We start from the raw sequence: 236,083 nt of genomic DNA on the forward strand, positions 1-236,083 counted from the left end.
CTGGGATCCTGTGCAGGGAGTTCCCCAGGTTAATCATGTGTCATTTGTGTGTACAATGTTGTTGTAGCCACATTGGTCTCACGCTATTAGAAAGACAAGGTGGTGAGGTAATATCTTTTATTGGACCGACTTCTGTTGGTGAGAGAGACCAGCTTTTCAGCTACACAGCTCTTCTTCAGGTCTGGGAAAATGACTGTGAGTATCACAGCTAAATATAAGATAGTTTAGCAAAAGTAGTTAGCATATATTCTAAGGGACCATTTAAAGTGAAGTGGCCCATTAATATCCCTGTAACCACAGGACAAAAAGGGCAGTTAGTGGGTTACAGATTGTTGTAATAAGCCACAAATCCAGGGTGTCTGTTCCATCCAGGATTCTTAGCATCGAGCAAAGTTACGCATTTAAGTTCCCAGGCACGTCTTTGGCAAGTGTTGTGCAGGTTTCCTCTGAGGATGAGACCCGAGGGGTCAGCTGCGGAACGGTCGCTGCGTGAGACACGTCCATTCCCAGGCAATGGGGTGTTTCGTTCATTCGCGAGCGCGACGCTTGGCTGCTTTCGCCCACCGAGCTGCTGTTGGGGCCTTGGGTGCCCTGCATGAGGGACCCTAGTGCTAGGCATGTGTGGGCCCCACGGCCCATTACGGGCTGGGTGGGGGGGTGATCACTGGCACAGTACAGCTGTGATGTGCAAGGCAGACAGGCACCATGGGCATTCGCAGGGAATGGAGCTCTAGGGGGGCCCTCGGGGCATTTGCTTCTCAGGGGCTGGGGGGACCCCACATTGCTCAGGCTGGGCCCCATCCCCACCTGCTCTGCACAGAGCCCACAGGTGACCCGGCAAATAGCCACCCAGCTCTCCTCCAATCACAGCCAGGCAGCTTTTTAATCCACCCAGTTACCCACCAATCCCCATGCTCCAGGCCAGCCCACCTGGGGCACAGCCAATCAGCACGGGAAGTTGACCAGCCCTGCCTAGTCACCTATCCCGCCCCTGCGGTGATCAGCCAATCAGCAACTAGCACCCTCCAAACTCCTCAGTCCCCTTCCTAAAAAAGAAAAGGAGGACTTGTGGCACCTTAGAGACTAACAAATTTATCTGAGCATAAGCTTTCGTGAGCTACAGCTCACTTCATCGGATGCATTCGGTGGAAAGGACAGTGGGGAGATTTATATATAGAGAGAGCATGAAACAATGGGTGCTACCATACACACCGTAAAAAGAGTGATCACTTAAGATGAGCTATTACCAGCAGGAAGGGGGGGGAAGGAGGAAACCTTTTGTAGTGATAATCAAGGTGGGCCATTTCCAGCAGTTAACAAGAACATCTGAGGAACAGTGGGGGGTGGGGTGGAGGGAGAAATAACATGGGGAAATACAGGTTTCAGAGTAGCAGCCGTGTTAGTCTGTATTCGCAAAAAGAAAAGGAGTACTTGTGGCACCTTAGAGACTAACGAATTTATTAGAGCATAAGCTTTAGTGAGCTACAGCTCACTTCATCGGATGCATCTGATGAAGTGAGCTGTAGCTCATGAAAGTTTATGCTCTAATAAATTTGTTAGTCTCTAAGGTGCCACAAGTCCTCCTTTTCTTTTTATGGGGAAATAGTTTTACTTTATGTAATGACTCATCCACTCCCAGTCTCTATTCAAGCCTAAGTTAATTGTATCCAGTTTGCAAATTAATTCCAATTCAGCAGTCTCTCGTTGGAGTCTGTTTTTGAAGCTTTTTTGTTGAAGGATAGCCACTCTTAGGTCTGTGATCGAGTGACCAGAGAGATTGAAGTGTTCTCCAACTGGTTTTTGAATGTTATAATTCTTGACGTCTGATTTGTGTCCATTCATTCTTTTACGTAGAGACTGTCCAGTTTGGCCAATGTACATGGCAGAGGGGCATTGCTGGCACATGATGGCATCTATCACATTGGTAGATGCGCAGGTGAACGAGCCTCTGATAGTGTGGCTGATGTGATTAGGCCCTATGATGGTGTCCCCTGAATAGATATGTGGACACAGTTGGCAGCGGGCTTTGTTGCAAGGACAGGTTCCTGGGTTGGTGGTTCTGTTGTGTGGCGTGTGGCTGCTGGTGAGTATTTGCTTCAGGTTGGGGGCTGCTGCAGGCAGGGACTGGCCTTTTCTTCTTTGCCAATAGGGACTAACAGGGCGGCTACGCTGAGTCCCCTTCCCGCCCAGCTAAGGTTTCAGCCAATCAACATTGGCGGCGCTGGCCCAGCCTTCCAATCAGGAGCGGCTCTGGGAAGATCGCTGACTTCCCCGGACATCGGCAGCCGCCATCTTTGCTCTGGTCAGAGGCGCCAGAAAAAAAGATGGCGGCTAGTCATGGGGGCGGAGTCGGGCGGAGGCGCGGCTTGGCGGGGTGCGTCACTTCCGTTGTCAGGTGGCCGCCGCCAGGAGCGGAGCGAGCCGGGGAGGGGGTCGAAGCGGGCCTGGGCTACGGCAGGAGCTTCCCTCCGGCCGGGCCCGGGGGTCATGGGTGAGGAGCGCTGAGCGGCCGCCGGGACCGGTGAGGGGGGGGCGCGGGTCACCCGGCGGGGATGTGGGGCCTAACCCCCCCCCGGGGCAGGGCCCCCCTTTCCCTTGGGGGCGGGGCGGTTAACCCCCCCCTCTCGCGGGGCAGGGCCCCCCCTTTCCCTTGGGGGCAGGGGGCGGGGCGGTTAACTCCCCCCTCTCCCGGGGCAGGGCCCCCCCCTTTCCCTTGGGGGCAGGGGGCGGGGCGGTTAACCCCCCCCTCTCGCGGGGCAGGGCCCCCCCCTTTCCCTTGGGGGCAGGGGGCGGGGCGGTTAACCCCCCCCTCTCCCGGGGCAGGGCCCCCCCCTTTCCCTTGGGGGCAGGGGGCGGGGCGGTTACCCCCCCCTCTCGCGGGGCAGGGCCCCCCCTTTCCCTTGGGGGCAGGGGGCGGGGCGGTTACCCCCCCCCTCTCGCGGGGCAGGGCCCCCCCTTTCCCTTGGGGGCAGGGGGCGGGGCGGTTAACCCCCCCCTCTCGCGGGGCAGGGCCCCCCCTTTCCCTTGGGGGCAGGGGGCGGGGCGGTTAACCCCCCCTCTCGCGGGGCAGGGCCCCCCCTTTCCCTTGGGGGCAGGGGGCGGGGCGGTTAACCCCCCCTCTCGCGGGGCAGGGCCCCCCCTTTCCCTTGGGGGCAGGGGGCGGGGCGGTTAACCCCCCCTCTCGCGGGGCAGGGCCCCCCTTTCCCTTGGGGGCGGGGACATGCCTGCTGGACCGGGGCTCCCTTTCTTGGCACAGTTGCCCTGGCTGGAACCCTTCCCCTCCCCCTGCTGTTACCTAGCAATGGAGCAGGGCTACACCACCAGGAACCATGGAAACGTCCCTCCTCCAGCAGGGACGGGGGCTTAGAACCCCTCCCCGGGAGCTCCTGGTGTTTAGATAGAGAGTGTCCCCCTCTGAAAGCTTTCGCTTGTGTTGTGGGGCAGATCATGGGCGGCATAGGCTTGTCAGAGCTCTCCCAAGAGCCCTGTAAGTTTCCCTGAAGGTCCTTGGCATGGGCTCTGCTGCCTGTGGCTGATAGGCACAGCCACAAGAGTGACCGAATCTGCAAAGTGCTCCTGCTGCTATAGTGCTGGGGATGCACCCAGCAAATTGAGTAATGAAGCCCAGCACGGATAGTGATGGGAAAGGTTAGGTCTAGTGTCGTATGCAGTGGTGGTGTAGCCACCTTGGTTTTAGGATATTGGAGAGACAAGTGGGGGAGGTAGTATCTTTTATTGGACCAACTTCTCTTGGTAAGAGAGAAAAGTTTCCAGGCTTACATTTAAAGAGTTCTGTGTCTCTCTCACCCACACAAGTTGGTCCAGTAAAATATATTACCTCCCCCACTTCATAGCTGTGTCAGGCAGGCTCCTTCACCAGGAGTCTCCCAGGATACTTTGTAGAGGGAGATCCGGGCATTCCTCTTCCGCACCCCCTGCCTGGCTGCTTTGTTTCCGAGGTGACTGATGCATGATGGTTTATCATTATTTATAGGCTGTTGGGCTAAATGCAGCATTTCCCAGTTTCTGATGATTCGCCCTGTCGGTTTCAAGTTTAACATGTAATATGGTTTGGGGTGTTCTCACCACATCAAAACCCACTTCAGATAGCGCCCGCCCTGTGACTGGCAGCATTGGTTTATTTATCTTGCTGTGTCCTTAAATCTTTAACTACATAGATGACAGAAACAAGAGTCAGCAAAGACCTGTTATTAGTCATATAGTATTGCAGATGTGCGAACTGTTTTCTGATGAGTATAAACATGCTGAGAATGGAGTCCTGGCCTGGAAGAGGCTAAGTCTGAATGGGTGAGTGAGTACCATGCAGTGCAAACAGTATTGCCAGGGAGAGTATTGTCTAGGAGTTTCAGCAGGTCACTGAGACTTTTTGGGCTGTATCTACTGTAGGAAAATTGGCACCTAGAATCCCCACTGGCTGCTGTAGTGTAGACAGGGGTGAGATATTTGTACCATCAAGTCATTTACCTTGTGCCACATCTTATACCTTTCCTACAGCTGGTGGAACTGCACTGCTGGGAGAGTATAGATCCTATTTCTCCTCATGTAGATAAGCCCTAGCCTCTGTTCTTAGTTCTGCTGCAGACTCACTATGTCATTAGGAAAATCACCTTTCCATGCATCTCTACCTTAATTTGTAAAATGTTGGGTATAGTGCCTTCCTGTCTGGCAGGGGGCTTGCAAGTCTTAATGAATATTTTTAATCTACTTTGAGCTCTGGATGACAGGTGCTATCGAAGTATGATCATGTTGGGGTGGTCACTGTAGCTGGAATGCGTGGGGGAAGACTCGGATTCTCAGATTTGAAAGAAAAGCATGATGTCTGGGTCTCTGGTTTAGCCCTTGTAAGTGCCATATTCTACAGCAGGGTCAGGGAAACTGCTCCACTATCTTGTTTTTTTTTTAACTGCAGAAACTGAGTAAATAACTGATTGTTTCTAAAACCTGCAATAACTAATTAAAGTGGCTGAGAAAGCCTGAATATTTTCTAGGATTCACAGGGGCTTTCACAGAAACTTAGAAAGAAGCTGCACTGAAATCTGCTGCGCTGCACTGCACTTGATGGAAAGTTGGAGGAGAAAATAGTTAATTTATGCACATATTGAAACTGTCTGGTATGCAAATATTGTACTTGAGATGTTTAAGTATTGAATAGCCTAGAGAGGTTGAAGTGGTCTTGATCATGAAATTATTCAGGGACTGAAACTCCAGTTCAAAGTGTTCAGCTTGTTTGTATGTCTATCCTGCTATGTGAGAATTGGAAACATAAGCTTGCATGTTTCAGAGTAACAGCCGTGTTAGTCTGTATTCGCAAAAAAGAAAAGGGGTACTTGTGGCACCTTAGAGACTAACAAATTTATTTGAGCATAAGCTTTCGTGAGCTACAGCTCACTTCATTGGATGCATTCATGAGTTCATGCATGTGAACTCTTACAAGGATAAGTGGGGGAAGGAGGGGCTTGAAAGTTACTCTAGCCATTCGCATCTAGGCTTTGGATTTAAACCCTGATAAGGCTCCTACTGGTGGTTGATTTTCTGCTGCTCTGGTCCTTAGTAGTGAATTGTTCTAATCTGTGAAGATCCAAGCTGTTAAGGAAGCCATCTGGGACTAGGTTGAATGGTGATCAGCTGATCAAAGAAGCTTGCACACTGGCTTCCCTGCTAGCCAGTGTTAATCTTACTTCCATAAACATCAAATTAATCCATTGACTCTTTTAAAAATATGTATGCACAAAAAATATTTTAGAGCTAAATGTCTTTGTCTAAAAGTTCTTTAACTTTGGTATTAATGTTCGTTTAGCACTTCTTGCATGTAAAGTACTAGCCCCATGCTAAGTGTTCCTTTCTGGTGTCGGTGCACAGAAAAATTCATGGACTCCTGTGGAGAAGATGGCTTTACATCTGTACTGTTAGGAAAGAATCAGATAGTTTTACCCACCTGTGTAACAGCTTTGATACTTTCCTGTAGAAAACACTTTGACTTTAGAATCATGGAAACTTAGTCTGACTTATTTTTCTTTGCAGGTAAAATAGATGGGAATTTACAGTGAAGAATTTTAGGGAAAATGTGAGTGACTCTTTAACTAGGTGCTAAAACCGTAAAAGGAAGTTTTGCTTTTAACAGAAATGACTTTCTGAGAAAATCGACAACCTTCTGAGTAAAGGTTTCCATCAAACCCAACAATGGAGTTATAACATCCTGATTCTCTTAAGATCCCCTACTGACTTGCTAGTACGGAAAAGTGGTTTCATGATCCCATTCAAAATCTAAATGTTTTCTCTTTCTGACCAGGCCGCTGAAACAGAGATTTTCCTGGTCTTGCACAGTTTTTTGTGGTGTGGAAGCCAGTGTCCTATTGACTCATCTCTTAAGGGTGTGTTCAAAGGTAGCAGCAGTTAGATAGATTTTGGACTAGTTCATGAAACTACAGAAGTGCAACTACACTCACGTCGGCCTTCAAACAATTGCCACAATTCCCTTGCCTACATTTGGTCAGAGGTAAGCTTCCTGACTTTCACTGAGATAAATTTGCCAAGCCTGCATAGCTTGCATACCTTCCTCAACTAACAGCTCTAAAATAGGCTTGTTCCGTAGCAGGCCTGTGTGCTCATGAGGCACTTTGAAAAGCAGCTTTTTCTGTCTTGAGTAACATCTGAAATACACTTGTGAGCCTGAAGAACAGTTTACTTCATTAATTCTGGGTGTGCATAGTGTACATTTATATGTACACACACTTACTTCAGTAATTGTGTGTGTACCCATATACACTATCCGCTCTTTTCCAGGACCCAGATTATCATGAGACGTTAGTTGGAACAACCTACACCTTGTTTGTGCAGAAATGATGTCCTAGCCTCTGTTTGCCTTAAGCTGGGATTGGGTCATAGGGCATGGATCACTTGATGATAACCTGTCTGTTCATTCCCTTTGGGGCACCTGCCATTGACCACTGTCAGAGGACAGGATACTGGGCTTGTTGGACCTTTGGTCTGACCCAGTATGGCCATTCTTATGTAAGTCTGAGTTGTCCTCTGCTAACTGATCTTGGTGGTTCCTGAGTCTTCCCAGAACAAGACAGTCCAGCACCTTTCAATCATAACTAACAAGTTCTTGTCTAAGATACAGCTGTGCTGATGTACAGTACAGGTGCCAGCCAAGTGTAGTGTGCATTTACCTATATGCACCATTCAATTGTTTACTTTGATGGGGGGTCTCCGTGGGATATGACTGGATGAAATGAGACTAATGAAATTCGCAAGTGTGACTTTCCCCTGTGGTGTTATCCAGATCAGTGATCTGCTAGGTCACTCCAATCCTTGACTCTAGGAGCCAGCCTGACCCTGCTCTGTTGTGAGAACCCCCACTCCTGGGCTGTTTACGCACAGCATCTGGCATATAAGCTGCTCCTTGGGTTGTGCAACCGAATGACACTAGCCAATATCTCTGGTCCCAGACACAACCCTAGGAACCTCTGTCTTGCAGCATCCAGTTATGCCCGCTGGATGCTGCAAGCTTATATAAGTTGGAATTGATATGTACCAGGCTTGTTATCCCAAGGGGAGCCTCTGACACACTTCAAACCAAACACACTGCTTCAGGTAGAATAAACAAATTTATTAATTATAAAGATAGATTTTAAGTGATTATAAGTCAAAACATAAGTCAGATTTGGTCAAATGAAATAAAAGCAAAATGCATTCCAAGCTGATCTTAACACTTTCAATGCCCTTACAAACTTAGATACTTCTCACCACAGGCTGGCTGGTTGCTCTTCAGTCAGGCTCTCCCCTTTGATCAGTGCTTCAGTCACTTGGTGTGGTGTCTGTAGATGTAGGTGGAAGAGAGAGAGAGCATGGCAAATGTCTCCCTTTTATCCTGTCCTTTCTTCCCTCTTGGCTTTCCACACCCCTCCCCTCCCAGTCAGGTGAGCATTACCTCATTGCAGTTCCAAACTGACCAAAGGAAGGGGGGTGACTCATTCGAGAGTCTAACTGATTCTTTTGTTGCTGCCTAGGCCAGCGTGAATTGTTCCTGTGAGGCTGGGCTGGGTTTGTCCAATCCATGCCCTGATGAGGTGTGAACTGCCCCTCTGTTTCTGGAGAGTTTTTGTCTGGGCTTGCTTTAAGCCATGGGGATACATTTTCAGCCTTACAACTTTGTACATGAAATTATAACCTCACTATAACATCACTATTATAATCATGTTCAGTGCATCATGAGCCTTCCGAAGACACCTGACATGACACTTTGCATTGGATACCACACAATCATTTTACAACTATGAACATGGGGGTGCTGGGTGTTCCCCCCAGATAGTGGATGTAACACTAATTTTGCTTTAGATTGATAGATAGAACCTACTCATTGTGAAAACACTGAGGGAACAAACAGTTCATGTGTAGCACTATTTGTGTTTTTCAATCAGTGTTTAGCAATTTCTTGTCTTTCCTTTTCAGGCCCCAGTAATGAAGGAGAAAATCTTACATGCTCTGAGCACTTGTCTTAGTTGAGGTGGACAATGCCGGATAAGAACTGCTTAGACAATAATAAAGCTTTAAAGATGGGGATAGAGGCTAGCAGAAGATGAGTTTCTGTGACTGATATTGTTCCCTTTATTAGAATCATAGAATATCGGAATTGGAAGGGACCTCAGGAGGACATCTTAGTCCAACCCCCTGCTCAAAGCAGGACCAATCCCCATTTTTGACCCTAGATCCCTAAATGGCCCCCTCAAGGATTGAACTCGGAACCCTGGGTTTAGTAGGCCAATGCTCAAACCCCTGAGCTATCCCTCCCCCTTGTTCACCTGAACAAGATAACAGAGAACTCATTTTATTTTGATCTACCTGGGACCTTGTCATTTTGCTCTGTAATTTACTTGTGGCTCTTAACAGTGAAACTTAGATTAAGATGCTTCATTGTTGCAATATATAAAATATCAGTCTTGTCTTAAATTTGTCATTGGGAGAACCCACAGGTGCCCCTCCCTGCTCACTTCTTCAGACATGGCAAGAGAGTGTCTGTTGTTCTCGCTTTTATTTTGGCCTAACCACCCCTTCCCTCTAACACCATCTTGTTTATTGTTTGCTCAGTGATTCTGATCTTGAATTTGAATTAGACTCTTCTGTGTAGTAGATGATTCTTTAAGTGCTGAAAGCAGACTAGGAAGCTGCATGTCTTGGTGCTGTGATTGATCCTCCTTTGCTGGAGAAGTACAGAATCCTGAACTCAGCACTTGGCAGCATAAAAAAGCAAAACAATTTTTCTATTTACTTTTTAAAAGCATTTATTTGGCATGTTACATTGGTTTTCAGAATCTCTTGAACATTGTGCTAGCATGGCTGAGGTTTACGAATTAGACTCAAAGTACATTACTATTTATATTACATTGCCTAAAAGTATTCTAGGCACCTCACAGGACAAATAAAACACAGCTCTTACCCTGGAGAGACTCCATTCTAATATCTGATATGGTGGGCCTCAGATCAGTGGGGAGGAGGACAAAAGAACTCTGCAACAGTAATGCATAGCAGAGCCAAAACCCTTTTTACTGTATGAACAAATTCAGTGGCTTTTTTTGACTCCTTTTCTGGCGGTGTCACAGTGAGAGTAGGTCTTGCAGAGGGATTTAAATAAATAGAAGTTAGTGGCTGGGCATACCACCTGAGTAAGAATGTCCCTCTGAGGAGAGGCAGTGGGTAAGCCTGGAGAGGCTTCAGGAGAAGTGGAGTTAAATGTTAGATGACTAGCCAGAACTGTGTGATGTCTAGCCCCTTGTCTACACTAGCAGAAATCAGATGGATAGAACTGCACCAGTAGAGTGGTAGCTCTAGTAAAGAAAGGGCACAGGTCTCTCTACCCACCAAGTTAACTCACTCTGCATCTGAGTCCTGGCTGCACTACAGCTTCAACCATTGCAATGACTGGTGGAGAATTACAGGTCTGAATTTTGCCATTGTAGGTAGGTAAAGCCCTATATCAGCAACTTCATCCGGCAACGTGCCCAATTCTGTTTCTGTGTGAAACTCCTACTGAGTGGCTTCTCACTATAGCATAATCTCTAGCTACTAGCATCTGGCGGGTTAATTTTCAGAAAACAATCCATGTTCTGGTGGGTATCTGAAGTGTCAGATGCTGCATAGTTCCTCCTCCTCCCCGCCCCCCCCCACTCCCTCTCCCCAATAGTGTGGTGAAAATGGGCTGGATCAAACCAATCTAAAGGTACTTTAATTGTGGGGGCGTTTGTCAGCCTAATCACTTTACAAATAAAGATTTAAAATTACTGCAGTTCAGATGGAACATCTTTTCTCTCTAATTCTTCCCAGACCATGTTACATGGAGTATTGGTCTTCTGGCTCTCCATGGTTGAGCCCTTTTTCTTCCAACTAGTAACTGACAGTTCAATCCCTGGCTCAGTCTAGGCTGTGCTCAGTAGTAGGAGCCATACCTCTGCTTAGGTTCTGCTCCGGGATTTGCTCTCTCAGATGCTGTGCAAAGCCTGTAATTTTTACTGAGTTTAACTGAATAAGTCCTTGAGCGCATGTTCACTTTCCTGTTAAACGTTTTCTAACTGGAGAATTCTTTCCTGGAAATCTAATGGAGAGGCAACTAGTTAGTAAAGTTTGAGCCTGCCCTGCTATGGTGCGTCTGGTACTGTTTTGCCAATGAACCTAACAGATGATCCTAACCAATGGAAAGGTTTCATCCACCACTGGAAAGCATCAGTGAGCAAAATCAAGTGTAACGAGCAAGGCGCAGAGGGGTTCCTTTGCAGAAGGGATTCTTTTACCTATGGCTAATTACAAAACTGTGGTCCAATAGCTGTTTGGTCTGAGAAGTCAGTGGTTTCTAAGTGAGGTCAAGAAGACAACAGGAGCTCAGACTTGTGTGTCTGTGTAAATAGAACTAGGGGCAGCTTCTGGCACATTCTCCTTTTGAAGAAGAGCCTGTATTAATGCCCATTTAGTGAACAGTCCCTGAGCAATGGCAGTCATTAGGATGCAGGAAGTATTTCCCTCATTTTGTAGTGTTAACGCTACATCCTTTCATTGTTTTTCTGTGGCATCCACACAAATGATTTGGTCACATAATCATATAGCTTAAAAGTACCATCATCTTCAGCTGCTTTTTATTCTTAGGATGTTATGGCATCATCTCCTTTTAAAGACCACACAAAGGGAAGCCTTGTAGGTTGTTAGCTGCTGTTTGATTAAGGATGCCCTATCGATTTCAGCTGCACCACACTTTGCTTTTAGTCTAAATAAGCACTGTGTTATCTGTTTGCAGAGGAGACTTGGAAATGCTCCGGGTTTTCTAAATACGGTACCATGCTCCCATTTGATGTATTCTCTATTTGGAAGCTGGTGCTAGGATTGCTGAAGTTCCATCCATATTTTAGTTCGTCATCAGGAATGTCCTTCTCCTGTGAGTTGTAATCGGGATGCAGGTTTTGTGGGTTTATGGTGCTGGTATCAAGCAACGTGTCCTCTAATTTTTTCCATCCATGTGCAGAATGAATTTTGTTATTGCACCAATATAGAGGTGATGTGCGTCAGGGATGGAGCCGAGGGGTTTGGAGTGTGGGAGGGGGCTCAGGGCTGGGGCAGAGGGTTGGGATGAGGGCACTGGCTGGGGGTGCTCACTGTGGGGTAGGGCCTGGGATGAGGAGTTTTGGGTGCAGGCTGCTGCGGTGGGGAGAGAGGACCCCCCCAGCCCTCTCCCTGCTGCAGCAGCCCCACGGCTAGGAGAGAGGCATCTCTCCCTGCCACCGCCCTGCACACCCCAAGCTCCTCGCCACTCCCTGTTCCCCACCTCACACTACACCTCTCTCCTCTCCAGGCCCCTGTGCCTGCATGGCTCTCCTCATCAGATGCGCAGCCCTTAATGGGCTCCTGTACGGTCATGCAGGCACTTTAGAGGGAACACAGGTGTCAAGCATGCTGTCATGTAAAACGCTGCATTAGTCAGGTTGTACCACATAAAGGCCATGTAGGCAATCTGAAATGCAGTTTTTAAAGTGTTTTTATTTCTGCCCAGTTAGGGTTATAGCATATATTACATCTCCTTTTAAAAACAGCAACAGCACTTCACTGCAAAGAAAAAATTCAGCATGTGCATGAGTCATACAATAATATTCTGTGCATGCAAAGGAAGCCTTACTGCAGCTAATTTATGGAATGCTAAATACTCACAGTAATTTAAGTAAAATAAACATCTTGGGTAATAGGTACTTTAAAAAAAAAAAAAAAAAAAAAAAAAAAAACAAATACCTGAATGGCTTTATGCAAGTTCTGTGTGAATTGCAGCCCTCTGAGTTAGGGATACGCTGGGCATGGAGTTCCTATACAAACAGCAGTGGCTGTCCTTTCCAGGCATCTATCTGCAGGATGCAGCAGCATTTCATTTGTAAATGCTCCCTCCGCATTGTACCATGTCCTAATAGGTTTTGCATCGAGCTTATAGACCATGACTGCAAGTATGTATTTTTTTGAATGGATTGGAAACATGGATACTAAATGAAATGTATTTGATCTGTCTCCAGCACTAAACAGTTTAAGCTTACTAGTTAGAAAGGCACCTTACAGGTTACAATCAATACACTACAGGTTTCAGAGTAGCAGCCGTGTTAGTCTGTATTCGCAAAAAGAAAAAAGAAAAGGAGTACTTGTGGTACCTTAGAGACTAACACATTTATTAGAGCATAAGCTTTCGTGAGCTACAGCTCACTTCATCGAAAGCTTATGCTCTAATAAATGTGTTAGTCTCTAAGGTGCCACAAGTACTCCTTTTCTTTTTGCGAATACAGACTAATACGGCTGCTACTCTGAAACCTGCAAAAAGAAAAGGAGCACTTGTGGCACCTTAGAGACTAACAAATTTATTTGAGCATCGGATGTATCTGATGAAATGAGCTGTAGCTCACAAAAGTTTATGCTCAAATAAATTTTAGTCTCTAAGGTGCCACAAGTACTTTTTTTTTTTCTTTTTGTGAATAGACTAACACGGCTGCTACTCTGAAACCTGTAGTTAGAAAAGGATTGTGTAGAGCCCTGTCCTCTAACCTTATAGCCAATAAGAAAATGTTTGTCACTCCTGCTGACAGTCCTCAACTGTTCTCTTCTATGCCACTCTTCTATAGGCTTTTAATCAGAAAAACTGTTTTGCTTTTCAATTCTAAAGTTTTCTTTTAATCATTCAGTGAGGGGAGGAGCCGAAATCAGTCTGCAGATTTCCAAGGGCACAAGCCAAAGCTTCCTGAGTCTAGACTCCCTCCCCCCACCCCCTCCAACCATGTTTCTGTAGAAGGCTTTGTTCCTCCAAAAGGGCTTTCAAATCAATATACAAGTTCTTTGTGTGTCTTGGTGCTTTTGAATAACTAGACTGTCTTAGACTTTGGGCTCTTTGAATCTGTACTGACAGGTTTTCATTTCATGTAATTTAGTTTTCTGAATAGAATTGTTACATTTCTGAAGGTTTATTAGTATTTCAGTTGATTAAATGACCATATAAACTGAATCGGCACCAAACTTTTGCCATCTCCGTAAGGCAGAGGAACTAACTTGATTTGGACTTCCTTTTTTAAGAAGGTCTCTACTTCACTGGCTGCCTTCTGCATGTATCCTTCTTGTAGTGAAGAGGATTTCTCCATTGATGAGTCCTTGCTTTGCACCCAAAGGACAGTGGAGCTGATATTTGCATTCATTCTTTGAAGATAGCGTAGCTGGGGGAGAAAGGAAAGGTCCTGGCTTGTAGAGTAAGCCGCTGCACTGACCTCTGGCATCACCAGGCCAAGTCGCAACCTCCTTGCTTTATCATACTTCCTTTATATTTTGAATCTGTCATACAAAGCTTCCCTTAACCCAGGAGCCAGGGCCTCTTGCTCATCTCAGGTCCAGTCAATTTTGAACAACCAGGCTTCTAGGGAGGTTGTTTAAATAGGTGTCTGAGTCCTGCATGAAGATGATCTGGGCAGCTTTGTCTCAGAAGTTGTACAGTTCTTTCCAAGTGGGAAGTGGCTCATGGGGACGCGTGAAAATGCTTTTCTTGGAACATTGTTTTTTGCCATAATCTTAACCAATTATACATCTCCCAACTGATAAGTCAAGTCATACTTGAGGTTTTACGGTGTTAAACTTCAGTAAATGCTTAGATCATTCATTTGGATTGAAGGTCATGTCCATTGTAACTTCTCATCTGCACACCAAGTTTAAAAGACATCTGATGATCTTGATTAAATGGGAATGGATTTTAGCTGGTAAACATTTAGAGGCAAACAGATATATTTTGACCTGTTCTGTTGACTCAAATGTCATCTTTTGCTGTTTAAATTTCAGTAAAAGCTAAAACTGGCATTGAAGCCTGTCTGATCAGGTGCCTGGATTGGAGGAAGCAAGCAGAACAGTAACCTTTGTGCTAACTCTTGTAACTTGTGTTGGAAGTATCCAATCATTTTTGGTCTTATTCTCAAGAGAGCCTAAGTATACATTGCTGCACATTGACAAGCACCCAAAACGCTAGCTTTTCCAGCCAGCAAGTTAAGATGTAAGATGCATTGCAAATAGCTGGGTCTTGTGCAGCTCATCTCTAAAGCTGCTGAGCTATGCAAGGAGATGCTAATGTGGCTTCCCCTTCCTATGAATAAACAGGTCTGAGCGCCTTTGTTCTCTTCCTCGGTGCAAAACCAGTAATGCCATTCTAACTTTTGTTTTGGAAAATGGACTGAATCCTGCAGGGAGAAGCACAGTTATATGGACACTGAAATGTCAGTCATGAGGGCTGACTAACTCTACTGAGAACCAGAATGTGGGTTCCTTGTCTTCCTGATCCAGTAGGTGTTGGGAGAGCCTTGCACTCAAGCAGTACTTTGGCCACTCCTGGCAGCAGTGGGAGAAGAATCTGTGTCCAGTGTTCTGTGCCTAGATGGAGGGTCCCTTGCAGTGTGAGGAAGGGATATATGGGGGAAGCTTTGAACCTCTCTCCTAGCTGCATAGCAGCCAGAGTGGTGATGAGCTGATTGGGGAGGGGAGGCTGTTTCCATTGGTCTCTTCTTTTCTGTGTCTTTAGCTGACATTTCAGGTTCGATGACAAATTGTAGCTGCCAGGAGTCTCCGGGGGAAAATGATTCATTTGTCCTGTGTGCATGTTTAAATTAGCAGTCTGGGAACTGCACTTGTAACTCCATTTGCCTATCTTGTTTTGCCTGCAGCGTTTCCATCTTAGAAACGATACCAAAGTTTCAGGCACTTCAGTGATCACTTCGGCAAAGCAAAAACATAAGACTGTGAGAATATTCACCAGTTCAGCTTAGAATTGTTTCTGGAGGTATCCTGGTTTCTGAAGACTGCTACTTGCTGCAAGTAAAGCTCAGGGACTCTTTCAAAAACTGCCTGTTCAGCTCTTGGGAGGTGTTGGGTGGCATACGAGATGGCTTGGGGGTACTAAATGCAAGACCAATGAAGCAACTTTATTTGGAATCCTCCATTCTAAACCCAGCATGAGCTGTTGTTGTGAGAAGCAGCCCTGTGGTAGCTGGTGCATCCAAACTCTGGGTACAAAATAAGTCTTGCAATTTTTGCTGCTTGACTTGTAACCCTTAAATTCCAGCAAATGCAGGTCTCCTTTGACTAATTCGGAACAAAGATCAAAGGCAATCTTTTCTGCTTTTTTTTCAGCTGACTTCAGGCATTTATAAGTTAGGACGATGCAGAGTTTCCTAGTGACTTGCTAGGTCTCCATTCTTTTATGGAGAGAGAGCACTGCTGGGCCATCACAATGCCTCCCACAACTGTGCTGTCCCTAGAGCAAAATATTTCCAGGCAGCTTTTGCAGAATTCTGAGGTGTTCACAGGGCCGTCCCTAGCTCTTCTGGGGCCCTATGCAGCCCCTCCCCCCCAGTCAGGGGGTCTGTGTGGGGGAGGGGGCTGGCTTGTGGGATGGGGAGAACCACCCCCCAGCACTCACCAGCGGCGTGGCTGGGCCACTGCACTTCCCGCTGCTGGTGAGTGCTGGCCCTGCCATGCTTCAGTCCTCAGGGGTGGGAAAGGGCTGGGGCAGGGAGAGGCGGGGCTGGGGCAGAGCAGGGATGGGGGCCATTGGGAAGAGGTCGGGCAGGGGCTGAAACAGCATGCAGCTGCGCAGGGCACCAGGAAATGTGGTGCCCCAAATTTCCTGGTGCCCTATGCAGCTGTGTACTTTGCGTATGGGTAAGGACGGACCTGGGTGTTCGTGTCTCATTTTGGCACTCGGTTTAGGAAACTAGGTTGAATCCTGTACTATTAAAATGGATCTCTTTAGGCTCCTGAGGGTGAGAATGAGACCCAGCTATAAAGCACTGTTTGAGGCTGTCTGCAGACATCATTATAAAAGTTCATCTGTGGTTCGTTCTTAACCATCATAATGCTCGAGTTCGATTTGCTATTAAAGCAAGTGTAGATTTCAGAGCATGACTGTGTAGCAATCTTAAAATTAACAATTATGCTGCAATTTGCATGGATGCGTAATTGCCTTGTACACAGGGTCATTATTACTATTCATTAGCTCTTTGGTTCCCTGTTCATTGTGCCTTTGTAGAGCAGGAAATCCTTGCATGATGCAGTAATCCTCAGATTTGTCTGCTTCCTTCTTGTGAGCAAACAGGACAGGGGAAAGCTTGCTGCTTTTGCAAATGAGTGGTGGTAAAACATTTTACCAAAAGGAAATTGGTGTTTGGGACATGAATTAGGCCTTTGCAGGAACTGTGACGCTTCCTGTTTCTCTCTGGCACCTCCTCCAGCTGATGTAGGGGTAGCATTGATGGGGTCCATTGGCGCGTACCACCAGCCTACCTTGTCTGGAAGGAAGCTGTGATTGTTTTAAGGGAGTCTGGGGATCCTGTGAGGCCCTTTGGGGATGGAGGGGACTGCAGATTATTTAGCTTTCTGCGATGCTTGTAGAACCAGATTCCCATCTCTTTCATTGCCCTCTGTGCTCGCAGGAACTGAGCACACAGGCAAAGTGCAGGATAGGATTAGCATCAGTGCTTCCAAACACAGCTGCTGGATCTAATTTTAGGTCTACGGGTTTAGATGGTGTCCCTTTAAATATGGCATCCGATGAAGTGAGCTGTAGCTCACGAAAGCTTATGCTCAAATAAATTTTAGTCTCTAAGGTGCCACAAGTACTCCTTTTCCTTTAAATATGATTTAACACTTAGATCTTTTCAGAATATAATTAGTTGGCATCTGAGCTGGCAGCCAGTCCAGATTTCAGTGGGATTCATAGATTCCAAGGCCAGAAGGGACCATTGTGATCTAGACTGACCCAGAGCAGATCTGTTGGGAAAACACTCAATCTTTATTTAAAAATGGCCAGTGATGAAAAATCTGCCACGACCCTTGGTAAATTATTCCAATGGTTAATTACCCTCACTCGCTTAAAAATGTACCCTTATTTCCAGTCCAAATTTGTCTAGCTTCAACTTCTAGCCATGAGACTGTGCTATCCCTTTCTCTGCTAGATGGAAGAGCCCAGTATCGAATATTTGATACAAGTGCTCCGCATGGAGAGCCCCATTCCGATGAGAATGCATCCGATGAAGTGAGCTGTAGCTCACGAAAGCTTATGCTCTAATAAATTTGTTAGTCTCTAAGGTGCCACAAGTCCTCCTGTTCTTTTTATTGAAATGAGTGTTATAATGGCAGTGCTCAGGGCTAAGACAAAACAGAAGCACTAGCGGATCTGCATGTTCTGTATATCTGTGGACTGGGTAGGGGGAGGGGAATCTCCTGCATTGCAGTTTCTTAAGGCTATGAAGATGATGCATCCTGTACAAAAGAAAAGGAGGACTTGTGGCACCTTAGAGACTAACAAATTTATTTGAGCATAAGCTGTACAGGACACTTTCAAGTAAAGGCAGCACAGTGGCATTCCTGTTGAAAGGCCTTAATAGATTCATCACCTAGATCCTGTTTTTTCAAAGCAAAGTATTGTTGTAGGTGAAACAAACCTGTCTCTTGGTGGGCATTCCCCAGTTACTAATAAAGAAGCTCCTTTTGACCACTTTCCTTGGCTTAATCAGGGTTATGCAATGTCAGTTTATGCAGAAAAGGGAACAATCTTCCTGGCATTTGAGATCAGCTGCCTTTGACTTTCCTCCCTTTGCTTCTGGTACTTTCTCTTTCTATCTTGGGTTTAATTCATGTTCCATTGCTTAAAGGAGCTTCAACATGAAATCCTCTCAATTTCAAAACAGGAGTTAAAAGTAATTTCAGGTGCTATCCTTGCACCCGAGTCCCCCTGTTAATTTTCGTGGCCTTACAATTACATTTTCCTATTTATTAAGTTATTCTCCTCCCTTTTGCTGTGTGAGATCCCCAGACTAAACAGGCGAAATGCCCCATAGAGGGGGAAACAGGCTAGACAAAGTGCTGTCAGATGCACAGACTGAAAACAGGATTTTCTTTAATTGTTCAGTCCCAGCTGTTTTAGACATTGCTTGTAACAACAGTAGGAAAGTTTTCTGACAGGAGTGTGATAGTTAAGTCAATGTCCCTTTAACAGGGCAGGAATGAGATCTCCTCCCACTCTGTTTGTGATAAACTCATAGTGAAAATGCTGCATAGACCATGCTTGTAGATTTGTGAGTTTGCCTCCTTTGCACTGCTACAGCCCATCCGGCACAAGTCTATAGTAAATCCATCCCCTCAAGAGGCAGCTGCTGAATTGATGGAAGAATTCTATCATTGACCTAAAAAAATAAAAGGAGGACTTGTGGCACCTTAGAGACTAACAAATTTATTTGAACATAAGCTTCCTTGAACTACAGCTCACTTCATCAGATGCTTGTAGCTGTAGCTCACAAAAGCTTATGCTCAAATAAATTTTAGTCTCTAAGGTGCCACAAGTACTCCTTTTCTTTTTGTGGATACAGACTATCACGGCTGCTACTCTGAAATCTTTCACTGACCTACTGGTGACCTACACTGTAGCTTAGATCAGTTTAACTACAGCTCTCGGGAGGGCAAATTTTTCATACTGCTGAGTGACATAGCTAGGTGTAGACCAACCCTTAGAAAAATGTTCATTGCAGTCTTAGCTCCTAGTGCTAAGTCCTTTGGCATTGTAAGATGAAATATTAAAAATTAAAGATGACACTCAAAATACAATGCTTTATGGCCTTTTAAACAAGTTCCAGTAACCAGATGTATTGCGACTTTACGGCTTATCTGGCCTCAAAGGAGGTTGACTTTTATTGTGTCCCAAATATGGTCACGTACAGGTTTATTTAGGTTCAGCTTCAGTTTATTATTTAAACAAATACAAGTGGATTAAAACATTTTTGGGTTTAGTAAAGATGTACAAATCGTGTTACACAATATTTAAACCTCAAATGTTTGTAATAATCTGTTGGTTTTAATACACTAACGGCCTGATTAAATCCTAATTGCAATCCTTATTTGAGCATGACTTTGAGTTGTGACCAGATTAACTGTAAAGATACTGAATTTTAGTGGAATTATCTTTGTCACAGGTTTGCTTGGCCCTTTTAAAGAAAGGTCCTTGTGCAACCAGGATTCAATAAGAAGGTAGTTTCTGGTTAGGACAAAGTTTGATACTGTCTGAAGTGCAAACTTTGTGCATATATTAACCCTTTCATAGCAATACAAAAATAGTTGGTAGCCTTGAGGCTAGTACTTGTGTTCTGTTTGTACAGTACATTTAACTTTCTAGTAACAGCTTCAGTAGTCCTTCTTGCTTGTCCACAAGCAGAAGCTTAGAGCGGGATCTGGAGGTTATTCTAAGACAAACAATACATAGATGTTGCAAATTACAGAAGTTTTGGTGCCTACCACATTATCATAGTCACAATCACAGAACCACAGCATCTCCTTTTACATTTATAGAGTCCCCGACCTTTCGACCCTCCAGCCGTCTCCAGAGTGATGCCTGCTGTTTCCTGAGGCATTGGAAAACCTAGTTTGGAAGAAGAATAAAGATATGGTTGATGCTGAACTACAACGTGAGTCCTCGGATTTTTTTTTTTTGTTTATGACCACGCCATGTGCACCAGTTTTCAGAGTAGCAGCCGTATTAGTCTGTATTCGCAAAAAGAAAAGGAGGACTTGTGGCACCTTAGAGACTAACCAATTTATTTGAGCATAAGCTTTCGTGAGCTACGGCTCACTTCATCGGATGCATTCAGTGGGGAGATTTATACACACAGAACATGAAACAATGGGTGTTATCATACACACTGTAAGGAGAGAGATCACTTAAGATGAGCTATTACCAGCGGGGGAGGGAGGAGGAAGAAAACCTTTAATGGTGATAATCAAGGTGGGCCATGTCCAGCAGTTGACAAGAACATCGGAGGAACAGTAGGAGGTGGGCGGGGGGAAACAACATGAGGAAATAGTTTTACTTTGTGTAATGACCCATCCACTCCCAGTCTCTATTCAAGCCTAAGTTAATTGTATCCAGTTTGCAAATTAATTCCAATTCAGCAAATTGAATTCCAATTAAAAAACAGACTCCAAAGAGAGACTGCTGAATTGGAATTAATTTGCAAACTGGATACAATTAATTTAGGCTTGAATAGAGACTGGGAGTGGATGGGTCATTACACAAAGTAAAACTATTTCCCCGTGTTGTTTCCCCCCGCCCACCTCCTACTGTTCCTCCGATGTTCTTGTCAACTGCTGGACATGGCCCACCTTGATTATCACTACTAAAGGTTTTCTTCATCTCCCACCCTTCCCTCTTGCTGGTAATAGCTCATCTTAAGTGATCACTCTCCTTACAGTGTGTATGATAAACCCATTGTTTCATGTTCTGTGTGTATAAATCTCCCCACTGAATGCATCCGATGAAGTGACCTGTAGCTCACGAAAGCTTATGCTCAAATAAATTTGTTAGTCTCTAAGGTGCCACAAGTCCTCCTTTTCTATGTGCATCAGTGAGTCCTAATAAACAGATTGCACAGCACCAGTTGTTGCAGCATATGTATTAGCTGGGGGTTTCCTCTGAAATTTTGTTTGTGCAGGTTTCCATCTGGAATGATTAAATTGCAGGGAATTGAGTGATTTCAGCAAGGTCAGGTAGGAAGTCAGTGATGCCGAATGAGCAGAACAAAGACCATTGTGGCACCCAGACCTTGGTTCTAACCACTAAACCTTATGGGCACCATAACTTAATTCAGTTAATTTCAGTTAATACTTAAGTTAAAGGCAAAACCAAATATATGGGTCAGTAATGGGGGAATCTAAACCCGCTGACGGATTTCATGGAAACATCCCACTTGCTACTATAAAATATCTTGCTCTGCTGGGCGCAGTGCTAAGTGCATTTGTATAAGTGGTGTCATGTTGAGTCAGCAGTCAGTGAAAAGTTCATGCCACCGGAGGTGTGAACTTCCCACTCTACCTAGTCAGGGCTGGAGAAGGGAAAGGATTTATCAGTCGTCTTATCTTTTAAATATCAGCTGTTTAAAAAGTACTCGAAGCACCCTTCGCCTGCCCAAAAATCATTGAAACTTTGCAAGGAATTTGTTTGGGGTAAGTGAGATAGGAAAGCCTGGCCCAGGGGCAGTCCCTATTGAAAGTCTTTTAGTCATTCCTTTTTGAACTGCTTTTAAAATGTGTTAGAAGAAGACAGTTAATCAATGTGGAGCTGGGGCATTCTCTTTAAAATGACTCCTAAGTCAGGGAAGGGGGTGCGGTGTAAGGGGAACTCTCCGCAGACCGGTGCTCGCTCCAGTGACGATGGCTGCTGCTGGAGTAAGACCTTTGCACTAGCAGCGAACCCACTGACTGCAGAATGTAGCAACTGCAATAGTTTCATAGCCAACCTGAGGACAAATTCTCTTGCCACTGAACTGAGGCAAGACTATACCCTGTAGAGAGAAATGTGTTGTGACCAATCGGAGAAATGGATTAACCTGGACCTTTAGATGGGGTTGCAGGGCTACATCAATACATTTTCTGTAGGGCTCTGAGGAACAGAAGGCTGGTTCATTTTAGAAGAGTCCAGAACATCTCTGCAATCCCTGAATAAGGAGAAGGTAACACACTTCAGAGCCTAGTCCCGAGTGATGATCCATTCCTTCAGTCTGTCTATATATAATGCTGTTATCTGCACATTTGGATGCATGCCAGACACTCCTGTGATGGACAGGAGTATTTTCCTGCATGGTGGTAGAGCAGGCGAGCTCACGTCCAGGTTTTTTTCATTAAGAGTTTTCCCACTGCAAAATATCTATTGAGAACTGGTGGCAATGTGCAGTGTGCTTTTCCTTAGACAAATGCAAAGCACAGAAATACAAGAGAGACAGTGATTTTTATACAGCAGACTGAAAGTGCCTGAATTCAACTCAGTCCAGCTGGATGAACATAGTGAAGGGATAAGAGTATAGATTAGGCCATAGGGTAAACAGGGACAAAGAGAGAGGGATTTTAGTTTACACTAACTATAAAATACATATTTATATATAATTTCTCTCATTTCCAAATAAATTGTTAATTAAGGATGAATGAGCTAATCATCCCGAAGTAACTAATAGAGATGTGTGCTCTCCCTCCGCAATGCTCTGTCCCAGGGAAAGCTGAAATGTAGTGATTCAGCCACATGGTCAGTTTTATTCCTCTAAGTGCTGAGAACTAAGGACTCTTGTGCTTCTCAATAGCTGGTGAGCTGGCCACAGTCATTAAAGCATAAGTGTTTCTGTGAATAAACCCCTAGGGTCTCATGGATTGACTTCAGAGTTTTTTGGAGGAACAGAGGCAGTTTCTTACGCTTTTTAGAATGTATTCATTAATGTGCTTTATTCTGCTGTAGTCTTAATTATTTAGTTCCCCCTCCCCCATTACATGTGTCAAATAACTGATCTAGGAACATTACACTCTAATGAAGCTGCCTTGTACCTTCCTGAAATGCATGAAGTCTGTGGCTCCCAGTTAATCAACTAGTAAATGAGCCATAGCTTTTTGTCAGTAGGAACTGCCTTCTACTATACAAATAGGCAGAAGTGCTGTGCATCATCAAGTAAAAGGTTTCCAGCACAAGATAGGATTTAGGGTAAGGAGAAGAGCTTTGTTACTCACTAAAGTATGATCTTTCCTGTCTTTCAAGAGCCGAGGATGAAGCGGCGAGCATCAGACAGAGGAGCTGGGGAAACATCCGCTAAGGCAAAGGCTCTTTGTACAGGGATTTCTGGAAGTAATGCCAAGAGAGCAGGCCCTTTCATCCTAGGTAAGCAGAAGAGGTTTTCTTCATCTCCTGTGCTGTATGAGGTGGAATGTTAATGGTTGCAAAGTTTAAGAAAAACAGATTCAATAAAATGAGTCAAAGCAGACTTGTAATCTAGGTCTTTGTGCCTAGCAAAATTCGCTTCATCTGATGTTGATAAAGCAGCAATCCTTGGAGCTCCTGTAACTGGAAAATTAAGGGTGTTTGTAATGTGTGTTTAGCAGGACAGGCATAGCTATTAGTGACACAACTGTGAACCCCTGCTTTTATTGATTTGGGGTCTGAATATTTAAATTGTATCCAAAGGCAAACTCTCTTCTTGAGGGTAATGTGTAGTAGGACAGGTTTCCCTAAGGAGCCCTGTATGTTCAACCCCACTTCACTCTGAATATGCTGTTAAATTAGCACGCACAGAGTTTATTGAAGTAATACAGTGGCTGCTCTCATCTTGGTATGTGTCCTTTAGGCTGACCTGCTCCCCCAGTAGTTCTCGGCTATCACTTGAATAATGTATAGCTTTTAGAGTTACTTTGCATAACTCCAAGATCCCGTGAAGTCTATTTTATAAAACCTATCAGATCATCTGTTAAAAATGGGGAATCAACACAGTGGGTTATTCTGGTGCATTCAATAAACTGTTAAACTGAGAAGCCCCTTTGAGTGGCAGCTGGGTTCAGAGGTTCAAGAATTTCTTGCCACAACTGCTGATAGCGAATGTAAAACCTATATGGTTTAGGCATGCAGAAATCTGTATTTCTATAAGGGATAGCTGGACACTGTGCAGTGTTTTGCCAAAGGTCTCTTCTGCGAACAAATGGACCATTGCAAAGGAGATTCAGAATCCAGTATCCTTTGTTTTCTTAAGAGCAATACAATCTATGGGAAGTTTCAGAGTAGCAGCCGTGTTAGTCTGTATTCGCAAAAAGAAAAGGAGGACTTGTGGCACCTTAGAGACTAACAAATTTATTTGAGCATAAGCTTTCGTGAGCTACAGCTCACTTCATCGGATGCATTTGGTGGAAAATACAGTGGGGAGATTTACACACACACACACACACACAGAGAGAGAGAGAACATGAAACAATGGGTTTTATCATACACACTGTATCACTCTCCTTACAGTGTGTATGATAAAACCCATTGTTCTATGTTCTCTGTGTGTGTATATAAATCTCCCCACTGTATTTTCCACCAAATGCATCCGATGAAGTGAGCTGTAGCTCACGAAAGCTTATGCTCAAATAATTTTAGTCTCTAAGGTGCCTTTTCTTTTTGCGAATCTATGGGAAGAAACTGACTGTGGATATTCATGCCCTGCTGAAAAAGGAACTTAATTAGACTTATGCAAACTGTATGACAGCTAAATATTGACATAACATTGAATTAGGCATAGCTTCTTAAAGGAAAACAAATCTGTTCTGCTTTGTGCTGTTAGGTCCACGTTTAGGTAACTCCCCAGTGCCAAGTATTGTTCAGTGTTTGGCAAGAAAGGATGGGACAGATGACTTCTATCAACTAAAGGTAAGCCACACACCTGGGGTGCGAATCCTCTGAGACCTTTTAACTCTTGCTCCATTAGAGAAACTGCCTGAATCCAGGGAGAATGCAATAGTCTAAAGCCTTGTATACACTGGGGAAAGGCTGCTAAAACTTCCTGCCAACAGTTCAGCAACACTGGTGCAAGTGTTAGCTCTCGAGCAAAGCCTCAGCTGCTGCTGCTCTGAGCAGGGTTAAACAACTGTGCTTAACACACCAGTGTTTTCTGGAGCTCTGTGCACTACTCCCATGAGGGGAACTGAGCTGTTGTACTGGCAACAAAGGGGGGAAAGGATCGGAGTGCTTGCAAATGGCAATGTGTGTTTCCTGTGAGCTGCTCATATTCGTTCTGCACATGTTAGTTCAGACACTTTGTGGCAAGCACATAAGTCGAGGACTGGTGTAATTCCATTCAGCTGTGAAATGCACATATGAATGTTTAAAATGTACAGCTGTAGCTAAATATTTGGGGTGACTTCAGTTTTCCCTAAAGGAATAAGGCATTTTTCTCCTTTCCCAAAGATCCTTACCTTAGAGGAAAGGGGTGACAAAGGAATAGAAACCCAGGAGGAGCGACAGGGCAAGATGCTGCTGCACACAGAGTACTCTCTCCTTTCCCTTCTGCACAATCAGGATGGAGTGGTTCACCATCATGGGCTCTTTCAGGTACAGCCAACCACCTCGCAGGCTCTCTGAGGACACTGGCAACTGCAGTGAGCCTGAACTACTATTCTGAGCAATGCACTACTCACATTGACATTCTCATGCATAGAGAATTATCAGCATGCAAGCCATGATTAAACCTAAGTTTTTGTCTTGGATATTTTTAGTAAATGTCATGGAGAGGTCATGGGCAATAATGAAAAATTCACAGAAGCCTCCGACCTATCCTTGGCTTTTACTACAAATACCCATGACAAAATGGGTAGCCTGGGCAGCTTGGGGGGGGGGGGGGGGAATTGGGAGCTCCAGGGTCCCCCTCCACGGGAGTTCCAGGCTGCGGGCGTCCCCCCGTCTCCCATGGCAGCTAGGAGCTCTGGGGGTCCCCCTGCTGCGGCCAAGAGCAGCAGGTATTCCCCCTGCTGCCAGGTCCCCCTGCTGGGGCAGGAAGCTGTGGGGGTCCCCCTTGCTGGCCAGGAGAAACGGATCCCCCTGCCTCCTGTGGTGGCGGGGAGCTGTGGGACGCCCCCTGGAGGCAGGGAACCCTGCAGCTCCCAGCGGCGCTGGCTGAAGTTACAGAAGTCTTCGGAAATCACAGATTCTGGGACCTCTGACTAAATCGCAGCCTTAGTCATGATTAATCAGTGCCTATTAAAGCAAGCAAGTGTATTGCAGAGGCAATTCATGTTAAATGCTGATTAAATAAGACTTGTGATATGTGATATATTAGATTATAAAACGGGACATGGGTCTTGATATGTGCACTTGTGAGCCTTCCTGTGCTGCTTAACATTCAGACATAGCCTAAAGTAAGTACAAGAAACTTGAGTGTCAGTCTGAAGAGGCTCTTCTAATATGATACAATTATAGCAGTAGTACCTAGACTTTGGATCCCACTCCAGGAAAATGGAATTACTCCATGCCCCTTGCTTCACGTTTGAAGATCAGTGTGTTAATTAGCAAAGCGCCTTTTTAGAATATAGTCTCTGCTTTCCAGTTTCTGTAATTGGTCTGTTGTTGAATTGGGAGAAGCAGACAAGTTTCCAAGATGCTGGTTCAATATGTTAAAATAAATTTGTAAATGTGCTAATTAGCAATTAAACATCCCTAAGTGAACCAATTGCAGGACTGTTAACACCTCTGAAACAAGTCATTTATTGGTTTCATAGTAGCAGCCGTGTTAGTCTGTATTCGCAAAAAGAAAAGGAGGACTTGTGGCACCTTAGAGACTAACAAATTTATTAGAGCATAAGCTTTCGATGAAGTGAGCTGTAGCTCACGAAAGCTTATGCTCTAATAAATTTTAGTCTCTAAGGTGCCACAAGTACTCCTTTTCTTTTTGCAAATACAGACTAACACGGCTGCTACTCTGAAACCTTAATTGAATTGGCTCATTAGCAGTGACCCCCCCCCCACTTGGTAAGGCAACTCTCATCTTTTCATGTGCTATAATATATATTCTGCTTAATTTTTATTTTTTCACTCCATGCATCTGATGAAGTGGGTTCTAGCCCATGAAAGCTTATGCCCAAATAAATGTGTTTAGTCTCAAGTGCCACAAGGACTCCTCGTTGTTTCAGCTACATTAGTTAGTCCTGTGTCTGGTTTCTGAGCATGCTGGCATTTGATGTAGGTTTTGGTTGGGTTGAGTACCCATGCTAGTTGAGCGTATTCTCATTGTATCAGTTCTTCACTACTAAGGCCAGGAAATGCGGACTAAACCCTGTAGTTGCTAATCTTAAACCAAACGAGTGTATCCCAGATAATCTCTTATCTGTGCTTTCCTTATTTCTTTATTGTAATTATCTAAAAGGCCATCTTATTCTCTAATGCTCTGTTCCAAAGTAATACATATGTCCCCTGCATGTGTAAACTAGACCATTTATTTAAACTCCATTCCTTGCCTCCCTCTGCCACTGCAGGACCGAACTTGTGAAATCATAGAAGATCTGGAAACCAACAGAATGGTCAGGAAGATGAGGAAGCGCATTTGCCTTGTTTTAGACTGTCTCTGTGCTCACGATTTCAGTGACAAGACAGCAGATTTAATCAACTTGCAGCATTACGTCATTAAAGAGAAGAGACTCAGCGAACGGGAGACTGTTGTTATATTCTACGATGTGGTACGAGTGGTGGAAGCATTACACAAGGTACGGTCTCCATGTAGCCTGTGCACATGTCTTGAGGGAGTTTCATCCCAAATTAGCATCCTGGACTTCATAAAAACAACGGAAGGATTACAAAGAATGGATGTTTCAGCTCTTTTCCAATAACACAATCCTTTTAAAACATTAAGCTCTACACAAGGCTCGGTATTCTGAGCCATACTAGAGCATCATCTCTCTCCCAGGTTGTTTATTGATGGCACAACAGTTACTGGCTGAGGAGAGAGGGCAGTTGGATTAGATGTAAATCAGGTGAACAGCGAAACTATTAACCTCAACAAAAAGAAACTTTCTGGGTTTGAGGCTAATCAAATCCAGGAACTACTCCAAAGCATTTCCCATGGAAGCAATATAAATCATATGTAAGATAAAAATTGATTCTGAGATAAAAACCCTGTGTTGCTAGTTTGAGATCAATGAGCTGGAAATTACTGTGCTATAAAAATAGATTCCACTGAGGTTTCTGACTTATTACGCTGTAAAAAGTGCCATCCTCCCTTAGCAGAGCCTTGCCAGTGCCATCCTCCCTTAGCAGAGCCTTGCCAGTGAGCTAATAAACATGCACATTCAGAAGAATCTCTGTCGAAAGAGGCATTGCCGGGACTGGGCAGCCTACGGCTCAGACCCAGCAGCTTCAGTTGGATGTGCCATGCAGCAGACCTGAGTTAGCAGGATTCTTATACTGCGGTTTTGAACCCTGGCAACAAGAATGGAGCAGACAGAGTAGTGCTAGAGTACTGGATACACCCTCAGTGGCAAATTAACACTTTGAATTTCATTGGGGTGTCACCAAGCTCATTAAATACAGGGCCCTAGACATCTGGCAGCCTTCTTTACAGCTGTTGGCCCCCAGAACCAATTGAAAAATACCAAACGGGACCTCAGCAATGTTTGCAGACGCATACGTTGCTATTTTGAATGTAGACGGATCCAGCTGTATCTCTACGTTGTCGGCTTTACCTTCCATGGGCTGCTTGTGTGCTGGAATAGCTCTTGGATTGTATATCACAATAACACATTCAACAGGCTAAGAGTGTGAGCATTTGCCTCTAATATTCTTCTAGTCAGAGGATGATGCAGTCTCTAAAATAGGATTAATGCTTTGTATCCTCTGAGTGCTGGGGCCAGAACTGAACTCATTCTAAGGATGCTTTTGTTCATATGATATCATCTGATCTAATATGGAATCTGTCTTACAGAAAAATATTGTGCACAGAGACTTGAAACTAGGAAACATGGTGCTAAACAAAAGGTAAGTCGTTCCAAGGGCTTCTTTTTGCATCTGTTTTGTGGTGCTTCCTTAAGGGATTTCCTTTCTAGCAGACGTCTCCTTCATGGGTTACAGAGGTGTGCAGATCATTAAGTTCACACATGGCTACTATTACAGAGATGGTGAGAGGAAAGGAACAATTTAATCTTTTGTCTGTTGTCCCCTGCCCTGCCAAAATTCTGTTCTTAGAGGTCCCCCAAAAGTGAGCAGAGCCAACCAATCTCAGTTCCCCCCCAATGTACTTCCACTGCCCACACCAAGCTGTTACCCTGTGGTCTAGAGGTCAGGCACACAGACTCTTGGGTTCTAGTCTCAGCTCTGCTATTGAGCAGTGCCTCGGTTTGCCCACCTGTATAATATGGACAACACACCAATTGGCAGTGTTGAGTTTTAATGTTTGTCACATGCTTTGAGATTTGCGGATGAAAGTCCCTATGTAAGAACTGAGCATTACTCCTGTGACCGGATCTTGCGCTCAGAGCCTAGGAACTGTGATAATGATAGACAAACTGCAGCTTTTACCCCTCCTGGTCTCTTGAAGTGCATCTCCTCTCAGGCCTTGGGCTGTTCCATCTCTGGATGGAATCACGCTGTTCTCCCACTCTTGAGACCCTGCCGCGGGAGCAGGGTGAAGAAGTTTGGTCCTGCTGGCTGCTGCTGCAGAGCAGGCGAGGTCCCCCCTTCCCCCAGTGTGCTGGGTTCCTGCCCCTCCTCCTCCTCCTCTCCCTCCCTGCCGCCGATCAGCTGATGGCCCTTGCGAGGGAGGTGCCCCGGGGAGGAGTCAGAGACAAGGTGGGGACAGGGCCTTGGGGTAGGGAGGTGGAATCAGGGTATATCCCCTCCAACCCCCTGCCATGAGCCGCTCTGGGCAGGGGGCTGGAAGCACTCCCACGACCCCAGCCCACACCCCCAGCCCTCTGTCCTGACCCCAGCACCCCCTCACACGCCCAGCCCTGACTCCACACCCCCCCCACATAACCAGCCTCCCCTTTGCTCTGACTCCTGCACCCCCTCACATACCCAGCCCCCCCATACTCCATGTCCTGACTCTTGCACCCCCCACATTCCCACCCCCACCTTGAGTACCAAGCGGGAGCTCCTGCACCCCACCCCCACATTCCCACCTGCACCCCTAGCACCAAATGGGAGCTGCCCAGGTAAGCACTATACCCCCAAACCTCCTGCCCAAATCCTGAGCCCCCTCCCTCATTCTAGCTCCTGGCCAGACCCTACGCCCCCAACCTCCAGCCTGGTCCTTCACCCCCAGCCCTGTTCTCAGTACACTCCCACCCTCAGCTCATTGCAGAGAGAGAGGAAGAGAATGGGTTAGAACCAGGGAGAAGGTAGGTACCCACTCTGTGTAGGCAGGGCCGGGATCCCAGACCAGTAGTAGGCTGAGTGGGGCCAGCAGCTGGGACCCTGGCTGGCAGGAGCTGGAGGACGAAACCCCAGACAGGCAGCAGGCTGAGCTGCTCAGCCCACTGCCAGTCTGGGGTCCCAGCCACCGGCCCCACTCAGCCCACTGCTGATCTGGGGTTCTGGCCGCCGGCCCCTTGCCAGTCTGGGGTTCTGGCCGCCGGCCCCTTGCCAGTCTGGGGTTCTGGCCGCCGGCCTAGGTGAATGGAACCCCAGGCTGGCAGCGGGCTGAGTGGGCCGGTGGCGTAAGATCAGCATTTTAATTTAATTTTAAATGAAGCTTTTTAAACATTTTGAAAACCTTGTTTAGTTTACATTTGACAATAGTTTAGTTATATAATATATAGACTTATAGAGAGCTTCTAAAAAACGTTAAAATGTATTACTGGCACGTGAAACCTTAAATTAAAGTGAATAAATGAAGACTTGGCACACCACTTCTGAAAGGTTGCCTGACCCCTGGTTTCAAACAAAAGCGTATAAAAGAAAATATCTGAAAACAGTAACTAGTTTATAGGCATGCCCACCTGTCTTCCTTAGAGTTCCCCATTCCCCAACTTCTCTGACACTGCCACAACTCTCACAGGACCTGTCTTTGTTCTTACCAGGAACAGCGCTTGGCAATTGACCCCACCTCCTCTCCTGACAGAGGCTTTTCGGTGTCCTTTGATTTCTTTGTTCACAGCATTGGCAGAAAGAGCTGTGTCACTCTGGCCCAGAAGTAGGCCATTGTCCTGTAATTTTGCCCTTAACCCTTACTGGGAGGCTGATAATTTGTAGCTAGTTGTTTTCCTGCTTGCTTTTCCCACAGCCCCCTGTTAAACTAGATCCATGCATTCAGACAGGAGAGAAACCAATCTATAATAACTTAATCTCTCTGACCAGGTCACATACAGGTTTCAGAGTAGCAGCCGTGTTAGTCTGTATTCGCAAAAAGAAAAGGAGGACTTGTGGCACCTTAGAGACTAACAAATTTATTTGAGCATAAGCTTTCGTGAAGTGAGCTGTAGCTCACGAAAGCTTATGCTCAAATTTGTTAGTCTCTAAGGTGCCACAAGTCCTCCTTTTCTTTTTTTCAGGTCACATACAGTGTTCCTAAATTATTACATTGCAGGTTCCTGTCCATCAGTTGCATCTTGATGGCAGTGCCTTTGGAGTACGGTTTGTGAGAGGCGGGGGGGAACAAAAATTGTCTAATTTGACTTTGTAAACAAATAATCCAGATTGAATTTCATGCCCTAATTCTAGATGGACTTGAGCCTGAAATTTCCATTCTTAGCTTTTACATAGGAGGCTGCTAATACACATGGCAGAGTTATTGCAGATCAGTTTTCAGTTTCTAATGTTAATCCCTTCTACACTGCACAATTTGAGCAAAGCTTAACTGACTGCTAAATTCAAATGGGTAATCGGCCTCTACTACTAATTCTGAGGCTTCCTGAGCAAAGTCAATGAAAATCTCATCCTTACTGTCAAACAATTAAGGGTTTTTTTTCATTCTTTATAGAAGGCAGGATAAAACCTTTGAATAACCTATGGGCAATGTTAAGACGAAGTCAGGCTAGATGATCCTAATGTCTTTTGTGGCCTTAAACTCTACAAATGTATGAAGGAAAAAGTATATAGCAAGGAGAACATAAGTGTGCGGGTGGTGTCTGGCCTGTGCTGGACAGGAGGCCAGACTATCACATCAGCCTTCTGGCCTTAAGCTCTAAACAGATTCCTTTCTGCAGGCTGGAGAGTGGGTAGGGACTGGATTGGGAAATGGAGTTTATCTCGGTAGGCCATAGAAGAGAGAAGGGAACAGATGCTGGCTTTACCTGTAAGCTAGTAGTTATTGTCTATCTTCCTGGGGTTTTACTAGTAAAGACAAAATGCAAGTTAGCATAGAAAAGAGATGATGGTGTGACAAGTCTAAAGCTCCTGGGTTTTTGTGGGGGTTGGGATGTGGGATTATTCGTGTTGTGTATATAGCTCAGATCAAACTAGCTTTATAAGATCCACTCCTCATTATAGATTAGTGCAGGCCTAGGCTACAGCAGGATATAAAAAGCATTGCATTAATGCTTAAAGAGCAGTTATAATCTGCAGTCAATTTTACATTCACTTTGCAGGTTTTCATTGTTTGATTTACAGGGCAAAAACTTGCTTGGTTTACAAATCAGATGACTTTTTGGTAACTGACACCAAATTCCACTTCGGTCTGAAAATGCACCTTTAATGCCTCTTACCTCATCACTAGTAACAAAGATTCTCTAGTTGGGTTGCACAAGGCAGAATAGAATCCTGTTGGTTCTGCAGGGCTAATGGGAGTAAAAGTGTGGTCAGTAAAGTGCAGTCAGATCCCAAGATGTGTAGAGAGCTAGACATGTTAGCTGTAAATTGGTCCCATATTTACATGGTCACACTTCTCACTAGCACCACACTCTATAGTCAGCCCAGGAGCCTTCTGAGTGGTCCTCTTAAAAAAATCTGTGTTCATATAGTTCTGCACTGGCTAAGCTGACTCTTCTGTCTCTCCCCCAAGTTGTATTTGACACCAGACACCTGTTTGCTCTTCCTCATTTTTCCTTGCAGGATGGGTGCTCCTAGCCTGTTGCGTTGTGACAGGACCTGCTTTCATTCTGTTGTCGTGCTGACTCCCGTTTCAGCTTCAGTTGTATTTTGCTGCTGCTTCTTTCACAACTGGTTTGAAGTTGCTTAAACTCTGGGACCTGATTCTGCCCTCATTTGCACCTGAGTTACTCGATTGAAGACAGTGGGATTGGGTGGTGTAAAGAAGGAGGAATGGGGCCCTTGTTTTTGTGGAAATCAGCCAGGAGTTAGTTAGTTCTGATAACTTATTTCAGTTAGGCTTTCAATTTCTCTTCCACTGGCCAAACAGCAAAATTTTCTCTCTTGTAGCCATTGTAAGCTAAGTGTGCATACCTCAGAGGGCAGGATCTGGTCCTTAAGTTGTGTTTGGAAAATAAAAACGGGGCTGCCCAGCTGGGAATATCTGAGTACTAAGTGCATTCCCATTCTCTGGAGAAAGTGAACTCTCCTGTTCCAGGGAGGTTGGCACAGCTTCCCTTCATTTTTATGGGTGGGAGGTGCAACCCAAGTTCCTAGAAAAGAAGAAAACAGAGCATCAGCCAAAATGCTCATAATTGAAGCATGACTCATTCAAACCAAACGGCGCTGATGCAAATCTTCGTTTATTTCTCTCTCCCAGTCCTGTTGGAATGGGATTGACTGCCTTGAGGGAATAAAGCCATCATTTCTCTGCAGTTAAGCTGTAAGAGCTGGTCACCAGTGACTCAGTAACCAAGTAAAGCTTAAAGTCTGCCAAAAAAAAGTGGAGGATCTTTTGAGTTAATTTTGTTTTCTGACGCTCATTCAAAACTGGACTTTAATTGAGCAACCAGTGGCTCAGTTCTGAATGGTGCAATCCTATAGTATTATCTAACACAGCGTGCTGCTTTATCCCGATGTACAGTCGGCCTTGTTGGTCGTCCCAAAAATCTAGTCTTGTCTTAAGACAAATTTAGCTGGTGACTTCTCAAGCCTTTTAAGGATTTCCCTTTGTGCATCAGTGTTAGGGTATTCCTATCAAAACATAAATTGACTTGAAGAAACATTCATGTTCTTTCCACTCTTAGTCTCTCATCGTTTTTAGCCACGCGTGTCCTCCCAGAACATGAGCTCCATTACTTAAAATACCTCGTTGAACTGATTAGTTTAACATTCAGTGTTTAAAAAGCACGTTTAAAGTAAAATGGCCATCTAAGTTGTTGAGTTACCACTTTACTAAGCTGACGTGATTTTCACAGTAACTTTTAGAGTTCAAGTTTTTAGTGACAATGTTTTAAAATAGCTTAATCAGTCACAACTTTCACCAGAATTGGCAAGATGCCAGGGGAATGTGTTTCCACTTGATTCAGATTACACTGCTTTTCTATTCCATTTCTCTTCTCGTTACCTCGTGGCAGCACCTTCATACAATAGTTCATCTGCATAGTCTATATTGTGGTCAGCATACAAGCTGTGGAGCATTTCAGACGCTCGCTTATATCCGAACTTTGTCAGGGAAATGGGCACTCATTGAGCATCACTTCTGTGTGTGCTTCCATTAGCTTTGTGAAGACTGTTTAAAAGTATTTTGGTAGACTAATCTTATGTTGCCTTGCTACTGTGTTGTACCTATCTTGCCTCCAATGTCCACATGTGGAATGTTCTTCTTAGAGCTTCATGTGTTTTTGGCCACCCATGTCTCCTGCATCATGCCTTGGAGTCACTTTCCAGAAGTGCACAGAATTAATGTCTTTTATCCAGCTTCAGATTTCTAAAGCTTTGATTTGGGGTGCAAATAGTGGTCACATTCTCAGTAGTTCATGTTGGGGCTATGGGGGCCTGGGCAATCAGTATGTTACTGAACTGCTGATTATTAAATGGAAGCTCTATATCAAGCAGTTTTAGGAATGACACATGCTGCACTTGAACATTTCTTCTACTGTTGTACCTTGAGCTAGAGGCCAAGAGGGCACATTTCTTAACCATCTCTCCCTGCAGCTGGTCTGATTCATTGGACGGTGATTTGGGGCTGTCTGGTTTTCTTGTTGGTGGTGTGATCAGAGAGAAGTTGTGGGAATCTAAAGTCTTATGCTCAACTCCCCCAATACCAGCCTTCTGCTCCCATGCAGAATCTCTAGACACATGCTGGTTGTGTGTACGAGCCTACTCAGCCCCCAATTCCTATTTGAAGACAAAGTGTTTACCTACCCTGACTGAATTCTGTTGTTCCCCTGCAACAGTTGGTGGCTTTCAGTGCAAGGAGCTGCATTCCCTGTATTGTGTTTAATGATCGCAGCTGCAGGATAACCTTTCTGTTTAACTCATTTGGTTGCTGGAAAGAGGCAAAATGAGACTTCTGTAGGGGTCCTTGCAGAACTCGCTCCTTGCTCCAAACATCACATGCCGGTGGGGGGGGGGGAAACCAAACCATAGTCAGGGTTGCGCACATGCATCCCTTACTAGCAAGAAGGGAAAGGCATTTGAAGTGACACCAAGATGCTTGGATATAAAGAACTATTTTAGCAAATGTATGCTAGGTTTACTCTTGTCGAAAACAATGAGTTTTATGGCAAGAATGCCATTAACTGAAGAGAGAAACTCACTGAATCTTCTACAGCAATGAGCTGTTGAAACGGGGCAGGAAGGTAAGCTTTTGAGTAGCTTGCTGTGGAGAGGGCCAGTGATTTGGGCTGATCAGAAATGTTCTTTCGGTGTCAGAGATGCCTGTTGTAGAAACCCATGTTTTCTGTTGGCTGCAGCAGTGGAGTTGGCTGACTATCGCTTGATAAAATCCAGACCACAGACATCACCTTCCTAGGCTAATGAAAATACTGCAGCTGTTGTCACCTGGGAAACAGATCCCTGCATGAAAACCTCTGGCTAGCTCAAGCCACCCCCAAAGTAGCCAGTGCAGCAGCTTGATTCTACATTGCAAATCAGATCAGATTTCAGTGCCTAAAGAAAGCCAAGCAACCCTGAACATCTTTGTGTCTGTCAGTCTAAACACGGAGCCTTTTACAGCGCTAGCAAAGCTTGGATCTGCCATCTTTCCACAGCATGTCTCTTGATATTCCACTTTCAGTCTCTCTTGACAATAATCTACTGGGAGTCTCTTGAACATCAATCTTGTTTCTTAAATAAAAATGAGGAAACTCCCCATTGCCAACCCACACTTGATTTTGTTTGATTCTTCTAATATTTCATGGATAATTTTGACTGACTTAATCCACACCTGCCAGCCCTACATTAGAAATACTGTGGATTAAGTCTCTTAGGTGCCACAAGTACTACGTTTTGTCATGTAAAGAGTATCCATGAATGCCTGGTTGTGTGCTGTGAAACACTGGTGCAGTGGAGTACTTGTTTGGAGACGGGTCTGTGGAATGATGGGGGTGGGAAAAGAGGGTCAACTTCTCAAATGAGAGCTGCCATTTCTTACTGCTCACAAGAGGTGGCAGAGATTTTTAAAAAGAAGAAAAGGAGTACTTGTGACACCTTAGAGACTAACAAATTTATTTGAGCATAAGCTTTCGTGAGCTACAGCTCACTTCACCGGATGCATGTGAGCTGTAGCTCACGAAAGCTTATGCTCAAATAAATTTGTTAGTCTCTAAGGTGCCACAAGTCCTCCTTTTCTTTTTGCGAATACAGACTAACACGGCTGCTACTCTGAAACCAGAGATTTTAAAGCCCAGCACAGAGGTCCAGCTGGGCACTTTGCCTCTTGCAGATATGTTGCCAAGTCCTATTTTGGCATATTTAGAACGGCTCTCCCTCAGAATGGGCTGGGTTTATAACCACGGCTGCCAGTGTAAAGCTAGCCTTTGCTTGGTGTTTTATTGGCTTCCTGCAAAGAAGTATAGTTGTTTCTGCCTTAGTGTTAATTCCCTTGGTTCACACTGTCTGGCTCCTGACCTGGCTCTCCTTGCTCACTAACGCCTTGTAATCCTCCCCAGGACTCACCGAATAACCATAACAAACTTCTGTCTTGGAAAGCACCTAGTGAGCGAAGATGACCTGCTGAAGGATCAGCGAGGGAGCCCCGCCTACATCAGCCCAGACGTTCTCAGTGGTAGGCAATCCCTTTCCTTCCTCAGTGGGAGTTCACAGCCCCTGCATGTGTAGTCAGCTTTGTTTTATTTGTATGCTGCTCTTCTTCCTGGAAGAGAACTCTGCCTAGTCTTGTTCCCAGATGTAACATGCCTCTAAGGTTCTCTTACCCCCTGATATTAGAGCTAGTCTGTTTTCCACTGGGAGGGGAAGGGAAGAGTGTTTGTTTGTAATTCTTGGGTTAAGCTACACCGGAACAATGCTCTCTGACTCTTAATTGGTCAGGAATCCTGACAAATTCCATGTATAGACAAGCTCTTGTGCTCTCAGTCTTAATTCTGTCCCACGAGGAATCTGTGCAGCTTAGCTGGGTGACGGGTGCACACCTCACACAAGAACCAGGGCTCAGTCAGTTCAGACTCCGTAGGAGTATAGCACTCGCCCAGGCTGTGCTGTTTGATGTTACACAGTTCCCTTTTGCTTAGTCTCCAGGGGCTGCCCTGGTGGAAACTAAAGATCCCTTGGGCACTTTGTGCTGAGTAAGGGACTCTGCCAATGTCCTGGCCTCTGAATCTGCAGTAGCTTAGGTGGTGGTGGTTGTATTTGACTAGGCAGTGACTGCATTACCAGTACCTAGTGACCCGCAGCTTTAAAGCGTTTAGGGTACCTGGTGGCATAGCAGGGTGTCCAGTTGGAATCCCAAGTCTGTGCTACTCCGGCTGAGCTGTTTGTGCCTGGAGAGAACGGGGCTTAGTGAGCCGGGATGTTCGGTGTTGCTTCTGAAAAGCTTCGGAGTCAGCCCTGGCTCGTTCAAGGCCTAGCTCAAGCTGATGTTTGACAACTACCCTGAGAGAGCTTGACTTCTGTGTGTTTTGGCATCTGCCTGTTTCTGCTAGGAGACCTCCCTTGGTCTGTGGACTCTGTTGGACCCCTCTCAAAGTATCAATACAAATGGCTTTTTATGTTCCAGGAGGCAGCAAAACCTGCAGACACAGGCTCCCCTCTCTCTCGCCATGGTCTGTTCTTCCTTTCGGCAGGCACCTCTTAGTCCTGCCTGCAAGGCTCGGGTCTCTTCTCCCTGGCTTCATCCTGCCTGGGTGGGGGCAGAGACAGATCCACACAGCCGTGAGGTGGAAATTGGAGAGGTCTCTGGAGTGTCTGCTTCCCATGGGTGCCTCACTGTGTGTGTTCAGGCCCTGATTCTGAGATATAGCCAGCTTCTGGAAATCCCTGGGCCATTTGATCTGCTTTCTTTCAGGATCTGTTTTAAGGCCCTGTCATTATCTTATGCGACATCTGAGATCTCTAGCATTGTAGCAGGCCAACATATGAGAAATGAGCCCTGCGTGGTCAGCTGTAATCCAGGGGCATCATTTGCCATGGAGCTTGGCACTAGAGTGTAGTGACTAGCTGCAGCAATGCCTGGCTACTGCTTGACTCAATTGCGGGCGATTACAGAGATTGATGGGGGGATGGGGGAAAGGTGGGCAAATTTTTAATTTTGTTCATCTTATCCTCTCCGCTCAATGCCTGGTACAGAGGAGCCCAGTGAGCCTCCGGAAGGCAAAGCCCCATGTCTCCATGTTACCCAGTATCTGTCCTAAGCCCGCAAATGCCCAGGGTCTCTGTGCAGAGAATCGCAGGCAGGAATCTGCTGAGAGCTGTGCAGGCCTGTAAGGTCTCTCCTGCTTCTCGAGGTATTGTGAGCTCCTGTGGCCAAGTGGGTGGGGTGAGTTAAGTACATTTCAGGGCGCTGGGGCAGTCTGAGCAAAACTGGCTGCTCTTTGTGATGGAGGCTGCTTGGAACTCCCTGCTGCTGTCTCCAGCCCTCCTGCTTTACAAGCTGGGGCTTCTACTCACTCATCAGTGGGGCTCTGCAGTAATCCAGCCTGGGCCCAGGCCGTGCCTGACCTTGCCACTCATGGCTGCATAGTGCTATTGGAATCATTTCTTTGCTCTTCTAAAATGTCCCTCGTTGCCAAATTTGGGGATGACACATCTGTGGGCCGAGCCCTGCAAGGTTCTGGGCACCCTCCAGTCACACTGACTTCCCTGGAATAGAGGATGCTAAGGGCCTTGCAGGATAAAGCCTTGTATATTGGGATAGCCCATAGCTGTAGCACAGACGGCAGACCTACCCAGGCAAAAGCGCTCTGTGGTTCTGGGATGCATCCCTCTGGCATAAGCACTTTCCGAGCCCGTCCTGTGAAAGAGAAGAGTGTGTAACTCTTCCATGCCTGGGCTCTATGCATCCAGGAGCCTCAGGCTGGAGCCTGCAGTAAGAATGCAGCTTGGGAACCGCTCAGTCCTTAGCCACAGTACCCTCTGAGCCTGGCAGCAGACAAGACCCAAGGCCATCAGATTTTCCTTCCAAACTAGATGTTCATTTAATTTCTAAGAGACTGTTCTTGGTGTGGTGGAGCCTCCCTCTGTCTGCATGTCTAATATTCCTGGGTGAGGGGGAGCTAAAGACGCACTCCTTGTTTTAGGGCTCTCGAAGGAGCTGTCTCCTGCTAAGAGATGGGCTGAATTTCATGGCTGACAAAATGTCACTGCAGGAGAAGTCAGCAAGCAAGGAGGGGGGTGAGATGCCTCTTGAGCTGCACAAAGCAAAGAATAATTAGTACCGATAGGGAATGCTGCAGCAGTGACTCACTGGTGACTCAGCGGAAGTCTTTCCCTTAATCCTCTGCTGTGGTACAGCAACAGGAGCTTAATGTTCCACCTCCTGCAAGCTCTTATGTGCTTGATTGATGAGGTGACTGCAGGGATTCTAAAGCAGCAGTTCCCTCTAGCGGATTCCAGAGTGCCATGGGGCTGCAGTGGAGGGTTCCCGGAATGCTGAGGCATGGGGGGAGAGGTTCTCTGAGCCGTGCCTCTTAATGTCAGACTTCAGCAACCACCTATTTCAGATCTCGCCTAAGGGCTGAGGCATGTCAGCTCAGTTGGGTGCATCAGAGCCATATGTGACAAGCTTGGGAGTCTGCACCTCCACATGAATGGTGATGTGTCCTATACAGCCAGACAATAGGGCCTGTAGCTTTCAGATTGGTGCTGACCTGAGGTGGATGTTTTTCCCGATTCTTTTCCCAGCCTGCCCCGCTTCTCATTGCAGGGATCTTTAGTCTTCTGTCATTTCACTATTGCCAACAATCACATTCCTCTGAACCTTATGAACCTGAGTTGGAGCAATACACACCCAAGAGTACTTTGCCCAACACTTGCAGCACCTGGTGTGGTGGACACTGATCATCAGTGCATGGCTGTGGAGTGGGGAACAAAAGAAACGCCCCCAGGGCATCTCCGGTGTGGATGTAGAGGAGACAGGACTTTAGAGGAACCCCAGATGGGTTCAAGATACTCATTCTATCTGCTTCCGGACAAAGGAAGGGCTGCATGAGCACTACCAGAATATGAACCTGCAGCTTTGGAGAGCAGGATAGGCCACATCCCAAGCTCCTGTGAAGTGCTGCATGGTGTCAGGCCATCAGAACTTGAAAATTTAATGTAATCTCAAGATCCTGTGGTAAATAACTTTTCCTCACAGACGCGGAAGGCTTCAGCTAACGAACAGCTTGACTTCTTACCCATCAGTGTGCGTCCTGCAGAGAGGAGTTCACATGCACTGTCTTAATGGAGACTCCTTTGAAAGGTGGCTGGCTAGCTCAGGATCCAAAGGGTTATCATCATGCTGATCTAATGCCGAAAGAAGAACTTGCTTGGGAGTCAGTTCCTGTGCTGTGTGCTGCGCCATACTGAATGAGACACCGAGGTCGCAGCATCACGTGACCTGCTTTTGTCCCTCCCTCTCTCCAGGTCGGCCGTATCGTGGGAAACCTAGCGATATGTGGGCACTGGGCGTGGTGCTCTTCACCATGCTGTACGGCCAGTTTCCCTTCTATGACAGCATACCTCAGGAGCTCTTCCGCAAAATCAAGGCTGCCGAGTACACCATCCCTGAGTGAGTGACCCAGCCCCTGGGGCGCCCAGCCCTTAGTGCATGCGTATCAGTGGCTGTGGGAGCTCCAGCTAGCGAAAGGCGCTGGGGGTCAGTGGTACTGGTGCAAGTGTCCCAGCATATAGTGGCCTACAAGGATGCAGGAGCTGTACTCTGACACCTTGTTCAAAATGTGAACAAGGCCCTAGCACTGCTGGCCCCAGCTTGAACAAGGAAACACATGGAAATAAAACCGAAGGAAATCAAACCCAGTAGTTAATTTTGAGCTCTAGTGAATCAGAGCACAGCCCTTGCGGTGCATGTGCTGCCCCGCTCTCCCGTCCACTGCCCCACACCAGCCACTGGCTATTCCTCCCACATTCAGCAATCTCTGGGCTGTGTAACCATCATGGCCTTTGTCTTGCTCTGACGGCACGTTTCTCTGGCAGAGATGGGCGGGTTTCTGAAAACACTGTGTGCTTGATCCGAAAACTGCTGGTGTTGGATCCGCAGCAGCGTCTCACGGCCTCCGAAGTACTGGAATCCCTCTGCTCCATCATAGCATCGTGGTGAGTGCTCCAAGCTTCAGAAGAATGGGGAGTTTGTGCTTCCTGGGGGTCAGGTGTACCTCGCTTGTGCAACAGGAATATCTTGCCATTGAGACTTTGATGGCCCACGGGTTGTAACCAGCGATCTGAAGTCCAACTAAGTAAAACCAGGCATGAGCCCTGGAAAAGGGCACTGGTTAGATGTTTGTTCTAAATTAGAGCATTTAATCATGGAGGGACAGGGATGCCATTTAAGGATAAATCTGACTCCAGAACTGTGCACATACTGAACAGGAGGAAGCTCCTCTATCTCAGTCCCTAGCCAAGGGCCCATTCCAGCAACAGTCCCTGCCTCCTCTCTTCTCCCCCCCCCAGCAATTCATTCAAATTACCCCATGCGACTCCCCAGTTGCACAATGCACAGTTTCTGCTGTGAAGTGCCCCCAAGCCTGGAGCTAGAGTGGGCACCCGGCGGGTCAGTAGTCAGACGCAGCAGGTTTTGGAGCACGGGCTATTTTCACTTCTGCCTAAACAAGGTGGTAAGAGTGCCACATCCTGCTTAGAGCACTGGCAAAAACCAAGAGTGTGAAGTAGCATCTTCCTTGGCTGTAGTCTGTGAGGCACCTAGATAAACTAGGGCACTAGAGACACCTGGTTAGCTGGAGCTGCAGTGACCGCACTGAGGCGCTCCATGGCAGGTGGGATGTACCCTGCCTGTGTGTTTCGTGACTCTGGTGTGTCTGCCATAAATTGCTAATGTCGCTGTGTTCTCTACACCCCAGGCAGTCCATGTCCTCACTAAGTGGCCCTTTGCAAGTGGTGCCTGATATTGATGACCAGGTGACTAACCCAGAAACCCCCCAAGAGGTAAGAATGTAGCATGGTGGTGAGCTTATTTCACATGGTTTTGAGATATAGGGAGGATTTGATTGTGGTGGGCAGATAACCAGCTGTCCTGCTGAGTGGGCACATAGGAGAATTTGTTCCTGCTCTGACAGCCAGCTCCTTTCCCCCAGGCCTCAGCACACTTCCCCTTCAGTTGCCTTTCTCCTCAACTCCCACTTTCTCTTGTCCCTTCACTTTCCTTGTGTCTTCTTGTCAGGAGGACCCTTACCCTCCACAGCACATCCCCTAAACAGGGAGGGGAGCACTGCAGGAATCACAACACAGAAGGTTGCGTTAGCTCTCTGGTCTCCACCTGTAACAGTGACGCTAAGTCGGGCTAGTCAATAGGTGGACTGGGCCAAATCCGGGCCGCCAGATGCTTTTGAACAGACCCTGAAATTTTTTATTTACTTATTATCTCATCGTTATTTTCTCTGGGGTCTGGACCTGGACTATACCTTGACCTAGAAATTTGGACCCTGGCAACAAATAATTGACTACGCCTGCTGTAGGCGTGGTCAGTTACCCTAGATATAATTGCCCTGTTCGATGCCTTCCAACAGGGCAATGACAGCAGGGCTATGCAGAGGAAGCAGCTGGCAGCACTAGCTAGCTCAGCTCGCACATACTCTGTTGGTCTCTTAGCTTTTCTGTTTAACAATTGGGCTTGAATTTTCCATGTGTAAATGAGCTCCCCAGAGTTGCTGCTTCACTGCGGGGAGAACCAGGAAGTGGTAGCAGCACTACCTCTGCACCTCTCACAGATTCTGCAGAGTGAATAAACATCCTGTTCTCTTTGCCAGTGCATTTGTGTGGGAAGTGATGGCTGGTGACCTCGTTGCACCAGCGCACCTCTTAGAGCCTTCGTACTGCTCCACGCTAACCAGCCCGGGCTGCGTTCCTAGTCTTGGGGAAACTGGCTGCCACTTGGCCCACTCACCTCGCTGGGCTCACAGTAAGAGGCAGAGTCGTGGTCAAACTACTACATTGCAAAGTCCCAGATCAAGTGTAGTTGGCAGCTCTGGGATGAGATGCCCACTCTGAGTGGGCAGGACAGCTCATGAGTGCCCCATTCCTACTTTTCCCTGGTGGTGACTGCATGGGAACCCTGCACGTGTCCGTGTTAGTAGACAGGATGCCCAGAGGCCTGCATGCTTTAGTTAGATGAACTCTTTCGCTGCTTTATTGGTAGCTCAGGACTATCTGAGATGGGTATTGGGGAAGGCGCGTAAATGCACTGTGAGTGCCAAGGCTAGTGAGTGCTTGTCTACTGGGCCTCGGGGGCTCACACCGGCGGGCTGTGCACAAGCCTGCTTTGCCACGGGACTGACCCTCCCACAGCATTGACTCACTCTGTGTTGCCTGCAGGCGAAGGTGACCGAAGAATGCTCGCAGTACGAGTTTGAGAGTTACATGAGGCAGCAGCTGCTCCTGGCTGAGGAGAAGAACACACTGCACGAGGCGAAGAGCTTCCTGCAGAAGCGGCAGTTTGGGCACATCCCACCCGTGCGGCGCCTGGGGCATGATGCCCAGCCCATGAACCCTTTGGATGCTGCCATCCTGGCCCAGCGATACCTTCGGAAATAGCTTCCTATGCGTCCAACAGCACAAGCATCGCCCTGCCGTCTGCCTCGCACGCCGCTACTACCGCTCGACAGCAATACCCGTGCCCTGTGATGGAGAATAATGTAGCAGCTCCTTCCAGCTCTGTTAAGGGACACGCACTCATACTCACTCTGTTGGAGGGAGAAGACTTTTGAAAAAGCTAGTTTTGGAAGCAGCAAACTCTTGGCATCTTCTGGAATCTCCAATTTTTAAATCCAAGCCTGGGTGACTAATCTGCTTTTAATCATGACTTTTTAATCTACCTCTGTCTTTTTAACTGTGCTGTTCTCTGGATCGAGCAAGCCTCTGGGAAGAGAGAAGATTACTAAGGGTGAAATTGGTTTGCTGGCGCAAGTGCCGTGGCTGAGTGTGCAGTATGGAGAGTTGGCTGGTAGCATTTGCTCCATATGGTTTGAATAAGCTTAATTTTATCTGAGTTTCATGAAAGTAACAATTTCTTGAAACCTCCCACCCCACCCCTTATCTGCATGAAACCTTCGTTCTATTTTTAACATCACACCTGGGTTGGATATATTTTGTCTAATCCTGGCTGGTGTCTGGCATCTCGGTAACAGCACTTTGGGCCTTTAATAAGCTTCATACAAATATTAACATCCAGGTTACCTTAGACAGCTAAGAAATGAAACCTGCTTCCTGAGCAGTAGAACCAGGTGAGATGCCAATGACCATTTCAGGCCAGCATTGCAGATGTCTATAAAGTCTTTCCAGGCTTATTCAGAGGTTTTGCAGTACCCCATTTAGCCCATCTTAGCCCTGACTCCCCTCTTACCTTTCACGGATTCTTTTAGCTTCTCGAGAATATATGATTTAATCTGTTTTTCAGTAGCTTATCTAAGGTGCAGTAAATTTGCATTAATTCTGTTAGCATTTTCACCGTTCAGTGTGGTACAGATATAATATATGAGTTATAATGTGAAAAAGTTCCCCAGAATAATCTATGTAGAATCAGAGGGAGGAGTTGGCTAAAGCCTCTACTGTATGTGCTCTCTAGTTTATCTTGCCATCCCAGTCCTGACATGCGAATCTCGTCTGTTCCTCTGGTCTGGCCATTGGGAGTTAGCGTGGACAGGGACATCCCAGCTTCCACCACCAAATGCCATTAAATAAGCATTGGGCTGTGTTGAGAACAGGATAGATCATTTTAGCCTCTTTTTGTGAACTGGATGCCTGTCTTGCCAGAGAACTGTTCTCACCAGAGATCCCGTGACCTGTGCTGCCCAATCCAGGCTTCTGATTAACCCAGAAGCCAGTTTTGCTTTTCAAATGCGGTCTTTCCCCTAGACCTGACCACACACTGTACCCAGCCGTAGCTTGGTGCTCCGCAGCACTCATGTGAATAAGCTGTGATGTAATGGGCTCTCTCCTAGTTGTGGTAACCAAAGAAACCACCTGATTTCAGTGGAGCAGTATAATGAAGCAGTGGTGTGGATAGCTGGGAGCTGGCTGGGCAGGTGCAAGGAAATGCTGGAATAACAGATGTGAGAAGCTGGCAATCCCTGAACTCCTGGCATGGAGGTGGGAATTGTGCTGGCCGCAGGCTGGGCTCAGGTTTGCCAAATCAGAAATACTTCTCTCTAGATACAGGAGTTTGTGCTGAGAAGTAGCAATGTCTGCCAAGTACCTGGAACAGGTGCTCGCTGGCCGAGCCCCCCGTCACTGGATATCCAGTAGAGCAGCTGAGGGCCCACAGCCTGCGCAGTTGCCAGCACCTGTTGTTCCGTGCTGTTCCCCCCGTTACGCTCATGAGTGCAAGCATGGATCGAGTCGTGGGATTTATTTGTAGCTTGTTGCCGTCTCTTGCCTAAAGGCTGGAGATGTCTTTAGATTGTTCCCAGTTGTATTTAAATCTACAGACCTCTGTCAGTGGTTTCTGCCTGTTAATGCACTCGGGGGCTGAACTGAGATTCTTTGGCAGGAAGGTTAATTGTAAGCTTTGGGCATTATGTTCTGCCTCCGAACTCCCTGAAGCAGATTCACAGTGTGCAGGAAGTTAGATTTATGAACACTAACAGGGACTAGAACAGCCTCACCAAGCTCGCCAGGATGAGCCAGTAGCTTGAAGTCGTCTTAGTCTCTTATTTATTTTGTTCAAAGATGCTACAGATGGGTGTGGCATCACTACCCCTCAGCGCCGTCAGCGTGAGAGCTGGCATGTGGCGCCCCCGGCCATCGGCTGTCCAAAAATACCAGCCAACCACCATGTAAAAGCTCTGCCGGGCAGGCTTCCCTGCGGGCTTGCCCTGCACAGTGCAGGAAGGACTTTCCAAGACCTGGGCACTACCCACCGCCTCATGGGGCGATAGCCTGACGGCCCATTCTTGCCAGTTCCTCTTCCCCTCCACAGTTCTCACAGCAGGCTGGAGCCCAGGAGCACTGTGTGGATTGTCACACCTCCCGTCCCCCCATCCGTCCTCCCGGTCTAGCTCGCTACTTGTTCATGTTACATTTTTTCCCAAAGTTAAAGCAATATTCTGGGGACTCTGCAAAGTTGTATAATACTGAGTATTCCTGCAAATGGCTAATCACCAGTGAATGATCACATGTTTAAATTAAAGAAACTGGAAAAAGATGGCAGTGCATGGGGAGGGTTTGAGAGCTGCTGGCTTTGGTTTCAGTAGATTAGACATATGACATGCTGTAGACAAGGATCCTATTGTAAAAAATGAAGAAAAAAATTTGTATAAAGACATATTTTTGTACTACATCAAAACTCTTCCTGCATGTCAGCAATAAAATTTCATAATGTAGAACTGGCGTCATATGGCCCAGCGTCGTGTGTTTGTGTGTGTGTGTTGGGGCTATGGGGGGGTGACAGTTGAGTAGCCTGAGTGGGGAAGAACGATGACTCTGCTTAGCCTCCCAAGGAGCAGGGGGTGAGCAGGACTAGCCCACCTGAGAATCTGTAACCCCCCCACATCTTCCTGCTTGGACTAGTGGGGTGTCTTGTTCCTGCTTTGGGCTTCTGCCCGAGGGGCAGCCCCCAATGTAGGGCTCGCAGGTTGGGCTCCTGGTTGCAGTTTGTGGGGTGATGCACTAGAGGGCACTCAAAGCATGTAAGAAGCATCCTCAGGAGGTGCCCTGGTGTTACTCTGACAGACTTCACCTGGCTGGGGGGAGGGCAAACCCCCTGGGGTGTGAGTCTGGGCCAGGTGCAGGGCAGCCAGGCCTGGAGTGGTCTTGGGCAGACGCAGCCCCCCGCTAACACTGGCCATTCAGCAATCGTGTCTAAAGTCTTGCTCCTGCCGCGCTGCTGGGGAGCCCACACCCTTGGTTGGCCTGGCCTGGCCCACAGTGAGCTGAGAGAGAGCAGTAAGAGCAGAGTTAACCCCCAAAGCGGACAAAGGAGATGGGGTGGAGGGACATGTGGGGATGGGGAGGAGGGAAGCACTGCAGGCCTAATGCAGGGGAGTTGGGGACTGATGCTTTCCATTCCCCGTCACTCCCCTTCACTGTCTGGAGGTTCAGCAGGAGGGATCTGCCAGCCCTCCAGGGCAGCAGTGTCACGGAGTCCCTGGGTGATGCTCTGGAACTGCTCCCTACGAAGCCAGTCAGGACTCTGGAGAAGTCTCCTCTCTGTGAGCAGACTGTCTGCAGGACACACAGCTCACACAACTGCCAACTTCCTGGGTCTGATCTCAGATCATTCAGCATCCTTTGCCCCTCTGTGTGCTTCCCACAGTGAGTCCCCCCCAGGCAGGGTCCTGGGGAAGCCAGAGGGTCCTGCACCCCAACTTTGCAGTCAGACGTGACTCAGCCAGCCAGTAAAACAGAGGTTTTAGACAACAGGAACATGGTCTAAACCAGAGCTTGTAGGTGCAGAGAACAGGACCCCTTGGGCCCATTTTGGGGGGCAGTGAGCCAGACAACCCCATCTGCACTTCACTCCATGTCCCCAGCCAGCCCCCAACTGAAACTCTCTCCACCCCTCCTCCTCTGGGCTTTGTCCCTTTCCCGGGCCAGGAGGGCACCTGATTCCTTTGTTCTCCAACCCTTTAGCTCTTGCCTTGCAGGGGGGAAGGGCCAGGCCATCAGTGGCCAGGAAACAGGGTGTTGGCCATTCTCTGTGTCCAGACCCCTGCCCACACCTGCCCTCTAGGGCTCTGCCACGATCATACACCCTTATCCCACCCCCTAGAGACTTAAGAACTGCCTAGGGGAAACTGAGGCAATCCCACACTATTCAGAGGAAACATTAAGAACAGTCCCGCTTCGTCACAAGCAGCACATAGGGCCTGCTAACACCCTGATGCTGGGGAGATCTCAAGGACAGGCGCCGCTTCTGTCTGAGGCCCCACTCCCAAGGGGATGATTCAGCCTGGTGTGGCTGCTGTGTGAGGAGCCCATGGCGCCAGCTGGCAAGCGCCATCTAAGTGTGACCCAGCCTGGAGGGCTGCCCTGCCTCTTTTGCCTGTTGCTGCAGAGGGTAGTTCCTGGGTCCCGGGTGCTGCAGTGGTTGGGCACTTCCTAATGCACGGCTTTTGCTAGTCTGACTGGCTCTGCAGGGTAATGGTGCTGCAGCGTTGCTTGTTGCAGGGTCACTCCTGTGTTGTGCCCTCCCCTGCCCATCCTTTGTAACTCCCCCATGCCACCTTCCCTGCCCATCTGCTGGCCTGTGACTCTTGCTCCCCTGGGGCTGGGGGGTTACTGACCCCAGTGGGACTGGTGCTTGGCTGCTTTAACTTGGAGTGCTTGGCTTGGCTGCATGCTGGGCATCTGGCACAGCATGTCCAGCCCTTGGCACCCAGAGCCCTGCATGGACAAGGACATGACTCGGATCCCGCTGTGAAAATGCCCCATGCCCACGTTGTGCCCCAAGTGCTCATCAGCTCACTCAGGCCTGTGCAGGCTCTTGCAAATGCAGGCTTTCCCTGTTTGGAGCTGCATCCCTGAACTGGGGGTAGTACTACCTGGGGGTGGAGGCCATGGGGCTCACCCTGTACACGGGCCTCCTGGAAGACACTGGAGGTTACATGCCGGCTGTAGGAACCACCCTCTGCAGCAAGGGAGGGGCTGTCCTCACTGACTGCTGGGTCAAACCTTGCACCCCCACCCCTCTGGCCTGGGCCCCTGGTGCTTCCCCTCCCCTAGTTAGAGAAAACCAGCAGGGCCCTAGGCCCATAAGGCCATGTGCTTTCCCCTGCAGTAGCAGAGCGGGGCTGGGGAAGGAGCCCCTCAACCTGAGAGCAAACGGTCTGGGAATGCATAGACCCCAGGGCTGGTGGCCAGCTGCATCCCAGGGATATTGAGGCTGCTCCTCCAGCCAGTTCAGGGGCTTTTCAGGCTGCCCTGCTGTGGCAACATGTGGCTGGCTGGTTCAGAACAAGTGCAAGAGCAGGGCCGAGCGCTAGAAGGTGGCCGTGGGCTGAGTTCGGGGCCAGGCTAGGCTTTGCTTGTGCATTTAATAAACACCAAAAATCCCCAGCATGGAGAACTCCAAGCTGAATTTTGTAGGAAGCCCTGGCTCTGGAACAAACAGGGTAACATGACCCCTAGTCTGTCCCCAGTGCTCCCCGCAGCCCCCTTCACCCTTAATCCTAGCCCCTTCATCCACCTCAAACAGTGTCCCTGCCTCTCGGAGGGGAGCTTGGTGCTGGTTTCAGGGGGTCTGCCCCACCCAGCTGCCCTGAGGGAGCTTTCCCAGCTGGCAGCTCCCAGTGCCTGGTGCATGACAGGATGGAAGAAAGGGCCCAGGAATGCCACAGGGGCTAAGGGCCCCCACGTTCCTCTGGCCCTGCCCACGCGCTCCTGCTGTTATTAGGGTGCTGGCATGAGGGGGCGCACACAAGCCTTGCCCCTCACAGTGGTGGTGGCATGCAGAGCCCCCATTGCTGGATGGCTAGCAGAGCCGCCTTGGTGCCTAGATTTCAAGCTGCTCCTCTTACTTACTCTGTGCATTAGGGTCCAGCCTAGAGGCCTTAACCTAGAGCAGAGCCTTGGCGTGCTGGGCACTGCACAAAGCCCCAGTGGGAGCCAGGTCCTGCCCTCCATCTGTACAGACCAGGGGATGGGGGCAGAACCAGCCTCACCCTGCCAAGGCCTTGGCTCCAACAGGGAGATGGGGTGGAGGGTGCTGTGCCAGACCCCTGCCCCCCACTGCTCTGATGCCAATCCCCTCTCTGAGGGCTGTGGTGATACACTGGACTCCCTGGGTGGCCAGATGCAGGTTGTCTGCATTGGTGCCCTGCTCCCCTGAGCTCTGGCCCGGCTGTTCCTTGCCGGGCTCCTCTGCACGCCAGCGAATGTGGGGGCTGGTGCCTCTGAGACACTGGCAGAGCCACCAGTGCTGAGTGACTCCCCCTGAACACAAGGGGTTCCCGTGACTAGGGCCGACTCTCCGCGCAGAACCAAGTGGGGCTGGAGCCCAGAGGTTCCCCAGTGGATCCATGTGGGCGGCAGGAGGGACAGAGACTGTTTTAAAAGGTGACTGCTTCTCTGAGCTAGGGGCCAGCCCGTGGCCACGTGGCAGGAGAGTGGGCTGGAGGAGGGAGCAGCAGGAAGGGCTGCCTTGTGTATGGACACTGACCAGCCCTGGGATACACAGGAGGGGTGAGCTCGGCTTTGGGAGGGGGCGTTCAGCCCTCATTTGCCCAAGCTCTGCACCTCGCTGTGCCATCGAAGGGTAAAGTGCCTGGCTAGGAAATCCCTTTGCTGCACCCAAGGTCATTGCTCCCCTGCCACGACAGCCTTGAAAGAGTTAATCGAACACACCGTGCGACCCCAGGCAGGTGGCCTCTGGGGGGACTGTCTAAGTGGCTGGGACCCTGGCTCCAGGGTCCGGATGGCCAGACTTCCCACGTTCCTCACGCACATCCCGGAAGGCGACGGACACAGCCGCCTTCCTTGTCCACTTTTAGAAGCTGGAGCTGAGCCAAGGCCCCTTCCCTGGGCACCGTGGCCAGTCTGCAGAGAAGGGCGAAGGCCGGTTCCCCCAGTGCCTTGGCTCAGGCCCAGTGACGCTGGACTAGTGTAGCCACTGTCCCAGCGAGCAGAGCCAGGCCAGCTCCTGCCTTGCTCGCCCTCTCCCAGCCCCGAGGGAGTCGCCCAGCTGGGCTCCTGGGGAGAGGTGGGGTGCTGGCTGTGCTCCCGCGCAGGAGTGGTGCCAGGCTAGTGCTTCCTCCAGCAGGCTGGTGGCTGCTGGCTCTGGCACTGTTGCTGATGGAACCGGGGCAAGTGGGCCGAGCTGTGGAGCAGCCTGTCACAGTGTGTGGGGGAGTCCGGGGCCTGCACCCCTCTTCCTGGGATTCACGGTGACTCTCAGCCAGCCAGTAAAACGGAAGGTTTATTGGACAATAGGAACACAGTCTAAACAGAGCTTGTGGGTACAACCAGCACCCCTCAGTCAAGTCCTTCTAGGGGAGCAGGGAGCTTAGACCCCGGCCCTGAGGTTCCCTGCGTTCCACCACCCAGCACCAAACTGAGACTAACCCCCCCAGCAGGTTCCCTCCTGCAGCCTTTGTCCACATTCCCGGGCAGAGGTGTTGCCTCCCCCTCCCCCTCCTGGCTCAGGTCTCCCATCCCCAGTGAAACTCCCCTGCCACATTCCCAGGTCAACACTCCCCCCTCCCTGCTGCATCACAGCCGGCTCTGCTCTCGCCTCCCAGGGCAGTACTAGACCCGAGAGGGGCCTGGGGGCTGCAAGCTCCTGAGCGGGGGGAGGATGGGGCCACAAGCAGCCATTTGCTGGGGCGAGAGGGGGCCAGCAGGGCTGCTCCCCTCAGGCTGGGGGCCTGTTAAAGGGCCTGGGGGGCTGGAACAGGGATCTGGGGTTGAGTCTCAGCAGCCCGTGTGACTCAGACCCAGGTGTGTATGGCCAGGGGTCCCAGCTCCCAGCACGGCCCCAAGGCGCTGGGTCCTGGGGCATCCAGCCTGGGCTGCGGAGAACCTGGGGCATCCCCTGTAGCAGCCAGCAGGAAAGGCAGGGGAGGTGGAGAGCTGGGGGGTTCAGATGTGGGGAAGTATCAGAGCTGGTGGGGATGGCAGGGCTTTGGAGCCGGGGGTTGGGGCAGGCCCGTCTCCTGTACAGGATGATGCACAAAGCGCTGCCTTTGCAAAGTGTTTTCCTCCGGGCCCTGCCCCCAGCTCCTGCCGTCCCCAGGGAGCCAGGTTTAACCCGCTGCCCCCCCCCCGTCCCGGCTTGTGGGAGGGGGGCTGCCATGAGCTGCTCTGGGGAGCGCTGACCGCCAGGCTCCTCCAAACTATTTCCTGTTGCTGCAGCATTAATGCTAAACAGACCTTTCTCGCCCGCTTCCCAGCCAAAGTGCAGCCGGCTCCTGCCGCCACCGTGCAGCCCCAGATCCTGCATCAGCCAGGCAGCCCCGTGGCCCCCAGCACCCCTCGGTCCGGTGAGTACCAGCCCCACCAGCAGCCGCCTGCTCGGTCTCCCTTTTGGTCGCTCCTACTCTGGCCTCGGACGGTCCTTTGCAAAGGAAGCTGCAGGGGCTAGAAAAGGCGTTTGGGAGGGAGCCTTCCTGTCCCAGCGCACGGGGGGGGGGCAGCACGGCCCCTAATGGGTCAGAGCTGGGGCCAGGTCACGGCCCCTTCTATCCTAGCCACTGCCAACTGGATGGGAGCAGCTGCCCCCAGCCTCTCATCCACCGTACCACGTTCCCCCATCTTCTGTCTGCGTCTTGGACAGAGACAGGGCAGTGAGAAGGCCTGGGCATGCCCCCATCCCATGCTTCATGCTCTGGCCCATGATACGGGGCCCACTATGTGAACTTGTCACATTTGGGGGTACTCCTGTGCACTGCCCACACCCTGGCTGGCCGGCTGGATTCCCCAGCCTGGCACTCCCTCCTATCGCCCGCAGCCCCACAGCCCCCTGCGCAACAGGGTGCAAGAAACAGCCCCCTCCTTGGGACGTGCCAAGGAGAAGAGCCAGGAACCAGAATTCCCTGAAGTCATCGGTGCCCGGGCAGCCTGGGTGCCCCCAAATGCTGTCTGCTTCGCTTTTTGCCACCTGGTATCAAAGGGCACGGGAGGAGGCTGGTGCGCAGCACGAGGGGGCAGGAGGGCAGGGCTCGCCTCTGCCCTGGCACTGCACCCAGCGTGGTTCCCTCTTAACCCAGACAGTTTAGCCCCCTGTCCCCCATATCCGCCTGGCTGAGCAGGTGCCTTGGCCCAGCTCCCCCTGACCTGCTGTCCTTCCTGCATTGCACACCCTGACTCAGTGTCAATCATTAACCAGGTGCTACCCCAGGCTGGTGAGTGCCACGGCCCCTCCTCCCCAGTGGGGCCCTGGCGGGTCCATGCTGGACCAGCTGCCGGCTGGGTGAGAGCAGGCAGGGCTTGGCCTGGGTGCACAGGCATGTGGGCTGTGGGGAGTCCTGCAGCAGGACTGGCTCCCAATCTAGGGAACCCCTCGCTGCTGCTGGTATTGAGCTAGACTTCATGTCCCACCCCAGGGGCATCGAATGCATCAGGGACCCAGGCTGGGGTTTCCAAAAGCACTTCAGTCACCTTGGAGCACCCTTTGCAAGGGCATGCAATGTGTACGCCACAATCACCTCGGCTGCTGGAACCCCTCCAGAGACTCCAAGGGGCTCCCTACCCCACTGAGCTCCTGGGGGGGCAGAGGCAGGTTCCCCATTGCAGGTCAGGGTTCCCTGGGGGCTCTCAGAGCCCTGTGCCAGGGCTGTTGTGCATTTGGAGGGGCCCTGCTGCCTGCGGGGAGCGCTAGCAATGGCCTGTCCAGGGTCAGTTCTGCTGATGTGTCACATATTTGCTGCATTTCTTTTCTCATTCCTCCCTGTGTAGAGACGTTTCTGGGAAATCAGCTCACCCCTGCCAGGGCCCAAGTGCAGGGAGAGTCGCGGGAGCTCTGGGGGCGTCTCCTACCCACGCTCCTTCCAATTCATCCCCTTGACTCCTTCCCCCACACGTCAGACTGCACCAGTTCTTGGTGAAAACCCTCATCCTGGCTGCAGACTGGCCTGAGGCCAGTTACATGCGACTTTGGGCCATGCCTGGGGGAGGGGGGGCATGTTGGGGAGACTGGGCCATGCCTGGGGCCCTGTGCTGGGGCAACTCTGCTCCGTGGCTGGGGCCCCGTGTTGGGTGTGTTTTGGCCGTGCCTGGGACCCCATGTTGGGGTGACTTTGGGCCGTGCCTAGGACCCCGTGTTGGGTGACTTTGGGCCGTGCCTAGGACCCCGTGTTGGGTGACTTTGGGCCGTGCCTGGGGCCCCGTGTTGGGTGACTTTGGGCCGTGTCTGGGGCCCCGTGTTGGGTGACTTTGGGCCGTGCCTGGGGCCCCGTGTTGGGTGACTTTGGGCCGTGCCTGGGACCCCGTGTTGGGTGTGTTTTGGCCATGCCTGGAGCCCCGTGTTGGGTGTGTTTTGGCCGTGTCTGGGGCCCCGTGTTGGGTGACTTTGGGCCGTGCCTGGGGCCCCGTGTTGGGTGACTTTGGGCCGTGCCTGGGACCCCGTGTTGGGGTGACTTTGGACCGTGCCTGGGGCCCCGTGTTGGGGTTACTTTGGGCCGTGCCTGGGACCCCATGTTGGGGTGACTTTGGGCCGTGCCTGGGGCCCCGTGTTGGGTGACTTTGGGCCGTGCCTGGGACCCCGTGTTGGGTGATTTTGGGCCGTGTCTGGGGCCCCGTGTTGGGTGTGTTTTGGCCATGTCTGGGGCCCCGTGTTGGGTGACTTTGGGCCGTGCCTGGGGCCCCGTGTTGGGTGACTTTGGGCCGTGCCTGGGATCCCGTGTTGGGTGCGTTTGGGCCGTGCCTGGGGCCCTGTGACGGGGGGACTTTGGGGTGTGTCTGAGCCACGTTCCAGGGGAGCCTAAGGCTGAAAATTGAGAAAATATCTCAGCCTGGGCTGAGTGTTTCTTTGAGGTTTTTTGCTCATTGACCCCCAAAGTAGAAATGAATTGGGCGGTGCTGGGCCCCAGAGGCCTCCCCCGTGCTCCCCAACGCAGTGCCAAGGGATTAGCTCATCCCTGCTGTGACCCCCACCTCCGAAAGGCCCTGTGGATCCATGGGGAAGTCTGAGGAGCAGAGGGACAGAGGGTTCATAGGGACCCAGCGCCCCCTTTTCCCATTGCCTTTAAATCTCCCCCCCTGCTGAGCTTTCTGCCGAGGGGGAGGGGAGGGGACAGCCATGGGAGGGGCAGGCTTGCCCTCCCCCCCACTCTCCGACAGCGACTTTTCCTGTGGGCGCTGCAGCCTGGAGTCTAACAATTATTGCCTGTGCTCACATCTGGAAGGAAGTGAGCGGCTCTTTCCACTGGCCGCCTGCACTGGGGGGGGCTGGCAGCCAGCTCCCGTCCCGCCCCAGCTGCAGAGGGCCCGGGGAGCACCAGAACGGGGCTGCTCCAGAGCCCGCGCCCGTGGACGGACATGGGGGGACCCGGGAGCCCCAGAGCCGCAAGGCCCCTGCTGTGAAGGTGGCAGCACGCGGGGTAAGCTGGTGCCTGCAACGTGCGCCCCTCCTTTCCCTGACATAGCACAGCAGGGGGTGCGGGGCTGGTGTGGGGGGTAGTGAGGGGCAAGACTGCTCCTTAATGTCACGGTCCCATTAACCCTTGCCCGCTCCCTGGGTGAAGCGACACAGGTCGGCTTTCGCCAGGTCTGGGCAGCCGGGCTGTCAGCAGGAGCCCAGCGCCCTCGGCCGCCCTCTGTGCCCGGCTCTCCGGCTGCTGGCCGGTCGCTCCGGGGGGTGGCTGTGTGCAACGCCCCTCGGGCCACGGGCTGTTCTTGCTGCCCCAGTACCCCCCAGGGATCTGGCCTCTGGCTGAGTGACTCCCGTGGCTGGGGTCTCTCACGATGTGGAGCTCTGTTGTGGGCCCCTGGACCACCCTTCCCCCGCTACCCCCCTCCGGGGGGCCCCAGAGCTGGGCAGTGCATGGGGCTGTGTGCCTGGAGCCTGCACGAACCGGGCATCTCCCTCAAATCCGTCGGCCATGTCCCCCCGGGGTTCCCATGTGCAGCCAGGGGCCAGGCCCAGCTCCACTCCCCGCAGGCGGCTCTGTGGATTCCAGCGTGGGGCTTGGCCCCCAGGTCCTGCCAGCACCCCCAGCCAGGAGCCACCAAGTGCTGCCATGAGCTGCCTCCGTGCCCCGTTGTTGGGATCTCACTGCAGCCCCCTGGCAGGTGGGACTCTCCCGCCGCACAGCTGGCCCCGCTGGATGGCGCTGTCATGCCTCCTCCGCTCTGGGAGCAATGGGATGGGGTGGGAAGGGGGGTCCTGGCTGATCCAGCCCCACAGCAGCCAAGAGGCACCCCCAGCCCAGCTGCCCCAGCAGCAGGGAGAGCCCGAGGTGTCTGAATTCCCCCCACGGTGGAGGGGAAGGGAGCGAGCAGGCGGGGAGCAGAGCAGACAGGGCTGAAGCCACGCCAATGCCAGCTGGTTATCAGGGCCTCAAAGCAGGGGAGGGGGGTCGATTCTGCACACGGCTGGTGGAGCAGTTGCGGTGACCCTGGCTGCCTCATGCACCGTCCATGCACCCCGTCCTGCCCTGCCCTGCTGCCCGTCAGCCCCATCCCCGCCTGCACTGGCAGAGTCACTGCCCAGCGTGGGGCACCGAGCCCCGGGTGTAATTCTTGCTCCCAGACTCAGGAAGGGGCTGTACGGCAGGGCGGGGCCCAGGCAAACCAGTGACATTACTCCACCCCACAAAGCCACTGCTGGCCTGTCCGGGGAGGAAGCCAAAGTTGCCAAGTCTTACAAGATAAAAATGCTACTCGGCCTTTCAAAAACGAGCCCAGGCCGCCCCAGAACAAGCAGCTCAGGAAGAGGTGACTTGGGTCCGTCCCCCGCCCTCCCCGGGCCGCCCTGGGCTCCTGGTTCCACTTCCCCCCTCCCTCTGTCTCTTCTTCTACACATCCTCCCCCCAGGTTCCCAACCCTGGGCTCCCTCCTCTCTCTGCTCTCCCCCACCCCCCATGCTAAGTAAACACATGGCCTGCAGATAAAGCGCTATGGTTTTAATTTAAAAGGCGAGGGGAGGGGGGGAGAAGTAAACTGGCCCCTTCTTGTATTTAGAAACCTGCCAAAGACACTCATCAGAGTTTCCCACAGATTAGGTTCCTTTGAAACGGTTATTAAAGGACGAAACTTCCCGTGGTCCAGCCAAATGGGAACTCTGAGCCTTCCTCCTCCCCGCGGGGAGCCCGCCCCCACAGCTGCTAAGGCACAGGGAAGTTGTCGGTACAGCATCGACCGACGTGCCAGGCTCTTTAGAAGGGCAGCAAGACCCGGTCCCTGCCCCCAAAGAGTTGACAGTAGGTAGGCACCAAACCAGTGCGGGCAGATGGAAAGAAGGCAATAGAAAGCCAGACACCTGAGCAGCCAAGTAAGGCGCAATGTCTGGTTAGTTCCCTAATTTGTTTGAAGTATGTGATGGGAGGGAAGTCAGAGGACTGGCAGGAAGATCAGGGTTTGAAGGAAGACGTGCAGACTAAAGGCGGGCCTGGAGGAGAGAGAGGGTACATGGCTGCTTGGTGCTGAGAGGGGGATCATCCAAAGTGCATGGAGTAAGAGTCAGTTCTCCCCACTCTTGGTTCCCTCAGGCCCACGGCTGGGGCAGCAGGGGGCTGTGGATAGAGATTGAGAGGTAGGACAGAGTGGTGGGGGACAATTCAGGGCTGCAACAGCTCGGGGGGCTGGAGATCAGAACTGAGGGGCCATCCACAGAGCTGGGGGGCCTCAGAGCAGGGTCGCGCTGACAGAGGGGCATGGGCTGGCTCCCTCCCTGCTGGCTCTGTGCCTGGCTCCAGCCCGTGTTCCTAGCCCTATAATTGCTCAAGTGCTGAATTCATCCAAAACGTTCAGGGGAAAGAATAGAGGCGTTTCTGTGCTCGGCTGCGGCTGGTTTCTGCATCTGCAGCTCCAGAGCCCCCAGCCAAGAGCGTGTGGTCAGGAGCCCGGTGTCTGCAGATTTACTGCCATTCCACGCATTGTTGGGATCATCCTATTTACTCAGTGCAAGCCAGAAACCGTCTGGGGCAGATCTGGGCAGGGGAACAGTGGTGATGGGGCTGAGCTGGGAGAGCTGCAGCCTGCTGGAGTATCCCAGGGAGAGCTGCTGGGGCCTGGCAGAGCCACCCTTGGGACAGTGGCTTCTTAACATCTGTGTCCGGCTGCCAGCCAGCCCAGGCCAGGCGTGCCGGCTGGCCATGTGGTGTTATTTCATGGCTGCGAGATAGGCAGCTGGTACCCAGAGCTCAGTGCATTGGAAAACACTAGTTAGTGGGGTGACCTCATGCGACACTGTCATAGCACAGGGAGACAGTTATGCTCCCTCCCCCGAGGTGGCTGCATTTTGCTGGTGGTCTCTGCCGAGCTGTGTAACGTGCTCGGGGAGCCCTCAGGACGCTGGGTGCTGGAGGAGTGCCAGCATGGAGCATCGCCAGCCCTGCCTTCCTGCCACAGGAGTGACCCTCTCCTTCGTTGTCCTGGGGGATGCTGGGAAGGGAAAACTATTGACTGGGTTATTTGGCTTTGCTCCATATCCACCAAGTAGATGCATGTCGCAGTCAGCAACTGAGCAAACTTCCCCCTCTTCTCAGCTCTCAGCGTCCCCCTACGGACGGCCCATCGCTCCCCAGCATCTCCACTGAGAGGCCAGCAAGGGCTGCAGTCAGGACCAGCTGTGGCGGGGGGGAGGGGGAGTTGCCTGATTTCCATGGCTGTTCTCCCGAGTCTGCTAGTGCCCAGCCTTGCCAGGCTGAGGGCTGGTGGGTGCAGTGGGATCGCCCATCAGATGAGGAGGGCAGAGGAATGAAGGCTCCAGCCAGAGCAGGACCTCCTGAGCCAGACTCCTCTGAGCTGTGACACATCGTCAAGGGAGGACAGCAATGCTCCCCCAGAGCGAGCAGCTGGCCCAGCCCTGTGCCCCCAGCCAGTGCCCTGGCCAGCGCCGGGTGTCTAGGGCCGGGAAGCGAACAAGGGAGGAGCCTGGGTTTGCTCCCATACCAGATAGCAGCAGCAGGGTGGGATCCCACAGGGGCATGGGACCCATTGCTCTCAGCCCACTTCTGCCCTGGACACTAATGGCACCATGAGCTGCAGGAAGGGATGCTGGCAGGGCTCTGGGCTTTGGAATGGCTCAGCATGAGAGGGGTCCCTGTGCACCAGCCTCAGGGAACGCACCTGCTGCCTGCACACACAAAGCAAAATCCCCAATTGCGTAGGCTCCACGCCCAGCCACTTCTGGACAGGTTCTCCTAGGAGTCCAGCACACAAGGTGCACCCCCAGCTCGCCGCGCTCTGCTGAAAGCCTGAAAATCCAGCCCTGGCAGCAGAGTGGTGGCTGCACCAGACTCTGCAAAGCACGACCAGGCCCCTGCCCCAAAGAGCCGACAGCAGGACCTGGGCCAACGGGGAAAGGCGAGAAGCCCTTGCTGAGCTGGAGCCCATGGAGAACGTCAGTGCCCTAAGGCACCCAAGGGCCTGGATTCTCCACCATGTCCACACAGGGCAGCTGGGAGCAAGTTAGGGTGACCTTGCACCACTCCAGGCTGGGGAGTAGCAGAGCTTGGCTCCACTGTGCCCCTCTGGCCCCCTGCTCCGGGGCTGATGGGGGCAGTGGGACCCATGGTTCCATCTTTACAGAGTCCCTGCCCTACAGTGCAAGGTCCCCGCTGGCTGTCTCCAGCTGTAGCCTGCAGGAGGAGCTGGCTCACCCAGGGAGAGCCGGGGCCAGGGCTGCCTAGGACCCGGGGCCTAGTCGAGGGTTAGCTGGGTGCAGCTGGGGAGCGACGGGTCACTCCTGCCCCCGGAGCGGCTCTGCCTGGCACACGGCCCTGGCACTGAGCGGGTTATGTCTGGCGTGGTCTACAATGCTCCCTGTGGAGGAGCCGAGGCTGCCCTGGGCTAGGCCCTCCCTGCTTTCGGCCAGAGATGCGCCCCGGCTCCTCCGCGCGCAGCTCCGTCTCCTGGTAGTAGGCTCGGCGCTCCATGTGCAAACAATTCACGCTATGAGCGGGCCCTGGGTTGTCATGACGACAGCATGTCCTCTCCGTTCCGGTGGGGGGATCGTCCCCAGACACTGGCCCGGCTGAATGGGGCGAGCGCTCGCTCCCTGCTGCACAGTCAAGAGCCGGGTGCAGTGAGCCGGGGAGGGGTTTGGTACAGCCGCGCCAGGTCATGCACCAGACAGGCCATGATGGGCTGGGCCCTAGCTGGGTCGTGGGGCGGAGGGGTGAGGGGTGGGGGGTGCAGCACAGCTCCCTGAACAGGAGTCTGGGAAAGAGGAGTGGAACTGGATGGTCTAGAGTGGGGGGTGGCTGGTATTCCTGGGAGCTACCTCCAGCTCTGGGAGGGGAGTGGGGTCTAGTGGTTAGAGTGGTGGGGGGGAGGGCTGGGAGTCAGAACTCCTGGGTCCTATCCCTGGTTCTGGGAGGGGAGTGGGGTCTAGTGGTTAGAGTGGTGGGGGGGAGGGCTGGGAGTCAGAACTCCTGGGTCCTATCCCTGGTTCTGGGAGGAGAGTGGGGTCTAGTGGTTAGAGTGGGGGGGTGGGACTGGGTGCTAGGATGCCTGGGTTCCCTTTCTGCCATTGACTTGGGTCATATCACCTCTGAGCTCTGTGCCTCATTGTCCCCGTGTGACCTGGGAGCGTGTACTCACCTGTCCCTGGGCTAGAGTAGGGCGATGGGGAGGTTTGCAGGCTCCTTACGCTGGCATGGAGCCAATCTCTGTAGTTTCGAAGCCCTTCTTAGGTGAGCGTGTAAGGGAGTGTTTTCCTCGCATAGCCATCCCCCAAAGGGGCATCCCAGGCTGGGTGCTGTCCTGTCACATACTGCAGCCTGGGCATCTCTGCTGAGCTCAGACCCTGCCTGGAGCACTCCCAGCTCTGGGGGCGCTGGGCTGGAGCCATGGCTGCGTGGGGCACACGCCCAGAGGGCCATTCCTTTCACCAGCCTGTTTTCCGAACTGGGTGTGTGCCCGTTAGCCACCTCCTCCATCAGGGCTGCAGACGATGGGCTGGAGACAATGGGCTCTGGGGGGCCTGGCATATGGTCTCACTGTGCTGGAGCGGGGGAGGGCTGGAGTGTTTCCCCTGGGGAAGGGGTGCACCGAGAGGTTCCTCGAATGGAAAACTGGGCCCTAGCCAGTAGTTGTCTCTGGCCTCTGGGCTGCAGCACTCCAGGGTGATGGGCAGCGCGGGGAAGCCTCGGCTGGCTGGCAAGGGCAGCTGCTAGGGCTCCCACTGGGCTGTCCCCTCCTTCTGGAGTCAGAGGCCCTGCAGCCTCGGGCCCCATGTCGGCTCTGGATTTCCAGCCCCCCCCTCCACCCACCTCACTTGCCCTCCCGCTCCAGCTGCAATGGGTTTGGCTTTGGCTCCTGCCTCTTCCTTGGCACCAGCCGCCCGTTGGGGCCTGTATTCCGGGAGCTGCGCCTTGCGGCCCATGGGGCAGGGATGGGAATGGTGCAACGGGGCTGTCAGGGTCACACAGGGAGCCAGGTGCTTCCTCTCCAAACCTGCCCCCCGAGGTGTGGGTCTGCTGCTCACAGCCGAGCTCAGCAGCTCAGAACAGATTGGCAGGGCTCCGGGCGAGCCGGGGCGCTCCTGGGCTAACCGGGGCCCTGGCTTCCCATGGCCCCCATATGCTCCTGGCTTGGCGGTGTGTCCTGCCGCCTCCCAGCGAGGGATTCCCCTGCTCAGCGCTCCAGCTGCGCTGGACTGCGGAGAAGGCTGGGGCATGGTTGGCCCGAGCACTGGGGGCTGACCTCTGGTGGGGCTGTGCCGGGGGGGAAGGGCGTGTCTTGGCACCCCCCTGCAGGGGGCCTGCTCCCTGGGCCCAGGATCACGGCGGGAGGGGAAGTGCTGCCCTGAGCACCCTGGCCCCTGCCTGGTCGCGGGGGCCCCGGTTGGCAGCGCCACGTCCTGGCTAATCCCCCGGCCCAGCGTGCTGCTCCAGATGCCTGGTGTGCAGCTGCATGGACATAATGGGCAGCTCAGCCCCTCCCTGCAGACAGTAAAACATGGGAAGGCTCCAAAATCGGCTGCAGCTCCTCCAGCAGGGCCTGGCGCCCCGAGCCGGTAAGGACTCCCCCTCCCCCCCCCATGCCCACATCTCACTGCCCTCCCCCAGTCCGTGTGCACCAAGGAGCCACGTGGGTGCCCAATGCCCCAGCTAATGGGGGCCTTTGGGTCCCTGCAGTGTTGGGCTAGCTTAGGCACCCTGGTCACCTTTGGGGTGCTGCTCGAGCCCCCATGCTGTGCAAAGGACACCGACCAGCCCCCAACTGTAGGCCCTGCTGCTGCCCGCCCCAGGAGACTAGCCCAGGCAGTGGTCTGAGCACAAAGCAGGGAGCTGCTGGGTTCCATTCCTGGCTCTATGATAGCAGGCTAGGCATGTCCCCCTTCCATGCCTCAGTTTCCCCATCGTTGGCCCAGGGCTCAGGGAGGGCCCTGGGCAGTTGTAAAGCGCTGTGTGAGGGTTAGTTGGTGGCCTTCTTGGCGTGTGTCCCAGGATAGTGCTGGTTACACTCCTCTCTGGGGCAGTATTCCCCTGGCATGACCTATAGGGAGGGGCCTGGACCCAGAGCCCTGGGTAGTGTAGTGGGGAAAGGAGTCCCTGTGGGTGTCTGGGAACGGGTGGGGCGGGGCTCGCGCCTGGCGGGAAGAGCTGGGCTGACAGTCACAGGATGGGGCTGGTGGGGATTAGTCCCAGGGTCTGTGCGCTGCCCTAGCTTGTTCCCTGGGGCTGGGGGGTTGTGGGGCTGCAGGCTCCACTTGAAACCCAAGAGAGAACTGCAAGCGCTGCCCCCCACCACCCTGAGCAACCCGCTACAGAGGGCAGTGGGCTGGGTGCGGGGAGCCAGCATCCCAGCTGACGGGGGGGCAGCGGCTCTCCAGGCTCTAAAATGCAGCCGTCAGCTGGTGCTCTGGCTTGGCAGGGGCACGTACCCGCGAATCGCTCTGGCTTGGCAGCGGCACGTACCCGCGAATCGCTCCGGCTTGGCAGGGGCACGTACCCGCGAATCGCTCTGGCTTGGCAGGGGCACGTACCCGCGAATCGCTCTGGCTTGGCAGGGGCGCGGCTGTAGCGAGGCTCCTCTGAGCCGGGCCGGACACCTGCCTCCCGTGAGGAGCAATCACAGGAACCCGGAGGGCAGCGGCCTGATTTCGTCCTGCAACGGGTTGCTGGCATTATGGTGCCTGGCCCCCGCAGGGAGCTGATTAAACCACTGCCATCAGCCAGCCCCCACCAGGCCCAGACCTTGGGCAGATCTGCCCCTCAGATCCAGCCATGGCCTTCTCTAGCCAGCAGCTGGGCGGGCTGAGGGGCTGGAGCAGGGACAGCGGGGTGGGGAGTGCCTGGACAGCCCCATTTCAAGCCCCCCGTCTCCTAGGTGCAGCGAGCACGTCGCCCTTCGGCCTGGCGAGAGCCCCCGTGTGCCACGATGGAGACACACAAGCGGGAGATGGAGCTGCTGAGCAACAGCATGGCCGCCTACGCCCACATCCGAGGTGGGTGTCTGGGGAGGATGACCGGGGGGGGCTGTGCTGTGCTGCCCACTTGGGCACTGGATGCTCCTGGGGCAGATGGGAGGGGGAGCAGGGCAGGTATTTAGCGCCCCCCCTGCCCCGTTTGGGCAGCTGCACAGGGCCCTGGGAACTCAGGGAGAGCCCACTGGCTGGCTGTGGGTGCCAAGCGTGTCGTACCCAGCATGACAGGTCCCTTCACTCAAGCCCGTCCCCTTTGTTTCCGTGCCAGACAATCCTGAGAGTTTTGGCCTCTATTTTGTCCTGGGCGTCTGCTTCGGCCTGGTGTTAACCCTCTGCTTGCTGGTGATCCGCATCTCCTGCCAGCCGCACGCCCACCGCCTCCCTGCCAAGCCCCGGCGGAGCCTCCGGGACATCAGCGAGGAAGACGAAGAGGAGGAGGAGGAGGAGGAGGAGGAGACGGTGGACAACGTGGCGGCAGAGTCCCCGCTGCCCATCACCGAGATCCCCCTGGAGAACCACAGCCCGGCAGATGGCACCTTGCCTGTCAACGTCTTTGCCTCGGCGGAGGAACTAGAGCGGGCGCAACGGCTGGAGGAACGGGAGCGCATCATCCGGGAGATCTGGCGCAACGGCCAGCCGGACATCCTGGGTACAGGCACCGTGGGCAGAGTACACTACTACTGACTGCGGGCACGGGGCCAGGCTGCCCAGCTCCCTGAGCGAGACTGTGATGGCAGCCCCCCAGGCACGAGAGCCCCCCCGGCACGTGCTGCTCTTGGGCACCCTTTCCAGGAGTGCCTGTGAGTCTGGAGATGTTCCACAGCCCTTTGCGTAGCCCCTGGACACTGTGTCTGTGTGCGAGCTGGGCGGAGCTTGGCCCCCCCGAAATGCCCCGTTAGCTGGTGCCAGCTGTGCAAGGCATTTCTTACTGGCTGAGGGGAGCCAAGCTCTGCCGAGCAACAAGCTCCTTAAGGAGCTGCTACCGTAAACTGACTGCTCAGGACCCCGCTAATGGCGCAGGAAGGGTCGCTCTCATCGCTGGCGACAGGGATCCCCCCACTTCCTGCAGGAGCTCCCTGTCCCCACCTAATCAGGGACACCGCGCATGCCCTGCCAGGCTGGCTTCCCACCCTCAGCAAACCGAGTGCATGGCACGGCAGCAAGGCAAGCGCTGACTGCCCGGCAAGTCCAGGCCCTGGAGAGGCTCCTCCTGCTGGGGCATGGATGGACTGGGGCTGAGCCAAACCTGGCCACCCCTGTGGACGGACACTCCCAGGACTGGTCACCGTGGGGGGGCTTTGCCCCTTCCTCTGAAACACCTGGTACTGGCTGGTGTTGGAGGGACAATACCAGACTAGGGGGTTCCCCCCCCCGGTCCAGCCCCCCATGTAGTGCAGAGTGCTGGGTAAGGGAGAGCTTAAAGGCGAGGGATAGCGCAATTGTTATTGGTCTGTTAGCAGTAGTTCCTGGGGTGTGCGTGTCACTGAGTGTGGGGAGTCAGGGCCCTGCACACCCCCCCCCCACTTCCTGCGATTCACTGGGACTCTTAGCCAGCCAGTAAAACAGGTTTATTAGTCGACAGGAACACAGTCTAAAACAGAGCTTGTAGGTACAGACAACAGGAACCCCTCCCGCCCCGGTCAGGTCCATCTTGGGGTGTGGGTTCTGGGCCTCCCCCCATCTCCCCAGCTAGCTCCAAACTGAAACCCCCTCCAGCTGGCTCACCCAGCCACACACCCCGGCTCCTCTGCCAGCCTTTGTCCAGCTTCCCGGGCAGAAGGTATCACCTGGCCCCAACCCACTCCTGGGCTCAGATTATGAGGGGCAGCTGCCATCCTTTATGTGCTGGCTGTCCCGTATCATCCCTCAGTGAAGTCACACCCTTATTTCCCATCCCCATCTAGCATCAACGCAGACAGTAAACTAGTAAAACTCCCATGCAACATGACCAGGTTAACACTCCCTACTCCATCACGGCTCGGTGCAGCTGCCCAGCCCTGCCCATGGCTCAGGAGGCAGGCACGGGGATGGGCTGCCCACTGGCTGTGCAGTGACTGGGTTTGCCTTCCCGTGCCCCAGGGTGGTGCTGCAGGGGGCCCAGGGCAGCATGGTCCTGCATAGCCACGCAGGAAGGGCTCTGTGCCCATGGGGCGCTCCCAGCCCTTGCAGGAGAAGGGAACCCTGCTGACCCCGGGGGCATGTGGCTGTGATGTGACTGGACCCCTTTCCTGGCACTGACAGTGCCTGGCCCAGCAGTCTAGCCTATTGCCAGGCCCTCAGGCAGACAAGCCCCAGAGCTCATGGGGCTGAGCCGCCAAGCCGCCCAGGGCACGAGCAGCTCCTCTTGGCCACTGGCTCAGCATGACCTCCTGAGGGTGGCTGGGGGCGTGAAAGGAGCCAGGGGCCCAGCAGCTGCAGGGAGGGGGGGTGATGAGCTGATGTTGGTGACTGTGTCTAGCTCTGGTGCATAGGAAGGGAGAGAGGGGCAGGGGCTTGGGACTGTGACTCTCACACTCTGGGCACCCCATTTGTGCCAGGCCCTGGGGATGCAGCTGGCCTTTCCTGGGCCAGCGACGGGGCCGGGGTTGCTGGAGGCAGAGGAAGCTGCCGTGTGTCCCTGGCACAGGAGTTTCCCATGCCCCAGGGGCTCTGAGACCAACTCCAGCTGGGCCATCACAGCCCTGCCAAGCTCCCGCCTCCCCACATCTGCCTGTAGAGAGACATGCAGCCCTCCCCCAGCTTCACCCCCAGGGCAGCAGGGAGCCTCTCTCCTTCCCCCCAACCCCCAGCCAGCAGTGGCTGGGAGGAGCAAGGGCCAGGGCATGGTGTTTCTCTTGGACACTAGGGTGGCACCAAGCGGTGCAGGGACATTGCTGCCCCTTGAGCAGTTGGTACGATTCCTTCCGCCCACCCTGTAGCAGCTCCTGGAAGGGAAGTCATGCCCACGCTGCCCCACCCACTCCAGGTTGGAGCCTGGCCCCCAGTCAGCCCCTTGGCAGCTCCCTAGGGTGGGTGAGGTCAGTCACCAGTGCTTCCCTGGGCAGCAGGGGCACAGCTCGCCGGTGGGACTGTGAGGCCCACACTGCCTTTCCAGCCAGCTTGGTGGGTGCCTGGCCAGCCTGCGCCCAGAGTACGGGGTGCATAGGGGGTTAGACCAAGCCTGCCCTCTCCCTTGGGGGTTTGCAAAGTACGTTAATTGTGGCGACATGGTAAGGGCGTTTGGCCATCTCTGCCGGGGCCAGGGGCACTGGGGTGTGCCCCCAGGAGCAAGGGGCAGCCCTACAGCAGGATTTTCTGCATACAGCGCCTGGCTCTGGCCAAACGAGGGTCTCGCTGGCAGAGGGCCCGTCTCTAGAGCACCCATGGGGCAGCGTGGGTCGTGCAAGGTAGGCAGAGCTCGCTGTTACCAGGTCAGAGCCCTCTGGCCCTGAAATGTGCTTTTATAAACAGCATGGAACCCTTCCCGAGGCAGCAGCCTGGTCTCTTGCAGCCCCCAAGGCTCGCCCCCCTCCGGCCCCTGGCTGCTCTCCTCTGGGCAGGGGCCCAGCCCGGAGCTCAGCTCTACCTGCTGGGAGCAGCCTGTTCCTGTGAGCAGGCCAGAAGAGTGCAGGGAGCCCTGCGCTCCAGAGACACGTTCTAGCCCCCGCGGCCTCTCCATGCCTGTGCTGCCCCCACCCAGGCTCCACCCAACGCAGAATCACTGCGGGGCAGCCACCAGGGGCTGGCAGAGGGAGCCCTGGTGGAGCACGTGCAGCACACTGGAGACCTGGGTGACGATGAGGTGGATCCCAGCAAGGCCTCCAGCCCTGTCCCTGCACCCCAGTTGCTGTGCAGCTCAGGTCAACATCACCCCTCTCTGCACCTCAGTTTCCCTGGCTGCAGCCTGGGGGTGAGAACCCCTTTCAGTGGCCACCAGGGCAGTAGGTGCAAGGAGTAGTGATGGTCCAGGCATTAGAGCTTGTGCCCTTGGGGGGCAGATGCCCCAGGGCACCTAGGAGCCCCAGCCCAGCAGATCCGGGCTGTGGAGCTGCTCCTGCCCCCACCCCCATCACCTTGTTCCCAAGTCCGAGCCTCCCCCACCACTGCTGTCTGGAGAAACCTTCCCAGGCTCCTTCCCCTCCCCTGGCCCCGGCATTCCTGCTAAAATTAGCTGCTGTCCATTTCCGGCAGCATCTGACCTGCCCCATCAGTCACTCGCTGCTTCCTGCATTTGGGGGGCAGGGGGGTGCTCCTGGTGGTTCTGGGCTGGCTGCCAGCAGGGTAGGCCAGCCCACTGTGGTTAGTCCAGTCAGCCACAAGCCAGGACCATGGGGTGGCTCCCAGCCCGCTGGGGTTTGGGTTGCTTTCAAAGTCCATGGCAAGTTACACCCCCCCTCCCCAGCCTCGTGAGCCAGGGCTGCCCTTCGCTCTGCGCCCCAGCCCGCTCTGCGGTTCGTTCACTGCCTTGTATAAATGCCCAGGGCACGCGGGGATGTGCTTGCTGGAGCTGGCAAGGTGCCCCCCCGGGCCGCCCCCCCTTAGCCCCTCGGCCAGCATGAAGGAGCCACCCCATGGCTCTCACTTCCAGGAGCTGGCACTGATCCTGTGGCAGCCCAGAGCCACCTGCCTACGATGGTGCAGTGCCACACGGCCCCAAGGGGCCAACCACTCAGCCTGCTGCATGGGAACAACTGGCTGCGGGCAGTGAAGGGCTAGGGCCCAGCCCAGCCTTAGGTGGGCCGAACAGCAGGAGCTGTGCTGAGCCCGGTCCAGCCCAGAGCTCCCCATACCAGGCCCCAGCTTCGCTGCATGCTCCTGGGACAGCCCTCAAACAGCATTTCGGCAGCAGCCCCCCGCCTTTGAGTGTGTGGGAGAAGAACGAGACCTTCCCCTGCCTGAGGACACAGCCCCCCTCCGTCCCAGCCCACTGTACAGAAATAGCTCATTCCCACCAGGGCCCAGCCCCCTCCCCCCCCACAGCCAGCTGTAACAGGACCCAGATGTTTTCCAGATGTGCCCTGCCGGCCCCAGGGCGAGCAGGCTGCCAAGAATGCAAAGAGGCTTGTGTCGACCTGCACCGAGCTGATAAACAAGGGCAGGGGGCTGGGTGCCAGGTGGGGCCCCCCCAGGAGTGAAGCCTCAGGGGGGCAGGGGTACCAGGCTGACAGCAAGGAGGAGATGGGTTCTGCCAAGCCAGGACCCAGGAAGCAGCTTCCTGGGGAGGCTGCCGTGGAAAGGAGGGAGGTGGAAGGGATGCCTGGAGCCTTTGTGGCAGATCCAAAGGAGCAGATGCGACTGCCCAGCCAGGAGGGGCTGGCGGGAGCCGGGAAAGCACTAGGACACAGACTGCTCTTTAACCAGGCAAAGAAAACCCAAACTGGCCTCGCCTGGGTATTTCTCACCTCCCCCCCGGACTGAGAAATACATGGCCTGGAGCTCACCTGACAAGCTGGCCGGCAGCGAGCTCCTGGCTTTCAGGCTGACCCCTCTCCCCAGCACTTTGCCTGTGGCTGGACTGTTCCAAATCAGCGTGTCAGGGACCAGCTCTCCCCTCAAGTTTGTACAGCACCTTGCGCGTCACAGATGCTGTTGACACTACAGCAGCCAGGCAGCGGCTAAGATTTGTATAAAAATAGTTTATTAAAATTTTACACATATTTATAAAATAGTTTTTAAAACCTCAGGCTGTCGGCCAGCGGCTCCTGGGGGCAAGGGACATTCACAGCTGTTCCAGACCCACCCCCATGTCAGACAAGCATAGCGGGAACCAAACCACTGCAGAGAGCAGCTCCCAAAGCGAGGGAGAAACTCCCAGTTCTCAGGATTAAGAGGGCCTGGGAAGAGCCAGAGGCATCGGACAGGGCTGATGGGAAGGAGGCTGGCATACACCAAGGGCCACTCCGCAGACACCTATGCTCGGTCACATTTGAACACGTGCTCACTAACACGACTAGATTCTAGTGCAGACAGGACACAAGAGTTGGGGAACCCTAGGGTCCAGCCTGCACGAGTTATCACAGGTTAACCAGGATGAGGATTCCCGCCCCCACATCTGGCCTAGGGACGGCTTAGCCAACATATCTGAGCGCCCTAATGTGGGCAGGGCAGGATGTAACACATTAGCTGGGAGCCCACTCCACAGGGCCAGCTCACCAGGACAATGCAGATGGCTGTCTGCACTAGGGTGAAGTGGTTCCAAACTCTCTTATCCTGGTCTAGCCAGACCCCAGGGCCAGGTGATCCCAGAGCTGATGTGCAGCAGACAGGGCTGGGGGCAGTCAACACAGGGCTTTTTCTCTGGCAGGGGTCAGCATCAGCAGCCCCCAGGGGGTTGTAGGGCTAGGGTCACAGGTGGGCTTTGAGAGTTGTGCTGGGCTAAAAGATGGCTATTCCCCCCCCCCCCCCCGCATATACACACACACACGAGCTGGGAATAACATGTGGATGAGCACGGCCCAAGGCTGGGACAGGTCGGGGGGAAGAGGGGAGCCAGGGGCTCAAGACCTGTCTCTCCTGGGGCAGGAGGACAGAGGGGCCTCCTTTGGCCTATATGCAGGAAATTCAGAGCTGAGCAGGTGATGGGGTCTGGGGGGTGATGACTGCCCAACGCTGGCTAAATCCTGGCAATGGCCAGGCCCCCACATGAGGCCAGGCCTGTGCACTGCTGGCATTAGCACCCTGGTCCAGCTAGGGCATCGCTAACTCCCTTGGTGGCCCCAACTGTTTCACAGCAGGGAGGTGCCCTGTGCTGCCCATCACAAAGCCAGCATCCCCCAGAAGGTCAGCCCGGTGGGACCCAGAGCGGGCAAAGGGCTGCACCCCACCACAGTGCTCAGGGGGCTGCATGGCCCAGAGTTCCTCACAGTGCTTCCCCTGAGGGCCCAGTGAGCAGATGATGAGCTGGAGGGGCTCTGGGCCTTCTCCCCACTACCTGGGGCAGGGATCCGGCCTCGGGGTGAACATACACCAAGGGGAATTAATAGCCAGCGAGTCTCTTGCAAGTTTAACGGCCCTGGCAGAGTTTGCAGAGCGAGGCCTCTTCACAGTGGACGTCACAGTGTGGCTGGCAGCTCCTCCAATTCACTGCCCAGCACAGCTGCTCCTGCTCCCGCCATGTCTGCTCCATCGAGGGCAGGCATCTGCTTCATGCTCTCGATTTCCATCTGCAAAGGAGACACGAGTGGGAGCGAAGGGAACCAGGGAACAGGCACCCCTGAGCACTTGGCGGAGAGCAGCAAGGCACCCAGGCCCCAGGTTACCAAAGGGAAAAGTGCAGGAGGAGACAAGCCAGTGCCCATCTGCAGGGCATCTGGGCACCACACACAACAGAGATGCAGTTGCCCTGCTTCCCCCATCCACAGACTCAGCTGTTAATCCTCCTACATCCAACTCCAAGCGCCAGCTCCCGCTCTGACCCCCCCCCCCACGGATGGAGGCGAGTGGGATTTCACTGATGGACATGCTGCTATCACAGAACTCCCTGCAGCAGCATGATGCAGGTTGGTTCTGGGGGGGGGGGGTCAGCACCCCAGTGACAAGCCTTGGGTTTGTGGGATCCCAGTGAGGGAGGGGCTGGGGCAACCCCCACCCCTGAATTTCCCATGCAGCACTGCATCCCCAGCAGCTCTCACCTGCAGCACCATGCGCTTGGCCCGCTCCTCCTGCATTTCCATCTTGAGCTCCTCCATGTCCTTCCTGCAAAGGGTAGTTCAGAGCTGGCGGGGCTGGCTCTCTGGGGGCCCAGGGCCAGGGACTCAGGGCCAGAACCTCAGCCAGCTCCAAGAAGTCACCCCAGGCACATGGGACCCAGGAGCACCCAGCTCTGCAGCTCGCAGCTTCTCATGGGCCTGAGTTGCAGAGCCTGCCTGAGGCCAGAGTCCAGGGACTGGGCTGGGCCCAGGAGAAGCAGGGCCTCCCATGAAGGTCAGCTTCAAACCTCTCTCCCCAAGGCCAGGGGATGGCTCCCAGGGGCCACCTGATTCTGTACAAACAGGGCAGGGACACTGGGACCTCATTCCCCTTCCAGCCACGGCACCCTGAGCCGATTCACTGCTCTCCTGGGTCACATGGACACGACCAGCCCTTGCCGTTCCGATACGTCGGCCACAGGGCCCTCAGCCAGGGCTGGCACCAGGCCTGCCCTACCCAGGGTTCACCGGCCCCGGGCGTGATACTCCCCACCAGGGTCGATGTGCACACAGGCTGGCAGGCCAGGCCAGGCCTGGCCCGAGGCTGCTGTAGGCAGTTGCCACCAGCCCAGGAGAGAGGCAGCTGCAAGCATGGCTAGGAAGCAGAGTCTCGTGCTGTCCCCTGGGGGTGGGGAACACTGCATGCAGCAGGCAAACTTGGGGTGCTCTGGCTGGCCATCTCAGCCACTAGGGTCAGCATCTGCCAGGGCTCCAACAGCTCCCACCTCCCCCACACTCAGCCCCACTCACTGGTGCTGCACCCTCATCAGGTCCATCAGGATCTGCAGGGACCGGAGCTCGGCCATCAGCACCTCCAGGGACAGCTTCTCCTGCGCCTTGGGGGGGTCCCCCAGGCTCTCTGGGGGCTGCAGCTCCCTGGCCTGGACGCTGCTCTTGGCTGGGACCAGGGGTGCCTTCACTTGCTGCAGGAGCAGAACCGATGGGAAACAATCCCAGCAGGGGCAGGGAAAGCCAGTCACTCTCTGCAACTGGGGAGTCCCACAGCTGGGCACCCCCCATATCAGTCCCAGAGCTACGGGCACCGGGCAGGCGTTGCCCTCGGAACAGCTCCTCAGGGAATGCAGCAGGTCTCCAGCACCCACCTCCCCACTTGTGCTACCTGACCCCCCTCAGCTGACAGGCCAAGGACAGAATGGGTCCTGCCAGCCAAGCTCCCCCTTGGGTGCTCTTTGCAGGGCCGGGCCAGACACGTGCAAAGCCATGGCCCTGGGGCCACCCATGGTGCACCTTCTCCCCAGCTCTGAGCATGTGGCCCACATGCCGGGATCCCCAGATGGGAGGGGAGGGGCCAGCATGGGGTCAGAAAGATGGTTCGGGTACAGCTCCCCCTACCCCGAGTGCAGCTCCAGGGAAGTGGCCCTGGCCCTGCCTGCCCCACACACGCGCTCCCATCCCTGCCGTGACCCTGGCAGGAAGGCGGCACCCTGCTCTTCTGCATCATCTCCTCCACCACCCCCCCAGCACCCCTGTGACTTATTAACCCAGCTCCTCCTACGGGAGCTCCAGAGAGCTCTGGTGCTGCCGACCCATCCTACGGGGCTCCTGGGGCAGGGCCTGGGACCCGCCAGGAGACTGACTCCTGCTGCCCACTGCGCCACTCTGCCTACGTGTGGGGCTCCTTGTGGGGGGGGGAGGGTTATGCTGCTCTATCTGTGCACAGGGTTGGGTCTACACCCTGCGGCAGAGGGCTGGACTCGCTCGCTTCACCAGACCCTGGTCCCGTGGGCCAAGCCTGGCACTGACCCATTATTCAGGTCCAAACTATCCAGCCAGCACCTTTAAACCCAGTCGGTGCCAAGCCCAGGGTCTCTACCCCGGTGCTAAGCACACGCCAGCCCCTGCCGGCTCAGAAGGAGCACTGGGTGGAGGTGGGACATTCCTCCCAAACACTGGGACTCTGTTTCGGGGGGCGGGGGGGGGGACAGAGCAGTGAGAGCCGCTCACCCTCCGGACAAGGCAATCACAGCGGAGAAGCTGTGGGCAGCAAATGGGGCACACAGAGAGTGCCCACCCAGCCCAGCGAGTCCAACCCTTTCCACTCCTTCCCCGCTGACCCCCAGCGAGGGGCACTGCCCAGGCACTCACCGGAGAGCTAGCGGGCAGCTGGCTGGGCGGCTTCCTTCCTGCCATTTTGGGACGGGTCATGGTCAGGTGGCTCAGTTTGGCATTGGAGACCAGGATGGCATCAAAGCAATTTGCATCTGCAGAATCAAGAGGCACCAGCAGCCCCCTCCCCATCAGCAAATGCAGCTGGAGCCAGACTCCAGAGAGGCCCCAGGCACAAGGTCTCCACCGGTTCCAAGCGGTGCCGTCAGGCCGAAGAGCTCTGCATCCAGACTGATGCCCAGCCGGTGGGGCATCCACAGAGCTCAGCACCCCCCCGAGGCACCGAGCTCTTTAGAACACCTGGGCCTTGGGCCGGGCACAGCACAGGGACTGAGCTGCTCCCTGCCCTCCCAAGGCAGGTCCCCCTTCTGCTCCTGAAGGGAGGGAGAGATTCGGACAGCTGCAGCAGGGGACTGGCCGGCAGGACTCCTGGGTTCTGCACCGAGTGCATTAGCTGGGCGAGCCGGCACCAGGAGGCCTGTGACATGGTGTGGGCTCCTCACACACAAACCCCAGCAATTTCCTCACTTTCCTAGCTCAGGAGCAGCCCAGAGCGCGCCTGCCGGGGGTGCTCAGAACCCAGGGCAGGGCAGAGGTTGGAGGTGCCAGCCCTGCCCCAATGCCCTCAGTCCTGCATGAGGCAGAAGACTCCTCCATCTTGCAGGCCTGGCTCCAGTCACAGCGACTGATGGGCAGCTCCCCCTTGGCCCAGGGCTCTGCAGTTGGACACCGGAGGGAGCGATGCTACTTGCCCGCCCAGCGAAGGGAGGGATTGGAAGGTGCCAGGTGGCAACAGGCTTACCTGGGTCCTTGGGTTTGCTCCTCTCCCCACTGGCTGGGGCACAGTTCATCGGGGTGCAGGGGGGCCTAGCAAAGGCAGAGACATTCCTTTACATTAGGGGGCTAGCAGCCCGCAGAGCCCCCGCCCCCTCGTGCCTCTTTCCCACCTCCCCTTCAGCCTTGTGCTGTGTCCATCCCACTCCTGTCATTCCCTGCCCGCCTGGGGGGCCAGGCAGGAGGGAGGAGCCTAACTCAGTTGCTCCGCCCCTTGCAGAAGTTTAACAGCCACCTGCAAAGCCAGTGATGGCCCCATCAGTGCCAGAGGCAGGGGGCTGAGCCCACATGGGCAGGGAGGGAAGCATCCGCCCCGAATACCAAGCTTAACCCCTGGAAGGTTTGCGAGAAGAGGTCCCCACCCGACTCAGCGCTACATCCCCACCCCCTGCCAGCCTGCAACAATGGGCAGCTCATGCCTAGATCTCCCCCACCAGGTAGAGCCTGCCCTCTGCTCAAGGGAAGGGGGCATGGGCCCCTCACCTGCCCGCGAGGTTGGAAGCCAGTTTGGTCTTGGCAGGCACAGGAGGGGCAGGAGCTGCTTTCTTGCTGGCAGGGAGGTTCATCTTGGGCAGATCCATCTTCTTCTGCACTTTGGGCTCTGGGGGCAGAGGGATGGGTGAGCAGCAGGAGACCGGCTGTTCCCCAGAAGTTACCGCTCCCAGCCCACGACTGGCCAGTGGCTGCAGCCTGGGTCCCAGGACAGTTCCCATCCAGCAGACAAGGGCCCACAGCCCGGGCCCTGTCATGGCTGGGTCCCCCTCAGAGGCACGTTCTTGGCCAGGGGCGTTGGACCCCAGGGCCATGGCGTGCTGGTGTCGTACGGGTCTTTGAACGTTAGCTCTGGCCTGTGCCAGCTGCTACGGAGTGTGGCAGCCTCGGGGCCCGGCTGGGAGATCGGCAGCCTGCGGCGGTGACTCCCCTACACGTACCAGGGAGCTGCACGTGGCAGGAAATGCTGTCTGCTGCGCTCTCCCCTCTTCCCCTGCTGCCTTGGAGCCTGGCTGCCAGGCCGGGGCACGGACCGAAGCAGGAGGGGGCAGGCGGGCTACCGCCTAATGTGGGAAGCAGAGGGCTGCGAGCTGCTGCCCTGGCAGTGCCCTTCCCCTCAGCTCCCCTCCTGACCAGGGGATCCTGAGCTGCCTCCCTGGGGTGAGGGGAGGGAAAGCTGCGGCCTGTCGCCCCTGGGGAAGGGGGACTAGCTCCGCACACCCCACCTCGACCAGCCGGCTCCATTTTATTCAGCTGGGTCCCACGGCACGTGCCCTCACGGGGGAGCAGCCCAGCAGTGCAGGGGAGTAACTCACGGGCACTTGCCACGCCCCCCGCTACCAGGGTGGAGACTTGGCACTTCCCCCAGTGCCTACGGCCAGCCCGGCCCATTTACCTTTGGGCTCTCGGGGGGGGCCGCAACTCCGCTTTGCTGGCGCTGGAGACTTTCTTCTCCGGCCTGAAGACTGGCACAGAGGAGCAAAAGGAAAAGTGACGTGCTGGCCGACTCGTGGGGGGGTTGTGCTCCCCCATGGCACCGTCCCTACTCCCTCAGCCCCAATAGTCCCCAGCCCCTTCTGCTCCAGGCTTTGTTTTTTTTCCTGGGGCGGGGGGAGGCAGCTGGGCTTGGAACCCCCTGGCCTGAGTGGCCGCCAGCCCTGCTCCCTCCTGCGCTGGGACTGGCTCCATCCACCTGGGAGTCTCGCCTCCCCTCAGGCGCCATCACCTGGAGCTGGGCCAGGGCTGGGGCGACACCAGGCCACCTCCACCCGTTCACCCGGGTCAGGTGCACTCCGCAGTCACCCCGGGGAGGTCGGCGGAGTCTTGCGGACACTGGAGAGACTCCCCCTGGCTGCCCAGGGGAGAGGAGAACCCAGCCCTGCCTGGGGGGACACTCGGGCCCCACTCCTGGCCCCTGCTCCCCTGCCTGCAGGATTCTCTGCCCCGGCACACACAGCCCAGCCCTGCCCACTCCAGGACGGGGGCAGAGATGGCATCTCGAGCTCGCCCCAGGCCTGCAGGCCTGGCGAGGGGAGCAGAGGTGCTCGCTCAGGGGTGTCAGAAGCTCCCGGAAGGCGAGCAAGTCAGAGGCCTGGGGCTGATGCCCACGCAGCCCAACCTGGTGCATCCAGGGAGCTACAGCAGCACCCAGCACCTGTGTGCGCACACGCGTGCGAGGGAGGAGGGGGGATTTGTGAACAGTCACAGGGACCTGAGCTCCCCCCAGGCACAGAGCTTAGAGCAGGGCTTTGGGCTAGCTTGGACTTTGCCTGCCCTGCCAGCGTCACTGCCCCTGTGCTAAGGGGCACCAGGAGGGGGAGCTGGGCACTGTCCCTGGTGGTGCTCACAGCAGCTGGGATCTCAGAGCCCAGGGTGCCCCCAAAATATACCCAGAGTCTGACCCCCATGGTGGGATGAGCTGAGAACTAGCCCATCCCCCAGACAGCTCCAAGCACCTCCCCATGGCAGCCACAAAGCCGGCTCGCTCTCGGCTTGTCTCGTTGTCACATGTGGCCATGGTCCCAGGCAGCAGTGGTGTCTGCAGTCTGCACTTCCTCTGCTGGCTGCTGCAACAGCGCACTCCCCATGCCCCCACCCCCAACACTGCCCAGTCCCGTGCAGAGATGGGCCCCCCACTGCAGGGCAGGCTGCCCTCCAGCCACTTCCCTCCCCTACCTGGCACCGCATCCATGCGGAGGGCCCAGCTGGGAAACCAGCCCCAGCCCCTCCCCAGAGCTCTGGGGCAGCTGGGCCCTGGGGACAGGTTACACCACAACATCAGGGCAGCTCCACCCCACCGCAGCCCCACTAGCTCTCACCGGAGCAGCACTGACCCCAGCTCTGAGCAGGTGGTTGGGCTCTGAGCCAGCCCTGCCTCTGCTAAACCAAGTCCTGACCCCTGAGGGTTCACACAAACCAAAGCCACCCACTGATTTTGTCCCTTTGCCAAACCCCGAGGCGGGGGGGCCCATGCCACTGCCCACGCCTCCTGCCTGGGCCCCGTACAGGAGCTTGTGCCAAAGGGTGGGCAGGGGGGGTGCAAGCCCCTCTAGGCAGAGCCAAGGGGAGAGCCCTGGTGATGGAAGATCTGCCCATCCTGGGGCCAGAACGATCCCAGGTGGCAGTGGGTTCAGTCTGTCACTTCCCAACAGATGCCAGCTGGCTGGACCCCTGCAACCCCCAGCAATAACCAGCCACCAGGGGACACTGAGTAGGGCTGAGAGATGGGCTGGACCAGGGGGGTGCCACCCTCCCTCAGCCCCTTGCCAAGCTGAAAGACGACAACACTTCAGGAGCCTGCAAAGCCCCTGGCCCAGCAAGAACCGCCATGCTGCAGACTGCCAGGGCCGCTGAATCCAGCCCCGACCCTCCCCAACCCCAGGGTGCAGCTGCTGTGTTCCCCACCCCAGTAAGGCTCCTGTATGCCCAGCCCATTGAGATCCTCCAGGGTGCTAGAGCGGGGTTGGCACAGAGAGCCAGGAGGGATCGCTCCCCTCCATACCACTCTGCACCATGCACATGCCATAGACAGCACAGAGAGCAAAGGGGAGGCGGGTACCTGCCACCACAGCCACGCACGGGGCCTTCACAAGCTGTTTGCACGGGGACGGTCCTGGGCCCAGGCTCTGGCCTCCAGCCGTCGGCTGCCCTCACCAGCTGTCAGTAGGGACCTGCCTGCAGCTCCCCAGAGCTCTGCTCTGAGCCAGCCTTCCCCAGACTGCTGCTCAGCCCCTGTACCCAGGGCACGTGACACAGAGGAAACCAACACCTTGCTGGAAAGGAAGTCACAGATGCAGAGCACCCAGGGCTTTGCCCAGCTCTGCAGGTCAGGAGCCTCCGCCATCACCTCGGCCCTGCAAGCTCCCCGGCTTGCTGCCTGGCAGCGCTAGCCTAGCAGAGGGAGTCTTGGTGACCCCACAGCATGGGCCATGCACAGACTGCTGCTCTGAGCTGCACTTGGACCCACAGCTGCTCTGGGGATGAGCCCATGCCCAGCCCAGCCTCCGGGGCTGGCAGGACCCCCAACAGCCATGCTGTCTGCCTGCCTCCCCCTTGGCAACAGCCCAGGACTGGGAGCCAGGCAGCATCAGCCCATGGCCTCCATTGGGTCTGTTTCACTAGGGAGGGGCTCACAGCCAGGCCCCCCGTCAGCTCCAACCCTCCCACCGTGGGCTCCTTACTTACTCGACTCCTGGCTCCGCGAGGGCATCACCGCCGTAACCTGCAACAGAGCAGAGCACGATGAGCTGGAGGGGGCATATCCTGCGGCAGCTGGTGGCCATTCTTCGCCCCATGTTCAGAGAGTCTGAGCTGGGCCAGGCCAGCACCGCATGGGGCAGGAAGAGGGGCCATCGGCTTCCCTGCAGCTGGGAAGGATTCTCTCCCTGCCCCACCCCAGGTCACACCCTGCCAGACGCATCCTGGGCTCTCCCCTTTCAGCAGCTCCAGGGGTGGGTGCTGGCAGAGCCCAGGGGCTGAGCAGGAGCCGGGTACCTGGCTGGACAGGCAGAGCTGAGCTAGGGATTTATGATTCCTATTGCAAGCTTGCCATGTGGATTTCCTCGTCCAGCCACAGCGCCTGCGTGCCCAGCCAGCCCTGGCCCAGGGAAGGAGAGGGACTTCTGGCCCCTGCCCGCAGTCACTGGGGTGCCTCTCACCAGCTGAGCGAAGGGACGGGCACGGGCCACCCCTGGGTGTTCCCTCGGGGTCACTGCGCCACCTGCTGGGGGAACACAGAACCTGGAGCGCTGCCGTTCCCTCCCCCACTGCAATGGGGCCAGGAGCCATTTGCCCAAGTGACATGCTGCTCCCGGTGTCAAAGCCCCTGCCCCGAGGCCTGTGCCCCAGACAGGGCTGTTCCTGGTGTCAGAGCCCCTGCCCCGAGGCCTGCGCCCCCCTGCCCCAGACAGGGCTGCTCACTGGGCCCCCCCATGCCAGCCCGCCCGAGGCAGGGGCGCCCAACCCCAGCACTCACCTTTGGCACCAGGGCCTGCAGCAGCATCACGAAATTATCAGGGAAGAGGCCTCTCTTGCCATCACATTCCCCTTCCCACCAGCCCTCATCCTCCGTCTCCTGCAAGGCAAGCAGGGAGTGCCCAGCTCAGGCTGGGGTGCTACCCCCGAGCCCCCCGCACGGCCCAGCATCCCAGCCACAGGCTTGGACACAGCAGAGCACCGGGGGTGAACACCAGGACAAAGCCCAGGGAGGCGGCACTCAATCCAGCCTGCCTTGCTCCCTCATGGCACCAAGCACTGCCAGCAGATCCCACCCGGGGCCAGAGCCCTTTAGCAGGAGGGGCTCAGAGTGTCCCAGAGGTCCCTGGCGTTAGGGATGTGGCCGGGAGGGGCAGTGAAAGAAAGACACTGGGGGTGTGTGGTGGTGCCCACAGCTCCCTCCATGCAGGGAGGGGATCAGGGCCCTGTGCCCCACCCCTCCCTGGCACACAGGGATGGTGCATTGCCGGGGGGCCCCTTCAGGGCACGAAGGCTGGCACAGGAACCTTCCCCCAGAAGCTGCAGCCAGTGGTGCTGATGGGACCGGCAGCAAGAGCATCTCAGCTGGGCTCCCAGAGCCGGGAAGCCAGCCGGGGGATTTGGAGCCCCTCTGAGACAAGACGGGGTGACTTGGGATCAGAGGGCAGTGGAGCTGAGGGGCCGAGACCAAGAGACTCACGTCTTCCAGTGCGAGGCTCCACCATTTGGTGTTTCCCCATCTGGTTGGTGGAGCAAAGGGGCCAGGGCTGTCGGCTGTCCGTGTCCCCTGTATCATGCCCAGAGGCCACAGTGATGGGCCAATGACACACTAATGAGCTGCTCCCTGGCTGGGGGGCAGGCAGTTGTGAGGGGGCTGGCTTCCCCACCAGTGAGATGGACAGATCAGAACCCCCTCCCCAGCAGGTTCACAGCTTGCCCTGGCAGCCCCCCACCGTCCCCAGCTCCCCTTGGCTCACTCCCCATGGTCCCACCTTGCAGAGAACCAAAATGACGTCTCCTCTCTTCAGCTGCAGCTCGTCCTGGAGCTCCGGCTCATAGTCGAACATGGCCTTGCAGTACTCTGCTTCGCAGTCTGGGTGGGAAGGGAGGGACTCAGAGGACAGCCCGACACGTTCACCAATGGGGGACCCTGCGGCTCACAGGGAAAGGACTCCCTCCCCTAGGCGAGCTCTAGGAACCAGCCCGGTGAACCCAGCCCGTGCATTGCACTTGCAATCAGACCCTGCTCAAGAGGGGGCAGGGAAGGGTCCATGCTCCTGCCCTGCAGATGCTGCATGAGCCAGCAGGAGCACAGGCCTGGGGGCCTGGACTCCAATCCCAGATCCCAGCCCCACCACTGCCTAGGCTAGAGGCCCTGGGGCAAGCGGCTTCCCTGGGCTGCGGGGACCCATCCTGCCCAGGGCAATGGCTGTGAATCGCTCCTTGAGGACTGTTGGGTTCTCCCTTCCCGTCCACTACAGCCCCAGGGATGGCCCCTCCCCAGCGAGGGCCCCCACAGGGGACACAGCTACTCAGCAGAAGCAGCAGGCTCCATGGGGCAGGGGAGCGCAGGCAGGCCTCACTCACATGGCTGCAGGGGCTGGCTTGGAGGGGAGCTCTGGGCTGTGGGGATGGGCTTCTCCAACTTCTTGGGGGGCTCTGGCTGCGGAGGAGACATGAGGCTCGTTAGCACTCGGGGAGTGGGTGTCTCAGGAGGGAGGGGGTGCTCAGAGCATGAGCTTCCACCCCCCACACCCCAAGAGCACCTCAGAGTGGGGGCAGACACCCCCACTGACCCCCTTCCTAGAGCCAGACCAAGCTGGGCCCACGTGAGCCTGGGGTAGCCAGCAGTGCCAGGAAGGGCCTGGGCAAGCTCCCCTCAGTCCCAGCTCAACTGGCCACCCCTGGGTGGGGCTTTACGGCCTGGGCCCAGGAGCAGCCAGGCGGGTTCACCTGCTGGGTCAGGCCACCAGCTAGCCTGTCTCTGGGGCTGCTCGGGACGGGGGGGACATAGCGTGGAAGGTGAATCCCAGGACGGTCCTTCCCCCTCGCCCTCTGCCCACAGTGCCAGGGGCCGCCCCCCCCCCCCCAACACGCTCACCTGCTCTGCCTCCTTTACGATGAAAGTCTCATCAGTCAGCTTCAGCCTCTGCTTCCCAGCCCCATTCTTCGGGAGGGGCTCTGGGGCCACTAGCCCTGCACACGCCATGGGGGGAGCGGGTTATCTCAGGGCACCTGGGATGGGACAGCCCCTCTGCGGGGGGCACAGACGCTGCTCTGACCCAGAGCGCCAGCAACCTGCCAGCTCTCAGGGCGTGCAGACCCTGCCCGCCCCCCCTCTGACCCCCCCACCCTGGCTTGTGGGGATGCAGCACTGGGGGCGCTCACGCTTCATGCCTTAGGTCTTCCCAAATCAGCCCCGCCACATGCCATGGGTTGCTGCAGCCTAGGGTCTCTCCTGAGGGGAGGATCAGGGCAGTGGAAGAGAAGGGAGCCAGGCCCAGCTACCTAGCCCCCTTGCTGCTCCCCACTCCTTCCTACCTGTGGGCAGCCTGTCCAGCTCCTGGACGAAATTGGAGGGGAAAGCACCAACCTGGCCGTTCTTCCTGCCCAGCCACCAGCCATCTTCGATCTGCAGGGGAAGACAAAGGCTCAGAGCTGAGCCCCGCCAGCCACTGACCCAGTGCACCCAGAGCATCTCCAGCAGTCAGGCTTGGAGGATGCCACTGTACCTATCCCTGCCATCGGGCCAGCCCCCCACAATGGCATTTCCCTTGGCCATTGGGAGACAGCCCGGATATCCCAGCCAAACCCCAGCCTCCTGGAAGCGCTCCCTGCAACATCCAATGGATACAGACTGCCTCCCCTGGTCCTGAACCACAGCATTGCTGTGTGTGGTTATGCCGTGGCCAGACCCCACCCCAGACATGGCTGCTCATTTCAATGCCGGACGACATGATCCTTGTAGCTTGAACAGGAGATCCAGAGGGGTTAGACCGGGGCCAGGCTGCCCCTCCTGAGGTCCCCCATCCCCTGCCCAGCTCCCCACCTGCCTCTGATCTTTCCCCACCCTGCTTGCCCATCCTATGCCCCTCCCAACTTTGGAGCACTTGCCTGCCCCTGGCTCCCTGCTGCACGGAGGGGTGGGAGCGGTGCACACCGCTCCGGTGGAGCTGGGAAGTGGATCTTGCCCTGCCTGCTTGGCCTCACTGCTACCCTCACGGCACAGAGGGGAGGGGGAGGCTGGAATGGGGCAGGCTTTGGCAGCACACAGGCTGGCCTTGGCCCTCTGGTGCTGGCCCGTATCTAGGGTGCCTGCAGACAGCACCGCGACCCAGAGACAGGCATCCCGCAAGTGCCAGGGGCTGGAAACAACCCTCCAGCCACCTCCCACTGCTCCAGCCTTCCTGCCCCCCAGGAAGGAACAATGCACCTGCATCCCAGCCCCTCACCCCCAGCCCCAGCCATTCCCAGGCACATGGGCCTGGGTCTCCACTCCCTGGCTCCGGTAGGTGCCCCCGAGCCCTGCTCACCTCCTGCAGGATCTGCACCAGCTCCCCGGCCTTCAGCTGCAGCTCATCCACCTTCTCCGGGGTGTAGCTGAAGTTGGCCTTGCACCAGCGCTGCCCTGGCATCGGCGGCTTCTTCGCTGGCGTGGGAACAGCACAAGACACGCGTCACTCAGTGAGGGGAGGCTGCGGGACAGGCTGCACTGCACCTGCCAGGGGAAGAGCTCAGAGACTGTACCCTACCCCTTGGTCTGATGCACGAGGGGCAAGCTGGGGTCCCAGCTTCACAGCTCAGCTTACAAGGAAGGGTCCACCAGACTTCACCTGCACTGGGATTCCCCCTCCTCTGACTGCCCTCCTGCAAACCCTGGTAACCCCAGGAATGGGGCTGACTCCCAGCAGCTTGTGAAACCAGCCCTTCTCCCCTGGAGGCTGCCGCCCTGCGCGCCACCATCTCAGCTCTCGCTAAACAGTCAGGGCTTCAGCCCTTACGGGGGCGAAGGAATGCTTGAAAAAGTGAAACCTATGGGAAGCGAGGCAGCCTGCCCCCAGCCTGAGTCTGCAGACAGCTGGAAGCGAGAACTCAGAGTTGGAGAACTGCCCTCTGCATCTAAAAGGGATGTCGACTCTGAAACCTAATGAGTACATTTCTGGTCTCAGCCCTGATAACCATTTCACTGCTGATCAAAGCAGAGGACAAAGAAGGGTGATGGTGTGATGCGCGGGAACCTCATTTTGCTGCTTTGTGGGGATGTAGCTTAGCAAACGATCATTACTTCCACCTCCCACCCTAGTTCGAGCTCCCCACCCACCCTTTGGGAGCTCAAGCCCCGCCCCCTTACAGGAGAGGGCTCGTCCATGGCACGCTGCTTTGCTAGTGTAGGGCAGGTGCCTCGCAGGCCAGTCTCGCTGGAGGGAGGCCAGGCTGCGGGGGTGGGAGAAGGAGAGAGGGGCTGAGACCCAGAGAGGTGCCAGTGTCTGGCATGGCTAGGCCCAGCTCGCTTTCCCTACACACTGCCCCCACGCCCCAGGCAGACCCCTCTCAGCTCAACACCGGCTGCGGCCTGGCCTCGGCCATTTCCCATCTCCCCCCAGCAGGAAACCTGGCTGCTTCCCTACTGCTGGAACAGCCCCCACTCCCTGCCAACCCCCCACTCCCTTTCCTCTCACAGCCTGCCTTGAACCCCCGTGGGCTCTGTGCCAGTTCCACGCTGCCCCCCACGCTGGTTCCTGGCCCAAGCAGGGGACTGAGGCCTTGGCAAGGGCTCCTATCAGGCCCTGGCACACTGCAGTGGCGGGGCAGGAAGAACAGAGCTGCAGCACCCCCCAAGTTAGGAGTCAGTCACATCCCCCAGCATGGTGCCTCCTAGCGGCTCCCCCTCCTGCCCCCAGCCTCAGGCGGTGGTTCAGCAAGCGGATCCTGAGCTGACGGCAGCGGGCGCAGCCCAGAGCTGAGGCACTAGGAGCTGTTGCTGCCAATCTGTGGTGGGCGGCACTGCAGGGAGCCCAGGCAGGGCAGGGGGCAGTGGCATGGCTCCTTCCCTCCCCAGCCCTAGTGCAGCAGAGATGCTGCCGCTCCACCGGACCCATTGTGATCTGCTGGGTTCCCATTGGCTTGAAGAACAGGCCCATTGTGTATGTCAGCCAATCAGAGGCCAGCGTGTAAACAACAGGTCTGCATGGCAGGCAGTGAAAATGCCACAGCTGGGCCCTGCACAGAGCCACGGGTTGATGAGCGAAGGGTCCCAAGCTGACAACTGCCACCATGGCACAGAGCTCTATGGGGACCATATGGGGGTCCCACCCCCAGCTCTGGGGAAGGGAGCGGTCCTTGGCAGGCAGGACAGAGGGAGGAGGGGTCTTGTCCCCCCAGGCTCAGCACACACAGTCATGGGGGCAAGGGAGGAGGAAGAGACACTGTCAGGGCACGTGAGTGTGCCAGCTGGGGGACCCAGATGGCCAAGGCACAGAGACCGGGGAGGCCACTTGCCTCCGGCCGGACGAGGAGCCAGCAAGTCTGGGACAGGCAGGTGATGCCGCACCAGTGAAAAGAGCAGTGCGACACCCTGGCTGCGTGCATGGGAGCTCCCCCAACAGAAGCACCTAGGGACCCCGGAGACTCCTTTCAGAGATGGCAACAGAACCCAGGAGTCCTGGCACCCACTGCTGTGCCCAGCCCCCACCTCTCCAGCTACCAGCCCATTTTCAGGTGCGTCTCCAGGCCAATCTCAAACCCCGAGTCCTCAGATGCCTCCTTCTCCCCGATTACTATGCACCCACCACTTGCACGCCCACCCGACGGTTCATGCCACAGCATCCCGCAGAGTGAGGGAGCCTGGAAACCGTGCTCTGCACGCCCTGCCCGAGGGGCCCCACCGGCGCACTGAGCCAGCCACTCACCAAAGCGGGTCGAGCGGGGGCACCTCCGACCTCTGTCAGCCATGAGTGATGCTGGGATTTCCTGGGGCAGGCAGAGCACAGGCAGGGTAAGGAGCCGAAGCACTGGCGGGGAATGTGAAACCTGCTGCAGCTTGTTGCACCTCAGCTCCTTGGAAGTGAAACTCCTGCAGCCACGGGGACGTAGCAACCTTACAGATCTGCTCCCAGGTAATGGGGGAAACTCAGGGTTCATGCGGCGCCTGGCCTAGACGGAGGAGGAGGGTAGCACCAGTCCCAGCCCCAAGGGCCAGCCTGGGGGCACTCAGGTGGGTCTATTGCACCCCACACTGACTAGTGTCTAGCGCAGCCTAGACATCTGAGGGGAAGGGCTCCCCAAGAGTTAACCCCTCACTCTCGCTAGTCCTTGGTGGCCTGCCACACAACAACCCAGGACGCAGAGCACAGTCCCCGCTGGACAGACAGGCATGGATGGGGCTGGGGGGCACTGAGCTCACACAGCTCACCCGAGTAGAGCAGGATTAGAACCCAGGTGTCCTGACTCCTAGCCCTGTGCCCAAGTCACAAAAGAGCAAAAGAAAATACCAGGATCCCCAGCCACAAGCACCCCATAATCTGCAGAAAGCAACCAGTGCAGGGGGGACCCAGCCCCACCCCAGGCAGGGCCAATACCAGCATCAGCCCTCACTCATTTCCAGGTGCACCCCCCTGGGATTATCCAGAGAGGAAATACCACAGAAGGCCCTGCCCAAGGGAAGGGGGTGGGCTCAGTGCTGGGGCAACCTCCAGCCAGGGGCTGAAGAAGGAGCTGGCTTCCCCCCACAGCTCACCCGTCTCACGCAACAGCCCCCACCCACAGCAGCCATCTGAGCAGTAGCTACCAGGGAAAAGGAAAGCAGCTGCCTGTCCTGCTTATATAAGTGACTCGGGAGGGTGTGGCCCAGGGACACCACCCCTTTGCCCTGCCCCCCAGAGAGAAGGCAGGCCCAGGGGAATGCTGGGACACTGGAGGATCTGGGGCCTGTTTTGCATTGCATGATTTGCAGCTGCACGCTGACTGCCAGTGCTGCTGAGCATCCCCCGACCCATGAGCTCAGCACCCCCGAACATCAGGCCGTAGACCACGCTGGAGTCCTGCAGGTGTGTATTGATGTACACGCCTTCCAGATGGCTGCAGGGCATGGGCGTGCACACCTGTGGGGGTTGAGGCACACAGTCCCTCCCCCGCCCAGGTCAGGTTTGCTTTGGGAAGCTGCCAAGCCACCTGCAGAACCCAGCTTGCCAGGCTGCATGGGTAAGTCATGCAAGAAGTGGATTCAGCAGGCTGCAGTGAGATGGGCAGGAGCATGTGGAAGATGGTCCGGTCCCCTGGGCAGAGCAGGGGAAATGCTCCAGCTTCTGCATGACAGCGTGTCCCCCCGTAACCCGGCAGGGTCCCCCACCCTGCTCACCTGCACGAACTGTCGGGGGAAGAGCCCCGTCTTGCCAGCCAGCTCCCCCTGCAGCCACCCCTCCTCTGGGCCCGACTCCACCTTCTGCACGATGTCCCCAGCTTTCAGCTGCAGCTCATCATCCCGCTGCCCAGCAAAATCCACCAGAACCAGGACCTCCCCTATTACCGGGAGAGAGTGAGGCTGAGAGGGGAGTTCTGCTCAGCAGAGCCCCCACCCCCCACCCGTGGGGGCAGGAGCAGAGCTTCCTGGACAAGGCTGGGCCCATGAGCTGCCCCCAGTTTGCCCAGCCTGGTGCAAGGGCGGCACTCCTGCCACAGCCCTGGCTTTCTAGTGCGGGGCCTGGAGCCATCTCTCTGTGCTGCCCACGGGGGCGTGAGGGTCAGGGCTGGGGCTCCCCTGGAGGGTGCCTCCCTCCCTCGGTTAGACTGAGCCCGTTGGGGCCGGGACTGGCTGTGTCTGGGCAGCACCTGCCAGTGGGGCCCTGGGCGCTTCTACAGTCAACAGTTACGGTAGCAGGGGCTGGCGCGCAGGTGCTCAGTGGGGCAGGGCCTTGAGCCGGAGAGCAACACCAAGGGCCGGGCGCTGCAGGTGAGGACAACTCGGGCTGGCCCCAGAGGGGAGGGGGCGACGTGCTCCATGGGCCTCAGAGGGGAGGGGGTGACAGGAGGCGACCTGGTTCCCGGGCCCCAGAGGGGAGGGGGGTGGTGCAGTTCCCGAGCCCCAGAGGGGAGGGCGTGCACTCCCCAGGCTGGGAGGCTACTCAGCATTTTGGGGCAGGCGCCCGGCTTCTGCCCCCTCAGTGTGTGGACAGGGAACAAGCTCTACAGAGCCAGCCTGGCAGGGGGTCCCTACACAAGCCAGAGCCTTAAGCTCAGGTAGTTGGCTAGCCCCAGCGACACATGGGGAGCAGCTGGGCTGTGGCCCCTCTGCTGAAAGGGCCGCTCAGCGGAGCCCAGCCCCTGAGCCTGTGTAATTCAGGGCCACTCCATGGCGGTCACGGGCAGCATGGCTCGCTCCTGCCTGTCCTGAAGGGTTAAGGTGCCATCCATGGATTGCCGAGTGTCTGTGGGGTGAGGTGGGCAGCACCCAATGTCTCCAGCACATCTCCTGCCCCCTGCCCCTGACCAGAAGGTCCCCATGAACCCCACTCTGGGCTACGTACCCATGGTGGTTCCCGCAGCCTCCTGCTTGAGAGCGTGTTGGCAGGCTCCAGCGCGGAGCAGGGAGAAGCGACTCATGGAGCTGGGAGGGGAATGCCGGTTATGACGAGCCTGGCACGGAGGCCGGGCTCTGGGAGGCAAACAGGTGAGGCCGGTTCTGATAAGTGCAGGCGATGGGGCTTTTTACAGCCTGGAGGAGCTGGGAGTGGAGCTGGAGTCGCAGGAACTTGGAGAAAGGCAGCAGCATGAGAGGACCGGCTCTGCCAGAGCTGCAGGCCAGGCAGCAGGACCGGGGCCTTGCCCCACTCTCCAGGGTCCCAGCCCAGGCTGCAGCAGTGACCAGAGGGAGCCTCCGGCATGCAGGACGGGCGAAGACACCACAGCAAGGAGAAGGCAAGGGTCAGGGGCTCCCAGCAGGGTCAGGTGTGTGTGTGTGTCGGGGGGGGGGAGCAGCAGGGAAGTGTCTAGTGTCGCCCTGTGCCTCTCAGGCCTAGACACAGAGCAGAGCCACCATGCACCACTGAGCTCAGACCTGGTGAGGAGTTCAGAGTCTCGGCCCCGGGCTAGAGGGAAAGGGACTTGCCCAGGGTGGCACAGAGCAGGGAACGGAACCCAGGAGCTCCTGGCTCTAACCCCGCGGCCCCGGCAAGACCTCTCCGCTGTGCTGGTTGCTTCCCCAGCACCTCTGCATCTGCTAGGTGCAAACGGACGCCCCAGCAGAGCCTGACAGGCTGCAGCCCAGAGACATGGCTGGGAGGAGCCCGTTAGATCTGGCTACGGCTGTGGCAGACGGGTGGCCCAGCCGCTGTACGGGGATCCCAGCATTCTGTGCTCCAGGCAGGCAGCTGCCCGGTGAGTCAGGGCAGTGTTCTGCTCTGTGCGGGTTAACGGCACCCAGCCCCAGGCCACCGGAGCTGTGTTGGGCTGCCTGCTCCCCAGGGCTGTTCGAGAAGGGCAGGCACAGCGAGTGGCTCTGGAGCATAGCCTGGAGCCCCTTCTTGCTTCTCCCCTTGGGGTACAGCCATGGCACGGTGCCTAACTGGGAGCTCGTGCATCAGCCTGGCCCGGTAATTCCCCCAGTGGCTCTGGTGGCAACGTCCCGGGGCGGTTGGTCCAACAGCATGAGATGTATTTTGTGAAAAGTCCCTGAGGGGCCAGACCCTCCGGCTAGCGTGTGAGGAAATGCACTCCATTGCTGTGGCTGGCTGGAGCCAGGGAAGGGCGGAGGAGGTGTGCTGACAGGGCTGAATTTAGGGGCTCTGTCTTAGGAACAAAGTGAGGACTTCAGCTGACACTGCTCGCTGTCACCGTGCACGCATGCTAGCCTTCGCTGCACAGCCTCTTTCCTTCCCACGCTGGGCTGGGGCAGGGAGCCCTACTGAACCCCGGGGCACCGAGAGCTCACTCGGGTTAGGCCTGAGGATGCTGTCAGGGCTTGACATAGGGACTATCCGCTGCGCCCGCTTCTTCGCCTGTGGAGGGAACCCCCCCACCAGATGGGTTGGTCGTGCACTGGCGGAAGGTGCTCAGCTCCTGGTGAGGAGCGTGCTGTAAGAACCTCTCCAGCTGCAGGGCTGGGCTCAGCTGCCTAACAGGGTTAGCAGGAGCGTGAGCTCAGCTAAGGTGAGACCGTTTCAGGCCAGGCGCCGGCAGCCTCATGGAGCAGGGCTGGGGTTTGTTCCCAAGCACCCAAGATTGAGAGCTGCTCCCCCCCCATTAGCTGAGTCCTGCCAAGAGCCCAGAGGGGATCGATCCTGCTTAAAAGACGGCTGAGTTGCCTGAGGCGGGGGGCCCTGATGGAGGTCACTGGCGAGAGCCGCCAGGGATGTCTGCATCCACAGCCCAAGACTCCCGTTTCCTGTCCCTCTACCATCTCCATTGGACATGGAGTCTGAGGGCAGATGAGAGAGACCCCTCCATGTGCCTCTAGATCTCTGCTGCCCATTTCAGCACCGAAAGAAGTGCCCAGATCTTCAGATGAGCCCAGCCCCTTGGCTGCTAAGCTCTTGGATTCTGTCCGTCGAGGGGGCACGTGGCTGACAGTCAGGGGCTGCTGCTCACAGAGCGCCAAGCTGGGATTTTGGGATGTGTAGCCCTTGGCTCTGCTCTGTGATTTAGTTTGAAAAGCCCCTGGGGGGCATGAGCCCCCTCGCAATCACGGAGTGCCGGGGCCAGGCCCACTCATGTTACCTCTGAGCCATGTTGTTCTCAGGGTTATTTACATTGATTAATTTATTTGTGTTGGTTTATTAAAGAAACTTTAACTATATGAGCCCATCCTCCCCTCTGCGTTTATTTCCCCGCAGCATGGTCCCACGAGTTTGGGGTGGGTACAACTGGGGAGGGTGGAGCAGGAAGCACCCACCCATCGGCAAGGGAGACATTTGCTTTGGATAAGAGTGACAGAGCAAACAGCAAAGGCTGGAAGGAAATACAGGAAAATAAATAGCACCTGATGACATACATCCCTGGGTTGATTAAACCTCAGTCTGGCAAAGGGACAAGGAACAGAAGAGCCCCTTCTCCACCATCTCAGCGCCCTGCCTAACTCCTGCATCTTACCCCATTTGCATGACCTATTAGGTTGGTCCCCTCCTCCTCCCACCAAGATCACCTAATTGCCTTCCAGGCTGTCTTTGAGAAGTTCCAAGATGTCAGCTCAGACACTGAACCCTCTCCCCACAGGCAGGTGCCTCGGACTGAGGATTCAGGATTGACCTGGCCTTTGCAATTGACCCATGCTGTTGTCTCAGGGGACATGGCTCATTGGCTGCAGGTTGAAACTACAGAGCTAGTACCTTCACGCTGCTCTCCAGCAACCCTGGATTGCTCAGGTTGGGCCCTCTTCCCCCGTGGCTGCATACACATGGGTAAATAATCTAGATCAGTGCAGTCGTGGTCCCTATGCTCCTCTCCAGAGCTTTGGCCACTGCCTGTCCTAAAAGCAGAACTGTCCTTGACAGGTTTCAGAGTAGCAGCCGTGTTAGTCTGTATTCGCAAAAAGAAAAGGAGTACCCGTGGCACCTTAGAGACTAACAAATTTATTAGAGCATAAGCTTTCGTGAGCTACAGCTCACTTCATCGGATGCATTACGATGCATCCGATGAAGTGAGCTGTAGCTCACGAAAGCTTATGCTCTAATAAATTTGTTAGTCTCTAAGGTGCCACGGGTACTCCTTTTTTTTTTTGCGAACTGTCCTTAATGTGAATCATTCCGGTTCTCCCCTGACTTCACTGCCCTGGCACCCTTCGGAGCTGCTATCACTATTGCCATGCTGGAATCTACCTAGCAGAGCATCTGTAAAAGTGGTGTGCGCAACGCGTATTGATTGATTGCAAGGTGATGTCAGACTAGAAGTAGCAGCAACTGACTTTAGCTGTGACAGAAGATCCAGAAGGCAGTTTCACTTGGCGATTCCCCGTTTACAATTGCATTTTGAGGGCAATCAGTTCACTAGCTTTTGACCCATTTTTCTGATTCAATTTTTCCCCGCTGATTGGGCTCAATTGTTTTCAGGTTTGTGAAACTGGCCCTTTAAAGCACCAAGTGTATGTGTGTGCGTGTTGTTCTGTTTGCACAGAAAGGTAATTAGATAATTACAACATTAGGTTTCTGGCCCCTTCCTCTGAAGCAGCTGGTCCTGGCCAGCCGCAGTAAGAGGATACTGGGCCAATAGGTGATCTGGGATGAAAATTGTTACTTTCCTATTTAGGTGTTACAATACCCAGGTTCTGCGAGGTGACAGGTTTCTGATCTGGGTTTTGTGGGCACGTTTAACAGCTTTTTACATGACTGCACCCCATAGTTTTGGGGGTAACCACATTTTCATGTTTAAATTTGTAACTTTCAGAGACATTACAGTTCTAAGTTAGCCACGAATGCTGCTGTTGAGCACACCTATCACCACATCGCTCTGGTTCAAGTACTCAGGGGTTAAATTAGTGACATCAGTGAGAATATTTCAACTTTGATACCAGTGAAATGGAATTACCAATTCATTCTCTGCCAGTTTATGGAGCTATAAATTTGCACTGTTCATTTTATTGATGGAAAACAATTGGTGACCGTGGGGCCCAATTATAGCTTCAGTCTCTCTCTACCAAGGAAGCTCACTTTTGGAGCATGCTGGTGGATGGTTTCTCCTCCACCTCCCCCAGTCATAAGTCTCTCTCATCAGACAGTACCACAATACTCTGAGTGCCTTTTAAAGCTGCTGAGCTTTTTACCACTCCTAGCAAGTCAAAGAGAAAAGCTCTGCAGCCTGAAAAGGAAGCCTTTGAACTTTTACACTCCTCAGCCTGTAGCTCTAATAACCTCATCACTCCAATAAAACCCAGGAGACAAGAACTGGACTGGTGAGATGCTGCTGCAGACGCTAAAAAGATGGTGCAGATAGAAACTAGCTGACAGGTGACAGATGCAGGAGACACTCCCTCTGGATGCATTCACTAATATTCTAACATCATTGCTCTGAGTTTAAGCGTTAGAATGGATGTGATCTAGAATGTGCAAGAACCATATTTCAAGAAAAAGCAGGGTGGGTGCTGTGAATGCGGTTCGCTACAATGGTATCTGCCAGTGCTGCTCCCGCCCTACAGCAAGAACAACCTGCCCCAGTTCTTGAGAATTTCATTTGCTTAAGAAACAATGTCTTTGTGAAAGAGAAAGCTTGCTGTGTGTGAAAGTCAGCAGTGTCCTGGCCAGGACTGTGCAGTGAACAATTCCCAGTGGGCAAATCCATAATCATTTAGGCAGAGGCATGTTTTAACTGATCACCATTAAGTATAGCACTCAAGGTACAAATAACCACTTAGTGCCCGATTACTGTATCTAATCTGTACTGTACAATCTATGGGGTAAATAATCCCTTACTAGATGTGTTAGTTTAGTACTGCGGCAAAATAACATATGAAATAATATAGGCAACAGTGAGTGCATGGAGAAGGCTTGTATTCCTCAGATCAGGTCTCTTGTTTCTACACTATAGAATGAAATAAGGAACGCTGTCAATCTTCTTATCTCTCTAAGTACAGCCCTCCACACCTAGCTAACCACGTGACTTAGGAATTTCTTGTTCTGTACTTTATTTAAACCAGCAGTCAGTGAAAACAGTTGAACAATGGAGACAACCACAAATGCATCAGTTCAGAATTCCCTCCCCCCTTTGTGTCACTGTGGTTGATTCCAGTTTGTCTCTTCCAGATCAGTCAGCAGTTTTTAAAGCCTCCATTTCCAACAGCACATAAATTGCTCTAGGAGTCTACCCTGTTGCTGGACACAGCATTTACTACTTTTGGCTTCCCCTCTCAACTTGGAAGGCAAAGCTCCGGTGCAAGGGGAGGCCCCGTACTCAGCATGAGAAACAAACTGGAGTTACACCTATGGCTTATTTTATTGTATTTTTATTTGCATGAGGAGTTGAAACAAACTTTAGGGATTTACTAAACAGGAACTGTTCAAGTCAAACAAACTATAGTTAGCAGGTGATTGGGGGAGGCCCAGCAATCCTGGAGAAGGCAGAGATGGAGGGGGGAAGAGGCTGAGTGTCTTTTTACAACATGTGCACACTCCATACCTGTGCATGAATATGCCTCTCCTCCCTACAGGCTCACCAACCACTGAGCTATTTGCTAAACCTCTTCAGAACATTGTAAATGTAAAGCTGAAGGTAAATTAAACCACAACGTTCCTTAGCCAGCACTGGAGGGATTTGCTTTTTTGTTTTAGAAAAAGATTAATAAAAATATTGAAAAAATTCTTCTCCTTTTATATATTTTAACCTAGTAGAATTCAGAAGTTTTTTTAGAAAACTATGTTAACCTGGAAAGAACGTTCAAGTTCACAACCAGCTGCAAAGAGGATACACACAATGCCTACAAGCAGCTTGGGATTCCAGCACACAAGAACCAGGTCTACCAGCATACACACTAAAATGGGTGAAGAGCAGGGTGCATTTTTGCCATGCTAACTTTAACTTTCAGCATAAAAGAAAAAAATAAGGTGGTTTTAAAAAGGCTCTAAACTCAACTGATACATACAAAAATTAGTTTTTAAAAATAATCATAGCAGTTTGGTCCCAACTCCAAGTTAACATTTAGATGTTTATTCACGTGCTTCATTGTTTTCTTATAAGAACCAAAAATAGTTTCCAAAATTAGCCATCTTTAATTGGTGTTACTACATACGTAAAGGCCTAAAATAAGCAGAATATGAATTTAAAAAACAAAATACACAAGAGGGGAGAAGAAAAATAAACAGGTGAGTTAATCCCCACCTTTATCATCTCAAATTATAAGAGAAACAAAAAAATGTCAAGATACTGGGTTAAGCTGGGCACAAACTGAAATCCACATCGTCTTCAAAGACTGTTGCCAAAAAATATCTGACCATCTAATAAGGTCACAAACAAGAGACAAAATTTAGGATCACACTTGATATTGGACCTTATTCAGTCCAGCGGGTAAAGTCTTTGGGAAGAAAGATATACTCCAAGAGTGGATCCGCATGTAAGTGATCAGTCCCAGTCCACATGTACGGAGGCTGAATTTAAAAATGCAGTTAACTTAAGATAATTTCAAAGCTCTTTGGCAGAGCTCTGTTCAGCACATCAGCATTACCCTGGCAGAGACTCCAACATAGCCTTGCCGGACCTTCTTCCTCCTTGCCAGGGTGCTCAGGGACATGCAGACTCCCTGGCTAGTCAGCAGCTGACTGTAGGTTGTCCTTTTCCTCTCGATTCTCCGTTCCACTTTCATCATCCTCGATTTCTCCCTCTTCTCCACTAAATTTGTCGTGGGCCCACTTGGGGCTAGTGCTCGATTTTCTGAACATGAAACGACCTCTCCCTCGGGGGAAGGCACCCCGGCCTCTGCCTCTGTTCACCCACTTCTCACCACCTTCACCCTCCCGGTCATCGTGCTGCACAGGAAAGAAATCAGCCAGGTCAGACAACACTCACAAATCACTTTCATCAATAAAAACTTAAAAAGGCACAATATCATCCCCTAAAATAACACCGACTTAAGCTGTGCAATACTGCAGCACAAATCAGATCCTCTTATTGTTTAGGCAATGTGTGTCAAATCAGATGACTAGTGAATTCAATACATAAAAGGAGTACAAGTACATGTTTGTGTTTGAGAATAGCAGCCCACTGGTTGAGGCTGGAAGGGCATTGCTCACTAAGCATGCTTTACTTTCCCCTCTATTTTTGTGCATGTGTGTTTCTTTTTCTGGCACAAAGCTTTTAGCAGTTTTCAGGACCAGGAAGGACACTGGTGGCACCAACACACTCCGGACTCAGTGGGCCTGCAGCTGATTCTGTACTTACAACTAGGAAGTTATTTTATGGAGGATTTTACATGCAGTTATATTTGTCCCACCTAACTAACTCTTCTGAAAAAGCTTCGCACACATTTTCAGATGCTCTTTTGACCATGTATGTTATATTTACAATACATTTTTTAAAACTTTTGGGAACATTTTGCATAAGAGAAAGATGTTATTGGGACAGCTAATTTTGATTAGGTTTATAGACTGATTACATGACCCAGAATATTGTATCTAGGAGAGTGAAGTAGAGACCGACACAATATATAAAAAAGATTATGTCTTCAACAGCAATCAGAAGACAGGGCGGAAGAAGGGACAGCAAGAGTGATTTAGGGCTAAGCCACATATGACCTTTATAATAACTGTAAAGAAAGATTAGAGGGATCTCAAATATCCAACAGGATGGGGGGGAGGGGGAAGGGTTGGTGAAAATAAGCCATTTAAAGCTGACACTAACTCAAAAATGAAGCTGAGAGAAATCCATGCAGGATTTTGCCAGACTAGCCGATAGAAAATGAAAGAATGCTACAGCCAGCAATAAAAGTAAATCGCATTAGCCAATCCCAAAAGAAGCAGGCACTATACAGAGGGTTGAGATGCATAGCTCAATGGTTTGAGCATTGGTCTGCTGAACCCAGGGTTGTGAGTTCAATCCTTGAGGGGGCCAGTTAGGGACAAAAATAAGGGACGGTACTTGGTCCTGTTGTGAAGGCAGGGGACTGGACTTGATGACCTTTCAAGGTCCCTTCCAGTTCCATGAGATAGGTATATATCCATATTAAAGTTTCCGTACTGCTCATGAAGGACATGTCCTTGTACTGGGCCCTCCAGATTTTGGTTAATGGCTAACAGTTCTACAAGGCTCAGAGCCAACTGCTCCCTAGATGCAAGTAAAGATTTCTAGAGGCCTCTTGTGGGGGACAGTGATTTGAGAATCCCAGAACTGGTATTTTAGATGGTTTGATGGTTCTCTCTCCCCTGAAGACTACATGTGACCTGTAAAAGCAGACAGAATGCACAGCAAGGCATGTTCATACATACCATGGTTCTTCAGAAACATACCAGATAATACTTTTTGCTCTTGGGTGTGTATTCTGGGTCCCACTCCTCATCCCTGTTTCGCTTCTGAAAGTCATTGCTGCTGCTACTGCTGTTGTTGTTGTTATTGTTTCCCGAAAAGGTGGCTCTGCTCCACCCTCTGCCTCTTGCTCTGAACTGGAGTAGCCGCAAACAGAGGAGGAAAAGAAGAGGGGTGGAGAGAAAAGTGCTTAGAGAAATGGCATTAGGTCTTTCCTTTCATGGAGCTATAACTGTTCCCAAGAATACCTTTAGCCTAGCCACAAGAAGACTGTCAAACACCTATACTCTCATTACCTATTAAAATTTTTGACCTTCTCTGATCATATAGCTACCCCTGGAAGTACACAGCTATTTCTCAGTTTATATGCATGTGCAGGGAGTGCAAGGGAAGGCATTTCACACATACAATGTGCAAACACAGCAGGGCTATTTAATTAAAACATGAGCTATTTCTAAAGGAACCAGTGCAATTGCAGCCAGAAGAGTCATTAAAATGGCTTCATCGTAAGTTCTCTGACACAAGCTCGTCTTTACTCCTGTCAGTGCCGCTGAGCAAATACTGTCACACTAGAGCCTACTGGATTGGCTACAGTCTCAGGCATCATCAACAAGACTGCCAATTTCAAGCTCCAGAATTTATGCTGGGCTGGTGATTGAGAGCCACCATAGAGTGCAGAATCACCACCAGACCAGTGTACTTCCAGTCACCTTTAAGATCACATTTTACCTGGTAAAAGCAGCAATTTGCACAAAGTCTTATGCAAAGGTTTTATACTGTTGTTTTTTAGGGGGTAACTTACGAAGGTCCCTCTAGCTCTTCCTCTCTCATTTGGGCCAGCAAACTCTTTTGTCCCAAGCCGGGATTTGTCAAACCCTGTGGTACTCTCCTCCCTCTCCTCACTCTCCTCTGGGTAGTCCTCCCCTTTGTACGAACGAGAAGATTGTGAAGATGAAGTAGAAGACCTGGATCGCTCACGCACTCTCCTGTGTTTCCTGTACCAGGGATTGAGAGGGGGGAGAGAAAATCACCAGTGTAGTCACTAACTTGGTACGGTCCTGTCTCTGCTGTGAAGTCACGCTATCATGCCTATGCCATCCCTTATTATGTCCATGCACAGCCAAAGTCACAGTTAGTTAATGGCTCAGAATCAGCTACAGTGTGCAGCTCTGAGAGGTCACAGGGCAGCTCCTTTCCCAGGATTCGTTCTTAATACCATACACAAATTTTAAGGAGGCATCTGACACTTTTCAGCTTACACTATTTGTAATAAGGTAGCAAACTGAAGCCCAGCTGAGAACAGAGCCACATTGTGCTAGATGCTGTACAAACACAGACAGTACCTGCCCTAGAGCTTACAGACTAAACAGATGAGACAGAGGAAGAGGAGATGGGAAATGACTTCCTTAAGCTCACACAGCAGGTTGGGAACAGGACAACCCAGGTCTTCTGACCCCCTGAGTCCAGGGTCCTGTCCACCAGGCTGTGCTCTCTGATCATAGAGTCTTTAAACCTATTGTAACGCTATGCAGCTGGAACTAATTTATTCCTCCTACAGGCCTCCTTTCTCCAGTAGGTATCTCGACCTGCATCATTATAGGAGAAAAAAATCCACTCAGTTGAAGAGGCTCTTTTTGTTAAGCGTTTCCAGTTATGACACACATTTGTAAAAGAAATCCAGCTGCATTCTGTTATAGGAGAAATTTCAATTTAAGATAACATCACTTCATGACATGACCAGATTTGCAAACTGTACCTTTATAAGAGGAAATAAAATGGTCAGCAATTGCATGGCTAGAAGAATGTTATAGAACAATTCCATGAGGCTGAGCTGTTGCTCTAGGGCCCCGATCCAGCAAAGCACTTAAGCGTGTGTTTAACTTGAAGCACATGAATGATCACAAACTTTAATGGGAAAACTCATAATTCATGGCAAACACAAGTTTTGATGGATCAGGGCCCAGCCTGCCAGTTCTGTCTGAATTTATGAATATGCACTAAAAGACTATTTCTTTGCCAACTTTGACAGACATGGTGTCATTCAAAAGCCAGCAGCTTATAGATAAGCAGTAAAGATATTTTATTTAAAAATTAAGTCACCTATTGGTCCAGTGAACTCAAAAACACATCACAAAGTTTCTTCTCGGTTACAAATTAGTCACAGTGCCAAAATAATCTCTGTGCATCAGTTAAAAGGAAAATGGAACCAATGGGAAAGTATTAAAATGAACCTAAGAGCAAATCAGTGGAGTCACTGACAGCATTTCTCCATTCTGTGTGAAGTGAAGGCAATAACAAAACAAAAAGGTAATTTGTTCATCCTGGCACAAGCAGCCACTTAATTTGTTTCCCCTGATTATTCAACACATACGATAGCTGCACTTCCCCTTTGTAGTTCTGCATCTAATCACAGAAGGCAAGCACAACTCAGCTCTATTAGGTACAGCAGCAGGCATACTACTAGGGTTATCAAGCAATTAATTGTGATTAATCGTGCTGTTAAACAATAGAATACCAATTATTTTAAATATTTTTGGATGTTTACTACATTTTAAAATATATTAATTTCAAATACAACACAGAATATAAAGTTTTAATTTTTGATTTAAAATTTGTACTGTAAAAAAAGTACTGTAGTGCAATCTCTATCATGAAAGTCGAATTTACAAATATAGAATTATGTACCAAAAAATCCTGCATTCAAAAATAAAACGATGTAAAACTTAAGAGTCTACAAGTCTAATCACAGGTTTCAGAGTAGCAGCCGTGTTAGTCTGTATTCGCAAAAAGAAAAGGAGTACTTGTGGCACCTTAGAGACTAACAAATTTGAGCATAAGCTTTTGTGAGCTATCCGATGAAGTGAGCTGTAGCTCACGAAAGCTTATGCTCAAATAAATTTGTTAGTCTCTAAGGTGCCACAAGTACTCCTTTTCTTTTTGCAAGTCTAATCAGTCCTACTTCTTGTTCAGCCAATCACTAAGACAAACAAGTTTGTTTACATTTGCAGGAGATAATGCTGCCTGCTTCTTGTTTACAATGTCACCTGAAAGTGAAAACATTCATGTCACTGTTGTAACTGGCATTGCAAGATATTTACAGATGTTTTTGAGTGCAGTTATGTAACAAAAAACTACATTTGTAAATCCTACTTTCATGATAGATTGCACTACAGTACTTGTATGAGGTGAACTGAAAAATACTATTTATTTTGTTTATCATTTTTACAATGCAAATATTTTGTAATAAAAAATAATATAAAGTGAGCACTGTACACTTTGTATTCTGTGATGTAATTGAAATAGATATATTTGAAAACATAGAAAACATCCACAAATATTTAAAAAGAACAGGAGTACTTGCGACACCTTAGAGACTAACAAATTTATTAGAGCATAAGCTTTTGTGAGCTATAGCTCACTTCATTGGATGCATACAGTGGAAAATATAGTCTGCAGTCAATCAGGAAGTAAGCGGGGGAAATGGAACAGGGAAGACGGGTGGGGAAATTGGAATCATGTTTTGCTAAGAGGGCGGAAAATGGGAAGGACACGGGTAAGGCTCTATGGTGTCAGAACTGGGAAGGGGGACACTAAGGAAGGAAACTGGAATCATGCTTGCTGGAAGTTCACCCCAACAAACACTGAATTGTTTGCACCTTTGGACTTTGGGTATTGTTGCTCTCTGTTCATGCGAGAAGGACCAGGGAAGTGAGTGGGTGAAGGAATAAGCCTCCTAAAATCTTCCACTGTATTTTCCACTGAATGCATCCAATGAAGTGAGCTGTAGCTCACAAAAGCTTATGCTTTAATAAATTTGTTAGTCTCTAAGGTGCCACAAGTACTCCTTTTCTTTTTGCGAATACGGACTACCACGGCTGCTACTCTGAAACAAATATTTAATAAATTTCAATTGGTATTCTATTGTTTAATAGTGCGATTAATCGCAATTGATTTTTTTGACTGCGATTAATTTTTTTGAGTTAATCATGTGAGTTAACTGCAATTAATCAACAACCCTACACACAATTCCATAATGCAAGGTCTTGTTTCCAATCACAATAAAAGTGGCAGGGATCATGCAATAAAGAAGTGAAGATTAGCCTTCTACATACTTCTTTTTTGATCCTTTGTGACTTCTCTCTGGTTTCTCAGTTGATCTTTCCCTTGAATGGCTTGAATCTCTTGAGTCCATGGATTCTCTCGACTTCTCTCGTTTAAGATCTCTTTCTTTATGTTTTTTACGACGTTCGATATCAAGGCGCAGGTCAACTGGGTCGTCTTTATATTTCCCTTCAGTCTGCAAAAGCAGGGAATGGGTGAGAGTTTAAAAGAAAGATTTAGCAGCTTATCAAAGACTTCAGCACCATTACTTTGCTACTGTCTGCAGAGATTTCTGGAGGGCATGAGTTTATAAACCAACCATTTAAAAATGCAAAATGATTCACTACAAGAATATAAAATCTTCATTTGAAGTCTTCAGTTTTCCTACATATTGTATTATATATACACACACACACACACTTTTCCCCTTTAAAATATTATAAACATAGCTTGATAGTACAGGGGTGGGAGGGAATGGGGGAGGAGAGAAGGGAAGAGAGCATATCAGGAGACCAAAGACTAACTTGGATTATGTATCACAGCCAGTGAAAATTGAGAACGTTAGTGGTTAACGGTCCTCTAATGGGAAGTCAAGTCCAACTGATTTCGTATAACTCAACTGGGACGCATATGCAACCCTAGTTCTTTATGTTTCTTGTGTCTCCCAGGGGATTGCCACTGAGTAACAGAATTCTTCTCACTCCTCAGAGGGACCAGACCCATCTCCCTAAATGTCAGAAGAAATTTTGAAGTGCTAGACCTGACGGCAGCACTGAAAGAGAGAGGGGCAATAGCTATTTGCCACTTGGAAGATGTGATGCTAACATCATGGTTACTGAGTCAAGTGGTGGAGTTACACAGAGGCCAGAGAAAAGCAGCTGTTGAATTTATTCTGGGAACTATGAATATTCTCAGAATCTTGTTTTAATCGCTTTCAAATCGAAAGCGAACATCCTTACTAGTAATGATCTTCACAATGAATGACACACCAGTTGCACTTTATTTCACAGAACCAAGGGACATTCTACACAAGATTTTCCCCTCCATGTGTCTGTTTAGCAGGTCTATTAATGTAAGTTACATTATGAAAAGAAGAGAAAATAGCCAATAACCAGAAAAGGCACAGTCAAGAATAGTATAGTCAATTGTATGCAGAAAAATCTTCAACACTAGGCATAACCTTTTACATTTAGTTAACCAGAGGAAATTTTCTGGGTGTGTAACACTTGTCTTAATATTTTCCAATTAAGAAATTCTCCTTTGAAAAAGGAAAATAGTTATTGGGTTAACTGAGTAGGCTCTAGAGTATTTGCACACAGTGCTATGCTTGGGAACTACACGACTGGATTTGCAACATGCACCAAATGATTAGATTTGTCTTGAATTAAATAAAGAGAGAGATTAGTAATTCTCTAGCTATTAAATTTTTACTTACATGAATTTCTAAACACTTTTTTGTTTAAATAAAGATTAATTTCAATTAGCAGCAGGAGTGGGAGCTGGTGCTTTGTTTGTATTGTTTGCTCTTCTGCTTTCCCCAGGCAAAGGGCTTTAACTGTTACTCAGAGCAAAAATGCTCCCAACACGATGGCTGATAGGTAAGTGACAAAATCAGCAGCAGCAACCTTATGTAGCGCAGCAGACACCTATTTGCATTTGTGAGGGCACATCTGTTTCATGAAGGGCTGAAGAGCTGTTTGAAAACCATGTTTTTTATACACACTGCCAAGCTGGCGCTCAGAGATCAGGCCCATCAAATTCATCTCACCATCGTCCATGTCAAGCCACAAGTGTGTTTGGAAAAAATCAAAAACAAATATATGAAACAAGTAAGGTTTCAGCAGGACTGTTTAAATCTCTTCACTGTAAATATGTATGAAGTTGAACAAACAAAGGTTAAAAACCCCAAAAATGTAACATTTTAGGTTAAACCATTTTTATAATTGCTTATAGACTGTATAATGGCTTAACACTGTTCTACTCATAATAGCTAATATACTGGATTCCCAAGGGTCTGTTCTATGTGCTGAGTGTTAAACAACAGCAATCAACAGAAATGATACAGTAAAGTGTTAGAATAAGATTTATTATCTGCTTAGTAATAGTGTATTTGGTTTAGATATGGATTTATTTTTACTTTCCTTTTTGACATGCATGTCTTTTGAAAACATGGTTGGAAATATCGCATGTATACAATTGATTTAATAATACTTACAAGCAGAAAAATATCACAAAAAGTCTCTTCTCTCATCATGGGCACTTGTTCCAAATATCCTCTCTTTTTTTCTCAAGCTCACCTCAATTGACTTTGGGGTCATTTACCATATTCTAACCACTTCACAAAGGTTGTTGATACATTTTTAATAAAAATTAACCCTTTGTAGTTCATTTTTAGAATTATGCCCATCCTTAAAAGAAAAACACAAACTTAAGTAGAGAGTAATTTAAACAAAAACATCACTGTTAAGTTCATGCCCAATGCACTCATTTTGTTCAATTATTGATCAGATCAACAGTTCACCTTGTTGCCAGGCTCTCTGGAGCTCTTCATTTCCTCTTGAGTGAATCCATGTTTTCTGAAAGTACTGGGAGAAATATCTATCCTCCTAAAAATAAAGCAGAGAATGAAGCTATTACGGCCTTCCCATAAACAGTATTCCAAGATCTCCTAATCCTAATTCTATTTTAAAACAGGTAGTTTCTCCATTATAAATATACATACTGTACTGCTTTTTAAAGTAAAGTTGAGCAGGCCATTATTCCCTGAAAGTGAGATGCTGTGCATACAGAGTAACACACAATCCTGATATTCAGACCATAACAGGTGCATTATGTTAATGAACTGACCATTAGTGTGTTAAAAGTCCTCGTAATATGGTTTTCTTACCCATGACTGACTGGGCAGCTGATGAGCATGCGTTACTGTGCTGGCCCCCACAAATCACAGGTCTCTTGTACAATATTTCATTGCCTACTTCAATGGCAAAGCCCAATAGCTCCAAAGAAACAGTTATCTAGCAGATTGCAAATATGGTAAAGAGGTTATATTTATTTGCAAGAAAGAGACCGGCAAATTTAAACTGGGTTTGGGCTGAAAACCTAGAGTGATACTTCTCTGTGTCTAAATAGCAGCATGGATGATCACACAGTGCAAACAACAATCCTTAGGCAGAAATACAAGTAGGGGCTATTTTAAAAAGATAAATTCATATAATTTGGGAATAGCCATGTCATAGAGGCACTGCTGTCACTTACTTTTGTGGGTTTAAAATTGTGTGCGTGACAAGACCAAACAAGAACAAGGGGCCATTCAATAAAATGGAAAGACGAAATGTAAAGGTGAAAGGAGTAAAAATTTGTGTGTGATAATTTTTTTTTGGAAAGGACTAATCAATCTGTGGAATTCACTTCCTCAAACTAGGAGCCTGGAGCTAGCACGATTCAAAGACAATTAGGCATTTCTGTGACATGAACATGCAATTACATTACACATCATCAAAACAATTTGATAAGGGATATAAGCCTTCATGCTTCAGAGCCTTCAGCCATCCAACAAGGACTAAGAACAACCTTTTCTGAGTCAGATTATTCCACAGTCCTTACAGGGTTTTTTAAACCGTCCTCTGAATCAGCTAGTACTATCAGGGAATGGAAATCAAACTAGACCAGGTTTCTCAAACTTCATTGCACTGCAACCCCCTTTTGACAACAAAAATTACAACAAGACCGGACCAATGCCTGAGCCCCCACCCTGGGGGTAACGAAGCTTGAGGGCTTCAGCCCTGGGCGGTGGGGCTTGGACTTTGGCTTCATCTCCAGGACCCAGCAAGTTTAATGACAGCCCTGGCGATGCCATTAAAATGGGATCATGACCCACTTTGGGGTCCTGACCCATGGTTTGAGAACCACTGAACTAGACAAATCACTGACCTGGCCCAAGACCCAGTATGGCAATTACTATGTTCTTAACTACATGACTGATAAGTTTTGTTTACTGTTGGCTCCTCTCTTGTATTTTTGATTTATGCCCCATAGTTAACTATTAATCTTTTAAAAATACCCCTGGAGCTTTAGAAAAAACATTAAAACAATACCCCCCACCTGTGGATTTCAGGGCTCTTCTTGTTTTTAGCTTGATCTTGCTCCATTCCTCTCTTTAGGTATTTTGTAAAGCGTTCATTCAGTGTCATTCCTGAAGACCCAAAGTGATGCTCTGTTGGGGTTTTCAGTGAAGAAACATCACACAATTAATACAAGTCAGATTTTAGGAAAAGGCATGTGAGCTCTACCACCACGTCTGCAATGGCTTCAGAAAGTAAAAATGTGTAGTCAGGTGACAAACGGATGAGAGTCAATGGGTCTAGCAAAAGTGGAGGCCACCCACATGAAATCAGAGAAATGGCACATGCCTGTGTCAGTGGTGAATTCTGCCTCAATTGTGTTTAACAATGAACATATTTTTAAAACAAAAACTAAATTTATGCAAATCCATTAGACTACCCCAAATATCTGTAGATCCCATGCCAGTCTGCTGCAAGAGTATTATTTTGCAGTTTTGAGGGTAGGCAAGGTTGCCTTCCTCCCTCTCCTCCTACAGCTAAATGCAAGAACTTGGGGGAAAACATCCCACATGGTTGCTATTTTACGCTATCACTTGTCCTGTTGGTCAGCAATTCTCTTGAGTAATTAACTACCATAAATGGAACACCGTTCCAAGGAACGGATATAGTGGGGTGGAGAAGCAAGAGGTGAACTTTCAACCAAGAATGTGTTGACACTTGACTCACCTTTTACATGATGGACTATAGTCACTATGTGCTGAGCAAACAATTCAGAAGGACTTCGCTGAGACTGAGCTGACTGTATATGGTGGAAAATGGAGCGGAACTCCTGCTCTTTTTTGTTGCTGTGTACTAAGTCACGACATAGCTTCCGCTCCTGCGCCAATAAACCACTTGGACTAGAAAAGAACACATTTTAAAAATATAACCATCATAAAACCATGCTAAACAGAAGCAGCTTTCAAACTGCAAGCTGACAATCTTCAAAGCAATAAACTGGACTTATTCCAGCCACTGCATTTCATATACTACTAGAAAGTCATCTGTAATACAATTTTCAATGGTTCTGTGTTTGCCCCCTTATATGGCTTCTGAACTACAGGTTCCTCTTTTCTGCAAGGTTCATCACAAACTTCCCTATTTATAGCCAGATTTTGTTACAATATGCAAATGATGGGCTGTCTGCATCAGCCTTATATAGGAAGAAGTATATTTTACCTTGCCCCTCCCACCCCCAACATCTGGGGCTAGATTTTAATCTCAGAAGCAGTAGAGAGAACTGGATAGGACCAGGCCCAGAAGCTCATCTCAGCCATCATTTATTTGATGCCCCGGTGTGTTAAATATCCCAAAACCAGCGGAGGCAACCACAGAAGATGGAATAAGGATCTTCAAAGCCCTGAAAAGGTTGGGTAAGACCTTAATATTGCCCTAGAATAAATCTAAGGAAAGCTGAATCTGTTAATAATAAATGTGCCTCACCACAATGGGCAATCAGACCCACACTGAGGATGAGAGAGTAGCATTAACAAAAGGTGGCTCAAAAACAGGAGAGCTAACTGTCCAGTATTGCTCAACCAGCATCCCAGTTCTTGTATGCAAGTCAAACCCTTCCCAGCACATCATGGATACCCTCCACCCCTACATCCCTGGAGAAGAATAGCAGTCACCATCACCCTGCTGCAGCACAGAGAAGACTGATTTAAATGGAAGTGATTTAAAGCACCAAGCAGGAACTTTAAACTTTGATTTTAATCTTCTTTTACATTTGCACTTTAATATAACCTTTCAGAAACCTTTAGGAAAATAACTCACCAATGAGAATGGACCTTTAAAACATGTTGATCTACCATTAAATGTAGCCTTGACACTAAATTTGGTACCATTTGCTAACCAGGAAGATACACTGTATCTATACACATTTATTTAAGCAATTATATAGCATTACTTACTTTTGTTCAGATTTTTTACATTATTACATTATAAAATGGTGACTGATGCATTTCTTACACACTAGGTGCTAATTTTGTTACGTGTGATTTGTGTCAAGCTGCATTCAGATGAAAACGGAAATTCAATTAAAAATGCACAAAAACAGCATTTTAAAATTTTTTGATTAAATAAAGCTCCCTTAAATGTGCCAGATATATAAGAAAAAACTGACTAAGCAAAGGAAGTATAAACTGTAGTGAGTGAATGGACTGTTTATGGTCACAATGGGCCAGATTTTCAAAAGGTATCTAAGGATGCAGATAAGTGTCTAGTGGGATGAAAAAAGCACCGGAGTTAAGCACCTGACTCCCACTGAAGCTAATGGGAGTTAGGTACCGTGGGTGCTTAAATGCTTTTGTAAACCCAGTAGGCATCTACATATCTTTGAAACTCTGGCCCCATGTTCTTCACGTTCTTAGAACTAGTAGATCTTATTCTCTCCCACTAGGTTATTATTCATAGACAAGAAGAGGAAAAACAAGCTTTCCAACGTTTTTGGCTCTTAATGGGTTTTTCATCTTTGAATGAACTAGTCCAACAGAAGACAATCATCTTGCTACACCTGCTAGCTACACTGAAACCAAAAGTTATTAAAGTAAATGCTTTCTGGCCCAACAGAAACTGAAAGCACTCACTGAAAGCATTCTCCCCAGACTAAAAATAATGAAAATACAGATTCTTAATGCAGTACACAACACTGTTTCCCCCCGATTCTGTATAAAAAAAGCAGCATCCTAATTGAGTTGGGGATTTGTCCTGCGTTGAGCAAGGGGTTGGATTAGATGACCTCTTGAGGTCCCTTCCAACCCTGATATTCCATGAACTCATTAAAACTGAAGAGGCTCACTGATGCAGTATTTATTTATATTATTTTAACAGATTATGGTAAATCTAGGCCTTAACATAGGTTATCATAATTTCACATTTAATTTTAAACTGATTTTTTAAAAAGTGTATTTAATATAAAGTCTGATTTTATTTTTTTTAAAGTAAGGGTTTTTCATCTGCTTTGCTGCAGCAAAATATAATCCACCATCTCCACAGCACACATCCCATGTATAGAATTGCTTCAGTAAAAGCAAATCCTGTGGCTCAGAAAAGGCTGTTTTTTAAAGCACTTCCAAACTGCATTATAACGCTGTCATGGTAATTCTGATCACTTACTGTTTGCATGTTCAAAGTGCTGTTCAGATATTAATCCCTAAAATCCATGTTGCATGTCCTCACATGTGACTCACATGCCATTAGCAGCCATCTTAGTTCCTTTCTCTTCATTCCTGCTGAGTTTTAGCACTCCCTCTAGTGTTCCACAGAGCAAACTGACATTTATTGACTAGTTTCACAGTAGTAGCCGTGTTAGTCTGTATCCGCAAAAAGAAAAGGAGTACTTGTGGCACCTTAGAGACTAACAAATTTATTTGAGCATAAGCTTTCGTGAGCTACAGCTCACTTCATCGGATGCATTTGATGAAGTGAGCTGTAGCTCATGAAAGCTTATGCTCAAATAAATTTGCTAGTCTCTAAGGTGCCACAAGTACTCCTTTTCTTTTTATTTATTGACTAGTAGCTCTTCCCTTTAGTAGAACTAACTTTATTGAGCTTCCCCTAGTGGTCTCCTGAAGCACCAAAGCCTTACAGAAAATTTTAAGTGGCTTTTGGGGCTTCTAAGGGGATTTCACTAGCTATGTTACTATACATTGAGAAGAGAACAAAGTGCCTTGCAAACATACATTTTTTAAGCTGTAATGCTGACATTGCAACATTCTGAGTAGCTCTGGACAGTGGAGAGCAGAATTTGATTACTTTTGAACACGGAATGGTGTGGTTTGAATGAAGGACTGGGATCCAGAATCTCCCAAGTTCTAAACTAGTCTCTTTGCACTGACTTCCTGGGTAGCTCAGGGAAAGTCACTTAAGCTTTATGCTTCATTTTCTCCATCTGCAAAATGGGAACAACATCATTCACCTTCCACATAGGAGAGTCATACTGGCGTGTTAACATTTAGAGATTCATGTGCTCTATGTGACAAATGACGTGTTGGTAGCTGATTGTACAATATTCTTTATTTAACCTGCTTATGTTTGAGAGAGATCCACAAGGGGTTGGGGGGCAGGGGGGAAACAGGCTAGTGAAGCCACTACCTAGATTTAACTTAAAGGCAAATCCTTACCGTGCAAGATCTTCATCAAAGGAATCCATTCGGACATTGACCTGGGCCTCCCGGGTAATGGAAAAGGAGGATTTGCCAGTGGCTAAACCATCTCCTCTGGTTCCTGGCTTCTCCCGACTCTCGGAGGCCTTTCTCAGAGGTGGTGATGTACTTTTTTCCTGACTTGCTTTGTAAGCAGTTACTCTAAAATTCTTTTCAGGAACAAACCCCCTGTGACCAGCTTCTGCTCTCTTGGATGCTAGCTTGTCTTCCTTTTTAGATCTTTCAGAATAGGGATCCTCCTCCATTTCCTCAGCTTTCCTTTGCTTCTCCTTTGCAGATGGTAAAAACACTATGCCTTCCCATTTACCTGGCCTATCCTCATCCTGATTTTTGCTGGAAGTTGCTACCACTTTAGACATGAATTTGGGCTCATCATCAAACTCCGAATCCTTTCGGCCCTTTGCCTTGTCTTTCTTATCCTGTTCATCCATCTCCTCTTTGCCATAATGACCTTCCTTGTGGAACTCTGCCATCTTCAGCTTCTCAAAGTCATCTCGAAACTTATAGCGTTTAGGAGACTGGCTACTGCGATAAGGCTTTTCAGGGTCAGTTTTGGAGGTGTACAGGTCTGATTTCATCTTGCCATCTCCTAAACCCAATTCAGAGAAGCCTCCCTTCTCTTTCATTTTTTCCTTTTCAACATTTGTTAGTTTCTGTTCCTTGTCTTTCCCATTCTCAGTCTTCTGTTCTTCCAAATACCTATTTAAAAAACAAACACACACACACACACACACACACACACACACACACACACACACACACATTTAAGCAATTCTCTTATTAAAGTATAGACAAGAGTCTTTAATTCCTTAAATTCAAAGCAAGCAAACAAGTCTTAAAAATTCCAAGACATAAAAACATACAGAAGTCTCTCTCTGGTCCCTGATAAATAAGGTAAAATGTAAAGCTACTCAAATTTTTACTTTAGAAGACATGAATGTGGTCTTAATATATTCAGCAAACATGCTGGAAGATGGGTATGCAAAATGGATGATGTGAGGTTCAAGAGCAAAGTGGAACAGCAAAAGCTCTTCTTGAGCAAATAAAAAGAGAACCAACTTACCTATATTTTCTAAGGAAAATATTAAGGTCTTACCCAATCTGTTTAGTCACTTACAAACCTGGTTCAGAAGAATTAACACATCAAAACTTTCAACTTGGACTGTTCTGCTTTAAACAACACACTGGAAATAAATGCCTCAAAAGCTACGTCACATTTTGGATGCAAGTTTCCTAGGAAAGCTAAACATTTCATATACTGTAAACACAAATAAAAGCAAAAATAAAAAGGTTAATGGGAAAAAGATTTCTTCTCTTGGGAGGACAGACACTTTATTCTAGAACTGGGAATGACAATCCCCCAAACCAATTTAAAGTTTAACACATGCTGGTGAAAGATTATCAGAACATATTTCAATGGGATAGTGGTGGGTTAAGTCTAAAGCACCTCAACACACTATTTTAAAAGTCAAGAGTGGAGCAAGACCTAGTTCTGCTATCATCATCAGAGGTCTTTGATAATTAATAGAACTTGCTCCAAATAATCTTAAATTAACAGACAGAAATGAAAATGATTAACGAGCATTTGAGAACACAACAGTACTTTTCGAGTGAGTAGGTCCTTTAAAATGAAATTAATTACAGAGACACTTGTCAGGGGCTTGGGGCTCCTGACAGGACCATATTAGAAAGATACTCCTATACTGAAGATCTTTTTTTTCCTGATTCCAATCATACATAAAATTTATCCCAATGCATATGCACCGTGGCTCTCACAGTGTTTGTATTGGCTTGTTTCTATTAGGATTAACAGTAAGTTGTGTGTTTAAGTTTTTTAAACAACATTTTTCCCTTTGCAAGCCTATAATATTTGCTGGAGTCCAAGAGCCACAAGCCTACCCACTCTGGGATAGATTTCAAGAGGGAATCAATATTTTGTCTGTTAAACTTGACAGTGCCCAAAAGCAAGCAAACAAGCCTTCTGCAAGTGAAGGTTTTAGATGCATCAGCACCTCTTCCCCCAAAATCAGCAAGTCTGGCATCAGCAGCACCAACCAAATTTTTGATGCTCCAACATCCATTTAAAATTGAGAAATGCCCCAAAGTAAGTAATTAACCATATGTGAACTAGGGAATATACAACCACAAATATATATGTTATATGTAGTGATTCAGGAATGTGACAATTTTTGACTAATAAAAAAAAATAAAATTTCTGGAAAGCTCCTTGAGCACTTAAAAAATTTATAAAAATAACCTTCAAGTTTTAAAGGGAATTCTGAGATATCTATGTCATCTTTACAACACTAACAAAGTTATGATGTTAAGAAAACAAAACGAGAGAACTACTTCTTATAATGTAGAATCAGGCCTACCACTCAATGAGAGTTACACACACCTCCTCAATTCCCCCACCCCAGAGTACCTGGCACGTGAATTGAACACAAAGGAAAAACACACAACTTGCCTCTTTGAGAAGGCTGCCCCACCAGGAACTGCTGCTTCCTCCTTCTGCGAGGCACCATAAATTGAACCGATTGTCGTGGGACTTTTACACACAGGACTCTTCCTCGTTGGGCTCAATCCTGATGAACCATGGTCAAATGGACCCTGATGTGAGCCTGTCTGAAATGAGGCACTGCTTTGTAAAACAGACCCCAGCTGTGAGGGGTTTGACAGAGGAGGACTGGGTTTCTGCAATGGACTTGGCCGAGGAGAACGGCGCCTCACCACAACAGACTGGAGAGGGCTTTTTAGCGCAGGACTGCGCTCTCTTGGGCTAAGCTCAGGCACGGCAGATGCTCTTGACACTGAACCTGTGCTGTAAGTGCTCATGTCTTGCCATGGCTTTGACCCTTCAGACACTTTGACATCTTGAGCAGCTCCTCCCGAAAACAGCGGATCCTTCGAATCATCACCTTGATTATCTCCTGCAGCCTGTGATGCCCGGGTGTCCTTGGAAGAGGATTTTTTTTCCTTTATGGACCTACGCTTGGAAGACTCAACTCGGCTGTGGTTCGAGGAAGACCGGGAAGATGAAGACCTCCTTGACCTATCAGAAGATGACTTATCAGAGTTTCTAGAATGGCTTCTTGATCTTGGTGATGGAGACCTTCTCTTTGGCGATCGAGAGCGGGAACGCCCCCTACGAGGGCTGTAGGCTTGGCGATAATTTTGCCAATTTGACCTGTAATTTCCATAGCCTCCTCGGTTATATTGGCCCCATGGATAAAATCCTCGGTTCCGTCCACGGAAATAATATGGTCTCCTATACCCTCTGTTATGACCTCTGAAATCCCGACTCTGATACACTCTTGGGTGGTTCCTTTCTCTGTTGTGAGACGGAGAATATGATCTTGAACGGGACCTAGAACTAAAAAAGAAAAAACAGTATTTGGAAACCTCTCTCTCTCTCAATGCAGCCTTCTGTTTGAAAAGAGTTTTAAATGTTATTTTACTGGTTTTATGTAGGGGTCAGAGTCCCTTAAGTGATTTTTCCTTTGCTCATGTGAACACTACACCTTTTCTCTCAGTGAACACTGTTGCCCCATCCACATACAATCCCTGGCAGTAATTTCATGACATCTGAACTACAGCTGGACAGGAGATCAACCTCCTTAGAATCACGGCTGAGACCATGATAAGGATACATTTGTTCTGACTGTCCTCTGACTAATGTGACTGGTACCCACCTTCAGAAATCCAAGTGGCATGTCTCTCAAATGTCCAGTCTTCACAGTTCAAAGAGTGCCAAGGCTATCTCTAATCCTTAGTCTCCGGCAGGGTGGGAATGCATTTCTACCCCATAAGGCTAGCGCTGTCTCTTGTAACAAATTGAACTCTTCCTTCTTTGCAGCCCCTAAATATCTCATATGATTTTAATTTAAACAGGATTTTAAGAGGAAAACCCTTTCCTTGCCAGAGAAATTAAATGAACTTCAAAACTTGTAAGTGAAAATGGTAGCACTGAAGAGAAAAACCAAGGACTGACTTCTCTATATTTCTAATCTCAAACCATACATGAATTGCTGCCGTTCTTAATCTTGATCTCCATCAAGTAAAATAAAGACAGAGCATCAAGAAAAGATTGCCGAAGGCATTTAACGTATCCCTAGCCCGATGCCACATGATGGCACTGTTTATCAACACGTCAGCTTGCTTTTCAAGGGGTAGATATAAGCATGCAGGTTATGAGTGGAAGAAGGAAGAGAACGGAATTTAGGACTAAATGGGAGTGTTCATATCTGGGGTTACAGATTTAAAGAACACAACATTTCAGGGATATGCAAGTGCTGATAAGGTGTTTTTCCAATACAATTGGATACCCCTTAGTTTTATCAAGTATTTAAAAAACTGCAGTAGTTGCAGTTTTAAAAGTAGTATCATGGCTCAGGATTAATCAGGTTAATGTACTTTATGAATATTGGACAAGTGCAAAATTGTACTGACAGGGGAGGGTATTAGCAACTATATTCTTGTAAAATATGAAGAAAACTCCAACACTACACAGGGTTAAAAATCCCTGCAGCAAATTTCACTCACTGCTTATGATGATGGATATTTACTGCAAACATTAAAACACTTTTCTTACTGTATTAATAAAGTTCCAGTTATCTAAAGAGTTGACTAACTCTGGCAGTAACAGTATTTAGGTATCTTATCCTGACAGGCATCAGCTTCTACATCTCTCCCCAAAATATTAGTAAACGGTACATAACACTTTGCCACTGAAGTTTCTAAAGCTTAAAGTCAATTCTCACTTTTTAATTGGGTTAAAATGAGATTCTCCTTTCTCCAATTATCAAATACATTAATGTTTAACAGGCAATGGCTTATGTTACAGCTGTAGTAACATCTGGTGTAAATCTGTGTCAATATAAATTGCTTAATCATCTCCTGATAGAATTTGTGCTCCTTTATTCAAAACAAGAAAACAGTGCAACTTACCTTAGATACTTTCTCATTTGAAAACAGTATCAACACAAGAAAGAAGGAAAGACACATGCAGATGCAGACAGTGAAAATGAACTGATTAAGAGAAGTTCTCTGAAAGCACTAAGCAGAATTCACATGCTCCCGTCCCCAGGCGCCTACTGCATTTGTTACCAATTATTAGTGAGGGACCTGTTGCATGCTGCTTCCAAAATCCATTGTGTCATTTTATTGAGGCATGGAACATGAAAATCTCACTCCAAAATCTGCAGAGACTGTTCACAAGAAATCATTTAAAAAGGATGCAGTATGCAAAATACAATATACATGTGCCAGCAGTGATAATTATTTTTGAAGTCTTTTGGACTGCATGGCTAGACAGTTAATTTAATAATCATTGTTCTCAAGTTCTGGCAATTCCACTCTTTTTACAATGGTCAAAAATGAAAAGAAACAGTAACATATTTCACCCTACAAACAAAAGTTAAGTACACAAGACTAACCAGAAGCAAACATGCAGAAAGAGCACAGAATACAAGTCAAACCACCAAGGAACATGGAAAGCAAAATGATGTCCCCAATTTTTTTTTTCTGAAACACAGAATAATTTTCTAGTCTCTCCTCGCTAAGATATTGCACTATACCTACCTCAGTGAGTATGTGAAAGCCTTGCAATAAGATGACTTGTCTATATTAACCCTCTCCATTCCAATTCTCTTTTAACAATTTATTAACACCCCCCAAGTTGTTTCAGCAGCAACACAAGACAAGAGAGATTTGCCCTGTTCGATTTAATGCATCTGGATTTCCATTTATCATAGTTACTTCGATGCTGGCCAGATCCTCCAAACCTATACTGCACACCCTTTCTAATACTTCAGCTTCCCTGCAAAAGAACTCAGTTCCACTTGAGTCTCCATCTCTGCTTTGGTTTTGTCCTGGCCTTCTCCTCTTTTCGACTGTATTTTTATTATGTTTCTGCATCTTAAAAAATCCCTTTTAATAATTAACAGTTGCATATGTTTACAAGCCTAGCAATGTTCAGAATCTTAACGATGCATTTAAGATTCAAGAAAAAGCAGATGAACATCATAACATATAGCCCAACTGGAATAGAGGGGTCTTTTGTTTTGTTTTTTTAAGTGAAGATCATTACCAAATGGTGGTGGCCTTGCAAGATATAAAAGCCTTAGCTAGTCACATAGGATATTGGGTGATGGAAATCCATGCTTTCTTTTTATTTAGTCTTAAATTGGTCCAGTCAGAAGTAATTCAGAGATGCAGCAACTATCATGCACACTGAGGATTTCTCACCATAGATCTCAGCAGTGAGATTAACTAATTTACATGATCTGCCCATAGTTACCATTGCAAAATTCTATTATTGACTCCCCTCATGCTGGAACATCTCCCCACCCACCCACACACACCCTTTCCCATCAGAGGCTTAGACTGACACTCTGGAAGAGACCCTCCTGAACTCAACTCTAAGAAATCATGACTCTTCCGAAAGACCTTTTTTAAAGCTGTTATCAATAAAGTGGGGGGGGGGAGAGGAGGGGGGAGACAGAGAAGAAGAGAACAGTGAAACTAACAAATAAAAAGGAGCATGTTTTGCTGTGGAATCTCTCAGTTGTCTTTCCCATTTGTCAGTTCTGACAAGAAATGATGCCAAAAATGGCAACCCTCTCTGATTTCAGCTCCTTAAATCATTGAAGTGAATAATTTACAAAAAAATTGATCAAGAACAACTTAGGTCTGTTAAGAGGTTTAAAATGAAGCCTTAAGTACAGATGTTATCTACTGCATAACAAAATAAAATGCATCCTTTCCTCCATTTAGTCTGGGTCAACATTCCTTCACTAACCTCACAGTATTCTGAGGAACTATATCTATTATATAAGAAACAGACAGGAATGTTACATTAAAATGACCAGCAATTACTAAAGAGTGCAGAAGAATGCAAGACACGCCTGTTGTAGGACACACTATCAATAGCATATTGAAAGACAGAACAGAGAGCAAACAAAATCAGTAACCCAAGACACAGAACACTTAAACTACTCTAGAATCTAACAAAAGGGTTTTCACAGGAGGGCTTGTTAGTACAGCCACCAGCTGAGCAGGACAGAGGGAGAAGAAAAACTCTTTGAAATCAAAGGGTGCAATCAAGCCACATGCATTACCTGAGCCTGCGTTTTCTTGATCGCGAGACAGAACGGGAGCGTGAACGGGATTTGGAGAAGGATCGGGAGCGTGATCTCGATCCAGATCTTGAACGAGACGAGCGGGATCCAGATTTTGATTTGTTAGTTTTCGACATCTTTGAAAGCTCCTTTCAGTTACACCTGGTTGATATATGGGGGAAGGAAAATAAAAAACAAAGTCAATGAATAGTTCTAACTGCTTGGTTAGCAGTTAGTTCTCTCTCTGGCAGTTTTGATAGTTCCAGAGACTCATACAGTTGCTGCTGAATCATGAAACCTTTTAATTCCTCTTTGCAAAAAGAAAAACTCTGGAGTGCAAATTTTTTTAAAAAAGGAGCAATGTAGCACAGAAACAGGAAGCAGAAGGAGGCCTCTGCTTTTTCAAGCATCCTTTTGCTCCAGATAAGTGAGTTAATTTCACCCGTCACTACCAATAATTCTGGTGTCTGTTTAAAAAAAAAAAGAAGCAAAATAGCTAAGGTTTTCCATAAAGCTTTCTTCTGCTTTACATTTTCGAAAGGAAAAGAAGAGTAAGATGCCATCAGTAAAATAATCATCCTCCACGATATCCTAATTTCACTCCTTTACATAGCTGCTGGAAATAGCCTACCTTGCTTGTCACCATGAAAGGTTTTCCTCCCTCCCCCCCTGCTGCTGGTGATGGCTCATCTTAAGTGATCACTCTCCTTACAGTGTGTATGATAAAACCCATTGTTTCACGTTCTCTGTGTGTGTATATAAATCTCCCCTCTGTATTTTCCACCAAATGCATCTGATGAAGTGAGCTGTAGCTCACGAAAGCTTATGCTCAAATAAATTTGTTAGTCTCTAAGGTGCCACAAGTACTCCTTTTCTTTTTGCGAATACAGACTAACACGGCTGCTACTCTGAAACCTGTCATTATGCAAGGCACTGAATTTAGCCGTATAGAGTGGAAATCTGTCAACTTCATGAAAAAACTCGCACAGATACAGACAGACATCATCTTCCTCTCCAAATGCAAACAGATGGACATCATACCAAAAGGACTGAAGGTAAAAAATCCATTACAATCTACATACCACACAGACTATGCTGACAGCTTGTGCCACACACTCTCAAAGAAACTACGGAACCACCTGATCAACATCCTCTACAGCAAACAGGGAAAGATTAAGAATGAGCTCTCAAAACTGGATACTCTCATAAAGAACCAACCTTCCACACAAACTTCCTCGTGACTGGACTTTACAAAAACTAGACAAGCCATTTACAACACACACTTTGCTTCTCTACAAAAGAAAAAGGACACTAAGCTATCTAAACTACTACATGCCACAAGGGGCCACAACAGTGGTTCCCGTAACCTACCCAGCAAATATTGTTAATCTATCCAACTATACTCTTAACCCAGCAGAAGAATCTGTCCTATCTCGGGGCCTCTCCTTTTGCCCCTCCACCCCCACGAACATGATACAGTTCTGTGGTGACCTAGAATCCTATTTTCGACGTCTCCGACTCAAGGAATATTTCCAACACACCTCTGAACAACATACTAACCCACAGAGACCTTCCTACCAACACTACAAAAAGAAGGATTCTGGGTGGACTCCTCCTGAAGGTCAAAACAACAGACTGGACTTCTACATAGACTGCTTCCGCCGACGTGCACGAGCTGAAATTGTGGAAAAGCAGCATCACTTGCCCCATAACCTCAGCCGTGCAGAACACAATGCCATCCACAGCCTCAGAAACAACTCTGACATCATAATCATAAAGGCTGACAAAGGAGGTGCTGTCATCATCATGAATAGGTCGGAATATGAACAAGAGGCTACTAGGCAGCTCTCCAGCACCACTTTCTACAAGCCATTACCCTCTGATCCCACTGAGAGTTACCAAAAGAAACTGCAGCATTTGCTCAAGAAACTCCCTGAAAAAGCAAAAGAACAAATCCACACAGACACACCCCTAGAACCCCAACCTGGGATATTCTATCTGCTACCCTAGATCCATAAACCTGGAAATCCTGGACGCCCCATCTTCTCAGGCATTGGCACCCTGACAGCAGGACTGTCTGGCTATGTAGACTCCCTCCTCAGGCCCTACGTTACCAGCACTCCCAGCTATCTTCGAGACACCACTGACTTCCTGAGGAAACTACAGTCCATTGGTGATCTTCCTAAAAACACCATCCTGGCCACTATGGATGTAGAAGCCTCTACACCAACATTCCACACAAAGATGGACTACAAGCTGTCAGGAACAGTATCCCCGATAATGTCACGGCTAACCTGGTGGCTGAATTTTGTGACTTTGTCCTCACCCATAACTATTTCACATTTGGGGACAATGTATACCTTCAAATCAGCGGCACTGCGATGGGTACCCGCATGGCCCCACAGTATGCCAACATTTTTATGGCTGACTTAGAACAACGCTTCCTCAGCTCTCGTCCCCTAATGCCTCTATTCTACTTGCGCTACATTGATGACATCTTCATCATCTGGACCCATGGAAAAGAAGCTCTTGAGGAATTCCACCATGATTTCAACAATTTCCATCCCACCATCAACCTCAGCCTGGACCAGTCCACACAAGAGATCCACTTCCTGGACACTACGGTGCTAATAAGTGATGGTCACAAACACCACCCTATATCGGAAACCTATTGACCGCTATTCCTACCTACACGCCTCTAGCTTTCATCCAGATCATACCACACGATCCATTGTCTACAGCCAAGCTCTACGATATAACCGCATTTGCTCCAACCCCTCAGACAGAGACAAACACCTACAAGATCTCTATCATGCATTCCTACAACTACAATACCCACCTGCTGAAGTGAAGAAACAGATTGACAGAGCCAGAAGAGTACCCAAAAGTCACCTACAACAGGACAGGCCCAACAAAGAAAATAACAGAACGCCACTAGCCATCCCCTTCAGCTCCCAACTAAAACCTCTCCAACGCATCATCAAGGATCTACAACCCATCCTGAAGGACGAGCCATCACTCTCACAGATCTTGGGAGACAGGCCAGTCCTTGCTTACAGACAGCCCCCCAACCTGAAGCAAATACTCACCAGCAACCACACACCACACAAGAGAACCACTAACCCAGGAACCTATCCTTGCAACAAAGCCCGTTGCCAACTCTGTCCACATATCTATTCAGGGGACGCCATCATAGGGCCTAATCACATCAGCCACACTATCAGAGGCTCGTTCACCTGCGCATCTACCAATGTGATATATGCCATCATGTGCCAGCAATGCCCCTCTGCCATGTACATTGGCCAAACTGGACAGTCTCTACGTAAAAGAATGAATGGACATAGATCAGACGTCAAGAATTATAACATTCAAAAACCAATTGGAGAACACTTCAATCTCTCTGGTCACTCCATTACAGACCTTAGGGTGGCTATTCTTCAACAAAAAAACTTCAAAAACAGACTCCAACGAGAGACTGAGGAATTGGAATTAATTTGCAAACTGGATACAATTAACTTAGGCTTGAATAGAGACTGGGAATGGATGAGTCATTACACAAAGTAAAACTATTTCCCCATGTTATTTCTCCCCCCCACCCCACACCCACCCCCCCACTGTTCCTCAGATGTTCTTGTTAACTGCTGGAAATAGCCTACCTTGCTTGTCACCATGAAAGGTTTTCCTCCCTCCCCCCCTGCTGCTGGTGATGGTTCATCTTAAGTGATCTGATCACTCTCCTTACAGTGTGTATGATAAAACCCATTGTTTCATGTTCTCTGTGTGTGTATATACACATCTCCCCTCTGTATTTTCCACCAAATGCATCCGATGAAGTGAGCTATAGCTCACGAAAGCTTATGCTCAAATAAATTTGTTAGTTTCTAAGGTGCCACAAGTACTCCACTCCTTTACATGTAGATCTATTCAACCATGAAGTGAAGTTTGGACATCTTACAAACCCCACTGCTCCAAGTGTGGTTCATGCAGTTCTACAATCAGTTACAAGAGTACAACACTCACTGATGAATCGTGCTGCAGTTCTTCTCAGTATTCATCCAGTGTTTCAAGTACTGACAATGAAGAAGACTATCCCAAAGCATTAAAGGACTTGAGAGAACCATTAGATTATACAGACACTTTATTAAAAAAAGTGAATTTACCTGTGCTAATTTCAAGAATATACCCAAGAAAAGCCAGACCAACCTCTTTGAAAGAGACCTTAATGCCTACACAATTGTTTAATTTATACCACTACCCAATCCCTAGCAGACATACAACTCTTGAGGAAGGAACCAATAATGAAGAGCCATTGGAAAACCACATGTTGATGTAAAATTTGTTGGGTAGTCTTGCTGTGGTTTTCCAATGGCTCTTCATTATTGGGTCCTTCCTCAAGAGTTACCTATATTTTAGCCAACAGATATAAAACTTCTTAGATCAGAAGAGTAATTTCAGGAAATTTATTAAAAATTTGGAACAAATAAACCAAGTAAAATTCAGATGTGATATTTTGTATTTAAAACTGATGAACTATTCTTCTTTATTAGTATCTAATTAAACCACAAAGTCTTGGTACGCATTTTTCAGGGCCCAGATATAGATCTTAAGAAGTCTAATCATGCAGGTTATAAATACCCTCCCTTGCGTACTCCTTTCCAAAAAGTACTAGAAATAATTACAGCATACCACAGTCAGGGTCACAAAAGCTCTACTGCCATTTCTACCTAATAGCTCCAAAGCAGCAGCAGTAAGTCTCATTCCTCACTTTGTCCAGCGATAAAGCAAATCTTTAGAACTCAAATTCTATAGTGCTGTAAAGAATCCACCAACTTTCAACTGCTACTGGCTTCAACAAACTTTCCCACTCAAAGTGAAAATGCTCCAGCCTCTCAGTTACTGCAGGAAAGGAAGAAAGTGCTGTTCCTCAGCGTAAACTCTCTTTATTCATTCCAAGATAGCACTTACTGGGGTGAAACAAGGGTTAAATGCTAATGTATTTCGATTTCTAAGGGGTCTTCACTGGCAGCGCTTTAACGTGGCTTGTGTAGCTGCAGCATAGCGTTGGGACAGAGGTCTCCTAGCACCCTTTTAAAAAAAAACAAAAAACAAAAAAACACAACAACAACAAAAAAACCCAAACAAACAACCCACCACCTCCACGAGAGGAATAGCTCCCAGCGCTGGTGCACTGTCTACACTGGCACTTTACAGCGCTGAAACTTGCAGCATTCGGGGGGGGGGGGGGGGGTTCCACACCCCTGAGCGAACAAGTTCCAGCGCTGTAAAGTGCCAGTGTAGACAGGCCCTAAGTATTCTACATTAGTGCTTGGCATAAAGCAATTAAGGTTTACCTCCAAATGACAGAGCAAAACTGAAAAGAACAAATGCTCCCAGTTTTAGCAAGGAAGCAAGATGGTATTCAATTCATCAAGCCCTGAACTTCACTGGGGTAATAGAACCAGCACCAAATTATTTAGCATGTAACATGACATTGATTCTCAACTGGAGGAATGCAGACCCCATTAAGAAGCAGAACTTTAATGGAAGCACAACTGGAAAAAGGTACCAAAATGGGATGTGTAATGCAACTTCTGCCTGAAACGTGAGCAGAAATTTTGGATCCGTTTCAACACAAACTCCTGCCTCTTCAGTTTTCCTCAATTCTTTTCCCACTAGCCTTCCACACCCTACTTTAGAATTCTGATGTATTAAGAGGTTTTAGAGCAGGAGCCTAAGAGAACAAACAAGCAAGAAACAACCAGTCAGGTTTCTGGGGAAACACTGGAAAATATTTGCATTCATAAAACAAGTCTGACAACATTCTCTCCATGATATATTGTTTGCCACTCAAACAAATCCATATCAGGAAATTCCCTACATCAGGAATCAGCTGTCATCCCCCCCCCCCCCCAGCAACTTAAAACATTAAGATTTGGATACAGACGGCAGCAAAGAAAACACAAGCGCCGTTTGATCACTCATGCAGTTTCCTTATTATAAATGTGAAACTGGTGCACGTAGAAGCTAATGAGAGTACAGTGGCAAAATATATGTATTCATTATACATTCCTTATGATAGTGCTGATTCTTCATTTGAAATGGGTGTGTGTGTTTGGATGTTTTGGAACATGTCACTTAGAATTCATAAAATAAGAATAAGGCTGCAGAAGAATTAAACATTAAAACAATAAAAAAACCACTCTATACACCTACATGCATATCTGGACGATATGCACCTTCCAGATTAAGGTGTTTTATTTACATCTTTTCCACAGGCTTAGCAGGAAGAATCCCCAGTTTTACCAACTGGAAAAATGAGATATCTTTTATAATCCTGCATTTTGTGTCAATCACAATACAGTGAGACACACCCACACATGCTTTAGACATCTGGCAATCTGAGACAGTGAGGCAGGACTCCTCCATGTTAACTAATTCTTACATGAAATTTAGGATGCAAAGCCCTTTACAGCAAAAAGAGGGGCAGCTTCTGAGACTGTCACTGGTATTTTAAGGAAACATGACCTTAATTTAAATCAGAGTATTAGAAAGATGATTTGCTACTAACTTTCCCTTTATTTTAGACCCTGATCTATTATACTCACTTCTTCAAAATGCCATAGGCAGGTCGGTTTCAGACACTAGGTAATGTGAATTATGGTTGTTGTTTTTTTTTTTGTTTTTGTTTTTGTTTTTTAAACTACCTGGTTGTATTCTGTAGTCCCCAATCAGTTACAAAACCCTCTACCATTAAGCCTGCACTGCTTCCATAAAAGGTGACCTGCCTACACACAGACACACAAAATTGTTCTCTTTGTTTCTTTAGGATACATAACCTAAAGCTTATTGTAAAATACATATTCTGCTTTTTTTTTAAAATTATTATTAAACATTAGTAATTCAGGTCTTGCCTATTCAAGGGAATGAACTGCTATGTGAGTGGCAGGCAGGCTCGGTGCCGACGTTCTTGTCAGCACCGGGGTAGACCACGCTGTCCATAACGGGTCTATTTTTGGTGCCGAAGCGACAAGTGCCAAGGAGATCTTCCCTGCATGGGAAGTCAGGTCCCTGCCTCTGTGCTCTGTGAGAGCCATGACTGAGGTGGTGGAACGGTCCGAGGCGCCTGCCTTCGGTGCTGACAGCACTGAGGGTAAGGGTCTCGCAGGAGACCCTTCACCCTTGTGAAAGTCTCTGCTTAGAGACAGTTGGGCTTCTTGCCTCTCTGCCTGAGAGGGTGAAACCATGCTCCCAATTGATTCGGACCTGGCCAGGGAGAGGGTTTGACAGTGCCTGTCTCCAGAGGCGGCTGCAGAGATTTCTGCTTGAAAAGCATTTTCAGCCACAGGTCCCTGTCACGACGAGCCCTGGTTTTGAGACTCGTGCAATGGACACACTTAGCAGGGACGTGTGTCTCGCCGTGGCACTTCACATAATGTGAGTGTCCATTGGACCTTGGCATAGAGTCCTGACAGGAAGCACCATTTCTTAAATCCTGAAGCCCCTGGCATTATTGAACTTGGAGTGCAGGGGGAGAGTGTCTCCACAGAAGACAAGCTTGAGGAAAAAAAAGGGGTTTCTGTTTGTTTTTTAAACTAAGTAACTATTCTAAGGGAAGGGAAACAACTAGGATGTTACTAACTCACTCTTTCTATATTCTTCATAATTGTTTCCTTCAGAGACCAGGGAAGAGGATCAGCACTGCCCCGAGTCCCGTCTTCAGCCGAGGATGGTTGAGAAGGAACTGAGGGGGGGCGCAGGATGTGCGCGCTCAGGCAGACTAACGAGATCACGAGACAGCAGCTGAGCATGTGCGTCCCGACCAGGCACTGCTACCGAAGATCTTCGATCAATGGCGCTGGGATGCACAGTCACCTGAAATGGAGCGCTCACAGGGACAGCACTCGAAGAATCCAGATTTCTTGACTTCTGTTATCTTAGATTCTTTTTGTGACTACTCGATCTGTTCTCCTAATTTCCTCTGCCTAGGGGAGATTACATAATTCAATCGACTGCTGTAAATATTAGTGCCAAATTCTATCTTCTGATATCTGCAATTCAGACCCCCTGGTTCCAATGGGAAATGCATGTGCATATTCCAGGGCAAAAAACGGCTCGAAGTTTGCAAAATGTGTTGTAACCGCTTACTGCCGACTTAAAAAATTCTTTACATTGCATCTTCATTTGTCTAGAGTAACAGCAGGGATACAACACACTACATTTATAACTAGAAAGATTTTGCATTTTGAAAAAGGAGTTTTTCCCTTCCTGACATGTCCATCTGAAACAGAGTCAGCTTTAAACAATAAGCTTTTCTGTCCATTTTGGAAAGTGACAGATGCAGACTTAAATCCAGATTCCTCATCTGGCACATCTAGAAATATACATACCAGAAAAGTACTGACAGACTGGTTGGGATACAGGGATGGAAAATACTGGAAAAGTAAATAGAGATACAAGGAACAGATTATAGGATCAATTTCCTCAAGCAAAACCTCTCATGGACAGTAGCAGCTGTCTCTGTAATTTCAATATAAAAAGTAATGTAATCACTTGGAATTTCTTTATAAGTGTTACCAGTAACATTTTAAGATGATCTCTTTCTAAACTCTGTGTTGGCCCATAGATATTCAAGCTGGATCTCAGGACAGGCTGGCATCACCTGCTTACTTCATTTATGGTAAAAACATATGGAAATAATCGTAGCGTAACCTGATCTTGTCAGAGGAAAAGCTCCCTACCATGCTCCATTAATTGCTTTAGCTATAAAATATGAAAGCACAACATGCCAATCCTTAATTACAATAATGGATCATTGTATTACTTAAAATGTATGCATGCAGTCTCTTCTACAAATGTATTTAGTCAGCTGCCACCATTAAATTATATATGTTTACATTTGTGAAGAAATGTTTGTCCCTCAAATCATATGTTAAAATATTACCCAACTAGAAAAAATAAAACCGCCATGTTATTTAATATTCAGTTTTAATGCCCAATGCCCTATATCAGTAACATACAAAACCTAGCTCTAAACCCTCATGAATTTGGGACATGAAAATGTGTGTTTTGGAAGACAGTAAAAATTACATCACTACACAACTAAATTATGTTGACTCAGTAAGATTAAAACTGCCATCCAAAACATTACCTAAAAAAATTCAAATACCTGCCTCCCAAGGTCATCAAATAGACATCTTAATTGAAAGTACATCCATTAATGCGTAAGGAGTCACTCTCTTTGTTATACTGCTCTACTGTGATATGTTGCCAGTGCTCATGGTATTCAGTAATAGGTTTTCATTGATGAAAACCATCTGAAAAGTTTTATAAATCCGTATTCCTTGGCCTGTGTTTAACTTTTTTTTAAATAAGTTTCACATCCACATTTATTTTCAGTAATTTTCTTCATAACCATCTGAACTAGCAATGTTTCATATAACTGAGTATGAGCAATTTATCAATACATCCTTAGAACAAGACAAGCCACACCCTAGAAGTAGACTATTACTGCATCATACTTAAACAGGGTCGTTAAGCTGTAGCTCACGAAAGCTTATGCGCAAATAAATTTGTTATTCTCTAAGGTGCCACAAGTACTCCTTTTCTTTTTGCGAATACAGACTAACACAGCTGCTACTCTAATACCAAAGTACTTACTAATCAGTACTTGGTTGCAGTTTAAAATACAACAGCACACTGATGTACAATCCAAAGGCTCTTTCAGACATGGTGTTTATGCAGAAAATATTAAAATGAATAGGAATGGTGAGGAAAAAAGAAATCAGAGGTTCTTAACCCCAAAACTAAAATTCTGAAAGAAAAACCTCTTGTTATGTGCCTTATAGCAAATGTTAAGCAGTTTAAAGATGTTCTGTTACAAATTATGTTTTGAAAACATTTTACTCAGTGCTGTAAACAAACATAAAACTAGACTGAAAAGTATTTTGCCAGGGCTAAAAAAAATACCCAAAAGCTATTAACAAAAGGACAACCATTACATGCCATTAAGCATGCAAGAACTGAACCTTCTACAAAAATATCCAAATAATTAAGTCTCCTTCCCATCTATCATTAGCAGCCAGTTAAATATTCATTAGAGCTGCTGCAAGAAAAATTCACAATTTGCAGAATTGGCTTTTGTGTCTTTGAACCTACTTTGGCTTTGAAAACTCGCAATACAAAAACAAAGCCCTGGTGAAAGAATCTGTTTATAGTCTTGGGACTCCCTGAAAAATCTGCTCTTCTTAGGCAAATGGAACAAAGATTAATAGCAGCTTTGGGATGTAACTGAGTTCTTTCTTTTTGCACTAGGGTGGCAAAGGACAATAACACCGTGACTTTACAGCATATACAGACTGATGCTATTAGGCAATCGCCTCTTTCTGGAAGGACTAACAAGTTATGATCTGGTTGCAGAGTGGTAGCTGTGTTAGTCTGTATCAGCAAAAAGAACGAGGAGTACTTGTGGCACCCTAGAGACTAACAAATTTATTTGGGCATAAGCTTTTGTGGGCTAAAACCCACTTCATTAGATGCATGCAGTGGAAAATACAGTAGGAAGACACAACACACACACAAAACATGAAAAAATGGGTGTTTATTTTTATAGTTCAATGGCTCTAAATTTTTCAGATCAGAAAACAAGCATGGAGAGTGTCTTTTTTTCAAACTGATTATTCAACTGGGTGTTTAAAAAACAAATATTTAGTCATAATTTGTTCAGTCTTATTTTTCATTATACCACGGGGAGAAGAACGTACATTGCAGCAAAGTAACATGTGAGATACGACTATATATATTTTAACGTGCGAGATCACAAGTTGTCCTTGTAGTACAAGAAATTAAGATGCTTAAAAACTACCATCTAAATACCTAAAAATTGTGAGAAAAGATGTTATGACATAAAACAGTGCATTTAAAACTTTTGTGCATAGGAAACTGATTTATAAACTGGGCTCCTCAGTAATACACCTTAAATGTGTGCACTATATTACTACTTCTGGGCAGTGGGAAAAAGGCAAATAGTTTAAAGTTAAGAGTAATGTTAACTGAATATGGAAAATTGGTCAAGTTAACACAAGGTTCAGTAACCTTTTTGTGGATCTGGTTAAAATACTAAAACTTGCTGTATGAGACCAGAAAGAAAAAAAGGAACTACATAGCTAAAACCTTATTTTTTCTTCAACTGCTATTTATATAAGCTAAATACTTCTATTTTTAATCAGCAGAGAAGAAATAGTTCTATCTGCTGCTTGTGTCCATTTTAAGTGAATTCCAGTGGATTGACTTGAAATGTATTCATTTCCAGTTGCTTTCTCTGAGTCCAAAGTATGTGGGATACTCCATCAACCACGGTCACCAACACCTTTTTCAGGAACAGCATGATGGCAGTCACAGAATCAGCACTATAGAAAGTGGGTCACGCCCAAGAACAACAGATGAAGTTACCAAGAGAGAAAAGTTACTTTATTTTTTTCATTTTAAAAATGACATGCTCTGCCTCCCCCTTCCAAGAAAAACTGGTAATGGCAAATCTATTGACAATAGTTATAATATTCCATACTGTAAGGCATATGGAAATATGTTTTCTACTCTGGATTCTGAAAAATACAGCAGTAACAGATCACAGATGAGAAGCATTATCAGCAAAGTAGGAAAGCCCCAAATGACAGCCACTTTTCAATGACAGAATACTTGTGAAAGGACAGTTTTTACATAAAAATTAAAAGAAAAAAATCTTTATAAAATAATTACTTTGAGACACTGGCAGCTTTTCAAATGGCCATTAGCCAAATGTGGACCAAAGATTAAAGGGCCAAACTCAAAATACAGTGGAAATGAAGGATGTAAGTAAAATATAATAATGGAAGGAATTAAACAGTCACAGGCTTAAAAAGATATTAAAGGCCACAAAAGATGGTCCATGTTGCACCTTGAACAATTAAAACTTTAGTGGTGTTCATATAACAAAACTAAGAAGCTATGGCCTGGTCTGCACTAAAAAGTTAGGTTGACCCACATCGTTCAGGGATGTGAACAATCAATACCCAAGTGGCTTAGTTAAACCAACCTAACTCCTGGTGTAAAGAGCACGATAGGTTGATGGAAGAATTCTTCCTCCGACCTAGCCACTGCCTCTTGGGGAAGTGGAGTACCTATGTTGATGGAAAAAGCCCTCCCATTGGCTTAGGTAGCACCTACACCACTGTAGCATTTCAAGCACAGACAAGCCATGAGTTCTCCAAAGAGGTTACCCTACTTATGGGTCATTTTTAGCAACCTCAGGACTGTTTTCCATTAACTTACAGTACAGTATTTCCAAGAACTATAATTAAGTGTATAAATATCTGTAAAATATATTTATAAAATATTTTATAGTAGTAGGAATATTTCAATGAAATTAACTGTTGAAGAGGATTAGCACCAGTAGAATGCAAGGCCTTTACAAAAGCTCTCATCCCAATAGTCAATACTGCAATAATTTCAGAAAGTCTCAAGTAATATATGCCACTTCTACAGAGTAAATGAAACAGTTAAAAACTGATCAGAACACACGTGAAAATGGCTGGTAACATAACTGTCTCAAGTGCAAGCATACTGCACTATGCAATAAAGGAACTGACAACTAGCCAAAGAAAGAGCTTACCATTCAGACTCAGAAAACTGACATTCTATAAGAGATTTTCCCCCAATCTCTCTTGGAGGCAACACCTGATGTGTCCAATTTCTGCATTTTAGATATTTATCATATCAGCCCGGTAACACCGTAATTACATTTTTACAATCCCATAACAATGGAAAATTTAAACAAAAACACACTCCCAGTGTATCCACTATTAAAATTATAATCAACTCAATATATCTGTTACACTATTTTAAAAACTGTGCCATGAATACATTTTGTGTCCTAGCCATGATGAATTTATTGCCTTCCACAAAAGTGGAAGTTATGCAATAGTTCAAATTGTAATCTGACGGTTAAAGCTGGGTCTCTGAAGAAAACTGCATCCTCCAGATGTATTTTATAGGATACCTTCTTAATGTCAGAATAGTTGCAAAGACAAGGTGTTTTATCATCTGATATCATTTCACTAATTTAATACAAAATGTGCAAGTTGGACGTGCCCTCCATAGACATTATCTAAGATGCAATGAGGCAGAGATTCCTGAACATTTACAATGCAAGTGACAAAATATTAACATGGAAGCTCAACTGCAAGCATGAAGGTAGAAAGCAGGAAGAAATTCATTTCAAGTTGATGTCTGAGGGCCCTATAGAAAAGCCAGAAGAATAGAAGGGCTGATACTCCCTCTACTTGTGAAATTCTCTTTAAGGTTTTACATGCTGGAGTGGGATGGAAGAATAGTAATTTCTGGCATCCCTTTTTCTGGATTATATTAGCTGCAATAAGCACCCTTAAAGTCCAGGGTTCACTTCAAAGCAATTGCTAAAATTCACTCCAACATCCACTCTCACATACATGCAGATTGTTCCAATTGGGTTAAATTACTTTGTAGTCTATTTTGACTCAGTAAACAAAGCTTACAGAAGTAAAAAGAAAAGTTTGACAAATTACTCCAAGCCTCTACCTAGAATGGTCCTTGAAGAATAAGGATAATACTCTGCACTTCTTAACACTATACATTTTCAAAGCTCTTTCCGTTAATAAGGACTTGAATCTATTTTTCTTTCTCCTCCATTTTTAAAATTCACTTTAAATTTTAATATCTACAACAAGGGTAATAAATAGGCAACTGTGGGTCAAATGTGGACCACCAGATTTTCAAAGAATCCCCAAATCTTTTTATTTAGTATTATGTTTTAAAATTATTTTCTCTGGAGTCTGAACCTTGACTATACCTTGACCAAAAAATTTGGATCTTGACAAAAAATAATTGACTACCCCAATCTACAACATGCTAGACTCACACACGAGGGAGCCAGCCTTAATGAAGTCCTGGTAACAAAGACTACTTTTTACCCAGCACAAAACCAGGTTTTAGAGGGTCTGAAAACACTATCAGCTCCTCAGACTACTACTGACCACTTGGAGAAAACACTATCCTATTCTCCCTCATTCCAGGATTAGGTATAGGAACACAACCATGCTTAGAATAGGAAGATGTTACATTTAAAATCTCCGAACAGTTGAAAGTGTATGCTTCTCTTTCATGCAGAAGATCATAAAGTGACTTGAGAAGATCACAAAACAGGATCTTAAAAAAGTTGAATATTGTTTGTTTCATCAAACTAAATATTTTTAGGGTTTTTTTTTTTTTTTTGGTCATCACCATGAGTCTACTTTGGTAGACTTTACTAATTAGTCGTTCTTTTATTTGGTTAAAGTGCCAAAAACTCTTCTCCCTGTAAATCTGTTTTGGTTGCTTCTTTGAACGTCAATGTAACTGCACGCAATAAAAGTAGAAAACAGAACTCATTCCTAGCAAGTGAGCTGGCTCCTAGATATAGCTCTTTTTAAACAGCCTCTGGACTCAAAGGGTTAAAACAGAAGAGCAAGGCAGACTCCTGTCATCTCACCATGGTAACATTGCATTTGTAAGCTTGGAACAGCTCAACCTAGAGTTCTGTCCTAAAGGAGTTAAATGATTTATTTACTGAGATTGCCTCTGAACTTTATAATACAAAAATCCTAAGAATATAAATAATTCTCTCTCTCCCATTCCTTGCAGAAACTTGAAATAAATTCTCAGATGCTTGATGGAGGCAACATTTCAAAAGAATTTAGTTACTGTGACACAAGACTCCTGAAGATTACTCTGGTTCTAATGGAAAGAGTTAAATGGAAGAGAGGGATTAACTAAGAAAGTGGCCCCAGCTGCACACTTACCTTATTATTTGGACTTCTTGATTGGATAGGGGGGAATCCACCTAAAGGAAACATATGCACAATGCATGACACGGCTGATTGAGGACAGCAGCTCTGGAAGTGGGCAGAAAATGAAAACGTGCCTGGCCCTGCGAGTGGAGAGAGTGTAGCAGAAGCCTGTTGCACATTGCAAAAAGAGCTATGGAGGCTCCTCTTTAGTAATAAGCCTGCGAGAGGTCACGTTTCCTTCCTGCTTTCAGTCCTGACTGACACTTCAACCTCCGCCCCCTTCCACATTTAAAGGGCCAGGACTATTTTCCTCCATTGCAAAGTAGGTCTCATCCGGCAGCAGAAAAAAGTTTTGGTGATCCTGCCTGAGCTGTTGCAGAGAGCAAGGCCGGAGCATGACTTGTGTGTGCACTTGGAACCGTTTTCATAGAGAGGGAGCCGGTTTGACAGCCAATTTTCAACCAAAGCTGCGGGTTCTGTCTGGAAACCAGTCTGCAACCTTGTGTTAAAGCTGTTAAGTGTTGAAATAATCTTTCCAAATGATGATTTAGTGAGTCCAATATCTAGGAACAGGATACAGTCCAAAGCTATCTTCAGAGTCAAACTTTAAGGCAGTTCTACTGATGGACTGTAACTATTTCAATAGAAGAAAACAAATAGGAACAGAGGCTTTACATCCACATGCTGGGCAACCTCAATAATCCACAGCCCAGTTGAAATATTAATGAGTTAAAATACTACTGCCATACTGTGCAAATCTTAGAACAAATCTTTATTAAAATAAAATTATATACCATGAACTTTTTGACATTTCATTTCTGATTATATAATCATTTCTGATAATCAGTGCTGATTATTGTAGGAAGATGTTTGGTACAGGAACCTTAGCTTACTGGTTTCTAACGTACCACACACCCTTAAGGTGCTGTATGAACAGCAACCAGTAAATCAACCTGGAATAAAAACTGCTTTGTCTTTTTAGTTAGTTTAGTAAATTAATTCCTATTTCAGTGGTTTAAAACACAACAGTTTCTTCCACAGTGAAGATACAAAATAATGAATCTGACACTGCTAAAAGAATCAGAATAATTAGCTAACAGGAACTAGCCAGCTTATTAGTCTAGTTGGTTCATAAGTACTTCACATTCTCTAAGTACTTAAGTATTAGTAGCAGCATGTTCTGTTATACTATGTGGTATTTGATCCTGTTGATCACAGAACGCTGCTGTTCCACCTTAGAGATGTAGAAGGAGTTAGCGGAAATATGCTCAGATGAACATAAATATGTGGACATCAGCTTGCTCTACCTCAAATGCAGTCAGCACCATCTACAATGCACTGTGATAGCTGAACAAGATCAGCAACTAGGTGAAGAACAGGTGGCTGAAGCTAAACTTGGGCAAAATGGAGCAGATACTGGTGGAGAACAGAAGCACTCCAAAGAACTAGCTGCTACCACCAACATATCGCTCTCCTTGACGGCATCTAGCCTGATTAAGATGGTCTACAGCCGCTGGATCCTCAATGCTTCAAATGAGAACATTTCTTAGACTACATCATGTACTTGTTGACAAATTTGACCGTCTTGTAGTTTGCATATTTCTATAGCATCTACAGTTGTTAGACCTCAATAAAATGTGCTCACTCCAAGTTAACTATAGTTCTCAAGTGTAAAAACATGTGTCTGAAGAGAGTTAGGAGTTTTTAGTAATTTTGGCTAAATATTCTGTAGCAAGGTTAAGGATGTTAAACATTTGAAACCAGAGTTCTTTTATCCACAAGCCAAGCACCCCTATAAATCAAGCAGATGCAACGCAGATTCCCTGTCACATCTATCCATTTGGTCTCCCCCTTAACTACAGAAACTAAGATATACAGGCTACTAGATGCCTTTGATTGCTCTGTCACCTGAATAAGGAAAGAAGTCAGTTTTTTCTTGTGATGGTTACAGAGTCATGGTTTTAAAGGTGAAACACTGATGCTGTATTTTACTAAATACAAACATTCTGATAAAGATGGCTGAGAAATTCCACACTAGAAGGCCAAGGCTCAAACAAAAATGCAGCATGGTCAAGTTCTGGCAGTGCTTCCCTGCACTTTGCAGTGCTGATGAAAGGTGTTCTCTCTTTTAGCTAGTGGCACAGGGAAAATGAGAAGTTCCTAAATGAAAGATGATGCATTTCTAGTAGCACAATTTTAAAAATCAAGTAATCTTGCTAAAAACTAGACAGCGCTGCTAAATTAACAAAACTGCTGTAATTTCCTGATTTTAAGGTACACGCCACAGAAAAGGTACTCCCCTCTAAATTACCACAGATTACAAATAAAGAAAACCCCCAGAAACAAGCCATTTACCTATCTTTTAAAACTTCAAGTAAAATTTTTATTCTATGTAGCATTGCACTGCTTTGTCTTTTTTTGCAGAAGTTCCTTGGATCTGATCCAAATATTATTTGCTTGACGTGTTGAAAAGAATTCTTGTTCTCTCTCTGTCAGGCAAAAAATCTGAACTAGGTACTTCCTGCATAAATGGAAAATAAAATAAGAACACATTTATGGACTTACCCAGGGGCCAAGTGAGAGTGGAGTAGCAGTATCTCCAAAAGTCATTCCTTTTGGGTTCCATGTAAATGCTTGCAAGCAGCAGCACTTAGAAGGAAATATTTCAGATATGTCTTTGCATCACTGAGTTCAGGATAATCAATCCAGCCTTACTTAGTCACTGGCTTTCCAGGGACTAACATCAAGCTTAGTTGTTGAGTTCAATTACTGCATCTGATTCATCTATTTCCATATTAAGACACTTCTGCAAATAATTGAAAGCAAAATGTGTACAGCTACCATATCAAAGCATTAGTGTATGTATACACACAAAATGTGGGTAAAATGCATTTAAATTAACTTGTATTTAGGCAAGGTTATTTTACCTTTTTGTTCTGTGTAGTCCTTGCTATTCTGCAGAAGATATGAAAAAGCCATCAGCTAAAGCCTGCTTTTCACTGGGTGCTGTAAGTACTGCTAAACTAAGGGCAACGCAAGGTCATCTTTTTTGAAAATCGTGAGCTGCATCCAGAAATTCTCGGTACTGTGAAATTCAGATGGCAACAATCTGCTGTTGGAATAAACTCTCTTTTCAAAGCTCTCTCCTGCGAAGGCTTTATATGGAAAATTAAGATAGAGTTTTCCGGAACTATGGAAATTTCACTTGGTGCTCAGAACTGGAGCGGACTCTCAGAATTTGGCTTCTCACATAAATAGTAAAACACTATAGCACTTGCTTTTGTCTCCATCCTAACAGCAAAGTTCCACGTATCAAGCTCAACTTCATTTCACACATTGAACAAGAGCACACACTGGGGGCTCTTGCTTGCACAAGAAATGTATTTGGAGAGCAGGAAAACATAATCTGGTCACAGTGCTGTGTGCAGGTCTAATACTATTTTCATTGACATTGCAAAGGATCCTGACGCACTAAAAGCTATATACATTTAGTACAGCGCCACTAAAATGTTGCTATCTCAGAGATGGAAGGGAGACAAGCAGAGCTCTGCAGGGTACACAAGAGTGAAACAGGGACAAGAGCTATGAAACAAAACCTTGTTCTCACAAAAATGCCATAGGGTCTTGAATACCCATGAAGAAGCAGCAGCAAAACTTGTTTTCTAAGGCCTTGTCCCAGTGTTGCCGCATAGTTAAGTGAATGAAACTCAGTGAATCTATCACAGAAGGATGAAGGCCAGAGTCAATCCTACTGTGACTGAACATGAGGTCTCAAGGTTACTGTGGAAGAAAAGCTGTGGGCAAGCTTTCTGCAGACCACAGATAGCTATTTCTGTACTTTATTAAAAACTAGAACAAAAATTAGGGTAGCCATCTGCTAAAAAATGGCTAATTTGGAAAATGTTAAACATACTAATTTAATAATAATGATGAAAGTAATACTAAGTACATCTATATATTTCAAAGTGCTTTACAATGGAGGACAAGGGTTAATATTCCCATTTTACAGATTAAAGAGGGAGGCAGAGAGAAATCATGGAAATTGCCTAAGGCTATAACAGACGGTGAATGTCGGAACCAAAAACAAAACACAGGGGGTCCTGACTCCCAGTGTGTAATTTGCCTGTGTCCTTCCACATGTGTAAGAAACAGAGAGAACAATACCCTCCCTTATCAAAGTTTTATCATGACAAGTCAAAAAATTATCCGTTGATACACAAGCTGCACTGTATTGAAAACCACCTGCTTTTACTGTGTGCAGCTGACAGAATTAACCTTTCTGATCAATTAAGATGTTGGGACAAGTCAAACTGGATGTGTAGCAAAATCTTACTTAAAAGCACATTAGCAGCTAGTGTGTCTGAAATGCCTTCTGCCCATTAATTGGGGACATTTTCCTTAGGTTTAGAGGCTCTGTTTCACATTTCGTAATTTAATCAGGGATTTTATTTCCTTTGGTGTCTCAGCTCACAAATAAGGTCCTTTGTTTGCAGGCAACCATGGAATTCAAACTAAAAAAAAAAAACACAGAAGGGGGAGCTTCAGTTGAGCTACTAATCAGGACTTGTTGGCATAGACAGCAGAGATCTGGTGGTGCAATATGTACACACTGTAAGGGAGGTTAATATTTTACAAGTGTTGAACTTTGGGACTGAACTCAAACAGCTGAAGATTTTTTCAGTGCAAAAAGCAAATCCTTCTTTACACTGAATCCTTTAAAAGCCTTGTGATTCAGACATCCCCACTCATTGTAGCTATTTTCTCTCCCCCACTTTCTAAGTTTGTGGTTGAACTATCTTGATCCCCTTCTTTGCTAAGAGGTATCCCTTTTAATGGCATGAACATTGCTCTTTCACAAAATTCATAGCTCATGGCAGAGCAGGTTAATACAATTAAACAAACAGCAAACTAGTTTTTGTCCATGATTCTCAATCTAAGAGAAAGGCAAGTTGTTGGTGGAATAAACACTTCAAAACTAATCAAGCCCTGCTGTGGTTTAATACCATTTTAAAGATGTTTGGCATTAACAAAAAATACTTTCCCCAGCTTTTATTCTCCATGTGGTTCAATTTGACCTCATCTATGGACAGTTTCCAGTAACCCAGTGAATTTTCCACTGTCAAGAAGTTATCACTGCTATGCACTCCCATTAGTTGCCAGTGTTTTAGACTAATTATTCCAAATATCCTTTGCACCTAATTTACAAGTTTTTGTATTCTGCTTTTCAAAGAGCAATCACTTCAAGTAAATTTTAAGATATGAAGCATTAACACAGTAACTGACATGGTTCTATAAAGGGAAAAAAATAATAGATGCTACTCTAACTCAAGTTTATGACACAATGCACAAATAAGGCCCACGGAACGGAAAACATGGACTCTAACCCAGCAAATATTGATGGGTTGCAAGTACTCAAACAAGCATTAAAAACATTTATGAAAAAAGATTTTAGGTATCTGTTCTTTCTGGGACATTTAAGGTCATTCTGCAGTATGGGTTCATACCTTGTAAACCAGTAGCAAATAAGACCAGGAAGTACAAAATCAGCAGAGTACACTCCCAATCCAGTAACTAGAGGAGTTGCAGAATTTCCTTTTTATACTGATTAAGAGAATACAGGTTCAAAGGTATTACATAATGCCTTGCTTGCACAGCAACAATGCTGGTGAGCAAAACAAACTCAATTTACAGAGTCAGCGCTTAAACTGTGAGGCAGCAATGCTAAAACTAAAAAGCCCTGCTGCTATACGGTATAGACTAAGTCTCAAAGAGAGGAACTCCCTCCCCCCCCCCCCCCCCCCCCAAGAGACGTTAGGTCTTAATTTTGTAATAAACCTACCTTGTTGCTGGAACACACACTCACACCTTCCACCCCTCAACAGTAACCTGTCACTGTTTCAGCTTCTTCAATTATGAAATCAGGAAACAATTCTGCACAAAAAAGAAACTGTGTTGAAGCAGCTGTATATTTAAGCTACACACCATTGGTTTTCAGTCATAGAATATCAGGATTGAAAGGGACCTCAGGAGGTCATCTAGTCCAAACCCCTGCTCCAAAGCAGGACCAATCCCCAATTTTTACCCCAGATATCTAAGTGGCCCCCCTCAAGGATTGAACTCACAACCCTGGGTTTAGCAGGCCAATGCTTAAACCACTGAGCTATTCCTTTTATTTTAAGGGAAGCAGTTTTATACACAAAACTGTGGGTTTTATTATTATCAGTTTAAATCTGGGAATTGGTCACCTTCTGAGAAAGGAATTTGGAAAGTCAATCCATTTACCTTCACCTAGGCGCTATTTTTTCTCCCTTCTAATTAGGGTAACCAGACAGCAAATTTGAAAAATCAGGATGGGGGTAGAGGGTAATAGGCACCTAGAGAAGAAAATACCCCAAATATCAGGACTGTCCCTGTAAAATAGGGACACCTGGTCACCCTACTTCTAAACCCAAACTCCAAGCTAACAACTGTGTCAGTGATCAAGTAGTCACTTCTACCATCCCCCACAAGACAGCGCAAGCAAGGACAGCTGAATTCTGGCACCTACTGTAGATAATGCATCCGATGAAGTGAGCTGTAGCTCACGAAAGCTTATGCTCTAATAAATTTGTTAGTCTCTAAGGTGCCACAAGTACTCCTTTTCTTTTTGCGAATACAGACTAACACGGCTGCTACTCTGAAACCTGTAGATATAGGCACCTACTGCACCCTCCCTTTCTAGGTTTCAAAGAGTAGCAGCCGTGTTAGTCTGTATCTGCAAAAAGAACAGAACAGGAGTACTTGTAGCACCTTAGAGACTAACAAATTTATTTGAGCACAAGCTTTCATGGGCTACAGCCCACTTCCTTGGATGCACAGAATGGAACATATAGTAAGAAGATATATATATACACACATATACAGAAAACATGAAAAGGTGGAGTAAGAGGCTAATTAATTAAGATGAGCTATTATCAGCAGGCGAAGAAAAACTTTTGTCGTTTATCTATTTCCCCATGTTAAGTATCCTCACACCTTCTCGTCAACTGTTTAAATGAGCCATTTTGATGATCACTACAAAAGTTTTTTTTCTCCTGCTAATAGCTCATCTTAATTAATTAGCCTCTTACATACAGAGAACATGAAAAGGTGGGGTATGTGCGTATATTATATCTATCTTCTTACTACATGTTCCTCCCTTTCTAGACTAATGGTCATATTTTGTCTTCAAACAGAATTGTAACTTGGTCTGCATTAACAGAGTGCTCATAAACTGTGCTAGAATCTTGTTTGAGCCGAGGAAGAAATCTATTGCATGGTTCTGGCCAACACAGTGAAGTATGAGATTTTTAAAATCCTTGTTCACACTGAAGCACCAAACTGAGCTGGCTACAACAATGTTTGAAAATGCTTGTAACTAGCATGGTTTGTGTCTCAGCAGGAACAGTCCCTATGGCCCTCCCAGCTGCTACCCTATGGCCCAAGGAGTGGCCGTCCAACATCACTACAAATATGCTTCAGGCATAAGAAACTGTGACAATTATAGCCAGTCGTGCCACTTTCAGACTCTTGCTATTTTCACCACAAAATAAAATTAACATTGGGTTTAAACCAAAAGCAGGTGGACAGAGTATTATGTACAAATTGAATAGACATTTCAAATAGAATGTTTATAGAGAGCCTTAAAGATAAAACACACTATATGCACTAAGCATTAACAAATGGGGAAAAGAGCCAGCCTGACTGCACTTCTCAGCTCTCTCCAGGTGTACGGTAAAGGGGATGGTGTATCTCCTGGGAAAGTAAAAAACAGGATGCACCACACTTGATCACTACCACAGCCATACTAATTTGTGGGGTGGCACAAATGATTATTGTACCTGTAACTTTAGAATCCCTTGGGGATTTAGTCTCTTTACATTTAAGTAATATTTCCAATATAAAGACAAATTACAAGATACAAAGGAACAACATTAAAGCTATAAAGGGAGAAAAAAATGCAGAGGCACAAGCATTACTTTGGGACAAAATTTTAGATTAGCTATTTCACAATGAAATAAGGTCACTTGACTAGAAGACAAAACATTTGTGCCAGTGACATCTCTGACACAGATACATCCATCTCTTCCCCACCCAATTATGGCCCCATTCTGCCCTCAGTTGAAGTGAACTGAGTTAGAACTGAGTCCTAAGTCTAAATTGAAAACCTGCTAAAAAACTTTCTTTATTCACGGCTCTTGCTGGCATGAATGAAACAAGACAGATTAAGTTGTGACGGCCCATGTTGAACATTTTGTCTGGGGACCAAGTCTGTTAAGGCATTACATAGCAATGGAGATTTTTCAACAACAAGCTCTGCATTTTAATGAATTTATTTAGAGTAAAAACTAATAGGTTCAAAGCAGCAAGAAAAACTCAAGAGTCATCTGTCCAGGAAATATTAATAACGAATACTGCATTTTATAGCACCTTCCCCACAAGACACTTACAATGTTTTCCAAGCTTATAAATTAAACCTCAACTCCACTGTAAGGATGTTATTCCAATTCTAACTATGGATAAACTGAAGCACAGAGGTGAAATGGCTTGCCCAAGGGCCCATAGCAAATCAGTGGTTGAACTGAGTATGAAACCTAAACTTCTGACATCCAGTTCTGTGCATTACCCGCCAGATAAGGCTTTCTTTCTGCTCTGGTCTATGTTTAGCTATGCACATTAAAGCAACTCCTGGTGTGTACAACTTCCACTACAAGAGGAAATGCAGATCTGAAATATTCATTTGCAGCCAGATCTGAAATGGATGTCCACTGGCACCACCTGTTCAGAAAAAACAACTCAGCGGATAGCTAGCGGTGAATTCACATTTTTGCTTACTTAAAACCAGACCAGCAGAGAATCACAGATCTGAGAGAAAAATAAAAAAGCAGCTAGAAACTGAGAATGTCACCAAGTCCCTGGCAGGCAGAAGGAAGGCTCCTCGATACCATTTGCCAGCTGCACAAACCAAACATGTGCTGTGTGACTGTATTACTAAAAATAACACTGTTTAGCAGCCCATCTTATTTAAGTTCACCAGTAGCTGGTGGTTTCAGGTTTAGCACCACTGCTGTCATGCAGTCATCAAATGCGGATGAACTTTCCAGTATCGTTAATCAACACAGCAAGCAGCCCCGTTTAGGCTCAAAAGTGGTTAAGGCTACTAAAGTTACAGGAAGCTATTTCCTGTTTCCTGATTCTTTTGTTTATTCATCCTTAAGTTCTGTTCTTAGATGTGGCTAGGAGGTACCTGGAGACAGCTGAACACAGACAATGTTCACATCTTTATTCTTACAATTTCTGTGAGGGCTGGGAAGGGATTCCAAAAAGTTGCTATGAAAGTTTGACCTTTCATTGGTAACAACAGTTGTCATTGTCATACCTCTAGATTAATCTATTTACTGAAATGCTGGCACTTAGTTGCTACAGCGCAAAGTTAGGATAGACTTTTCTATCAGACTTTCCCAAATTCTGAGGTGCGCCCCTGGAAGAGTACAGACAGTATATAAATTAGGATAGGTAGGCTTTTACCACCATATTACAATGTGCAAACAGTTTCATTTTCCATGTCTGCATGACATAACTTCTTAATTTGACCCTGTATTTTGTACTTGTTACTTAACCATGCTCATATAGCCAGGTTTGCTATTCTGTATTGTTCTCTAAATTATTAATTGTGTGTTTTACAGCAACCTGTACCTCCAATCAGGCATACCATGGGAGCCTGAGATCTCCCCTTCTGGATCATTATCAGTGTTATCACCAAGGAAACCACGGGACTGATTGCCAAAGGCACTACCTGAAGCTGCAATACATTTCTACATTTCCATGACTACAGATTGACAAGTTAACTCTCCAGACAAAAAAATTACTTTCCCCAGGAGCATTTATTTCACAGTATATGCCAAATCAAAACACATTTCATTATTAACCTATGCTGTTAGCCATCAGTGGACCAGGAGCACGTAATTCTCTTAACATTAAAGGAAGCTACAAGCCAAGAGATGCAATTCTTTACTTTACACATTCACATCAGCATAACATTCCTGTAGAAGACTCATCTATTTAAATATAAAGAAAAGGAGTACTTGTGGCACCTTAGAGACTAACAAATTTATTAGAGCATAAGCTTTCGTGAGCTACAGCTCACTTCATCGGATGCATTCAGTGAGCTGTAGCTCACGAAAGCTTATGCTCTAATAAATTTGTTAGTCTCTAAGATGCATGAAGTGAGCTGTAGCTCACGAAAGCTTATGCTCTAATAAATTTGTTAGTCTCTAAGGTGCCACAAGTACTCCTTTTCTTTTTGCGAATACAGACTAACACGGCTGCTACTCTGAAACCTATTTAAATATGAATATATAAGGCTTAATGGGTGACTCATATATTAAGGTTTCATTACATAATTCCATATAAAGGGTTGCAATTTTCAGAAAAATGGGACATAACAGTAAATGTAAATGGTTCTTCAAAGATGACCATCTGCACAAGTAAATTAGATCAAACATTCCTACAGACTCATTTCAACAAGGTCCAATAGCGGAAGTGTCTCATTTTCTCTCGGGTATGCAACTGATATATCAAATTCACAACCCACCCCACCCCCACTTTAAAAAAAAAAAAAAGTCAACTATTCACCACCAGTTCCACTTACTTTACTGAATGAACCATCTCAAAGATTTCCTTTGGGTCTAGGCTATTATCCATGTTTTGTCAATCCTCTGAGAAAACCATGAGATTTTTAAACACACAATTTCATTATTTTTATTGACAGGTTTCAGAGTAGCAGCCGTGTTAGTCTGTATTCACAAAAAGAAAAGGAGTACTTGTGGCACCTTAGAGACTAACAAATTTATTTGAGCATAAGCTTTCATGAGCTACAGCTCACTTCATCGGATGCATTTTTATTGTGATCTGTTTTGACTCGATGGAAGACAGAGAAATTTGTCTTATGTTCTATGAAAAATAAGCTCTGTGAGAGTTTGCTGCCTTTCATAATCTTGAGAGAGGAAAAAGTCACCCACGTTAGATCAGTTTTCTCCTTTTACTAGAAAAACCTTTTTCTATTTTTATAGCTTATTCCCCAGCATACTTATCTCACAAGTATCTTTTTGTACGGCTATTTTATGTATTCCATACAAATTTCTCTTTCAACTAAAAAGCTCCAATTAATTTAATGCTTATTATTTAATACTGCTTTTTATCTTCAGAGTAGTTTATCATAAGCATTAATCCAACACACCCATGAAGTAAGCAAGCTTTATTATTCCCTATTTTACAGACAGGGAAAGTGAAGCAGAGAGGTAATGCACTCAAGACTGCAGTACTGAAGCCGAGATTATAGATCAGAAGTTTTACATTCCAGCCCATTTTTAAGAACATTTTCATATGCCAAGACATGGGTCAAAACAAGAACATTTCTAAAGTTTACATGCAGTGCGTTTTTCTAGAACTGTTTCTCCTCTTTTTTTCCTTGTGGCCTCTATTACATTATCTCTCGAGATTCCCTCCCCTCCCAATTCCTTTTTGGAATATCTTTCAAGGAATCTTAAATTATTATTTTAACACATGTGAAAGGATAGAAGCAGAAAAGAATCCCAACATATCCAGGCAAATTCTGTAGACACTATCATAGCTGAAAACTCGTAGCCCACTAGATGACACTGAAGAATCATAGAGAGAACTTCCATACCACAGATCACCATACTTGCCAAGCCCAGCAAGCAAAAGCACAGCATACTGGTCTCTACCAAAAGAAACACTTTATTCGTCTTCACAGCTGTCTGTAAAGCATCTACCATAAAGCTAGGAACATTTAGTAATCAATGGAATAAAAAAAAATTAGCTTACATGTACACCTTAATGTTCATATACCACAAAATGACACAGAACCAATTAGGCTCAACATTCTCAGAGACCAGGAAAAAGAATAATGCTTTGTAGAGTTTCTGTTGGAAGATGTGTTTAGTTAGGGAAAGAAAAATTAATTTCTACCTACTCCCAATCTGGCCAGTTCTGTTTTACCATTAATTTAACAAAATAAAAAAAACTTGCCGTTTGCTTATACAATAGTAAGCACTCAAAATGAAGTGCATGCTGCCTACAGAAAGGCAATTCCTCGCCCAAACAGCTCACAACCTAATGATAATTTAGCAAGTTTAATGCCAGAAAATCATTCAGTTTTAGCAACAACCGTTAAACTTGACTTTATTTGCTTAAACTAACTGAAAATGAAATGATGGCTAAGATAAAATGCTTTCTTCAACATATTTGTACTCTGCGAATCTGAACTCCAACAGCATGCTAAATAGAAAACCACAGAAACAGTTGTTTTTAAGTACAAAATGTCATTTGAATAATTAAGCAGTGGAAGCCACTTGTCTAAACAGGGAATTAACAAAACTTCAGAGTAAAAGGAAGATAATTTGAAACAATTTTCTTTAAAAACAGCAGCTTTCCAATGTCCAAATTACTGACTTGAATGGCTTATATTGCTTCAACTCATCTAGCCCTTGCCTACAGCCACATCGTTATCATTTGAAGAAGATCACTTTCTGCTGGTTGCCACAACTCCCCGACCTATATTTTCCAAAAAGGAGTCAGGGTTCTATACTGCTGACGCGAGTGGAAATGCAGCTGTTCAGTTCCTTCTGAAAACATTCAGTTTGCCAACTTGGTAACTACCTGCAACAACAGGCTTTGGATTCAACAACTGACTACTAGCAGAGGGAGGAACTGTAATCTTGATTAAAAACTCCTGGTCCCTATTTCTGGTGCTGTTACTGACTCTTCACCTGATCTTAGACAAGTCACTTACACTCTGTACTTCAAGTCAGCCATCTGTAAAAAGTGGTGATGCTTGCATGCCTTCCATTGAGATGGCAGGAGGGGCAGGGATCAGAGATGTACTTTGCATCTGTATAGTGTTTTGGGATCCTGGAATGGAAAGTGATGCAGGAGTTCAAAGTATTCGCTCATATTAGGGGCATGGAATAAGAATCAAGTTATTATAAAACAGAATAGCCAGCTATCAGCATATTAAGTATGTTTTATAGCATGTTCATTTTCAAGTTAATAATCCATCCATGTCTTATGAACTGCAGTGTGACTGGAGTACATCAAATTGCATGAGAAACACAAATACTGAAAAACAAGGCAGACATCTCTATCTACACCAGACATGAGCTACCGGAATAATCTAACACACACAAAACCAAAATAAACCATGTCCCTAGCACGTTCTCTTGCATTCCGGTACTACAAACTTACTGAAAACTGCTCCAAAGCAACATTGTAGCATCATGACTTTCCTGCTGTCCTTACATTTTTAATATGCACATTTGGCAAAGGAATGAGAAGGGGCACTCTTTCCCCTTCCACTCTAGTGCCCAAGTGGGATATTTTTCATTCTATGCATTAACTCCCTGAATAAAAGAAACCATAGTACAATGCTCATTTACCACTTGCACCTGTCATATCTGCCGTATGGCCATTTGAGAACCAAACTTGGTGTGACAATCAAATGTCTAGGAGCTAAGTCGACCTAAATTACGCAACTCCAACTATGTGCATAACGTAGCTGGAGTTGACATACCTTAGGTCGACTTATTGCGAAGTCTACATCGTGCTGGCTGACAGGAGAAACTCTCCTGTCGACTTACCTTATGCTTCTCATTCTGGTGGAGCACTGGAATCAACAGGAGAGCAATTGGCGGTCGATTTAGCAAGTCATCGACCTCTAAATCGACCCCTGGTGGATGGATCACTGTGCATCAATCCCCTGGTTAGTGGACACAAGCCCTAGAGAACAACCCAAAAACTGGACTCTCCTGCACGCTCAAACGAATAGGCACTGTTCATACTAAGAAATATGACACCTGCCTGCTCTCCTCCCTTCCCCCATCAAGACCTGGGAAACTTTCCATACAATCTTGAGAAAGGAATCCCTAAGATTTGGACTCAAACCAGGTTTCTCGGAGAAGGATTTATTATCCTGTTGGCCCACTTGCAAAGAAAATAAGCATGCCAGCAAGGAGTGACCATTTGCAATTTTCAAAAGGCGGTGGTGCACTGCCATTTATCCTGCTCAGAAAGAAACATCCTTACCCTGATAGAACTTACTACAGTACCTGAGCCTGCCATGATTACTTTATGTTTTATTGTTAAACCAAAACTACATTTGTGTTAGTGATTGTGGATGAAAGCTGAACTGAAATCACTGTCTCCATCTCAGTGCAAGGAGAAAGATCTGCCAGTTTGATTAAAGAAAAACATTACTGGAACAGTTTTTGATGAGCTTGAATATCAATAATAATAATAATAATAATAATAAATGAAAGATGAAAATGATACAGTCTTACTTCAGTATCCTAGACAGTTGTCAAATTTAATGAGACAAAGCCAATTAAAGTTGCTGTTCTAAATGAACAGTCCAGCCTCATAAAAAAAAAAAAAAGATTATATCTGCTATGTGTGACAGCTGCGTAAAAGCTGTTTACCAGCAGCATCACTCTGCAACTCTGATAAGGTAACGGTAAAACCTGTCTGAAATACAAGAGGCACAGCTAACTACGTCAATGTTACTTCTCTCTGTCAACGGTACAAAAAACATTTAAATCTTCCAGAACACTGAAAGCACCTTTTGGTTTTGTTACTTCAGAAAAGGAAGTCTCTGTATTATTTTACTTTTCTAGTGGGTTTTTACTTCTTAAGTCAAGGCTTGATCTTGCAATGGAAACCACGCAGGCAGAATCCCTTGAAGTCAGCAGAATTCTGTATCAGCAGGAAGGACCATTTATGCACATCCCGCTGTAGTATTGGGGGCTTGCATAATTAAATGAGCTTTCATTCAGAGTCCATAATCTTCATTAAGAGCTGGTCTACACTTAAAAATTAGATTGACCTAGCTACGTTGCGCAGGGCTGTGAAAAATTTCACACTCTGAGTGCTATAGTTAGGTCACTATAACCACCATTGTAGACGCAGCTAGGTCAACGAGATGGATTAACTACATCCATGGAAAAACGCCTTCCATCGACACAGGATGTGTTTACGCTATAGTGTCGTAGCTGCAGTCGTGCCACTGTAGCACTTGCAGTGCGGACATAGCCAAAGACTGCATGGATCAACATAAGCCTAACGCTTTTAACACACCTTACTAAAAATGTGATATTATTCAGAAGTGTGTGTGTGGGGGGTGGGGAATATTAGGCACCTTAGCAACGATAGAATTCAAAAGCCAAACTAGAAAGGCAGAATTTTAAAAGGGTTGGAGCTTTTCAGTGAATCCAAAGTAAAAAGAAAAAGGGTACTGTGGGTAATGCCTTACTGGTGTATGAAAGCTTAAGATAGAAAATTGTATCTATGTACTCAATGTTATTTATTATAATAATTTTCTAAGAAGATAACCATACAAGTCTGTTGAAGTTTCAAACATATCCCACATTAGTCAATTTTTAAATTTTATTATTCTATAGAGAATTTTATGTTTTTTAATCATAACACAACCTGTCCATTTAGCAATGGTAAAGCAGACTTTGTTTTTTTATTTTCACTGGGAGATTCCAAAGAAAGCAGAACACTGCAATTTCCCTTTATAGATTAGAATAAAAGCAAAATGCTGGGTACTTAAAGGAAGTTAATGGGAGAAATCAGAGTACAGTACACAGAATATCAGTTGTTTAAAATAACTGCACCTGCCCTACCATCTTGAAAGGGAACCTTCCTGGACAACACTGCCACTTTAACTCATGCCAAATTTGCTTTGAAAACAAGGTTTTAATTACTTGACTACTTCAAGGAGACACTAGCTTTGTCAAATATAGATCCGCTTACCCTAGTTTCTATTCACTTTCAAAGACCGATTCTTCCCATATGAAACTCCAAACTGCTGTAACTAACCTAATTTTTAAGAGAGGTGTAATGGCATCAAGCAGTTAAAAATTTGTTTCACAGTGTGGTAGAAAAGTTTACAGATATTTTGTAAGATTATTCTGAAAACTTGTCAGTTGTGCCACACAAGGCCTGATTCTGCAAAATGCTGATTCCTGAGTACCTGCCGTGGAAACTGACAGTCTATAAGCTCAGTAGAGATAGTCAGTACCTTACTGAATCAGCCGCTTCTCCCCCACCCCCCCAAAAAAAAACAGGAGGGGGAAAATATAATCATTATAAACTTGCCCGCCCTTACTAAGCCAATGCTAATAAATATCTATTGTTACTGCACTGACTCAAAAAATGTTTTACCCTACTACAAGCAAGGGGGCAACTTCAAATATATTTTTCAAGTCTGTTACACAGTATTACATAGTTGTTTTTTTTTTAAGCAGCAGCACCAAGGATCCTCAAAAAAAACTGCATTATGAATTTACATGGTGCTCTGAAGAATTGCTTGGTCAATATTTTAGGGTCTCTAGAACAGCTGCTCTTCCAGATTAGAAAGCAAAACTGGTTTTTGTCTGAATTAATAGTGTGGGATACTCCCTATGATACAAACACAGTAACACTAGGGCCCCATCCAAATGTATTCTAAAACAATGAAATATGAAATGACAGAATAAATCTATTTTATTGACATTAAATATGTTTATTCTCTTTATGTAACCTTGAAACAGAACAATCTATGTATTTGTTAACCACTCTGAGGCGCCATTCCTCCCCCCCCCCCAGTAAGTGAAATTACAAGGATAGAACCATTTAGTCAATTGAGTTTGTTGGATTTGCTGGACAGTCTAATACTTGTTACTTTACATTACACGATTACAATTGTTTCATGCAGAGTGAAAAACACATTTGAACAAAAATAGTACAATTCAGGTATCACCATCACTTTAAAAAAAAATGTCCACTCCCCTTTTTAATGTAATTCCTGATTCTACTAAAAATTCACCTGTTTTGTGATATTTAGTGATAAATAGTTTTCTATAGACAAACTCTAGTGATTTTTCCAGCAAATTACATTGCATTTGAAAAATAGAACTATAAAATTAGTAGAAGCCTCCTAAGGGGTAAATGTCACACAGTGCAATTTCTTATTTTAGGACATCAATTGTTTGTTTTGCAACAGATGTGTCACTGCTGAGCAATGCCTTTTTGCATAACCAGTGGAAAGTACTGATTTGGAAAAGTTATCAGAGAAAGCAGCAGCAATCCTTAAAAATTACAGTCTTATTTCATTTTACACATACAGGCAGAGTGAGAAAATACATGCTTGCAAGCTTAAATGAAATGCAAAACATACGGCCTCCAGCAATAGCTTGCTGCATATCAGTAAAAAAAAATAAAAATAAAAAATGAAAAAAAAAATCACAATGTATAATTTATGGTTTGATAACTTTCTGGTACAAGATTATTTGGCGTACTAGATGTTGCTAAACTTTCTAAAATTGAACTTCAGTTTCTAAGGTTAAGTATTTGCTGTCTCTGATACCATGAATCAATGTCATGGCATAGCAAGAATTTAGATATCATACATTTTTATCATGAGGCAGAGGGGTAGCCCCTATTTTGATATCTGAAAAACACCAAAAAGTATACAGACATAATTATTAATTATAAATATAAAGTATGTATAATGTCTCATTCTCAAGAAGTCAATTAACTGAAGTTCACTCATATTCCAACAACAAATACTTACTATGCACTGCAACTCTGTTTATCCAACACCCTCTTTTTACACAGAGTGGTGTTTGGGAGCATTGTGCTTCTGGTGGTGCCATATGTCCCGACCACTTAATTGTCAAAGATCCCCTGTTGCCTTCCCCCAAGCATAGAGACCTTCACTCTAAATTCCAGTTTAGGTATTTCATCTAACTATTGCTTCACTTGGCTATAACAGCCATCACATGCTGTCTTATTGGACGTGTTATGCTGATGGCTAATACATTCTATCCCAAAGGTAGCTTGCAAAATGCTGTTAAAAGCACTTACCCCTTCAACAATTGTATTTCTTCTTAATCTGGGTTCAAAAAAAATGGATATTAGCATCTCCCCATGACGTTTGGCATGGTGCCATAGCCTAAAAATCAATTTAAGGCTAATTTAAAGTCCTGTCCACCTGAACACTGCTAGCCAATGTTGTACAGACAGATTTCAGCTCATCTTTCAGGGAGGAAAAAAATGGTGGTTAATTCTATTTTACCACCTGGGTAGAATTATAAAAAATCAGCTCTTGAAAGCTAAATCAGCATTTGAGTATCCAATTTCACCAACTGTTTAAATGTTCTGCAACACACAAAATTTCTGGAAAAGAGACCAAAACATCATGCAAAGTCTCTAACTGAGAAGTAAGAAATTATTAGAATATGATGACCCTGGCAGAAGAACTGGTGAAACCCCAAGAACTTATCTGAACTGGCATCTCTTAAAACAGCCTTGAATGGGAGAAAGGAGGGGGAACATGTTCTGGTTAAACTCTTACAGATTCATAGATACTAAGGTCAGAAGGGACCATTCTGATCATCTAGTCCGACCTCCTGCACAACGCAGGCCACTGAATCTCACCCACCCACTCCTACGAAAAACCTCACCTATGTCTGAGCTATCGAAGTCCTCAAATCATAGTTTAAAGACTTCAAGGAGCAGAGAATCCTCCCTCAAGTGACCCGTGCCCCATGCTACAGAGGAAGGCGAAAAACCTCCAGGGCCTCTTCCAATCTGCCCTGGAGGAAAATTCCTTCCCGACCCCAAATATGGTGATCAGCTAAACGCTGAGCATATGGGCAAGATTCACCAGCCAGATACTACAGAAAATTCTTTCCTGGGTAACTCAGATCCCATCCATCTAATATCCCATCTCAAGGGATTAGGCTTATTTACCCTGAATATTTAAAGATCAATTAATTACCAAAATCACATTATCCCATCATACCATCTCCTCCATAAACTTATCGAGTAGAATCTTAAAGCCAGATAGATTTTTTGCCCCCACTGCTTCCCTTGGAAGGCTATTCCAAAACTTCACTCCTCTGATGGTTAAAAACCTTTGTCTAATTTCAAGTCTAAGTTTCCTGGTGGCCACTTTATACCCATTTGTTCTTGTGTCCACATGGTACTGAGCTTAAATAATTACTCTCCCTCTCCTGTATTTATCCCTCTGATATATTTATAGAGAGCAATCATATCTCCCCTCAACCTTCTTTTAGTTAGGCTAAACAAGCCAAGCTCCTTAAGTCTCCTTTCATAAGACAAGTTTTCCATTCCTCGGATCATCCTAGTAGCCCTTCTCTGTACCTGCTCCAGTTTGAATTCATCCTTTTTAAACATGGGAGACCAGAACTGCACACAGTATTCTAGGTGAGGTCTCACCAGTGCCTTGTATGACGGTACTAAAACCTCCTTATCCCTACTGGAAATACCTCTCCTGATGCATCCCAAAACCGCATTAGCTTTTTTCACAGCCATATCACATTGGCAGCTCATAGTCATCCTATGATCAACCAATACTCCAAGGTCCTTCTCCTCTGCCGTTACTTCTAATTGATGCGTCCCCAACTTATAACTAAAATTCTTGTTATTAATTCCTAAATGCATAACCTTGCACTTCTCACTATTAAATTTCATCCTATTACTATTACTCCAGCTGTAGCTCACGAAAGCTTATACTCAAATAAATTTGTTAGTCTCTAAGATGCCACAAGTACTCCTTTTCTTTTTGCAGATCCTCCTGTATAATATCCCGATCCTTCTCTGAATTGGCAATGCCTCCCAGCTTTGTATCATCTGCAAACTTTATTAGCACACTCCCACTTTTTGTGCCTAGGTCAGTAATAAAAAGATTAAATAAGATTGGTCCCAAAACTGATCCTTGAGGAACTCCACTGGTAACTTCCCTCCAGCCTGACAGTTCGCCTTTCAGTAGGACCCGTTGTAGTCTCCCCTTTAACCAATTCCTTATCCACCTTTTGATGTTCATATTGATCCCCATCTTTTCCAATTTAATTAATAATTCCCCATGTGGCACGGTATCAAACGCCTTACTGAAATCTAGGTAAATTAGATCCACTGCATTTCCTTTGTCTAAAAAATCTGTTACTTTCTCAAAGGAGATCAGGTTGGTTTGGCACGATCTACCTTTTGTAAAATCACGTTGTATTTTGTCCCATTTACCATTGACTTCAATGTCCTTAACTAATTTCTCCTTCAAAATTTTTTCCAGGACCTTGCATACTACCGATGTCAAACTAACTGGCCTGTAGTTACTCGGATCACTTTTTTTTCCCTTTCTTAAAAATAGGAACTATATTTCCAATTCTCCAATCATTTGGTACAACTCCTGAGTTTACAGATTCATTAAAAATTCTTGCTAATGGGCTTGCAATTTCAGGTGCCAATTCCTTTAATATTCTTGGATGAAGATTATCTGGGCCCCCCAATTTAGTCCCATTAAGCTGTTTCAGTTTCGCTTCTACCTCAGATATGCTAATATCTATCTCCATATCCTCATTCCCATTTGTCATGCTACCATTATCCCCAAGATCCTCTTTAGCCTTATTAAAGGCTGAGGCAAAGTATTTGTTTAGATATTGGGCCATGCCTAGATTATCAAGGGTAGACAAAAAGTGAGAAATACAGAGACCTCCTTGGGAAGGGCAAATTATGATCCCATTTATTCAATCACTTGGTTGTAATTAAGGATACGATTTGGTCACGGAGGTCATGGATTCTGTGACTTTAACAGATCTCCATGACTTTTCTGGCTGTCAGCCCAGGACAGTGGAGCTCTGGCTTTGGCTTCAGCCCCGCTGTGACCATACCCTGATTTGTCCTTCCCCTCCCATGATTGTTCTGTGATTTTTGCTTAATTTTACCGTGAAAAAATTGTATCCATGGTTGTAATATACCCAGAATGTTGGTGATAAACATCAAATGAGGGATGACTGATTCTCCAAAATCAAATTTACATAAGAAAACAGAACAAAAAACAAACCAAAACCCTAAACAATAGCTCAAAAAAAAAAAAAAAAGGCTGTGTTTTTAAAAGGAACATTATAAAAATGTGTCCTAGTTATCATAAACCAGTTGGAAATGTCTAGATTTTAAATGCTTTTTTCCCCCACTTGTTACCATACGAGTAATATGAACAGCCAACAGAACAGAAACATAATGGTGTTTCTCCCGCTGCTGCAGCAACCAAAAAAAAAAACCAAAAACAAACAAACAAACAAAAAAAACACTATTCCTAGCGCCAAGCTGACCCAAATAAAGGAAAAACATAGACCACTAAAAACATGGGGATAGGAAGAAAATGATGTTTGCCAAGCAGCAAACTCTCAAAAGGGTGTGACAAACAATGGAGAGTGAAAAAATAATTAAAACAAATTTGCATCCAAGCCATAACAAATACAAAAGATGAGTTTCACAAAGGAATGCTTTATAACAAAAGAAAATCCAACATATTTTAACGAATATAAATTAAAATCTTTAGATTACTCAGAAGTATGATCCATAAGTTACACCACCAGTTTTCATCAATGCCATTTTATGCATCAGAAAAATGTCAGTCCCCTAAGAAAAGCGCTCTAAATATACATCAGAAATCAATTGCAGAGCCAGGGAAAATACTCACTGGCTTTTACTCTCAAGTTAATAGTGCTCCCTCCATGTTACCTAGTTACATTTTCTACTTTCCACGCAAATTATCCCCTTTTTCTGCCCTCACATAGTTTACCTCCACATTGGAAAATAATTATTTCTGACATAAGCCCCTTATAAAGCTTACAGGTTTTTTAATATTTTCCAGTACTGTAGCATCTCAACATTGTCAGGTGGTGATGTGTTATCCCCATATATAAAATGGGGATATTGAAGTTTGAAGAGGTCAATCAACTTGCCTAAGGTAACAGAGCAAGTCAATGACTGATCTGGCAACTGAACTCAGGTATCCCACACCCAGTCCTGGGTTTTAACAAGACTACCCTTCCTAAACATACATCAGACCCCACTAATAGTTTATAATCTAATTTCAGGAGTTGTAGCTGTGTGTTTCTATTTGATAGCCACAGTTCACGTTTACAAAGGAATTCCACCCATAACTCCAAATAGCCATTTCACAGATAGGTTCTGGAATCAAACATGTGGAATATCATACAAATCTCATTGAGAGCGAATCCCTAATGTATAATAAAGTGGATGATGAAACAACTCAAAGGATGCAGTTCTTCCATTCTAAAATAAACGTATGAAAATGATCATGAATGCTTATGGATCAATATCCTAATAGATAAAGCACAAGATGGGGTATTAGCTGGCATTTGCTACAGACCACCAAATCACACCTGAGAACAGGATGACTGGATCCTTACACAACTAACATGTGGGGGGAAAACTGCATGCAATCAGGACCTGCTGACAAGCAGGGCTCAGGCAAACAATATATTGTTTAATATGGCTAAATGTAAACCTATATATCTAGGAACAAAGAACATAAGGCCATACTTACACAATGGGAGATTCTATCCTGGGAAGCAATGACACTGAAAAAGATCTGGGGGTCATGGTGGATAATCTGCTGAACATGAGCTCCCAGTGCAATGCTGTGGACAAAAGTGCTAATGTGACCCTTGAATGCATAAACAGAGGGATCTTGAGTAGCAGCAGAGAGATTATTTTACCTCTGTATTTTGCACTAGTGTGACTGTTGCTGGAATACTATGCCCAGTTCCAGTATCCACAATTCAAGAATGGGGTTGATAAACTGGAGAGGGTTCAGAGAAGAACCATGAGAATAGATTAAAGGATTAAAAAACATGCCTTATAGTGACAGACTCACGGAGCCCAATCTATTTAGCTTAACAAAGAAGGTTAAGGAGTGACTTGATTCCAGGCTATAAATACCTATGTGAGGAACAAATATTTGATAATGGAGTCTTCAATCTAGCAGTGAAAGGTAAAACAGGATCCAATGGCTAGAAGTTGAAGCTAGAGAAATTCAGACTGCAAATAGAGTGTAAATTTTTGACAGAGAGTGTCATAAAGGGAAGGGTAAACACCTTTAAAATCCCACCGCTAACACCATGTCAAGGTTCGTTCCCCACTCTGAACTCTAGGGTGCAGATGTGGGGACCTGCATGAAAACCTCCTAAGCTTACTTTTACCAACTTAGGTTAAAACTTCCCCAAGGTACAAACTATTTTATCTTTTGCCCTTGGACTTTCACTGCCACCACCAAACATCTAACCAGTATTATTATTAGGAAAGAGTCCGTTTGGAAACGTCTCTCCCCCCCTTAAAATCCTCCCAAACGTTACCCCCCCCCTTTCTGGGGAAGGTTTGATAAAAATCCTCACCAATTTGTATAGGTGACCACAGATCCAAACCCTTGGATCTTAAGAACAATGAAAAAGCATTCAGTTTCTTAAAAGAAGAATTTTAATAGAAGAAAAAGTAAAAAAGAATCACCTCTAAAATCAGGATGGCAAATACCTTACAGGGTAATTAGATTCAAAACATAGAGAATCCCTCTAGGCAAAACCTTAAATTACAAAAAGACACAAAAACAGGAATATCCATTCCATTCAGCACACCTTATTTTCTCAGCCATTTAAAGAAACCAGAATCTAATGCATATCTAGCTAGATTACTTACTAAGTTCTAAGACTCCATTCTTGTTCTGTCCCCAGCAAAAGCATCACACAGACAGAGAGAGAGGCTTTGTTTCTTCCTCCCCCCAGCTTTTGAAAGTATCTTGTCTCCTTATCGGTCATTTTGGTCAGGTGCCAGCGAGGTTATCCTAGCTTCTTAACCCTTTACAGGTGAAAGGGTTTTTCCTCTGGCCAGGAGGGATTTTAAAGGTGTTTACCCTTCCCTTTATATTTATGACAGAGGGTAATTACCCATTAGAAAAATGTACCAAGAGTCATGGTGGATTCTCCATCACTGGCAATTTTTAAATCAAGATTGGATACTTTTCTAAAATATCTGCTGAAGGAATTTATGTTAGGGAAGTTCAATAGCCTGAATTATACAGGAGCTCAGACTATAGTTACTATGGCCCCTTTTGGCCATGGAATCTAGAAACTTTTTGCAGTTTTCTCCATCTCTGATAAGAAGGAAAGATTGGCTGTTTGATGCAAGTGTCTCTCCTGAAGCAAAAGGCTTGATTGTCACTTCATACTGTGGAGAGGTTATACTTAAACCCTACTTTTCCATGGTTGCACTGCTGAATATCCATGCCAGGAGACTAAAATTCAGAATGCAACTTGAAACCAGGTTTCCAAGAAAATGAAAGATGGATCAAGGAGTACAATCTGCAAGACATTTTACTTTCTGGAGGGAAAAAAACCCGCAGAACACTTTCTTGGGTGATATTTATCTGATGACAGTGTTTGCTTTTCTAGTATTCCCGGATATACTTTTCTATAATCTGGATTGCTGAAATTCTCCAATACTATTGGCATAAATCAAGCTATTCATGTGACTGACCAATGACTAAAGTACTCTATAACAAGACATTATGGCTCCAGATCAAAGCACTTTTCCAAACAGAACAAATGAACTAATCAGGAATATTAGATTTCCAAATAATTCCACTAGCTATAAATTAATCAATGCCTCCAACTCTGGTGCTAGTTACTTCACCACTAAACTGAATTTATAAATCAGACAGAGTAAGAAGCCTAGACTTTCATTAAAGTCATTAAATAATCTGGATCCCAAACATACGAATACATCCAACAGAAAACCTTGACCAGGTGTCCAGAACTTTTGGATATTTATAATGGAAAGCTGGAGACCTGGGTTTTCTGTTACAACAGTAAAAATGAACAAAGGAAAAGTTTCCACGATACAGAGAAAAAACTGATTTTGCAGACGACTTTTTTCCCCCCCAAATGCTCGCAAAGGAACAGAAGTAAATGAGCAATAAGAACATCCACCAAAATTTCTCATTTCAAAACTAATAATAATTTCCTCATAGTGATGTCCTGCTAATGCTGAGGGCACGGCTTCACTTACAGATGTAGAGTGCTTTGAGTTAAACCAGACTTCGTAGAGCGCAGTAGAGAAAGCGCTGCAGTCTGTCCACGCTGACAGCTTCAAGCGTGCTGGCGTGGCCACATTTGCAGCACTTGCAGTGGCATTGGGCACAGTGCATTATGGGTAGCTATCCCAGCATGCAAGTGACTGCAACATGCTTTTCAAAAGCGGGGGGGAGGTGGAATGTGACAGGGAGTATGTTGTGTGTATGTGTGTGGGGGGGAGAGAGTAGGTTTTTGGGGGGCTGAGAGCATGTCAGCATGCTGTCTTGTAAGTTCAGACAACGGAAGACCCCCCCCCACAGCATTCCACATTAATGGTTGCTTTGTCTTGGAGCAGATAAGCATGCCAGCTCTCAGAAACAGAGCTTTCAAAGGGCATATCCACATTCCTACAGCGATTCAAAAACAATAATAAGAGTGGCCACTTGACTTAAGGGGATTATGGGACGGTTCCGGAGGCCGATCAGAGCGCAGTAATGCAACACCTTGTCTACGCTGGTGCCGCGGTGCTCCAGTGGGGGCGCAGCAAATGTTCTTCCACTAGCCGAGGTGGAGTACCAACAGCGCTGTAGCCACAGAGTCAGAGCGCTCTACGTGCCTTGCCAGTGAGCTAGTGTGCCCGGGGCTCCTTTATTGTGCTGTAACTCGCAAGTATAGCCAACTCTTGAGTAGCTGTTACAGTGATTTGCACCCTTGTGGAAGCAGTTGGAGATACATTACTGTTTAGATTTTCACACCCCACAAGAGCAGGAAATGCTCAAAAAAGATGCCCTTTGTTTTGCATAACAAAACTATTCACCAATCAGTTCAAAGAAAGGAAGACTAGACTCTCATGCATAATTCAAGTTATTGTGCTACTTTCTATGCAGCCAAAGGAAAATAAATTGCGTGCCTGCCAATGAAGTTCCAACCCCCACAGGTCATTAATTTCAGTGTAGTCTGGAAACCAGCAGACTCCACATACTACTCTCAGTTACCTCATTAAAACTGCACAACTTTACATGCAAAACTCTGGAAGTCATGTTTCCAAAGAAATAGTGAGTAATGCTAAAAACAATTGAATCCCAGTCCCTTTGGGGTCTTTTCTGATGCATAACATGAAAAATTACAGCCAATATTGAAGAATTAAGATCCTTTAGAAATTTAGCCTACTAAAAGATTAACCTGAACAGCTTTTATTTATTTGAGCATAAGCTTTCGTGAGCTACAGCTCACTTCATCGGATACCCATGTATCCGATGAAGTGAGATGTAGCTCACGAAAGCTTATGCTCAAATAAATATGTTAGTCTCTAAGGTGCCACAAGTTCTCCTTTTCTTTTTGTGGATACAGACTAACAAGACTGCTACTCTGAAACCAGCTTTTATTTACAAGCTGCAAAACTAAATCCGATGTTTATTCCCAAAACAAATGGTTTGATTGCTTATTTGAACCTTGACTAACTCCCATCCTCCCCAGCAGAAAAAGTGGAAAGACAAAATGGTTTCAGATTGTGACAGATATGGCAATTCCCTGTGATATCCTTGGGAGACCTTTCTGAAATAAATTTAAAGTATCTTTGGGGTCACTTGTATTAAATGAATGATTTATTATTGTGGTCTGGAATTGTATATAACCTCTCAAGATGGGGACATGTGACAGAAGAGAGACCTGGGGGTTCAAAGGAATATGTACCAAACAAGGAAAATCTGACTTTTGGGACAATGTGTGAATTGGATTTCCTTGGGAACGCCTGGGGAGATGTTAATGCAAATTGCCCGTCTTCGGTTATGCAAAAAGCAAGCCATCTGAAGCTATGCCCTGAGGGGTTATTGTTTGCTGATCACATGAGGCCAAGGTCCAAGATGTATAAAGGAAAGACTGAAGTATTCATAATTGTTCTGGTTCTGAATCAGACGGTTATGAATTTGTAGGGAAAATCCAGTTACAGGTTTTGAAGGACTGACACCTACCAGAGCCCAAGGTTGGATCTGGGGTGACCTCTGGTAAGCTTTTTAGCACGTGCGTAGGTTCTTTTATTGGTTTTAATATGTTTTCTCTGAAATGTTGCCACCTTAAAAATAAACATGCTTCCTTAAAGGGCTGTGTGGTAACTTGTAACTGCTAGCAATTGTGTTGTTTAGAGCCTTTGGAAAGAAAGCAAAGGACAGAAGTTGGTCAATTTAGGCAGTCTGGCTAGATGGGGATCTCATAGCACATAGGCTGGGAACTGTGCAGCTTGGAAAAACCCTGGTCAGGAGGGAGAGTCACGCAGGTCTCCACTCAAAAGAGGTGATGTCTGAGGAGCCAGGAGGCTAAAGTGGGTGCCCTTGATGAACCACAGAGGGAAAAAAACAGAGGTGCAGTTGCCCCGAACCGTGTATTGATTAACTCTTAAATATGTACCATAGGACTACATCATGAAAAGATAATGACAGGTTTCAGAGTAGCAGCCATGTTAGTCTGTATTTGCAAAAAAAAAAAAAAAAAAAAAGGAGTACTTGTGGCACCTTAGAGACTAACCAATTTATTTGAGCATAAGCTTTCGTGAGCTACAGCTCACTTCATCGGATGCAAATGCATCCGATGAAGTGAGCTGTAGCTCACGAAAGCTTATGCTCAAATAAATTGGTTAGTCTCTAAGGTGCCACAAGTACTCCTTTTCTTTTTATATTTAAGAGTATGGCCCATCACCACAGAATATACCATACTCATATTTTGTTAGATTGCAGCAGTGCTGTTCTAGAAGTTATAGGTCATTTATCACATTTTTAAGCTCCTCATTTCCCACCCCCCCTTAGCTAGAGGAAAACTGACCCCACTCCAGACACTGTCCCGGGGCTATTTTACAGCACTCTTTATAAAACCTACTCTAAGGGAAAGAAGGGACACATTTGCTGATAACTTTATTGCTGCAACTCTTTCAACCCACTGCTTCAATCCATCAAAGTGCTCTTATATTCTCAAAAGTGACTGCTTAAAAATGAGATTGTGTAGTTCCATGTGCTGTTCCAGGGTTATAGTGTTTCAGAGTCAAGATGAGTTCTTTCTGGCTCATGCACAGACACCAGTGATAAAAATTATCTGCAACTGGAACTTAGTATAATTCAATGGATGATGCATAAGCCAAGATAGACTCCAGATCACTCCCCAAAAAGTGTACTAGCTCTGTAGGACTAGCAGAAGGAGGAAAACAAATCAGATATGTTTTTTTACAAGAAATGTGCACATATCTCTCCCTCTCTCATTTTAGATATTTACAGGACACCTATCACTTTGACTCAGAAAACAACTCTTAATTAAGATGTCAATTTTTGAGAGTTTTGTTTGTTAGTTTGCTTACTTAGTTCAGAATCAATAAGGCAAGAGGGATAGGAGGCTCATTGAATAGCAATGCAGCAGAGGCTGTCAAGCAAGGATGGCATGGTATTTACCAGAAGTGGTTTTTAATCAAGAAAAACATGGTTTCTTCCACCCCAGGAAAATCTAGTTAGCACCAGTTTAAGGCATTTTCTATTTAAAAAACTGTTTCATTACATTACACATCACATTACGCTTAGCTTTAGTTATATATTCAAATTGTGATTACATAAAGGCAGTAGATACATAGATTAATTTAGGGTTGTACAAATAAAAAGTAAAACTGCAGGGAGTGTAATACTAAATATTACGTAATATATGCAAGTATAATACTGAACCTTGGAATGTCTGCACATATTTTGGTTTGGTATTTTCTCAAAGAAATTATATGTTATGATTCATTTTTCAGTATTATATAAACAAAAGACAAAAACCACAATTATATGAAATTATATGAAATTTCAATTATATGAAAACAACAATAATTCAGAGTTGTAGGCTTGAAGCATTAAGCAATCAGAAGCACGCAGAGTTGCAGATACCAGTCCAGATCCATTTGGCCATGCAGCATTCTGTAGCAGACGACCAACTATGATGCAGTGGATAGGCCAAGCCTATTCCTCAGTTCTGAATGAATATAACCATAGTTTGAAAAGATTTGCCTTCTGCCTGCTGAACTTGCTGGACTGACGCAATTATTTTTCCCAGTTTAAAGCAGGTTTAATCTGGTATTTACCAGTGTCTTGTCCTAAACTAGCTTTTCCTTGGAAATTGCCAACCCAGCTGTCGAGAGATTATTTCCTTATGGGTGTGATAGCCTCAACGAGTAGAGAAGATAGGAATAGCGTTTGTAGTTAATTTTTATTCCCTCTAACAGAAGAACAATTGTAACTTCCATGTAGTGATGATTTAAAATACCCAAGTTGTCCCATTTCAGGCAGTGAGATATTCACACCATCTAAATTGGCCATGCAGGACTCTCCAAAGTTCTACCTCTTCAAAATGATTATTTACATTAATGGCTTGCTTGGTTTTGCCTTGAGTGAGGTTCTGGTATCAGTTCCACACCCCTTACTCACACCTTTTAAGAGCACATATTCTTTGCAAACAAGTTACATTTGAAAATTGACCAGACAAGAATGTATTTACATACCTTGTGTAAATCTCCTATTAACTCTGGTTCTTAGCTCTTAAACACCTGGTCTTTGTCGCAAATGGTTAAACTCTCCCCCAATTTCTAAAAAAAGAAATCATGTATCAGCAAGCATGTAGGTTTACTGGGATAAGAAAGGTAGACCATTGAGTTTAGTTATTCTCCCCTGCACTCCTCCCCACAAAGTACCAAAAAGTTTCAAATATTCAATTGCATCAGCAAAGTAGTTTAGTTATAAAGCCCTAAGTCAGCAAGTGATCACAAAATATGACACCATACAAACAATAAATAATAAATTAAGTTAGCTGCCGATGTATTTTATATTTGTTGCCTACACATCGAAATTGGTCCTCTTAGTAAAAGATCTAGCACTCCTGGGGACAGAATTTAGGCATCAGAAGCAAGGAGCAAAAAGCAATGCTTCCATGTTTACAGTATGAAACCCAGGGGACCTATTCACTAAGCTTAGTAGTTTGTTGCCATTCTCACAGCAGAAACTGAAGTGAAATACAAATAAGAACAAGCTTGACACACACGCTGGCTGTCTCTGGACACTACAGCTCCCCTCTCCTTACAGCTAGTATCTTCTTACAGCCACATTACCACCATAAATCACAAATGAATGATCAACGTGGCTGGGAGCCAGAGCTGCCAGCTGACATGTGGGGGAAGGGAGAGACCAGGTGGGTCCCCTGTACATCCCCCCTCCCCAGAAGTAGTGAGGCTCCTTTGATGGTCAGGAGAAATTTTTGCTTTTTTTAATTTTATTTTATTAGTTACAACCAGAGAAAGGCCAAGTACCATATATGGAGTGGGCAGGGATGAAGGAGGTTGAATAAGTGCTGAGAAGGAGATTGATTAGTAGCTGAACTGAGGGAGGATGGGTGAAAAAGGCTTTTATGGAGTGACAAGTGGAGAGAAACTGCACTGTAACTCCTGACAAGTTGTTTGTTGTCTGTTTCTGTTTGTTTGTCTTATCGTTTAGGCCTTATCTTCATGGCTCTGTTTTCTCTGTTTGTACAGCCTTGCACAAGGGGGCCCCCCCAACCTTGGTCGGGGCCTTCAGGGACTGCAAGAACACAAATATTTCCCTCTTTCTTGTACAGAAATACTGCACTGTGTATGGAGGGATGTGCTGTGAGTGTACATTAGGGCTGTTGTAATGAAAACTGCAGGGTGATTATTATAGTGAAAATAATCTACAAATTTCCTACAGACCAGGTACCAGTTAATATCACTTTATACTGCCATGAGACTATACAACATTGAAACTTTATAATGGAATGTGCAAATTATCCACACTGGATAACTGAAAATAAGATCCTAGCATACGTGCAGACAGCTATAAAAGAGCTGAAATCAAAATGTATGCTACTAGCTGACATGCAAAACTAAGGGGAAAAACCACACACACACTTGACTCATTACACTGGGAAAAAGACAGAAGGGAACTTCGTTATCAGAGGAAGGTATTCCTGAGAACAATCCCAGCAACTGCCAGTCATCCCTTCACAATGCTGCATCATTCTAGGATAAAGCTACATGGCTTTACTGACACTGCTCAGAATGGTCAGTGCACCATAAATTATTTGCTACACAGCCTGCATATTCTCCTATTTGAAGAAGCTTGAATTTTTCTGACCCTGTGCCTCTTTACGGAAAAGAAAAGGTCAGTGAAAGACTACTGAATAAAAATCCAATGCTGCCTCACAGATTAACATACTCTGCCCATCACTACCCACTACTTCAGTGTTCTCTGAATTGCCACTGTGTTCTATAAAACAGCAGCTTCCAGTTACCATGGAGTGAAACCATGCAAACATGCGTCTCATGCCAGTGAAAAAGTAATGCCATGTTATCATCACTGTTCACAGCTCCAATATTACAAAGTGGAGAAGCAGAAATTCAAAGCTTTCTCCCGGCTAATAGCAGTCATCACTTTCATTATCCTGCCCCTCTTTTTCAGATGCAATAATGCACTTCACCAAGAGACAGAATGCAGAAAGACATTTCCCAGCATAAGAGACCCAGGGAGTTAGACTGAAGTAGTCACCCAGGGAACCTTCAAAATGGCAGATATTTCTCTCCAGACACCACTTCAGGGCACTAAGAGAACAGAGTAGGCCAAGATGAGCTCCTGTAGGCACTTAAATGTGCTTTCATCCCCATTCAGGGATCTGCCACCGAAACATACAGACCAGCTTCTAAACCACCCCACACATGGCTGTTGAGTGGTGAAACCAGTCAGTCTATCTTTGCTGAAGGAAGGACTCTAGCAATATATGTCTCTAAGTGTGCAGTATGTTCGAAGGACACACACATACTGACTGCAAGGAGAGCCACCATGGCTGTAATAGCTACAATTAACTCATGAGACACTGTAAACAGTTATCTTCCAAATATTTTCCAGAGAGTCACAGTACCTTTTGAAACCTAATGCTATTAAATCTATTTCAGATAGATTTGTCAATGCCAGCAGACCTACACTAGTCTATATAAATGAAAAGCAAAAATATTGTCTCGCACACAAACAACCCTCCCTGTCACCATCATAACTAATGTTGAAACAAAAGAGTCAGATGACCTCACACATTCTCTGTGCCAGGCAACTACTATCTGAACACACCCAGGTATTAAATACAGCTCAAAGTAACCTAGCTTTTCCAGCTATGGAAAATCGTTAAGGATATGCGGCTGCTTAAATAATTATCAAGTTCTGACAAGCCAAACCGTCATTCTGTAAAGACAAAACCAAAGAGCTGAAAATAGAGCAACTGGCCACTATTATTTTACACAGCTGGTGGTGTGAGTGGACAAGGAATGCCCACATGGCCAAAAACACCCTCAGTCTTCATCTGTCCACCTAGATGCTTACATGGTCTCCAACAGCATACTTTTTTTTTTTTTTTTAAACGCTACATAAAATGAAATCTCTTGATGTGAACGGGTGCATCTCCATTGACTTTAGTGGAGTTGCACCTGCTTTATGACAGTGGCAAATTTCACTCAATACATTTTGTTTTCGACAAACACCCTTGATAGTCTGACCACATAAAAGGACATCTACTTCTTTATCTGGCTACCAAATTTCAAAACGCCTAACTGGTAATAAACATTCGGAACACAGTTCTAATTTAACCTGAAAGGCTGATTGCTTGATTTTAAAATGGAATTTGCAAAACTATTTGAATTAACCAAGCTGGATTATGCTGATAACCCTCAATGGCCTTGGCGCCAAACTGAGTGGTACTAAAGCACTATAATACAAGCCATGCATATTTCATTTAGAAACACCCATATCACAGAACAGCTCCACTAAAGCAATTCAAATTAAAAAAATTATCAAGGGGCCTGCTTCACCATATAGGCAAGGCTGCCATCTGGCATGTTTAAATTTGAGTCTTAAGCTCCCAAAACTGACAGTGCATACAGCTCAAGCAGGGATAGCTCAGTGGTTTGAGCATTGGCTTGCTAAACCCAGGGTTGTGAGTTCAATTCTTGAGGGGGCCATTTAGGGGTCTGGGGCAAAAATTGGGGATTGGCCCTGCTTTGAGCAGAGGGTTGGACTAGATGACCTCCTGAGGTCCCTTCCAACCCTGATCTCCTATTTAAAAAAAAAAAAAAAAAAAAAAAAAAAAGGGATGACAGCGCCTCACACACTACTCAACCAATCCCCCTTCTACACAATGCTTGTTATCCGAGAAGGTTGCCACAATGTGAGGCTAGTCAAGGACAGGGCAGAGATGCAGGGCAGGTAAAGTAATTTAGAGATGAGGGTGATTTCAAAAGGTAAAATGATCAGAAATTGCAAAGCATATCTCAGCATGATCACAGAAGGACTTCTACAAGCAGATAACCACTTGAGTAAAGTACAGAGCACCACGTTTGGCCACACAAGCACACAATTTGATTTAAATCATGATTTAAATCACTAGTCAGGAAGACTCCATTTAATCATGGATTTCTACATAAAACTGCATTCTTGTTGGTTGTTATAATCTTAATACATATTCTTCACAATTCAGAGATAGATGAAGATTTCATTTTTAGCAGGTACACACTATACATTTTTAAAGTGATTTATTTTGAAAACTTTTCAGATTAGTTTTACAGCTATATCAGAAAATGAATGATTGTTTGGTTATTTCATTTACCAAAGGTAATTGAAGCAGATATTTATGAAGTCATGGGAGGTGAACTATCTGCAATTCAACAGGTTAATCATTAATATTTGTAGGATTTACTTGCCATACTGTATTAGGAGGAGATCACCACCACACGGACATTTAAATGGTTTTATTTAACTAAAACAACGTTATGTATTCTGGATTTTTTTCTTCAACAGCAAACATTATTTTAACAAAACAAGCATATGAATTTTTGAATTTAGTTAAACATTCAAGTTTTTTAAAATCAGGTTTGTTTTTGTTTAAATTGTTTTTAACTAAAATAGTTAAATTAAATATTTAAAAAGAAGACCACAAACATTAAATCGACTGTGTCAGCCAGATCAAAGTGAGAAACTTAAATATTGGCTTCTGCAGCTAACTCAGTCCTCTTCACCTTCATTTTCCTGTTTGTTCATAATCTGGAAAAGAAAAACAAGCTTTCCTGCTTTTTCAGGTCCCAAACGATTTCTCAATTTGGAATGAATTAGTCCAAAGGAAGAAAATATTCTTTCTACACCAGCAGAAGAACCTACTGCTGTTAAAAGTGAGATTATCACTTCAACAGTCGCTGAATCCAAGTGCTTACGTGACTTCCATCAGTTCACTGGTGTGACTTTCTTTAAAAAAATCATCAGCAAACATGTATTTCTTGAATGGCTCTTATTCCCTAACTTGGTCTCTTTTATGACCTGCTGCCATTATAGATTTTCCCTTCTAGTGAGAGAATGGAATGGTAGATCTCAAATCAATGAAGGTTAGTTACACTCAGAAAGACCTTAAGACTTCTGGAATATGCTGCTCAAACTGTTTCACTTTTGCTTCTACTGCCTGTCCCTGCCTTTTCTCACATTTATCTCCAGACTTCTTCTCCTTGCCCAGACCTATTCCACCTCCAACAATCTTCTATTCACTGAAGTTTTTGAAACTTTGTACTTTTAGAGAGAGGTAAGGGATGGACATTGTGTACACAAATTTGCAGAGGGACAATAGGGTTGAGGTGTGTTATTTTATTTATTTATTTATTTATTTATTTAAAAACATTTTTGCTGTTAACAAGCATGTTATCTCCAGAGAAACAAATCCACAGTTTGAGAACTTCAAAACTAAGCATCTCTGATGGCATCTTCTAGACTGAGCACTGAGTCCCATTGGGTAGATAGAAAGATTAACCTAAATAATCTATACAGAAGCCCCTGGAATCCCATAAAATTGGGACCCTAATCCATGAAGTATTGGAATTCATTTACAAACCTTTTCTTAAGCATTACATGAATATATTGTCTCATTCTATACAATTACAATTTATAATCCCTATTCCATGATGAGATATCTTTGAGGTATAATGTATCTTAATTAAAACCATCTTTAGATAGGGTTTTTTTCCCCTCAAAAAGCATTTTATCAAAAAAACCCGACTTAAATAAAACATCAAATTTAAAAAAAAAAAATCATTGATTTTTATCCACCCCACACATAAATTAGAACTTGTACCTGACGGTTGCCAATGCACAGCCAGCCACTGATTACCAGATAGCTCAGGAGCACATTAGACATCCAATATTTTAAAAAGGCACTAGACGGGGAGTGATATGGGCTCATATTTACAAGATCAGATTTGGTCTCCTTACAGAGAGTTGGACGGGGAATAAGAACACAGGGCTATGAAGAGGAGGAGAGAGAGCTTGGCAAAATGTTTCTGTGCTGTCATTCTGCCTTCAGAACAGCAATTACCCATTCCTCAAGCCTGCTATTCCTTCCCAGAAGGAAGGTGCACACCCAAGGCTACTGGGAAATCACTTTGGCTGCCCAGGCACGCCAGTTTGGGTTTTTCCATTAGCATATGATACGACCTTCTGCATCTTCACTGTTTATTACAGGCTGTACAGCACTGCAGTGGAACAATCACTTTGCCTTCTCTGCAGAGAGAAACCCAGGATGAAGACAGAGCTCTATAAAACCACAACTATTAGTCCAGAACTGTCAAACAGTCTCCCTTCAGTGCCGGAAGAATTACTCCTCATAAGTTAATGACACATTCTTAATCTTAAAGGATCGGAAAAGATTTGTTAAGGGATAACTAAATACAGTGATTCAAGATGTTAAAACTATCAATATATTTCAAAAACTGACCAAGGTCACTGGTCCCTCTGCTTTGAGATAAGTCTCATAACCAGCAGTGTCTATAATGGCACTCTCCAAAACTTTATGAGACAGCTCTTTTCCCTTGGCTCTCAGCATAGTGTCTTCTGTAGCTGGCAAAAGAGAGACCAGTACTACTTTTTGTACTACTGTAGATATGCTGCTGGAACAGGAGGAAAAACAGATTCCAAGAAAAGCTGAACTATGGCAAGGTATCAGAACTCCTTGAAGTATTCTGTACTTTGTATTTTGCATGACTCTCCAGAATAACTACCTTGCTTCACATGCCTTTCCAACTGACCTTTTATCAGAGCAGGTGACAATGCCACTCATTACTCAGCCCTTTCCTCACACTGCTTTGCTTTCTCCCAGTGGATTAGTTCTTGCCTGTTCTATCTCAGGTATCGCTAAGGTGCCTTTCATTGTGATATCTAAGCACTTCGATAGTCATAAAAAAGAGGAATCAGATTCCTTCAGCAAATTCTGAAGGCCTAAGATTTACAAGCCAACTGTTGAGAAATACTGTACATCCTTTTCCTGGACTGCAAAGAGGGTCAGAAATCATAGCGACAGGACAAACAGAAGCAGCTCTCTCCTGATACCAGCATCGGACAACGAGATGGCTATACACATACACAGCATGCCTTAAGACTATAATGTACCTACTATCTTACTAGATACATACATTATGCTTATTACCATAAGGATGCACATTAGCTTCCTGATTTTGGTGCCAGAGGGAAGAGGGAAAAAAAGTAACTGCCTTTGCCAAACAATAACGTGAGGAAAAGCACACAAGAAGAACATAGGCATTGCATCTGCCGTTGTGACTCTATATTCACACCAACAAGCACTCTGTTTTGGCACTTCCACGAAGACTGAAGCAGCTGCAAAGCCAGGCAGAGGACTCTTTCCCTGCTTTTAATTATCTAAGTTAGCATACAGCACCCATCACTGTCATGTCTTAGCACTGGCACAAGTTGGTCAGTTTTATGAAGCGGGCAAACTGTTGTAGTCTCAATCTATTATGTCGCAAAGTACTTTGCTCCTTGTTCTATTCAGTGAGTTTGCCCATAATGTTTCTCTCCGAGTAGAAACACAGTTTTCCTGGAGGTTATCAGAAGATTCATGTTGGAATATCTGTCTCCTCTTCCAGCAGAAGTCTAGTGAGAAAAGATGCTATACAAAGCAGTTGCAAAGCTCATTCTGCTGAGCTTATAAACAGTTATCTGGGCCCAGGTTTACAAGTCTAAAGCAAACAGATACCCCATAAGAAAGATTTATTGAGGTGGCATGAATCTTCAGTACCTGCCATATTCAGAGCAGCACTCCTTTTGAGCTTGCCCCACAGAGTGGTTGTCACATCACCTTCAACTTAAGGGAACACTAAGAGGCTTGGCAGAAGGCAAGAGTGATGACAAAGCCCATATTAGGCACTTGTCAGTTAGGAATGAGTTTAAATTTACATTTATTATATTTAGATAAAGGGTGAAGTTACTGGCCTCAGCTTTGGGGAGCATCAAGTTCCAGGTCTAAATTACATGAGTGAGCCCAGTTAAGCTGGAGTCCAGCTTGTCTTATATTTTTACAGGTTACATCAAAAACATCTGCCAAAATAACCCTTTAGTCATTACAAAGTAAAACTTTGCCATTTCTAAAAGCAGAAACAAATGATTTAGAAGCTGGATAGCCAGACAACCTGGTGACAACATACTGCACTGCTGGAAACTCCAGCTTAGCGTTCTAGCTCATTTCATACCTTGAATAACAACGTCTAGAAGCGGAGCAGATTTAGTCTTTGGGCAAAGCGAGCAATGTATCACTATGATGTCCCTTCCAGTTTATCAAAAAATTGACCTAGATGGTCTTAGATAAAAGTCTTGTCCATTTTAGTTCTCCTATACAGAAGGTATGAGTATGATTATGAGACTTACAACAAAATAGTGTCATTAGAGTAAAATTCCACTACAACCATCACATTCTCTGCAGTTTTCTAGATCCTTAACTTCTAAACATGACAGGGAAAAGTCAAAGGATAAATATTTGGCATAATTACATTCTGCTTCAGCAACTAAGTTTAGTATTTATTATTGCATATCAGATCAGGAAAGAACAGGGTATATGCATTGTTGTTGTTGTAGCTGTGTCAGTCTCAGGATATTAGAGAGACAAAGTGGGTGAGGTAGTATCTTTTATTGGACCAACTGCTGTTGGTGAGAAAAAGCTTCCACTTTGTGTCTCTCATCAACAGCAGTTGATCCAATAAAAGATATTACCTCGCACACCATGTCTCTCTAAACAATAGGTTACTAAATTATTCTGAAGAATCCCATCTTCTCAAGGGACTGGAAGTGGAATACACAGCATTTCACATCCATGTGACCAGGAGTCCTTTATCAGATGTTCATACAGTGACTAGCACAAGGGGGCCTAACCTGGTTGTGGCCTTCAGACTATACTGCAGTATACATGTTAAATAATTTAACATTTTAACAACATTATATTGGCACTGACTAAATATCTTCAGGGATTTTGCCTATATCCCTCCAAAGGAGACAGATCTTCTAGAAAAGTGGTTTCTCTACCTTTTTCAGCTCAGGACCAATTTATAAATGTTGATAGCCTATCACAAGCCAGTAAACAGGCGGGGGGGGGGGGGGGATGAGAGGTGTCAGGTTGCAGATCCCATCCCACCCCACCCCGCCCCTGTAGTGGCAATTCTGGTTCTGAAGGGCTGGCTGGACTTGGCCTGCAACTCCAGGCACTGCAACATCTGGGGTTGCAGCACCACTCAGACTGGGCTCGTTGTCCAGGCAGCCCCGGGGGACCAGAGAGGCAGCTCGCATCACGGGACACTATGAAAGATCCTGGTGACCCAATTTCAGATCCCAACCCATGGGCTGAGAAGCCCTGCTCTAGAAGCGTGCATGCCCCATCGCCACGGGCCGGGCCCAGCGTGTAGCAACACACGAAGCGTGTTACAGCCTAGTTATGAACACGGAGCAGGGCACGGTGCTCGCCCTCTTTTTCAACAACAAGGACTCAGACTCCCCCCCCCGCCCCTCATGCTGCAGGCTCCCCTTTCGCTGCCTGTTTCTGAGCAGAACGGGGCAGCTGCCTGAAGGTAGCGACATCTCCATGGGTCGAGTCGCACAGGGGGGCAGCCAAAGCAAGAGGTTTTTCTCACGCCTCAAGCCGGCGGATTCAGGCCCCAGCGTAGAGGCAGCTACGCCAACAAAAAAGAGGGGCTTCGGGGGCGGCATAAACCGCACAGCCAGCGCGTGAGGGGCTGCACGGCGGGCGCGGGGAGAAGAGCGGGAAAGAAGCCGCCCCATCAGCGCCTCCGCGGCCAGAACCCGGGGCCGGCTGCGGCCCGCCTCGCTCGCGGAGGCCGCCGCGGGGCCTTACTCGCCCCCCCCCGCTGCCGCGTGCGGAGCGCGCTACGGAGCCCGGGCTCGTTGCCCCCCTCCGGGGGGGGAGGGGCGGAGCCCGCCCCAAGCGCGAGCTCCAGGCTGCGGCCGGTGGCGCAGGCCGGGCCCCAGGCGGGCGGCTCGCGGCTGGGCCCAGCACGGAGCCGCCCGGGGCGGGGGGGCCCCGCGGAGGGGGCCCCGCCCCGTGGCGGCCCAGGCCGGGGTCGGCGGGACGCTCCCCTCAGGGCCGGGCCCGCGCGGCCTTGACCCCGCGGGGAGGGGAGGGGCGGCGTCGCTCGGCCCGTTCACTCACCGGCTCCGGGTGAACCCGCGGCCTCCGCTGCTGCTGCGACCGCGCCGCCTCGCCTCCTACGACACCGCCTCACAGGGCCCCGGCTCCCGCCTGCCGCGTGGGCTGCTGGGAGACGCAGTCCCCCGAGCGGCCTCCGCCCATTGGCCGCCGCGGCGGAGGGGACTACAATTCCCGGCAAGCCCCGCGCGGGAGCCGGCCTCCTCCGCAGCACGCGCTGCACGTAGGACGGAGGGGGTGGTGCTTCGGGAGGGGTCAAAGGTCCCCTCACTGGGAATGGGGCCTCATGGGGGAGGGGTCATGGGGGGGCTTGGGCCCAGAATGGGGGGGTGGGTTGGTTGGTTAAACCCCCTCACTGGGGTTGGGGTGGGGGCCAGGGAAGAGGGTGAGGGTGGCTAACCCCTGCGACTAACCTGGATCCTGAATTGGGCCGCGAGGAAGATTTTAAAAAGAAATCGTTGGGTGCTGCTTGGAACCGTGGCCATTCAAATCCTTTCCGACAGAAGAGCCGCTCCTTGCCTCGCAGCCAGGACTGTCCCGTCTCCCCTTCCCACAAAGACTCCAGCCCCGTGTGATGGGCTGGGTCACAGAAACCCCCTCGGAGCCGCCCCCTGATATGCCAAGGCTACTTCTGCCCCCGCTTTCCGGCCCTGCCAGCTTAGGACTCCAGCACCCTGCCTGGTTTGAGCCAGACCCACGAGCCTGCTGCAAACCCAAACCCAGGTCTGAACCACGTCCCCGAACAGCTGTAGGCTTAACTGAAAGCAGCTTACGGAAGCGTTCCCGTCCTTGACACTCAAATGCCCAACTCCCAATGGGGCCCAAATCCTGAATAAATCCGTTTTACCTGGTATAAAGCTTATACAGGGTAAACTCATAAATTGTTCGTCCTCTATAACACTGATAGAGAGATATACGCAGCTGTTTCCTCCCCACCCCCCAAGTATTAATACATACTCTGGGTTAATTAATAAGTAAAAAGTAATTTTATTAAATACAGAAAGTAGGATTTAAGTGGTTGCAAGTAGTAACAGACCGAACAAAGTGAATTACCAAGTGTGACGAAGCGGGACTGTTCTTAATGTTTCCTCTGAATACTGTAGGGGTGCCTCAGTTTCCCCTATGCATTTCTTAAGTCTCTAAGTGGTGGAATAAATGCATCCGATGAAGTGAGCTGTAGCTCACGAAAGCTTATGCTCAAATAAATTTGTTAGTCTCTAAGGTGCCACAAGTACTCCTTTTCTTTTTGCGAATACAGACTAACACGGCTGCTACTCTGAAACCAGATAAGGGAGTGCAATTGTTCCAGAGCAAAGGGCCAGGGTACATAAATGGTGATCATCAGTTGCCAGGAGACAGAGTGCCTGGCCCTTCCCCCCTGCAAGGTGAGAGCTAAAGGGTTGAAGAACAATGGAATCAGGTGCCCTCCTGGCCTGGGAAAGGGACAAAGCCCAGAGGAGGAGGGGCTGGAGGGGGAGTCAGTTTGGGGCTGGCTGGGGACATGGAGTGAAGTGCAGACGTGGTTGTCTGGCTCACTGCCCCCCAAAATGGACCCAGCTGAGGGGTCCTGTTCTCTGCACCTACAAGCTCTGGTTTAGACCATGTTCCTGTCATCTAATAAACCTTCTGTTTTATTGGCTGGCTGAGAGTCACGTCTGACTGCGAAGTTGGGGTGCAGGACCCTCTGGCTTCCGCAGGACCCAGCCTCGGCGGTCTCGCTGTGGAAAGCGCACGGAGGGGCAGAGGATGCTGAATGCTCCGAGGTCAGACCCAGGAAGGTGGAAGTTGTGTGAGCTGTGTGTCCTGAAGACAGTCTGCTCACAGAAAGGAGACTTCCCCGAGTCCTGACTGGCTTCGTGGGGAGCAGTTCCAGAGCATTGCCCAGGGACTCCATGACACCAAGCAAAATAAAATAAAACCTGCAAGTCTATGTCTAATAAATCTGAATACAGACAAAACATCACCAGCTCCAGTAAGTTTCCCTTTGCAGACTAATCTCCTTCTAGTCCCGGTCCAACAATCACTCATACCCCCTGTGGTTATTGTCCTTTGTTCCAGTTTATTTCTTGGGGGTGGAGAGGCTCTCTCTCTCCCTTGCCAGCTGAAGACAAAATGGAGGGGTCTTAAATAGACTCTCTTGTGGGTGGAGATCCCCTCCTCTCGCCTATGCAAAGTCCAGCTCCAAGGTGGAGTTCTGGAGTCACCTGGGCAAGTCACAGGTCCATGCAAGACTCATAGTTTTTACAGGCAGAAGCCATCGCCCACATGGCATCTTGAACATCTCCAGGAAGACTTCTTATGTGGACTGGAGCATTCCAAGATGCACTGTTCCTTAAGTGCTTCTCGACTGGGCACTTAACTTTGTGAAGTCCTTTCCTCCAGGAACTGACCAAATGCTCCATTAAGGTTATTTAGAAATCAAGCCAGTACACGGCCAATATTCATGGCTTCGAATACAAAAGTGATACATGCATACAAATAAGACTGATAGATTCAGTAGATCATAACCTTTACAGAGATATGTTCCATAGTATATGTAGCATCGAACATATTCCAGTTATGTCATATATATTCATTAGCATATTTCCATAAAGCCTTATGGGGGGCACCGTCACACCCGTTCTACGTCAGGGTTTCTGAAACCTACATGTGACCGGGAGGGACTGACCCCCAGGACTTGAGAAGATTCATTACTGGAGAATAGGTCATCCACCCACTATGAATGGATCTGGAGGCTCAGCAAGAGGCATAGACCCTTCTTCAGGACATGGGGAGCTATGGAATCATGGGCATTAGAGAGAGATCACAAAGCCTATATTCTGCTTCTGGCCAGTACTGGGTTAAATTTATTCTCCATGTGATAGGAAATATCAGGACATGAGACACAATCCGGCCTCTCCGGCAGGCACCCTCCCTGAAGCGGGGAGGAAGCTGTGTCAATCTGGAAAGGACGCCACAGAGCTTAAAAGGGAAACAACTAGTTCACATGAATCAGCTGCAGAAAACACAGGCAGCCTTTTGCCAAAGCCTGATGAGCCGGCAGTTTCAGAATAGGCCTGCACTGAGTTGCTGTGGCTGCCTTTGCCCAGATGCTGCTTCCTTGTTTCGAGTTCTCCTCCCCCCTTTCTGCAGCCATCGCTGCACTAGAATAGGACAGAACAAGAAACCCACGAGTTATGGCCTAAAAATTCATGTGTTGAGGCTGGCACATGTAGTGCAACTTTCACAGCAAGCACTGGGAATGTGCAAACTGGCCTAGAGAGTGGCAAATTCAAGGCATTGGAATCTGGCTAGGAACCAAGAGGTTTAGAGGTTGGGTTAGAGCAGAGGATCCTGAGTGTGGATTCTCAAGTTCTGTTCCTGCTTCCTCACTGCTTGAGTCTGGGCAGGTCAGTTCACTTCTTTGCCTCAGTTTCCTCACCAGAGAGAGAACAGAATGGAGCTCGTCTCCTTAGCAGGGCTGCAAGGGTGAGTTTGTAAAGTGCTGCCCAGGCTTCTTAAGTCTAGCTCTGCAAAGCCAGGCGGAGAATCTCCTGACTCGTGGTTTTGCAGCATTCGGGTTCCTGCCTCTGCTTGAAACTGGAAATGAGGCCATTTCTCCTGACCTTTTGGAAACCGACCAAGTATGTATTTACAGTTCGCTTTTAGCCTTGGGCAGCGACTGGAGGGTCTGGGCTTGTTCCAAGCCACCTCTGTCCACCCAAAGCTGGGAAGGTCCCCATGCGGGTGCCCACTCCTAGTGATTCCTTTGTTGCACGCTGCAGTTTTAAGAATCGGCCTGCTGGCTTTCAGGAAGTCTGGCTCTGGGGGCAGCAAGGCAGGGGCAGCAAGGTGGTAGAGCAGCACAACAGGTGTGGAACCCCTGCTTTCCCTTCAGAAAAGCACCTGGTTTTGGAAGCAGTGAAGCAAACAGCCATCATTGCTTATAGGCCCCAAGCCAGAGGAGTCTGGAATGTTTTTCACGGACCTTTGAAATTACCCACAGCTGCTTTTATGATTTGCAGGACCCCAAAATATCAGCCAGGGAAAAACAATAGGGAGTTGCCTCCCCTCCTATACTTGCTGCTAATGAGAGATGGTCTGTGTCAGAAAGCTGCTCTGGGATGATGACTCCAGGGCAACAGAAGCCTAAGTGATTGTTTCTTTCTCTATAAGCTTTGTAGCTGGAAAGATGCGTGTGTTCATAGCAGGGCCCCACTGCTGTCGCAACCGAGCGACTCCTAGCCCACACCTGATTCACAAGGACTCTTTCCTTGATGGCCTGCCCAGAGTCTTTATGGGCTAGAGATCAGAGCATAGGGCTCGGTTTGAGATTCTGCCATTGACTCACCATCTGGGCCTGGGCAAGACTCTTAATCTCTTTGTGCCTCAAAGTTTTTTTTTTCCACCAAATGCATCCGATGAAGTGAGCTGTAGCTCACGAAAGCTTATGCTCTAATAAATTTGTTAGTCTCTAAGGTGCCACAAGTACTCCTTTTCTTTGTGCCTCAAGTTTCTTACCTGTCCAATGGGGCTAAGAATAACTTGCCTTCTTCAAGGGGGAAGGGCATGAGGTTGGATTCCTCCATGTGTGTACTGGGCTTCCAGCAGGGAAGGAGCTGACTGTTATTTCCTTTATTTGTGGTGAAGGGCAGCTGTGATGGTCCCATGGCAAATAACAAAACAAACAAAGGCCCAGCTCAGCTGATGCTGATTTCCAGCTGGAATCCAGTTGGTGCCTGCAATCTCTGAGGACCACAGAGCTTGCTCAGCCGCCCCAGCACTCTCTTTACAGACAGGCTCTTGTTCTCAGTGGCGTTTTACTGGGAGCTGACACCTGTTTCATTTCTTTGCCCAGTTGAGTCTCAGGCCTTAGACTTCAGCCAATAAAAACCCAGCTATGTACACTTAGGACTCAGTCCTCAGCCAATGGAAAGTCTGGCACTGGCTGCAGTGGATTTGGTGCTATGCTGCCCAGCTTGCTTTGGAAAGATATTGCAATACCCAGAAAACTGCATCACAGCCAGCTAAGCAAGCACCACCTGTCCCCTTCCCTGGGTGGCTAGTGCAGCTGGGCCCTTCCTAGTGACAAGTGAACATGCAGGGGACTTGCAGGCAGAAGCAGAGGACAAGTTGTGGGAGAAGAGGGAAGATCCCTGGTTTGACTGTGAACCCTGCACTACACCAGCTGCTGCTCCGCCCCCTGGAGCCAACGCGTGGGCGGTTCCCCTCCCATCAGTCCGCAGGGTCCCTCTGGGACTGACACTCGGACTGATCCCTGCTATTTACAAGTGGAAGGAAAATCTGGGGTTTTCCGCACTCGCAGGCTTCTTGGAGCGTTGCAGGGCTTGCCAGCATGGCCTGTGGGTTTTTCCATCTGCAGATGGGATCGTTTTAATTCCTCCTGCTGGAGGCCCATGATCCATCAGCCTCAGGGCTGGATTGGTGACTTAACTCTGATGTCTTTATGTGTGAATTTGTGATGGCAAGAACTCACCTCCCAGCCTCCACCCCAAGCGCCAACCTAACACCTGATGTGTCCTCTGTTGGAACATATCTAACAGGATGTCTCAGGGGCATGGTGGAGGGTCCTGAGGTACACACCATGGTTCAATTCCCTACTCTGCCACTGACTCCCTGTGTGACCCAGGGCAAGTCACCAGCCTCTCTGTGCCTCACTTCCCCAGCTATCTCCCAGCTCTTGTGTGTTGTTGATTTAAATTCTAAGCCCTTGGAGGCAGGGACTGTCTCTGTGTCGGTGCAGCACCTGGCACAATGGGGCCTTGAACGCAGTTGGGGCCTCTAGGTGCTATTATACAATTAATAGTGAGTAATTTGTAGTCCCATTAAAAAGCATTGCTCCTGGGTGTAAGGCAGCCTGTGTGGCTGTGCTGGATGCAGCGCAAAGGTCTAATAAAATTCATGGTTTTGCCCCATGGCTGCAGCGGTGTTACCAGGCCACTTCACCGTGAATGGTCCTTTCAAACGTGTGTTAACCCCTCATGTGAACAATCTGGTCCACCTTGGATTGAGCTGTGACACTCCGAGTTCCTTTCCCAGGCCTGAAGCAGAGCTCGGAGTAAGCTCAGAGCTCATCTCTCTCACCCACAGAAGTCGGTCCAATAAAAGACATTCCCTCCCCCACCTTGCATCTAATAAAATCCGTGTTGTGGGCCCGTGGCTCCTTCCCCACAGTTGCTGCTTGGGGGGCTGGGGGGGGACAGGGGGAGTTCAGCTCTCTCTGCACTGTCCCAGTCTCTTCCTGGGAGCAGTAGCACTGGGAGAGGGACACCACTGCACCTTACTCTGCCTCCAGGGTCCATGCTGGGAGGGTCTCCCGCCCTCCATCCGACCGCCCTCCCTCCATGCGACCTTGTAAGGAATGATGGGCCATTTGATCTGGACAGATACCGCAGCAGAGCAAAAACCGCTGAGATGGGAGGCCCAGCTGAGAGAGCAATGCTGATCCAGGTGCCGGAACAGCCACAACAATCTCTGCTGGGATGGCTAAAATTAGACACCTTGGGGCCCCTGTCAAGGCTCTGGAGCAGAGCTGCATCAGGGAGCGCAGCAAAGCAGTTTTCTTCAGGTACATTAGATAAGAGCAATGAGGAGCGTAGTGTCCTCACCTTGTCACTCAGCTGGTCACTTCCTGGCCTACCTAGACGTGGGAGAAGCATCCTGCACCACAGGGATACGGGTGGGCATGCTCACGAGAGTGGGTTGCGTGACCCACAGCTCCATCGAGCCCACCAGCAAAGAGCACCCCGCTGGGCCCGGGCAGGAGCTCCCTCCCCTCAGGGCACCATTGAGGTCTATGACCCGCCACCTTCCTCTCTGTTCTGGAGCCCTGGCCCTTTAAGAAACAACAATCTAGTGCTGAGAGGAGCCGACTTAGAATGTCCGATTCCAGCTGCCATCGCTGGGAACGGATCCCGGCTTCTGCTGGTTCTGAACCCCCTCCTAGGACCCCAGGGCTTGCTTTGACTGGTTGGGCGCAGCCCTGGCACAACCTGACATTGCTTTTGAGCAGGAAACTGGGAACCAGGAGAGCTGGGCTCTGTGTTGACTTTGCCATGCTGTGTGACCTTGGACCCTCTCTGTGCCTCAGTTTCCCCATCTGTATAATGGGGGCACAGCCCTCTGAGCACTGTGAAAGGAAGAGTCTTGCTCTTCGGTTACTATTAGCAGCATTGTAGCATTGGGCTACAGCCGGACCTGCCCTGGCTCTGCTCCTGGCACCGGCAGAGCCGGCACCATCACTGCCATGTTCCTGCTGCCTTCCAGCCTGATGCCACTTGGAAAGAATGGAGGCCCCAGAGGCCCCTTTTCCATCCTTGCCAGGCTTTGTGGGTGGGCAGGGGAGGAAGCCAGCGAGAGCCATGTGCCAGGGCAAGGCATGCTGACCTTGGTATGCTGAGGGGGTCTGAAAATAGACCCCCTGGGTGTCATTGACATATTAGAAGGGAACAACAGCTGAGCAGCCAGCTAGAGGGAGGAGGGGAGTCCTGGGGGCGGGGTCTGTTCCTCTAATGGAGCAGCGGGATCCTGGGTCCCCAGGGCTGGAGCCAGGCTGGCTGTCTTCACACACTGGGGTGGAAAGTATCCAGCAGCCCACCACAGAAACCTTCCCCAGCAGCGCAACCCTCCGCTCCTGATGGGGGACGAGCAGGCTCCCAGCCCAGGAGTCAACAGTGGGCACTAACGCCTGTTCCTCGGCATCTCAGCGATTAACACAACCCTCACAAATCCTTTTCCCTGCTTGCATGTTACAGGCCTGGCAGCTAGCAACACAGGGCAGAGGCCAAAGGGGAGACCTTACCACAAATGGCTAAGAAAGGGTCTGCCTTGCACTACTGTTATTAACTCATATCTGCGCTGTGGTAGCTCCTGGCCACTGGGCACTGCCTGGCCCGACCCCAAGGAGACCGTCTTTGCCCTTACACCGTCAGCATTGCAGCAGGCAGCATAAGCATCTGGCTAGCCCAACGCCGACTGCTCTGCCAGTCCCAATCCCCCAAAGCACACCAAGCCAGGAGCGAGAGCAGGATGTCTACAATACATCCCCAACCACCAGGTTCACTGTGCTAGGACCAGCTTTCCCAATAATCAGAGACCTTCCTTATAACAAACAGACCTTGCAGGTAAGAGGAAGTTCTGGATAGCAGAGGGATCCTAAGCCCAGCTAGGCTGTGCACACAGACACACTACGCTGTGGGTGGGCTCATAACTACAGGGTATTTGTAATAAACTCTCAGTCATAAAGAACTAACAAACTCCAATCTCTCCCCATGTGGGCTGCAGGGGTAGAGGCAGGCGGTTGCTTATGGCATGGGGAGAAGTGCAAGCAACTTGTTCTTTATGGAAAGTTTGGGTTTTGTGAAAAATTCAATATCAAAAACCCACTCGCCTCCCTTCTCCTCCTTGACTTAAATCCTATGTTTACATTTTAAAGGGAAGTTTGAAATATTAAATCCGGGTTTAGAGGCTTTCAGGTGGATGGAAAATTTCAGGAACATTTTTCAATAAAAATGTTACGATTTAAAAAAAAAAATTCACAAAACCAAAAAATTCAGTGAGTTGCAAATTCTGCAAACAGAAGCAGCTGCACAATTCCCACAGGGGCTGGAAAATGGGCTCCAGGTGTGTGTCCCAGCTCCTGCTGGATGGAGCTCCAGGGTCCTGCTCTGCTCCTTTCTGGCACCTCCTGCGCTCAGTGCAGCTGCACCAGGGCTAGGGCTCAGTCTCCTGTACCTAATCCTGGGGCCCCTGTCAGTGCTCCGGAGCGGAGCTGCAACGGGGAGTGCATTTTGGCACCTGACTAGGAGAGAAGACAGGGCCTGCTGGGATCTCACGCCCCATCAGCGAGAATAAAGAGCACAAAGGTTGCTGCCATCTCCTGGACTGCAGCGGTGATGTAGCAGGAAAGCTCAGATCCTGCAGCACCATATCTCACAGCTAGAAGATGAAAGAGCAAGGGGTGACAGGCTGGGAAAGGCCAGGCTGATCCTTGGTTCCCTGCACTGGGCTCAGCGTGGCAGGGGGAGGCCGTGTGCATTTGGCTCCAGCTTCGGGTCCGAGGCGCTGGCGTCACCGGCTGGAGATGGTAAGAGAATCCCGAGCCCTCCCTTCTGCCCAAGTTCCCGGCCCAGAGCAGGGGGCAGAGGCAGCGAGGGGCCGGGGCCGACTGGCGGGCTCCGAGCGCACACAGAGACGCGGAGGCGGGGCGGCTCTTCCGTTTTATTGTTCAGATGCATAACACTGTCACAATGGCACCAAGCAAGGCAGGCGCGGCCCCGGCGGCCCCCTCCCACACACACAGCACCGACACCCGCGCCCGTGGCGGCTCAGGAGAATAGCACATCGTACGGGGGTAGTGGTCAGAGTGGCACCAAGCAGCTGGCTGGGCCCGGCTACGGGAGGTTAAATGAGCTTGAACCCTAGACCCCTGAACACAGCTGGCCAGTGCCAGCCTCCTGCGCCCTCCAAGCTTGCGGGATGGGCCCTGCCTTCTGCACAGAGAGAGCTGGGCCTGGCGCTCATCCCTGATGTCACACGGAGCTTTATTTACATTATTCACATACACTGTCCCCAGCAAGTTAAATAACTACATTATTACACCACACGTCGGGGGGGGGGGCGGCATGGTGGGAACCGCTAGGAGGGGCGGGGGTGTCAGTCTGATAAGGTGCATGGTAAAAACGAACAAAGAGAGAAATCAAGAGTCCCTGGGGCTGGCGGGAGGGGGGCACGTCCTGGCCCCCTGCCCTGCCCGGTTCATCCTCTTCGTGGGGCAGTAGGTGGGAGTGACGTGGTTTTTCGTCTGGTAACAGCTATAGTTCTGTGAGAAAGTCTGGAATTGGCACTTCTCCTTGCCCCCGCACCGAAGCAGCCATGGCTCAGGCCACCAAGGGGCGCTCTGCCCAGGGAGACGCATCTGCCCCTCACAGCACTTCTGTGGGGAGAGGGCGAGAGAAAGGGGGAGGCGGATTAGGCCAGCGCAGCTCACGGACACTGCCTGCCAGCCGGCAAAGCCGTGCCCGCCCCGGGGCTCCACGCACAGCATCCAGCGGCCGTGGCCACACTGGAGGGGGGAGACCCGGCAGGACGGCCCAGGACACAAGGGGCCACGGTGGCAGGAGGAGGGGACGGCCCCTGTGCTGCCCAGGTTTGCTACAGGCTGATGCTGTCGCTCTGCCAGGATCTGCTCCAGGGCCAAACTGAGCCCCTTCCCCCAAACCCTGCTTGGGCCACCCCCAACCCCACCCTGCTGGGGCAGAGGATCCATGAAGGGCAGGCGCGAGCTCTGGCAAGGGCAGGCTGGCTGGGGCGGGTGGGTGAGCAGGGGAAGCTCCTACCTGTGATCTGGGGGGGCTTGACGACGGCTGCCTTGAGGAAGGGCTCCTTGTCCCCGAAGGGGATGATGGGGTCGACGCTGCCGCTGTGCGGAGAGAGCTCCAGCACGCCCTGGCCCACCTCCTTGCCGGGAAAGCCGTTCTCGTGCTTGCCAGGCTGCACACCGTTCACCAGGGGCGCCGCGTCCTTGCTGGCGGGGCTGTGAGGGGAAATGCGGGGGGCTGCAGTGATACACAGGGGAAGGGGGGTGCACAGAGCCCAGCCCACGACAGACTGCAGAGCTGCAGCTCCCCCGGCCCCAGGGCTGGGTGCTCCCAGCTGCCCCCTCCGTGGTCCCAGCTCCCCCTGGCCCTGGGGCTAGGTGCTCCCAGCTGCCCCCTGCGTGATCCCAGCTCCCCCCGGCCCTGGGGCTGGGTGCTCCCAGCTGCCCCCTGCATGGTCCCAGCTCCCCCTGGGCAGGGCGCTCCCAGCCGTCCCTGGCATGGTCCCAGCTCCCCCCTGGCCCCAGGGCTGGGTGCTCCCAGCCACCCCCAGCGTGGTCCCAGCTCCCCCTGCCCTGCCTGGTGCCTCCCCCCAGGGCAGATACCTTTGCTGCGGCCCCTCAGGGACTGGGCCCGTCCGCACACCCTGGCTCTCTGTGCTGGGTGTCTCTGACTCAGGGAGCTCCTCTTCCTTCGCCAGTGGCCCTGCTCGCTTCCCACAGCCTGGGGACCGGAGCAGAGATGGGTCAGTCCCACCCGGACTGGACCCCAGGAGGGATGGGATGCTCAGGCCCGGCAAGGTAGGGTTGTGCGACAGTGTGGGGCAGGCATCCCACACAGACCTGGCCAGGGAGACCTGGTGTGTGTCACTTGTGGGTCTGGGCTGCATGTCTCACAGGGCCAGTGGGGCGGGCTGGGTCATGGGAGGGCCCTGCATGATTGGCCTCGTGTGTGTGGGTCTGGGGAGTGGACGGGTGGGATGCCTGGGCTCAGAGGGGTGGTGTAGTGGGGTGTGCTGCCCAGGCCCGGATGAGGGAGGTGGGGGTGTGCCGCTCGGGGCCCGGATGGGCGGGGTGGGGATGGAGGGGGGTGTGCAGCCCGGAGGGGCGGGGACGGAGCAGAGGGGGCTGTGGCATGGAGGGGCGGGGATGGGCTGGGTCAGGGGCTCTCCCATGCAAGTCTGGTGGGGGAGCAGCTTTGCCTTTACCTGGGCTGGTGTCAGCCTCCCCTTTGGCTTCTTTCCCATTCACCATTTTCTTCTCTTCCTTCTTCTGCAGAGGGAGAGGAGCGCACTGAGCTGTATCCCAAGGCCCAGCGGAGGGGCTGGGACAGGCCTGGGCTGGCAGCCACTGGGACCCCTGCCGCTGGGACCCCATGCTGAGGGGAACAGGCATAGCCAGGAGAGAGACCCCAACTCCTCCAGACCCATCCCAGAGGCTGCTGGGATGTGGGCCAGCCTGCTAGCCCCCATGGGGGTACTGACCTCCACAGCCCTGGCACCTGCCCACTCACCGCCTCCTGCACCCAGCTGAGGCAGCCCTAGCCCAGCAGGGTTGGGCACAGAGGTCAGGCATGCGGCATCCCAGGGTCTCACCAAAGAACCAAGAGGGGCTGGGCCCAGAATCTCCCCCCGGCCCATCACCGCGTGGCATGGCCACCACCAGGGCCTCTGGATAGGCAGCCCCACGTGCAGCAGGGCACTCGCTGGCACGCTGCACCCACAGGTACCCACCTTGGCATCGGCCGTGTCTGACTTGCGCGTCCTCTTCATGATCTCTTCCAGCCGCTGCGGAGGGGAAGTGAGTCAGTCCCAGAGTCCTCGCCTGGCACCCCCGACTCTGCCCAGCTGGGCTCGGGGCTGCAGAGCTCTGCAGGACGATGGGTCCAACCTTGCTTGGCTGACCCAACGTGGGTTTCAGGGGCAGCTGGCCCCACTGCACCAGACACCCGTGAGGAAAGCACTGGCAGCTGCCCCCCGCACGCCTGTTCTCCGGGGCACAGGGGCTCTGACCCGGCAGCTCACTGGGCGCTTCCCCAGCTGCCATCTGTGCAGCGCCCGGGCACCACCCTCTGCACTGTGCTGCTCCCCGTCCCCAGGGCTCTGCCTTGCCCTACCGCCCCTGCACCACTGCTCCCCTTCCCCCCCTCCCCAACTCAGCCTCCTGGGCTCCACCCCTGCACCCTGACACCGCCTCACCCCATGCCCCACTCCCCCCGCCTCTCTTCCTCACCCCACCCCCACCTTCCCCTGCTCTCTGCCCCCACCCTGCCCCGCTCTCCCTGCCCTACTTCCTCACCCCACCCCACCTTTCCCTGCTCTCCACCCCCACCCTGCCCCACTCTCCCCGCCCCACTTCCCCACTCCACCCCCACCTTCCCCTGCTCCCTGCCCCCACCCTGCCCCACTTCCCCTGCAATGCACCCCACCCCATCCCTCCTCCCCACTCACCTTCTTCCTTTCCAGCCGCTCCTGCTCCTCCCTCTGGAAATGCTTCTCCCGTTCCAGCCGCTGCCTCTCGGCCTCCTCACGGGCCCGCGCCTCCACCTCCTCTCTCTGCAGGACAGGGGGGAGCCAGGGGTCAGCACACAGGCAAGGACCCTGCCCCGCCAGGAGGGGCAGTTTCCCACCGCTGGGCCTCGCCAGCCATCACACCGGGGAGACGGAGCGAGGGTCTAGCGCAGGGCCCCCCCCGCCCTGTGTGCATAGCGCGGGCACAGCTCCGGCCCTGCCGGGGACGGCACAGGGTAACACAACCGGGAGCCAGACCCCCCAGTGGGGGTGCGGGTTGGGAGTGAGGGGCACCGGCAGGGCTGTAGGAGGAGTGCAGCCGGGAACGGCGGGGGGCCAGGGCTGGAGGGGGCAGCTGGGGCAGCTGTTCCCACGCTGAACCTCAGCAAAAGCTGGGCTGTGGGCCGTGTCCAGGTGGCTCAGGAACGCCCCAGCTCTCCACAGAGCCTGCCCTGGCACAGCCCCCCGCCGGGGAAGGGCCAGGTGTTGCCAGCTGCCACGTGGGAATTCCAGGCCACTGCTACGTCTCTCCACCACTAGGTGGCAGGGCAGGTACGTGGCTCCCTCCCACGTTGGGGGGGTCTGTGCCCAGGGCCCGGACCTCGTGTCACCCCCGCCCCACCCACCCCGTGGTGCCACCCTGTGCCCATCCTGCCCCTCCCCTCGCCCCCCATCCTCCTCCACTCCCCATGTGCCCACCCCCCACCCCACTCTGCCACCTGCACCTGCTTCTGCAGCCGCTCCATCTCCTCCTGCTCGGCTCGGGCCCGCTCCTCGGCCTGGCACTCCTCCTGGCGGCGCCGCTCCTCCTGCTGCCGCCTCTGCTCCTCCTCCCGCTGGCGGGCATCGGCCTCCCGCCGCGCCTGCTCCTCGGCCTCCCGCCGCGCCTGCTCCTCCCTCTGGCGCCTACGGCACACGGCAGCTCAGTCCCCCTGCCCCCCAACCTCCGCGAACTGGCAGGCCTGTGAGACGGCGGAGGCTTCCCAAGGCAGCCGGATGGGGCACAGGGCACTGCTGCTCCAGGGTCTGCCCCTGTGGACAGTCAGCGCCCCCAAGTGCCAAGCTCCAATGGCCCCCGCTACGGGGTATGGGGGCCACTGGCAGTGGGGTGAGCGCTGCCTCCCCATCCCTGGGCACGGCGGGGGATCCCAGCAAGCACAGAGGAGCCCCCCACCCTGCGGGGCTGAGCCACTGACCTCTCCCGCTCCTCCTGCTCCCGGCGCTCCTGCTCCTCACGCTCACGCTGCTCGCGGGCTTGCCGGCGTTTCTCTGTCAGGAGCCGGGCTGCCTCTTCCCGGTCTGTGGTGCCCGCCATGGGTTTGCCCGGAGGCGTGGCAGGAGCTTGCGTGGGGATGGGGGTGCCAGAGGGGGCAGCAGCACCTGCAGAACGCACTGGGTCACAAACAAATTCATCACACCCACTTCCTCCCCAGGGACAGAACCCAGGAGTCCTGCTCCCACTCCCCCTGCTCTGCACCACTAGACCCCACTCCCCTCACAGAGCAGGGATAGAACCCAGGAGTCCTGCTCCCACTCCCCCTGCTCTGCACCACTAGACCCCACTCCCCTCACAAAGCGGGGATAGAACCCAGGAGTCCTGCTCACAGCACCCTCCTCCAACCCACTAGTCCCGCCATTCCCGAGCGGGGAGGCGTGAAGCTGTTTGATGCAGGAAGAACCCGAGCACTGTAAGCCGATGCCCGCTGGCTCGGGGCCCCGGGCTCTGGCGGGGGTGGAGCTGCGAGGGGCCGGCAGGGGTTCTGGGAGATGTGGCTGGATCAGGGTGCGTGTTCTCAGACCTGGGGGCTGCTCAGCGGGCCCAGGAGTCTTGGGGGTGTCAGGCGGGGCCGGGGAGGCTGCTCCCCTCTCCTCTTCCTCCTCCTTCCTCTCGCGCGCCTTCAGCTGGCTCTCACGCTCCTTGTGCTCCTCCTTGGCCCTGGGCCGCCCCTTGCGGGAGGAGTGGGTGCTGCGGGGCAGTGGTGGCTTGTGGGGAGAGCCAAGGCCTGGGCTGGGGGATGCCGGCCGGTGGCTGGGGGTGGCAGGCGATGAGGGCCGGTTCTTTGGCCCCGGGCTGTAAACGAAGAGGAACAAAGCATTAAGGTGAACCGCAGATGCCCCCACCCTGAGCCTGCCCACCACACTGTGGCCCCGCAGTTGGCACCACCACAGCTGGAAGCAGTGGCCCAGGGCCCTGCAGAGCCCCCCAGTCTGGGCCCAGGCAGGCCGCATCCCAGCACCGCTGGCAGGGCCCCATGGCTCTCGGCTAGTCGGCTGTGGGGTGGCTAACAGTGTGCAGACTGAGGCAGCTCCTGACCTGCTGTCCACGGCGGGCCGGGGGAGTCTGGGCTGGCTGCTGGGCAGGGGCTGGTGCTTCTTGAGGCCCCGCTCACGCGACAGGGCGCTCCGCTCCTTGGCGTTCTCCCGCTCCTTGTCCTTCTTCTCCTTCTTCTTCTGTGCGGAGGAAGGAGAGAAATCAGAGCCCAGGAGCAGGGAGAATGATAACGAGGGGCTGGCGACCTGCCAGCTCCTTGCGAGGTGGGGCTGAGGCTGGGGGCACACAAATCTCTCACAGTCCCCTGGCTATCACCCCCTGGTACAGAGGGGAAACCAAGGCACAGAGATCTGCTCAGGGTCTGGGAGCAGCTCAGGACTGGGCTGTCTCTATGGGGCACAGCCCGAATGCCAGCTCTGAGACCCCCCCAGGGGCAAGGCCTGCTCTGCAGGGGACACTAAGGGCTGGCCAGTCCCTCGAGGGCTGGTCGGGTCTGGCTGGTGGGTGGCAGGCAGCAGCAGCGGTGTGATCTGTTCCTGCTGGGTTTGCTGTCTCGCCAGCGCCCGTCACGGGCTGGCTGCAGCGGGGTCCTGCCCGACAAACCACCCTGTCCCCCAGACACCAGGGGGCAGAGCCCGGGCCCCAGGCGCTGGAGACGCGCTTGGTTCCCGCGCAGGGCTGCACTTAGGGAGAGCTGTGTTCGGGGACAGGGCAGCACTCACGGGCGAGGACTCGGCTCTCCGACGCGGCGTCACGTCCGGGCTGCTGGCTACCACCCTGCGGCACTCCCAGCAGCGGCGCTGCACGCGGTGGTTGTTGCAGGGGCTGAGGGGGCTGGTGGAGGCGGAGCGGGGGCACACCGGCACCGCTGGGGGCAGAGAGCACACACGGTCAGGCTGGCCGTCCTGGCAGGGCAGGGATCATCAGCCAACAGGCTGCAGGGCCGTTCCCCCAGAGGAGTGGGGGGACCCCGGCACATGGAGGTCTCCAGAGGAAAGGGGCCTGGTGACGGACCGGGCTGAGACCATTAGCCCCCTGCCACACAGTGTTAGTGCCCAGGGCACCCTGATGTGGTGACTGGGGGCGGGGAGCCAGACCCCTGGGGGATAATCCCCAGCCACACAAAGCTGAGAGGCACAAACCCAACAGAGCAGAGACCCTGCCAAGCCCAGCCCCAGGGGCCAGCAAGTGAGCGACCGGCCCCGGCCCCGGCCCCGGCCCCGGCCCCGACCCATGGTCTCCAGAGCAGATTTCAAGGGCTGGATCACCAGAAAGGGGCTGTGGGGTGCAGATGAGCCCAGGACAGTGCAAGGCGGGGTGGGAGGGGGGCAGTAGGAGAGAAGAGGCAGGTTACCACAAGGCCACACTGTACGTGACTGACCCCACAGCAGGGAATCAGGGCACAGGCGCCCAGAGACACAGCATCCTCCAGAGACACCCAGCTGCCCTCCCCTGTCAGTGTGCCCTTCCCCGGGCTCCGGGTACTGCTCTGCAGGGCTCAGGATCCCAGCAGAAGCCACTTCCCGCCCACAAAACGGGCTGTCTGCTCCCCCAACCCACCCCCAAGCTTGGTGATCTGAGGCTGGCTGGCTGCGTCTCTGACCTCAGCGTGTCACGGACTGAGTCACCAGGCGCTTCCTTGGACAGGGTCTCGTGCTGCCCAGCCCCTGCCCAGCCCTATGGCTTTGGCTTTTCCTTGCTCCATGCACCCTCGGCTACCCCGCGGGGCACAGCTTACCCTGCTCCTTGCCAGTGCCGGCCAGCATCACAGCGCTTCTGCTGCGGGCCAGGAAGGAGAGGGTGGGCGTCATGAGCCGGTCCACGATGCTGCTCTCCCAGGGGCTCAGCTGCAAGCTCCGTTCTGGCAAAGAAATAGAGTTTCGGGGAGGGGGACCTTAGCACCTCTCCGGGGCCAGGTGTGCCCCCACCCTCAGGCCTGGGTCCATGCTGGCACCAGCTGGCTAAACACTCACTCCTCCCCCACCATCTCCATTCCCGGGCCTCCTTGCTGCCACCCCGTTCAATGCCTCAGTGACACCCCAAGCCCTCCGCCTACCCAAGCCCACGAAGAGTTCCCCAAGTGACAGCGGGCCTGGGTTAGGGCCCCGGTGCCCCCGGACACCTGCCAGCGCCCCCTCAGTAGCAGTCCCACCTGCAAGACCTTTGGAGAGGCTCAGCTGGGCAGGGCCCCTCCCAGCAGCCCCCTCCCTAGGGCTGCTCTCCCCCATCCCACCTATGGGCCCTGCTTGAGCCACTCTCCCGGTGAGCATCCCACAGAGCCCACGCTGCAGGGGAAGGGACGGGAGCCTGGCAGGCCTGCAGTTCCTGATCCAACGGAGTGCCAGGGGCCAGGGCAACGTGCCGCCAGCTTGGGCAAGGAGCCTCCAGGCCCTACCTGTCCACTGCAGAGCCGCCCTCTCACGCAGCCTGGTCTCAGCAGAAGGCCAAGGACTGAGCCAAGCATGAAGCCCTCTCTCCTGCTGCTCTGGGGCCCCTCCAGGGCAGGACTGGGGTAGCTCACTCTGCTGCTGCCCAGGTTGCCCCCGGCCAGCACCTTCCCCAGCCTGGCACTCGCCTCGGGGAAGCCCCAGTGAAATGGGGGCCAGATGGGCAGACCGATGTACACAGTAAGAGGAGACCAGCCAGAAACGGCGCCGCAGGATGACAACGGGATAGGCACTGCCCATGCCAGCTCCCCAGAGCTGGGCAGGGCACTCATCCCCAAGGCCTCTGCACGCCGAGGTGGCTGGCTCTGGGCCTAGACCCACAGCTTGCATCACTCTGGCTGTGGGGAAAGGGGGCACTGACTTTGGCATCCCCATGGACCCTGGGCCCAGCTCCCGGCTCAGTCCCCGGACGGCGAACACCTGCTCAGCCACTCGGGCCGACGCTCCGAGTGCGACGACTCTGCAGGGCTGGCACCGCAGCTCAAGGACCATGTGCTGCCCTTGGCAGCCTCCCCCTGCCCATCCCCATCCTGGACCCTGCTGGGATCCATCTGTCCCTTCACTGCAACCCCCACCCCCAAAACAGTCTCAGCCACGGGCCAGCACCCCTCCTGGGAATCCCTCTCACGGGGGGGGAGCGAAGACCCTCCAGGCCAGGGCGGGTGAATCGGGGATACGAGTGACAATGGGGGGCACCAGACAAGGACCGCCAACACCGAGTTCTCTGCTCCTTCCCCTGGCACCACGCCTGGCTAACACAGCCCCACGGCTCCTGGGGGTCAGGGCCTAGGCTCAGACCATCACACTCCTGGAGACAGCAAGCCCTGAACTCAGGGGTCAGCTGCACCTATGTCACACTGAGCCCCGAGACCCAGACCCCTGCCCCCATGTGCCTAGGGTTTAGCAAGCTGCAGCACCTGCTGCTTGGGCCCTGACCTACAGGCCTGGAGGGCAGCTCAGCCCCTGGCACAGAGCTCTGCAGCCTGCCCGCTCACAGCTGACCCCCTGGCAGAGCCAGCTCCCCTCAGCCCCCATGGGGCAGCTGAGCCAGGTTCTCACAGCCCTGCCCCTGCCAGTCACCACCTCATCAGCTGCTCGGGTTATTTATAACTCCGCGGGACGGGGGGGCTGCAAACTCCCATCACTAGGCAACCGGCAAACAGAACAGCAGCTCGGGGGTTATAAATAGCCCTCTGGCTCGGGGAGCCACGGTGCGGGGCTGGGAACAGGGCTCCGGCTCCTCGGGCAAGCTCCTTGCAGAGCCAGGCAGCCCGTGCAGGCAGTGGCCATGGGCCTGGCACTGCCAGCCTTCTTTGAGGCGAGCCGCCCTGCCTAGGAGCCCGTCTGGAGGGGCACGGCGCATACAGACTCCTGCTCCGCCCGTCAGGCCCCCATGGCCTATGCTGCCAGGGTGGGGTGGAGCCAGACCAAGAGCTAGCCCCTCTCCCCTGAGCACTGCGGTGGGGACGGGCCAGCCGTAGGGCAGCAGTCTGGAGGGCACCATCCCTCAGCAACCCCCCCACCCTGCCCCATAGCCGATGGAGCCCAAGCTGCTGGCAGCCCAACTGTGACCCCATGCTCTGAGCACAGCAGCGCCGTCCCCAGCCCCTCCTCCCAGATCACACATGCAACCCCAGGTGCCCCACATGCCAGTCACACTAACAGAGCATCACAAGCACCCAGCCTGCTCATCCCCCCACTCAAGGGGCAGCAAGGACCCCAGTGCATCTGGCACCAGCCCCTCCGATGCTGAATTCACCGGCCCTGTGCAGCTTTCCCCCAGCTCCCTTGAGTGAGAGCTGCCCAGGGTGGGGGGCGGTGCCTGAACATGGCCTCAGCTCCCACCGAACATGGGGGTTCCCCAGAGAACCAGCTGGTTCCCCACTGGAGACCTGGGTCACGGAGCCCTCAGTCACAAACAGAGCACCACGCTGACCGGCCAGGGGAGGACGCATCGCCCGGCAAGCTAGGAGATGCCTGCGGGCTCCTGGCTCTCCCTGCAAAAAAAAACAGCAAACGGCTTCTCCCCTCTCCATGGACGGCACATTGCGAGGGCAGGGATTGGGGGGGGATGGGCACTGCCTGGCACTCAAAGGGGCATCTTCCTAGTGCTGGGCTGGAGCTGGGGTCAGCTCCCTCAGCTGCTTCTCCCCACTGGCCCCATGCACTGGTGGGAAAGGCAAAGGTCTCTTACTTCTACTGGGAGAGTTCCAGAGAGTGGCGGAGGATTTGGAGAGCCGCTTGTTGATTATAGAGTCCACGTGTTTGGGGAGGTTAACAGCGGACACTGAGCACCGGCTCACACCTAAAGGAGGGAAAAGACACAAGGGCATTAAGGTCACAGCGGCTGGAAGCCGAGGGAACCTTGCATGCAGGCATGCAGCATCGTGCGCCCCTCGAGTGGCAGGACGGAGCTCCCCTCGGCGGCGATGTGGGCATTGGGGCGGAGGCCGGGGCTCCGGGAGGAGGTCTGCCCCCAGCACAGGACTGCAGGGGCAGAGTCAGAGCAGCCCAGTGCAGGCAGGAGACAGAGCCCTGGGAGCAGCACGCAGGAAGCACAAGGACAGCTGCTGGGATCCACTGAGAGCTGGCACCTGCTGGAACATCCACTGGGGGTGCTGGACCCTCTGCCCACGGGAAGCACCGGCTGGAGAGAGCGCTGAACAGCACCAGTGCCCCGTGGCACTCTGGCTTGGCCCATGAGTGGTTCTGCTCATCAGGCAGGGATCTCCTCCGCCAGGACCTGGCTCGGTGCTTTGGGACAACGCACCTGGGCCCCGTACAGCTGGGCCTCATGAGAAGCCAGGTCTGTGTCTGGCCCTGGAGGCTGCCAGGAGCAGGGGCGGCGCCAGGGTGGGCTCAGAAGTTGCTGGTTGAGGACTCCAGCTTGGGGTCAAAGGGCAGTTCGCCTCTTCCGAATCCCAGACCCATTGCACAGCGTAGCTGGCTCCAGCAGTTTGGTTGGAGAGGAGGCTGAGGGGACGTGCGAGTGGAGGTGGGCCACAGGCACTAGACAGGCTCCCCCCAAACATACACACTGAACCCAGCCCCCCGACTATGCCAGGGCCCCTCGATTCTGTCCTGCTCCAGTCCCAGCCCTCTCTGAGCACGGCTCATTGCATCACGGTGGGAGTTTGCATCAGAGTGCCAGGGGCTGGGGGCTAACCTCCATCTCAGACATGGGCCAGGGCAGGCTCAGCCCACCCGAGGGGCTGCCCCAGGGTGGAACTGCCCCCTCCGATCTAACTCACTGCAGCTTGCCCTGGTTGGGGTGCAGCCCTCCCGGGGCGGTGCAGGGGTGGGGGAGCAGCTCAGCTACTGCCAGGAGTCCCAGCCAGGGACCGGCCATGGGATGGCTGGGAGAAGAGTCCCTAGGAAGGTTTCGTCCCACAGTGCTCCAGGCAGCCCCACGCCTTGGAGGTGGGAGCTGGGGCTTCCTCTGTACCGAGCCAACAGCTGCTGAGGCAGGGACGTGGCACTCAGGCCGGGGCTCCAGGGCTGTCAGTGGGGCAAGTCTAGGCGCCCTTGGCCCAGATGCCAGGCGAGCCTGAGGGAGCAGACCTCCTGTGCATCCCAACACCCCACTGAGAGCAGGGAGCCTGGCAGCATGTGAGAGATCCCTGCAGCAGGACGGGGTGTCAGACAGGGCTGGGGGAGCGGGGGAATCTCCTGGTCAGTTCATTGCTTGAGAAAGAACCTGTGATGAAGCGGGACTGTTCTTAATGTTTCTTCTGAATAGTGTGGGATTGCCTCAATTTCCCCTAGGCAGTTCTTAAGTCTCTAGGGGGTGGGATAAGGGTGTATGATCGTGGCAGAGCCCTAGAGGGCAGGTGTGTGCAGGGGTCTGGACACAGAGAATGGCCAACACCCTGTTTCCTGGCCACTGATGGCCTGGGCCCTTCCCCCCTGCAAGGTGAGAGCTAAAGGGTTGGAGAACAAAGGAATCCGGTGCCCTCCTGGCCCGGGAAAGGGACAAAGCCCAGAGGAGGGGGGGGCTGGAGAGAGTTTCAGTTTGGGGCTGGCTGGGGACATGGAGTGAAGTGCAGACGTGGTTGTCTGGCTCACTGCCCCCCAAAATGGACCCAGCTGAGGGGTCCTGTTCTCTGCACCTACAAGCTCTGTGTTAGACCATGTTCCTGTCGTCTAATAAACCTTCTGTTTCACTGGCTGGCTGAGAGTCCCATCTGACTGCGGAGTTGGGGGGCAGGACCCTCTGGCTTCCCCAGGACCCCACCTAGGCGGACTCGCTGTGGGAAGCGCACAGAGGGGCAGAGGATGCTGAATGCTCCGAGGTCAGACCCAGGAAGGGGAAAGCCGGGGGAGCTGTGTGTCCTGCAGACAGGCTGCTCCCAGAGAGGAGACTTCCCCAGAGTCCTGACTGGCTTTGTGGGGAGCAGTTCCAGACCATTGCCCGGGGACTCCGTGACAGAACCATTACAAGAAAAAAAATTAAGAGCAAAAAGGGGCTTTCCCCCCAGACTGCCTAGGGTCAGAATCTGCAAAAGCAGCTGCTGATGGGCGGAGCTGGCCCGAGATGCGAAGGGTGCTGCCCCATTGCGAGCTGCACAGCCTCTTGGACAATCAGATCTGGGGCATCCCATGCTGGGCTCCCCGGAACCAGAGGGCGGCGAGTCAGAGCGACAGGCGTCCCCAGCTGGCTGAGCTGCTCCAGGCTGTTGAAGCACCTGTCAGAATTTGGGGCAGGGCCGGAGCTGGGCCCAGCTCTCCCAGCTCGGGACCCTGCCTGTGAACCCAGCTCCATCGACGGCTCCCAGCAGAAACAAACCAAACTCAGCCATTCCCTCCAAGTTCCCCCACAAACGGGATGTGGACCCAGCCAGCGGGCACCCCCACCTCTCTCATGCCACTGCCTCTACAGCGTCTCGGCCTGCGCCCCTTACAGCCAGCCTCTAGAACCCCAGAAACGTGGCCTGTGTGTAAATGAGGCAGAGACATTTACTTGAGTCTGCAGAGAGCCTGCACCCACAGCTCGGCAAGGAGAACTGCCCCATTCGCTCAGCAGCCCAGCCGTGATCACTTCAATGCCAGCACTGTTCACTATTTCACGCCTCACGTGTGGAAGAGCAGAGAGGGTTGTGGGGGCGCGTTGCTGATCTGCACAACTCACGGGGAGCAACGCTGCATTTTGGTGCCATGGGTGGGCGGCTTGGGGAGCTGCCTCCACTGGTTTCTTTCCCCTCAGTCAAAGCAGAGCTGAGCCCAGCAGAGCCCTGGGCATGGTCAAGCCCCATGCAGAGGCGGCTGAGCCAAGGAGCTGCTCCCACCGGCCCGGAGAGGGGACCTCACAGGGCGGAGCTTGTTTGTGGGCAGAGCTTCCCCCATTTGGGCCCTGCTCAGACCTGTCCGTTGGGGGGGGGATGGCGCAAACCCTGGGCAGTGCCAGTCCCAGCTGAGTGCCCAGGAATGGGGGGAGCAGCAGTAAAGGGGACAAATGACTCTGAGTCCCGTCCCACCTGCCCGCGAGGGGCTCCCCGGAAGGCGGAGCAAACGCGATGCATGGCACTCTGTGCAGCGCCGAGCTGGCTGCAGCCCCAGCTCAGCACATGCAGACCAGCTGTCAACCGGACCGCGCCACGGGGACGGGGTAACGGCGGCACAGGCCCCCAGAACGTCGTGCCATTTCCACACGGGCTCACTCGCGCCACATTCCCAGCAAGACAGAGGGCGACACGGCACCAACACAGATCTGTAGTCACAACAACCGGCCGACGTCACTCCCCTTCCTGCAGGCTACTCGGGAACGGCCAGGCGGGGGCATGGCTTTGGAGACGGGGAGCGAGCAGGCGTCAACACCCCTGCCCGCGGATAGGACACCAGCCACTGAACTCCGCTGGGCAATGCGGACACAGAGAACCCATACACAGGGCGAGGGCACCGAGCGCGACACCCCGGCGCAGAGGGAGGGGCCCTGACGGGCGCAGGGTACCATGCTGGTGCCACTTCGCAGACAGCAGCTGCTCAGGGGCAAGGAGGTTCTGATGGATCCCCCTGGCCCTGCCCCTACCTGGACATTGCAAACCTCCCCAGCCCCTCCCTCGGCCATTCCCAGCAGCAGCCTGGAGGCAGGCTGCGGTGGGTGAACCCTGGCACAGCCGACTGCAGAGCCTGGCCCACTGCAGAGAGTCTGGTGCCCCACGTGGCCTAGGATTCCACATCCCCCCGTTTCATCTTTGCACGCCAATGGGGAGCCCAGGCAGCTTGTGCCCAGCCAGGCATGCGCTTGAGCTCCCAACTCACCATCCTTGTGCCGGGAGGAGCTCTGGTGCAGCGCGCCAGCCCATGACCACCTCTGCTGCCGGATCTCGGCCCAGGTCTTCTTGGCTGACCTCTGGATGGCGGCTTCGTAGCGCTCCTGGGACAAGGAGAGGAGGGGGTGAGAGGCGGGGGGAGCAGGCGCCGAGCAGCCTGCAGCTGCTCAAGCTGCATCCCAGCATCGGGGCCCCGCCTGAGGGGTCAGGGTTAGGGGCTGGGGTGAGGGGCTGGCTCTGAAACAAGTACCAGGGAAGGAGAAGGAGCCGTGAGGTGGGCTTCAGAGCGAGCCAGGACAAGCACCTTTCGCCAGACACCCCCAGCACTGCCAGGACCTGTGGAGGGAGGTGCAGGACACGGGTCTGTGGGTGCAGGGGGAGCTGGGGGGCAATTGCATGCTGGGAGCGTGCAGGGGCACAGGGGAGGCGGGGTGGGGCATGCAGTGGGGATTACAGATGCACAGGGGAGGTGGGGGCTGGGGTGACTCTTCTAAGGGCTGGAGAGTTTGGGGTGGTTTTTCCATCCTGTTTTGTGCCTGGAGATCTCATACCCAGGGGTGTTTTATGCCAACCAGAGGCTGCCCCTGCCCATCCCCGCGCCCACCTTGTTCTTCTCCAGCTTCTGCCTCTGGCGCTCCTCCAGGATGGCCCGACGCTTCTCTGCCTTCAGCCTCTGCTCCTCCAGCCGTTTCCTGCGCTCCTCCAGCTGCCTCTCCCGCAGCACCTTGGCCTTCTCCTCCTTCTCCAGCCACAGCGCTCGCTTGGTGGCTGCCAAGAGAGCACGCAGCTGTGAGGGGACGGAGCCCGCAACGCCCAGCCCCCGGCGAGCTGGCCAGCCTGTGCCACAGGGGCAGGCTGCGCCGGGTTCCTGCCCCGGGCCATGGCTTGGGTGGCTGGGCTCATGCTGCAGCGCCCCACCCCGGCCCTTCCGGTTAAAAGTCACGACAGTGCAGGGCCTCTAGAAACAGCCCCCCCGCCCACCACATTCGTTTGAAACCTGGTCCGAACAAACAAAGCCTCTGACAGGACCCGGCGCCTGGCCCAGCACCTCAGCCTCTGCCAGGCCATGCAGCGAGGGCCCCCAGAGCCAGCTGCCGTGGGAAGCTCTCGGAGGCCCTGAGGCCAAAGGCCTGCGTTTCTATAAAGCACATGGCGCTGGGCGGTGCCAGGGCACCTTTCTCACATGCTGCCCCACAGCCCCGCCCTGCGGAGAGCCCCACGGCCCTTTCCGTCCTGGGCCTCTCTGCTCATGGGGCCAGGCAGTGCCAAGCATGACGGGGACCCCATCTAAGCCCCCAGGCAGATACAGCAAAGGAGGGCAGGGGAGGGCAGCCTGGCCCAGCTCCCTCGCCCAGGAGGCAGCCCCCAGCACAGCGTTGCTGGCCACAGGCATGATGAGCTTTTCCCCCTTCCTCTGGACACTGGCCAGACAGTGGCGGGTGGAGCAGTGAGTAGTGGCCACTCTGGCTCGGCAGGGGATGGGGCATAGCCTGAGGAAGGGTGGGAAGCCCTGGGACAGCACCTCTGACCGTCTGCTCGCTTAGATCCCCCCAGGGAGTGCTGGAGCAGAAGCTCTGGAGGGGCCCAGAGCTGGGCCAGGTGGGGCCGTGCATCTGCTGAGGTCAGGTGGCTGGAGGAGCTGGGCTAGCCCACGGCAGGAGTCAGAGCCACAGGTGTCGGGGGAGGATTTGGGGCAGAGGCACCCGCAGCAACGGTTGGGCGCGGAGGGAGGAGCCTGGGGCCAGGACAAAAGGGAGTGGAGAAGCCGGCCTGAAAAGCACATTCAGGGAAACAATGGGGGAATGAGGGTGGAAATAGTTGGGAGACAAGGAAGCTGCTGTGTGGGGACGCAGAGGGGGCCCTGCAGCGCAACTGCCGGGAGCTGCGAGAGCACGAGGCCCCAGCTCGCTCAGGGCTCCTGGGGCAGCAGGGGTGCCATGTTTCGCCAGGATCCCACCGCCCGGGGCTAATCCTGCGACTCCTGGCTAATCAGACTCCCAATGAACCCACAAAGCTCCTCTAACTGGGTTTGTCTTTATCCCGCTTTCCCCTTTGAGAACTAAATCCAGGCCACGTCCCTGGTACCAACAGCACCCTCTCCACGCTGCCGTGTGCCCATCGCCCACCGGAGACAAACAGGTCCCCAGAGCCCAGGGCAGCTGCATACACGGCCCTCTCCCCCAGCTCCCTTCTGCAAAGGGCCTGGCCTGGGGCTCATGCCAGCCTCACTAGCTCCTCACCCAGGTACTTGGCCCGCTCTTCCCTCCGCTCCTTCGCCTGCCTCTGCCTTGCTTCAGCTTTCTGGGCACCTGGAGGGAGAAGAGAGAAAATCTGCTCAGCACAGGGCTCTGAAGCCCCACCCTAGCCCCAGCCAGCCAGCCAGGGGAGGCTCGGGACATCTGCTGAGCAGAGGGAGAGGCCCCGACGACGTGTGATCCATGAGGGTTGTGCCTGCTGCCTCTTTGCCCTGGACACATGGCCTCAGCCAAGAGCTGCCCAGGGAACTGGACCGTGGCCTGAGAGCACAGGCATGTGCTCTGTGCCGTGACCGGCGCAGCCCCCACGCTGGCCAGGATGCTCCCGCTAATCCCTGCAGAGGGGCGCTCTGGGGCCGCACACCCGCCCCGGGCCCCAGCTGCCCTGGGCAGTCCCTGCAAAGCCTGGTTCAGCCCTCAGAGCCGGCTGCAGGGATCAACGCACCAGCTCCTGTGAGTGAGCCCCATGATGGGGAGATCCCAGGCACCATGTGGGCTAGCCACGGGCACGGGGGTGATCCCAGCCCCGCTGCTCTGGGCCTGTCCGCCAAGCGGGAATCATCCCCTCGGGCCAGGGCTATGGGGGCAGAAGAGGAGGTACCCAAGGCCCTGTGCAGCACTGCCCCAGAGACGCACACACCTTGCTTGGGTCTGGGGCTGGTGGCCACTGCGGCAGATGGCTGAGAAGCAGCGGTGACAGGGGACGGCCCATCGCTCCTGGGGGGTAGCATTTCTCCCGTGGGGGCGGCTGCAGCTGGGGAAAGCCGGGCATTTCCTGAAGGGCTCTTTGCTCCTATAGGGGTCTCTTCCACAGGGGCTGGAGCAACTACTGGGGCTGGCTGGTCTCGCTGGGGGGGCAAGGCTTCTCCTGGAGATGGGGGGGCAGCGGCAGGGGCTGGCTGGTCTCGCTGGGGGGCAAGGCTTCTCCTGGAGATGGGGGGGCAGCGGCAGGGGCTGGCTGGTCTCGCTGGGGGGGCAAGGCTTCTCCTGGAGATGGGGGGGCAGCGGCAGGGGCTGGCTGGTCTCGCTGGGGGGGCAAGGCTTCTCCTGGAGATGGGGGGGCAGCGGCAGGGGCTGGCTGGTCTCGCTGGGGGGGCAAGACTTCTCCTGGAGATGGGGGGGCAGCGGCAGGAGCTGGCTGGTCTCGCTGGGGGGGCAGAGCTTCTCCTGGAGGTCCGGGGGCAGCAGCAGGAGCTGGCTGGCCTCGCTGCGGGGGCAGGGCTTCTCCTGGAGGTCGGGGGGCAGCAGCAGGGGCTGGCTGGTCTTGCCGGGGGGGCAGAGCTTCTCCTGGAGATGGGGGGGCAGCGGCAGGGGCTGACTGGTCTCGCTGGAGGGGCAAGGCTTCTCCTAGAGGTGCGGGGGCAGGGGCTGGCTGGTCTCCCCAGGGTAGCAAGACTTCTCCTGGAGGTGGGGGGGCAGCAACAGGGGCTGGCTGGCCTCGCTGGGGGGGCTGAGCTTCTCCTGGAGGAGGGGGGGCAGCGGCAGGGGCTGTCTGGTCTCCCTGGGGGGGCGGGGCTTCTCCCAGAGGGGTCACTGCAACAGGGGTGGGTGTGGCAGGGGGGGAGGGCTGGTCGCTCTGGTGTGGGTTGCACTCTCCCATAGGGGTCGCTGCGGAAGGGGCAGGCCAGTCACTCCTGGGGGGCAGTGTTTCTCCTGTAGACGGGAAGGGGCCTGCAGCAGGAGCTGGCTGGTCACTCTTGGGGGGGACGCTCTGCCCTGGAGGGGTTGCTGCTTTAGCTGAAACACAGAAGCAGAAGAGAACAAGGTCAATCCTTCCCCAGAGCCCAGGCCAGCCCCACGCATGGGCCCCAGGCCAGATCTCCAGCCACATTGGGGCAGGAATCGGGGGAGGTCGGCGTGCCAGAGCCCCGCTCTGCCACCCCACCCCAGTGCCCTGGCCCGTGGCCTTACTCAGCAGCAACCCCTGCCAGCCGCGCTCCAGGGCCAGGGGTGATCAATGGCCGGGCAGGGCCGTCCTGGCATCATCCTGGCTCTACGGGGCCGCCAGCGGTGCCCATCTGCACTGGGCCATAGCGGCAGAGGGGAACCAGTTGGCGCCGCCCTCCCCAATGGGCTCAGACTCTTTTAGCCTCAAAACAGGAACCAAGGACGGGATGTGAGAAGTGACACTGAACACGGCTCACTCCAGCCCCAGGGCCTGTGACTCACAGCCTGGCGCCCGCTCCCAGCTCCCCGAGTACCCCTCTCCCCCCAAGTCCCTCAGCAGCCCCCTCCAGCTCTGCCAGGCATGGGGCAGCCCCTGGGGGCCCCCACGGGGCTGATACAAGGGCCACACACTCTCTCAGGCCTGGGCAGTGAGGTCAGCCCCAGCGGAGGAGGCTGGGCTCGGAACCGCCCTGTCGGCGGGCGGCTTGGCCAGGGCGCATTTCAGGGCACTGCAGGGCCCAGATTCCACAGGCCCTGCCTTGCCCCCTTCCGAACACAGCTGTGCCCCCCATGGAGGGCAGGGCCCCACGACAGTTAGCAGTTGCCCACGCGCCCCACAACCCCCACAGTCACACAGCCCCATGCTACAGGTGCCAGCACAGAGCGTCCCTCCGGCCAGCTCACACAATGCACAGAGCGCCCATCGGCAAGGGCCTGGCACTGCCCAGCACCGGCCATCAGCCAGCAGGGCACAAAGCCACCCTGTTTCCTGTGGGAGCAGCTGCCTGCCCTACTCCCAGGTGGGGGCCGAGGGTCCTGGATCCTTGGCTCCGAGCTAAGCCTGCCCCAAAACAGCACCACTCACAAGGGAAGGGTTCCCGGGGTGGGGAAGGGGAGGGCCCGGGACTGGACAGACTGCGCGGCAGGAGGCAGGAGCCCCCGGCTGGCTGTGGGTACAGCACCCCATCCCTTCCCAGCGCTGGAGTGGGAGCTGCCTTTCCCAGCCCGGGACAGTGCCATCCCAGCTCCCCCCACGTCATCGTTCCAGCCCAGCTCTGGTCCCAGCAGCAGAGACAGAGCCTGCGGCAAGTGCTCTGCACACAACAATTGACTAATGCTGCAAGAATGTCCATGTAAGGCCGACGCATCTCCAGCAACCAAAGGCAGCCTCCCCCCCACCCCCCCGCGGGCCACCCAGCGCCTCCCGCACCCCACCCGCTCCCACAGGAAGTGACAGACTGGGCCTGACCGGACGGATGGGTAGGACTCTCCCAGCCCAGCAGGAGCGAGACAAAGCAGGGGAACACCCCTCCTCTCCCCTGCCCCACACAGCCGGGTGGGTGGGAGTCAGCAGAGAGCAGGGCAGGCTCCTACCCATGGCTACAGGAGGGCACGTTGGGAGGGCACCCCACACCCGCCGTCCGGGCCATCCGGCAGAGCTGGCAAGCTCAGCACCGGTTCAGATACAGGCTAGCGGGGGCCGCAGTTCAGGATCAAGGGGCACCAACGTTCCTTTGAGAGCATGGTACCAAAAGTGAAGTGAGCGAAGGTGTGAAGGTGCCACGACTTGTTTGCCACCTGGGGCTCAGGACACTTCCCCCTTCGCTGGCGGCACCCAGGTCCCTGCCCGCGGACGAGAGGCGTCGGCCCCCTCCGGCTGCAGTGGGGCCTGCGTGCGGGTTTGGAGAGCGCGTCCCCTTGGGAGCGGTTTATCCCAGCCCTGGCGTCGGGGCTGCCCATGTCCATCACAGGAGCCAGGCAGGGATTCGTAATGCCCGCAAGTGGGGACGGAGCAGGGCCTGTTGCATTAGTGTGTCACTATGGAGCGTCCACAGAGGAGCCCGACGGACGGACACACACATAGGAAGGGCACCGGCAGCTAAGCCAGTGCCTGTCCCCACAGACAAGCCGTCGCCTCAGCCTGCCCACTGGGCCCAGGCTGCCCCCATTATGCCAAGGGATCACAGACGCATCATTAGGCGGCACGGCCAATGGGAAAAGTGCCTCCAGCCATAGGACCCTGGGGGAGCAGGCCCCCCAGATGCCAATCACTGGGCTGGACCACGTGGGCGCTCTCCTCACGCCAGTGCCATGGCGGCATGGCAGCAACATGGCCGGTGGCTGCACCAAGGCCCCATCAGCGCTAGCCCAGGAGAGGGCAGCTCCTGGGCAGCTTGGGAGGCACCAGGATCCCACAGCAGATGAGGGGGGCCTGCAGTGCCGTGGGGTCCCTGGTGGGACACCGCCACGGTCCAGCCTGGGGAGAGTGTGATGACACTGCCCTCCCAGAGCCCTGGCCACTCCTGGAATGGTGAAGGGCCCAGAACCCTCCAGGGAAAGGGACCGACCAGGGTTCGTCCCTTCCCCACACTCCCACCCCTAACGAGGACCAAGAGCTAACCCGTCCATGCCTAGAGCTCTGCTTTGTGGCGAGGGGGGCTCATGCATGCTCCATGCACCTGGGCACCCCTCGATCCCCGGGACCCCCTCTCCCAAGCACAGCAGCCTCGCTTCCCCGAGTGGGATCTCGCCTCTGAGCTCCTCAATTCAGAACTCAGTGGGGGCGAAACTGCCAGCACTGGCCACCCCCGCAGACAGGCGGACGGACAGACGGACGGACATGCCACCCTGGAGGGGCACTGGCTGCACCAGCATAGGAAATGATCGAACCCACAAAGGGCCTTCACTGTGGTCAAAAAGTCAGCGTGCAGCTGGCCATGAACAGCTGCCTCTGTGTGCCAGGCAGAGGGGCATTGGCAGAGCCATGTGCCAGGGGAAGCCTAGGGCTGGGACAGCAGCAGGGGCTGTGGGTCGGGACTGAGGGGCACCGGCAGAGGTGGGGGGGAAGAGAGGTAGGGAGTTGGTCTTAACCCTGATTTGCTCTGTCTCGCTGGCATTGCCGCCAACACACCCAAAGAGCCCTCCCCAAACAGGTAAGTCCCTGACACACGGAAACCTATTTCCCCAGTGGCTGGAGCTGGCCCCGGTCCCTGCGCCCACAGACACAGCGTCCCCCAGCCTCTGCGAGGAATTGCTCATGCACACACCTCTCCTGCAAGGCTGATCCCACCCATCAGTCTGCTGTGGTGCGGGCACAGTACATATCAGATCAAAGGGGCGTTTTGTTTACAAGGCAGTGTGTGTCAGTGCTGGCATCACCGTGGCCGCACAGGCAGTGTGAGCCGCGCAGCTCGGCTCCAGGACTCACGGCCCCCGTGCAGCTGCACCAGGACAGCTTTGGCCCAGTTGGGCCAGTTCTCACAGAGCTCAGCACCCGTCCTTGGGGCTGGGTTCCTGGAGAGCTCTGCTTGCAGTCAGGCTTGGAAACAAGGGCTGAATTCTAGTGCCCAGCAGCTCCCAACTGGGACACCAACAGCCAGAACCTCCAGAGAACCCAGCACCGAGCGTGCGCTCAACAGGGCGTCCAGACCCATGGATTCAGCTCCCAAATTGTGATGCCAAGGCCGGGGGTCAGTAACACCCCCCCTCCCGCCGCCTTCTGCTGCACTGTGTTCGCCAGCCGCTGCTCAGAGCCACAATCACCTATCCGTTAGGTTTAAATGTGACACGTTCTACCCCAATGTCCCAGTCGGGGGCTGCCCACACCGGTTGCTCCTCTACCTCTAACTGCGAGGGCCCTGCCTGGGCAGCCTGGCTTGGCTATGGAGGGGTTTGGGAGCCGGGATGGCTGCGTCGGCAGTGGGATCCAGCCCACGCTTTCACAGCTCACGAGATTTACTGCACTGTTTCCCTCCATGCCCCTGCTCAGAGAACCGAGCGCTCAGCTGCTCCTGCCCATTCACGGAGCAGCACAAGAGAAAAGCCAGACCATGCAGCAAGGGCAACACGTGCCGGGCACGCACCAGAGGGACGAATGCCACTTCCACCCCATTCGCCAGCCCCAGGAGCGGGGCCAAGGTTGGGTCAGAACCAGGAGAGGGTGGAAACTGTAACACAGCATGTTTGGAGAAATGTCGGGAAGGGCGTGTGCCCGATGGGGGAGAAGCGGGCGCACGGGCATGTGTCAGTCCATCCATAGGAGTTTCCCTTCGTAACACCACAGGCTGAAAACTCCCCATTCAGACGCAGACCTGCCAGGTTCGAGGGACTCACCTCACACAGAGACTGACCAGGAGAACCCGCGTGCCTGTCAGTGCAGCCCTAGCTCAGCAGCAATGACTCAGCCGGCCTGGCCCTCGGAAAGCAGCCGATTCCCTGGCCAGGCTGTTGCAAAGCCACTGAATAATCGCTGGACTAAAACAAGCAGGGAGCAGCCTGGGAAGCACTGGGCCAGCTAAGTAATGGCTGCAGCAGCAGCCAGGGAGGGGCAGGAGAGACGCCCAGCTCCCCGGCAGCGGGAGCTCACTCCTGGGCAGTCCAATCTCATCCTTGGCACATTTCCTCTTTTCCTGACCTTGCTCGCCTGCATCCAAAGGCCCAGCCAGTGCCAAGCCTTTCCCTGGCCCCCCGCGGAGATCCCCCAGCCACTGGGCGCAGCGGGAGGGGCACATGTGCAATGCGGTGTGGGCACACTGGACATGCAGTGTAGCTGTGCCATGCTTGCACACTCACAGAGCACCAGCAGGGTGCGTGGAGACGCCGCTGCCCCATGGTGTCTCCTGGCCTCAGCCTGGGTTATGGGTCCAGTTTGGATGAGTGGCCGCGGACGTTGGAAGCTTGCATGGGAACAGTTCAAAGCCCCTCGGCAGGAAGTGCCAGTTATAAGCAAGCAGTTGACAACTGATTAGCATCTATTAACCCTTTATAAATGTGACCTTAATACACAGCATGACCCAGACCCCCGCCTCCGGCCAGACCCGGCTACCAGCATCCCTGGTGGGAAGGGCTGCCGGAGCCTTGCCTACACAAGGGCACATGCCCGGGGAGAGTCTTTCCTAAGCTTCAGAGTAGCAGCCGTGTTAGTCTGTATTCGCAAAAAGAAAAGGAGTACTTGTGGCACCTTAGAGACTAACAAATTTATTAGAGCGTAAGCTTTCGTGAGCTACAGCTCACTTCACTTGAAAATGCATCCGATGAAGTGAGCTGTAGCTCACGAAAGCTTATGCTCTAATAAATTTGTTAGTCTCTAAGGTGCCACAAGTACTCCTTTTCTTTTTCCTAAGCTTGTGGGTCACCCAGTCAGCTGTGGCTCCGTGTTCCCAGCACGGCCATGGAGACCCAGCCCCTGTACACACTGCATCTGAGCTGGGATCCCATGAATCCCGCTGATCGTGCCCCAGATGGGAAAGGGATCAGGCCAGCAAAAACCAGGCACTCGGGGGCTCAAAGGCCTGAGAGCAGCTCTGCCTGCAGCCCAACGCTGTCCCCACCCCGAGCCTGCCCCAGGAACAGGCTGTCACTGAGTCCCCGGGCGATGCCCTGGAGCTGCTCCCTACGAAGCCAGTCAGGACTCTGGGGGAGTCTCCTCTCTGGGAGCAGCCTGTCTGCAGGACCCACAGCTCACCCGGCTTCCCCCTTCCTGGGTCTGACCTCGGAGCATCCAGCATCCTCTGCCCCTCCGTGTGCTTCCCACAGCGAGTCCGCCCAGGCGGGGTCCTGAGGAAGCCAGAGGGTCCTGCCCCCCAACTCCGCAGTCAGACGGGACTCTCAGCCAGCCAGTAAAACAGAAGGTTTATTAGATGACAGGAACATGGTCTAACACAGAGCTTGTAGGTGCCGAGAACAGGACCCCTCAGTTGGGTCCATTTTGGGGGGCAGTGAGCCAGACAACCACCTCTGCACTTCACTCCATGTCCCCAGCCAGCCCCCAACTGAAATTCTCTCCACCCCTCCTCCTCTGGGCTTTGTCCCTTTCCCGGGCCAGGAGGGCACCGGATTCCTTTGTTCTCCAACCCTTTAGCTCTCACCTTGCAGGGGGGAAGGGCCAGGCCATCAGTGGCCAGGAAACAGGGTGTTGGCCATTCTCTGTGTCCAGACCCCTGCACACACCTGCCCTCCGGGGCTCTGCCATGATCATACACCCTTATCCCACCCCCTAGAGACTTAAGAACTGCCTAGGAGAAACTGAGGCACCCCCACACTATTCAGAGGACAGTCCCGCTTCGTCACACAGGCTCCAAGCCCCAAGGAGCATGCCAGGGGCTGGCACAGTCTGGCTGTGGGAGCCAACTGGGGGCATCATTCAGCAGCTGCATGTGGAGCTGGCGCCCTGCTCCGTTTGGGGGAGAGGGGCTGCATTCTGCTCCCTGGGCTCTGGCTGTGTCTCTTCAGGGAGCCATCAGCCCCAATCTCCTCCAAGAGACCATGGGAGCGGCAGCACCGGCTAGGAGACCCCAACGGGACCCTGGTGCCTGGGCTCCACAAGCCGCTGGTGGCAGGGAAGGGCGACGCTGCCATGATTGCTGAGCGTTCGCGTGGGGAATACCTGCCAGAGCTGCAGGGTGGAGCCAGCCCGTTCAGACACACACGTGCACAGGGGCACGCGCATAGGGAGTCGTCGCTTTGCCTGGGGAAGTGAGGCCCCCCTCAGCTCCAGGGCCACAGCCCTGCCTATCACAGCAGTGTGGGGCCTCTTGGGGGGTTCAGACCTTGCACTCCAGACTGAACAGACCCTGACGTCATGGTTTGTAAATAACGGTCTGATCCAGCACTATCTAGCGCTTAGAGCAGGGCCCTGGGAGCCGGGACTCCTGGGTTCTGTGTTCCCAGCTCTGGGAGGAGAGTGGTGTTTGGGGAAGGAGAGAGGGGGTGAGAGAGCCAGGACTCCTGAGTTCTATTCCAGACTCTGCATGCCTCAGTTTCCCTATCTATAAAACACGGGACAATTAGGAGGCCCAGCCAATGCTCTCAGATCAGTCTATGTATGGAAACCTCCCGGCTAGGACGTGCCCCCTGCACCAGCAGTGGGGAGGCTGAAGTGCAGGCAGCGCTAGGGCAGTCAGCGCGTGCCAAGCTGCACGGGAGGTGAGATATGGCTGCAGAGCTGGCCCCTCCCCAGCAGGGTGACGTAATGCACCCCAAGAGCCGAGAGTTGGGTAATGTTTTCAAAGCACTCTGCAACCTGGGGCTGGACAGGGCCACCAAGACAGACACATGAGCTGCATAAAGGGCCCTGGCACAACTCCTGCCACAGCCAGGATAGGACAGAAAAACAAACGCACAAGGACCAGCTCTGGCTGGCTCCTGATGGCACCACGGAGCAGCCACAGGGCCAGGGGCTGGCAGGCCAGGACACCCCCCGCCGTCTCGGCACTGTGGCCACAAAGGCAACAGGCTGCTGGTCGGTATTTCTAAGCACAGACCCAGCATGTGGCTGGCAAGGGCCCATCTGCTCCAACGCAGGGGCTGCCTCGTGAGAGTGTCCCCGGGGATCCCAGAGACACCCCATGCCATCAGCAGAGGCATGCTCACCCAGGGCCTTTGAGAGCAGCACTGGCACTGGGAGGCGATGGCATCGCTTTCCAGTAGCAACCCAGCTCACAGCTGGAAGGGCTTATTCCAGGGGAAAACGTGGAAAAACCCCCAGTGATGGGCACCCCACCCGCAGTGTCCCCTACCACATCATGCAGGCCCCCCCCCAGCACATTCTGCACCCTGCCTTGCAGCTCCTGCAGGGAGGCATCCTGGCAGGTGAGCCCAGCTCCCGGTCACCGCCAGGGCTGGGGAGACAGTGGGAGGAGGGACAGCAGCAGCCCAGTGGCTGGAGGTGGCAGCCTCATGGGCTCTTGTCTGTCTGGGCTGGACCAGCTCCGCCCTGCTGCGCGGTAAGAACCACCCCGGGCCTCTGCCCACAGCACTGGGTGCATCTGCACAGGACTCTACCCAGTGCAACCCCGCAATCAACGGAACCAGCTCTGCCCGCAGCCCCTGTGCCCCCTGTCACTGCACACAATGCCCCCTGGTACTGGGGGCAGGCAGGAGGGGAACCAGCGGGGTCCCCCATCCTGGGGCTGGCAGTGCCCTGCACAGGAGGGGTCAGCAAGCTGCTAGGTTGCAATGCCGGTGGGTGCTGCACATGGCACAGACCAGCTTGGCTGCTCCAACGGGTTAGACATGCGTGCACATTTCCACCGGCAGCTGCAGTCTGCCCTGTCCTAATGCCCCAAGCCCTCCCAAGGTGCCACCTCCAAGGATCCGGCCCCCGCTCTGCCTACCTCGGACCTAGCGCTGAACCAGCCACCCCAGCACTGGCCTAGTGCACACAGGCCGGGGAGGGAGCCCAAGGGGGCCTGGCATGCGCCGGAGACAGCCCCTTCGCAAACCTGTCCTGTCCCATTTCCCCCCCCCCCCACACACACACACACTGCACCTCTTCTCTGCTGCCCCAGGGCAGAGCTGCTGGCAGGTTTGGCTGCACATGGAGCCAGATCCGGCAAGGAGACTCTGGCCATCTACCGGCCAGGGGTAGTTGAGGGTATCACCCCCACTCCCCCAGGGTCACAGCTCCCCGGGCACCCACACCCAGATGGCCCTCCATGGCCAAGCCAGACAAAGACTCTCTGAGAAGCAGTCGTGTCCCGCCCCACCCGGGGCCTGCAGCCACCAGATGAGCGAAAGCTTCAAGCCCAGGGTGATGCCTCAGAACAGATGGCAATACTTTTCCAGATCCCCAAACGTGCCCAAGGCCAGGCTGGGGGATGGGCGACCCTGCCCAATGCCAAGAGCAATCAGGGTCCCGCTGCGGGCCCTGGTCCCCGTCTGGATCCCCTTGCACACAATTTCCCTTCAGGCCTCTCGGACCTGCAGCCGAACCGCCGTGGGCTGCAGAATTAGTGGGCTCGGCAGGGTCAGGCTTGGCCAGTGGGCAGATGGGAACCCTCCTAGGAAAGCCCAAGGGGATGCAGTCGGGGTGCTCTCCCCTCGCAGCCAGCGCTGACCTCAATGCGCCAGGGCTGCATGAGGCCATGCCATGCTGCAGTATCAGCGGTGTGTGAGATAAGATGTAGGATGGGGACCAGGCTGCTGGCAGCCATTAGGGACCCCTGGTTCCCTCACTTTCAGCTCAGCCTCTTGGAAGAGCCCACCGAGAACATGATGCCAGAGAAACAGGCCTGGAGGCAGGTTCCTGGCCCCCAACGGCTGCAGGTTGCAGGTCTGGGCCCTTGACGCTGCAGAGAGCTCCTATCCCTGGGCATGGAGTCAGCAAGGCTAACACACGTCCAGTTAGCACCAGGCAGGCAGGTAACACCACCCCCTTACTGGGGCAGTACGACGGAGCTGGAGCCACTGGCCCGAGCCACCAGGGCCCATCTAGGCCAGTTCACCGGCCAGGCCAAGATCCTTCCTGCAGCCCGTGGCTAGGTGACCAGAGAAGCCAGAATTTCTTCGGCTGTGGCAGCGCCTGTGTCGGCCCCTGCGCTGACCCAGCTGAGGTGCAGCCTCACCCTGCCCTGCCCCGGCCTGTCGCCAGCTGTCGCTGTCTCGTCCCAGCAGCTGCCCCGAAACCCGATGCTGTTTGTCTGCCAGGACAGCAGTCAGGGTGGGTGTCCTGCGAGCGGGGAGGGAATTCCAGAGGGGATGAACTCCCCCCACGCATGCACAGAGCCAGGCTCTCCCCCGCCCCCCGAACTCCCAGACACAGGTGTTTCCCTTTTGCCTGGTGCAGACTGGCAATTCCAGGGCACACCAGGCAACTCCACACTTTCTGTGTCGAGCCCTTGGGCCCAGAGTGCCCCAGCTCCCTTGGCTGGTGTGCAGGGGGGCGATGTCGCTGAATGGCAGGGCCTGCTCGCTCCCGTCTCGGTGGTGTCGGGGTTGGGGGAGCAGCAGGAGGGATGCTCAGTACAGGAAAAGTGCTGCTGTCAAAGTCATCGGAGCCAGGCAGGACACACACATCCCTGCAGCCAGTTCACAATCCTGCCATCACCACGGCACACAAGCACTGGAGGCATCTCTGCTGGCAAGGCCCTGTCTACACTAGGCAAGAAACCACTGCAACAAGCCAACCGGAGGGACATTTGCTCTCTCCGGGCATGTGCCACAGGTCTGCGTGCTCGCGTTGCCCCAGACATCTGATGAGCACTGGCCGGGGTGCCCTCCTGCAGGGCCCCCGCCAGAGAGATGGAGCTGGGCACAGGCCCCACGGCTAAGCAATGTTCAGACCCTCCTTGGCTGTCTGCGCTCCCCATGCCGCCTCGCTCTGGGCCCCATGGCGGGCACGAACATGCGCAGCTGAGCAGGGCACTGGGGTTTAGCCTGATAACATGGGGCAGCTGCTCAGAGAGGCTGGGAAGCACATTGCTCACAGACTGGATGCTCACTGGGACCCCTCAGGGCCGGGCTGTCCAGGGGGTCAAGGAGGGGCCTTGGATCCCTCCTGAGGATGGAGGGGCACAGCACCCCTGGCCTGGCTGCTGAGATAGGTGCTCTGCCCCAGCAGGGCCTCTGCTGGGGGGGACAGAGGCGCTTGGCTCTGTAGGAGGAGGCACTTTCCCAGGGCCCTGCTGGGAGCCGCCAGACAGACAGACATCGGAATGCATCCGATGAAGTGAGCTGTAGCTCACGAAAGCTTATGCTCAAATAAATGTGTTAGTCTCTAAGGTGCCACAAGTCCTCCTTTTCTTTTTGCGAATACAGACTAACACGGCTGCTACTCTGAAACCAGACAGACAGAGGATCAGAGCATCCCCCGTCATCACAGTGCCGGGGCCCTGCCCCTTCCCAGGCCTTTGGGCTGACGTCACTAGCAGGCTGCAGCATGCCGGGCTGGGGTCCCTGTGCCCTCACCCGGCCCCGCTTTGCGCCAGCGTCTCTTCTAGCGTCAGCAGCTTATGCAGGGGAAGATCCAGGCTTCACAGACGCCTGGGCCCAGCGAAGGCTCTGAGCTAACACCCTTACCTAGCCCAGGAAGGGTGGGGCACAGCGGTGACGCCACGCCTGGCAATGAGCCAGGAGCTGCATCTCACCGGCCTGCTTCCCTTCATCCCTGAGCAAGACTGATCCCAAAGAGAAGGCAGCCCAGTTGCAGCCCCTGCCTCCCTCTGCACTTGGGAGCGGGAGAGACACCAGGACACCAGCTTCGGCCTTGGCTCCCTCCAGAGCCACAGCGCAGAGCCCAGCCCACACCCCACTGCCCACGCCACTGAGCCCACTGCCTCTCATGTGGGCCAACTCTGCCTCCTGGGTTCCTGGTGCTCCCAGCTCTGCCAGTGCCCACCTCTTAGACTGGAGGCGCCTTGGGGCTTTGTTGTCTCTGTATCGCACCGGGTGCAGCGAGCTCCTGCTCCATGGGCGCTGTTCCTGGGTGCTGCCGGAGTGCAAATGAATAGCTATCTCTGGTCTTGGCACTACCTGGCCAACCCCAGCAGCCAGTCACGAGTCTGTGGAAAGCCCGGCCTACGGCACTGCCAGAGCAGGGAAGAGGAAGAGCCAGAAGTCTCCGCTAGATGCTCCGGCAGCCCAGAGTCAGGTGGGGCAGAGGCTGAGCAAAACTGAAGTGGAGCTAACTCCCAAGCATTCGTGGTCCCCAATGTCCATCTCAAAGGGCTGCTCTCAGCTCTGTGAGCCCCCTTGGCTGCTTGTGCAGCGCTGACACAGCAGCACCCTGGGGACACGAGTGCAAAAGCAGGCATTGCGCGGGTACCTGCGGTCTCCCAAGCAACAACATAGGACAGGCAATATCCCCTGCGGTGCGCACACACACGGGCATGGGCTGATGGCACCGGCACAGCTTTCCTGGGAGGGTCTTTCTTGTGCAATTTGCTGCTGACTCAGCTCTCCGCGCTGCAACCCCTAACCTTGCTCAGCTCATCAACAGCTCACGGGGAGCCTCTCACAGCCAGCAGGGCGGGGTGTCAAGTCTCTGCATGTGCATGGCTGGGATGGGACAGTGCCAGCAGGTTCCCAGTTACAGGGCAGCAGGTGGGCAGCCCAGCATTGAGCCAAGCAAAGGAAGTTAAAACGCGGCTTTCCAGAGCCCATCTGGGCAGCGTGCAGTCCACAGCCAGCCGGATATGGGCTTTGGCAGCTCCCCATCCAGGGCCTGACAGAGGCACAGAAGGATCCCCATCCCAGAGCAGGCTGCCATGGGGGGGTGGATAAAGAGGTCTCCCACCGGCTGTCAACGCTCATTTCCAGCTGAATCCTGCCATGCTGGATACTGCTGCCAAGGGCCTGGGAGTGTGGCACGAAGAGGAGCCAATAGGGAATTCAGCTGAATGCTCAGGTCAGTGCTGCTGGTCACTGGAAGATGCGCAAGCGGCTGGGGCTGGCTCGTCACTGCAGGGTTCTTGTTGCTCGCGGACAACAGGCTGCAGGGTTTGGCTGTTTGAGGAAGAATTTTTTTGGGGGGATAAAACAAAAAAGCCCAACGCCAAGACCCCGGGGACTGAAACAGTCTCCATGCTGGGCACTGCAGAGCCGCTGTCCCTTGAACAGAGGGATTCTGCTGCACTGGGCAGAGGCCAAGTAACTGGGCCGCCTCGGGCATGAGGCCATCGGTGTGTCGCTCCCTCCCAGGTGAGCACGGTTGCTTCTGCCCAGACCACTCACACAGCTCGCAGAGGGCCAACTCCTACCCCAGCTCAGCACACCAGGGCATGGCAAGTGCCTCTGAATGCAGCCGCTGCCCCTGTGCCCCATAGCCCAGCCCCTGGCAGACACACCTGGGCTCTTCCCTCATTGGGGAGCACGCGGGGCTGGAGAAAGGCACCCCGCTGCCTGCTCTGGGAGGGGGTCCCCTCCCCATCCGGGGTCCAGCATGGGGCCACCTCCTCTACCCCACTCGGGCCAATGTGCCTCAATGACTCAGAGAAAGCCCTCTAGCAGGTAAGGGATGGTGCAATCTCCATGGCTCATTCAGTCCTTGGCCTCCTCACTGCAACGACCAACTAGGGTCCATTGTCCGAGAGTGCCTATAGAAACCTGGATCATGTTTCACAGGGCAAACCCTCTTCAGGTGAGAACATCATCAGGTGGGAACAACTGCTGGTCACTACTAACCCGATGCCAGATTGGAACCAGCACCCTAGAGGGGAAAAGCCCCCATCCCATTCCCTGCCTCTGAGTCAGCCAGCCCTTGCCCTAGGGCAGGATCAGAGCCAGCACCCCCAGAGAGGGAAGCTCCCAGTCCCCATTCTGCAGCCTTCCTGTCCTCCCACGGGATGATCAAGAGCAGCGGAGCGTGTCTCAGACATCCTGCAAAGCCACAGGCCCAATTGCTCACACACACGCAGCTTCCGGGGGATTAGCATGAACAACTGTATCCGTCACACCTGGATGACAGCATCTGAGAGTGTAACTAAGCAGCCCGCGCCTGGCGCAGCTCCTGGCAGGTACATCTGCTCCTCTGCTCACAGTGCCGCTCGCATGCCCAACCCACTCGCACGCCCACCCCATGACAGCTCAGAGCTGCAGGCCTACCTGCCCTACAGCAGGATGCCATGGCCGACCCAGAGAGCACCCACGACAAGTCTGAGGGCAAAGAGCTGAATGGAACCTCTGCCCTTCCGTGCCAGCCCTGCACAGACAGATGCCACACAAAGGGGCACTCGTGACACAGAGACTGCGACCCTCCCCCTTCATTGGCATGAGCTGGTAGCCAGGTCCCCCAGCACCTGGTCTTGGTGCCCAGGGGAAGCCAACATCCCCTCCAGGACTGTCTTCCAAAACTCAGAAATGAAAACTGGGCTGCTCCCGTTCGGGTCTGGCTCCCAGCTGCCCTGGGATGTGAAGGGGGGTGCAGCAGACTCAGGCCCAAGGGCCGGCAGGGCGGTGCCGCTGGGTTTATGAATATTCACAGACTGCACCACCAGTACCTTCCCCAGCGTTCATTCATCCTCCCAGTGAAACCAGAGCTGGGGCAGGGGGGTTAACCCTTCCCCTGCACTGTTTGCACCAGAGTCGTCAGGGCCCACAGCCCGTAGCCCATGGGTCAGTGCTGGAGAACCCAAAAGCAAAACAGACTGGAACCAAAGCCTGAAGCTTCTCAGCTCTCCCCAGACTCTGGCAGGGGGTTATCCAGATGCCCTCTCCAGGTCACCCTGCATTTTAAGGGGCTCTCTGCTTCCCACAGTGCCCATCACATTTCCGGTTGCTCCTTGTTTGGGGGTTCTGAGAGGTCTGTTCTACCCAGCTCATAGAGGCCTGCTGAGCTGTCACCGAGCTCAGAGGAGAGACAAACACTGCCCCAAAGACCTTCCTAACCCTAATCTGATCCGTGATGCGGCCTCCCTTATCCCCCACATGGATAACCTGCTGCATCCCCATAGCTTGTGGAGCGCCGGAGCAATCCTCGAGGAGCAAGGGAGGCCTGCTCGCGGTGCAGGAGCTGATAATACTTCACTGCAGTAGTGACCCTGGCCCCCAGCGTCCTCTGCCCCAAAGCACTGCGCAGGGGCAAGGCAGAGCAGCCATGCGGCAGGGCAGCATCCAGGATGTGGAGTGAGGAGTGACAGGGGAACTCAGGGAGGCAGGATCTCAGGGCGGTGCTTGGAAGGAGCCTCGGGTTGTTTACAGTTCATTTAAAATAAACAAAGGAAAACTGGCCAGAGAACCTGAGCTGCTTTCAAGCCCCATGCCTCCCAATCATGAATTTCCCATGCAGCTATATCTGCACTGGACCGGCCCTGAGTCAGCGCTAGACCCCCAGGGCATGCTCTGCGACCAGACACCCATCGGGCCAGCTCGGTAGGAAGTGCCAGAGGACCGGGGACGACCTGAGCAGCAGCAGCTTACAGCATGGGCCGAATAGCTAGCAGACCTCGGTGAGTGAGGTGCTCAGCTCTAGAGAAAACCTGCCCATCAGTGCCACCCGGCTGCTGCTGGGCACTTCTGAAAGCCTGGCCCTTGTCCCAGTGCCTAGGTAGGAGCTCAGCTCCTTCCAGAAATCAGGCCTATCAACCTAACTTGCAGAGGTGCTGACCATCTGCTGCTCGCATTGACTCTAACTGGGGCAGGGGTGCACAGCACCTCTGCAAATGAGACCACTGGCGTTAACCCTGAATCATGAACCCTAGATCGCTAGCAGGACCCAGCCCACAGAGCCTGTTGTTCTCCCAGCGATGAGGCCGGCCATTTCCCTAGCGCTGGGCTCTGGTTCAGGGCAGCTCCATCCTGAGCCGGCGCCACTCAGAGTGCTCTCCGGAGTGAAAGCTGCACTAAGTCTTTTGGACAATGCACTCCTGGGCTGTCACACTGCAGTTCTGCATGTTGCATCACTCAGAAAAGCAATCAGGCTGGCCTCAGCCACCCCACCCCACCTTCCATCCTCTCCCTGAGCTGGCTTCCTCCAGAATCCCTGCTTTGGCTGGTGACCCAAGTTCTCTGTATTTGGGGCCCCCAGCCCCAGTGGGAAGAGGAAAGAGACCATCGGGCACACGCCTGTGCCCGTTCTGCCCTTATCCTTGGCTGGCCTCACCCAGCTGCTTGCATTTAGCTACCATTTCCCTGCTGATGGCTCCACAGAGCTGCCCTTTCTCACCCAGTCCTAGATCTGTGCCACCAGCACCCTGGTTGGCTTGCTAGGGGACGCGTTGCACCCACTGTTCCCCTGCCAAGCCCTGTCCAGGTCTCTGCCAAGCCCTGTCCAGGTCAATTGGAAGATGCCTGGCCCTCCCCTGCACGACAGCCAGCTCGAGACCACCCAAAGGAGTGTAAACACCTCAGGCAGGTGAAATCCCAGTCCCATTGAAGCCAATGGCAAAACGAGTTGAGCTGGGGACAGATTTCACCCCGTGTTTCCTCGTCCCCATGGGCTCAGGGCCGTTTCACGCAGCCGGAGCAATAGGCAGAGACAGGGCGATTCCACTCTTCAAGCAGTTTGGACTGACCAAAATTAATAGAAAGGGGGAAATGTTTAAACCAACCCCTTTCCACCAGAAACACAAACTTGTTGCTATTCGTGCCAGGCTTCAGAGAGACCTGTTCTGCAAAGTCAGGCCTAACGCAACTTGATAATATCCTTTTGAAAAGCTAATTTGTCCCCAGGACTGTGGCATGCCGCATGCTGTAAAGCTGTTATCACATCTTCCAGAGAGTTAGCACCTGGCTCTCCCTCAACCCCCCCCCCCCCGCCCCATTCCCATTGCTTTCCTGCTAGGAGACTAACAACAAACTACCTTTGGAACATATTGGTGGGACACACTAAAATCCCTGGGGTGTCTGGCAGCTGGGCACTATTCCCAGCCAACTTGCCACCACTGCCCAGCCAGAGCAGCCCGGATATTTTAGGCACATGCACACGCCGCCAGGCACAGGACATCGCTGCCACGAGGGAAAGAACTGTTCTGCTCAGCTGTAAACAACGGAAAACCAGGCCTATCGGAGGAGCCGAGAGCCAGGCACAGACAATATGTCTGCAGTTTTCTTGTTAAACACAGTATTTATCAAACGCTGCAGGGCCCCAGGCCTGCAGCTCGGCATTTAGGGCCAGTTCGCCTGCCTGCGACCAGCAGCCGGGAGCTCTGAAGGGCCCCTGGTTCATCCGTTTCCGCTGCCGGCACTGTCCTCCCCTCCCCTGAACGGCCACCACAGGCCCACGTAGACTCAGGCCTCCATGAATCACAGCAGCTGTCCCTCCCACTCCTGCAACAGGGCATCGGGACCGAGGGGGAGGGGGCTGCCGGGCCTTCCCTCTTCCTCCATCAGTGGAAAGACAGGCCTGCCACAAAGCCATGCTTAGTCACAGTGCTGCCCTGCCTCCGCCCAGAGATACCAACACAGACAGGGCCAAAGAGCATTTGGCTGGGTCCCTTGGAAAGACTTAGAGCCAAAACAAATCCTGGCTCCAGCAGACTCAGCTCCAGCCAGCCGCTGCCCTCCCTCCGGCTGCCCAGGAGCAAGAGAATTCAGCAGCGTTGGGCAAAGCTGCAGATTCAGACCTGGCTGCTCCTGTGACCCACCAGGGAGACAGCAAACCCCTGGCCGGGGTAGAGCAGCACTGCGCCAGGGGATGCCATAAACCTGCCCAGAAATGTGGCAGGAGACAGCCACACATGGATGTTGCATCCTCAGCATCTGTCCCCTGACATCCTCCCACCCCGCAGCCACCACGAAAGGCCTTTTGCCTTCCCACCCATAACACCAGTCTCCGGCCTTCCTCACTTAAATCTAGGAGGTGGCTATGCTGCGCAGGTAACCATGTTGGGGGGACCCAGTTATGAGCTAACACACCACTGCGCCCTGTGGTGTAGACAAGACCTGACAGTGTTTGAACCATGTCTCCAGCCAATCCCAGGGTCTGGATAAGCAGGGCTGCTGTAGCACAGTTCAGGGACACAGTGAGCTCCCAGATCTCCACAGCAAGACAGAGCAGTGTCAGAGGACAGACATGTTGTACCCAGGTTGCCCGACACTGCGGACGATCTGGGAAAGCTGCAGAGGTAGGTACTGTGGCACTCAGCAGAGACCAAACAGCTAATCACACAGATGCCAACCAAGCTCTGAGTGGGGCTGGCTCAGCTCTGCCCTCAGCCACAGCAGGGGTTTGAGGAGCAGTGACAGACAGGGCAAGGTGGGCACAGAATCCCCTGCAGGTGCCTGCTTCGGTTCTGGATTTCATGAGCCAGCAGATGTGTCCCCTGCACCCTGTGTGCCAGGGGGCTGAAGCCGCTGGCATTAGGGAGGGGCCACCTATGCAGGGTGGAAGAAACCTAGCGATGAGGGAGAACAAAATTAACACCCCCTTCACCCCAACTCTGCTCCTGAAGGAAGGGGGGCCAGCAGGCAAGAGGACGAGACCTGAGGGAGAGATTCAGTTGACCCGTGTCAGTGCCACCCCTCCTCAGGCCTGGTCCTTGCCCTTACCATGCGTCAGGGCTGGGAACCCATGCCGGTGATGCCCCAGGGCAAAGGGAGAGGAGGAGCAGGCTGGTCCTGGGGGAACACTGGTCTGACCCACAGCAGCCCCAATGCTCCCTGCAGCTCAGTGGGGGACCAAACACATCCAGAAACCACCAAGATCTGCCCCTCTCTGCACTGCATGACAGAGGCTGCTGCTGTCTGGAAAGGTCTCGTCAAGGGCAACTTCTTTCTTGCAGCCACTTGAGTGAATCTAATTATCTCCTAAGGGCTGCAGGCTTGGCTCTCTCTAGGCCTACTGAGACTACCTTAGCTCCTTTCCTCCTGCTCCCTAAAACTCTAGGGAGGGGGCACTGCCTTCCCCTGGACCCTCCATTTCAACTGGGTCTATCTGCCTGCCCAGCTAGATGGCGAGGAGACTTCTCCGGAGACCCTGGGGCCTGCCAAACTGCCTTGAGCTCTGCAGAACTGGGACGCCCGCAGGAGCTGGTCATTCAGAGGGACCCGTACCCCCAGGGGCACAATTCTCCCCTCACCCCACTCAGACTTGTCTGTGTCCCCAGAGTGACTCCTGATTTACACTGGGATGGGCAAGCGCAGAATCAGCTCCCCTCTGGCACCATCTGCTACTCAGATGTCAGTTCTCCTGGTGTAAATCAGCCCCACATGGAGGTCAGTGGATTTGGCCTGTTCATTCCAATGGGAGTGGCACCCATCCACACCAGCTGTGGGGCCCAGACTGCAGGAGTCACTCCTGATTAGCAGTGCCCCAGCCCGGTTCAGTCACGTCTGGGCTGCAAACACTGCAGGGCGAGGCTGACCTCCTGGGCCTGGCCTAAATTAGGACATCTCTGGGACATGGCTCCAAGGCAGCAGCCCTCTGCTCCTGCTGGGGGAAGACTCCAAACCGGCCCCTGGAAATCCCCCACCTAGGACTGAATTCAGGGGTTTCTACCCAGCTGGAGGAGAGGCCGTGCCCCCCCCACAAACTCCCTCCTCCCCGAAAGGGGTCTGAGCGCCCCCCTCGCCAGGCCAGAGCCCCCTCCAAGATCACCCCTCTCCCCGCAGCCGTGTGGCGCCCCCAGTACTGAAAGCCCCTGGACAGGCAGGTTTGGGCGGCGGGGAGCAGAGACCGGAAGGCCACCCCCGGTTCTTCACACTCCGTTAGCTCTGCAGCCCGGCTGGGGGTCCCCGTCCGGCCCCGCTAGCCTGTACCCAAGGCCAGCCGCCGTTTGCCCAGGGCCCTCCCAGCCACCCCCTCCAGCGAGGCGCTGGGCGAGATGCTCCAGCCCAGCCCGAGTCCCTGGGCCCGGCGCTGGGGAGGAATCCGGGAGTTCAGAGCCGATGATCTCGTGGCTCCTGGAGCTCAGGGAGGCGGCAGGCTGGGGACCCCCCCCGCGGGGAACTCCCCCATCTCCAGCCTGGCGCCCAGGCTCCGCCACGAGCTTCCCCTGCGAGCCGGACCGCGACCGGGACCGGCCTTAGCCCCGCGCCGCGGCCCCTGGCAGGGGAGGCCGGGCAGGGCCGGCAGCGGCCCCTCCCCAGCCCCCTGCGGGGCGCGGGGCTCGGGCTCGGGGGGGGGCAGAGCCCCTGGCACGTCCCGACAGCAGGGGGCGGGGGGGCATTTAACCGCAGAGCCCCAGGCTGGAGAGGGGCGTGCGGGCGGCAGGAGAGGCCGGGGCGCGCCGCTCCCTGCCGAGGGGCGCACAATGGAGCGGGGGGAGCCCTGGCGCTTCGCGGAGACCGGCCCCGACTTGATGCTGCTTTCGCCTGCCGGGCTGCAAACACCCCCGGGGAGGGGCTGGAGACCAACCACTGGGGGAGGGGCGCACAGTATCTCATGACCCCCCCAGTGCTGCCCAAAGGGCCCCGCGCCGCTATTTACCTTGGGCTCGGTGCCGCATCGCCTCGGCCGCCCGCGCCTCCGGCCGCGTCTCCATGCCGTGCCGGGGAGGGCGCTCGCTCTGTTGTGGTCCCCCCCGCTCCGGTGTTTTAAAACCAGCCACACAGCAGCGGGATCGGCTACGAATCAGTCACTTCTCTGCCCCTTTCCGCCTGGCTCCGCCGCAGGCTCATCCCGCCCCGGATCCAACCCAGCCCCTTCCAGGGGGAGGGGGGGCGGTATCAGCTCCGGCTCATTCCCGGGCCCCCCGCGGAAACACCACGCGCCGCCCCGGGGTGCAGGACCCCGGCGCAGGCGGTGAAATGGACGCGGGGGCCCGGGGCTCTCCAGCCCTGGCCCGGGGGGTGCAGCCCGGCTGGGAGCTGGGGGGGCTGCAGGACTGGGCCCGAGACGCCCCCAGGCAAAGGACCCCGCGCCCCCCGCCAGCAGCTGATGGCGCAGCAGCGAGCCCCGGCGCTACTGCACCGCCGCCAGCCCGGTCCCTACCCGGACTCCGGGGGAGGCCCCTACCATGCCTGCCCACCCAGCCGGGAGGGGGTCTCTGCCTCGCCCCGGGAGAGGCCGGGGGGCCGGGGACGCCTGCTCGGGGACGCGGGGTGTCCAGGAATCCTCTGCGCTGCGCCGAGGGCCGACGCGTCCCGGCCTGCGCGCTGGGTGCCCGGCGGGGGAGAGCCGAGGGGCCCGGGCAGCTCAGGCTTCCCCCTGCCTCTTGGTCGTGTCCAGCGGCGCGCTGAGACTATCTAGGGAAAGTTGGAGTCTTTGGCGAGCCGCGGCTGGTGACTCACTTAAGAAAGAAAGAAGGGGCAGGAGCAGCCGGGCGCCAGCTGGGAGCAGGGAGGGGGGCTCCAGTCCTGGGGGTACCCGGGCCAGGGGATGCTGGGAGCAGGGGGGTCCCGTCCTGGGGGTACCCGGGCCAGGGGATGCTGGGAGCAGGGGGGTCCCGTCCTGGGGCTACCCGGGCCAGGGGATGCTGGGAGCAGGGGGACTCCAGTCCTGGGGGTACCCGACCGGGGGATGCTGGGAGCAGGGAGGCTCCAGTCCTGGGGGTACCCGGGCCAGGGGATGCTGGGAGCAGGGAGGCTCCAGTCCTGGGGGTACCCGGGCCAGGGGATGCTGGGAGCAGGGGGGTCCCATCCTGGGGGTACCCGGGCCAGGGGATGCTGGGAGCAGGGGGACTCCAGTCCTGGGGGTACCCGGGCCAGGGGATGCTGGGAGCAGGGGGGTCCAGTCCTGGGGGTACCCGGGCCAGGGGATGCTGGGAGCAGGGGGGTCCCGTCCTGGGGGTACCCGGGCCAGGGGATGCTGGGAGCAGGGGGACTCCAGTCCTGGGGGTACCCGACCGGGGGATGCTGGGAGCAGGGAGGCTCCAGTCCTGGGGGTACCCGGGCCAGGGGATGCTGGGAGCAGGGAGGCTCCAGTCCTGGGGGTACCCGGGCCAGGGGATGCTGGGAGCAGGGGGGTCCCGTCCTGGGCGTACCCGGGCCAGGGGATGCTGGGAGCAGGGGGACTCCAGTCCTGGGGGTACCCGGGCCAGGGGATGCTGGGAGCAGGGGGGTCCCGTCCTGGGGGTACCCGGGCCAGGGGATGCTGGGAGCAGGGGGACTCCAGTCCTGGGGGTACCCGACCGGGGGATGCTGGGAGCAGGGAGGCTCCAGTCCTGGGGGTACCCGGGCCAGGGGATGCTGGGAGCAGGGAGGCTCCAGTCCTGGGGGTACCCGGGCCAGGGGATGCTGGGAGCAGGGGGTCCCGTCCTGGGGGTACCCGGGCCAGGGGATGCTGGGAGCAGGGGGACTCCAGTCCTGGGGGTACCCGGGCCAGGGGATGCTGGGAGCAGGGAGGCTCCAGTCCTGGGGGTACCCGGGCCAGGGAATGCTGGGAGCAGGGGGGTCCCTCAGTCCTGGGGCTAATGCTGGGGTGAAGTAGTTTGCCTGCCTAGTCTGTGCGTTCCCCTCCACGCCTGCCCTGTCTGTCTTTACTCCCGGCCTGCTGCCGGCTGACCCGCTGTCCCTGTCACCAGCTGCAATGGGGCTCTGGGGTTCATGACACACAGCACCTGCCAGTCCAGTTCATTGCATTGGCTGGAGTTTGAATCATCCCGCAGAGACACTGGTTTCCTGACCAGGTGTCACCATCCCCATTTTAATCCTTGCCTCTCCCTTGCTAAATCCTCTCCCCTCCCTGCTCCCCTTTCCCCGGCCTGCAGGCGGTTCTGATACCAGCCACTCACTGAGGGTCCTATTCTGACAGCACTGACCTCACCCATAGAAAGGGAGATGGGTTTCCTTCCCACCTCAGTGTGCTCGTACACTGATGCAGCGCCTTCCCTCCCCCGGGAGCCCAGGATGCTCCGCAGCCACCCGCTGTTCTAAACTCAGCCCTTTTGTCTGGCAAAATCCTTTGGCCTGAGAAGGGTGATGGGGATCAGGGCCTGTATTTTTCACCCACCACTGCAATACAGCCACCTCTGAGGCAGCCCCCAGTGGCTAGCAACAGGGAGCTCAGGTTTGTGTCTCCCCAAAGGCTGGGGTGCCTACATGTGCAGCACACCCTGGTGTTGGGTATTGCTACCACCTGAGCCTGCTTCTTGCTGGGGCCACCAAGGGCTTATGTATGGCAAGTTGTGGTGCTGTCACAAAGGCCCAGGGAAGAGGGGTCAAGGTAAGTGCAACATGCTGCTGAGGTGACCAGGCTGGTCAGTGAGGGGAGCAGGGAGTAAACCCACAACCTGACTGCACCAATAATCATCCTGCCCATCCCAAAGGGAGAAGGGACTGCTCCAGGTAGCAGCTGGATGCTGGATGTTTGTCCATGCTAGGTCTCCTGCTTCCAACCACAACCTAGTCACAATTGTGGCTTCCCACACTGAGTAGAGGCCACAAAGCTCTAAGAGGGGCTGATGGACACAGCTGGCTCAGGGGATCATCACAGGAGGTAAGGAGCCTACATCACTGACCCAAGTACACACCAGGTCAGTAGCAGCCTGAAGTTGTTACCATGTGATGGCTGTTTGGCAGGGGACCCTGAATGCAATGAGCTTCATGGGTCTCAGTCCCCTTACTAGTGGGACAGGACTAAACCCCCACAATGTCACCCACCCCCCTTGTTGGGGCTGGTGGTTGGGTCCTGAAGACATGCAGGGCTTAAACAAGAGCTTGTGCTCAGCTGTTTTAATTAGTTTGCAGCTAACACGATGCTGCATGCTAGTTAGATGCTCCTGGACACATTTCTAGCCATGGTCATTAACTCAAGTTAAAACAGGAGCAGAGTCTGCACCAGAGAGGAGAGGGTTCAATCCAGCACAAGCACCTCTCAAACAGGCAGAGGGAGCATCGCCAGGCTCCCCAGCCAGCCCCCTCACACCCAGTCCAGCGCTCGTTGGGCAAGTGCTCTGGAGTCCAGAGTCTTCTTCCAGTTCAATGGCTCTGCCCTGCCCTGCCATGCCACCATACAGGTCCCTTAGGATGTATGGCAGGGGTGTGTGGAGCAGGGTCATTGAGGGAGGAGGGACTTTAATGAAGCATCTCCTGCATGTCATTTGCTGTAGCCCAGGGGTCAGATACTTGTTGGGTGTAAATCACTGACATCAAGGGGATGACAGATTTGCACCAGCTGAGGCTCTGGCTCAGTAAGCACCATCCTGCACACCCTGTCTCATGCAGCTTGTCTCTGACTCGGGCAGGGCTGTTTGCACCAGGAAGGGATGCTCACGTGAGCAGAGGTTTTGCTGGCCCCATGCACATTGCTCTGGGTGGATACTCACAATGGCGCTGTATAAACAGTTGTCTAGAGAAGAAGCCACCTCCACTACACTCTGCCGGCAGAACCTCGTTACCCTCATTGGAAGCTAGCCAGGAATGTGCAAAATAAAGTGAAAGATTAAAAAAACCAAACCCACCTACTAGCCCCTTAAATCTGTGTTTTGAAGCAGCCAGTGGCTCAGTGGGATCAGCCTATTGATTGTGCTGCAGAGGTAGGGTTGCGCTCAATAGGCCGCTGGCCTGGCCCAGGGAATCGCTAGATTCAATACATTGTTCAGCTAAACTGCCTGTGGCTCTTTGAGGTTAGATTATCAACGGGCAGCATTGTGGGGGGATTAGCAGCATCTCGCTGGGGACTGCGAATTCTGGTGTTATTTGCATGTTTAAGGAAGAGCTCTGGAGCTACCACTCGTACGTGCGGGCAGGAATCCGGCAGCAAGGAGGAGCTGGGAGAAGATGGGGAAAGCAGCCCAAGGGGGCTTGGGCAAGGCGGACGGCGTGACCGGCCCAGGGATGCAGGGACATGGCCTGCTGCTGCTTGGGGTGGGGATGTCAGTACTAGGTGTTGCTCTGGGGTTCATGGCTTCGCTACCCTAAGGGATCTGCAAACACAGGGGCCACAACCACCATTATAACATGCTCACCTCCGTGGTCAGAAGCTGAAATGGGGAATAGACTGGAAGGAACAGTCCCTTCTGGGAGAGGGAGCTGATGGGGCTTCCTGGTCTCTAGCCTTTGGGATCAGCCCATTGCCCAGCAAAATGCATCGTTCTTTTAGCCAACTAGTTGCCCATCATAAGGAACTTTGCCTCTAATTCAATCTTCTGTCCTCACCCTGCCATCACCCAGAAGAGTGGGACCTTTAAATGCACCCCATAGTGGGGCACCGTCTGGATCTAAATCACATTCTCTCTATTGCTAGCTCTCAGAGCCAGGCTGGCTGTTTCAACCCGCCAACAGACGGGTTTCCCAAACCCTCCCCTCTCTGGAAATGCTAGGAGTGACTCAGGGGCCGGGGAGCCTGGTGGCCCCAATGAGCTGGCTCACCTGGAGCAATTTTGGCAAGAGCAGGAAGCAGAGGGCCGCGCCCGGAGTGCTGGGAAAGGAATGCCTGGCAGCCGCCCGTTCAGAGGATCGGCCCCACAGATCCCAGTGGGCGGCACTCCATCTTGGCTCCAAGTAGACCAGAGCATGCTGAGATCCAGCCCTCTCTGCCATGTCAAGGAGGGAGAGGAGGCCCCGAAGCTGAGTGCCAGGAGAAGGTGGCATAAAGTGCTTCCTGATGCACCAGAGCCTGACCCACGGGCGCAGCCAGCCCACGCAGCAGGACAGGCTGGCGCAGGACAGAGCCCCTCCAGCCTGTGCTCACCAGGAGTCCTTCCTGGGCTCAGCTCCTTGATACATTGGTGCTGGCAAGGCTGGTCTCGCCCGTCAGGGCGATAAAGACACTGGCGCTGAGGAGTAGCTTGAAAAGGGAGAGTGGCAGGGAGGCAGCCGTGGGATCATTGGGAGGATTCCTAGGCTGAGCTCCTAGCCCAGGGCCAGCTGTGCTCTGCCTGAGCCCAGCACTTGGCATCCCCCGTTCCCAGCCCTGGGACTTTTCGCCCAGCTCAGCACAGTGCCAAGGTTTCCCCGAACCCCATCTGGCCTCACTCTCCCGGCTGACTCTGTACGACGGAAGGAGAGCAAAGGGAGCCACGCGACCTGACCCTGGAGAGGGGCAGCTGTGTGCCAGGAGTGTGCGGAGCTCAGGCACAGAGCCTGGGGGGAGCTGGGCAGCTCCCAGCCAGCCTGTGCCCCCAGCAGAGCCCCTGGGGCAGCAGGAGACAGATGCTAAGGGGCTCACACAGGCCCCTGCTGGTGGGTTGGGGGGGGCTCTCAGCATCAGGAGCAGGAGATACAAGGGGGCAAGACCCTCCCTCACCACATGCTGGCATCACGCTCAGAATAAACCTGCAGACACGCAGAGCGGGAGGGGGAAATCGGCCCCAAATATCCAGGGGGCAATTGCCCAGTGGCCCTGCTACCAACCGGTCCCCTACCCATCAGTCAAAGCTCCAGCGCCCCACTGGCTGGGGCATGTAGGGGCACGGCGGACTTGGGAGGGCAAACAGCAGCCACTCGGGCTGGGGACTCTGCCTTCCAATGCCCAGTGGTGGCTCACAGGGTCAGAGAAGCTCCAGGCTGAGCAGGGCAGGATTGTTCCCTGTGCCCAGCCTGGCTCTAAAGGAGGAACCACCCCCCCATATACCAAGAAAGGCTGGGTAGCTACCGCCTTTGCCCAGCCAGCCCTGGCTGCAGCTCCTGGTTCTGCATGACTGAGTGGCCCAGAGAGCCACTGTATTGTCACTCCCCTTCCGGGGGTCTCCGGCAGCCCCACACCCTTTCATTTCCATGACAAATGCCATCAGTCAAGGGACCCCCAGCAGAGCCCAGACAGGGCTGCTCAGCAGAGACCCCGTGGGCGGCCACAGACAAGGCAGCCAGGCAGCTCTCAAAGGCATTTTTGCTTGGTGAGGCAATGGCACCTGTGGAGGGGTCATTCAGGGACACAATGGGAGCAAGGAGATCCCTCCCTGCACCTCCGGAGTAGCCCCCCAACTGCCCCTGCCCCTGCGTCGGGGCTTTGCGTTCCTCTGGCCACAATCAGAGGGACAGGGATCGAGTGGTGCTCTGGGATTCTCCAGCGGCTCTCAGCCTGGGAGTTGCCAGCCTTGGGGCAAGGGTCCTTCCTTCCCCCTTCTCTGCTGCCAGGCTGACTTGGATACACTGAGCTTCTGGGCCAGTGGGAGTTGCTGGGAGGAATGGGGGGAAGGGAGATTCGAAGCAGGATGGCTCAGCTCTCACATGGGGTCTGCTAGGAATCAAAGCAGATAGTGGGGGAGGATATAAAGCAGCTGCTCCCTGCTAGGAATGGGCTCTGCTCCCGCCCCGGGGCAGACTCCTGGCTGGATGCAGGCTCAGCCATGCCCAGGGCTGTCGCTGCCCCCATCAGAGTGGAGCAAGAGACCTGGCATCTCACAGTGCTGCTCACACCCGCTCTGCCTCCCCGGGCCCGAGGACAGGATCATCTGCCTGACCTATTGCTGACCCAGGGCCTCACTCTTCCACACCCTCCTCCCCCAGGCCTGGTCCAGCTCCTCTCTCTGGATTCAGGGCCCCAGCCAGCCCCACTTCCCTGAGCATCCCCATAATGCACCCCCCACTCCCCCGGAGACTCCTTCCATATGCCAGGGGATAAGGAGACTGGGCAATGGGGGAGTGTGTTATGGAAGGGTCATGGTGGTGCTTCCCTGTCATGGCTCCGGCTGAGCACCCCCTCTTAGCCACTCACCGGCCTGCTAAGATAGGAGCCAGACTCTGGATCCTGTGTGTTTTAAGCCTCTGCAGTCTGAACAGAGTCCAAGCACTGTTCCTACGAGAGGGCCTCTGGGCACACTCCTGGGGTGCAGATCTTCTGTCCAGCACCCCGTCCTGAGAGCTGTGGCCATGCAGTCCACTGCCGGACCCCTGGAGCCAGTGCTCATCCCTCAGACTCCTCCCAGAGCTGATACACACCCTCTATACCAGATCCCCACCCAGGAGCCCGCTACACGGCCTCTCCAGCTCGGCATGTGGTAGGTGTCAATGCCTTGCACGCACTTTGCACCAGACTTTGAACCACCACTGCTCTTTACTTAGTAGTACCAGAAATACCCAGAGTTATGCAAACATCATAAACCCTACCTGCATTTCGCTGCCTCAGTTTCCTCCCCACTCCAGAGCATTCTTTGGGCTGGGGTCAGGCTCCTCTGGCCAGTCAGGGTCCTCCTGCTGCAATGCGTGGCTTGGGTTGCGAAACAAGGAGCCTTCTCCCGCCAGCTCGCCTCCTCTGACCTTGGCTAGCCTGTGCCCATCCCCTCTCCTGCCCTACGCTTCCTGGGGGGCTGTTAGTCTGCCTCGACTGCCCTCCTCAGCCTGCCAACTCCTGCCTTCTCAGGGAGTGGGAGCTTCCTTCCTCCTAGGTCCTCTCTCTTCAGCTGAGCACCCCAGCTCCTTATCAGCTTAGCTCCCCCTCCTCAGGCCAGGAGGCAGTTAGTTCCTCAGCCCCCCAGGTGTGGGGCATGACTAATTGGAGTTCTTTTCCTTGCCCAGCAGGTAATGGGGGTTAAGCCCCATCACTTCCTTTTATAACCTTTCAGTCCCTTGGTCCAGTGATTCCTGGATCCGAGTCGACAGGTGGTCACCAGACCCTCCCAGGAGGCTTCCTTGCCCAGTGCCTTCTCCCCTGGCAGACCAGTTCCCCGGATGGGAGCCAGTCTCCTGCCTGGCATGTGTGTATTAGAACAGAGGAGCATCCCAAGTTAATGACCCTCTATCCGTCCCCTTGGAATTTCAGTTCAACATGGAGGTAACAACGAAGGCAGCTAGTTCCCTCCCCCTTCCCAGTGGTGTTGGCAGCGCAGGGTGAGTTGTGAATCTCACAGAGAATTCATACATGCAGCTCCCCGCCGTCGTCACCTTTCCCCTTCCCCAGAGACAATGTGAGGCCAGCTGGGTCCCCTTCCCTGTGCATGAGGCAGCCTGGGGCCTCTGCCTTGGCAGTCCGTGTGTGATCTGCCACCGGACCTGCACCCCTGACTTCCTCACCAGACAGTGTTTCGGGACCCACTAAATCCTCCCCACAACAGTGGCTGTCCCTGATATTTCTGGCCCTGTTCCTGGCCGGATGGCGATGTGACGCAAAGAACCATGTTCCCCAAGCTGCCCCTCTCCTGCACCGTCCTCTGCCCCGCTGGCCTGTGGGTCTCTGGAGCATCAGTCCCCAGAGAAGTGGGATTCTGGTTACTCTGGGAACCATCATTCTGAAAACGCCCAAGTGGAAAACTACAGTGTAGGCGTAGCAAGAGTGAAGGGGAGCAAGTACACAGAGCCCTCCATGGCCCGGGACGGTCAATACGCTTGTATAATAACCTCAGTGTGTATTGACCGCTCCTCTGCAGATTGAGTCACTGCTTTTTTGCTAGTTCCTGTGGCTACTGGAAGCAACCAGCCTTCCAATCATTATGGAAAAATCTATGAGTTAATTATGATTGTGTCTGCACGTGTTAAGCTGGCCCGATAGAGAGCCCCTAGCCCTCAAGGCAGAGACAGCGTGTTCCTCATTCTCGTCTGCACCGCGGGTAGAGCCCAATCACAAGGCAGCTTGACCTTGAGACCTGGGAGGTCGTTGCCTCTGGGCGGGGGTATGTGCAGGGATTACAGACAAAGTCCCCCCTGCATTTCCCAGTGGGATCTGACTGGGAAGATGGGGATATGATCCCAGAGGCAGCTTTGCACGTGGATCGCTGCTCCCACTCCGGGCCCCTGGAATGCTGCAGTCTGCTGGAGATGCGGTGGGTGCACAGGTGCTAAGCACCTATAGTTAATTAGTGGTTGCTAGGTGCCCAGTGCCTCCAGGTGCCAGCCAGCCAGTGAGAGCGTGTGCTGATGGGGAGACCCGTGGGTCTCTGATGTGAATTGGCCCAGTGCCGTGCCAGCAAGGCCCCTGCAGGAGTGCTGCAAGGGCCAAGCTCTGCCAAGGGACAGGCACCAAACTGGAATGGATTCGGGGAACAGATCAGACGCAAGGTGGCTCGAGCTGCCAGCCCAGGCAGCGCCTACTTGTGTCGCTGAGTTGTGGCTTTGAGCCGAGCCTGGCAGTCCTTGCTCACGCAATCTGTGCGTGCCAGAAGGAGCAGAGGACGCACTCAGGGAGAGCCTCTGTGGTCGGTGCTTTATTCATATGGACCTCTGCTCTTTCCTGGTCGCCTCCTGCCGATGCACTCCTGAGACCCCGGAGCTAGCCATGCCAGAGCCTGGGACACAGCCAGGTCCCTAAGGGGGGCTGGAGGGAGTGCAGGGGCAAAGGTCCTCTTCCCCTCCCTAGCCCTCAGCAATCAGGGTGAGTGGCTCCCAGCCTCGCCGCAGATGCCCCAGGAACAACCCCACTGCCCCCACACACAGGAGTCTGCCTCTGTGGCTGTGCTGTCTCATCAGTAGTGTTGAAGCAAAGTTTCGAGCCGCCTGATGAGCTGGGCACATTGGCTGGTCCCCAGCCTTGTGCTCTGAGCCAAAGACAAACAGGGAGGAGGTCAGGGCAAATATCAGGCGGTGCTGAGATCATCGAGCAAAGTACTCGCTAGGGCTCTCCCGCTTTGGCCTGCCAGTGCCTAAGGGCTGCTGGTCACTCTCCTCTTGCAGCCAGCACCCAGCTGAGTCCCTGAGAGGCACACAGCTCCATCCTGGAACCACCCAGAGCCACTGACAAATATATAGTTCTGTCCTGGCTTTATGGCACAGCAAAGCTACCTCTTATTGAAACTGGGGGCTCCTTGCTCACAGTCTTAGGCTTGCTGGTTCGCTACCCAGGGCACGGTACCTCTCCCCCATACACAGAGTTCTGTCCTCTTAGACTCCAATTCCCCCACAGCCTGTGGTTCCCTCCTTCTAGCTCATGGTAAGTTACTGCCACCCGAGGCTGTGATTTCAGTTGAACATGTGCTGGGCACAGACCTGAGGAGTGCAGCCCATCATCACAGCTATCACTGTCCCTTTCATCCCTGAGCTGGGGGATAGATAGATAGATAGATAGAGGGGGCATATGGGGATAGATAGATAGATAGATAGATAGATAGATAGATAGATAGATAGATAGATAGATGGGGAATATGGGGATAGATAGATAGATAGAGGGGTGGATGTAGATAGATAGATAGATAGATAGATGGTGCATATGGGGATAGATAGATAGATAGATATATAGATAGATAGATAGATAGATAGATAGATAGATAGAGGGGGTGTATGGGGACGGATGGATAGATAGAGGGGTGGATGGGGATGGATAGATAGCTAGAGGGGTGGATGGGGATGGAGTGAGGGGATAGATAGACAAAGGGGTGGATGGGGATAGATAGATAGATAGATAGATAGATAGATAGATAGATAGATAGATAGATAGATAGATAGATAGATAGGGTGGATGGGGATGGATAGATAGCTAGAGGGGTGGATAGGGATAGATAGACGGGGGTGTATGGGGATGGATGGATAGATAGATAGAGGGGTATATGGGGATAGATAGATAGATAGATAGATAGATAGATGGGGGGGTGGATGGGGATAGATAGATGGTGTGGGGGGATGGATAGATAGATAGAGGGGTGTGTGGGGATAGATAGATGGTGTGGGGGGATGGATAGATAGAATCATAGAATCATAGAATCATAGAATATCAGGGTTGGAAGGGACCCCAGAAGGTCATCTAGTCCAACCCCCTGCTCAAAGCAGGACCAAGTCCCAGTTAAATCATCCCAGCTAGGGCTTTGTCAAGCCTGACCTTAAAAACCTCTAAGGAAGGAGATTCTACCACCTCCCTAGGTAACGCATTCCAGTGTTTCACCACCCTCTTAGTGAAAAAGTTTTTCCTAATATCCAATCTAAACCTCCCCCATTGCAACTTGAGACCATTACTCCTCGTTCTGTCATCTGCTACCATTGAGAACAGTCTAGAGCCATCCTCTTTGAAACCCCCTTTCAGGTAGTTGAAAGCAGCTATCAAATCCCCCCTCATTCTTCTCTTCTGCAGACTAAACAATCCCAGCTCCCTCAGCCTCTCCTCATAAGTCATGTGCTCTAGACCCCTAATCATTTTCGTTGCCCTTCGTTGTACTCTTTCCAATTTATCCACATCCTTCCTGTAGTGTGGGGCCCAAAACTGGACACAGTACTCCAGATGAGGCCTCACCAGTGTCGAATAGAGGGGAACGATCACGTCCCTCGATCTGCTCGCTATGCCCCTACTTATACAACCCAAAATGCCATTGGCCTTCTTGGCAACAAGGGCACACTGCTGACTCATATCCAGCTTCTCGTCCACTGTCACCCCTAGGTCCTTTTCCGCAGAACTGCTGCCGAGCCATTCGGTCCCTAGTCTGTAGCGGTGCATTGGATTCTTCCATCCTAAGTGCAGGACCCTGCATTTATCCTTATTGAACCTCATTAGATTTCTTTTGGCCCAATCCTCCAATTTGTCTAGGTCCTTCTGTATCCTATCCCTCCCCTCCAGCGTATCTACCACTCCTCCCAGTTTGGTATCATCCGCAAATTTGCTGAGAGTGCAATCCACACCATCCTCCAGATCATTTATGAAGATATTGAACAAAACGGGCCCCAGGACCGACCCCTGGGGCACTCCACTTGACACCGGCTGCCAACTAGACATGGAGCCATTGATCACTACCCGTGAGCCCGACAATCTAGCCAGCTTTCTACCCACCTTATAGTGCATTCATCCAGCCCATACTTCCTTAACTTGCTGACAAGAATGCTGTGGGAGACCGTGTCAAAAGCTTTGCTAAAGTCAAGAAACAATACATCCACTGCTTTCCCTTCATCCACAGAACCAGTAATCTCATCATAAAAGGCGATTAGATTAGTCAGGCATGACCTTCCCTTGGTGAATCCATGCTGACTGTTCCTGATCACTTTCCTCTCCTCTAAGTGCTTCAGGATTGATTCTTTGAGGACCTGCTCCATGATTTTTCCAGGGACTGAGGTGAGGCTGACCGGCCTGTAGTTCCCAGGATCCTCCTTCTTCCCTTTTTTAAAGATGGGCACTACATTAGCCTTTTTCCAGTCATCCGGGACTTCCCCCGTTCGCCACGAGTTTTCAAAGATAATGGCCAAGGGCTCTGCAATCACAGCCGCCAATTCCTTCAGCACTCTCGGATGCAATTCGTCCGGCCCCATGGACTTGTGCACGTCCAGCTTTTCTAAATAGTCCCTAACCACCTCTATCTCTACAGAGGGCTGGCCATCTCTTCCCCATTTTGTGTTGCCCAGCACAGCAGTCTGGGAGCTGACCTTGTTAGTGAAAACAGAGGCAAAAAAAGCATTGAGTACATTAGCTTTTTCCACATCCTCTGTCACTAGCTTGCCTCCCTCATTCAGTAAGGGGCCCACACTTTCCTTGGCTTTCTTCTTGTTGCCAACATACCTGAAGAAACCCTTCTTGTTACTCTTGACATCTCTTGCTAGCTGCAGCTCCAGACGGGGGGATGGATACATAGATAGACATGGGGGTGGATGGGAATAGATAGATAGACAGAGGGGATGGATAGATAGATAGACAGGGGATTGATGGGGATAGAGAGACAGGGGGGTGGATAGATAGATAGACGGGGGGTGGATGGGGATAGATAGACAGGGGGGTGGATAGATAGATAGACGGGGGGTGGATGGGGATAGATAGCTAGATGGGGGGGATGGATAGATAGATAGACGGGGGGATGGATAGATAGATAGACATGGGGGTGGATGGGGATAGATAGATAGATGGGGGGGATGGATAGATAGATAGACATGGGGGTGGATGGGGATAGATAGATAGATGGGTGGGGATGGATAGATAGATAGACATGGGGGTGGATGGGGATAGATAGATAGATGGGGGGGATGGATAGATAGATAGACATGGGGGTGGATGGGGATAGATAGATAGACGGGGGGATGGATAGATAGACAGGGGGGGTGGATGGGGATAGACAGATAGACGGGGGGGATGAATAGATAGATAGACCTGGGGGTGGATGGGGATAGATAGATAGACGGGGGTGGATAGATAGATAGACGGGGGTGGATGGGGATAGATAGCTAGACGGGGGGGGGGATAGATAGATAGACGGGGGGATGGATAGATAGACATGGGGGTGGATGGGGATAGATAGCTAGACGGGGGGGATAGATAGCTAGACGGGGGGATGGATAGATAGATAGACAGGGGGGTGGATGGGGATAGATAGATAGACGGGGGGATGGATAGATAGACAGGGGGGTGGATGGGGATAGACAGATAGACGGGGGGGATGAATAGATAGACATGGGGGTGGATGGGGATAGATAGATAGACGGGGGGGTGGATAGATAGATAGACGGGGGTGGATGGGGATAGATAGCTAGACGGGGGGGGATAGATAGATAGACGGGGGGATGGATAGATAGACATGGGGGTGGATGGGGATAGATAGCTAGACGGGGGGGATAGATAGCTAGACGGGGGGATGGATAGATAGATAGACAGGGGGGTGGATGGGGATAGATAGATAGATGGGGGGGATGGATAGATAGATAGACATGGGGGTGGATGGGGATAGATAGATAGACGGGGGGATGGATAGATAGACAGGGGGGTGGATGGGGATAGATAGATAGACGGGGGGATGGATAGATAGACATGGGGGTGGATGGGGATAGATAGATAGACGGGGGGTGGATAGATAGATAGACGGGGGTGGATGGGGATAGATAGCTAGACGGGGGGGGATAGATAGATAGACGGGGGGATGGATAGATAGACATGGGGGTGGATGGGGATAGATAGATAGACGGGGGGGATAGATAGCTAGACGGGGGGATGGATAGATAGATAGACAGGGGGGTGGATGGGGATAGATAGATAGATGGGGGGATGGATAGATAGACATGGGGGTGGATGGGGATAGATAGATAGACGGGGGGATGGATAGATAGATAGACATGGGGGGTGGATGGGGACAGATAGATAGACGGGGGGATAGATAGATAGACAGGGGGGTGGATGGGGATAGATAGATAGACGGGGGGATGGATAGATAGATAGACGGGGGGTGGATGGGGATAGATAGCTAGACGGGGGGATAGATAGCTAGACGGGGGGATGGATAGATAGATAGACGGGGGGTGGATGGGGATAGATAGCTAGATGGGGGGATGGATAGATAGCTAGACGGGGGGATGGATAGATAGATAGACATGGGGGTGGATGGGGATAGATGGACAGACGGGGGGGATGGATAGATAGATAGACATGGGGGTGGATGGGGACAGATAGATAGACGGGGGGATAGATAGATAGACAGGGGGGTGGATGGGGATAGATAGATAGACGGGGGGATGGATAGATAGACAGGGGGGTGGATGGGGATAGATAGATAGACGGGGGGGATGAATAGATAGATAGACATGGGGGTGGATGGGGATAGATAGATAGACGGGGGGTGGATAGATAGATAGACATGGGGGTGGATGGGGATAGATAGCTAGACGGGGGGGATAGATAGATAGACGGGGGGATGGATAGATAGACATGGGGGTGGATGGGGATAGATAGCTAGACGGGGGGGATAGATAGATAGACGGGGGGATGGATAGATAGACATGGGGGTGGATGGGGATAGATAGCTAGACGGGGGGGATAGATAGCTAGACGGGGGGATGGATAGATAGATAGACAGGGGGGTGGATGGGGATAGATAGATAGACGGGGGGATGGATAGATAGACGGGGGTGGATGGGGATAGATAGATAGACGGGGGGGATGAATAGATAGACATGGGGGTGGATGGGGATAGATAGATAGACGGGGGGATGGATAGATAGACGGGGGGTGGATGGGGATAGATAGATAGACGGGGGGGATGAATAGATAGATAGACATGGGGGTGGATGGGGACAGATAGATAGACGGGGGGATAGATAGATAGACAGGGGGGGTGGATGGGGATAGATAGCTAGACGGGGGGGGATAGATAGCTAGACGGGGGGATGGATAGATAGATGGACGGGGGTGGATGGGGATAGATAGCTAGATGGGGGGATGGATAGATAGATAGACGGGGGGGATGGATAGATAGATAGACATGGGGGTGGATGGCGATAGATAGATAGACGGGGGGGATGGATAGATGGATAGACATGGGGGTGGATGGGGACAGATAGATAGACGGGGGGATAGATAGATAGACAGGGGGGTGGATGGGGATAGATAGATAGACAGGGGGATGGATAGATAGATAGATGGGGGGGTGGATGGGGATAGATAGCTAGATGGGGGGATGGATAGATAGATAGACGGGGGGATGGATAGATAGATAGACATGGGGGTGGATGGGGACAGATAGATAGACGGGGGGATAGATAGATAGACAGGGGGGTGGATGGGGATAGATAGCTAGACGGGGGGATGGATAGATAGACAGGGGGGTGGACGGGGATAGATAGATAGACGGGGGGATGAATAGATAGATAGACATGGGGGTGGATGGGGATAGATAGATAGACGGGGGATGGATAGATAGACAGGGGGGTGGATGGGGATAGACAGATAGACGGGGGGGATGAATAGATAGATAGACATGGGGGTGGATGGGGATAGATAGATAGACGGGGGGTGGATAGATAGATAGATGGGGGTGGATGGGGATAGATAGCTAGACGGGGGGGGATAGATAGATAGACAGGGGGATGGATAGATAGACATGGGGGTGGATGGGGATAGATAGCTAGACGGGGGGGATAGATAGCTAGACGGGGGGATGGATAGATAGATAGACAGGGGGTGGATGGGGATAGATAGATAGACGGGGGGATGGATAGATAGACGGGGGGTGGATGGGGATAGATAGCTAGACGGGGGGGATAGATAGCTAGACGGGGGGATGGATAGATAGATAGACGGGGGGTGGATGGGGATAGATAGCTAGATGGGGGGATGGATAGATAGATAGACGGGGGGATGGATAGATAGATAGACATGGGGGTGGATGGGGATAGATAGATAGACGGGGGGGGATGGATAGATAGATAGACATGGGGGTGGATGGGGACAGATAGATAGACGGGGGGATAGATAGATAGACAGGGGGGTGGATGGGGATAGATAGATAGACGGGGGGATGGATAGATAGACAGGGGGGTGGATGGGGATAGACAGATAGATGGGGGGGATGAATAGATAGATAGACATGGGGGTGGATGGGGATAGATAGATAGACGGGGGGTGGATAGATAGATAGACGGGGGGATGGATAGATAGACATGGGGGTGGATGGGGATAGATAGCTAGACGGGGGGGATAGATAGATAGACGGGGGGATGGATAGATAGACATGGGGGTGGATGGGGATAGATAGCTAGACGGGGGGGATAGATAGATAGACGGGGGGATGGATAGATAGACATGGGGGTGGATGGGGATAGATAGCTAGACGGGGGGGATAGATAGCTAGACGGGGGGATGGATAGATAGATAGACAGGGGGGTGGATGGGGATAGATAGATAGACGGGGGGATGGATAGATAGACGGGGGGATAGATAAATAGACGGGGGGATGGATAGATAGACGGGGGGTGGATGGGGATAGATAGATAGACGGGGGGGATGAATAGATAGATAGACATGGGGGTGGATGGGGACAGATAGATAGACGGGGGGATGGATAGATAGACAGGGGGTGGATGGGGATAGATAGATAGACGGGGGGATGGATAGATAGACAGGGGGGTGGATGGGGATAGATAGATAGACGGGGGGATGGATAGATAGACAGGGGGGTGGATGGGGATAGATAGATAGACGGGGGGTGGATAGATAGATAGACGGGGTGGATGGGGATAGATAGCTAGACGGGGGGGATAGATAGCTAGACGGGGGGATGGATAGATAGATAGACAGGGGGGTGGATGGGGATAGATAGCTAGACGGGGAGGGGGATAGACAGATAGACACTCCTGGCGTATGAGTTTCACCGTGAGTGTGGGGGACAAAGGGACTAGCTGATGCGCTGGCCGCTCCTACCCCGCCCCGGCGTGGCCACACAACCAGCTCTGTGGTGATGCTGGGCGGCACCTGTAATTAGCATCTCGGTGTGATCTCATCATGGCCTGTGTGGGAAGCCGGGGGGCCAGCCTTGCTGGGCAAAGCTTACAGCAACGACATTAGCTCTGCCAGCTTCTCCCTCAGCTCTCGGAGCTGGGCGCTCTCCCCCATCCAGCGGGCGGGCAAGCCGGCCCAGTTTCCAGCAGCCCTGCCCTGAGAAGGGCACTTGCTCCCTCTGGGCCATTGGCAGCTGAATGTTCCCCAGTGCTCCTGGGCTTCTCTAGGGCTGTGGAAGGGGATCATGTCCATCAGGGCCTGGAGTTGGGCTGGAGGGATCCCAGAGCAGGCCCTAGCTACTTCTTGGCCCCGATCCAGCCTGGTGCGCTCCCTACTCCTTGTCACCAGACCTCGCAACCGTTGCTGGCCTCCTGCCTGACACCCCTTGTCCACCGCCCGGGGGAGCGGCTCCCTGCACAGCAGGGGCAGGGCATCTCTTGGGACCTGCGGCAGGGCCGGTGCCCTCAGTCTCGGTGACTCTGCCCTGCCTTTGCCCACCTGGGTCCATGGCTCAGCATCTCTGCCCAGCGTGAATTCCCAGCACATTCAGCTCAGGCTGGGCTCTCTGGTGGCAGGGTACCCAGAGCCGGTGTTACTGGCCCAATGCTGTGGGGGGGGGGGGCGCGGGTTGGCGGTACCCAAGTATTGCCCTGCAGCTGGTGTGGCAGGAGCCTGGCTCAGAACTCTGCTTTGCCCTATGGCTCTACATGCTTCTCGTGCCCACGATGCCCATCAAGCTCCCAGGGCACCTTTGTCCCTGGGCGGTTGGGAAAGGACCCCAGCAGGTAGGCAGCTTGTATGACTCCCCAGAGCCAAAGGCAGCAGCTGGAAACGCCAGGGTTTATTTTCAGTTTGCTGGTGGAACAGATGCTGTTGGAAGTGACACACAGACACACAAACTCACCCAGAGACAGACCCTCCAACACACTTGTGCACCCACGTGCATACACGTTCATGCACCCACAAATGTGGGTGCATCCACACACCCAGTGCTATTCACACAAACAGCTGGTCACAGCCACACACACACCCCGTTTCCCGTCACTCTGGAGGAGGGGCAGCTCTGTGGCTGACTGCACTCAGATGCCCTGGCAGCGCGGGGCTGAACCCCACTTGGCTGACTGGTTTCTCTGGGTCAAGGGCAGGTTTGGGTTGCAGGGCCAGACTGCCCCAGTCCTCAACCCACACTCCCCCATGCAACACCCCTGAGCCCTCTGTCCAAGCGTCACTCCCTGCCCTAACCGGCTGGGCAGCATTTGCTGTGTGTGATTAAGCAACTTCCATGTCACACCCCAGAGGCAGCTGCACTTCCGTGTGGGAGATGAAGGATCCCGCGGCAGCCTTCGACAGCGCCCAGAGAGAGCTAGGCGGCACCCCGGGCCCCTCAGATGGAAAGTACCATAGAAGGGCCGGCTCCAT

General features: G+C 51.2%; 5 protein-coding genes and 1 long non-coding RNA gene across 25 annotated transcripts; 3 read left to right on the top strand and 3 right to left on the bottom strand.

The window, feature by feature from the left end:
- Positions 1–2,360: 2,360 nt before the first annotated feature.
- On the top strand, positions 2,361–46,639 carry STK40 (serine/threonine kinase 40). 6 transcript variants are annotated; one of them, XM_038377456.2, is made up of 12 exons: positions 2,361–2,491; positions 19,900–20,015; positions 23,123–23,242; positions 24,675–24,760; positions 25,298–25,441; positions 27,358–27,585; positions 28,800–28,852; positions 36,796–36,911; positions 40,706–40,850; positions 41,276–41,395; positions 42,157–42,241; positions 43,628–46,639. In XM_038377456.2, the coding sequence occupies exons 2-12, from the start codon at positions 19,994–19,996 to the stop codon at positions 43,844–43,846; spliced, it is 1,338 nt and encodes a 445-aa protein (XP_038233384.1). In that variant the 5' UTR covers positions 2,361–2,491; positions 19,900–19,993; the 3' UTR covers positions 43,847–46,639. The 6 variants fall into 6 exon arrangements, with proteins under 6 accessions (XP_038233384.1, XP_038233388.1, XP_038233385.1 ...); XM_038377457.2 differs by having other exon boundaries at positions 2,394–2,521; XM_043505891.1 differs by lacking the exon at positions 2,361–2,491 and adding an exon at positions 5,009–5,132.
- A 3,694-nt stretch (positions 46,640–50,333) lies between these two features.
- On the top strand, positions 50,334–68,917 carry LOC122458253. The gene is made up of 3 exons (XR_006278178.1): positions 50,334–50,344; positions 64,745–64,752; positions 66,200–68,917. It is a non-coding gene; the product is annotated as an uncharacterized LOC122458253 (long non-coding RNA).
- On the top strand, positions 52,139–68,917 carry EVA1B (eva-1 homolog B). 6 transcript variants are annotated; one of them, XM_043505896.1, is made up of 3 exons: positions 52,139–52,224; positions 63,194–63,302; positions 63,550–68,917. In XM_043505896.1, the coding sequence occupies exons 2-3, from the start codon at positions 63,236–63,238 to the stop codon at positions 63,963–63,965; spliced, it is 483 nt and encodes a 160-aa protein (XP_043361831.1). In that variant the 5' UTR covers positions 52,139–52,224; positions 63,194–63,235; the 3' UTR covers positions 63,966–68,917. The 6 variants fall into 6 exon arrangements, with proteins under 6 accessions (XP_043361831.1, XP_038233397.1, XP_043361829.1 ...); XM_038377469.2 differs by having other exon boundaries at positions 52,144–52,227; positions 63,185–63,302; XM_043505894.1 differs by having other exon boundaries at positions 52,144–52,222; positions 63,185–63,302.
- SH3D21 (SH3 domain containing 21) lies at positions 68,877–87,415 on the bottom strand. Its single transcript, XM_043505889.1, is given in 18 exon segments — positions 68,877–70,423; positions 70,892–70,955; positions 71,699–71,871; positions 73,055–73,170; positions 73,878–73,942; positions 74,393–74,510; positions 75,297–75,315; positions 75,317–75,366; positions 78,086–78,122; positions 78,876–78,974; positions 79,867–79,967; positions 80,462–80,537; positions 80,976–81,070; positions 81,416–81,506; positions 82,408–82,523; positions 84,784–84,844; positions 86,232–86,392; positions 87,397–87,415. Coding segments are annotated over 18 exon segments (1,557 nt in total). The 5' UTR covers positions 87,401–87,415; the 3' UTR covers positions 68,877–70,312.
- A 5,367-nt stretch (positions 87,416–92,782) lies between these two features.
- THRAP3 (thyroid hormone receptor associated protein 3) lies at positions 92,783–174,220 on the bottom strand. Of its 10 annotated transcripts, XM_043505888.1 has the most exons (16): positions 169,641–169,793; positions 159,610–159,693; positions 135,968–136,059; positions 133,056–133,083; positions 132,694–132,934; positions 130,141–130,181; positions 115,292–115,453; positions 110,641–111,546; positions 108,132–108,872; positions 104,695–104,867; positions 104,009–104,120; positions 102,429–102,513; positions 99,919–100,103; positions 96,609–96,801; positions 95,791–95,943; positions 92,783–94,314 (listed from the first exon to the last, which is right to left on the bottom strand). In XM_043505888.1, exons 7-16 carry the CDS (start codon positions 115,426–115,428, stop codon positions 94,093–94,095), a joined length of 2,907 nt encoding a protein of 968 aa, XP_043361823.1. In that variant the 5' UTR covers positions 115,429–115,453; positions 130,141–130,181; positions 132,694–132,934; positions 133,056–133,083; positions 135,968–136,059; positions 159,610–159,693; positions 169,641–169,793; the 3' UTR covers positions 92,783–94,092. The 10 variants fall into 10 exon arrangements, with proteins under 10 accessions (XP_043361823.1, XP_043361819.1, XP_043361817.1 ...); XM_043505884.1 differs by lacking the exon at positions 133,056–133,083 and having other exon boundaries at positions 130,141–130,691; XM_043505882.1 differs by lacking the exon at positions 130,141–130,181.
- A 4,616-nt stretch (positions 174,221–178,836) lies between these two features.
- MAP7D1 (MAP7 domain containing 1) lies at positions 178,837–217,888 on the bottom strand. The gene is made up of 19 exons (XM_043505897.1): positions 217,175–217,888; positions 196,657–197,442; positions 196,346–196,591; positions 195,691–195,759; positions 194,055–194,218; positions 193,440–193,554; positions 189,376–189,486; positions 186,473–186,595; positions 185,457–185,602; positions 184,777–184,913; positions 184,262–184,533; positions 183,659–183,842; positions 183,188–183,368; positions 182,403–182,507; positions 181,686–181,739; positions 181,161–181,224; positions 180,559–180,676; positions 179,975–180,171; positions 178,837–179,571 (listed from the first exon to the last, which is right to left on the bottom strand). Exons 1-19 carry the CDS (start codon positions 217,227–217,229, stop codon positions 179,561–179,563), a joined length of 3,138 nt encoding a protein of 1,045 aa, XP_043361832.1. The 5' UTR covers positions 217,230–217,888; the 3' UTR covers positions 178,837–179,560.
- Positions 217,889–236,083: the final 18,195 nt, after the last annotated feature.

The sequence above is a fragment of the Dermochelys coriacea genome, chromosome 19, assembly GCF_009764565.3.
Source record: "Dermochelys coriacea isolate rDerCor1 chromosome 19, rDerCor1.pri.v4, whole genome shotgun sequence".
NCBI lineage: Eukaryota > Metazoa > Chordata > Testudines > Dermochelyidae > Dermochelys > Dermochelys coriacea.

Bases quoted from the DNA above. Each gene is read 5' to 3' on its own strand.
- STK40 (XM_038377456.2), top strand. From the start codon at position 19,994: ATGGTTGATGCTGAACTACAAC. The intron at 23,243-24,674 runs GTAAGCAGAAGA...TTGTGCTGTTAG, and splicing joins AGCAGGCCCTTTCATCCTAG to GTCCACGTTTAGGTAACTCC. The intron at 27,586-28,799 runs GTACGGTCTCCA...TCTGTCTTACAG, and splicing joins TGGTGGAAGCATTACACAAG to AAAAATATTGTGCACAGAGA.
- EVA1B (XM_043505896.1), top strand. From the start codon at position 63,236: ATGGAGACACACAAGCGGGAGATGGAGCTGCTGAGCAACAGCATGGCC. The intron at 63,303-63,549 runs GTGGGTGTCTGG...TTTCCGTGCCAG, and splicing joins CGCCTACGCCCACATCCGAG to ACAATCCTGAGAGTTTTGGC.
- THRAP3 (XM_043505886.1), bottom strand. From the start codon at position 115,428: ATGTCGAAAACTAACAAATCAAAATCTGGATCCCGCTCGTCTCGTTCA. The intron at 96,802-99,918 runs GTATGTAGAAGG...TCCCTGGTACAG, and splicing joins CACAAAGGATCAAAAAAGAA to GAAACACAGGAGAGTGCGTG. The intron at 95,944-96,608 runs GTAAGTTACCCC...CGGCTACTCCAG, and splicing joins GAAGAGCTAGAGGGACCTTC to TTCAGAGCAAGAGGCAGAGG.
- MAP7D1 (XM_043505897.1), bottom strand. From the start codon at position 217,229: ATGGAGACGCGGCCGGAGGCGCGGGCGGCCGAGGCGATGCGGCACCGA. The intron at 194,219-195,690 runs GTGAGGAGCTAG...CTCTCTTGGCAG, and splicing joins AGAGCGGGCCAAGTACCTGG to CCACCAAGCGAGCGCTGTGG. The intron at 183,369-183,658 runs GTCAGTGGCTCA...CGTGTGCCGTAG, and splicing joins GAGCAGGAGGAGCGGGAGAG to GCGCCAGAGGGAGGAGCAGG.